Here is a 255,844-nt window from a genome sequence, read left to right on the forward strand (position 1 = left end):
ATTTTTTTCCTTCATTAATTGATGTTGTTCTGTGAATTAATGTTTAAAATCTGAAGCGTTCTTACAGGTCTTTTTTCCCCACAGTGTTGTGCAGACAGATGGGAGCGAACAAGTTGGCTCTCTTGCTGGGATCTGAAAAGTGTGACCAAACCCTGACCTCCTCTCCTGCAATCTCCATAGAGGCACAGAAGAAATAAAGGGCAGAAGCAATGGCCAACAAGAAGTATTGCATACCCCTTCTATTTACCCCTTCCAGAGGACTCAGCAGCTCTGGTATACACCCTCATGAGAAGAGGACGAGGAGATTCTGGTGGTCTTACATGCCAAGGTAAGTAGAATTTTAGGTCAGCCTGGAGAGATTTTTGTCCTGCATACAGATTTTTAGCTGGGTTTGGGAACATTTGCCTGCAGGGCAGCAAGGGGCCAGTGGCCACGTGATCTTCAGCAGACCAGAGCCACAATGTACCTTAGACAGAAGAATCAAAGCTCAGATTTACTTTGGAGCTCAATGATGAGGCAACATGGCAGACAGGAGAGGTGCTTTTAGACTCGCCCAGAGAAAACAGACCCCAGCCGAGGCAGAATGCTGCTGGCTAAGGGAGAACACAGAGATAGGCCAGCCAAGAGTGCAGCCACGTACAACAACTGAGCTCTGGTTCACCCAAGCCAACTACAAATTACTATTCTTTATATATATATAAATATGTCTCACTCCAGACAGTCTGTAGAAGCTCAGTGTCCAAGTGAACCTCTGAACCATGCCAAATTCTAAAAAAATGTGGGTTTTCTGCCTAGAATTATAATTTTACTCTGAAAATTTACTAGCTTTGCATATTTCCAGTCCCAAAGCCATTTTCATCTAAGATCTTTTCACATCCCAAACCTAATTCTTTTAAATGCTTAGGAAACAGAGCCCCAGATAGAAATCTTTTAAATGAACACGTGGACAGCCTGACTGCATGCAGCAAGTTCAGAGAGAACCAACTGAACCTTTCACTCCCATTACAGATTCAGAGGCATCACTTGTTTCATGAATAAGAAGTGAAAAACCCAAACAGCAGCCATAAACACACCCCAAGATGGGGAGAATAAACCTGCACTCAAGATGCAAAATACTATAGAGAAGGAGGCAATCCCCATTCCACATCATCCCTTCTGGAACGCTGACCACACAGGGTTCCTGCTGTGGCACCACTCCCAGGTTATCTGGACTTGTATCTTCTGCAAATCACCTGGTCAGTAAATAAACTCCTGTGTAACACCCATGCTGGAATTCCTGACAAAAACCAGCCACGTCGCTTTACTGAGCAAGATAAATTGTGGGGCAAATCCCACCACGTTTTCCCCGGAATAGGTGATCAGCAGGTCCAAAAGACGGAGAAAAGAAGTTCCCTCATAATATGTAACAGTCTGGCAACGAGAACATGTGAAGTGTGCCAGTCAGTAAAGTCATCCTAATTCCCTCACTTGTTCTCAAAACTGTGATCACATTCTCAAGCTGCATTGGTCCTGCAATACTCATGGGTCCAAAACCTTTATCATTAAGTGAAGCCTACATAACTCTGCATTTTAAGACTTTTTTTTTCCCTGAACACACCTGTACACAAAGAATTTTCATTCACATTTAAACTAAAATACAAAAGAAAAAAGATACCTGATAAGCTACATATGCTGTGCAAGTAAAGAACACTTCCACAGGGCATGGGAAGCATAAAGTGCTACATAAGAGAGCTTGACTCCCCCTCCAGATCTCTGGGTTATCTGTCACTGCACACAACTTAAACCACCACATAAGGTGCAAGCCAGGAGGAACTGGGGCATGCATTACTCCTTCACCACACACATACCTTTTACTAGGTTAAAATTGCTTATATATTTCCAAGTATGCATGAGCTGAATTATGATTATGTTTATCAAAAGTATGTTACATACCAGCAGTGGGATATTTTCTCCCTTGACACGAGGACCACACCACTAGAAAAGCTTCAGCTTTATTGATTCTGATCAGGAGCAGAGGGAAGCAACAAAGATGCTGGTTACAAAAAGGAAGAGTGGAAAACCAGCAACCAGCAGAGTCAGACTCCAATGCAAAGACAAAGTAATTACCAGCTGGAGTTTAAATTAAGAAGTAACAACAATTCTAGTAGGCAGAGTGAACTTTGGAAAAAAAAAGATCAGATAATCCCAAAATCTTTGGCTATCAACTTCTCCAGACATTTGTATTGCACTTATTGCTGTGGCATCAAGTTATTTTTGATGTCCAACCAGAACATCAGATTAAGACTGTAAACCTTTGGGAAGAATTTGTCTGTATGCAAACTGCCCTACCCTAATCCAAGATTTCCTTTATTCTGCTAAAGAATCCTACTATTGATTTGAGCTGTTACTAAAATGCTACTCCCTGAAGATCCTCCCCCAAAGAAACAGTTTGAGCAATTTAAGAATAGCAATGGTACAAAAAACAACTCATTTTTTGTCCTGGGAATAGGTTAAAACTGGGCCAGACTCTTAGATTTTATAACACTTGCTAAGGGAAGGGGAACCACAGAAAACTGGACACCTGCAGATGATCAGCTCTTCAGGGTGAACAGGGCAAAGACATGTCAAATAATCTGGGTTTTCCCAGGTTTTCTTCCCCATTGTTCTTTCCTAATTCAAAACACAGCACAAGAGAAACATCATCCAAGCTGTCTCAGGTCATTCTGTGTGCCCTGTTTCTTCGCAAGGGTATCAGCTGGGCCTTTTGATGAGTTGGATCTGGAAGTGAGCACTTCTGGTGTTGCTAATTGGGCACCAAAGATAGCAAAGTCCACATGAATTCTGACATTGCAGTGTGGGTCTGTGATCATCAGGAGAGGGCAGGCAGCTCCAGCAGCTCTCCCTGCTAGCATGCTGATGCAGTCTTATTCACACGCAGGACAAATATCTGCTAATTGCTTTTTATCCAGATGCTTTTCTAATTTAGCTACTGTAACTGCAAAAATGAAAGCATTCCAGATTCATGATAAAAGAGGCAGTTGCTTATCATATGTACACTGCTGGGTCTAGATACTATGACAGGCTTACTCTTCACAAAAGCAGCCTTACTGAAAATGGAGATTGAGTATCTGCTCTATCTATATGTATACCCACAGTTGTGGAGTCAGCGATGGAAAGGGTTTGTTATGCTATGGTTAAAGATCTAATGAGCATCAAGTCATTTTACACTGCATTACAGAAGAAAATGGTTTGCAGTTATTTGGCAAATCTTTGATGTTTGCTTTTCAATCCCAGTGAGTAGATGTTAACCAGTGTAATTATGAACATTTTAATCCAGAGGGAGAAATAAGAAAAAACATCGAAGATTAATTTGATTGAAGCAGTATATTTAATCCACTATTCCAACACTCCTGTCATAGGAGCCATCCCATCACATCTCTGTGGTGCCAATAAAACCACAGCCCCAGAGGTGTCTGCACAGCTTCAGCTCCCCCCATTCGTTACCCATGCTACCTGTGTCTGCAGAGAGGCATTGAAGTTGAGCCCCCGATGAACCTGACTTCATGTCAGCATGTCCAAACCAGGGGATTTAAACTCAAGTAGATTCTAAAATCTGGTCTCTGAGCTGGAAAAAATAAGAATTAGTAGCATGTGACACTTAAACGACACAGCGACATTTTCCTATCTGGTGCTTTGCACATCATTAGAAAAGGATTTTTAAGGTGATGAGTCAATTCATCTTGCCTGGCTACTTTCCACTGGTACCACAACCAACACCTGTAACAACCTTGCGCAGCTACGCAGAAGTTTATTATTTTTTTAAAGAAGAATTGCTCTTAATTTTAACCAAAACAATTATAAAACCTAAAGTTTACATATATGTTTTGGTAGTGATTATTACTAGTAAACTGTATAAAGAATAAATATCAGTACTTCCAAATAAGACACCATAGTAATACTGCTGCTTGATGCATCAAGCAGGGACAAAATACAAATAGCATCCTCCCAACAACAGTCTATTAAGCTTTACATGGTTATTGGTAATATGTAGCACAATCAAATAAGCTAACTGGTTCAAACCGTTTTGCCTAGATGACGGTCCCCTGTGTTCACTAGCAAAACCACTCGTAACATAGGACAGGAAGCTGAGAACAAGCACGATGGTATTTGCCTCCTACAAGCTCTCAGAGCTGCCATTTGTCAGCAGTGCGCTGTATTTTGGAGCAGATAACGACTTCTGTAACTTTGCATGGCTGCACACATAAGCAGTAGTTCTCCAATGAAAATAAAATTAAGACCGTTTGTTCTTGTGTCTGTCCTTAACAATAAAATGAAAACATTAGGCCAAAATAGTTCTTGAAAGTAGGTCAAAAATACCCATTCGTGATCACTTCAGCATTGGTTTCCTGGCAAACTAATCTACCCACACAGATATACGTAATGCGTATCCTGGAGACAGCGAGGCAGAGGAAGAAAACCAAATACATTAATGAGGTAGCTTAGACTGAATAACTGCAGTTAAAAGTTTTATTGAACAAAAGAAGGTAAAATGTGGTAGTCCAAGTTCACTGAGCAACAGCAGCTCTCTCGCTGAAGCTGCACTTTGTGCTAAATAACCTTATTAACTGAGACTATACAGAGGACACATTATGCAAGTTATCTCAACAGCAAAGGAGAAAAGGTAGATTAAATTTGATCTGATGGAACGATTTGGTCAAATTCAGTGGCTTAAGTTAATGTTTCTAGCCCTTATCTACCCATATTCAGCACAGGCATACAACAGAATGTACAACTGCACTGAATTCCCATTTGTTAATAGTGTGTGCTCCCATGCGAGTGGAAGCCAATTCCTGAAAAAAACCCAAATTAAAAAACCCAAACATTTTAAATCTTTTGTTCTAAGTATCATTCAACCGACTCAGGATAAAACACTTGATATACGTTATAAAAAACTCCCAGCCTCTACAAGGTCCACTTCCTGTATAGTGCTAATATTTTAAAATTACTTTATTTCCCCCCTCTGCCTAAGAAACTTTAAATGCTCTGAATGCACCCACAAAGGCAGGTGGGTAAAGAGATATGTCAAAAATACTCTGTGAAAAGAGGGAGGTAGCTCAGGCCCCTTGGCAACTTTCTGTCATAGTTCACATTGGTGTGGTCTACCTCCCCTCGTAACTGGCAGTCAAAAACCAAAGGAAAAAGTATTTCAACTATGAAATTTAGTGAAAGAATATGGTCAATACAAAGTCTTCAAATTTGACTCATTGGGCTTCCAAATGTAAGCTATAAGGTACCTCACACCCAATACACAACATTAATAACGTACCTAGTTCATACATTTTATAGACAGTATCTTCCCATTTGTTAAACATTTGGCTTGGGTAAGTACATCAGTTTTTGTTAACCACTTGACGAACATTCTAGGCCAAACAAACAGCACAAATAATGTCAAAGTCTTTTTTTTTTTTTCCAGTAATTGTACGAAATGCTGTAGGCTAAGCCTAACAGAAACTACTGAAGAAAAATTAACAGACTCCATGATGCAGTGCAAAGGTGTTACTACAACATCATAAGTCAAGGGATGTTTCTAAGGTGCTGAAAGAGGAGATTCTCTCGACGGTGACCCTGTATTGTCCTCCGGTGGGAAAACAGTAAGAGTGCAGGCTCGAATGCCACCAAGCGATTCTGGAAGGTCAAATACTTTATGCCACTCATCTTTTTCTGGATCATATTTCTGAACTATTTCCACCATACACCGATTATTCCAAGAATATCCTCCAACAACATAGATTTTATTTTCAAAGACAGCAACCCCAACATCACTTTGCCCACGTAACATGGCAGCAATTGGAGTCCACTGGTCTAGAGTTGGTGAGTAATATTCACAGCTTAGGACATCATCATAATCACTCGTTCCTCTAAAGTGATTTCCACCAATAACATATAGCTTGTCTCCTACAGTACACATGCAATGTAGGCCTCTGACTGTTGTCATCGGAGCTTTCTGAGTCCATTTGTCTGTGTCAGGATCAAAACACATAAGTTCCTTTTGGAAGGTATCATGGGTAATTCCTCCTAGAGAAATAAAACACATGTTAGAGCAGTACTCACCCTTAATAAGCAATAAATAGCAAAAACATATTTTTGTGAATGAATTAATGAATTCAGCCTTCCCTCAATCGTTATCACGTTACCTTAGATTACTATCACGTATGTGCTCCATTTCAAATGACATTTTTAATGTACCTTGGTCCTTTAAACATGAATACGGAAAGAAGCCACGTCTCATACAGTACCTCATTACTTAAGATGATACTGGCAGATTAAAATAACAAAAAATTGTTACCTATGCTTCATTTTGGCAAATTTCTTTCTTTGCTTACATTTGTTCGGTTTGCTAGTTTTCTTTCCCACCATCAAGAAAACAAGAATTCATTTCCCTATCAAATTTTGATACTACGCTATTGTGGTTTGCTGTCGCATAGCAGAATTTTCTTCAGAAAACATTTTTCACCAACTTGAACTGAAGAGAGAGAGGAAACAGATTTCAAATATTCTTCTGTTAACAGATGCCTATGGTTCTTTCTATATTTAGCTTCTCCACGGTTCCCTGCAAAAGCAGTTGGGGAGGCTTCAGGGGAAATCACTGGACAATTTCCCATCAGTGGATGAAACATCCCACCTTTCTGCAAGGTCACTTGGCAGGTCAGAAAGCATTCACACCAATTTCATCCACTGTATGCTCATTAGCTATGGTTTAAGACCATAGTGCAACTATATTTGAGGTGCTAAAAAATATGCAGAGAACACACTACTACTGAACAACGTCCTGCTGGGCTAATCATTCAACACCGAATTATCACGCTTGGATTATTAGCTGACAGAGATGGCATGGTGTCTACAGGAGTTATGCAAGAAATTACTTAATTCTTCAGTTGGACAATAAAAATTAAATAAGAGGACTGTCTGGCCCTGACACTTAATGACAGCAAAAGTAGACGCAGCACTTGGGAGCCTGTCAGAGAGAAGAGGCTTTAATGACAAAGGAACCAACCTTCACATTTTCAGCCCCAAAAGTGTCTAGACTCAGGGGATATCTGAGAACACAGGAGGAAAAGAAAATTCTGTGGGAAATACACAGCATCTACATAAAAAACAAAAAAAACCCACACAGCAGGGAGCATATACATGTGCCACCTGCAGTAAAACAAGCAAAATGGGTCACAGAATACAAATAGCAGCACAATGATTAGAAGCTGGCTTAATGGACTTGCTCATAGAAAAATAAGCAGATGTACTTTATTGTAGATTTGAAAACAAATCCCTCCTCCTAGCCTACTGATACAAGGCCCCCTAATTCATAATGCCCCAAGGACCAAACTGTTCCAGTGCATCTCCCCACCAGTTCTTTACAGCCAAGCAACCCTGTCCCACCTCTCACCCTGAATTTCAGCTTAGTTCTTAGAGGACATCCCTTAAAACCACAGTAGGAGAACATACATAGGCCTGCGATCTCTGCAGAGATCACTGACAGACAGACTGAATCTTCTTTAAAAATTGAGCAGAGACCAGATTTTCAGAAAACCTATTGCCCCCAGTCCGGAAAAAAATGGAATCAAACAGTGACATATAGGATGGAGCATATCAGAGTTGAAAGGCCAGTGAAAGTACAGACACCATTCATACATTGTGATTAACATGAAAACTTATCCCTTTCCATTAGCTCAATGAAGGCAGATGATGTTCTTCAAAAAATTAAAATTTCCAGTGCTTTTCCAAAATGTATCAAAAAGGGCATATTTAATGGCTATTGCTATATAAATGTATATATGTGGTGTTGCCATAGAAAAACATATTCTGACAGCTGAAGTGAATAACTGCTTTGGAATTCAGAGCTGTCATTTATTACATAAATGCATAATATTACCTAAAATAGTTTCCTCAGGCTCTGCAGTATATATGCTGTTTGACTGGCTTCTTAAGAAATTGCATCACTGCTTACACCATAGCAAACCTACTGCAACCAGAGACAATCTTTATTGTCTCCCACTGAAACAGTAAAAGTTATATAAGTAATTGTTTCATAGAGATGATACGATCACAAGAATTATTTACCTGAAATATACATTAATCCCCCATAGACTGTTCCAGCATGACCATAGTGGGGTTCATTCATTTTTGCAACGTAGCTCCATTCATTCATCCTGGGGTTGTAACATTCCACAGTGGCTGTTTAGAACAAATGAGAATATAAAAACGTTGAAGCAGTTTGGGTTTGAGTACAGTCGCAGTGGCAGTAATATATTCATAAACAGAGGAAGCATCAATGAGAAACATTGTTCAGCTGAGAAAGCATCAAGGGAATTATTGAGCATTATGTCAAGAGACAATGCAAAAAAAAAACCATCAAGCCTCATCCCAGAGGAACAAAAAGGAATAAAACACCCTCTTGCATTCTTGCCTTCTACTTGTATCATTCCCATTCCTGCTTGACACAAAAACCTGCCCTGGCTCCTCAACCCGGTTGCAGGTACAGTTGTGGGACAGCGGAGAAAATGGCAACAGAACTGGGTGAATTCAGCTTTTCCACCCTTTTCCTCTTGTACAACTCCCTTTCAGTGCCTGCTGTAGAGAGATGGGGAATAAACTTAAAACCTGTCTCAAAGAGGATCAATACCTCTCGCAACCAGAACAGGTTCATGTCTTCAGCAACATCCCATCTATACAGAAAGATCAGGATAGATTTTCTTCTTGGTATTTCAAATTGAAATGGTCCTGTGCCCTCAAAAGAGGGCAGCAACTGTCAACTAATTTTCTATTGTCTTACAATGTGTTACTATGTGCAACATACAGCGCAGCATATGCAAGTCACTAATTCAAACAGTTTACAAAGCCAAGCTTTAAAAAAAATACAAGATGAAACATCATTGACTCTCAAATGGAAAGCAGCAGTGTCTGTGTCAATACCCAGCCCCATTTGTGCAGTCTTCTTTGGGAACGGGAATGTTAAAATTATCAAAGGATCCATCAAATCAGAAATGAGTTCTAAGTTAAAAAGAAACGCAGAGCCCAGGTGTCCTTGCAGAAAGCAGTTCTGAGAAGAAACCCCCTCTTCGAAGTGGGGTGGAAAAGATGTAGGGTTGCAGGAAAAGGACAATGCAATAAGCACAGAGAACAGAAATAAGAAACAGATTTAATAATGGATATGAGCAAGCTGTAGAGACTGACAGCTTGAATAGTACAATATGACCAGAAGGGCAAGTGATCCTGAAAAACCCTGTAATACAGTGACCTTATGATACACAAAGCAATTATCAATAATCGTGTTCTTAAAGACAAACTAAATCTCATTTTAAATAAGCAAAATTAAGAATCAGATTCTAATTCTTTTTATACGATGCTTAATCTCTGAAGAAAGAAGTTTATGAACTATGTGTACAAAATTGAATCTGTCTTTGACAGTGGCATTTTACTTGCTCTAGAAAAAGCTTTTTATACAATCAAGGGTAGAAAAATCTAAGCCAGCTCTATGGAACCAGTGATGGTGACTTACATGTCAGGATTACACATCAACTGAAGAGAGAAAAAAATATTCAGAAGCTGAGAAGCTTGTCATTTTAAAGGCAAAAACTAGTTAGTGGTAGCATAAGCCTGCAGAACTAGCAATACTGGCCAGGCCAGTGAAGAATATCAGTGACACTCATACAGTGACTATAAGGTAGCTCATCCTAACTCCAAATCTGTCCTAAAAAACAAACAAAAACCACAAAAAAACCAACAACAAACAAACAACAAAAACAACACCACCCACAAAAAAAAAAATCATCATCATCCTCCTTTGGAGAATTTTGGAAGAGTAAGGTATAGCTACGGTCTCAGCCTACCCCCAAAAAATCCCTAGTCATGGAAAAATTTAGCAAAGCACACATTACAGTGACCTCCTAAATTTTCTTTTAGCTGCTACAAAACACAGAACGTCCTTAGTTGTTGCAAACCAGGATCATATTTTTAATTCCATACAATTAGTATCTCAAGTAGACACACTCAAAATAAAAGCTCCCAGTTCCAGTGTCAGCAATACCGTTTCACAACTAGTTGAGCATCATCTAAGGTTAGAAATTTTTAAAATCTATATTGAACAAACTAGTTGCTAAATTGTTACAGCACACTGGATTTTCTTCAGCTTTTCCCCATCCAGGAGCTAAAATTAAAGTTTAAGAAATAAAGAAAAGTGCTGGTCCGGAACATTATTTATTATATAAGGGAAAACACACTAAATTTCTGTTTCTTTCAAAGCAAATTGTGTACATTGACTTGCAGGTATGAAATGATTAATTTCATTTACTTGAAACTGTTTAAATATAGAAATGCTTCTTGTTTTGGAAGAGTGCCTTCCACATGGACCCCAAGTTATGCCAGTGATCTCAGGGCTTTGTAAGATGGACAAAAGATTCAAAAAATTATGCAAAGTAACTGAAGTCTAGTGTGTCCATACACTACTGGTGACATGCCAATTTTGTGATCTAAAAACCTGCCCGATATGATGAAGTTCCCAATTTTACTCTAAGAGATCAGTCCTTCACTAAACACTTTTTCTACAATCTCACCTTCTTGTTACAGAGAGAGTGATCAGGCATTGGAATGGCTGCCCAGGGAGGTGCTGGACTCACCAGCCCTGGAGGTTTTTGAACTGGGACTGGACTTGGCACTTAGTGCCATGATCTGGTCAATGGACTGGAGTTGGACCAAGGGTTGGACTTGATGATCTCTGAGGTCTTTTCCAACCCAGTCGATTCTGTGATTCCCACATTTCCTACCTCAGCCATCTGACATGAGCCTCAAGCTGCCTTTCACATTACACATATGTACAGGTAGAAATCTGCCTTAGGAAGTCTATGAAAAGGCACCCAGGCATTCTTCTACAATGAAATGTTTTGAAGTCAGGCTTGATTTTTTTTTTTTTAATGAACCTAAAAATATCTTCTTAAAAATTTTTGTGTTTATCCCATTTGATATCCTGCAGATTATGTATATCCACCAAGGACTTATGCAGCCATAAAGTCGTTGAATGCTGAAGACAGCCTTTTGCTCAAATAAAGGTATAGGCACAAAGAACTGATTCCACAAATCACACCTAAAATGAAATCTATGAGCTGTACTTCTGCATACTGCTGTGTTCACATCACGTGCAGTATTTGCTCAATGCCCAAATAAACCCATGCTCTTTCCTGTATAAATGCATTCATCCTTTCCAACATACTTCTCTAAAAACGGAAAGCTCCTTTCTACTCCGCTCCACTTAGCAATCGGAAGAAAACAAAGCAGCACAGAAATTTCAAGAACGGAGAAAAACAGATTTGATGTGCAAGTAATTATAGCTGTCCCAGTTCTACCCTGACAGCAGACCCTCTGACCCGCTGTTTGCTGCTATGCTGCACCCAGATCATCATTCTGCTTGCTTTCCCAAAAACAAAAGTGCTTCCCACTCTGTGCTGAGGTGAGGACCTTAAATTTCTAATACACCACAAGGACAGGAAGAGCAGAGTCCACGCAAAGCAACCCCAAACCCAGCAGCAGCCAGACTAACATGACATTCAACACTGGACAACTGTTTATCTCACTCTGCCCTATGCATTTGAGAGAGGAACCACAGCCAAATGGTCACTTCAGCAAGAGGAGATAAAACATGCAGAAATTGGTACACATTACTACATCTCTACCCCCTCATTGTGAAGACATTAGTTATCTAAGAAAGGATGCTGCTGAGTCCAAGCTCCTTCACTGTCTGATGTGGCTTCAAAATTCTTTAAACATCACCAGCAGAAGTAAAGTACAGTTTGACAGCATTTCAGACAAACCATTCCAAATCATATCTCAAATCTACAGTGCTTTAAAACAAAGCTGATTATTTCCCAGCTGAAGAAAAACCCTACTGTTCTGTTCAGTTGTTCTGCACAGTTGTTTCCCTGCTCCCTTGTAAGCTCATTCCACTTCTCTCTCCTAAAAAGATCTCCTTCTGCATGGAAAAGGAAAAACAAATACAAAAATTCAGCTAGTAAAGGTGTCTGATAATTTCTGAGGCATCGGGATGTTTTTTCTACATCATCTCCAGACAAAGCATCATTCATGAAACACTCAGAACAACTGCTACTTCACTGAACCCAAGTATATATTCTATATAGCATGAGACTGGTTGATTCATTCTCCCAACAGCATGAATGATTCAAATCAGGCTTTATTTATGTCTAACAGTGGAATTTCTGATCTGTTCATTACCATAATCCAGGGAAGACAGGCCTCATTTTAATAGAATTAAGCAGTCTCAAAAAGACACAAAGCTTTGGCAGTCCCAAGGGACGTTCAGTCTGCACTCATTTCATAGTGCCATCTGTGATGCTATTTGAGGAGTATACAGATATTTACCACTTCTCTGTCAGTACCTTCTAATGTGTCTTGAGGTTTCTTACAGCAGCAGTTAGCAATTGTGGGTGACATCCTAAAACCCAGGATCTTTATCTTGTTATATTATTTCTGTAACACAGGTTGCTTCTGTAGAACTCAAAGCTGACTTGGTTAAATTATACAGAGCCCTGAGTAATTTTGTCTCCAGCACTTCAAAATAAGCTCCTGTGCAAGAGATCCCCAGTTCACACTTCAGTTTGACATTCACAGTACTACACAGACAACCAACAGCCCAGCTGGGTAAAGATGCATATTGTTCCTCTTAACCAACAACATTTAAAATATATATATTATATAGAATCATAAGAGAAGTTTTACATAAACAAGGAGTTGTTTGAATTGAGGGTTAAATATCATAGCAGGCACCTGGAAAATAAATGCCTTCCCACTTGCAGGGCAGCAAGTCAGAAGAACACCCAAGTGTCCTGCCCTGGACTAGAAGTCTTCTCTTGCAGCATGATGATGAAGGTATCAATGAATCTCTGGTTTAGTCATAACCAAACATGTTCTGAAGTGTTTAGGAAAAGCTCATATATAAAAATCTCAAACTCCACTCAAGCAGAGCCTGAAGTATCTGGAGAGTGTCTAACTTAAAATGCCTAAAGGCACAACTTCTGCCACCATCGTCAAGCACCACAAATAAACTCTCAAAAAAGAGCTAAAAAAATTTACTTGTCTGAGAAAACAGTATCCAGAGCAGCTGGAAACTGCCAATGAGCTCTGCTTCACAAGCATCTCTGAACCACATCTGCTTTTCCCCTTGTCTCCTTTTCCAAACCACCTTGCCTTTTGCACACCTGCCTTCTCTGGGTGCTCCCCTCCTCGTGCCAGGGTGCTGCTCTCCCTGCCTTCTGGGAATATCTTTGGCAGGTGCCTGCTTTGACACGTAAAAAGAACCAGCCAGAATTATATACAATCCTCCTAGGAGTGGTGCATGCTTCTGCATGGCCCTAAATTGGCACAGGGTTGAAAAATCTGAACTACAATTTCATAATTCAATATGTTTCAGAGATCGATTTACCGTATCCCAATGCATGTACCATATACATTCCAATTCACCTGTCCTTACCAATGAACCAAACTTTTCTCAGTGGCACACACTGATAAAACAGTAGCCTTATTACTGCCAAAGCACATACTACTAAGGCAGAAAGTGGTATTTACAAAGTTCGCAGAAGGTTAAACATTTGGAAACTGTTTTGGGATGGCCTGACAGAGAGACTCAAAAAGTGTAATTTTTATTCCAGTCAATGTGTCAGGAGGAAAAATAATAAAGAAATCCATCTTAGTAATTTTAATCTTTCAGTCGTTTTCCATAAGAGCTGATCTTCTGGAAAGCTGAATTCAGGTTTTGGGAATTTTTCCTCCCTAACACTAGATTGAAATTAGTTTGAACCCAAGGGCAAAATCTTTAATACCTGTCTAACATACATTTGACCTTCTCTTCTATGAAATGCTCCAGAGTTTTTCTCATCTGAAGAGAATGGGAAGTTTAAGTTGGATTTCATCTCTCAGCTGTCAGGGTTTATGAAAGAAACATGAAAATGAAAACTGACTTGCCTCACAATTAACAAGAAAAGAACCTGAAGCCCCAAATCAAAGCATCAGACAGCTACAATACTTAGCATTTATACAATTCTCTTCCCACAGAATGATCCAACGACATTTTTCGGGTCTGTGTGGAAATCGCTGCAGCATTTTAATGATATCTTTACAGAAGAATTTTAGACGGGTGATAGATTTTTGTCTTTTAATTAGAGCTGCAGAAGAGTTGAGGTCAGCAGAATGACACTGCCTGATCTAATTGAAGAAAAACACTGCGCCTAAAGCCTGCTGTACACACAGATTGCACTGCCTTAGTGACAGAATTATTTCATACTGATTTTGTTCGACTTGTAACTTTTTCACTGCCATTCTTATAACCCTACTCTGTTTAGATGGTACAGTACACAAGGACAGCAATCTACTTATCTGCTATTAATTCATTTGATTAGAAAACAGCTCAATGAAGGTCAGGTTTTCTGCTATTCAAGATAAAGATCAATACACGTTAATTTGTACATTTGGTCTTTTACAGGGTATTAAGCTTGCTTTTAGAATGTATTTCCAGGTAGATAAAGTGACGTGTAAGAAAAACTCTGAAAACCTCTGGATCTGCATCAGAAAATGGCTGTTTAGGGAAAACAAGTTAGAGTAAAACAGTTTCCCATGTGTTTTTGGAAACAGGAGACATGTTTAAATGTCTCATTTCATCGAACATTAGAACAGATTTTAAGCTTCTAGCAAAACCAGCCCGGTTTTGTGTAGTGGAAGCAATGCACTCTGTGCTTCCTAAGAAAGTCTGCAATGTGATCATGAAACAAAGTGTATATGTGAATGACTGATACACATTAATAAACAGAATATCACAGATGCTGCAGCACAAATTAGGTTTTGTATTATTTCAATTAAACATGTTTCTCACTTAAAAGATATCAATGCATTTCTAAAAAGCAAATCTCGGAGATACTGCCACAAAGACTTGTCAAGATGTGGCTGAGTATTGGGCTGAAAGCAGCAAATAAAATAATTAAACGTTACATTTGGTTTAGATATAACATTATGCTAAAATTCCAAGCATAATCGTTGTCACACTTCAATTTTAAAGCACAGACAAATTTCCAATTGACTGTATGCTCCCACACTTGACAGCAAATGCTAACCGCTAGTGTTTTGGAAAATGCAGTGCATTAATTTGGGCCACCCTCTACAGACTCCTATTCAATTCAAAGTTACCATGTATTTATTCCTTGTTTCTGACCATCTTATTTCCCAGAAGCTGATTTTTTTCTTCTTTTTTTGGTTAAATAAAATGAATCATCATTTGCAACGGGGGAAAAAAAGAGACAGCAGGACAGGGTCATTCATATGAATAAGTTAACTGTGTGGCCACAAGATCACAGGTGACAGGCAAAAGATAACATTTTTATTAATAAAAACAGTCCAGAATGTCAGGAGATGTGAATTTTGCTGACCTGTGAGTGAAACAAATCACTCAGTCATTAGCCCACCTTTAAAAAAAAAATACTATTCCAGAAATTTTGCATCTTTTAAAATGCAACCTTAATTCAACAGTGCGTTTCAGTTAGAACGTCATGTATCCCTTAAGAGTGAAAAGACCAGATTTGTTTTCTCACTTAAATAATGATTTGGGGTTTTGTGTACAGTTACATTTTTTATATATATATAGATACACACACTCTTCATGTTTGATGATAAAGGTGAAGATATTGGATACTATGCATCAATACACAAGATACGTGGTTTGGTTTTGTTGTGTGTGGTTTTTTGTTTTTGTGGAAGCCCTTCTAAAATTAACTGCTAATAGTGCCCAAATTTCTCTATGCATTTGTACTATTTCCAGAAAGAAACTGAATGCCAAAAACTGCAACTGGTTTCCTCTCCACCCATTCCTAGGGCAGCACATTATCTGGCTGAAGACATCCCTGCTCATTTGCAGGGGGGTTGGACTAGATGAGCTTTGAAGGACCCTTCCAATCCCAACTATTCCGTAACTCTATGATTTGAAGGTCTTTTTGCATGGCAAGCAGCCACACTTGAGAATAAGCACTCACCTAGCTCACCCGCTGCATTTCGACCACCGACTGCATACAAATGTCCTTTGAGGGCACTTAGGTGGAAGAAGGTGCGCTTCTCATTTAAAGATGCGACTTGCATCCACTTGTTGTAGCGAGGATCAAACCTAAAGACCGTGTCAACCGCCGTCTTTCCTTTCGTGTCATAATTGCTCTGGCCCCCAACCACGTACAGAAAGTTTCCGATCACGGCGATGCCGTGCTGGTACCTCGGTGCATCCATGGGAGCCAAGGATTTCCATTCGTGGGCCTTTTCGTCATACATCCGTAACTCCTTGCTGACCACCAGCTGCTGCCTCAGCACGCCCCCCAAGGTCACCAAGTGAGTGCTGTCCGACCGAATGGCAGTTCTCTCCGACTGCATCACCGGTTGCATGTATGGCATCATTTGGTAATTGCTGGCTTCCAAAAGCAAGTTGACACAGGTATTGTCAGTTCTCATGAAGTCCACTGTTTGAACATAGTTAATAAGATCCTGGGGCGTCATGAGCGGAAACCTGATGTTCTTCATTAGCTTTGCAGCATACTCCATCCGAGGGTCCTCATACCGTAGCCAGCGACACGCGGCCTTGAAGAGTTCAAGTTCAGTGCAGTGCTTAAGGCTATTACTTGAAAGCACAAAGGCAAGACGCTCAAAGGGGAGTTTCACAAATTCACCAGTACTTAATAATGCAGGAAAGTTCTTCAGGATGAAATTATTAACATATTTATCCACTTCTGTGAGATTGTATGTGTTGGCAATTCGCCCAACCTCAACACAGTTTTCCAAGGAAACCTATTAAGTAAACAGAAATAGGAATCAGAACACTTTCCTAATTTGGCATATAAATGTTAATGTAGAATTAATGAATACTATAGAATGAGCAATATTACATCATGTCACAATGCTCAAGGTGATTCACACACGAGCAAATAAATAGTCAACGTGATGTATATATTCATGACTGCAAGGGGAGATCCAATGTATTCTTTATTTTGAGGAAAGAAATGAGACAAGTAAAAAGCAGATGGCATATATTAATTATGTCAAATACATTACACAATGACAACATATAGCAATTACGCAGCACTTAAAGTGATTTTCTTTGAAAAGTGCTGCAAACATCTTTAAGTAATATGTTGTGGAAAATGCAGTTAAGGGAGAAGTGATCAGCTCAAAGTTACAGAGAATAATACAAAAGTAGGTCTCACCAACAGACATTTTCTAACATTATTGGAATTGTATTGTCATAGTGCAGTCAAAGAGAATGGCACAGCTACCGCTCCAAAGTCACATATTTCAGACTATTTATTAACAGTGTTCAATCCCATTAATACATTACTTAGGAACGAACAAAATTGGATCTTTAATAAACCAAGGTGGTGCTCTTACAGAAGATGTTCAAAATCAAATACATGGTATCATCAAAAATAAGACAAAGGTAGTGATTTTTTAACACGCATTTAACTTTTTTTTTTTTAAAGAATGAATCTGAGAAGATTTTCCCTGGAAATATCCAGCACATGAAATGCTTTAGCAGTAGGGGCCATGCCCTAATTTCATCCAATACCTGAGCAACCCTATCTTGATAATCACATCTTTCACAGTGCTGTTGTATCTGTCTTTCTTACATCTTTGGCTCCTAAATTTCTGAGGTCACTCGTGATTCAAGGCAGAGGGAGGAAAAAAGACAGGAGGGATGGGACACAACTTAAAGCAGGTCTCCAGTGAACCCAGCCAATTCATTTCGGCAAGCTCTACAGAACACATGCAAAGCAAGTCAATTTTCGGATAATTCTTGCTGAGAACTGCACCTTTTTTTCCATTCAGTCCTTATTCTAACCCAAGCTTCTTTTACACACCCCTTCTAGTCCCTCTGCATGTCAGTCCTACTCAATGTCGACAATTTCCACAACTTTGTGATTCTCATTATATTTGTAATGCCAGAAGAATTTAAGCTTCCAAATCTCATGGTTATTTTTAAAAAGATTATAAAGATTGAGGACTATGACCTGATTGCAGCCTAAGAACCCAAAAACCTTCAAATGACCTTCTGGTCACGACAGAGATTACAAGATTTTAATACTGTATAACTCAATCTGATCATTGTCCTTTAATACTAGAAAATTGAAAAGTCTAATGAGTATGGGAATAGGAAGGTTTTTTAATTCACTAGAAACTGATCTAAGGTGCCCTAGAGTTCAGATCTGCAGTCACCCAAAGTCTCCATTCACACATCTGCATACGGTCAAATATTCCAAATCTTATTCTTCATCTCCAGGAACTCTAATCCTCTAATCAGGTCCTATCTAGAAGATGAATGTGTGGCAGACCATCAGGAGTTCTATCATAGAATACCTGTGTAATGCATGAATTGAAATTATTTTTGTATTAGAAGAAAGACCACATTGTTTATACCAAAATATAATCACATCAGCAAGCAATGACCTACAAAACATCCTCTGATGCTTTAGAAACATCTTTTCTTCTTTTTACTGTTTTTGAGAGTCAGTATCAAACTGATTTCCGTACATTTCCTTTCAGTATTTTTAATTTACATAAATGAATTGCATAATTGCAGTAACAGCATACCTTAAATTAAGTACCTGAAACAGGACAGTCTTACTTCTGAAATTTCTTTCAAGCTGTATAATAAAAATAAAGCAACAGAAAAATCACCCCTTAATGAACAGCTGGCTTACCGTATACCACAAAACTTAATTCTTGCTATACAGTAATTGTATTTAAAAACTACATTGGGATATATTCCCTGGTATCAAACTACAGAGATGCAGCACTTCCTCCATATCAAGGTAAGCAGACAAAGGTACTATGGCATACAGAAAAGACATGCCTGAAGTCGAAAGAACAAAGCAAAAAAGGTCCAGATGATGTCCCATTGGCAGATGGTGCTCAGGTTGCAATGAAGCATTTACGGACCTACCACAGAATGTACGGCAGTTATCAAGTGCCCAGCATTCATCCAGTTGATGTATCATCATAACTGTGTTACACCGTAAATCTATGCAGTTGAATGTGTTCCTGGAATGCTTACAGTTGAGGAATTTATTGCCACATTGTATACTGTTAATGACTAAGGAACATGACATCAGCAGTTTCCAGTCACTCCCTAATTCTCTGAAAATTTGCCTTATACTGCCTTAATTAATCCACTGGAACTGTACTGCACTCAGGGTTGTTTTTTTCATACTATCATTGCAAGCACTCTCCATTATGCTTAAGAAATTGTGTACTTTGGTTTACTAACACCTCACATCAGGGTATCATATTAAATATTTTATTAAAAGTTACCTCCATTGGCAAAAGTACTATTACCAACTTGACTGTGCTCTAAGACAGCAATCTACATACCAGGCTAAATTAGACTGCAAAGATCTCACAGTCATAAAAATACATACTCTAAAGATTCTTAAGTCCTGAGTCAAAAAATAATCCTTCAATACACAGTTATTTTTACTTAAATAGTCAAAATTGGACAGCACTGAAGTACAACAATTTTGTTTAAACACTTAAGTACTTGAGAGTTACTCAAGTGTTGATTTTCAGAAAAAGTTTGACTTATGGTATGGTACTTTTGAGGGGTGTGCAAACCATTCTCTATGGAAGTCAGTCAATCAGGAGCTCATCAACAACTTCTACTTCTGGAAATCCCACTGAAGTGAATGGGAAGAATAGAAATATCAGATGAAAATACAAGACTGGCTGTACAGTGAATCCAGTAACTAGTAAAGACACACAGAAAGAGCTACAAGCCGTAACTGGTCAAACAGCAACCGCCATAAGTCGTCAAGAATTTTAAATAAACTCGGTTTTACTTGGGCTTTGACTACTGAACATAGCTGCTCATTCACATTGTAATCGCTCATTGGAAAGCTTAAGTAAAAGTTCCAGAAAATACTAAAGAGTCTTTCAAAAAAGAAAGGTAAAGCACTGCACACTATTATTACAGCCTGAAAAACCAAACGCGAAAGCTCAAGTACTTTCTTGAGAAAGCAGTTGACAATTCTTTGAAATGTTGAAGCAATCACTTCCCCAGCTCTGGTAAAAACACAATTGACTCTAAAATACTACAAAACTGGACACAGAACAAAATGATTGCAAGCATGAAAACCCTGGAGAACAACTCAGGAGAAATAACATGCACAGAAAATCATGTCCTCAAGCCCAGTACCACAAAATAATTAGGCATCTTTCTTCAGTTTCAATGACTGTCAGACGCTGAAGCACTCACCATGGTATTTCAAAGGGTCTAAGTTTACAGGAGCTTACATTCCCCTGAAATCCTCAATTTTTCTGTGGGGGTCCCATACACAGAAGTCCAGAAACAACAGCAGAGAAATTTAACCAGCTCAGAAAACAGACTTAATCGTACCCTCACACTAGAAAAGGTGAATTTCTGGTGCCTGGTAGAGTTGGCCCCAGCATTCCATCCCACGCTCCCACAAAACTGAAACCATTTTCCTCCATCCTCAGTTAAGCAAGTTATTGTGATGAGACAGGACTTCCAAATATTAAGACCTCAATATTTGATAATTTGTTACAAAAATGCAAAGCACAGAATTACAGAAAGAATAAAATTTACTTATGCAGCTATATGAAAGCTGCAGCCATGACATTAATTTTCAGTGTTTTGGAATGTTTTCTTTAATTACAGTATAACATCCCCTTCCCCATTACTCTGTGATTTTCCCCTGAGTGCTGTAATTTACTTGGATAGGTTTCTCATATTTCTTCATTTTGTACACCGCTGCTACTTTTAGAAAAACATTATTGTGCACTTTCTAACACTCACTACCCTGAAAATATTTCCATGGAATTTTTATTAATTTTAATTACATTATAGCTCATTTAGATGTGAACGTGGGAGTAGTCCAACTCTATCGTACAGCTATAAATATTTAAAAGCAATACTAGAAGTAAGACTGGAAACACCTTCGGAAACATTCCAGTGCTTCTCTGGGAGCGTGTTCAGCTGCAGAGTAAAGACTGTCAGAGCAATGGGATACGTGATAGGAGGGGTGTAAAAGCACAACAGGCAAAAGAACATTTACCAGTCAGCTACAACACGTACCACTCTTTGAAGGGCTCACCATTTTTTGCACAAATTAGGCTGTTACCTTAAGCCTATGTTTTTCTTTGTAAATATTTCCAGTACCCTCTTATGAAGTAACACAGTTACATTCTGCTTTACATGAACTGACTTCTATAATCTCTTTAACAATGGACTCCCTAGGCAATTTGAAGACAATTAAGTATTTGTCTGGGAATGGTTTCATCAGCTCTCAGATGCTGCTCTCGGTCAGCTAATTTCAGCAGAAATAAGCTTAAGACTTGCTCAGAAAACTCAAATTACAGAAATGCTCCTTCAAAAATTGAGCAAAGCTAGTACAGTGGGGTGTAATCATTGTAAAGCTAAGATATGGTAATTAAGAAAAGAAACCAACCCTTTTCCTAACCAACTCTGGTTCCTGTTCCAACAAAGTCAAAAGAAAGTTTTTTCAAAAATTCTTTGTGTAAAAACGCTGAGGACAAAGCTAGGCTAACAGCACTAACGTAGTTCTGTGCTTTCTCTACATTTATACAATGAATAAGATTGTCTCCTTAGACATCAATATAAATGAAAATATTTAAGAGAATCAATAAAATTAAGAGAAGTCTTCCTGATTCTTTCAAAATGTAGCGTCAAAGATGACATTTCCTACTTGAACCAAAACAGTGACTGAGTCAACACTGTAAGTGAAGGAACCTCCAGAAAACAAGCATTCGAAACAATGAAAACAATTCTTCCAAATTGCGTGATTTAAGATAAAGAAGCTCTTGCCTTAAGAGAGCAAAATAAACGAGCAGGGAAGGGGAAAGGGCAACACGGTGTCCCTGGGCCTCCCCTCCCAAAGGGAGGCTGCTCCGAAGCCCTGACTCAAAGAACAGCAAGACCTTATTCCAAGTTGGCTTTTATAGCAGCATCCACCCTGGAGATGCAGACTGCATCCTTTTGGAAGGTAAAAACACCTGTGCAGCAGAAAAATAGATGGCGTAGGATTTAAGAGTATTGTCACAACATTCACAGAGCAGCGGCCGTTAGAAAATGTGCCAAAATTAAAAGCAAAACAGTAGTGTTATAAAGCCTAAATGCCTCTAACACTTTCCTTACGGAACAGATGGCTGTTATTAGCAGCTTGGAGTCCTCTGGTTTGCATAAATCCTGGTACATGTCTTCGTTAGAGAGGTCACAATTCTAAGCCTGTACCCCAACGATCAATTGGAATACCTGCTTCTTTATTTCTCATTTCAGAGTATCAGAAAGCTGAATTCCACCTATTATAATTAATGTACAACATTCTAGTTTCCATGTTACAGGTAAAGTTAGATTTCTCTTAAGGTATATAAGCAATTTACATTAACATCAGACAACCTCCAGGAAACATTAGGAATAATGCCCAAGTGTCTCTCTAGGCAGGACTGCTCTGACAGCACCGCTCTTAAAGCTCTCTCATTCTGCATTCCCGCAAAGTAGGTGCTCCTTATTGTTGGCAGGACAGAACTATATTAATACAAGACAGTAGGGCAAGCCCTAGAAAAGGTATTGAACCATCACATGTTGGCATTGTTTATATACTGTGTTTAAGTCAGAAAACAGATAACTGCACTGTTTTAACTATAGAAATAAAGTGAACGTAACTGATAGATGCAAAATGTATGTGGTAAGTTGATTGTAGCGCTAGAATGAGTGCAGTCATGCAGCAAGACCCTGAAACCTCTGACATCTGAGATATAAGAAGGATGTTCAAAAAAGAAAACCTCTGAAAAGCAACCCTAGGTGATCAAATGTGTACATGAGCTATGCTTGATAAACAACAGAGGAATATAAACCAAACACTTTTAACAAGAGGTTGGAGCCAGATAAATTATTGTTTTCATGTCAAATTTTTTCCTTACGTGCCAGTAAAGAATCTGGGAACTATGATTATCATCGTTGCTTTCATCACGGCAGCGCACTCAGGAATTAAAAGAATTTTAATGCGCTATAACATTTATAGCTAACTCAAGAGTGTACGTAATACTTAGAAGAAAAAAAGATTTTCAAGAAAACTACAAAGCAAACTTGTTCTCTGTGAATCCAAATTATGAATATAAGCATTTTAGATTTAACTTTGACCATTACATAGTCATTGTTCTTATAAATTAAAAAAAAAAAAAGTGAAACAAGCAGTAAGTCTTACCCCAGAGATAAGAAACACTTTACAGAAGTCCAAAACAGGTAAAATCTGCAAAAAACTGGCAGCTTCCAGAGTGTCCTGAAGGTTGTCCATATTAAGGGAAAGTTTTGCAGTATAAATGAAATCAATGATCTTCTTCAGGCCTATTTTGTTCACACCATGAAGTTTAATGCACATTAAATCCTGTTCCTTCATTCCTCCTGAAAAAGACATGTAGGTAAGTTTATATGATCAATTTGACCGATTTGAAATAATTTCATAAACTCAAACAAAATTTAAATACAATTTTGAAGTCTAGTTTAAAAACCCATATGCAACAGTAGAAAGAGTACAACTACGTAGATTTGTTTGCAGTCCTGGGCTAATTCACACATAATACTGAATATGTGTCTGAGTGTCTAAACGATGGCAATTTGGAGATAGCCGCGGGCATTACTTTAACAGAAGCCCCACCTGTGAACATCGCCTTGAAGTAATCACTTGCAGAAGCCATCATCGCTCTGTGAACGGGAAACACTTCGTCACCATCTCCTGGAACAAGCGTCACATCACAAAGCAAACCTTCCACCCGCAGCTGGTCAAAACCCTGCAAGAAAAGCACCATGTGAAGCGTTCACTTGACCTGGGAGGAGAGTGGGAATCTCTTTCATTTCCCTTACGTAAATACTTATTTACTTTTATTTATATATGCACTGTAGTTCCAAAAAGTCACTAAACTATTTGCCATCTTACAACCATTCTCTCTAACATATTCAATGATAATTATTCACTGAAAAACAAGCAGAATAATTACTATTTTCCAGGAATGGTTGAAGAATGCAAACACTGGGCCTTAGTTTTATTCAGCTAATTAGTTATTTCCAGGAAGGAGTTTGTTTTGTAAGCTCTAGCAATTGCTCCAGGTAGGGTCTGAAATCTTTTTTGGACATACCCTTACTGGACACATATGCATTCTAGACATATTTCTGTCCCACACCAGTTTAAGTGCTTTGCAACCTAAGAGGCTGCAGAATATTGGGGCCTAAAAGAAAGGTGTCACCTGCTTCTATGATTATCAAATTTATCACTGAAGTTTACATGGCATCTTCCACTGAAGATATGCCTGGTTTGGGATATCGGAAGATGGGTGGAATACTCAGCTCCTTCATGCACTGCAGAACAAAAGCTCAAACATAAACCAACTTCCTTCAACCAATCACATCTGATGTTTTTCAAGTACTAACAAGAATAAAAATATCAAGTTTATAGTTTTAACATTTAGTCTTGGCATCAGCCCCCAAGGTTTAAAATGTTATCTTAAAGAAAGGCTGCATTTTTAAAACTGCAAAGGTAAGTAGAAATGAACATTCAAATTTGTTGCACAGAACAGAGTGCAAATGAAAAAATGAGTTATTAGCTCAAATAAATAACAGAAGCAAAACACAGGTTGATACAAAACTAATGCATTTCAATGCCTCAAACGACTTGTCTGTAGTTTCTACAAACAAGGCTTTTCAACTTTTTGCTCAAATTTTGAAGTAAAAAATTAAATGAGGGGCAATAAGTTCTGAACACTTCACCCAGGACTCTCGCTATCATTATTTACTGTTATGTCCCTTGCCACATTAGAAGTATCTTTGCTACTACTATACTGATGACCAGAGTATTTTTCTGACAAAGTACAAACTGTGAAAGGCACAACTCCACATTCAGTGTTTTACAGTTTGTAAACCTCCTTCACTGATGATCTTTTTGAGTATAAAATATACAATATACAATATAGTCTAAGAGGTTTTCTTTCAGACGGTAACCAGTTTATATTGATGCGATCTTGCATTGAGGGAAATATTTCCATTAGCTGACTTCAGCTTTAACTAGAAAACCTACAGTAAGGGGACAATTCCAAGCACATCAAATAAACAGTCTCTATTACAATAAGTATAAAACCTACAGAGACATAGAGAAAAATATTTAGAACCATTTAACTTGTTCCAAAATTTACAAATGATGGAGAGCTGTGCACAGATGCGCAAGCCTTAGAAACTAAAACAAAAGAATCACTATCTTCCCTGAAAGAAACAAACAAAAAAATCCTTCTCATTTTTGTTCTAAAACTTAGGCAATTTATTTAAAATGGCAGCAAATCAAAAAAACTAAATGTCAGTTCTCCAAGCAGTCATGCCACACAGAAATCATCTGTACTCCTACGCAAGTCTGCGCTGGAGAGCAGCGAGAGTTATCGCAAGTTCTATGGTGTGTAGAAACTCCACCAGAAACAAGAAGACAAAACGAATTTAGGTTTAAATTCTTAAAAGCTTCATAGAGAACACCATTTCTATCCGTTCTAACATACAGTAGCGCCATATAGCCAGAGCCAGCACAGAGCGATACAGCAAAGCTGGCCGGGCTCTGCCATGGCAGGGACGTGAGGAGGGAGCGCGGGGTTCTCCTCGGTCACTTCCCTCAGGCAGCTCTCACACAGGAGATGGTACTGGTGCTGGCCTAACGCAATGACACAATTATATCCAAGGGAGCTTCTTCAATAGAGCTGCCACTTCATTATTTAAATGACATCACCTCTTAGAAACGCAGAGTGGACATGGATACAACCCAAAGAAAAGGCCAGGGTTTTTATGCAAGCTATTGCTACAAGTTGAACCTTTACCTCACAGGAAAAGGAGTTATAAGCCATACTTGCTTGTGGGCACTGTCAGTACAGCATAATAATAATTTTTGAGGCTTTTCAGGAATTACTAGTCTGATAAAGTCTATTGAGTGGAGGCATTGTTTAGAGCAGTCAAAATTCTCAGTACAGATCAATACTGACAGAAGAACATTTAATTACCTGTAATACCACAGAACTGTGAGTATTGCTGGTGAAAAATCTTGTGGTCCCTGTCTTAGAAGACTGTAGATGGGCAGAGACGCCCATATCGCTGCTACCAAGAGATACTTTCATATGAGGATCCTCCTCTTCCACCAGAGATCTAAGAGGAATAGAACAAAGAAACCTTAAGACCAAACTCATTTCCATTCAGCGCTCTTGTGTATTAAAACCACAGTCTTCTGGGATAAAATGTAAAAATCAGCAGGTGACAGAACCAGTCCTTAGTGGTCCCTTTCAGATAATCTAAGACATTGAAGCGTTAACAGCCCCTAAAACAACGTAATTTCAAAAACATATTTTTGGTTAATAATTTTTTCCTTCCACTTCCGCCTCCCTGATTAAGACACTTGCAAGTTCTTTTATTTCAATGTGTGCCACCAGTACTGTAGGATGTTTGCAAGCACTTCATTCAGTTTTCAGAATCAAATATCTTAGCAGATTGCCAAGGAAAGCCAAAAGATTGAAAATTTAAGTGTAATATTCAGTATTTTCGTTCTTATGGCTTACAATATCTTGCTCAAGTGTGAAATACACGTAGTGGAATTTCAAGCTGGAACTGTAAGCTACATTCATAAACAACTAGAAGGATTCCTTTAGGACAAGATATCAAAGAGTTTGCCTCTGCAGGCAACCACTTCGTAATTTGAAGATTTGTTAGTGTGAACTCAATACTTATGTTTTTGACTCCAAGTAATCCCTGTCTAAATCTAGACAGGAAGGGCCAATTTTAGGTAGAATTGTTAAAGAATTATTGCACTATTATTAGCCTTCCATGTTACTTTTGAGATGTAAATTAGGTTTACATAAAGAGATATGCATATGAGATTCTAACTACCCTAACCTGTAATTATTATAAAATGTAAATAACTTCATCTCCAGAAATATTGACAATAACTAGTTCCTGTAATTTCCATGATCTAATATACTACCTATTAGCATGCATAGAGGTATAATGCATATGTACACAATATTAATTAGCACACATGAGCTGTTAATCCGCAGATGAGGGCATCTTCAGTATTAACAGACTCCACATCTCATAAAAAGATCCATAGCACTTTGACATAATTGCTGCAAATCTTGCATACTGAAAGTTTTCCAAATTTTAAACATGCAGGTACAAACATTGGCCTCCAAGCTAGTTTCAGAAATTACTTTAAATAAGTGACAAGAATGGGCTTAAATTCCCCTCTCCCCAGGTTTTGACTGGGATCACTATGGAAGGACAAATTTGGAATTTGCAGATGAATAAAATAATATTTTTCTTAAAAAGTTATTTCTTTTTTCAAGAAAATATTTCCCCCCTCCTTTTTTTGGGTACATGGACACTACAGAGCAACTTCTGAAACCCACACATTACCCTGCGAGCACTGATGTGCCTTGTTCAAACCCATGAGTACATAAGGTCAGCTATGAAAACATATTCAAAACAAATTCACCATTTAACAGTGTACATGGGTTTGAAACAGTGAGATTTTATGCATGCAGACATAACAACAGATTGTAGGAACAAGAATACATCTGAACACCGTTGGCTTCTAATGTAGCAACCCAATGACCTGACATTTGAAAAACATTAACAAATGTGGATGTGCCACAGCGTGCAAGAATTGTGTCATTTTTGAAACAGAAATATCTTCATTTTATAAAATAAACGCAGGGTGTAATTTAAATCAGGTTTTACAGGGTGTACCTTAAAAAAGCGCTCTCCAAAATATCTTTGACATCTATCAAATACATACAATGATGTAATACAGCAGCAAAGCAGTTGCTAGGTCATGACCACAAATATTTGTGTTGATTATGTTCTAGGGTATTTAGCATTAAGAGGTGTGTGGTTTTGGTTTAGTTTTAATACAATCACATCAAGGAAAGAGTCTAACATAATTTCAAAGGACACTCGTTCTCTAAATTTGTACACGTCTTTCTAAGAAGAATTAGAAAATAACATGGGGAGATTTGTAAGCGTGGGTGGGAAGGAACCACAGATCCAACCAGAATGAATCTGACTGTATTGCTTTTGAAATATAGTCCTGAAATGTCAGATCAGATAGCCATTATATGAAAGGGTTCTTTAAAGACCTTTTCTAAACACAGAAGAAAATAGAAGATGTACACATCAGTTAAAATCATTAGGAAGAGAACAAGTAAGCCAACTTCCTTGGGTGTTTCATATGGACTTTTTAGCATGTTTGCCACATATACCATGCTACCTTATTTCCCAACAGCCAGCATACTTCAAAAGTTTTACAAATGAAGGGAAAGACTTTGACCATGATTCATTTATTCCAAGAACGGCAGTGATGATGGAAACATTGTTCTCAACAGGCCACATTATATACAACTTCCCAGGTCCTGAGAGGTCCCCTATAGCACAAGATGCCTTGTTACAACTGCACAGCCAACAGAGAAGATACAATATCTTTCAAGATAGCTGTAATACTTACAAGTACATGTTCAACATGCCAGGTGTGGCTATAAGCAGTTATTTCCCCTACTTGATTTTTCAATACGCAACGGGCAGCTGCCTAATACCTGTATCACACATACAAGCTCAGCACCTCACAATTTGATGCTATTCTGCAAAAGAGATTTTCACTATTTTTTTTTTTCAATGTTTGCTGCTATCTGTGTCCAGGAACCTGTGTATGTGAGTTAGACATGAAAAACTTACAAACTTCCACACTATAAAAATCCACCAGAACATAAACATTACAGTTCTAGTCTAAAACATTGACTTGGCTGCATATGACTCAACAATAATAAATTCAGAGACAACAAAAAAATATTATTCTTATATTTCTCTTTGCTTTATATCTAAACAACTATGAGAAATTAAGAAAAATATGTTGGTTGGTTTGTTGGTTTTTTTAAATACACCTTTTTTAACCAGAGCTGAACAGTTCTGAAATGCCAAACACCCTTTCCCATTATGCAAAAAGTGACATTCAGGAGCTTGTTTTGGCAGAGGTTACAATGCAAGTCAGCAATAAGATCTGACTGATCCCCGAATCCCAGCCTTGTGACATTCACCGAGAGGGAAAGAGCATTCCCGGAGCAAACAGAAATTCTGAGTTTCTCATTGGCTTTGCACCACTTTGAGCATTTCTCTCCATGCAATAAGATAAACCCATCTTTGTAAGACAAAGTGAAAATGCAACAGCTCTTAAGCACTGTGCTGATGCCAATACACAAAGAAACAGCAAAACCCAAGCACTGTATCATATACAATGAGAGTGATTTCAAACCGCCCTGCAACAAGATCTTAAGCTATTCAGGATATAACTTCTGTTTGGGGGGCTGTAAAGTGAACACTCAGAAATAACTTTGCCATTCACACCCAGAACAGGAACAACACGCGCCATAGCTGACCCAACAAAAACACAGGAAGTTCATCTGTCTTGTCTGGGCACTTACCAAAGGTGTTATTTACATTCATTAACATAGGTCTGCTAAGCACTATAATTAATTAGCTAATAATGAATGTAAACATATTGATTTTTTTCACTTTACTGCAAGTACAGTATATCACAATTAAGCATACTACAAAATAAGAAAACTAATTCATTTTCTAATTAATTTTATTGTTCTGATCAACAGAAATAATTGCACAAGTTTAGCAGTAGCACTTTTAGTCACATTTAAAAAAAAAGGCAAACCTGGAGGAGACAGCTAAAACTACAACAACACGTAGTGATAACTCACAACAAGTAGCTCTAAATGGGGATATTAACACCACTTCCAGTGCATACGCTTGGTCTGGAGGGAGCTGAACATTATAAAGTTAAGAACAAGGGAGTGTTGGAGTTTAATGTGAATATTAACATTGCAACAGCCAAGCAGAGGAGCTGCCTGACTGTCTCCAACCTTTGGGAAGAGGTGGCTCAGAGAAAGGCACCGGGGTTCATCAGCTGCCATCACAGAACAAGCTGCCAGTCAGAATCTTCCTTCTAAACTTATGCTGATTCTTTCAAGTACAGCATAGGCTTGGTTTTTTTTCCCAGCAAATGTGCTTTTCTCATGACTCCAAGTTAATCCTCCAAGTACTTCCAATCAGAATTTTCGTAGTGATAAAATATGGAATGTGCATTATATGGATATTAATTATATAGCTTAATTTCCTAACTTCCTGTCAATTTTGAAGGAAGATAACTTTGCTGTTTATCATAAATTAGAAAAAAAAATATGTAAGTTTTCTTGGTGCAGATGATAGCCTGCTAGATTCGTATCCATTTATTTTCTCTCTAAGATTTTTAACCTTGTTAATCTACTAAAACGCATCTGAACACCCTCTTTGACAATCTGTGCAATTAGCAATTACTTTAGAACTAGAAAGACAACCATAAGCCAGGTGTTGAACTATTAAAAAAAGGCAATAGTTCAAGAGTCTTGCCAAGCTAATGTGAAGCTACACTGACTTTTGGGGTGCGGATGGGTTTGGGGCTTGGTTTTTGTTTTGTTGGGTTTTTGGTTGGTTAGTTGGTGGGTTTTTTCATAGCACAAACAAACAATAACTAAGAACCACCCTAGTGGAAACAATAAGACTTGAAATTGGAACAATTCAGTAGTACTATTTATATTACATTGATTTGAAAGATACACATTCAGTGGCTTTTAAATATTATGAGGTACATAATTCCCTAAATCGTGTCACAATGTAGGATAAAATACAGTGGTGTAACAACAAGAACAGTTGACTTCTGTTAATGAAAGGAGGTTTGGAAATCATGTCAATTGGTCTTCATGAGTGTCGAGGTTCAATCGCACAAAGAGAAGTGGCATAAGTAAATATCCAGACTGACACAAATATTAAGGATCTTAGTATTCCTGGAGAATGCTAAATAAGCATTTTGAAAACAGATGGACCCAAGCATTGAAAAGAGTTCTGTCCATTACTGCTCCCAACTCCATACGCAACTTCTCTAGATTGTTTGCAGTGAATTATGGTAACTGTGTGAAATTACTTTAAAGGAAAAACTGAAATACATATAAAGCAGAAGAGCCACTAACCCTGTGACCAGGACAGGACATGAGACCCTGAGTCAGACCCAGAACCTGAGCCTTACTCACTCAATCCTCAGCTGAAGGATTGATCAACATCACTTTCCCCAGCTCTGGCATAATTGCCATTTGTACCTGCCTTCAAAATACGCTTTAAGCACTGGAACTTTCCAACAAATGCTGATGAATATTTTTGAACTGGAGTGAAATATAACATGATCCACAAATTGCTTTCTGAAGCACTTAGTAAATATTAACCTGTTAAAACAGTTCAGAGGCATCCAGGTGACCCAGGACAAGCAGGGATCTGTGCAAATAAGACAGGTTTTGCTATCACCTAAAATAGTCAAGGATGGCATTGCCGTTTTGTATAGCGTTCAGTGGCAGGAATGGAATAAAACAATACTCTGTTGTTTTCTTCAGAAGTACTTGAACTCATTCTAATGCAACAGAAACAAGGCAATTATTAATTTAATTGGTAATTTAATTGTTCATTTATCAGTAAACCATTGATCTGTTTGAAATCGTCAGAGCATAGTGCAGTCTTTTAAAACAAAGTAAGGAGATCAGCCTACAGCTACAGATATTTTAGAGTGCATGTTCTGATTTATTTAAAACCCACAGACTTTACATAACTCAGTACAAGCTTGCCAAAGACATACTGGCCAGACAGTGAATTCTTAATTTGGTAAAGCTCAATAGCTTGTTTTTGAAAGGATTATAACCTTATTTTCTCTGTCAAATTACTGTCCAATGAACCATGACTGCAAGTGTTCTGGCCACTGGTGAATGGAATCTTCAGCAATCACTCCTGGCAGGTGCCAGTACTCTGGTATTTATCAGCAAACAAACAAAAAACCAGATTTCGAATTCATATTAAGATACTATTATCACAAGACAAATCTTTATTTTATGATCTATCAAAAAAATCTAGTATAATACAGGGCTACCCTACACATGCGCGTATTTTGCTAATGAACCTATCCACAAAAGGGTTAGTGAAACAAAATGAAACTTTCATTTATTATTAGATATAGAATAGTTCTTTACTTTGTGTGCATAATCTGCCAAAAAGTATTTCAGTATGCTTAGTTTGCCAAAAAATAATTTAAGTATTGACTGTCTTACTGTCTTCCCATTATGAACAGATGTTCCAGCTTCATGAGTAACGAATTCCGGAATTCCCCAAATTATACGGCCACCTAGGAGCTCAATAAGCATAACTGATATGGAAGTATTGTATAAAAGAAAATCTCATAATGCTACTATTAATAAATTCATATATTAATATAATGTAGATGAACAAATTACACAATCAGGGTACTTCACATTTCTTCTATTTCCTATCTTCTAGCCATACAATTTCAGGAAATCCTTTATTCTGACAAAGAAGTTAGTTGTACACTTGTCCTCCCCTAAAATCATCTAAAAACATCTTATGTTTTAATTACTATTTTTTAATAGGAGTTAACTTTATTTCTTCATGGTATCAATAAGACAGTAAAACCAGCCAGTTTTATAATTTGTTAATGGTTTCTTATTACAAAAGCACCCCAAAAGTTTCCATAGGAAATGCAAGTTTACATGATTTTAAAATAGATACATTGTTTCAGCTAGAAGAGAAAACAAAGACAAAAGGTCATTTTTGTTTCGACAGGTTGATAGAGCAAGTTAACTCCTCTCCTAAGAGACCAACCAACATGTTCAGCAAACTTCAGCTCTCACTTTGGATGCAAACAGGTTCTGCCACAGGCTGCTGCCAGAGCTGAAAGTAGCATGAGCACAAAACCAGCGCTGGAAGGCAGGACCAAACTGACCTGTGATACACACAAAGCATCAGGAGTACAAACCACAGCTTTCCACCCACCCCCACCATTAGTCTCATGCTATCAGCTTCAGATGTCACTGCTTTTACTGAACAGCTTAAAGGCTGTATTTTTAATAGATGAACTAGAGGCTGATAATGTAACTAGAAACACTTTGCATTTATCGGGTTACCGCATTTCTTAAAAATGCCATTTTAATGCTGTTCACTTGAAAGGAGCCACCACAACCAGAAGTTTGCAAAGCTTTACCTCAAGTGAATAAACATCCCATTTTAACTACCATGCTGCACTTTTCAAAAGTAGCTACAGCAGCTAGCGCAGAATACAGCTCACCATACAGCTCACCTCAGGCAACGCTCTGGTGGTTATATTTGAATATCTCACTTTTTACACCTGACCTTGTTTATAGATTAGGACACCAGGAACATCAGAACATTTAAACATTTGTTTAGTAACTTGATACTGAGCTCTTCTAAATATCCACTCCAGGAGAAAGGCATAAAGTAAAGCTTTTTGTTTTTTTGTTTTGTTTTGGTTTTTGTTTTTTTTTTTTTTTAATAATGTTCCTAAAACAATTTTCCACCTTTCCTCTTCACTAAGTGTGTTCTGTAACAGTAGAACAGAAAACAAGGCTCTCTTCAGCCAAGCAAACCAGTGAGAAGTGGTATTTTACCTTCCCAAGGCTCTGGTCAAGGGCAGCAAGAAAGGAGGACACGGGGCTTCCAAACCCAAAAATCAGCAGAGAGGGAGAAAGATGGTTCCTGGACACCTGCTGATGGGCAGCAAACAGAGGCAGGCAGGTCCCCAACTTTAACTGCTGCTTGAACACAGTTACAGCCTGAGATGCTCGTTGAAATAACCACCCTAAGAAGGCGTCTAAAGGGGAAATAAAGTACTGAAGTGATGTAGCCTGAGCAGCTCTGCAAGCACAATCACCAAAGGTAGCAAGGCCATGAGCAGAACATCTACAAATCGACCCGAAGGACAGGGACACCAGGACATCAAACCTTGGACACTCAACCACAAGCCCAAAGTAACCTACTCAAGCTATTTTAGAAGCAAAGTTTTGCAGACCAATGCATAAATGTCAAGCTTTCAACGTTTTTTTTTCTCTCCGAAATTACAGTCAAGTCTCTTTGGACATCAACACACAAACGCCATCTTGACAAAAAGCTTCTGGCCAAACACACAAGCCCACAATGCAAAAAGAAATGAAGTAAGCTGCTAGAAACCTCACATTGAAGACACGATCGCTGTTCCAAACACCAACGGATCTGAGTGGAGAGGAGGATAACACAGAAACAAGGATATTCCCAACATCACTTGAACCTTTTTGGATCCCTTCAAAATAAGGCCGTGCTGTGACCCAAACCAGCACAAAATCAGGCCCCACAAAGGCAGCAGCAGACTGAGCAACATCATCAACCGTTTCGGTGTGATTTCCCAAGGATACACACATAGAAAACACTCTCCTCAGAATTCCTTCTTAAACATCTAAACTATCAGAGGTCTCAAGCTGTTTGCAGCATAATTACAGCCTGATGGTTAATTCAAATTTGTTTTTCACAGAAACAAAGCAATATTTGGCTCAGTCATTGCTATAATGCTTTTGTTCCTAACAGTATTTAGTCTCTCTGGGAGCCTAAGTATCACATCCACATTTGTCTGTTTGACAAAGGGTTTACATCCATTGAGCCATTTGTAGCTTAAATTCGCAGACTCAGATTGTTTAATGATGCTAAATTAGAAACGGTTCTCTAATGACTTTTCGCCAAAGTTGGTGTTAGTCTATTGATTCCTGCTATTAAAAACAGAAAAGGCAAAGCAAATACACATGCTTTGTAGCTTTTCTACAGAAACAGAACTAGTTTATTTCCCTGACATCCAAATAGGTAGAACACAACAGTCACTCAGGTTCCACAGTTTAGGCTGGACTGACACTGCACATCCTATTCTCTGCCCTTTATATTTGGTCTTCATTGTTCAAAAGGCAAGCCATAATTTCAAATAGGCAGCTCAATCCTCCTTGCACATTACAAAACACTGGAGAAAAACATTTTGCATGCACCAGAAAATTTAGTTCTCTTACACATAGATACTGTTAAGTTTACAGAATGGTTCCTTAGAGAGAAAAACCTACATATGTCCAAGATAGCACTTGCATATTCACGATTTGGCCATAGAATATATACATCCCACTGTATTCCTACAATAGATTTAGGAACAACTCCTTTCCAAAGCATTGTGGGTTTGCGTGTGTGTGTGTGTGTGTGTGTTTGGGGTTTTTTTTCCCCTATACACTGTAGAAAATAGATACCTTATAAGGCAGCAAAAAAACATCAACAAGATTCTGATGTTAGGGTTTCATAAGTAACCCCTGCTCCTTCTGTTGCCAGGTCTGCTCTACCATTATGATCTCCTGAGAAGAATGTAGGCTAACATTAATTACTTTGAATAGTAAAATATCCTTCCCCTACACACCGAGTTTATGTCTTAGCATGTCAGATAACAGGTGTGACTTGTCCATCCCTTGAAAAAACACATTTATTGCAACAATCTCAGTCACTGCTGCATGAAATATTACAGCAATAATATGGATGTGCACTTCCACTTCAGTGTTATAGGTATGCATTATTACACTACAATTCCCACTATTACCATTTAGAACAAGTGCCTATTATTTTAAAAACCCAATATTCACCAATTACTTTATGAAAATCTATAGGCATCCCCATCCAAAGTTCCACAGAAAATACTGCATAACACTACAAAACCCAGTTAGTGGAAAGTGATCGGACATCAAGATTTTTCCACAATAACAAGGATATAATGGCAAAAATGACAAATTGGCAGAACTGACATTCGGGCAGAACACACTGAGTAACATATTCAAGATAATTCAATAAAGATGTTTTAGCACGTCACAATATAATGTCAATATTGCAACATCACACTGTATAAGGAAAATGTGATTTTGAAGACGTGTAAGCCACAGCATCACTTATGAAGGTCTGCCCAGAAAAATCAATGGCCCTGGGAAACTTCACAACAACCATATTTGAGTGTTTTTTTCCTTGTTTTTCCCAGTTTATTACTGGAATGAAATTTCCCATTTCACACTTACAATAATCTATTGAAATACCTAGTATTTAAAAAGCAAAAGTAAGATTAACAGCACAAATGAGAACTCTACATACAAAATTTTTGGACAGAAGCAGTCTTCTAATTATAAGATACAAACCCCTTCTACTCCCCGCCAACCCAATTCACCTGTTTACATACATTGTCAGATTAGTTTAAAAAATATTTGGGGTGACCCCCACATTGACTTTCAACATGTTGAAATTCGAAGTATCTAGGAAGTAATTGCAATGTTGCCAAAGACCACTGAGTCTGTTTTGGTGCAAATACAGTGTAGCCTGTCCAATGCTCAAGAGCCCAGTAGAAGGGTTTCTTTACCAAAAATGACCACTCAAGACAGTAGAGACATAAAGGGCAGTCTCACAAAAGAAAACTGCTTAATACAGATGGTCTGATGAATTATGCATACACACCTTTTCCCATTTAAGTACCTTTCATTGCATAGCATAAATTCAAAGAGCTCATTGTAGAGTAAATCTTTTGAGAGACACAAAAGCATAAACACACATAATCTATATAAGCAGCTAGAACTAACACTGGTTGCTCCAGCATATTAAGAATTTATTCTACTTTTCTGCCCAGCAACTGATTTCCATTACTGCAAAGCATTTCCTATCAGACAAATTTCACAACCACATGACTCAGGATGGAAAGACTGTGTTATAAACCCTTTGATAGCAATATACTTGGAATATCACAGTTGTTCATTTCTCCTACAAAGTCAGACTAAGAACTCTTAACATTTACCTTTTTGGAAAACAGCTATCAATCACTCTCACATGATTTTTGAAAACAATACTTTTGCATTTTTGAATTCTTTATAAATGTCCATCATAATACTTTAATCTCCATAGTTTCCACAACCATTTTTTCCATTTATGTTAGTGAAAGATGAGCACAACTTCAGAAAACAATATGAATGACATTGCTAGTGTGAATAAGACAGACTTCTACTCTCAGTTCTTAATCTATGGGCTGTGAACACTAACTGGGACAATATTCCTTTACACAAAGTTGTTACATATAACCAATTTTGAACTGCCCTTTACCCTCTCTGAAGTAGTGCTTTGTTACCTCTGCTTATGTCAGTCACTGTTCTGTTTGGTTTTTAACACGTGGCCATCAATACACGGCTACAATGCCAAGCAATACTACTTTTCCAGCTCTATATTACTCACTTTGTCCTTTTCTCTGATTCACTTGCCAAAACTGCTCACCCGCCCACATAATATATTAGGTCACCTACGTCTGTACCCACATAGTCAACACAATCACAAATAAGAATATGATTTCACTAGCAGAGCATAAACTTGCTATAACAGCTTTCACACTCATTTTGACAAAAGGAATCTATATTCTAAACCCGAACGCCAAAAGTGTTGTGAAAGAAAATGTAAAGCAGTTTGATGAAGGCACATGCAAACACACGTATCTGCACAATCCTCACTCATGCACTGAGCCGGGCTGCATTACACCCACATATATTGGTCACATGGCAGTGCTCCACTTTTAATACTGTTTCTTTTCCCCTATGCAATGTCACTGGATCTCTCCATCAACTTGGGGAAAAGCTCAAGCTACTCCAGACTGGTTCCACCAGAAGCCAGGGGGTGCCTGCATTTCCCTTCAGAGGGACCCTTCCTCCTTCATCCAATGTTAAGAGTTACCTCTTACAGTTAGGATATCCTGAAAATATCATTAATTAGTAACTGGTGGGAAACAAAACCACCAGCCAAGAAGCAGCAATTCACTGCTGCTTGTTTCTATTTCCAGGACAGCAGTACCAGATCCAGCAAAACCAGCAGATTTCCCAGTAACAGAACCACATCCTCACCTACAAAGTCATCAGCTCAACTTCAGCAGGTCCTTTTTTTCTTGTGCTCCCTGGCCACCCGTTTCCTGCAGCAGAGAACTCACTGGGACAAGCTCTTTGTCTCATTCCCCACCTCGGGAACTATGGCAAACTCTCCCAGCAGAGACTGAAGCTAAACCTCCCCAGCTGCAGAGCTTGCAGGACAGGTACCCATAGCGTGGTGGGGCTTTGGACATACATGCCGGCTTCAACCAAGAAGTCAAACATGCTGGTAACCACCAGTCTCAACATTTCCACACAGGGAAACTGAGGCCACGTTTGGATATCAGGTACACAGACTACATAAAACACTAAGAAAATCTATGTGTCCTGACAATCAGATTAACCACTAGCTAAGTTACTTGTATATCATAAGCAGGATGAAGCTTTTAAAGCTAAGGTCAACCTTACGAGAAAAACCTGCAAAAATTTAATTTCATTTTAAACACAAAAAAAAAGCACTGTTAAGACCTCCCTACTTCATATCCCAAATTACACTACAAACCTATAAGATTGCGATGTTAACTATTAAAAGCTCAACTATATCTTTGTATGCTCTAGATCTAAAATATCAAGTATGTAAGTGTTCTTCTGTGAATTCAAGAGTTTCATGGTCATTTATTTTACGGCAATGTACGTTCCGTTTCACACGCCACTTGCTCCTGAATCCTTTACTCAAAACATAATGCTTTTGCTAGCGTGCAGAGCACTACTCATGAAAGATAACTTATAAATGTGAATGTGAAAAAACATCAGTAGCACATTTACTGTAATCTCTGCAACCTAAATGACAAGGTTTTTTTAATCAGTTGATATATACTGCCTAATCAAATAGGTGCCATTTTGTACTGCCTCTCATTCTTTTTAATAAAGTATGTGAATAATTTTAATGTTAGATTTGAGAGTCCTGCTAGCATCAGGACTGTGTGGCAGTGAACAAATGTCTCCATAAACACTGGGATACATTGACTCATTATAAAAAGATGATTAAGTCTGCTGGTCGCATCTCTCATGCTCCAGATAAGCTCAGTATCACACAGTTAAGTATGATCACTAAACCTGTTCACATACTTTCAACACACTGAGATAATCAGCTACATGATCCCCATCATAAAAGGCAGAGCATACACAGAACTAGATTAGCAATTTAAAGGCGACGCACAAAAGAAATGCTCGGTTTCAGCAGCAGATAGATCAGACTAGGCTCTGATTCTTCTTGCATTTAATAAGTATTGTAGTTTAAAAAACAAAAACATGACATACAACACTAAAGACAGTGTTACCCTGAAATAGCTTCAAAAGCCTTACAACTCTTTTTTATTATTACACTTTCTTTCTATTTAGTAATATTTTTTTAACAAGTCATAGTAAGTAGCAATTTATTGGAAACAGCTTATTTCTGGTAGCCTTAAACATTTTTGATGCATCCAGTGAGAGAAAAGGCTGAAGGACTTCCATGGAAATTAATGTTAAAATTGAAGGGTGTACAGCATAGGTTCCATACCACCAGGTTAGCTCTTAAACCCCAGCCCTTCTGCCCGAGAACAATAGTGACCACGCATACGGCATTGCATTGTTTCAGCTCCACTGCTTATCCGTGCAATTCTCAGCAACAACCAAAAAAGAAGACGTTTAGAGGACCTGTAAATACCTATTTCTTAAAGAATATCCCCACAGCAGCTGGAGCAAAAGCCTAGCTGCAAAAAGACAATACAAGCTAAAAAGTACTAATATTGTAGGTATTAGGCTGGAATACTATTGGAATAAGTGTCTTTATGGTAATTGTCAGATAGGGGAGTCATCTACACTGCTACTTGTGCATTTTAAAGCAACTCTTCCTTATTTTCAAGAGAGCTGCTTACTTAAATAGGCAGAAGCAATTCAGTACCCTATGCTTAGTTTTATTCCACAGAAGGAAAAAAAAAGAGCCACCTGTATATGCTAACACAGCAACAAAAGGTGAACAAAAGCTCCATCAAGATTTGCAAGACAAAAGCATATTGTTCCCTATGTATTAAAATACTCTTCTATGTTAAGCTACTTTACATGGACAAACTGCATAACTATGTAAGTACTCAGATACAAATGATTTCTATATTTATGTTTTAAGCTTTTATTGGAACTTTCTAAAAAGACATTCAATTTGTATTAAAGCTAAGACTTTCAAGAATAAAACAAGACCAAAGCAAGACGATTTTTTTCTTATACAAGAACTTACACGAACAAAAGTGCAGTATAATACAGCAGGTGATTCCATGTTTAATTTCCAAGAACAGTCAGGAGGAAGATATATTAGCATATACACTACAAAGAAAGGCTGCCTCAAAGCTTAACTTCCCAATTCAATATCAGCTCTACAAATTAACAGCAACACAAACTTTTCAAATGAACATATGCAATACTGTTATGAATATGGTTTAATCTGCACAATTTCTCTATGTTTCAACAAAGAGGGAAAGACTCAACACAACATCCATCATGAAACATCCAGGATAAAAATCAGGGAGTCCACACAGAAAACAAAGTAAAATTCTGAATGCCAATGTCATTCAATAATACAAGAGGGTATTTTGCCACAGGGTAGTCTCACGAAAGCAATCCCACCTTATTATCCTCATTTCTCTCACTTACATGTATGCTGGAGAAAGTGGCGATGACCTGGATGTTTTAAGCACAGGAACTGGGAATTTCCAGATAGCAGGAGAGCTCGTTTTCCATTTCAATGGCATGTTGTCACCACGGTACTACAATAACAGTAAACAGCGTTTCCATAACAGACTACCAACTAGGACTTCCATTCCACACACTACTGACACAGCAGTGGCTGCTGCTAAGAACGAGGAAATGATTCTGCCAATGCCCTTAAACCGATGCTTCCAATCTGTAAAAGAGGGCTGCAAGGCATCTCCTTTTAAATCCTGCTGTCCCCTAAAGCAAGATGATGATTCTATCCTTCTAACTCAACAATAGTGCCACCTCGTTAGGGAAGCACTGACTGCAGTATATGCTTAAAAAAAAAAAGACTGCACTGTGCACACCAGCACAATGCAGCTTTATTTAATAAAAGCAGCTAATTTTCAAAGAACAGTTTTCTGATGCTATTGTTCTACCTTAACAGGGACACTGCAGCACTGTACTGTATTCTCTTCCTATTACCCTCATTTCTGACCAATGGAAGTAGAAAGAAAAAAAAACGGGTTTCATATGAAAATGAAACAACATACCTACTCAGAATACACTTGTCATCCTCTGAACATTCTTCTTTTGAGCTGCAACAATACAAATGGGATATAAATCTCAGCATAGCCTTAGGCCACGGCTAATAGAGATCAGTGACTAAATTCAGCAGCCTGTTTTCCTCCCGTGCAAGCTCTGCCCAAACAATACAAGAATGCCATTATGGAAAAAGCCCATTGCAAAAATCAGTCCTTCTAATCCATAGCTAGGAAGACAAAATAAAGCACCAATCGCTGCAGGTTTCTGCATGCTCTTCTAATAGCTTCTGCTTGAGGATGCTCTCATTTTCCTATTCTCATTTCCAAGGAGGATGAGCAAAATCTCATGCATTTTACAACATGCTATGGGAACACAAATACCACTCTGTCTTCTGCAGTAGAGAAGCAGAGAGTAGCACGCTGTTAATAGCAGTCCTTGTAGGGATGCTATCAACAATCTAATTCTGAACGCGCCCCCCCAGCAGCTCCCAAATTGCCTGAAGAACTGAGGAAGCAGACGAGCGCGCAGGTGTCCACCAGGGACCACTCCGCAACTCCCTGCTCTGCTTGGTGACCTCCCGGGGCTGACGACAGCAGGGAGCATAAAAGGCAAGCTATTAAAAAGGGAACGGAGAATTTAATAGTATATTTAATAGCATAAGCACAGCAGGTTTCTAGGGAAAATAAGGTAGAGCTTCAACTATGTTGACTCCCTTAAAAAAAAAAAATAGAAAGAAAACCACTTTTAATGTGTTACCACAGTAAGATGTTTATTCAACAGGTTTCAAAATAGTCTTTGTACAACATGACAATTTTCTGTGTTCTTCAGGACAGCTTAATCCCATCACAAAATGCAAACACCCTGTCACGCTGCTCAGGAATAAAGAATAGAACCAGGAGCAGAATTGCTATAAATTTAAGCAGTTTAACAACACTCTGATCAGTTTTTCATAATGGTGAAACCTACATTGTCATGTCTATTTTGGGGATGAAATCACTGGGGAATATTGGCTGCTTCTCATCATTATTCTTGAGAATGTCTGCCCAAAATAGTTTGGGACATTTAAAGCTGTTACCATAACCACAGGCAAGGAACTAAACGACCCCAGGATGACCAGAGCTGAGGATTAATTCAAAACCAGACGCACCTATTTGACAAACAATTGAGGAGCTCTCTCCCACTTCTTTGGAGAAGTTCTAAATTACACATGAGTAGCATTAACACAGGCAACAAATCTCACAGAAACTGCTACTTGAATGCTGAACAGACATTTGCTGTGTAGGACAACCGTGTTCATATGCTATAAATATTAAGAAACACTAGCCCTGCAGAGAACAAGGATGCAGTTTTAGCATAAAGAAGTCTTACTTTTACTAAAAGAATTTATGCATTTACATGCCAATAGCCATGCTTGTCTGCACACATTGTAAATACTGCGTTTAACAGCCTCATACATATACATAACACCAGACCACTAGATCGTGCCTTCTCTGCACCAAAGGCCTGAAATTTAAGTTGAAAGAGATGTTAGATAGCAGCTATTATAAGCACAAAGAAAAAATATCACCATTTTGAATTCATACACACAATTTTGCTTTTGCATTTGCCATCATACAGAAAAGCATCTTAAAATACAGCAAAAGCTGTTATCCCCTTCCTTGCACTGAGTACACAGCCAGTGCAAACAACTGGCAACTGCTCTCTCTGCTCTACCAACCCCAATGAGCCCATTACACATTTTGTTTATTAACAGCAGCATTACTAATGTAAAAGAATGAGTCTAAGGACAATCAATGGGCCCCTTTTTCAAAAGTAACTCTTGAAATACTCTTCTGACCAGTTAAGTCAAAGCCTGCTCAAGCCACACAGGCATTCCCAAGCATTGACTGGTGTCTAAGTCAATCAATGCACATCCAGAAGGCAGAGTTACTTCTCACTCCTGACCCCAACAACATCATTCAACCTGCAAGGCAACAGTCCTCAAACGCTTGCTCTTCTATGAGTACTTCTGTTCCTTTTTATTTTTTCACTTAATTTACAAGCAACCTAATTAAAACCTTTACAGAAAATAACAGTGGAAGTAATTTTTAAGCATATGAATCCCAAGCAGTGCCCAACTTCGTCTCCTCCTACTGTCCAGCACACACTATTTGACCAAACAGCTAATGTACAAAATTGAATTGAAGGAAGTAGCAGTGCCAGGTACTCCACAGGCAAGTGCTTTTCATTTGCAAAACAAGAACCACAGGAGAAATTAATCACCTATCTGCAAATAAGGAAAAAAAGAGGGAAAAATGATAAATCAGTCAAACACCATTTTCTTCCTGACAGTCACAAATCAGTTGCGTATTCCCAGGGAAAAGATTACCTAAATGTATTCTACACTTTACTTAAACTACTCACAAGGCGACAGAAAATCACACTATAGTATTCTGTTACTTTAATTAAAACTTCCAAATAACAGTTTCGTTATGCATTCAAAAACTTGAGAAAAATAATCTCATCTCCTGAATATATGTTTTCTGGTCTCATATTACATTGCTTTGCCACTCATCCACAAATTGACTGGTATTGAAGACCAAAAGCAGCATGACAGCTCTGAGCAGAATCCTACTTGCCAAGGAAAGTTATTCCTAGATAAGTGCTATGAAAACACATCAAACTGGAACACCAAAGTGCAGATCAGCTTTTCTTTAAGTTTAAAACTCTTTTAAATGCTGAAGACCCATGATAATTGCACAGATTAAACAGCTTCTTGGGACCATTCAAGGGGTTTGTTTTCTGTATTCTTCTCACAAGTTCACATTCACAATTAAGAGCACCTACCATTTATAACTTGCTTAAAGTTACATTTTACTTATTTTCCAAGCCTCTTCCACATCTTTTGTTCTGTATACAAAATGAGAAAGATGAAGTCTCTGGTTTTTAAGCAATTATTGCCACACTAGTATTTCCAAAGCTGCACTGAGCAGACTGACAGCAAAGTAACTGATGGGGTGTCAAGCGCTTCTGCAGAAAACTCCTCCACAAAAATGACTGAACAGGTGGTATAAGGAATTTAAAAAAAAAAGACCAAGGCAAGATCCCAAGCTGCAATTTTACAGACTTGAGCTGTTAGCAAGGCCAGAAGCGACTGACTGAGGGCATCCAGCAGTGCAGCTCTGACCCCACAAAAAGCAGGCACATAGTAGAGGGCTTAACAGAACAAGGCATTTCTTCTCCCTCTTCCTGCACCTCCCACCCCAAATCATTCCTTGCTGTTTTCCACAAAGCAAGGTTTGGCCCTAAATGAGAGGAGCCGGCATGCAGCATCACAAGCACATGAGCAAACCATCCTCAGAACCAGCCCCTGCAAGCGTGCCGGGCACAGCGTCCTTTCTTCTGCAAGCTCTCCCTGAGCTGCAGGGTAGGAATGCAGCTCAAACTGCTTCCCTTGTGACCCTCTTCCTATTTCTTGTGATTCTCTTCCTTTTTTCTTGTGATATCCTCTTCCTTCCTTTGTGCAACTCAAATGCTACCACACTGTTTCGTACATACCAACTATCAACACGTATGCCTCCGCTGCCTTTTATCTGCATTATAAAATACAAGTTGTCCTTTTACAGCCCAGCATGTTTCTATTTCTGGTGCATGTATACTTCCAACAAAACTTTTAAACCATTTCTGCATTTCCCATGAGACGTCCCTTCAAGGTTGTTCAACAAAGAAAAAGTCACAGGCAGAAAGATGCCCAGTGGCAACATAAAACTATACTAGTCTGGAAATATTTATTCTTAGCCTTAGAATGCCACACGAATTTCGTGGGATAACTAAGCAGAGTATAAATTAATTCCTAGACATGCCACTGGATTTTCATCAGTTTGCACAGATCGAGTTGTAGTTCTTTTTTCAGGCCTTAAACTGTTAAAACAAAACTGAAAAATATTTGCTCAGTCAAATGATTTGCTGCAGTTGTAAGATTCACTGTTCTGCTCTAGCAAGCTCTTTACCTCCCTCTGTTTATTCACCTACCAAGTATCAGAGGAACTGAATGCACCAGGTGGCAATAGGGTTTTGCTTCTTAAATCTTACAAACCCTTTCTAGCATGACCTGAAAAGTCTTCTGCACTTCCAGAACCTGAGGCTTCGCTTGGCCTCACAGAGAGAAAAACGTTCAAAGTGACAGTGACTGTGATTTACATCTCCCATTTTCATCTAGAAATGTAGACAGACAGGTCTAAATACCTATGTCATAAATATGTTTTCTAACATTACACTACTTCCTTGCAATGAAGTGTTTGCTTGTATAAAAGAATATACCAGACTCAACGTCACAGAGAAATAGATTAAAATGGTGTTAAGACCAGTAAGCATCTTCAGATTGAGATTCTTTTTCCCAACACGTGTCCTAAAAATTCCTTGATGCAAAGCCATGTTTCCACTTTTAAGTGGATATACGTTACTATATGATAAAACTTCTGTTTTATTATATTAGCACTAGTAAAGCTCACTCCAAACTGAAGCCAGAAACTCAAGTTTCAGAATGGAAGGAATTGCTGCGATCTTTTGCATTTCTTACAACTACCAGCCTGCTGAGCTGTTGCATACTACTACACAAGACCACTTTGATACAGAGGAAAATAAAATAGAAGCTCCAAAATCCAGTAAAATATTCACAAAGCCACGGAGCTCAAATGCAATAATCATTTCACCATCAAATAATTTCAGCATTTTAAATATGGCTGTAAAGGCACAAGTCTAGCAACTGAATAGGAGCAAATAAGGATGTATAACGTTTCTCTTCAGGACCTCTAAAAAAATAAGAAGTGTGACACTTTAATTGGCTTCCTTATTCAGCTCTTTCCCATTCACTTGGATGCTCCTCATGCCTCTACCTCTGGCTTTTCAATCTATTAAACTGCAGCTGTTCCAATTACTGGAAGAGAATAATTAAAAGATGGTGTTGACAGTACTGCCCCATATACAAGTCAGTTAATTAATACAATTTCTTTGACCATATATCATGAAAATATTCATACTAACATAATTAAAGGGAAAGCAAATCTCTGCCCAAAGAAGAATCCAAAGGAAATCAGTGCAGTTCTGTCCCCTCACAGCGACACTGTCACATTCCCCAAATATCGAAGTATGGAAAAAACCCAGCAACATGCACCTGGCAATACCTTTATTGAAAATACAACTTTTCTAGAAGCCTCAAAGTCTTACAAAGAAACAGTCTTTCAATTAATTTTTGAGTAAATTAAGAAAAAAAATTTAAAATAGCTGAAGACAGTTCTGAGAATTACACATGTACTTTGACTTACTATCCACTATGTTGTCTCAAATAATTGTTTTTAAGTGGGGCGAAAAAAAAGCCCTTTTGACACCAGCTCTTAGTTACAGAATCTATTGGAAGCAATTGCACTGGGGACATCAAGATGTACACAGCTTCACAAATGGAACATGCTTACAAAATAGTTACTGTCAAACATATTTAATTCTTTTAAATTGGGTTGACTGCTCGAAGAATAATCATATATTGGAAAGCATAAAGAATGGAGATAAACTAGGTTTGCAGCAAATCCCTCCTGCTGTCAAAATGCTGTAAGCAGGACGGGCTCCTGTCTCTATAGCAATATGTATAGTGCCACCTCTAGAACAGGAAAAAAAATCCCCAAATCTTTTAATATTAAGCTGTCAGGGCATGTACCACATATTTAATAATAAGTACTGCAGTTTGCCATCCACCCACTCAGCATTTTTTCCGCTATAAATGAGGAAATTGCTGCAGCAATGTTTTAGGATGCATCCTTTCAGTGAAAAATGCTTTTATACATAAATATACATATGCATACTATATATATTATGTGTTCATATATATCTATCAAGTGTATATATACATACACACACTATATATATGCGCACTATACATATATATACACACTTTAAAAAAATTATATATATATATATATACACACATAACAAATATATATTGCCCTGCATCTGACAGTCACTTCCCCTTCCTCCCAGACAAATCAGTTAGGAAATATTCGAGTTCTCATATGATTTTTCAGACTACCAAAATGCATGTTCTTCAACAAACCGAAGAGGTAGTAGCAGCTGGCTGATTGAGAAGTAATCATGTTAGTAATGAGTTTCTCCATTACATATATTCTTCAAGAACCCACAGCCCTGGTCCTTGCAAGTATCATTTGTTAACAAGAAAAATATCTTCATAGTTTAAGGATGAAATTTTTGAGGTGATTCAGCAACAGTAAACAGTTAAAAACACTCACGCCATTTCCTGTCAGGCCATAATCAGATATTAAAATAATTTTACAAATGTAACTTAAGTTAAATCTTAAGTCAGCTTCCCAGAAACTCACAGGAAAAGGAGGACACAACAGAAATCAATAAAACCTAATCCCTATACAATTCACACTTAGAGTATTTAGAAGTGTTAATTTATTACAATATTAAATTCAGTTTCAGATATGTTTTATACCTACACAAGGGTCTCAGAAATATCTCAAATCTATTTGTGTTTCTGGCCATGAAAGTAGTTATTTTATGCCACTTATGGATGCCCTGCATTTTCTAGTGCGTATTCTTTAAAACGGTGCTGCCTTAAAATTGAGGTAAGATGCCTAACAAGACATCATTTCCAAAATTCAAGATGCACTGTTAACATAATGACAAGCTATAGGTTATAATAACGAAAAAAATACATCAAATTCAGCTTTGCTTGGCCAAACTACTCTCACATAAAAGGTACACACACATTAGGTAAAATAAGGTCTTAAAACAGTTAGCAGGAGGTAAAACCAAAGAGAATTAATGAAGGTTTCCAATTTTGATCCAAGCCCATATACTCTGCTGACAACATACTAAGAAGAAATGCTTTTGAATTAATACAGATTTATTCAGAGAACTGTGCTCATCTTCCCCAGGTCATTGTATTCAATAAATCATCACAGAAATCTGAATGTACAGTCACAGCAGCCAGACTGACCCTGCTGAAAATAATTAGTCTGAAGCAACAGTTATTTTTATTAGGTCAAACTATGAACTACAAAGAATTTATTTCTAAACAACTTCTCCACGGTCGTTACGGTCTGCTGGCTGCAAAATTTATTTTAGCAAAGTATGCCTAAACACATTGACACATCTGACTCATACGATGCAAATATATTAAACAATTTAGTAATTAAAAGGAGGCAAGGATTGAGCACCGGTCGCTAACGACTTCGGTATTTCCTGCACCACAGACAGCAAACGGCAAATAATATTGGCCATGTGTCAATTAAAGTATTTTGAAAATATTCTTAAAATTCAAGTTTGTAGGCTCTTTTCTTTCATCCTTCCATTATTTACATGGAATCTGCTAGCCATTTTGCATTCCCTAAGCCTTACTCTCTTTATCCACTGGAGTGCTTGAGGCCCTGCTCACCTGGCAGAGCTGGCCCTGCTGCAAAGAGCAGGCACGGGGAGGCAAGAATAAAGCACATTGATCGCTGTTATCGTGCACTCCGGTAATGACTCAATGTCTTTAAAAGACAAAAAGATCAACTTTTTCCAAGTATAGGAATTCCCACTGTGTTGTCACCCCTGATGGATCCAGTCCGCTAACCCACAACCCACAAAACTGCCAGTGTGGGCAGTCTGACGTCTTTATCTGAAGGCGAGAGTCCCTTGGGAAGACTCCGACAGAGAAAGAGATTGAAAAGAGTTTGAGAAAGACGCTGATGCTTCAAGTCCAGGTTGTCAGAAATCGCTGTGTGCAACCTGGGAGCCAACAAAGAGCGAGAAGGCATCTTCTAGGAGAAGGCCTGAAGCTCCGGCACCACATTGCACACGGTCATTTCACTGCTGCTGGCTGGGCTTCTTTAAGCAGTCACAAAAAATATGACACATTAATTTAATAAATGTAATTATTTGTCATCACTTGGTCTCAAGCATGTTAGATACACGCTTTTATGAAACAGCAACTTGAACTTAAAAGTTGAGCCTGCGTTCACACACAAAGGCATGTGAAAGGATAACGAGGCAAAAAGTTCCATTTGAAATTTATCACTACCATTAGTATTTCCCGTGTCGGGTGTGAAAAATAAAATGTACAGTTTCTCTGCACTAGACAAGGAGTTTCAAGTCCACAGATGATTCCAACTAAATGCTGTGAGAACAGATGGAATTAGTATCAAAGGTGGAACATGGGCCACATGGGGCAGAGGAAGTCTTGTACTAAACACTCATACTTTCAATTTCTGCCCTTTTTTTTGTTTTGTTTGTTTTTTGTTTTGTTTTGGGTTTTTTTGTTTGTTTTTTTGTTTGTTTTGTTTTTTCCCTATAAAAGCCTGAGGCAATCAGGAATCAGCTCCCCCTGTCTGATAAAGGTAGGCCTAGTCCAAAGACTCCTTCACAAAGGACCCAAAAGGCACCCCTTTAAATTTCAGCTGAATGGGGGTGTAGGGAGGGTGTACAATCAACGATTATGTTCATGCCACAGAATTAGCACAATCTTTGCGGTTATTAACATTAAAAAAAAAAAAAAAAAGATATTTTCAAACTTACGCCTTGCTTACATTTAGATTTTTTCCAGAAGATAATGGCACTTTATATAAACCAGTTCTATTTCTCCTGAATATACCACTATATTCTATTTCTAATTCGTCAAATGTCAAAATTCCTGCATAAAAATTAAATTATAGACAGAAACTTAGAACCTGCTTTCTTCTCCAGCATCTATGAGAACATAAATGCAAGGAAAAATGTAAATTTCCTAGACAAAGTTTCAAAAACGCAAGTTATTTGTTTCACTCAAGCTTATTATAGCGTGCAAACATACAATCTATGAATTCATTTCCAAAAACAGATTTAAAGTGACAGCTTTAAGATATTCACTTAGCAGAGTGGAACAACTTTGCAGTTACAGTATCCCTATTTAGTGACAATGTGACTATGCAGATAATTTAGGATCAAATCAGGACATGCTGCTTTGCATAAAATAATTGTACACAGCATGAGAAGCCTAAGCACAAGCTGTTTTTAGAAAGGCCCATAGAAGAACGCTAATCTTATTTGGATTTTTTAAAACTATGAAATATTTAAAGCAAATAGTTTAAAATGTCCTCATTATGAACATTTATTTCATAAAACTTCAAACGTCTGACTCTTAATGAAAACTGGAGTTTAGGGCTTTCAGAAATGTCCATGTGGCAGCTTCTACAGGTCCCACAACTGGGTCATTTCACCAGCACCACCGCACACTCTGGGTAGTTCTACGTGTTTGTAGTGTTGTACCTGTGATCACGCCACTTCATCCCAGCAAACTGTCCCTTGGAAAAAACAGAACTGAATAATAATCATTATCATCATCATCAAAGCTGTGAGGAGGGGACTGCCCAGTCAAAGGGCTCAGCCCAGGTGAAGCCACCAAAGCAGAGCTGCACCACCACCCCCAATCCTCCCTCAGGGGGGCTAAGTCAGCAAAATAATGGTCTAAAAATTCTGCAAGTAACATCAAACTTCTATGCAAAACAGCCACATCACTCTCATCTGTGCCGCTCTAGTGAATCACAACAGTCTCAGGAAAGGCCACGTTAAAAAAATAAATAAATAAAAATAACAAAATCAATGTACGAGCATGGTGTAGAGGCCCTTGGGGTGAAATGGCACTGCACAGCTTTGACGCACAAGAGGACCATACAAAAGTTGGCTAAAACAAGAAATACTTGTATTTCAGCACCTTCTGCAGCTGCAGTCATCTACTTTTCTACAGCAGAAAGTCTCTTTTTGCTGAATAAATATACACCATCAAACAACTGTGATAACTGTGAGTTGGTACAAGCCTTTCTCAGACAGTTTACAATAGAGCAGTTGTAATTCGGGTGTTTGCCTGCCAGAGGGAGCTGAAGGAAAGAAAAATAAAAAATCCTTGTATCTCAATACTTTTAAAGTTTTGGTTTTGTCTTATGGTAATTAACTACTCAAAAAATATAGCTTTAATGCAAAATGAAGCCCAGGTGTGCCTGGCACAGGGCGGTCACAGCCCCATCCCATGCAGGACAGCCCTGCACCAACACCCCACTAACAAAACCTTGCCAATTGTGCCCAATAGACGTACTCTATGAATGAGCTCCCCTGGATCTGTGAATGGAAATAATACCTAATTCTAAGGTATATTTAATTACTTTTTGTCCACACCATAGTGGAGACGACTGCACCAGACACACACTTCTTTAAGACGGAAAGCAACACGTGAGATGGTACCTAATGCCTTATTACATCAACTTGTAATCAAATGTGTGGCAACACTGCACAAGTTTCCAGTTTGCCAGAATGAAATACATACTATGCTCATACTAGATTTTCATTTAAGCACTTATTGGTGTTTTTTGCACAGTCTTTCCAGTTAATTGTTTCTTACACTTAACATTGGTACCCCTATAAATCTGAATGGGATTAGAGTTTCTACAGCATAAATCTACAATTTATGAGTTACTATGCTAATAATTTATCCTTGCATAGCACCAGCTAACCTGAAGAGCTTAAAACAGACAGGAATTGCCCTCATTTTGCAAACTGGTAAAGCAAAATAGCTAAACAACGTGACAATCTTGGTTTCCCATGAACAAACAGCTCAAGGAAGAATTTCACTGCACGCAGGATGGACAGCCCTTCTTTCCATCCTGCACTTCAGTTAAGCCACCTCCAACTTCAAAAACTTTAGCTATAAAAGCCACCATGAATCCCATCAGAGTTTTCACATTTTGAAAAGGAGTAGAATAACTACTCCTTTAAATATCTCCCTTAGATATTAAGGGTTAAACTGATCCAGTTTTCCTTATATGAAGATTTGACCAAGAGCTTTAAAATAAGCTTAGTAGCATCCTGTACATTTCTTGCATTCAGAACACTTTTAGGAAAATCAGTTATGCCACCTTCTGGTATTCATCAGAACTGCTCTATAGGCAAATAAGTATTTGTCTTGAATTCCCATTTTAAACAGGGCGGGGGGCTTCTGTGCAAGGCATAATTTGTACATTTGACTTAACAGTATGGAAGACAGGCAAGAAGAAATACATTAAGAGTCTATAGTGTCACAAAAAGCATGGTAAAGGTGTACAGGGAATCATTAGTCACCAACTCTCCAGCACAACAAAAAAAATTCAAATGAAACTAGCAGATGTCTGGTGGAAAAAAAACAAGAGGAAACATCTTCACATAACATGCTTCAGCTATCACATCATCAGCTTTTCAGTAACCATTCCTTCTTACAACACAGATTCACAGAAGCAACTGTGAAAAGTAACTTTTTAAAAGTGGTTTGTACAGGATGGCATGGAGGTGACTCAAACGGAGTCAGAGACAAGGCCAGAGATCAAACTTCTCCTACTTATCTGCGCCACCAAAGCATCATTAATATTAAAGACAAATGCAAATACATGTGTATGTAAAAACTACAAACTTCCTTCCTTCTGTATTATACCTGGATCTATGCAATATAATCTGTACTGCTAAGCACACAAGGATGGATGAATTTAAGCTATGACTTCAATAAATTTTTGATCACTTCCAACTTAAGTTTTTAATATAAAACCTTTTACAGATGTCAGGTTTCCACCAACAGTTTCTCAAGCATAAAAAGCAGTGCATCTTCAGTGAAGAAAGCAAGCATTGAATTAGGCATGAAACAACCTTAATAAATGATGTGGATAACTGGCACCAAGTGTGTCAACTCTGATGCTCCACTGTTCCTCACAAGGCAAACATCTAGCGATTCTCCAACATGAGACAATATTTGACTCACAGATATTTCTGACTATAATTTTCCACTGTAAATTTGAACTACGCAAGTTTAATTATAGGAATTTAAAATGTAATTAAGAAGTTTGGTGTGTCAGACAAACCCAAGACCATGCTCAGGTACTTACACACAAGTAGCATAACGAACATAAGACTCAGCTGAAATACAAAGACATCTATAAACATCCCATATTGCTCACCAAATCTTTCCACAAGCCTTTGCATATTCTTTCAGCTATATCTATTCAGTTCCTTGCAGTACGTGTCCCATTGCATGACCATTTTCTGGATCTCCTAACAAAGCAAAACTTACATTAAGCGAAGGTTTGCTCTAACATGTTCTTACTATTAAGGTTTTTTTACTCATTCTCAAGTTCAGCAGTTTGGTTTCTGGAAATGCTGTAATTACCATTTTACTCACACAAGGCAGATGATAACATGCAGATGGGTATACACACATCATGACAAGTACAAAACATTATTTCCACCACAAAGAACACCACAAGTCATGCTGCAACACCACTTTATTTGCCTGACTTTCCAAGAACCCAAGAAATACCCAATATAACAAAGTTGCACAATAAAACCTCAGAAGAATCATTATAGTAACTAAAACAAGGCATAATGTGACCGAGACCACCTGAACAAAGTCTTGCTGCATATTGCATAAAGCACTGCCTGGAAAATGCAACGCTATCAACCCACATACTGCAGTGTCAAAATTATCAAATTAAAAGAAAATTTTAAAATGAAAAAAATCAAGCACTGACATCAGTCCTGCCTGAACCATTCTCCGCCTGCCTGTATTTACAGGCGCTTGCAACTGCCACTGAATAGATTTTTGCAGTTTAGCAAAACATTTCTTCAATCACCTGAAACACCAATTCTCAATTTCAAACCTTAACCTGAAAGCAGTGCTGGTATCTAGTGATTCAAAGGCAATCTTAAATGAACTCACTACTTTCATTACACTAAAATCCTTGAAAGCTGAAGCTTTTGAAGCCTTTGAGTAGCATATACTGGAAACATGAAAAGGCAGCAAGATTAACTCTAGGAGCACCTGGGAAATCTCTGCTGAGCCAGCCAAACACCGCTCCAAATCCAAAAGCACAGGACACAGCAGCTAGATTGGAAAGGGAAAAAGGCAGGTCAATAGTCAGATATTTATTCAATAGGGTCAGTACTGAACCTGAAGCAAAACACACTTGGTAGCTCGAGATAAGATGAAACATTTGCCACAACAGTCCCTGTAAACAGTGAAATGAAAACTGGCCAGTAAATAATACACCCATATGCAGGAAAACCAACAGCTACAGCAGCTACTGGACCACAGGTGTTTACATAGTAAACACTGTTACATGAAAAGTGTTAGTTCCTTAGTGCTTCTTATCAAATTTCTGCAAACTTATGTTCTGGCTCGTATCCTGAATGAAGCAACAAATTGCATAAACACACCTCCTTCTGTTGGATTCTTTAACTGAAGTAGAAAGATAAGCAAACTACCAATACCTTGCTGCACCAGAAGTAGCTTCTGGGAAGAAAATTTCTTTCAAATGTGACAAAATTTTGCTGGGTCCTGAAACAAGTTTTCAGGGCTTGAGGGGGGGAACAATAGCACGACCCAACTTAAGCGCAGAATACTGATTTATTAAAAATAAAATACTTCTTTGAAGACCATCAGGGTTGTTAAATAACTACATTCAATAAACAGATAAGACCTTGTTCAGGTTTCCCAGCCATCGTACCAAGTGCCTTAATACAACATAACTGAATACATACTTGCAAATTAGCAGCCTGTTTATTATTATCATTTATCAACACCCCAGAACAACGCACAAGGCACAGTGTGACTAAGCTTTGACTTCATTGCTGTAATCTGACACAGGCATACAGAATCCAAAGGGCAAAAGTAAAAGTAAATAAAATTACTGAGCCTGAGCTTTCTGTTGTTGAACCCACATAATAAATTCTTTTTAAAGACAAATTCCAGTAATGTGATTCAGTTCATTTACCCTCCTTCCCCCTCCCTTTCCTCCCAAGTTCTGCATTGTAAATGGTCTTATAACCCAGCATGCTAACTGTCCAGAGAACAAGGCCGTTTCTGTTCCTAAGCAGCACTCCTCATTATTCCTGAACCACACATAGCAGAGACATGGCCAGTCTAACTTCAGATCAAGCCAACATCCATCACGTAATCACTCCTCATCAGCTGACAGCTTGTCACAGCCCACTAAAGAGCAGCAAGGACCAGGATGTCCGGTTTGCAATGACAGACCAGTGATGTCCTGGCAAAGCCCTAAGCAAAATCCAAAGCAGACCACTATGTATTTTACTGTATGGGCCCAGCCTTAATTATCTGAAAACAGTCACATTGGTGCTCTAATTACTGGGGAGGCAGAACAAGAGAGCAGAAAACCTTGCTGTGAGAGCAAAGAGGAGCCCTGACAAGAGCCAAAGACGCTGCTCTAGCCAGGAGAGAACAGCTTTACAAAGCCTGCAAACTCCTCTGCTTCAGTTCTCGAGTTCTGCTTTACTCCCACATTGCTCTGACTCACATCACATCAATCCACATTTAAGCAACTGCAGATACGTCTCTACTGTCCTTGTCCAGCTGGAGTATGGAGGAACTTGCTGACTTGTTGATACGTGACCCCTACACTCTTTTGGACAACAGAAGGAAACTGAGGGTGGCTGAAGATTTAACACACTCACTTCAAATTAAGTTTCCTTCCAGATCCTTGGCTAATGCACCTCCACCTACCCGGCTGTCAGCTTTGATTCAACCATCCTCTAACAGGTGAGATGGAGCACAAGAATGAAACTGGAAGTCTGGAATGTGGAACATGGTAGTTTGCATGCTGGAAATGTCTGGAATCCAACGTGATGGAGCTAGATGTGATAACACAGCTTGGGAAGATGGAAGGAGATTATCAAGATGCTCAGGTTTCAGAAATGTCATAGGGAGGTCAGGCATAAATATACGTACAGTATCGTAATGAGGCAGAATTGTAGTTATAGCTGAAATCTTTCTATGATGGACATATTCCTACATTTTAACAGTGCATTGTTATCTTCAGTTGTTAAATTTACTATTACCTGCAGGAATCATACTAATATCTGGAATTCAGATGTCCGTATGCATCTGTTTATGGGATTGGTAGTCACCAGGCTACAGAGGAACACGCTCCCTGAAATACTGAGATGCTTCCCTTGACAGCCTTCGCTGGTCCTGCAAGACACTTCTATAATATCTCTGAAGATGATACAGAAACTTCATAAATCGCTTCAGTGTTCAGCTGTTTGAGTAGATTATTTTAGGACTGTGATGTACCTTACCATAAGAATAAAGTTGCTTAGGAAAAAGCTCCTCTATTTAACTTGATGCATTCAAATAAATCCCAAACCAAGCAGAGAAACAACAACTCATAACACCAAACCCACCACTTGCCATCAAGAGAACAGTTACAACACATTCACCCCCCAAGTGACACAAGATAGAGATAAGAAAACGAAAGGGAAAATTACAACGTGAGATTATGTTGCACTACAAACAACACATCACCAGCCAGAGAACTTTCTGGAGTTGTATCTTTTCAGCACAAACGGCTCATTAAGTATTGAACAAGTACAAACTCAGTCACATTTTCCAAGCAGCTAATCTAGTTTCCAAGCTCAGCCATCCCGTTAAAAGCTGTAGTCTGGCTTCTTGCAGAGAGAAAATAAATTTTAGATCCACACCTATTTCCTGCTCACATAGAGTTTCACACTTCATGAGTCAAAGGCACTGTATTATAAACAACATACTGAAACTGCTTTTGGACCGATGGTAGGATCCAGAAGCCATACAGAGAGGTTTAGTGGCAACTAACCCAGAAATGTACCTGAACCAAAACCAAAAAACAGCTCTTAAATATGCGAGAGGGTGTTACTACTTTGAACCAACATTCCTTTAATTGAAAAAAAATGAAAATTAAGAGTTAAATGCTACCAATTTATTCATCACTGCTGTACATCAATTTCTAGTCATACAAGAGCAACTATAGTTTTTTAATCAAATGGTCCATCATCACAAAGAAAATATTACTTTTACCTCATACATAATGAAAAAAACTCCAAAGATTATTTAAATGTAAGTCAACACTAAATCTGTGAGTTTTCACATTATTAAATGTTAGGTCATTTGTAGTGGTTGGTTAAAAAAAGTAGTTTGGAAAGCTAAAAGCATCTACTAGGGAAACAAACTTTGATTGAAAAGGTTAACTTTTCCACTGAGGTTACAAAATCATTCCCTCCTAAACAAGCACAAACACTGTCATACGCACCATACTGAGGCCAGATGTGGCCAACATAAATCTCAAATAAATAAGGTAAGAAACTTGTCATGTCCTCAGAAAGAATCCACTGAATTTGTTCCAGTTCTTTACTTTCTAACTTCAGCTCCTACATGAATATATTCAAAAGGCTTCAAATGAAAATGCCAACATTCACATTTCAAATGAAAACATACTACTGGAATATTCAAGAGCACATGCCTAAGAACTTAGGATGCCCTGGTGAGACCACATCTGGAATATTGTGTCCAGTTCTGGGCCCCTCAGTTCCAGAAGGACAGGGAACTGCTGGAGAGAGTCCAGCACAGGGCAACAAATATGATCAGGGGAGTGGAGCATCCCCCGTATGAGGAAAGGCTGAGGGAGCTGGGGCTCTTTAGCTTGGAGGAGACTGAGGGGTGACCTCATTAATGTTTACAGATATACAAAGGGTGAGTGTCAGGAGGATGGAGCCAAGCTCTTCTCTGTGACAATCAATGATAGGACAAGGGGTAATTGGGTACAAACTGGAACACAAGAGGTTCCACTTATATTTGAGAAGAAACTTCTTCCCAGCGAGGGTGACAGAGCCTGGACCAGGCTGCCCAGGGGGGTTGTGGAGTCTCCTTCTCTGCAGACATTCAAACCCGCCTGGACACCTTCCTGTGGAACCTCAGCTGGGCGTTCCTGCTCCGGCAGGGGGATTGGACTGGATGATCTTTCAAGGTCCCTTCAAATCCCTAACATTCTGTGATTCTGTGATGTAAATTCATGGACCTAATGAGAAAGAGAGAAAACAGTGGTAAACATCACTGCGAGGGACAGAGAGAAAGAGGGCTGCTAAATAAAATCAAGTACAACGGAATAACCAGAGGGAAATAGGATGGAGTAAAGAGATACTGTCTGGGATGACTAGAGACTGGAAGCTTTTGAAGACAGAGAGAACACATACATAATAACTCTGCTCTAAGGAAAGCTTTTACAATTTCTTTCTTCAGGTTTCAGAGCATGATTCATTAAGCAGCTATTCTTCATGCCAAGCAGAAACGTGACTGAGCCCAGCGCTGCTCCAAGGCCGTGCGCATTCACGGGGGGACAGTGCAGCACAGGAATTTCACTTGCACATAAGTCTGCAAAGTGAAACTTGAGCCTGAATACGCTCAAGTGACCATAAATGCATCCAGCAGACAAAAGGCACTTGTGTGCCTGGTTTGAAATAAAAAAAAATCTGCTGCTTCTAATCCAAGATCAAACATCCAGTGAAAAATCCCCCCGGAAGCAGAGAGCAGCATACTGATGAGTTTGATCATTCTTCAAGAATGATTTAGCTACTGCCAAAACATAACTTCAATAATTTAAACTGTTGTGGCATGAATTATCTGTTTAGACCGAGACCAAAGGACACAGGATCAATCAATGAAAGTACAAAACCAGCTCTAATAGATGTATTTAATCTAAACTTGTTAAAATATGACATTGCTTAATGTTAATATCACCTTTGGAACAGAAATAATCAAGCATTTATTCCTAAGAAGAATGCTCAGAACAGGTCTTTATATTAGTCCAGTTAAATGAAAGGTTTAAATGTCATTAACAATCAAAATGAAGAATGTGGAAATCTTAGAATTATAGAATAGCTTGGGTTGGAAGGGACCTTAAAAGGTCATGTTAAATGGCACCAAGAGAAAATGGCTACTCATGAATGATGCCATTTGATGCAGCAATATTTTCAGCCATCTACAGGGGAAAACAAACCCTACCAACACTTTTTACCAACTGAAATACTCATATTCATGCTGCTGTATTTCACACGGAAGTACAGAATAGACAGCACCCGACAGATCCCTGCCACATCCTCAAAAAATAATAAAATAAAATAAAAATAAATAAATGAAATAAAATAAAATAAAATGTTTTTGGCATGATGAAACTCCTTCACAAAGGGGTGGCAGAAACTTTTGTGCTAGCAGCTATTTCACTATAAACTTAAGACACCTAAGCTTGTGTCGTCTTTTTCAACTACAAAAAAAGCACAGAAACTAATACAGATAATAGCAAACACCTGAGAAGATTTTCTACAAAAAGATACTGCACACGTTGATTTTTCTAGTTTTTCTGAAAGAATGAAACCAGTCATACTAACATACATTAATCAGAACAGACAAAACCACCATTACAGGTGTGCAAAGTAGATCACAAGATAAAAAGATAAATAATTTTATAGCTTCCAGGTTCAATTACTTACAACATAATTATTCCTTTATTAAGAACTTTTATTTCAAGAAAGAAAGCCAATGAAAGGTTGTTGGAATTTCTTCCAGGATAATTTAAGTATCTCAACTCTTACAGTAAATGCGTGAGGTTTCTTTCTAAAATAAAAAAAGAATACGCACAATAAGATCAAATAGCAAGTAACATATAATCAAGACTGACACAACAGTTAATTTTAGTATATTTTAAGAAAGAAATCCCATTCCAGCCAAATCAGGAATCTTTTTGGGCATACTCTGAAATATCTGATAAGTAACTGTTATAGCATACTTGTTCCAAAATTGGTCTTTGAATACCTAAATGCAGATGCAATGGCAGCTGCACCAACTAAATCAGAAAAATCCACAGAAATCTGGGATTTGGCAACTGTTAAGACCAATGTTGGGGATTATTTTTCTGCTTTACTTGAAAAAACACACAGTTCATTATGTGAGGAACAAATGATCTTACAACTCACTAACTATGTCCTTTTGTTTCTTAAATTCATCTCTAATTAGCTCTTCGAGAATTCCTCAGTTTTCCAGATGGGGCAAAAAGGCTTCAAGGCTGCCAACCTGAAAACCAACCGGCTGACGTCTCTGCAGGGATCCAGGCACTTGGCACATCCCTGACACCTCCCTCCCAGCACAGACTCATCCATCCCACCCAGGTTAGAAACTCCCCTGCTGACCAAAGGAGATAAAATGTAATCTAATTTCAGGTAAGAGCAGCCACACTGGAGTGTGCTTGATGGAGTAGAGGAAATAAAGATGCAGCTGCCAAACATCTGTGGAATCCATTGTTTCTGATAAGAAAATTAGCCTTTTTGTTTGAAGAAAAAATAAATCACAGAAAGCCACAAAGCAGACGAGCCGCATTCTGAAATTTATTCAAGCACAACAGTATGTGCATGCGGTCCCTCCCCATACTGCCTTTCATGGTTTTCACAGAAATGTCAAGACTACCAGTAGCAAGAAAACCAACTCAAGAATAAACCTCATCAACTGAAAAGTCTGAAGGTAAAAAAGGACAAAAAAGAGGGCAATATAAAGAGGGCCAATCTCAATGAAAAGCTTTTGTCCTAATCTTCCACAGACCTAGTGCACATAAACTCTTGCTGCATGAGTTCACTCTCTACTGCTCAGCTGTATCTCTGCTACTCCCTTGACCACCATAAACTTCGATTAGTCTTTCGGCTTGCAAAACCAAGATCTAATCTAGGATTCCAGTTTCTAATTAACTTGTCTTGTATTCATGTGTACTTTATGAGCACAATGAGAACAGCTAAGAGGAAATATAATCATAGTATACTGTTTCAATGCAATGACCTAAGCTTTGGTGCACCAAAACCTCACTGCTCCTCAACTGTTAAAAGACCGAACAGATATGATGGAAGACTTAGGCCTAACAGCAATGAGAAACTGAGAAAATGCAGTTACCTTATTTAATTACTCATCTTTATTAAATTTGGAGAAGAAAAGGTTCAGAGGGATCTAATCACAAATTTCAAATATCTACAATATAGTCATAGAGAAGATGGAGGTCCTCGTTTCACAAGGATGCACTTATTTTTTCCTTTTTTCTTCCTTAAAAGTCTTCCTTGAAAATGTGTTACAAACTCAATTATTTTCCAATGCAAATCAACACTAAATCACTTTTGTCACCACGAAGCATTCCAGGCAATGCAAATATTCTGTACTAACTTTCCTAGTTTGTCCTTGGCCAGCAAAGCATCAAGAATGAAAATAAAATTCAAAAGCTGAACTAGGTCTTCAGATATTTTAATATTATAAAGCCTTGGGCACATGTGACAATATTGATATCAAAATAATCATTTCATGTCTTCTTTCCTACCCATATACTGCTTTGAGTCTTTGGACAGATCTACATTTGTGCTTTTCATCTTGCCTGCAGTACTACATCATTAGGCATGTGCAGTTTTGCCTGACTGGTAATTTGTTTGCCAGAGGGAGCAAAGAAAGAGCGTTTTGTTTGCAGGATCTTTTCCCTTGGCAAGAGAGAAGATATAGGAAACATGAACGGTGCTGTTTCTCTAAAGAACTTCAACATTCAGACCAGCAAGAGCCTTAAACAAATGCAGTTACGTTGACAAATTACATTTATCAATTTACGTCATCCGATCAATTCGGATAAACAAGAGAAAAGCCATCTTCCACAAGTGTACGCTGCCTGTATACAGTTACTGGCAAATATATTTTTTCCAGAAGTTTCTCTCCAACATCTTCAAGATGCAGCATTTTCTCCCTCATTAGTAGTCACATAAAATCCATCTTTCGCTAAACTAAATTATTCTGGTTTCACACAAGCTCTGCGTTTCTTAAACCTTTGAAATTTCTGAAACGTTTTCCTGCCTTGTCCCTTCAGCCACATTAATTTGCTACAGTGCATCCATCCAGTTCTGCTTCCCTCACCCCCTCAAGCATAAAAAGCTGCTTCCTCATGCCCTTCAGGGCTCAGCTTTGCTGGTTTTGCAACATTTGTTCCCCTTAATTAAATCAAACTTTGGCAATTCATCCAACAAGCACCTCTGCATTTTCCTTTATGTGACACCTTACTCAAAATTGTGCCTCAAAAAAACACAGTGATAATTTCTCCTTCAAAACAACACCGAGTTGGCAATGACTCACGCACTTGCCATTGGTCAGAGTGCTGATACATCCCAACTGTTTCTTCTCAGTCACTCAGTTTGATTTCTCTACAGATCCCCATCTGCACTCGCTCTCCTTTTGTACTCTGAGTTATAAGCACTTTGGATGAAAGATGTTTTACCTTTTTATACCAGCATTGCTTCTCAGATGAATATCCAAAAAATATAACACCTAAGAAAAATTTCTGCAAACTAGCTGCTGAGCCGTACTTTTCGCAGCACTTTCACATACACGCAAAACTAAGTAAAAGCTTAGCATCATTAAACTCAAAAGAATAAAAGATCGAAACTTGTCACAGTCAGTCGTTCATCTCCACAAAGTAAAAATGAGAAAACTGCTTCATAAGAAAGGTCATAAGTTTCTTCAATTTCTAAATTTCTCTTTTTTAATTTAAAACATAAGACTGCCTCCAGTAAGGCAGACTATGTGCAAACCTTTGCCGGAAGAACCAGGAGCTCAAGGTTGACGCAGCACAGAGAAGCATGACAAGTGCAAGTAAGCAGCAGTTTTAGCAGCAGCACTTTGCCTCTTGCAAACCCAGTACAAAAAGCCAATCTTCTCCGCTCAAAAGCCCCTAGAATTAAAGATGACAAGAAGTGCAAGCTGATTGCCAAGCACACTGATAGCACAATAACAGTAGACACTCAGGCCTTTCCATCACAGGCTATTCTAATCCAGCTGCAAACACCCAGAGGCAACATCTGTTGAATCAGGGCTGCCTAGGAGCAAGTGTTACAGGTCATCAGACATTTAAAGAAATAACACTCCCCATTTCTCTCTAATTGCAAAGACACTACAACACTGTTCCTTACTATGTTTAAAAAAGTAATAACAATAATAAATCAACATACTGTTATCAAAGCTATTTGGTTTTAGCTCCCTGAAGCAAAAGCAAGAGATTATTGTTAAAAGCTGTGTGAAACTGCCCAAAGTCTACAATTTAAGGAAGCTTCTGTTACTAAAAAAACACCACACTTCACATTGCGCACAGGAGTTCATTAAAAATCAGCAGTAGGTACATGCTGGATCAGCTCAGACTTCCTGAAATGTCATTCACAAGCAGTTTAACTTCAGGTAAGCCTCATATACTAAAAAGAAAGTGAGACTGTTTAATAGAGCAGGATCCACTACACTGAACTACATAATACAAAACTATATTTAAAATCAGTGCAAGTAATTCTTGTTTTATGTAAACCATTCTACTGCAAAGCTAGCTTGTACAGCACATAAAAGAGCACTAATAAAGCAATGTAAACATCGGGCTTGTAAAAAATACACTCTAATAGGCAGGATGCAAGCTGGGAAAAGCAACATTACCAACGTGCAGAGTATAAACTCCAATATACTTCTTTGCCTTCATCATCCTAAAACATGTCCAAAAATCATTCAGAAGGACTCCTGTACCAAAACAGGAACTGTTTTACTGCATAGCTACAACAACCTTTAATAAGACATTGTACAGAGAGTAAAATAAACCTACAGAGCTATTACACAGGGAAGAAAAACCTTTATACAGTCTTAATGCAATCAAACCTATAATCTCAAAACCATCTAGCAATTTCCACCTCTGCAGAGAATTTGCAGGAGCGTAATCATGCCTCTGTGTTCCTGAGCTAAAACAGGATTATTTCATTGCCTAAGTACACCAGCATCTGTGCCCTAACGGATCTTGGCTCGCATGTCAATGCATGTTTTGGCAGTTACAGGCTTCCTAATTTGAACTCCAGGAGTGACAGGTCTGACAATCCCAGGGTCATTGTTAAATTTCAAGGCAAACACAGAGTTACATTTTATATAAACATTTATGTAGCTGAAGTTTAAGAAACAAAGCTGTCTGCTTATACACTCCTTAAGTGACAGGCGGGATAACAGCTGGACTTCGGAGCACACTTCTCCTCAAACTCCAATCCATGAGTTTGTGTGAGCCACAAGTCATTGTCAGAGGTCCCCTCCTGTCTTTGTACATTATTGCTATGGTTTATCTGAAGCAAATCAGCTGTTCTTTCCACATCATTGACCGTGAAGATGACACTGCCTCCATCCTACACCCTTGTGTCTAGACTAACTAGTCTATCTGCTGTGGCTTTGCAGCTGATGGCCTCATCAAGAGCAGAGACAGACAGCACTTCCCCACCAGTACTTCACATCCAGTAGACCTCACAGACACGTCTCTCCAGACCACAGTGGAACAGACACCTCTTGCCACATCCACTACTTCAGGCTGTATTTCAGGTTTTGGATGGTAAGCTGTGAAGAACCAGGCTGGCAAGTCCCATGCACCCGCAATGCCTTACAGGTGGCAGAAGGGTTCTCCCTTGCCCCTTCCCTTCTTCAGTGCCCTTACTTTACCACCAGCAAAGTTAGCTTTCAGTTTTCCAAAGAGATTCCAAGCAGGATTTTTGCAATGCTGAAGTGTATCAAAACATCATTTTAAACAAATTATTATCTTGAATTGTAAGTCAGCTGATCAACAGTTTCATGCCTGGATTTGCACAATGAACCCAGCTCTCACACATTTATGGCAAGATGAATCAAAATATTACAAAGCTTACGGGCTGGCCCAAAAACACCTGATCAATTTGATGTAGAAGTGTTCTTAAAACATTTGAGTCCTCATAGATTTACCATATTTTTCAGCATTCTGTAAACAACTTGCATTTCACCTGCATTTTCCATCCTTCATAAAGCCTTTCTCCAGCATAAGTCACCTACGGCTAAAACTCCAGCATATTAAAGCTCATTCATCACCACCTCTACTTAATAAATCCACACTGGTGAAACAGACTGCACTGACAAAAGTTTGATTAGATAAGCATTGCATGTGGAAAAAAAAAATACACAGAAGCAATCCAGCAAATACAAGTAAAAGAAAAACATGTATTATCTCCAGGAAGATAAAAGGACTCATGACATTTGGATCCCACTTTCTCCTCACTAGCAGTGAAAAAAAATCCTGGTAAGAAACCAGCTGCTGACTGTCAGTTATTTTAAGAGCATAAAGCTTTATGTGGTTACTAAGATCAGGGAAGGGCAGCGGAACATATTAGTCCATTCACAAGGAAACTGAATAGCTTAGATACAGCATGTCCCTTCAGTGTCCAACGTGTCACATACACCCCTAATCTACTGATTACCAAGGGCACAGCTCAAGTACCTATTACTATTGTACAAATTAGACTTACTCAGACATGGGCAGATGTCAAGTAGAACAAGGCACCCTCATTCAGCCTGTCAGGAAAAAAGAAAAGCAGCATAGGGAAGGGGTGTGCATCTCTGGTTTGGTTGAAATAGTTTATTTCTATCATTTTAAGTTAAGTATTATGCAGTATACTGAGGAATTAATATTTTTGAAGTTTATGAGTCAATATTTATGTTTATTAAGTTTATGAGTTATGAAGTTTATGAATCAATATTACTAAATGTGAATTCTTTTATTGCACATTCTCGCTCTATTAGCAAAGCTACTTTTTAACTTAGCGGACTAAGTCGTAGTACATATTTTAAGCCCATTACAGATTGCTTGAACATTTAAAGGGGAAACATTTTCCCACTTTTAAGTAGAAATCCTGTGCATTCCTAAGTGCACAGTAATAACTGCAACAAAAACAAAGGGTACAGGTAAATAGCAATTTCCATTCTACATCCCACAAATTTTATATAACTGTATAAATACTACTCACAGAAAGAGGAATTACAGCACAGAGGTTAAAGCCAAGGTTATGATCATGTAGAACTAAGCAAAGAAACCAGTTCCTGCACCTCCACCCTGCAACAAGCACTAAACTCTATTCAACTCCCAAGCTATCCCATTACATCTTACCCATATGCACCCTTGCAACAATCCCGTAAGAATTAATGAAACTACACGGACAGATATTACCTGTTATTGCAGCTACTAATGCTGACACAGAGGAGTCTTAATGTAGGCAAATCCAGAAACGCTGCTCACGGTGGGTGTCACTGGCTGTAAGCCTTATCCGCTCTCTTAAGTATCAGAGCACAACCTGACCCAGCCATATGCTGAAGCCCGTGAAAAGCTGACTGCTATGCAGCTAAAAGGTCCTTAAGAGCAGCCATCTGTATGAATTAAATGCTAGCCCCACAAAATAACTGTCGTTTGTTTTTTCACACAGCCTTTCCTGAAAATTGCCACGCAAAAACATGGGCAACATCTCTAAATACGCTCAAAGAAAAATGTAGGTATTATCAGTAACTGTAGCATCACTATGAAAATATTTTAAGGCGCGTAGACTGATATTTGGAACATTTATACCTAAAATATTTTTCTTGTAAAAAAATAAAAACACACACACAAAATCCAAAAAACAAACCACAATCAAGTTCCAATTTTATTAAGTTGATAATAATGAAGACTTCATTAAATATATATATATATATATTTTAAAAATTAAAAAATTAGTTATTTTTCAACTACAATTTTTTCTAGGTTCTGTAGAGTGATACCCAGCTGGGAAGTAAATACAGTTGTACTTGTCTAACACACTGTACCTGCTTGAAGCACAAACTTACATGAGCCTGTACAGACTGGACTGTACAGACACAACTTCTACTTCCCTCATTCAGCCTGATCCCTGCTAGAAAGCTACAGTGAGATTTTAATGCACAACAGTGTCATCCATCCAGTGTCAGCCCTGAGCAAGTCCTGCCAGCTCCAGGAGCTGCAGAAGGAGGCTCTGCTCATGAGATCTAACCCAGGGACTCTGTTTGAGCCCTGGCCAGAATCTGAAAACAAACCGAACAACATGTGTCATGACCGAGGAATCAAATACTCCACTACTTTAGCTATCTGCGGAAGGCATCACAGAATGTAATATCTTTATTCTAAATATGAATTATTATTCTTTAAAGATATATTATGAAATAATATTCCATATTATCACTGCTACTGAGCCAACTGTGACAACGCCTTCATGGACTTCGACCACAAGAGAGTGATCTCAAAGTCACAGACTCCATCAAATCACCACTATCTCCTGGGTAAATCAGCTGGAGCAGCACAAGGATTTCTCCTGCTGCTTCATAAAGAATCCAGCACTGGGCCAGCACACTGTTGTAAAGAAATCCTCCTGCAGCCTTCCTGAACTGGCAAGCAGAGCCTGGAAGGAGCCAATGGAAAGATGACTACAAGCCAATATTATCTTGAATCAGATTTTTCTCTCAACTGAAAGCAAGACAGACTACCAGCTGCTATTTGCAGATGCCAAACCTCATCCCAGAATGAGGAAATTAAGCATTAATGACTTTTTTTCAAGTAGTCACTAAACTACAAATCACAAAACCATATCTATGAAAATATGCAATGGGCCCCAGGATAAGGGAAGCCCAAAAACCATTTAAAAACCTTTTCCCTAGATCTAAGCAAGAAAAGCAGAAAATCCCATATAAGAATCCAAACTGGTTCCTACCTAGGAGTTTAAGCAATTACTAGTCTGTTATAACAAAAGGATATTTTTCAGTTTAAGAAAATACCAACATTTTCATGGTATAGCATTAATACTACAAATGCAAAAAGAAGTTCGAAATCAAGGTGCCTGAGGTAACAGCAGTTCTAACCTGAGCTCTTCAGTGCCAAGAGAAGCACTGAAGTTCTCCACAAAAGCACCATTCTCTTAGATAATTATCTTTAGAACAAAGCAGTAGCTCCAGAGTATCAAAGGTAATGGTTTAAAAGCAAGCACTCAATACCACATTACTTGTATTATACAAAAAAAGACTGTCATGGAAAAATCTAAAATAACATGCTGCTTCAATTCTCAACCCTTACTGGAAATTTGGCAAAAAAAGGAAAGCCTGGGACTAATTGCCCCAAAGGAAAGAGCTGGCTGATGAGTCTACAGCACTAGAAACAACGTATTTATGGAATCCATCTGACAAATAAGACACTGCATCACCTAATTGTGATCAGAAAAAAAGACCTTGCTTCCACAAAAGTACTTATTTAGGTACAGTTATATTCTGCCATAGAGGTTCTTCCTTTCCTGTAATATTTTGGGAGCACAGTTTAGCTGCATGCTCCCAGGATGTTGCTGTGTTCCACCAGACAGGAATGGAAAACTTTCAGGAAAGCTTCCATTGACTGCTACTATTCCCATCTTCATGGCAAATAGATCAGAATTCCAATCAAAATTAGACAAGAACGACAAAGTGTTAATAACCTGTCATGTAGAACAGGTAGCACCTGTAAACTGATCACTACAGAAAGGTTAAGAACTCACACAAACATATATATGCTATTGCTCTGTCTTACAGCTCTTTATTTCAACAACCAGCTTTGTCTATGGTTTCCATGAAGGGCTCTATATTCACAGCTTTCCAGAACCAAATGAAACTGTCAGGCAAATGGCACAGTTTTGCTAAATTAGGAAAAGTAAAAATGAATTCCCACATTAGCATTTTGGGTTTTTTAGAAAACACACGTCAGTTACTCACAAAGTGTCTCTCCACATCATCTCTGATAAGCGGAAATATCTCCTCTGCTCTTCATGCACCTGTAGTCAAACAAAAAAGACGTGAAGCAGAGTCACAGACAGACATCCTGAAATAGCATCTGCCTCTCAGATCCCATGGATTTGCACAAAATAAATCAAGATTCATTTTAAACATTCACACACAATACGAGTTTTTCCCCTTTTCACTAACTTTCTCCAATAAAATTACACAGATAAAGGAGCACAAAAGAAAGAAAACTGCTTCTGGTCTGCATTTATTACACCGCTCTTTGCTGTGGAAACAAGGATGAATTATGAAAACTAATCAAGTGAACACAGAAAGCACATGCCCTAGATTTTTCAAATAATCTCTTGGTTTAACCCAGTTGTTGCTGAGTCTGTCTATCCCATGAACAATTCACTAAAATGGAAGCTGTGACTCATGAATGCCACCTTTTATTTTGAGAGAGGAACAGCTCGAATTATTTGCACGCAAGACATAACCACAGTAATTTGTACAGAAGAGGCTAAAATTTTAATGAGTTCCATTTTTAAGATCTAATACAGTTGATCAAAAACTCCTTGTGGTTTTCTTTTCTAAATGTCTCAGGAGTATGATATCTTACAACCATTAATCTAAATGAAAGACTACAGACTATATCCAAGTTTGGGAACTTGTACTTTCACTTGAAGGGACAGTGAAAACGTTGTAACATTTCTGTTTCCTGACATAATTTAGCAACAAGCATTGCAAAACATAAACTATGCAATATATGCAGAATATAAACTATGCAATACATATGCAAAATGGTTGGACTCGATGATCCTGAGGGTCTCTTCCAACCAAAATGATTCTGTGATTCTATTCTACCCCCCCCAAAAAGCCACACTTCTGATTTTTTGGTCTTTTATATATTTTATCTTGGTAAAAATAAGTCAATAACAGAAAATTAGTAGTCACATGAATTAGGTATTTCTTTAAAGTAATTACTATGTATTTGCAGCCCAAAGCAGAAATTGCTGGTTTTTAATTAATACCTTTAACATATGAAAGTAAATTAGTATATTTAGATATTAGTATTAGTAATTAAGATATTAGTATTAGTAAGTATTTCTAGCATTTTTTAGATATGGCCACAAAACAGTAAATCTATGTAACAGATTTGAACTAACAAAAAACAGAAACTTCTGCAAATCATCTTCTCCTCTCCAATTGCTCTGTAGCATTACAAAAGAAATTCTGGCTTCAGAGAGCAGGTCACAAGTAATGCTAATTTAGGAGCCTGTCTAAAATGTTATCTGGTTAAAAAAGATTTAGACATTTGGTATCAAGAAATGGCACGCAATATTTGTAAGCATGAATAATAAATTCACTGTGTGCTTTGCAATACTTCAAACGAGTCATAACAGAGGCGGCATCAAACAGAATTGTTTAACAGAATCGTTTAACAGCATCTCCCTTGCCCGCTCCCTCCCATTGATGCTGGAGCAGCTGGGAGAATAAGGTTCTTAACTCCTGGTGCTGCTGCACCGGGATATTCTCATTTCAAATAAACTCCAGGTTTTCCTGCATTAAAGATGCCTCCTGAGTAAATAGGATAGCTTTTATCTGTTGTCCATCATAAAACTAACACATTCAAGTAGTACCACATACAGTTGAGCTACTTGCCTGCCATCATACTCAGAAATAGTTGTCAAGCCCTATGTGACATGCAGTGTGGTTAATGCATTAATCATTAGGATGGACACTGCAGTCTCACTCCTTGTTTTACCGTCCTGTGGGCTCCGCATGGGCTTCTCCGATGAGGTAAATCCAGTATAAAACAGTACAAAGGGATCATAAGACAGGTGGCCCTCAACTTTGCAAAACTCTAAGGTTGGGATTTAATTAATTCTAAGGAATAAATGAAGTTGGCCTCATCTTGGGCAAGTATACACTGCAGATGGGTTTATGTATATAGTTTAGCATCTTCCCATACACCAGCCCGGTGAGGTCAAAGCCATGTTCCTTTGATGTGGCCTTTAACAGGGTTGCTTATCTGCAGGTATCAACTATACTGTTCACTCCAGCTTGCTTGAAGACAGGGAAGAAAATCTGACTTTTCCATTATTAACTACAAATAAAAGGGGCTTTTTTTAATCCTTCCATTTTACACGACTCTCTAAAACGGTCACTCCAAGCCAATCTAGTTCAAAGATTGTTAACGTTTTTTTGAGAAATAAGAGTGCTAGTAGTACGCAATAGATTTGTGTTGTGTATAGCAAAACTAGACCTGGATTCCTGAAAACACAGTTTCACCTTCTTCCAGAGACTGTTTAACACATGAGACTGGCCAAACTACTTACACACAGTCAGTACTACTTCTAGCAACTTTAATCATGTTGCCCAGTTTCAAGTAAAAGGCCATTTATCAGAGTGACTTTAAAAACAGAATCCCTTCTATCTGTCCATCTCCTGCCCTCACCTGAAGGTTTCTTTGCGGTGTTTTAGCGGCACAGCTTATATGTTACCTGCTCACATCACTCTGCTTGTGAAAAAAGCTGAGCCAATTAAACTTTTGAAAGGTGAAAGCTGAATTTTTCTTAAATTTGGGGCATTTTTTAAAAACCACCGCTGAAGGAACAAAAGAAACGACCTCTTTTGAGCTCCATGGCTTGTTCGCAGCAGAAAGCTATAAGAAATGTTACAGGTATTATTTTCTTGTACATAGGAGAAAACTAAAGATTACAAAAAATAACAGTGCAGGATGTACAAGCTGATGCACACAAGTTTCAAAACTGGAAATCAATGGATTTTCTTCCAATAGAGTCTAAACTTCAGAAAGTACATAAAGAATATTTACCAAGCCTCATTACCACAGAAATTCACAAAGCTCAAATTCCATGTTAAAAATACAATTTTTCATACAAAAGTTTTCATCAGCTTTCAACAACAGAGCTGCTATCGACTTTACCCCCGTCGCTGATGACTCTACATGCCCAACACACCAATATGAGAAAAACACACCTCCGCTTACAGCTTTACAGCTGCTCACTGCGTCCACAGAAAGGACAAATCTGATCACCAGCACTAACTTGTGTCTCCCCACCAAGAGCTGGGGGCTGAATTTCTCCGATCTCTTTGCTTTGTGGTGTTTGCTCCTGTTACTGCTGTTATATTTTGCTGACATTCTTTCAGATGTGCAAAAGCAAGTACATACATTTATGAATAACGATTCATTTCCTATATGACCAATTACAGTGGTTTTAACAACCTTCACAATGAATTTAGGAAGCCAATTTAAAAGGGACATGGTTAAGCTCCATGTAAAATTGATTAGCATTTCACAGAGAAGGTAAGCTACTTCTAATTCTAACTCCATGACATAAATAAAAACACTACATGTGTTGGTCACATGTCAGTACACACAACTCGCAGAGCAGACACCCTGTGAAACTCTTTCATTTTTATACCTATATTTCATTTTCTATCACAATGTTCCATTTTTTTTAGAGTTGACAGATGATGCATGTGGCTTATGTAGGTGACATGTATGAGTTACAGTGAGCTCTTCAGAAACAACAGCAAATTAGCAACACAAGACATGTCAAAGAGTGGACAAGGAAGTGTGCGGGGCACAGTCTAGGAAGCCATGAAGTGAACAAGCCCACATATCCTCAGTGGCAAAGACAAAAGCATACAGTGAAAATGAAAAATAGACTCGTCAGGTCAGAGGACAGACCTCAGCAAACACATCATTTCTACAGAAGGTGGGCTGTTTTCCGGTGATGCTCAGAAATCGCAAATGTTGTGATTTAGCCTGACCTACGACGCCAATGCAGTCCCTTCTCTAGCACAGTAGCCAACGAAAATTAAAACCGTAACAAAACCGAACTGCTGAAAAACATACTGTGAACTAAACCCACATGAGGCAAGAGGCTCAATGCCAGCCTGGGAACATAACAAAGGACACAGTTCGTGTTGCACTTAGTCTGACCCAACTACCACTTGCCTACCTTGTCCTGAACCAAACAAACCGACCAGCCGGACAATTCTGGAGGCTGCTGAGGGCAGGGAGTGCCCAGCATGGCCCATGCTGTGCCCAGGCACAACCATCGCACTCACCTGGTGACAGCCACACATCCCCGGCATCCAGGGACCAACCCTGCACGGGGCAGCGGAAAGCAGCATTGTCCCTTTTAGCAGCAGCTGATTAAATCCGACATGGAACTGCACTCCTAGAGAATTGCTTTAATCTCTAAATAAGAAGTAATAAGGTAAGCTCTCTCTAAATTCAGAGAAGCATATGCCTATAAAGGTATTTTTATCTTAAAAGTAGGATGTAAAATAGACTGATATAGGCACTTCCAGCAATAACTTTGGACACTTTCTGGTTGTTTGCATAGCCTCCCATTTTTTATGACAGGCATCAGAGTTGCATTACCTGACGGTAGCATTAACATATATCAAATATCACCTGATAATCAATAATTAACAAGGAGAATCATTACTGTTTTCCACATACAGAGTAGAAGCATATAAGTATTTAAACATTTGCAATAAAAATCAAGTTAACACACAAAATAAGCCCCATATCTAAGACTGAAGATACAACTGAAGCCACCAATTTACTTCAGTCAACGAAGGTACTGCATTTTGAAAAACTCAGTGTTATGAAGGAAGGAAATAGGCTGTTGAAATACAACTCTAGGTACCAGAACCGATCTTATCCTAACGGAAATTCAGTAATTGTATTTAGTGAAGAAGCTTCACCTGCCAAAAGTATTGCTACCATGCTCTTTAACTGCAGTTACACAATGTCCTTTTTTAATGTATTTTTAAAATATGTTCAATAAAAACTGTATTTGACTATTGACACAAAAAAACCAAGATTCAGCATGTTCACACAAGCTTAGAAGTCTTCAGTAATATTTTATGTATTAAAAAAAGCTTCTTATTGGCATAGTATTTGTCATACAGCAAGAGAAAACAGCTCTTTGAAGAATACCAAACCATTAACACATCGCTTACAAATCATATCCAGGTAAACACCTGCAGTTTAAAATGGCACCACAGGCTGCAGGAAAATTCTATGTCATATTGCACGGAATACAGCACTGGAAGAGGCTGCCCGGGGCAGCGATGGAATCACCATCTCCCAAACATGAGGACCTTGAACATGAGCACAACAACAGTCCAGCTCTTTTGGGCCCAAAAAACAAGTCAAGAGTCAGAGAAACCACATAACTTTTAGATAACTGACTGACAGGGGGCAGAAAAAACAAAACCAAGACCCTTCCTGGTTTCCTAATTTGTAATGAGAACTATTTCCATCCTTAAAATTCCTCTTAACTGCACTGTACATGCATGATTATTCTCTGATATGACATACATTTGTTCTGAATTCCACAAGAAACCACAAGGTTTTGGTCAAAGCAAATCTATGACCAGCAAAATTCCTGCCTTACCCTTCAAACAGCAAAGCTTGTTATACAGGACAGTTTAAAATGAATGTTTCACCCTCCGATCAGCACAGTTTAAAACTGATGGCTCAGTCTATTCACGATCAGAAAAAGTAAACTGAAGCTTCAGCCACATTCTAGAAAGGTTTCAAAGCTATCTATTTAATAATCTACACACATATACAGTTGTCTTTTTCAGCTAAGCTGAACAAACTGTTACGACTTACTGCTTTCAGCTTTTTGAGAAGTATCTCCTTGCATTGCACTCACTGTTTTGTATAAAGAACTCAGTGCTTCCTGTGTCTTTATCAATTGTTTTGATAAATGACCTAAGGCTACATAATTTGATCCACAATTTAACAATTACAGTATATTCAAATTAGATTTATGAGATTCTCAAGGTATCAACATTGCCTAGTATTTCAAGTGTATTAACCAGTGTTTGAAAGCCCAGGGTAAAAACACTCTCATCATGGAAAAATTCAACATGACATGGTCAGAGAGTTCTACAAAAGAAAATGAAATCTTTTTCACTGGGACATTTGCACGTTAACCATTTAAACTGTTGCAAAGAGCTTATATACAAGAGTTTCCAAGAGCTGTTCATTTCCAATATCCAAGTATACCCAAGCCATGATATTTAACAACACAAAAGCCTTCTAATTTGTGTCCCAGTGAAGGCTGAAAAACGTCAACAGCATCTGCTGAAAATTTACACTTTACAAGTATGCTACTGACCCCCACAGCCATACTGAGAAAATTCATCAGAATAATTCTCAATGCATCAGTTTATGGATGCCTACAGCAACATCTGGAAAAGGCTATATAAAGAATACAGAGTATATACATATATAAATATTTACTTATGTATCCTTCAAGCTAGAAAGTTTCAGGATACCAACAACCTAAATATTTTGATCAACACTCAAGAATTAAAGGTGCCTGTGTTCTTGAATATATGAATTATTTAATCAGCATCTACTAAACGCAAAGTTTCAAACAAGGAAAGCAACACACAGAATTCAGATATGAAAGGTCAGACCAAAGACTTCTTTAGCCAAACTACATTTCTACAAGCTGCATCCAGAATGCCGTCTTTACCACTCTGCAACTCACTTTTCTTTTCCACTAATTTGTCTAATAACACTTCAAACTAATTTGCACTCAAGATACACCATGACAACAGAGTCACAATATAATTATACACTAGATAACAGAGACTCACAATATCACTACACATTACAGGGAAGCATCCTTCAACTATCAACCTCAATAATTTGGTAACACCTCACCCACAGTAGTGTCCCCGCAGTGTCAGACTGGGTGCAGAGACTCCCCAGTTTGTTTCTCAAAGAGTGTTCCCTGCTGAACCCCCCCCGACTTACTGTACTGCACGAAAAACTGGAAGCAAATCCACACGGACCTACACAACGTGTTGCCTTGTTATGTTAATTGAACAGGAAGAGTTTCACTACGATTTAGACATTAAAAAAATAATAATAATAATAATTTGCATACACAAAGCATCTGAACTTTCTTACTGTTCATGGCAGGATCCCAGGGCTATGTTTCTCCATTCCCAAGCAGTCCAGGTTAATTTTGACATCTAGAACAAGGTTCAGGAAGAGAAAAAAAAAAACAAACTGTCACACACTTTCGCACATTATTATTTACCATAGAGGTTATTTTAAAGAACTGCAGGGTACAGCACCTCCAACAGAGATAACTATTGGCTTCTGCAGCTCTTTGAGTTCTATCTCCACTGTGAGTGGAAAATTGGATAGCACCAATTCTTGCCCAGAGGAAAAGTTCACATAACCCACTACAAATCTGTGGTGTCCTGCTCTTTTACATCTATACAGATTATTTAATACACAATTCTGTAAGACCACAGCTTCAAATAAAAATCCATTTCAACAACAGTGTGGAAGAAAATAAGTCAGAGCTAATTTTTGCCTCTAAATTAGTCAAGACAGTCCCTCTGTACATCCCAGAAGCAGAGCCACCATTTTACATAAATAACTAAATGCATACAAGTCACAAGAAGTACTGAAGTCCTAACAGAAGTAATACCTTGCATCATGATACTAAGCCTGGTATGCTTTTCATAAATTCAACCCATAGTTGCTATCACAGCAGGAAGCTATCTAGCTGGGCTTGCAAAATAGCACCAGTCACAACGGAGTTGAAACAGCATAAAATTACAGCGAAAGGTTTTGCAGCCATTTGGAAGTCATTTTACTGGCCAGAATGAACAAGTGGAGAGCAGGGCTTGGGAAGAAACACAACCTTCCCTCTGTCCAGTTGAAAAGGAAAAAGGCAGTCGGTTACCCCAACATGCAAAAAGCAATTAGCAGAACTGCCATTTGCAATGGCAGCAATTTTTTTAATTAATTCTAACGTAAACCCGAGCGAGAAAACGCCAGCAACAATGCCACCGGCTTTCACTTCCTCTGTATTTCCTCTTAGAAAATAAGAAAGTTGAAACATTACACTTGGCAACTTGTAATCTCACATTCAGTTAGCACCAGTAAGTGAGGGTCACTTCCATAATTCAATGAACAAACAACATTTTTGCAATTGCAAGCCCTTGCCAACCCGAAATTATTCATCCAGTTAAAACAATAAGCCAATACTAACAACAAAATCACATAGGAAACCACAAGTTAACCAATAGTAACAGATAAGAATCACTACAGGACGTTCAAACTTCTTAACCAAAGCAATGGAGTTACCTAAAGATTAGAGAGAATATTGCAGTCTTATTTCATGAAGCTTTCTTCCCTTTGATACTCCTTAAAATAAATCACATTACTTTGTTTTTCCTATATGCACATCTACGCATGGCAGCCATCAGAAAGACACATGTTCCAAAATTAAAATGTTAACGTGTCAAGAATGACACGCACAATTCATCAGGAAGCCTCTTACGCGAGTCGTTTTGTTGAAAAAAAGCGGAAAGACAAGAAGTTAGAAAGCAGTTCCAGGCAGCAAGAAGTCCTCTGAAGCTGGGGGGTAAGATGCAGGCTTCCCACCACCCCCAGTCAGAGCGTTTTGCGCAACCTGCGTCTCTGCAAAGCTGTGTCAGGCTGCTCGGGGGACACTCACAAGCACCACAGTGGAAGGTCTTATAAAAGGCTCTCAGTAATGAAAATCTCAAACAATGTCAGACTTGTTAGACACATCTGGGATGGCACTGAAACAATAAAGTCAATACAAAGATAGCATTTCTTCCTCCAACCCACTCATTTTTTCCTCCTCCCATTTCTTTTTCCATTATTATTTTTTCTTGACTCCATGATCAGGATTGTAAATTGTTGCCACGCAACCCCTTCTCTTGCACATTGTCATTTTCTGGCCCAACTCCCTCCTACCATTTATTTTACTAATGAATAAACAACCTGAACTAGTAACGGGAGCTGGTGAGAACCACAGCATGGACTTTTCTGTACGTAGATGGGGAAGACAGGACCCTGTTGCTTGTGCTGGTGGGTGCTGTGGGGCATCGCTGCCACCCATCCCCAGCATCCCACCAATCATGCCTGAATTTCTTCTTCTTCTTCCACTCCACACTGGCAGATCACTACAGCCTAATCAGAAAAATAACTTCATTCTCTACGAGGACAATGAACTGCAATTCTCTTCCTTCACCTGGAGATATTTGCAGGGGAGAAGCCACATTTCAGCCTGTCAAACAGTGTTCTAGCTTGTGAACCTCTGCCCTGGGGTTGGATCTCCTCCTCTCCATACAGCTGTGCCGTGGAAGAGCTCAGCATCCTCAGCTGCTCGTCCCTGCTCTCTGCCAGAAGGCCACCAGCTGAGCTGCTCTTCAGTGTTTCTAACCTATTTACTCAGGATCAATCAATACAAAGAGCGATTATTCAGGCTGTTTAAACCAGCTCGGCTTATTTTGGTTGGCATTCTGCAGAAAAGCTCACATAATTGCCTCAACTGCCAGCGGTAAGGTTCACAGGCCCTCACTGAAATAGTTACTCTTTCTACAAACCAGGAATGATAGCCAACAGCAAAACCAGACAAGAAATCCCTGCCGGCACTCCAGAAGAAACTAGCACTCTTGGCACTTTATCATCCCCCAAGGAACACATTTTAAGAGTTGGGCGATTCTTGCTTATATTTGCTAAGCCCTTTCCAGGGAAGCAATTTCCCTCCGCTCTCAGAGAAGATGTAACTCGCAGAGCCCCCCAAGAAGGGACAGCCACACGAGCACCTATAGCAACATGGTATGCAAGCCTCTGCCCTTGAAGAAAGGGAAGAGATGCTGGTAAAATCTATCAAATTGCCTCATGGTTACAAGTTTTGATAGAGAAAAATGCCATCCCCATAGGCTAAAGTTAGACTACATGCTTATTAAGATGTCGCCTACAACGCTAACCGTTTCGTTATTCTGCTACTCACTCCACCCCCCCACTGCACACCAACCCCACAAAATTAACAGGTGAAACAAAGACTCCTCCAGCATAACAAGTTTTGGGAACAGAAATTGCGTTTTTGGTTTGTGCATGTGAAGCACAATCACACCAAGGTCTTGGTCTATCACTGTAGCTCTTAAATAGTGCCAACAATTTTAAAGTAAAAAAGTTAAGAGGACAGACTATATAGGATATTATTAACATAAGTTAGGTGTACTCACTGAAAGTCATGCAATATAGTTTCTCATTAGTGATTAAAATTTTCTTAAATGAAGAGTTAAGTATGAAATCCTAAAATTTAACATTAACCAAAAATAGCAAACTTTCTAGAAGACCATGCCATCAGGTATACCGACCAGGAAGACCATTTTATTAATAAAGAAAAAGAAGTAAAATTCAGGAATTGTGGTAGAAGAAAAAGACACCCAGTGTCTGGGTCTCTATCTTCTTGCAAGAGGATGCTGGGGGAGTTGTATCATGGCCCACTTAGAGCCCCACTGCAAACTCCTCCGCATATTCAACCTCATATTAACGTAAGCTACTAAACCATTCCTGAAAAAGATCAGCCTACTTGGAAAGATACAGGCCAGGCCCTCTCATAGCATGCAATACCACCACCATCACCAAGATAACACTGCCACCAACTCCAAGATAGTTGGTACCATTATCATCTCATTACCACTCTTCTTTAAGTAACAAAACTCCCTCTTTGGAGATTAAGGATGAAATTTTCAGATTCAGGGGGAAAATATGGTACAAAGTCTCACCTGGGTTACAAAACTCCCCACAGGGGCCCTTCTACCACTAAAGATGTCAGTGTCTTATATTGCCCAAGTCTCATTAACAACAGAGACAGTGAATGCCTACACATTTACCATGACTCCTCCGTGACAAGTGTGAGTAGCCACAAGGGACTGGTGTGATTTGCACAGCCTCTGAGGGAGCAACATAAGGCAGCTCAAGCAACCCAGTAAGTTCAGATTCAATATTGCTGAATTATCTAGATTTTTCCTTCAATTATTTTGTAGCTCAAGTGTTTAATTCATGAATTCCAGTTTGAAGGTGTAAGCTTGCAAAGTCTTTCATTTATATAAAATATATCTCACAGGGCATATACCCTGATGGAAATACTTTAATTCCACTGTATGGAACAGCAAACACAAGAGCCCAGCTTAAATTTCTAGTTATAACATCACTGCTAAATTACAAATTCAACACTGAATAGAACAAAACAGGTTACACTCTGTTCCTGTTAAAAGCTTCCAACATAACAGGCAATAAAATATGGTTGTTAATAAGTGACAGCAATATAACCCCATATGTGTATTTTTTTAACTTCTGGTTGCTACTACTTAGAAAGTTACTCACTAGCAGTGAGAGTAAAGATGATCAGGGAGGGGAGGTGTGGAGATAAAGTATTAATACAAGTCTTCTACAACTCTGGCACCATGGTGGATAATCAGCTTCTAAAAAAAATACATATATACAGAATACATGCCAATGTCTGTAGGATTCTAGTGCCACTCACAGCTTTCTTTAAATAACAGATGTGCTACTCACTTCCTCTGTTCTATTCAAAATCTGTGGGCAGCCATGAACTTGCCCAGAACCATCCCCGTTTCATAACACCAAAGCTGCTTGAGAGTCAGGCACTGAGAAGCCAAAAGTTGACAAGGCAGAAGATCAATCCATTTCTCCCTCTCCTTCAGGAGCCAGAAACCATCTGTGAGCAGGACACAGGCCAGTGCTTAGAGTCCTCCAGAGCAGAGACAAAAGTTTTCTACCTGCCTTACTGTTGTGCAGAATTCACGCTTTCATGTAAAGTTTTTACTGAAAGCACGAATTTATGTGGATCATTCAGCTCCTACACAGGTGGAAAGCTAGCTGGAGAACAGGAGTCCCAGGAACATCTCTTTAGAAGCACCTGGAAAGATGACTGGTTTGAAGTGGGAGCAGCATTGAGTTGGATGCTCCAACCCCAGCATCTGCTGGGAGAAGCAGAGTCTGCTTTCCCTCCACTCACCTTCAGCCACACCTATGAGAGCAATGGCAAGATGTAGCCACAGGGTGAGTTAGCAAACTGATAAAAACGTTACCAAGTGGCTCAGTTTCCCATGAGATAAGCAGCATGAAAGAAATCACCCTGCGCACACACAAGCCTTAGCTCTGCCAAGGGAGCTGCAGTGGGAGATCAGCGGCAGGAGGCAGGACTACCCAGGGATGCACCAGATGCGGTACCTGCACCACCAAACTGTCTCCAAAGCCTCAGATTTTGCCTCCAAGCATGACTCTTATGGTTAATTTTCAATCCACAGCAGGTTTCTTCATAAGTTTAAGATTTAAAATAAATGTTTTGCGTTTATTTCTTACAGAATTATTTAAATATGTAGAAAATATACTACAACAATGCATAACAGAAATAGAAGTTCAACCTTAGAGAGCTGGGTTTTGTGCCAGTACAGTAAAAAGCTGCTCAATATTTCAGATCATCATCTTAACATACTGCTGGATATTTCACATTAGCATTATCAGATAAGGTCAGTTATTCAAAAGAATCAAAGTTCCCACGATGCTAAATGAAATGCACATGGAACACATTCAACTTGAAACTAGAAGAGACCACTAACATGGAGATCCCAAAAAGCAATCAGGAAAAAAGGAACTAAGCTGAAGTTCCCATGTCTGTCCTAACTTCGACCTACGGGATTCTGTATAATATTTCACCATTATCAGTGGGACACCTCAAAAATTCTGCTTTATTTTTTTCATTACATGGAACTTCATCTTCCTCCTAACAACAGTTTGCACTTGACCAGATGGAGATGTAATCAAGCTCATTTACAATGCGCCACAATTTTCATTTCTCATGTTGCTAAATCTCGGTCTGCAATTTCTGAATGATACAGACTGATAAAATTGGCCCTCCCAGTTTATATTTCTCACCAAGAATAACGAAACAAAATTCCTCCCTTGCTTCTTACAAAGATAGAAGTGTATATTCATAACAGGACTAACACACTGAGACGCCGAGCACTGCAATAGCAGTTCTAAACCATTTACTTTTAAGCCCTCGGAGCTAGGACAGGCACTTAAATCACCACATCCTTGGTGCAAGACTTGTGCAACACATTCCCACGTGATTTGTGCCGACTGGCACAGCAGAACTCATAACCTGACAGCCCGAGTAGATGTGGGGTACCTGGTAAGATGCATGCTATTTAATTTAGAAATGGAAAAAGGTTTTAAGTTTCCCCAAAATTTAAACAACTACAAGTTGGGTCAAAAACTCTGAGAACTTCTTTGAAAGCAAAACTTCTCTTCACAATCTATTTTCATTTCTACTTTCACCTGTGCATAAGATCTCTCATATTTTAAATATTTCTTATTAAAAGAACCAAGCAAAATAGCTTTCAAAATGCAGAGTGTGTTGGCATTGCCAAATAAATCTCACGCATTTCACAACTATAGAACACACCACCAAGCAGCTGCATCAATCACAAAGAAGTCGTTAAAACAAAAGCCCCCAGAAATCATAGACCAGTGTCATTAGTATTTACAATAAAGCACTGTTTCCACAAAAGGAAACAAAATTACATACTTCCCACAGCAAGTATAAAGCAAAAACATTGACAACACAAATCAATAGCTGGTGCATTCTTCAAAAGATTGGTACACCTGATTCACTTAAAAACGGCTTCTCAGAATAGGCATGGAAGACATCAAATTCATTATAAGACACTGAACATGGGAAATCTTTCACATTTTCTTACTGCTAGTCTTCTGAAACACAGATGCCAATTAAAGGAGTCAGACTTAAATTTCACCCCAGCTTGCAAGCTCCTCTTGAGTTCAAAGAGATCCCTTTCTACCTCATAATCCAAAAGATAACATGAAGAAATCCACTGCTGAAAAACTCCAGTCACCAATAGCAAGTCACACATTGTAATTCCCCTCATCACCCATCTCAAGGCACTTTCAGCTTAGTTCCCTTGGCAGATCCTTTTGTCACAGGATACAGGCTACCAGCACTATACAGAGCACCTTCACCCCAAACCACTTACTACTGTGTAAAACCCTTGGAGACAGCTTTATTAAATTAATTCTGATGAAACCAGTAAATTATCAATTACCCTGAATGCTCACTGAAAGCATGCCTTTTCTTCCAGAGACTACTATCTAACATTGCTTAATGACTTCGTAGTTTTTCAAAGATACTTTGGTTAGGGTTAGCAAATATACTAAGAAAAGTCTCTTCCACATGAGCATTTTTAATGTATTCATTTATCTCTAATCTCCCAATTTTAAGAAACTTGTTGCATCACAAGTAGTTAAAAAGAAAACCATAAAAATGTTTCCATCCAGTATTCTGACAACGCAATACAGCTGTGAGAATTAAAATAAAAAAAGCTGAAAGTAGAGAATCTTGAAAGGAAAGCAGAACACATTGCCCTGTCTATTTGAGCTTTTTCCTCCCACTCACACTGACACCCATATACACCACACCAGACCTGTGTGTGACAAAGGCATCTACCCCTGTGAACCTAGCCCGAGGCCATCAAAGTCAACTTTCATAAGCTATTAAGAGTCATTAGAAAAGTTTTGTACTATTGACATAGCGAAACAGCCAAACACTGAATACTCTCTCTGAGGCTGCTAGCTCTTTAAACAAATGCTCCATAGTTGTTCAGTTTTTCCTGCGGTACAGTTTCTCGGAAAGTTTTACCGGCACAGATATATCAACTAAAAGAGTAAAGAAAAATAAGCCATGTACTAAGCATCACAGCTACTTCAGCAATATAATAATTACAAAAGAGCAAGGCACCTTCGATAGCTTTGCTTGTGGTGTTTGTGGAGCTGCTACAGCAGTGCCAGCAGAAACACTCCTGGCAGAACACACTGCAAATTCATCTGGAGTCTATACCAATGTGTTTCCTTACATTGTGAACTCATTACCCCTTTCTAATAGCCGGACCACACTAAGAACATACAGCCCTTGAGGTAACATAATTGGAACTTCTTATTCAGACAGCAGAGGTTATGCCTTCAGATCCAGATATCCTCAGCTTGATCACCACTATCAAAGAAACAGATACAAGCACCATATTACACTGAGATACACTCAACATGAGATAGTTTGTTGATTTTTTTTTTAAGGAACAGCAACATTTTTCTCAGCTTGTTGCAAAACGAAAGAAAAAACAAACACATTTAAGGTTACTAGAGTTCAGGGGAGAAAAGGCAAGGCTTTACTTTCTGTGTTCAATCCCACCATGTTTCCAACCAGTTCACGTGTCAGCACAAGAGCCACTTCTCCAGCAGCTCCATTTCACTCCCCCCACGAGCCCAGTCAGATCTCCATGAAGGATTCACCATCAATCTCACACCTGCCTCTGCAGCAGTATCAGCTGAACATCCTCCCTCTCAGCTTCACCCCGCTCAGCCCTGCTTTGAGAGAGCCAAATCCTCACAGGCTGTTTGCGATGGTCCCAGAGCTCATCATCTCCCCATGGACATGGTGTCCTGTAATTTACGGGACCACACTGCAAACTCCATCAGGGAGTCTCTGCATGATCCTTTTTTTCTAGCTGGATAAGTTTGCCGATCTGCTCCATACCTGGCACCACCAAAAGCTGTGCCAGCGACCCTGCAAGTCACAGAACTCCCCAAGCCACCATTACTGCCACAGATTAGGTACAGCTGAACTATGGCCTCAGGTGGCTTTCAGTTTACTGAATCTTTTAAAGAAGAGCAGAAGAAACTCTTTAAAATAAAAAAAAAAAAATTAATAATAGTAACAATAATGATACTGTGCTGGCTGGGGCAAAGTCACTTTAATTCATTTTTGACACCTGGTGTCAAGCCAAGGCTCACTAGAAACAGTCTTGTTTCTTTGAAGCAGAGCAGCATGCTAATTTGTGCTGGCAGCTCACTACAATTTTTGAACTTCAGAAATGAAGGCAACTGTTTAAAATCACAATTTTGAAAATCACAGAATCAAAGAGATCACAAGAAGTGCAGTCAGTATAGCATTTAATCCTAGTTACTACCCAAACTTTTTTTCTTTTTTTTTTTTACTATCAACACTCTGCAGCATATTCTAGTATTAAATGGGATTGCAGAACAGGCTTTACCATGAAATCAGAGAAGTGGGGAGAGCAGCCTGAAGGTTCTTCATTAGCATTATCTCTATGTGTAGCTCACTGGCAAAAAAATAAGGAAGACTCCTCTGTGGCATTCTATTCAAATGGATGAGCCATATTTAAATGGGTAAGGGAGACATTTCTGATGCAGACTTCACAGCAGGTCCACAGCATCACTTTCATTAAACACTCAGAACCTCCCAGTTAAAGAGCCCTTTGCCATACAAAACTGAAAAAGATGTGCACTTTGCATCTCCTGAATTATACGAAGGGCCTGAGTGAAGACTCCAAGGGCTCTCAAGTTAATATCACACTTTCCATACGAAGGCAAAAAGTCCTGAACAGTATTGAGTAAAAACAGAGCTTGGCCTAAATTTTATGCGAACAAGAAGAGGAAACCGGCAACTTAATTACAACCTACAGTTACACCGCTGTTTCTAATGGTTGCATCTCAGAACTAATCCCCAAAACTCCCTCCTGCACCCAGACCTCAACCGCCCTATTTAAAGACGAGGGAACAATAAACACTGATGAGCAAAGAGGGTCGAGGGAAGGAAGAAAACGATTACAAAGCCTGCAAAACAATGCTTAGAAAATGAGAGTTGAATACAGTTTTTCGGCAAGGCTCGAAGCTTTGTTCCACCCCGGGACCCCCTGTCCGCCTTCACCTCCTCCCCCCGGGCCACCTCAGCCCCCCGGGGGACGGACACTTGTGCTGCACACAGAGCTCCCTCCTGCTTCCCCCCGCAGGGCACTCCAAAGAGCAAGCCCCCTTCCCCTCCCGCACAAACGGGCTCTCCCCACATTGCAACGCGCTGCCCTCCCCGTGCATAGAGGTTACATCCCCCCAAGTGCAAACAGGACACCCCCGCTGCAAACACCGCTCCCTTCGCCCGTCCTCTGGGCAGAACGGCAGCCCCCTCTCCGCCGCCCCGCACCGCTCAGACGGCGGCCCCGCTCCCACACCCCGGCCGGCCCGCAACCCGCAGCCGCACAGGCCCCGCAGGACACGGGACCCCCGGTCTCTCCGGGACACCGAGCGAGGCAGAATCGAGGAGCGCCCCCCGCGTAGTCCTCTCACCTGCGGGCCGCGGCTGCCCGCCCGGCGCCGGCCGCGGGCCCCGCTCCGGAGCGCTCCCAAAGTCCCGAGCGCGGTCCCCCCCCGCGCGCCCGCCCGCCCGCCGCGGCCTGGCCCCACCTCCGGCACCTCGCGTCACGGCCCGCGCCAACATGGCGGCCTCCGGCCTGTGCGCATGCGTCAAGGGGGAGCGGCGGGGAGGGGTAGGCGGAGCTAGAGAGGAGGCGGGGAGGGGGCGGGGAGACCATGGGAGGGGGCGGGGTTATATGAAAGAGGCGTGGCCTCGGTGCCCTCGGAGGCGCGCGAGGGGCGAAGTGCATGGATGGATGGATGGGTGGATGGATGGATGGGTGGATGGATGGGTGGATGGATGGATGGATGGATGGATGGATGGATGGATGGATGGATGGATGGATGGGTGGGTGGGTGGGTGGATGGATGGATGAAGAGGTGGGTAGATGGGTGGATGTGTGGGTGGGTGGAGGGGCCAGGGTACACAAGGGCAGGAGCTCTGCCAGCAGGGGCTGTGTGCAGGAGCACAATGTGTCAGGAGAGCTGCTGGAAGAGCAGGGAGGACACAGCAAGAGGTAGCAACAGTCCTTGGTGACTTAGCCAATGCAAGTCATAAATGTACAAAAACATGTCCTAGTGTTCTCCAGGGGATTAATTTGGGACCAGCAATGTTAGCAAGTGAAAGCCAACCCCAGGTTGATCTCCTAACCATAGCGTTTACTGCTGGAAAGCTCAGAATCGCTTCCCCCACTGCTGTAACACTGCAGGACAGTAACCCTGAAGTTTCTTCATAGTCCTCTTCTCTCTTTCATGTGGCTTCAACTCGTATTTGGGAACTGTTGTTCTTCTGCCATTCTGCCTGTATTGTTTCCTGTAAACATAGCTTTAATTACTCAACTCCCAACATTCAGCAAATTTTTGACTGTAGGTAATCCTCGGGTAAATAACACCTTAGTTAAACCCAGTCAACTCTAATGAAGTTATAGGAATTTCAGCAATGCAATTCAGGGCAGAACTCAATGCAAAACTAATTATGAAACCATAGGTAGCCTTCCAGCCAAGACTGCTACCGTGTCCTCACAGCAGCTCTGTTATTTCAGCTTAGTAAATGCCCTTGGCTCTAAAGATGCCAGCTTTAACCCTAAAGGAAAAGTTAAAGAACCTTTGAAACCATACCACACCATTTTAGAGCTGCATATCTCCAACACTGCTGGCTTTTAAAGCTGTCTTTAATCTAGAAATTTTTTAAATTGGCTTATCAAAGCCTGTGCATCGTCTGTCTCAGAGCCAAAGAGATTCTGGTTAAGTAACTCTAACAGATTTTGCTATGGGCAGTTTCAGGTTCACTTCTGTTCTCTTCACATCCTTGAAGCAACTGAAGCAAATTCAGGCACAGAGAACTAACTCATCACTACACTCAAGCTGACAAGAAATCCCATATCTCATTTGCAGAAGAAAGCATTTCTGTGTGTATTTTTCCTACTTCTGTCCTTAAAAACGACCTCTTGCATAAGCCAGTGCCAGTCTTGACCTATCTTTACAAAGCTTCGGGAGGAACACATCTCCACTGAGAAGGGATATGGACATAGCAACACACTCGATATTTAACAAATGTTCCCAAACAGAACAACTTGAGTCTTGGAATGTGCTCACTCACAATGCTTTACAAAAAGCAGGTTGTAAAAGTGAGGTCTTCACTTTTTTACTTGTTTATTTCCATTAGAAAGGAAGTGAAATTTGCCATTTAGACTGAAATTATAAAACACATAACCCCCTAGATACAATGCTCTTGCAGCTCTTTTAACTCCTAAGGCAAGATAATGTCTTGAATGTACATTTAACATGGGATCTTTTTCCAAGTTTCAAACTGATGCCCCACTTCTAACCACACAGAAACTTTCTGACTCTCTTTGCTTACTTACATAGTAGAAAGTATTTTTTCTTACAACCCAATTCCACCTCATTTCACAGTTGAATATACCCACTTTTTTTGCTAAGGACTTGGCAAGTAAATCAGGTGCTAACAGTGCTTCAGTGTTCTTATGATTCCACCTTTAAAAACAGACAGGTTTTCCCAAGCTTTATCTGGAGGTTCTCAGGACCAAAACCCATGGATGTGCCTCTGGGAGCCCGAGGAGATGACAGCCCAGCAGGGCTGGGAAAAGCTGGAAAGCTCTGTTCAGCCAACCTAGATCTTGCCACGAAGAATTTCTTATTGAAAATACATGTATTAGGCTACTCAAATATTATTTTATTATTAATAAAATTGTTCTAAGCCTACGTTTCTACACAGCTTTGATATTTGTTACGTTCTTTGCAATAAATTTGCCTTAAATTTACTGTAGACTCTCTGAGAGACATCTCACAGCATAATCATGGCATGAGACAAATATACAAAATTACCAATATAAAGCAATTTACAAGGCAAGTTCTTTATACATAAATTTACCAGTAGACTGTAATCACAAATATTTCCTATTAAAGTCTACTTATAGCATAGTTCCTTTCAAAACATCATGTTAAGTATTTATGCCCACAAATATGACGTTTGATATCTATATTGAACATAGTTTGCTGTGGCAATATATGTTCTCAGCATCTAATAGCAATATAAAGAATGAAAAAAATTACCAGTTCAGACAGAGCATGTTTATATTCACCTCACAATCATTTTCCATGGATATTACAGATTATATAGAGAGAAGAACATCCATTAAGCAACAGTATTTCCTGTTCCGAAATTTTACAACTTGATTTTACCTAGTAATAAAAAGAAAAAATAACACATACCCACCACCACCTGAGCTAAAAACATTTCACTCAACATTTGTCATAGATTACAACAGAATCTATTATGAAGCCAAACACAGAACTTGGGTAGAAGAGGAACCAGGCTCTATTAAGCTTCAATTGCTTGTGACGAGGTAGATTCACTATTTGCACTTTTGCTGTCACTGCTGACTTAATTTGAGCACGTGAGGAGTTGCAGTGGGAGTGCCCATAAATGTGTATTTACAGCAGTATTTCTGCAGCTATTTCAACTTGCATCGCCTGCCAAAGTGAACTGTACCATCCATGACCCCTTCTCCAAGTGCAGTGCTGCAGATGCATTTATCTGCTTCCAACTCTTGAAGCATCCTCTTATGCTGCATGAGCAGCTTTAATTTCCTCTTACCTTTTGCATGCTGCAGTTGAGAAAACAGTTACTTTCAGGATTTATATTTTCTCTATACTGAAAATGTTCTCTGTCAGATAGACCTGCATATTCATGCCACAATAACAGCCTCACAGAAGTAAAATCATTCTAAAGCGAGAGGTAAGCTGCATATTTGTCAAGCAGTAAATACTGACAATATTTTGTGATAAAAAATCATACATTTTAAGTATTTTTAAAGCCCTCAACTTGCCCCCTCACCCACATCTATAGACAACTTGATTTCAGGGATACACAGTGCATTTCAAAGTTTGCTGATGACTCTGGTTCCGGCTAATGCACAACAAATCCAATGGAGATAATTTTTCCAAGTCATTTTATTAAGCTGGAGTAAAAAATAACATCTGCTCTGTGCAGGCAGCCGATTCGCAACTGTTCCCGCAGGCTGGCATCCCATCCTGAAGACCAGGATGCGCGGACAGAAGCTGCTCGGCAGCCAACCATCTGGAGTGGCTCCATCACTATTATTCCAGCCTCCAAGAGGGAGAAAGGAATTTGAGCAGCAATAAATTGTGTTTGCTGAGGCTATTGGAGTCTCATTTAAAAAAATCTTATGAGAGTGATGCATACCTATGTCCTTTTCTTGCTTTTTTCCCACAGTATGAATTGGAAATTTCCCCAAGGAGGTTACAGAAATAAAAATCCCTAGAGAGAGGTTCACTGTCCCAGCCGAGCTCTGCTGTTCTACCACATTGCCCTGTTCCATCTCTTTTTCCAGAAGCACCATCTCCCTGCTCAGAGCTGCAAGCACTGGACACCTTTGTTGCCCACAGTGGAAAATGGAAACGTCAACTCCCAGCCTCCTGCTTTAGGGCAGAGAAATAGGTATTATCTTCCATATCACCCTAGTGCTGGTAGGGTCAGAGCCAGCTGAAGCTCACTGAGCCACGGTCATGCCTGCCTAGACAGCTGAAGGCAGCCCTCAAAAGAAAATGACACTAAAATGTTTATTAAAGCTTCATTAAAAAAGATATTTGAAATGTCTCTCCTTGCAGAATCAGTGCCTTCACATTATAAAACAACCAGATATCAGAGTTTTTCCCTATGCTCGGAAGAGGAAATAACTGCCTAGTGTGTGCTGGCACACGTTATCATTTTAAATTATAATTATAATACAGATAGACCCTACAGGTACAAGCCTTGATTTTCAACCTTTTTTCAGCACCCAGTCATTTGCACAAATGTAAAAATGATGGTAAAACACCAACATAATTATTGAATTGATGCTACTTTTAGTATCTTATCTCATTTTGCCCTCCATGTATCCACCCCACATGCAAATCACAATTATTGGGGTTGCAGAGAATCTCAGGCTGTTTTGACAACCTGCCCTTCTCTTCCAGGCAAAAACACAGCAGAAAAAGGAAGAAGTCAGAGTAAACATCACTTCTGTTCTCAGAGAAACATTTCCAATGTAAATGGAGCATCTCACCAGAGAGGTACAGTTGAAATATTAAAATATGTAGGAAGAGGGAATTATTTTGGCCACTGAGCATTAAAATTCATAATATGTGGGGAATAAAAGCAAAAAAACACATCCAGTGTATAATTGATCCAAACCTTGGGAGTTTGCAAAGACAAATGAAATGTGAAAGGGGTGGAAGGAAAGATGGGGAAATCAGAGAAGACAACTGCAGGGAGTACAGTGTGCAACTAACATTCAGACAGAGGGGAGGCCATCCAGTGCAAAAGAGGTTTAAGTGCCTCAGGAATCTGGAGTGGTTGCAAAATTTAACATAGCAACTACAAAGACAGTATCTGACCTAAATAGGCCACTTACATCCTTACATTGGCCAGTGCTACAATAACCTTTCCAGTTTGAGAACATGAAGGACTAAGATAAAAGTAACACTGACATTTTAATCCTATTTTTTTAAACTAATACATTGTAAGATTGCCTTTTAAGAAATACCAGTAGATCTTATCTGCTGTATCATGACAGTTTTTAATAAATGACTGAGTGCATCACTCCCTTCCATCGCCAGAGGTCCATGGCCCAGAGTACAAGTCACTGTAGAGGACACACCAAATGTTTTACCCACTTTGTCTTGCAAATTCTTGTATGATTGCAACATTTACATTTGTAACAAGGACTTCCTCATCTTCAGTTGACTATATTGTTTTGGAAGCCTTCCATGGGCACAAATGCACTGAAAAATAACCACGTTAATCAACTGCAGTCTGCCAGTCCCACCCCCAAGCCTGCCCTTACCTGGAAGGATTTCACACGAAGACAACAAATAGCAGTGAAACTTGTCATTTTCTCCAAACTCGTTTTGGAGTTCATAATGTTTTTTTTCTCCAACTAATCTCAATGAAGCCAAACTTCAGACTTGGAAGAATAGCTATTTTTAAAATAGATTTTTTTCAACACTATTTCTCTACATTGCTCTTTTTTTAAATTTCTTACACATGTTTTGAGACAGTGAGGAGAGAGGTCTGAGTCACAGATTTTCAGAAAGTTCAAAGTATCAGTTATCTATTTGCTTTGGTATTGGTTTTGTGTGGATTGGGGTTTTTTGGTTGGTTGGTTGGTTTTGGTTTTGGTTTTTCTTTTAAAGCCAACTTTGTATCTTCATCGTCTCTTTTTGAAGGTTGGAGTTTTTTTCTGGCTTTTACTGTCTTGGAAAACATAGCCAAATGTAATTATTTTCCACTGTGAGGCAATAAGTGAAGTAGCATAAGTAAGGAAATGCTTCCAACAAACGTTAGAGGAAAAAAGCAAAATGCAATACTTAGCTTCAATTCCATACATTTCCAAAATGCACTACAAAGGGAATTTTAGTACCATTCCCCTCAATCTTTCTTTTTTTTTTTTTTTTTTAATGTCTGTACAGCAGAATGTACCAACATTGAGCTTTGATGTGCTAGCATGGGGATGTTTTGTGATTCATGAAATAATTACATTCTCATTTACCATATACAAGTTCCAACAACCAGCAGTAATGTTGGATTAATCAATGTGTTCTTCAAGTCCTCACTGTTCTCCAACTTTGGGCAATAACTGCAACAATACTTTTTGCACAGAATTACTGGTCACTGCAGATAACTACTTCTATCACTGTAGACTGTTCTCCAGGCTGAACAATTTATCATTGTAAGTGTATATGGTTTTTTTTCCCCAGTGGCAAATGGTACTAATTCCTCTCATATGACTGCAGATCAGATTTAAGAATGTGACAGGAGTTTAAAAAAAATAAATAATAAAAACACCAAAAACCCCACTACTATTTTTTCTCTCAAACTTCAGTAAAATCACCTTGCTTTTGACTACTAAACTAGTGATACAGGTCTTCCTTATCACAAACAGGAAATGGGGAGCTGAACCTTCCTTATCTTGCCAGGAATGCAGCAGGATAAAGAAGATTCCTTTCATCTTCCTGCTGGTTCCCACAGGTGGGGAAGGACAAGGGACAAGTGCCAGCAGAGGAAACTGCCCCAGCCAACACAGTTTAACCAGGATGCCGAAAATGGTGTCTGTGCCAGATGGAGAGTTAATGTATATAATTCCCCATGCAGCAATAGGGAGCGCAGCGGCTTTTGATGAGACAATAAAGCAGTGCATACAGCACTGCACAGCTCTTTTGCCAGGGCATATGGCATAATCCATATTTGCACCTGGGAATTTCTTTTCATATAGAAGAAAGCAATGCACCTTAGTTTCCTAATAATTAGCACTAAGGATAGAAAATTCGGAACTCTAACAACCCCTGTATGTCTTAACAAATTATCATTTGTCACTATGGTTTCAAAACAAGATACAAACTTCTATCAGATATTATTTTTACTAATATGAGAAAAGTATTAAAAGCCAGATCTTGCTTGCCTTTTGCAAACACTCATGCTGATCTCTGGAGCGCTGCTCATGTGAAAGGCGTAAGATCTGACTGAAGTTGGTTATGACACAACCTGGCTATGTCCTGGTAGAAGAGTGTCCTGGTTTTGTTAAAAAACAAGTTTCTCTTTTAGTGAATTTGCCTGTCAGCTAAAGCCTTCATATTAGCTGCATTTTCCTGGAGAACCCGACACATGTTTTGGTTAAACCTAGCAATGGAATGCAAACTTATTGATAAGCACGGATGGACATCTCGCGAGAGGGGCAACGAGAAACTGGTGATCGAGAGACTGACCAACGGTGTATAACATTCCATTCACGTGAATACTTCATATAAAAGTGGGAGATCACGAGGATCTCGTCCCTTTTCCCTTTGCCTTTTTCCCTTTTTTCCTCATGGCCGACATTAGGAGAGGACCTTGCTGGTTGTCCCTGTGAACTGAGGCCAGTGAGAGACTGAATCCAGCTCCGGTTGGCTACAGAGTCTAATCCAGGACTTTGGGTGCTGGCTCTGCAGTTGCTGAGACTTACAAGATTGGTTTTGTATATTTTGTATTATTTTCTCTATTCTTATTAGTAGCATTAGTAAAACATCTTTAACTTTTCCAACTCTTCTCTCTCTGTCCTTCTTTCCCTCCCGATCGCCTGTCCTGAGTGGGAAGGGGGGAGAGGGAGGGGCAAAAAGGGGGAAGTGGGGGGGAGAGGAGGTTAACAATACATCTGCCAGGGTTTGATTGTCACCCCGCAATCCCAACCCTCGACAGATAATTGGCGCCCAACGTGGGGCCAAGAGAACGGGGTAAATTTGGAGATTTTTGGCTTTTCTACTGCTCTGACGTACCTTTCAATTTTCTTGGCACGGTGCCAACTCATAGAGTTGTGATACTCGCGCGTCTGTTTGATTCGGATATTATTTAGTCGTGATGATGATCCTGTGTGGTTTGGCGCTGGTTTATTTCGTTATACTGCAGCCGCTAATGTATTTTTACTCGTTTTTGCTTTACCTTGAAAAACCTCCAGGAGAGATTAAAGAGCAGAATGGCTCTATATTTGCTAATTGGTCAAGCGAATCTTTAGAAAGGCTGACTAACAATACTTTTGTGATTTCGCTGGGACAGTTTGCAAATGTGTTAGAGAACTTTGAATATCCTTGGAGCTTTGATAGAACTGTGATGGTGTTATTTGGTTTGCTGAATGTGTGTCAGTTTGTGTTACTGTTAAGAGAAATGAGGTTCAATAGGAGGTTTGCGTCTCTTCTTAGTCCTGAGATTTGCGGTGCGTCTTCGGAAGCTTTAGCAAAAAGCACTCCTAGCCGCTCGAGAAGAGGCAAAACAGCCAAAGCTGCTGCTGCAGCCACTGCCCCCCCAACCGCGGCTTCACAGGCTGAAGCTACAGCTCCTCCGCAGAGCTCCTCTGCCAAGGTCGCTGCAGATAACGTTACTTCTCCAGCCTCAAAGGCTAACAAGGCAGCCCCCCCGTCTTCACACACTGGGCACTGTTGCTGCTGTAACCACAGCAATCACTGTGACAGTCATTCAGACTCTGGAAATGAATCAGATGATGGTGAACCCATATCAGCATCAGTTGCTGGTTGTAAGAAAGTCACTAGAAAGACTACCCGTGCAGCAGGTGATGGCACAGGGCCAACATCAACCCAAGAGGCATCATCATCAGGACAGGGTGGAGATGAAGTGACCACCACTCGGTCCTTTTCTCCAGGTGAGCTGAGAGATCTGCGAAAAGACTTTAGTCGTCGTGAAGGCGAGAATATTTTAACCTGGCTGCTGCGATGCTGGGACAATGGGGCAGAAACAATTGAATTAGAAGGTGGTGAAGCCAGGCAGCTGGGATCTCTGTCAAAAGATTCCACCATTGATAGGGCAATTTCAAGAGAGTCTAATGCCGCTACTCTCTGGACCCGACTCCTGGCAGCTATGAAAGTCAGATTTCCCTACAAGGAAGATTGTATATCCAAGTTAGGGAAATGGAATACTATGGAGAGAGGTATCCAGTTCCTGAGAGAATTAGCTGTGCGAGAGATCATCTATCTAGGGCCAAACAGCCAAGAGGGGACAGACCCAGATAGAATCAATTGTACAAAATCTATGTGGCGCAGATTTGTACAAAGTGCACCACCTGCATATGCTAAGTCATTGGCAGGAATGGTCTGGTCAGCTAGAGGTATACAAGAAATTAATGAAGTGATTGAGCAGCTCCGGTACTTTGAGGACAGCCTTGCTGGTTCTCTACGGGCTTGTGTCTCCGCTGTGGAGAAACTGTGTGAAAAATCTGATGACCGGTTTGAAAAGCTGTTGCAAGAAATCAAAGAGCTCAGAGAAGACTCGTACCGTTCACGACCTGCACAAACCTATGTTTCAGCTGTTAGGAGAAGGCGTTTCCAATCTCGAGAGAGAGGGCAGAGACAGCCCACAAAAAGAGGTTCACTGTGGTTCTTCCTACATGAGCAGGGAGAAAACATGAATAAGTGGCATGGAAGGCCTACCTCAGAACTTCAGGAACGAGTACGTGAGATAAAAGGAAAAACTCCTAGGAAGGTGGCTGCTCCAGTTTACAAAAGGAGCAGAAGAGATTCTGATGCTCTTGAAGGAACCTCTAATTCACACCCAGAGACTGTGCAAAACAGGAATTAGAGGTGCCCTGCCTCCAACCAGGTGGAGGAAAGGGATAACAGAGTTTATTGGACTGTACAAATACTATGGCCTGGTACAACACAACCCCAGGAGTACAAAGCTTTAGTGGACACTGGTGCTCAGTGCACAATAATTCCTTCTAATTATAAAGGAACGCAATCCATCAATATTGTTGGAGTGACTGGGGGATCCCAGGAGCTGACTGTAGTAGAGGCTGAAATGAGCCTAACTGGAAAAAACTGGCAAAAGCATCCCATTGTGACTGGTCCAGATGCTCCGTGCATCCTTGGTATAGACTACCTCAGGAGAGGGTATTTTAAGGACCCAAAAGGGTATAGGTGGGCATTTGGTATAGCAGCTGTGGACACTGAGAAAATTGAACAGCTGTCTGATTTGCCTGGTCTTTCAGATGACCCTTCTGTTGTAGGACTGCTGATGGTTGACGATCAGCAGGTGCCAATTGCTACCACGACGGTGCATCGCCGGCAATATCGCACCAATCGAGACTCTTTGATTCCTATCCAGAAGCTGATCCGTCAATTGGAAAGCCAGGGTGTGATCAGTAAGACTCGCTCACCTTTTAACAGCCCAATCTGGCCAGTGCGTAAGTCTAGTGACGAGTGGAGACTAACTGTAGACTATCGTGGCCTGAATGAAGTTACACCACCACTGAGTGCTGCTGTGCCTGACATGCTAGAACTGCAATTCGAACTGGAGTCAAAGGCAGCCAAGTGGTATGCTACAATTGACATTGCTAATGCATTTTTCTCTATTCCTGTAGCAGCAGAGTGCAGGCCGCAGTTTGCTTTCACCTGGAGGGGCATCCAGTATACATGGAATCGCTTGCCCCAGGGGTGGAAACACAGCCCTACCATCTGCCATGGACTAATCCAGACCACGCTGGAGCAAGGTGAAGCTCCAGAACACTTGCAATATATTGATGACATCATCGTATGGGGCGACACAGCGAAAGAAGTCTTCGAGAAAGGTGAGAGAATAATTCATATTCTTTTGGATGCTGGTTTTGCCATAAAACGAAGTAAGGTCAAGGGACCTGCACGAGAGATCCAGTTTTTAGGAATAAAATGGCAAGATGGCCGTCGTCAGATCCCAATGGATGTGATCAACAAAATTGCAGCAATGTCTCCACCTACTAATAAGAAGGAGACACAGACTTTCTTGGGCGTTGTAGGTTTTTGGAGAATGCATATTCCTGACTACAGCCACATTGTGAGCCCTCTCTATCGAGTGACTCGTAAAAAGAACCAATTTGAGTGGGGCCCTGAACAACGACAAGCCTTTGAACAAATTAAGTGTGAGATAACTCATGCGGTGGCCCTTGGACCAGTCCGAACTGGACTAGATGTTAAAAATGTGCTCTACACCGCAGCCGGAGATAATGGACTTACCTGGAGCCTCTGGCAGAAAGCACCAGGAGAAACCCGAGGTCGACCCTTAGGTTTTTGGAGTCGAGGATACAAAGGATCTGAGGCCAACTATACTCCAACTGAAAAGGAGATACTAGCAGCATATGAAGGAGTTCGAGCTGCTTCAGAAGTGATCGGCACTGAAGCACAGCTCCTCCTGGCACCTCGACTGCCGGTGCTGAACTGGATGTTCAAAGGGACGGTTCCCTCTCCACATCATGCAACCGAAGTTACATGGAGTAAATGGATTGCACTGATCACGCAACGAGCTCGAATTGGAAGTCCCAACCGTCCAGGGATATTAGAAGTTATTACAGACTGGCCAGAAAGCAAAGACTTTGGGATGTCTCCAGATGAGGAGGAAGTAAAACGTGCTGAAGAAGCACCACCATATAATACGCTTTCAGAGACTGATAAGCAGTATGCACTGTTCACAGATGGATCCTGTCGTCTTGTAGGAAAACATCGAAGGTGGAAAGCTGCTGTGTGGAGTCCCACACGACAAGTTACAGAAGCCACTGAAGGACAAGGTGAATCCAGTCAGTTTGCAGAAGTGAAAGCCATCCAGCTGGCTTTGGACATTGCTGAACGAGAGAAGTGGCCAATACTTTACCTCTATACTGACTCATGGATGGTAGCAAATGCCTTGTGGGGGTGGCTACAGCAATGGAAGAAAAGCAACTGGCAGCGCAGAGGTAAACCCATTTGGGCTGCCACACTGTGGCAAGACATTGCTGCTCGGCTAGAGAGCCTGCCTGTGAAAGTTCGTCATGTAGATGCTCATGTGCCTAAAAGTCGAGCAACCGAGGAACATCTAAACAACCAACAAGCGGATCAAGCTGCTAAGATCAAAGTAGCTGAGGTGGACTTGGATTGGCAACATAAAGGTGAACTTTTCCTAGCTCGGTGGGCCCATGATGCTTCAGGGCATCAAGGTAGAGATGCAACATACAAATGGGCTCGTGATCGAGGGGTGGATTTAACTATGGACACTATTTCACAGGTTATTCATGAATGTGAAACTTGCGCCGAAATCAAACAAGCAAAACGGTTAAAACCTGTATGGTATGGGGGGCGATGGTTAAAGTATAAGTATGGAGAAGCTTGGCAGATTGATTATATTACACTTCCACAAACACGTCAAGGTAAACGTTATGTACTTACAATGGTGGAAGCAACCACTGGATGGTTGGAAACATATGCCGTACCTCATGCTACAGCCCGAAATACTATCTTGGGCCTTGAGAAGCAAGTCCTTTGGCGGCACGGTACGCCAGAAAGAATTGAATCAGACAATGGTACTCATTTCAAAAACAGTATTATAGACAACTGGGCCAAAGAACATGGTATTGAGTGGGTATATCATATTCCATATCATGCACCAGCCTCTGGGAAAATTGAAAGGTACAATGGTTTGTTAAAAACTACACTAAAGGCACTTGGTGGTGGAACCTTTAAAAACTGGGATTCACATTTAGCAAAAGCCACTTGGTTGGTCAACACTAGGGGATCAACCAATCGAGCCGGGCCTGCCCAATCAGAAATTCTACGGACTGTAGAAGGAGATAAAGTCCCTGTAGTACACATGAAAAATATCTTAGGAAAGGCAGTCTGGGTTACTCCTGCCTCAGGCAAAGGCAAACCTATTCGTGGGATTGTTTTTGCCCAGGGACCTGGCAGCACCTGGTGGGTGATGCTTAAGGATGGAGAAGTTCGGTGTGTACCTCAAGGGGATTTGATTTTAGGTGAAAATATGCAATGCTGAACTGTATGATGTGAATTGCTGCACTAACAATGTTTAATAAGTGTCTTTCAGATCAAGACAATGGTGATGAAACTAGAGCTAGCTTCTTCGAGTGGCGCCCGACACCTTCTTCGAAGTTGGTGTCCTTAACCCACAAACAGTGGTCATGAGATGCACTTGGACCATTTTTCCTGCCCTGGGAGACTGTTGTGACAAAATGAGCTTAATGAACTTTTCAAAGGATGGTCCACTGATTAATTACTCCTGTGTATATATATGTACATATGTATATATATATATAGTAGTAGTGACTAATTAGATTATATTGATAGATTGTATTGATAAGGTTTAAGTATTCAGTGAATGTCATATTATAAGGGGTGGAATGTCCTGGTTTTGTTAAAAAACAAGTTTCTCTTTTAGTGAATTTGCCTGTCAGCTAAAGCCTTCATATTAGCTGCATTTTCCTGGAGAACCCGACACATGTTTTGGTTAAACCTAGCAATGGAATGCAAACTTATTGATAAGCACGGATGGACATCTCGCGAGAGGGGCAACGAGAAACTGGTGATCGAGAGACTGACCAACGGTGTATAACATTCCATTCACGTGAATACTTCATATAAAAGTGGGAGATCACGAGGATCTCGTCCCTTTTCCCTTTGCCTTTTTCCCTTTTTTCCTCATGGCCGACATTAGGAGAGGACCTTGCTGGTTGTCCCTGTGAACTGAGGCCAGTGAGAGACTGAATCCAGCTCCGGTTGGCTACAGAGTCTAATCCAGGACTTTGGGTGCTGGCTCTGCAGTTGCTGAGACTTACAAGATTGGTTTTGTATATTTTGTATTATTTTCTCTATTCTTATTAGTAGCATTAGTAAAACATCTTTAACTTTTCCAACTCTTCTCTCTCTGTCCTTCTTTCCCTCCCGATCGCCTGTCCTGAGTGGGAAGGGGGGAGAGGGAGGGGCAAAAAGGGGGAAGTGGGGGGGAGAGGAGGTTAACAATACATCTGCCAGGGTTTGATTGTCACCCCGCAATCCCAACCCTCGACAAAGAGTTACCTCTTACCTCCCCTAATTCCACAAAAGCAGTGCAAGCAGCTGTATATTCTTGTTCTCCAAAATGTAACCTGCTAAATGGCCTTTCTACATCAATCAATAGTTCTATCCAAGCAATTTGTCTTTAGGTTCCTTCGCTGTTGAAGATCACAATGAATATAAAAGAAATTATTGATTGCTGTCAGGAAATACATTAACAAATCTGTCTCCAAGCAAGAATAGCTGAATGGTTCCAGGGGGAGCAAATTTAGTAACTGCCAGTGATGTGGAAGTGCTCCATCCATCAGCTGAGCTCACCCAGTAGTAAAGAAGCTTAGCATCCTCTGAGCTGCTCCTAAACCTGGTCAGGGGAGCAACCTGGGACCATCCAGTGGACCTTTCTAGAAACACTGCTTCAAAAAGAAGTTTCAAGTTGCCATGGTAGAAAATGGTATAAATGGTATTAAACATGGTGTCTCATCACGATATTCCTGAACTTCTCTGCAGCATCCAGTCCTCTCTTCAACGAGTCAAAATGAATTAACATAAAGTGAGGGTTTGTTGTGGTTTAACCCGGCAGGCAGCGAGATGCCACAGAGTCATTTGCTCACCACCCCCCCACTGGGAGGGAGGAGAGAATCGGAAAAGATACACACACAAAAAAAGCTGAAACTCATGGGTTAAGATGAAGACAGTTTAATGAGGCAGAAAGGGAACATGATAACAATAATAACAAACTAATAATAATAACAAAACAAGTGATGCATAATGCAATCGCTCACCACCTGCTGACCAGTGCCCAGCCTGTCCCTGAGCAGCAATCGCTGCCCCCAGCCAACTCCTTAAGCTTATATACCGAGCATGATGCCATATGGTATAGAATATCCTAGTTTGGATCAGCTCTCCTCGCTGTGTCCCCTCCCACCTTCTCATGCATCTCCTCACTGGTAGAACATGGGAAGCTGAAAAGTCCTTGGCTTAGTATAAGTACTACCTAGCAAAAACTAAAACATTGATGTATTATCAACATATCATACTAAATCCAAAACACAGCACTACACCAGCTACTAGGAAGAAAATTAACTCTAACCCAGCCAAAACAAGGACAGGGTTTAAATTCCAAGTCATCAGTATTCACAGAGAAATTATAGGTGCTCAGTACCACAATAAATACTGGAGCTGAACCCAGCCAATTGCTTTCGAAACTCCTTATTTACTGCTGGCCACAGCTGCAGGGTTGTGATGTCTGTAAACGTCACTCCTGGATAATGGAACGTGGATCACACTGAAAGTCTGTCCATAGGGTACAGAGGCAAACCCACACACAAAACAGTGAAATGCAGCATCAAGAGTAAAATAGATGTATAAGATAACTGGGTCAGTGAAGCTGCACTTCATTTGGTTCAGCATGTCATTGGAAATAATTTCCATTAAACTATAGAGCAAGCATTTGAAAAATATCCTTAAAAAGCTCCTGGAGGTAGTTGCGAGTGCCTGATGAGCAAGCACGACAAGTGCTCCTCTTTGTGCCATTAAAACCAGAGGCACAGAAGCAAGCCATGATTGTCTTTTCTCCAGTATTTTGTTGTCTGGGCTCTGTGACCGTGTTTTTTATGCGAATACTGCAGGCTTTACAAGACAGATACTCCATTTTCTCTCAGATGCTCTGGATGTCTGCTGTCTAGCAATCCCTGCAGCGCCAGGGAAGGATCCTTAGGGAAGCTCTAATCCAGGTGGCTGAGCAGAGAGGGGAAAAGAAAATTTGTTCTACATTTCCCTTCAAGAGCAGAGGTCGTAACGTTCTCAGTCCACAGGCTCTGCCGTGCAGGCAGCCCTGCCTAGTTCATGCTTAAGGATGCGGCTACTGGTCCTTTGCCATTTCATATCCAAGCAGGATTCCTTTATGTCACCAGAGCCTTCCTGAGGATGTCATCCACCCTGTTATGTCTGAGTGTATTGTATCACACCCATTTAATCCCAGACCTCTGCCTCCCATCCCTTCTTGGCACACTTGCCTTTATCCAGATGAGGGGCTCTTGCTGTTCCTTACCACCCGCACGCCCTGGGCTCACCAGCAGCAATCAATTTCCCTTGCACAGGCAGATATGCACCCAGGGGGGCATAAGTCACCGCTGTGTGCAGTTTCCAGCCTGCTGGGATGCTCAGAGTCACACTGGGTCATGTAGGGTTGCCTGAAAATGTTCATTACTTTATTCCTTTTTTTTTTTTTTTTATTTAGGGAGGAATTTAGAGCATCTTTTAAAAATATTTTTAATATACATGCTATCTTTTTTACATCAAACTCCATTTCCTGGACAGCCCGTGTGTCCCGGTGGGGTAACATGCCTTCTCTGTGACTTCTTCTGGCAGAGATTCAGTTTACTCAAAAATGAAATGAATATTCTCATTGAACGAGAAAAATGTGTCTGTTCTCAAGAGCTATTGAGTCTCAAGGCATCATTGCTGAGCTGCTTAACCCACTTTTCAGTCTCCTTTCACAAACCATTTGCACATGGTGCCTCAGAGGCGATTCCCAAAGGCCCTTGGCTTTTCAGGAGAAAAAAAGACACTGAGGTAATTCCAGTGATTACTTTTTTTTGCTTGTCTATCGACTTGATGTTAAAAACACACATTTCTGGCAGCAGAAACTTTCACTGATCCTGCCATATTATTGGCAAGGAAGCCTGAATAAAAGAAATCACTGCTCCTGCCTCGCTGCATCCCTCCTATTTGTCCGTGGTACTGCTTATGCTCAGAAACGCAGGCAGGTGTCCTGGGTGCTGCCTTGCTTATTGCTATGCAGCTCCTGAGGGGCACTGAGGAATCACATTTTAATACAACACATGTGAATTTTCACTGAACTGTGTAGCCTGCAGCTAAGTGGAAAGACATTGACATCAAACTTCAGTGTTTCACTGTATAGCTGATGTTCCACTGTACCTCTGAAATAATTGATCGTATATGTATGTGTATATATTGTCTCTTTCTTCACCCGTGGCTCTGCAAGCCCCTGCCAGCCGCCTGCTACAACTTCCCAGGCAGGTCAGAGACATGGACTGTGTCCCAGTGACACTCACTCAAATGACTGCCTGATGCTGGCAGTGCTGGACCACATGTATTTTCTACGTAAACTATATTTTAATGACGACTGCTGTAAGGACAAGGTTTTACAGATAAACTCTGAGAATAAAGAGGGATTGTGACAACGTAACCTGATTTTAAATGGAAGACACCTGTCTCAGGATGTTGTCTAAATGAGCAGCAACCTCTAGATGCATGAGATTAGGCACTTCAGCTCACTGCTTTTGCTTCAGAAGAGAAAGATCAAAAACATGCTGCTTTTTTTTTTTTAGCTAAAGAAGTCTAAGAAATCATTTCTCCCCCATCTCTTCCAAAACTAAAAGCCTCCACCAGTGTAGAGTCCCTGCTTGGCCAAGGCAGGACAGAATTCACCATTGCTCCAGGGGTAGGGGCCTGGCCAGCCAGAGGGGCTGTGTGTCATCAATCCCACTGCAAAGTGTCAGCAGTAAAGCTTTTTCCAGGAGCCACAGCCCTCCATTCCCTTCTCCGTGCTGCAGATGGGAGGCAGTCTCTGGGCTGGCACCTCCGAGGCAGCGGCGAGCACAGACCACAGACAGACGCATATACGCGCTGTGGTTGCAGAAGGCTCCTGCAGAAACCAAGCTAAAAAATAAATATTATATAAGCTGAAAAGCATAATACATAAATAGTACAGACCACTTCAAAAAATATGAGTCACTGTGCACTTTGTAGTTCCCCAAATCAATTGCTCTTCTGATACGATTCAGTGGCAGCTGCAAATTTATTTGATTTGACTATATGTTGTCCCACTTTATTCATCCTGCCTGGGTTTTGCAGCACGACTTCATCCTGGTGTTGCAAAATGCAAAGTAAGTGTCAGAAACAAGAAGGTATTAGATACATTAATCCCCATGCCTGGAGTTTTGGGGCACACAGGACCCCAGAGATGAGAGCAGCTGGGACACCCGGTCCCCAGAACATCCCTGACAGCTTGTTGATGTAGTAGAGGTGCCAGTCATGCGGACCGTGGTGATCAGTGGGTGCTCTGGCCCCTCCCTTAATATAACTTTCTGTTTCAGCACTGTACCCACTCTGCTTCTTTTCTAGGCATGATTTAGTTCTGACTGCAAGTAGTATTGTTCTCATTTACTCCGCGTGTAGCACGAACATGGAAAATGTGCAGAGGAAGGTTGTAAAAGTTGCTGTTTTAGCTGGAACTCAATGAAAGAATGAGAAAAACCACAATTAGAAACACAGAGCAGCTATAAATGAGTAGACACACCCTTGCAAGAGTGAAGATCCAATAAATATTTGAATATACCGACCTCTGAAATCAAGATGCTAAAAGTAGTCTCTAGCTTTTGTTTTTCAAAAGGAGAGTATCCTGTTGCCAGAAGAGATTTCTCTAGTATTTGAGGGAAGTTGATGTGAACCTGTTGCTTGCCAGGAGCAACGCAAGACATTTGGGGCTTGCTGAAGCTGCTTCCCACAAGGTGTAATTGCAGTGTCCATGCCACATCCATCCCCACTCCATCCCTGTCCCTGTGAGCCTCACCGGCAGTCAAGAGTCTCCCTCCTGCACTCCCAGCCACTCGCCAGGGCTGGCGAGGAGGAAGAGGAGGAAGGGCTCTGGCAGCTCTACTCACTGCAGCAGCAGCTTCTGGCAGGAACTGTCAAATTTTCCCTGTGGAAAAGGCTGAATTCTTTTTCTCAAAGCTTTGAAACCACCTGCAGAGCAGGAATGTCCCCCTCTGGCCAGTCCTTGTTTATGTTACTTGTCCACAAGAAATTGCGAGCACAGGTGCAACATCACAGTGCAACGCAGCTGCCTGTGTTGCACAGAATCATAGAATAGTTTGGGTTGGAAGGGACCTTTAAAGGTCATCTAGTTCAACCGCCCCTGCCATGAACTGGCACATCTTCACCCAAATCAGGTTGCTCAGAGCCCCATCCAGCCTGGCCTTGAATGTTTCCAGGGAAGGGGCATCTACCATGCAATGCATCACTCGTGCTCCGTAGCAACTGACCTTTTTATTTTCCAGGCAGTTTAACTGCCCTAACATCATCAGTTAACCCCAGAGCACTTCTTTTCCACTTGCATTTGAAGACTGTTGCTGCTATTTCAGGTCTGGTGTGGGCTGTATGTGCAAAAGTGTGTTCATTCTTCAGGCTCCATAAATGTCACAGAAGAAATTGTGTCTTCATGAAACTCGTCCCAGTTTCATTCTCAAACCACCACAGCTCCCGGAGTGCCACTGCTAAGCATTTTCTAGTCACTTTTCTGTTTTTCCTTTTTTTTTGGGGGGGGGGATTCTTGTGTTAAAGTCGTAACAGTATAAAAAAGCAACTTTACATTAAAGAGCAAAACTTCCTTAACATGTCCTGCTCCATCATTGGAAGAGGAACCATTTTCCCAGGGATCATATCCAACAGCCTCCACAAAGATACTTCATAATTCATTTTGTGTATTTTATGAGTCAATGTGCATGGAAGAGATGAACAAACAAGGGTCCACATGCCAATTCCTTGAAACACCTGTGATGTAGAATATAAATATTTTTTATGTAAAAGGAAAAAATCATACTCCTAAGAAATGAAAGGTCACCGAGGAGCCTTGCACCACAGCAGCAGCAGCTGGTTCATGGCTGGCTCTGCTCCTTGAGGCACTGAGGAGGGATTTAAGCCCTTCTGCCACTTCCAGCCAGTGGCATTGGGGTAGAAATTGTCCATCCTCCTGGGGCAGCACTTGCATGCTGGCTCGAGCTTGGTCCCCCACCTCTTGGGCGCTTGCAGGGCACTGTGAGCAGTGACAGCAGATGAGTCCCTGATGTTATCCCAGCTCACTCCAGCTCCGTGGAGGGGCCCTGGCACAGAGCATCCTTCAGAGGGACATGCAGGTCTGAGAAAAGGAGAGCAGGGACAGGTTCCACTGAGATCTGGTTACCTGTGGCTGCTGGGTCACCATCGAGAAACTTTACAGACTATCCTGCGGCTCTTACCAGTCATCATTCTTGCTGTTCCTGCTTCTGTAGTAGCCTTGACCTGTAAAAGGGCATTTAAAAATTATTTCTACAAAAGCTTTTTACTTTCTAAGCCACAGCTTCAGCTTTTAGGAAAATGCTGTCAAACAGGAATTCCTTGCATTTTTTTTTTAAGAAAATGGAGATTTTCTTTAAAATCTCTGTGCATAGTCCAACAAATAGGACAGACATGGCCAACAGAAGCAGAAAGAAAGCTCCATGGAGGTAAACACAGGCAGAATCATGAGCACGGTGTCGCAGCCTCAAGCTTCTGCTCTGAAATATGCCTTGGCCTCACCGAAACGTGCTGCTGCCACCTCTGTCCTGCTTGTCACAGGCACGGTTATGCCAGTGGCCATGGGCATTAATGTCCTCCGCCGCTGCAGTCACCCAGCAGTGCTGAGCTGCATCCATACTGTTTTATTGGCATTAATTTGAAGTACTTCTTGCAACTCTCACTTCCTCGCATCTCTCCATTCAAAGCGGTTGCCCTGCTTCGAGGAGGGTGGGGCATGGCTGGGTTTGGGCTCTGCCGCTTTGGGCATCTGCCTGGGGTTGATGGGGAGTGCAGGGAGGAGCGGTCCCTTTTCACCTGCCCATCAGCCTTGCATTGACATTCATTTGAACATACACATACCATCACAGAATGTTATTGTATTTACAAGCACGAATGAATGTCATCAGTTCTGCTTATTATTTCAAGGGGGGGTTGCTTGCTTAATGCTCCATAGTTATTGTCTCTGCTGCAGAAGAGACAAAGCTACTGCTCTGTTCTCAGTCACAGCTATTTATATCTTGTAATAACACTCCTCAGGATACAAGGAAAAGCATGAAACCAATAGTGTAAAATTAGGACAAAGACACAATCTCCAGGGCCTTTCTGCTCAAAACCTGTCACTGACATTACCACCCTGCTTTTGTTTTCTCTGTCGGATTGCTCCCCTGCTACCTCTCAGGTAGAAGCTCTTTAGTCTTGTTTATTTAAGCTTAATTCAAAGCAAAAAGACTCTGTGTCTTTGGGGAGATCAGTCCCACATTCAGCATTAGATGTGCTGACACCTCCAAAAAGCCAGGTACAACAAACCTTTTGAAAGCCTCTAAATGCTGGGAAAATTCGAGGTAGCAGTTGCCAGCACTGGTCAGATAACAGCCCAGCCCTGCTGTGTGCAGCTGCTCTGTGTGGGACATGTCTGAGCCTGCTGGTCACTGTGAAGCCACTTGCTGGGGAGACATTCCCAAGGGAATGAAGGGAGAACAGACCTGTGGCAATCCAGCCACACTTGAGCACTTGGCAGGTACATTTTGTGTCTTTATAATGCTTCCTCTAACTTTAAAATCACCTCTTGTCTTTTCAGGGATTTGTTGAGATACTGCTTTGCTGGCCCCAGGATGTTTTTCCCTTAACGATTCCCTAAGGAGAAATTGGCTGACAAAAATAAGTACTTAGTGATTCTTTCGAAATCACATGTGGATGCTATTCCCTTAAATCTCTGCTGCCAAAATATATATATATTTGTAGCATATATGTATAGTTCCTTGTGCCAACTTGTATTTGGATGATTTTGCAATTGTTTCCCTTGCTATTAAGCCCATCTGCTAAAGTTCCACAAACACAACATCAGAGGTCCAACTCCTCCAAAAAAATTTCTGTTTAAAAGTGACTCGTAACCAGATGTGCCAGTGTTACATGCATTTAGTGCTATTTTTATCCCTCCGCATTTTCTTCAATGATTAAAGCTTTTATCATGTAACCAGTACTTTGAAACGGCTGCTCAAGTTGGACACTGCAGTTCAGTGTTCCCTCCCACTTTAATGTCTCCCTGATTGCACAGAGATGATGCCAAAAACATGCTTTGAGCAGAGCCACAATGCTGCCTTTTCTGGGTTTTGGCTTTAGAGGTGTCTCCGCTGGATCGGAATGAGCTGTCTGGGATGTCCTTCCAGATCTCTCTGGGGCTGAAGGAAGCCAGCTCAGACCAGGAGTTACCGGGATGTTCCCAGCCCACATCCACATCATGTCTGCCCACCAGTTGTGGCCCCAACATCACTCACCATTGGTGTGTGCCAGCCAAACAGCTCCACAGCTGCCAGCTGGGAAAGTCGATCTCAGCTCTTTCGCCCTCCCCATGATTTTTTTTCTTCCATAACATATGCGAAAGGTGGTTGAAATTGTACATAGTTTCAAAAAAAAAAAATCAATTACTTGAAAACGGTATCAGAAAAAAGTCAGTTTAACAAAAAAAAAAAAAAGCAAACACACACAAAAACCCAAACAGCTATTTTATTACTTTATTATATTACTGTTTTTTGGAGGGGAATAAAAGAAAGAAAAAGAAAAAGAAAAAAAGAAAAAGAAAAAGAAAAAGAAAAAGAAAAAGAAAAAGAAAAAGAAAAAGAAAAAGAAAAAGAAAAAGAAAAAGAAAAAGAAAAAGAAAAAGAAAAAGAAAAAGAAAAAGAAAAAGAAAAAGAAAAAGAACCCCCAAACAGTCTATTTCAAACCCCGATGCTTGTCACTGAGAAGCCAGAAGCAGAGCTGTGTGTGTGTCCCTGTGCGCTGTCCCATGTCCACACAGAGCAGACCTGGGGCTGCCGTGCTGGGGCAGATGCGCTGCTCCTGAAGCCACCTGCACCTACGTGGTTTCTCTCATCAGCTTGGAGCTGCTGACTCAGCACCCAGCTGCAGGAGGGGGTGCATTGGATCTAGATAACAGATATGCCTTGTTCAACAAACATTTGACTAGAATGCAGATAGCATAATCAAGATACCCATCTGCTTCAGAAAAGCCTTCTGAGGAGTGAAGTTACACCCTTGCTATGTCATATATCCAATTATAATTCAGCTCCCCCCACACTCCCACCCTCGGGTATTAGCATAGAAGCTAATCAGTATGTAAACTGCTGAATGTGTGGGAAATTGTCTTTTATCAGCACCAGCATTACCCCTGGGAATGGGAGGGTTCAGGCATCAGTATGCAAGGTCCCCCCTGAAGCAATGCCGCCTGCTGCCCTTGGCTGTGGAGTGTTTCAGTGCTTGGGGAAAGGAGCTCAGCCCAGGGTTTTTCCTCCCCCAAGCCCCATGGGATGGATGGCACAGACCCCTGACACGGCTGTGGTCTAAGGCCAAGTCTGCTCTTCGCTGTGGGTGGGAAAAAAGGTGTAAGGGCTGGTGGTGGTGTCTGAGAACCCCTCTGGGGCCTTGCAGACGACAATGCGAGGATGCCCAGGGGGCAAAACTGGGAGGAAGGCTTTAGTGCCCAGGGCTGACCTGTTCCTGGCACACACCAGCCACCCGCAAAGGGCAGTTTCATTCATCTTGGCCACCCTGGCAGTATCTGTAATCCCCATGGTGAGCACTGGAGCAAGCTGTTGCTCTCTAGATGAAGATGAGTCACTCCCCTCCAGAGCAGCAGCTTCCAGATGTGAGGCAGGCAAGGACTTTCTTCTTTTTTTCAATCTTGATTTTTTGCTTGATCTTGAAAGCTGCAATCAAGACAGCAGAGAACAAATCCGTGTGCAAGTGAGAAGGTGGTGTATCTTCACTCTGAGCAAGGCCTGGGAAGCCACTGTGTCTGCACATTGCCAGCAGGACTCAGCACTGGATTTTTTAGTTCAAGTTTCTTAGGAGATGATGTGGTATCTACTAACGCAGTGTTTTCCACAGAAATATTTCGGTTGTGCTAAAACACTTCTTTCCCACTAAGAAATTAAATAATTCATTTTAAGCCAAGTCTTCAAGGGTTGATGCCTGTCATACTTCAGTATGAAATCAAATACCTTCTCCAACCTCCCTCTGGCTGAGCCATCAGCATGTCAAGACAAGGGTGGTCCTGATCCCAGGCAGGGGCTGTCTCCCATGAGGAGGATGCAGGCAGGAGGCTCTGAATTGCCTCTCCATGAGCACAAGCAGGTACGTCACACATAATTCTAGAGTGGCCAGTGGCTGAGGCGGTGCCTGGCACCCCGGGACTAGCTGGGAATTGAGTCCTTACGTGATGCTTCCCTGAGCATCGTGGTGGGGCAGACAGCCCCAGCACAGCGCTGAAATGTGCTGACATTTCCAAGTTTACTCTTCTTTTTTTATTATTTATTTAATTTTCCATTTAACAAAGGCATAATATGTGCACAGTGACCTGATCCAGGGCACAACAATATTTCAAGCTGCTGGCCTCCCCCCAGGCCTCTCCCCATCACTGCTGACCTTTGCTGAACAAAGAGCTGCCCAAATGTCACATCCTGTGGCAAGCTCTCAGCTCCCACGAGGCTGCTCAGGCACAAGGTACAAACTGGGGCTGGAGCTTTGCTGATGGATGGTTCAGCTCAGGATATGGCAACAGTAGATAAGATCCAGTGTTGGCTCTCCAGGACATTTGGAAGAGAGTACGGGTACATTTGCACTGTTACATTACAGAAAGTCTGTAGGTCATGTTCCTTGATTCTGCAGATTTGCCTTCATCTTTTCTGCAGCCAGATACAATTTGCACTTTCTTATTGCTGGTGTTGGCCCACAGCAAAGAAGCAGCAAAAGTCACATTAGCATTTTCCCTCAATAGTCTCCTTGCGAGCTGGGACTGTGGTGTTATCTGCATCGGGGCAGCAGTCAGTCCCTGAGCCAGGGCCCTGATGTTCCCTCTGATTAGGACCGTGGTGCTGTAAGAGGAACGTCTGTGCTCAGTGTTCTGCAGCTTCCATGTGCCAGAGAGCCCTGGGGTGGGCATCCAGGCACTGGTTGGTTGCAGAATACTTCAGATTAGTGGGCCCAAAGCAAATATTGCCATAGTTCTTCACTCCTGGCTGGATTTATGTCAGTGTACATCAGCACAAAAAATTGGATGATTCCTCAGGTTGAAGCAATAGGGTTATTCTATAATTATGAATGAGCAGAAATACAGAGATCATTCCTAGCAGAGGAGTAAATCAAACACAAGTGGCTGAGATAACACTGGAGTCTAAATGTCAGTATGCTAAGGGCGAGATGCATCCACCAAAAGTAACAACATCGTGTTTCCTAACAAGCTGCTCTTCCCAGCACCCACCTGAGTTAAACACTTCAAAACAGACTGAACTACACTTTCTGATGCATTCTTGAGACCATGGCTCTGTGATAGCCACCCCCTGTGAAAGTCTCATGCATTAATATCATCTATGCAGAGGTGAACAAGTCATTCCTGCATGTGAGTGTGCAGAGTTTGGTGTGCTGTACTGGGGTTTGCATGGGCTTTAACCCATACTGAGTTTGCTTTATTCAGTACTTGACTAACGGGAAGTAATTTGAGCATTGGTGTAATCCTAGGGCTCAGCAAACCAAAGTTTTCCATCCTGTATAAATAATAAATGCAACACGTCAGGCTTGAATTTTCCGCTTGAAGACTAAACAAAGCTCTGTTCAAATGAACTAAATCTGCTTGCTCTCTTTGGTGATGAACTTGAGGCTGATGAAAGTGAATTATTTTTAGCGCTAGCTAGAGGCACAAGCAAATGGCTGACAAAGAGCAGAGCATGTTTCCCTGCCCTGCCAGCGCATCCAGCCGAGACCTGCATGTCCCAGGCACCAAGGATGCCACCAACCTCAGTGCTGTTATGCAGCCCCGCTCAGCATCACCCCTTCTCATTTAGAACAAGCTCTGCAGAGTCCTTTTCACAGAGAGAAGCTCCTTCCAGCCCAGGTCCCCCTTGGGTTGGTGGGTGCTTGTCCTGTTTCACCAGTGCCAGGGGAACATCACTGTGTTCATTATTGGGGTGCTGGTGTGTGAATCCCAGAGTTTTGCCCCCAGGCAAAAGCTGCTCTTCTGCTTTGGAACAGCTCAGTGGAAAATCCCCTAAGTGCTGCTGCTGCTCTGCACTGTGAAGCAGGACATTACTAACATTGCCAACATTGCCATGCACTGGAAAAGGAGTAGAAGTTATCTGCCTTTGGTTCAGGGCCATCCTCAGTAGCGTGAGCTGGAAATCAGCTTCTGCTGCACGTCCTGCACCTCACATCATGACATGGGGCGGTGCTGGTGCAAGGGGGTCTGCAGAAGCATCCTCTGTTTCCTTTGAGTGCTCTGAGGGCTGCTGACTATTTCGTCTTTACTTATTGTAATGTATCCTTTACTGTCGTCATTTGTCTTGTTCTTTAAAGGCTACAGTCTGACATTCGGTCTTTGATGATTTCACATTGCTTGTGAGAGTAAAGGTTCTGCCTGCTTAAATCAAGTTTTATCCCAGGTGTTATTTACAAGTTTCTCTTCCCTCCTCACCAAAATATCAATATTTACTTTTACTGCGAGCTGGCAGGACACCTCACACTTATTGCTGAATAGCACTGCAAATTGCATGTACTCAGCTGCCAGCCTGTGTTTCTGAGCCCCCAGAAGAGGCTTTCTGAGACCTCATGCCCTGGGGAGTAGGCAGCCGGGCACTGCAGAGCTGTCTGCCCCCCCGCCACCGCCCCATCCAGACGTGGCTCCTCTGGAAAGGGTCTGGCTCCTTTATTTCAAGGTTCATACTAGTACTTGATAATTGGGCTTCTTACACACAGATATTATCTCTTAAAGTGTTTTGTTCTGTTCTTTGACACATTTCTTTGTGCTGCATGCATGCAGCTTATCTGCCTGGGGATGTATCCCAGAAAGGGCAAGTCTTTCTTTATGGGTTTGGTGGAACTAGCTACTCATTTAGCTGTTATAAAAAACAAACGAGGGGTTAAAATCTTCAGGACAGGAGGATCCTATCTTGTGTTTCCAAGCACCATGTGGGGCATGCACAGCTTGGACTGAAGGAATAGGATGATATTGGAGGTGGTGGCCCCCAGGGCCAGGGGGAGCAGTGAGGGTGAAGCAGGATCCCTGCCTGCAGCAGCTGCCAGATCCGGGCCAGCATAGGCAGAGATGGGTTCGTGTCTTGCTCCTATGGCACGACTGGACCATGGCTCCGTAAGCTTTCATCCCTCCAGCTTATGCTGCAAGGTTTTACATCTAAGAGCAGAAAACCCCTGTATTGCAGAGAAGCATTTGACAGAGATAAAAAACATAATGAATGTGATTTTCTACATGGCAGAGGTTACTTGATCTCTTCGTGCACCCCATTCTCAATTACAACAAAGGTTTTTCAGTTACAGGGAATTGCCTTGAACTCACAGGAGTTAATTCATTTACATGACCTTGTCCTACTGCAGGACACCAGACAGACTCAGGACACCAGTGCTAAGATTTTCTTTCATATACCCTGGACTGAAGACAAGCAGTGGATTTACCGCTGGCACTTGCTTGCAAGCATACCGTGGATGGGCATTTGTTAATTTCTGCAACATTATCTGGGAGATCTAGGGGCTGGAATGGGTGCAGGAGTGTTTGCTAGAATTTTAACTATGAATTTGCAGTCATCTTCCCAACGTTAATGACAGCAGTTGATAAAAATGTGGTTATTAACATAAGGCATCTGAAGGACCCCACAGAGTGTTCCTGTAGTGTAGCCCACTCACCCATATCCCTGGCAATCCTTGGAGGATTTACCGTGCCGCAGCAGCGCCCTTTCTCCTAATGCCAGCATTGCCCTGAGAGCCCTCCATGGCTTTGTAAACTGCCTTCCACATCAGGTACTCAGACAAAAGCCCAGGAGCCTGTGTGCCAAATGGAGCGTGCTCGAGGGGCTGGTGAGACAGAATGACTCCACAGGGGACCTGGCAGCAGATACCCCCCCTGCCTGCAGCGTGACTCTTGCATTCATGCACACACGGTGCCCCGCAGTGGTTCCATCTGCATGTGACACTTTGAAACACCCAAACCCAGGTGGCAGGAGGGGGAGAGCAGCCCATGGGTGCCATCCTCAGCATGGTACACAGTGCCGGACCCTCTCCTGCCCCTGCTACCCAGAGGTTGCTCTGCCCCAGCACTGAGGAATGGGAGAGCTCCATTTCCACTGCACCAAATTGCATTTCTTCCCCGCAGCAGTATGTTTTTCCAAGTCATTACTGCAGAAGCAGTGGCACTTTTCTCTTATACCAGAATTACCTTTCACTCCTGGCTGAAGAAGGATGTAGTGAAACGTTGTTTGTTCTGCTTTAGGACATAGTGAGGGGAGATAAGCACCAATCAGAAGCCCAAACAATACAGCAAGCTCATCGCAATAGACACTGGCCTGCACTGAGACCTGTGCTTAGTGAAATGAATCAATGTCCTTCCCAGAGACCTTACAAAACAAGATTTCCTTTATTCTGTGGTATTCAGGATACAGAGCTAAACTAGCAACAGTTAATCTATTTAAATTACTCTGTGATATATATTCAAGAAAACAGAGGTACACTCATAAGAGTTAATCCATTTAAAATTGATTTTGTCTTTCAGTCTTTCTGAAGTATCTGTGGATGAAAGCCCATGGGCTTCCTGTGTTTCTTAGTTAGAAAAGAGACCAGCCAAGCCAAACCAGGCTTGGGGCAGGGGCAGACCTCAGCTTGCTTTACTGCAGACACACTGTATCCAATATTTCAACCAGTACCCGAGAGACAAACTGCTGGAAATGAGCTGGGAAAAGCCACCAGAGTCTTACTTCTTATTGTATAATAAAGGGAGACCAGGTCAAAATAACCCGAGAGCTGCCACAAAGACGAGCAAACTGAGAGTTCCTAAATGAGTGAGCACACCCAAGCTCATCTCTCACGTGAAGCAAAGAAAGGGTTTTGAGTTACTTTTGGCTCCCCTGGAGGAAAGCATGATCACTTTCCCTTAAGGATGGCTTTAGACATCAGACACCAGTGGCAGGACATGGTGCCTTTATCCTCAGAGTGTCAAACCCATGTCGAGCCAGGGGAACCAGTGACCCCAAAGCCTCCAGTGAGGTTTGAAACTGGGGCCCCACTCTGCAGCCCAGCCATGGAAGGACCAGCTGAGCTGGGTGGGCAGAGGCCCTGGTGTGGGTGCAGGGGTTTCGTGCTCCTGCCCAGATGCTGGGGTCATCACATCCACCCCGCAGACAGAGCTGTGCCCACCACACGGCACCTTGCTGCGGGCAACCCCAGCACAGCTGGCTGCTGGCTGCGGCTTCAGTGCAGTGCACCACTTTGAAGCAAAACCAAGGTAATTGCAGCCAGACAAAACACTTTTCATGTATTTTAAAGTCTGTAGCCAGGGCCCTCTGTTTTTTTCTCAGCAACTCAGTTAATTTATTGCCTCTCCGACATACCCTTTCTCTGGAGAATCCCCCGCAGAGCGCGGCACATCAGGAGTTTACGGCCTGCTGAAGAAAAACCCCAGGGCAACGCACAAAACGTTTTGCCGTGTGACTGCCGGCGAGGGGGAGCCCGGCCCGCTGCCGCTGCGCGCACGGCGGGACCCCAGCGCCACCCTCCGGGACGCGCTTGGAGCCACCCCGGCCCCGGCTGCCCGGCCCTCCTCCTCCTCCACCACCGCCAAGTGGGTTTTTTCTTCCTTCCTTCAGCATCTCTGCATCGCTGGGGTTTAGTCCTGTGCGAAGCAGCCAGTCGCCGTGGATGTGCCAGGCTGCTGGGCGCTGAGGCTGCGTGCGGGATGGAGCTCCCAGCCTGCTCCCATCCCCTGCTGAAAATGCCCAGGCTTTCTGGCCACTTGGCCATGTTCCAGAGCTGACCTGTTTGTTCAGCAGTCACTGGGCTGTGCTCATTACAGCCCCTTGCATGGCCACACAGACGGTGCAGAATTCAGACCCAGAGCTAAAACACCCAGGCAGGGACTATAAATTTGAGCTGGCAGTCCCCACTCGTGCTGTGGCTCCACAAACAGCTCCCGTTCCCCACAGCTGGGAGACTGAGCCTCTGCGCTGCTGGAGAAGGCATTTCTCTTACATACTAAATATGGAAGCAGACATGAACAGCTCACTTGTTCTTCCGAGGGTCAGCTGGTCCACAGGAAAATCTGGAGGAGGCTTTTCCTTAGCCTCCACTCCCAGTTGCTTTGCTCCCACCACTGGCAGAAGCACAGTCGGTGTGATGGGGAGGTTTGGCTTTTAACGCCCCTCTGCTTCAGGAGTTTTAATTTTCCCCCAAGCATGCGTTGCCTCCAGGCTGGCTCCATGCAGAGGACATGGCGAGCAGTCACAGCCAGGTATTGATGTGGGATTTCTTTCCCTGCACCCAACAAACATTTGCCAAAACTCTGACTTGCAGTACAACCATTGGCAGGGTAGTGATCACTATGGGTGTGAGCTCCTAAGTCCCTTACAGCAAGAAATAGAGAGGTAACTGCACAGCTTCGGCGGCTTTGCTGTGAGCAGTAGCAAGGCCAGCCCCACCAAACCAAGCACCATGAGATGACCGGGGTGAACACAGCACATCCGTGCAGGGTCCAGCTATCCTTCTCGGAGTGCACCACCAGCTCCAAGCTTCCAGGGCCCAGGGCCATAGCAGGAACTGCTTCCTTCCAGCAGAAAGCTGTATCTAAAATAAGCTACATTTACTTCATTGTTTCTTGGCTTCAGTCTTTAAAAGTTCAAACTGGTTTTGTTTTTCCTGGTCTTAGTCATGCACATAGACTGGGAGCCTAACCTGTAATTCTGGCTTTGCTGCTGCTATAAAACATTCAGATTGTGCTCTTCTAAACTAGGAGCAGAAACCTTTAATTTAATTCCACTAGAGGAGTTTAATCTAGGACTATGACATTTCCATTACTTAGTAATGCGTATTGAACATTGAGCTGTACACATCTAAAATTAAACCAAGAGAAGGAAAGATGTTGTATAGAAGTAACTACAAGGATTTTATTTAAAGTCAGTAAATGCTGTAGATTTAAAACAAATATATAAAAAAGACCTTAAATTAGCCCCTTTTGCTTGTTAGGCTGCATGATTTATGGAGCTCTGTTTAAAATGAAATGTCTAAGATTTCTTTTTCTTCCTTATTTTGAACTTCTGGCTGATGAGGGACAGAAAAGTCTAAAATATTGAACACTTCCCTGAGATGAGAAAACCATTTCTGTGGGATGTTGGCCCTAGTCTGGAGCACACAGATGTTCATCATCCCTGGGGATTTGGTGCAGGAAGGCACTCAGGTTTGTTCCCACCGTCACTGAGGGCCAGGTGTGCTGGTTTTCAGCCTAGCAGTCCATAAAATAATGGGATAAACAACACGCTCATAGTTTTGTCTCTCACACAAAGAACACAGGCTCATTGTTCCTTTCTTTGGCTTTGTATTCTGGTATCTATAGGTCCCCTCTTGGCTTTCAGTGGGTTCTGTAGAGCAGGGTGTTTCTCACTGTCCCATGATGGTGCATATCCTGGTCCAGCGAGGTTGCTCATCTAGAGCCTGGCATTACCATGCTGCAGTACATGAAGCGCTCCACGCTTCTGCTTCCTCAAATAACTGAGTCATTAAGAAATATCTTCAATTTTACATCCTTTAACATTGCTGCTTTCTGCATCCCCACAGATTGTTTATTGCTCACTGCCAGAGAGGTTTTCACTCCTTTATAAAGTGAGCACAATAAATCAGGCTCTTTTTAGCACAGCCTTAAGAATTCCCAGGGCAGTTTCAGCTCCCTCAGCCGCATAGTGTGACTCAAAGTGGCAAAGAGATAACTAGACTTTCCCAGTCAACCCCTGTTTCCACCCAAAAGTTATTGCTGGATGCGGTTTGGTTTCATTGCTGTGGTGGTTGGTACTTGGGATCTCCAGCCTCTTGCTTAGCAGAGCATTGCAGGGGAAGCAGAGAGGCAGTGATGGCCCTGGAGAGCCCACATAGTGGGTGCCAGGCAGGCTGGGGTGCTGGGGGAGCGGGCCAGAGCTGAGAACAGCAAAGGAAACCTGGGGATGAAGGAAGAAATCCTGCTGGGCTGCAGCATTTGGGAGCAGTCAGCTGGAGGCAGCTGTTCTGTGGGGAGAAAGGGTTTCCTGGCTTGGACTTATGCACGCACACAGATGCACCACGTGCAGGACACAGCTGGGTTTCTGCACCTGTTAAGTATTTCTGGGAAGATTTTTTTTTTTTCTTTTTTTTCTTTTTTTTTTTTTTTTAATTTTATTTATTAATGCAGGAAATCAAGGGAGGCAAGAATGAAAGTGCAGGTGTCAGCAAAGAAGGTCCTTTGTTAATTCTCACCCAGGGCACGGCAGGGACCTGGAGCTGCTGGATAAGACACAACAATATCAACACTAGGTCTTGGAGCTGCTTTTACAAATTACTACTGGTGTCTATTATCCTCCACAGCAGACAGCAACACCTGTAGAAGGAAAGAGATTTATCCTCACTAATAATGCATTCTCTGCTAGCAATGGAGACTAAGTCAAATACTGTTAGCTTTGGCTAAGAATAAAACATATAGGTCACATAGTGCCCTTTTAAAGCTCGGATGTGATGGTTGTGCTAAACTCACAGCCACTGACATAGGGTCGGCTGCTCTCCCAGCTGCCAGAGCATACAAGGATGCTAATGTGGTCCTCAGCAGTCTTTAGAGGAGAACTAAATACTGACTGTCATTAAATATAATAACATATTAATAACCTGATATTCGTTTACTTAATGTTCATGCTCCTAACAGCAGATATCGACCCAAATGTGGGAATAGCCTTATCCAATGTTCTATCACCTACCATTAATCCTTATCAGATTTGTGGTTGTGTTCAGAGATCTCCCTTGGGTATGTTTCCCGGACACCACTAAACAAATAAATTGCTTCTGCTGGCTATAATTTTAAAATAATATATATATACAGCAGCAAAGGGGCACAAATTGAAGTATACATCAGGAATTTGCTTCACCCTGTGTTGCCCTTTAAATAGAGTGCAATGGCAGAATAAAGCACGATCCCTGCTGGCAAGGAAAAAGCAGAAATGAGAATGAGATTAAACACAGAGCAGCTGCAGTGCAGTCCTGGGCTACCCTGGAGATACTGCAGCAAATCCTTCACTGATCTGGATGGATTCTGGCTTGTTTGATCCCGGCACCTCTGTTTTCAACTGCTGCTACTCCAGCTTTTGCTGTCACCCCTCATGGACACCTCTCTGCTGTCACCTGGTCTTCTCTGCCTGTCTCTATCCTCTGCCAGCATCACTTCTTGCACCAGAGGGTACAGCTCATCTCTGGTAACAGGGCAAGTGATTCAATGAGTGTTTTTTTGGTAGATTCTTTCCATAAAAACTCAAAAGGTCCACTTCGGACTATTGTCCCACATTTGGCCAGCCAGATTTGTAAATATACACCACGTGCTGTTTCTGGGCACTGGAGAAAGCAACAATGGGCTGTTTAATTTCCTCAGGGAGTCCATCAAGAGAAAAAACAGCAGAAGACAGCACTAGAAGTAAATAGTAATTATCATCAAAATACAGATATATATAAGGTTGAGGCAGAAAACCACCAAAGCATGAGAATTCAAAGCTGGGGCTGCCATGGCAACCCTCACTCATGCTGCCGTAGTGGGGCATTTCTGCAGGACCTCCAAGTAAATGCTGATGTTTCCTGAGCATTTTATGGACAGGTAATGGATCTGCTGGAGAAAGCGGCTGGTGCATTTGTGGAAGAGGATACAAGTTTTGAGGAAAAATCTAAAAACCCAGTCCCAGAGGGTACAAATACACGTGGGGTAAATCCAGGCTCACAAGTGAGGTTGCACATGAACTCCTGAGCCCACAGTCCCTGCAAGCCATGGGACCACTAGAAGCTGGTCAGAAAAGCAGAAGTTTTAGTTGTGAAACTTGGAACACTGAAATCCCAGCTGCAAGCCTCAAACCAGAGCCAGCTCCAGCACAGGTCCTGCCTTCAGAGCCACTAACTCCCAGCTCCCGCTCTGCCCAGCAGGGGCCTCCGTGTGACAAAACAGCTTCATTTTTCTCCATGTAAAAATCCTCGCAGTAATTCTTTTCTTCATGCGGCTGAGTCCCTTTTGGAATTGTTCTGAGGAGGAAATAGAGTCTAAAGCAGAGACTGATAGCTGATAAAATCTCCATTGAAAACATTGACCTGCTGGTTGTAGCCCAAGAGAATCTGGGAGCTCCCTGAGCCACATCAGGGGCAGCGTCCAGGCAAGCGGCTACAGGTTACTAAACACAGATGTGATGACGGGAGGCAGATAAGAAGTTTTCTTAGAACTGACTGGCTTTGTGTTAATGGCATATATAAAGTTAAAACTTCCAGACACCACAGTACTTTGTGGTGTTGTTATATCTTTAGAAATCTAACTGATCTTTGTGAGCATTTTCAGAATGCAGCCATTTTTATGTGAATTTTGGTCCTATACAGAACAGGTACGCAATGTAATTCCTTCACTGTAATATTATCTTTTTTGTTTCTACTTTTCTTTCAAATGTGAAAGTGTTCTGTAAAGCCATGCTAGCGAAAATTACTTATTTGCTTCTTATTCTACAATTGAATTAATTTAGGATTCTTTTCTAATCTTCACAAGTAGCAAATTACTTTTCAAACCTGACAAAACTCAGTTCAAAGCAAAATGCTCACTACTCTTCCTTACAAAACCAGCAAATGCACACTCTTTTAGTGTGCATTGCTTTCATCGTGACTTTTGGTGAGCTGCAATGAAGAACAAAAATACATCTCCAGAGGAAAGCATAACTCACGACTCCACTATACAGTGATGCACCACCTCTGATTCATAAACCAGCAATATGCTTTTAGGCATTTAAAGATGAAAACAAAGATGTGACAATTGCATATGAAAGCATATGCATCTACTGAGCATTTTCAGACAAAAATAAAAACATGGCAATTCGGAGGACAGAGTGTTTGCATTTGGCAAAAGCTGGGACACAACTCATCTGCACATGCAGAAATTGTCAGTATGCCAGGAACAATGAATAAAGAGCATGTCTATGTAATTAAATTGGTTTATTTGTGTGAGCAGATGACCCAATGCAAGTCAGAGTAGCAGGAAAATTCTTTGAATACAAATCCATGTACAGCCTGAGTTTTGGGACGGCACTTCAAGATGCAGACGGGGCTTTCTCAACCATTTCTTACTCCATTCAGCAGGCACTGAGTCTGCACCTCCCCCTTGATTTAGTTGCTGCATTCCACCCTGTTTCACACTTTGGATAGCTCCCCATGAAAATAACAAGGCTATTTAACTTCCAACAAACCAGTTGGATGATCTGGTTCTGGAAGCAGGGAAAGCCCTCAGATGTTGCTGGCTTTGCTCAGCCCATCCTGGCTCCTCCTTGCCAGGAATCAGCTGCCACTGTGCAGCTCCAGGCATTTTGTCCCCACACCTGTGGCATGGAGGCAGAGTTGGAGGCAGGGATGGAGGCAAGGGTGGAGGGAAGGGTGGAGGCAAGGGTGGAGGCAAGGATGGAGGCAGGGATGGAGGGAAGGACGGAGGCAGGGATGGAGGCAGGGATGGAGGGAAGGACGGAGGCAGGGATGGAGGCAGGGATGGAGGGAAGGATGGAGGGAAGGATGGAGGCAGGGATGGAGGGAAGGATGGAGGGAAGGATGGAGGCAGGATCCGGTCTGGGCTCACCCTGTGGTGAGAGCAAAAAGGCAGCATTCTGCAGTCACTGACCCCTGTTCCTCCCCTATCTTGGGTCAAGGAAAGGTGACTCCCTGCTGTATTTTCCCAGAGTGGCCTTTGAAGAGAAAAATCAAGCCAACAACTTCAACCACATAAAAAATACCCTGCTGAGCACCTCCAGGTGTGAGAAACACAGCCCTGCAAGGAAGGAGGCTGCAGCCCTGACCGAGTGCTCCTCTCCTGGCTGCAGGGCTGCACTGGGATGGCTGAAGGACCAGGAAAGCTGCATTACAGGAAAGTCTCACCACCCATTTGGAGTCATCTGTGCCTCAGGTTATGTCCTTCTGGGACGTGACTCCTCTGACCTATTAGCTCAGGTATAAAGGGAAATCTGACTTTCCTGAAGATCTGCTACCTCTTCAGAAGAAAGCCAGCAACAATTAGAGAAGGTTGCTACAGCCTGTCTTACTCACAACCCTTATCACAACAGGAAAAGACTACCCAGTCCATTCAGGGAAAATATTTTCCACATCTGCATTTCACAGCTATATGGGATATTTTCTTTCCTACAATGTGCCTGGTGCTGAGCACTTCCTTCCCGTGCTCCCAGAAAGGAAAGACACCTGTTAAAGCGCCACATGCTCTCTGCCAGCCTCATCACCTGCATGGATACAAACCTGTTTCATCGCTGCTGGTGTGAACAACCCAGGCATAGGTCTTGCAGCATGATTTAGTGATCAGCAGCTGGTGAATGCCACTGTCTCTGTTTCCATACCTGCCATGCACAGTAGAAGCCACAGCCGACATTGCCACGTCTCTCCCTCCTGCCACACCTGTTTCAGGAGACATTTGACTTAATGTATTTTTGTTGGTGTGTTTGCAGTGATCTGATTTGGTATTTATGGGAGGGTTGTTGCTGTTGTTACCTGAATGTCCCAGGGAGGGCTGTGTGGGAACCCTGAGCTAGGTACAAAACATTTCCCAGAGCAGATTTTCCACTCCTCCATGCCTGGAGGCAGGTGCTGAACCACATTCCACCAGTTGTCACCGCGTTTGCATTTCTCAGTATGTTACTTCACCACCTTGCAAGATCATTTGAGCTCCCCTATAGCGTTTGACTCCCTGCTCACAGGGATCCTCCCTCCTTCCTCCAGTTTCCTCTGTTTCCTCTTGTATTGATACCCTCCCAAAGCTGCTCACCCCTCCACATCCTCCTGTGACCTTCCTGGTCCTCCCACACCGTTTTGCGTGGTGGTAATTTCTGGAGGCTCTGTAACAGCCTGCAGCAATGGGGTATATCAGCACACTGGGATAACATCAGGGAGCAGCATATCTGTTGGGCCTCCACCTGGGACAAACGTGGAAGAAAGATCAAACAAAAGCAAAAGGAGATACAAGTGATTGAAATCCAGATGAAAAGACAAAAGCACCTCTGGGCCACAGCTCTTCATGATTTGCTCAGACTCTGCTGCATCCTGCATCGTACTGCCTTGCTCCCAGATGTTTTTTCCTGGTGTGTCAGCTACAACATGCTGTGTGCATCTATGTCTGCTCACCTACACATGTGTATGTCTGTGTGTGCCCCTGTGCATGTGCACACACGCATGTACAGGAGGTTATTTGCTGCAGCAAAAGCCATGGGACGTATCCAAGGACAGGGCCAGGCTGTTGTTAGCTTGGTCCATAGTTAAACCTTATCCTGTGTGAGCACCCTTTGCACAAAGCTGCCTGTGCAAGACAGTCATGATCCCCTAAACCTCCCCGTGACTCCTTTCCCGCGACGGTGCAGGGGTCAGAGCGCTGCCACGTGAGGGCTGCGATGGTGGGTGCTGGGGGAAGGTGTCTGGGTGGCTGCGGTGAGTCAGCAGCGGTTTGCAGAGCTGGGAAGGAGCGGTTCTCACAAAGAGAACCAGAAATCATTATTTACATCAGTAGACTGTCAAATACGTTGGCAAAGATAAATGATCCTGCATGCGTGCTCAAGGTATGCAGCTTTTCCTGTTTCCCTGCTTCTCTCAGACCAGTACAAGTTTGGTGCTTAGGACTTTAAATCAGAAGGAATCATCCTCTTTTATCTGACCATAGGTGCTGCTCCCAAGCCACATCACAGCTCCACATAGTCGTCACCACTGGTCATCTTTGTCTCTCCTGCTCTCACCAAACTCTATATTCCAGACAAGTAAGGTCATACAGGTAAGCTCTGGGATGAGAGATGCAGGAGACCTGAGTTCCATTCTTCGTTTAGCCTCACGTTTTGGGCTTGACTTTGGCCCTCTTCTACCCATGGGTGGTGCAGGGCCATCAGTTCTTCCAGAATATCTCCCCCTTGCCGCTCTCTGCCCCCAGAGAGCACACAGGAGATTGCCCACTACCTCTGAAAGCGAAATGACTTTTTATCATTGCTGTGGGGGACACCCAGCTCCAAATTCTCTCTAAACACTTGCTTTAAGAGCTTGTGTCCCTAGGTGACCAGATGAATCCGGAGACTGGCAATATTTTACAGAGGCTGCAAATCTACTCTCTATCTGTCGGCAGTGAGTGTATCAAGATTTAGTGGGAACAAGATCCATCTACCAACATCAGCATTGCTAGCAGATGAGGTAGGAAACAATGGAGAGGGACTTCTGTGTTTTCTGTGCTTTTTGATCTAGAAAAGCAGCAACACACCCACTTAAGCAGGCACAACCCTTTATGCTAGAAGTCAGCCTGGCAGTGGCAAAAGACTGAGAAATTTCCACAGCGGTGATTTTGGTAGAATGGTCCTGCTGACACCACAGGGTGCTTGGGACAAGCTGACATGTGAGCTCTGATTCATAGGAGTCCTTGGGGGAAGTTCACTTCTAAGCCAAAGAAAAAAAAGCTATCATCACCTAGTCAGGAGTGGAGCGGGCACAGGGGTCAGCCACCCAGTACTGGGGAAGCAACGGGACCAGTCTGCTCACTGGGGTGTTAAATGACTACCTGTTGAGCAGTACATAGAAGTCAGAAAGTAATTCAAGTATTTCAACTGTGTATTATATTATGTTAGAAAATCCTAGCAAATGTACTATGTGCTATGCCAGAGTCTGCCATTCATAAGGATTTTTACCTATGACCTCTTCTTGTTCCTCATATGAGTTTGGCTTTTGGGACAACTGGCCCAGGGGCAATGTCAGGTATAAGCTTGAGGATTTAAAAGCCCAGTTCTTAAAGAGCTGGCCATCATAGCCACTCCAAGCCAAAGCATGCCACTTGTCATCAATGCATGCAAGGCACGCGAATGGCAAGGCAAGACAAGCCCTTGTGAACACCCATTGCCGCCCTGGTGCTCATCCCTGCCCGCAACTGGAAAAGGGCTGTGCCAACCCTGGGGAGAAAACACTTGTGTCATTTGTAGACACTAATTATAACCTTAATCTTCTCTCTCTGGAAACTTTGTCCCTGTTACACCCAATTGTCCTCTTGCAGATCTCTACAAGCGGCAAAGATCCCAGCAGTGAGCCCAGGCAGTGCTCTGCAAAGCCCCAGCAACGCCTGCAGTCGGGAGCCAACGTAACCCCATCGGCACCTGTCACTGGCCATGACACCTTCTTGTTCAGCCTCTGTCTTGGCCAGTGGGTTTCCTGGCACTTTGTAACACTGGAGGACGCCTTCATAGGTAATATTACATCTGTCTCCATGGACGAAGGCAGGTTGAGCTGTGTCACCATGGAGCCATGGTTACAATCCTCCTGGTCCGGGGGGTCTATCAGCCCCTGAGAAGCCACTTGAGTGCGAAGGACATGTGAGTTTGGAGCGCGAAGGTCAAGATCATTGCAGTTAGGCTGAATCTGAATAATCATGCAGACCTGATTAAATGCCAGAATTGGGCTATTATTAGAACGTTCCTTAATTCTAGCTATATAATTTCCTCTACCTAACAAAACATGAAGTCGTGCAGCTGCCATTAGTTACTGACAAACTGATAAACAATTCAAGATGTTTTTCAATAGCATTTTTTCTCAGTTTCTAGAGCTGTCTGCTTTCCCAGCTAATGTTACATCATTGTTGTCTTTAATAATTTAGAGACCACCCTACTTACGCTAATGCAATTGTCATGTTTGGCTGTCAGAGCAGGAACAGCGAGCAATGAATCACAAGTCAGTAATTTTCTGTACTACTTATTTGCCCAAATTCTTCAACGTTAAGAGCTTAAGATGTGCGCTAGGCTCATCCTTCCTTGTCTTTAGGAGGAATCAGAAGAATTGCTCATGGGCTTCCAATTCATCTCCTTCCTGTCATCCCAGCCCTTCTGTTGGTTTGGCTGAGAAGCCTCATGATTTTTTAAGGGAACAGGAGGATTTGGCCCCACACCATGTGCATGTATAAGGGCAGGTGTCTCAAATATATTAAGCTTTTACTTGTCTCACAAAAATAAGTGCATATATAAAGAGCTCTAGTTAGTGTCACCACTTTGGGAAACTTTTTGGAAGTCAGAGAAGACACATGAAAAAGAGCTGTAGCCTAGCTAAGGGTGCCAGAGAGCAACAGGGATGGGAGGTCAGCACACACAGAATGTTGAGGGAAGCCAAAAATTATAATCAATCTGTCACCATCATACTTGTCAATGAAGGAATACTGCTTTGGCTCAGAAACAGGTATTTATCGCCATGTAGATATTAAAAGGAAAAGCATTTCAGTTTTCAAGGGGCAGCCTCTTTCCTCTGTGAGTTGTTGCTGTCTGATCATGCATAATTCAACGGCAGAAGAAAAATGACAATTTATTGGAAGGAAAAATATGGGGAAAAGTCAACACAGAACCATGAAATTGAATTCCTGCTACAAGTTTCAAACATTCATTACAGAAGTTGATAAGAAAAAAAATTCTTTACCTATTTCCAAGCAATTAATGTAATAGGATATCTTAATTTTCTATTATCTGATCCTATTACTTTCATTCTGGTTTCCTTCTATGGTCAGACCAATAGAAAAAAAATCAGATTTTCTCCTTCCTTCTTTTCCACTGTATTATTTGCTTGTCTTTATTACCAAGTGTTTTGGCAGTGTTTAACAGCACAGATAAATATTTGCATCTGATTTATCGACCTCATTTTGTCTGTCATCCGAAAGGTCAGAGTCAGCACGATTTTGGTCGGGTAGCCTCCTTGAAAGAGCAGTTGTGACAGAAGCAGAAAAACGGGCCAAGCGCTGCAGAGCTGTGGCTGCCCCATTTGCCACTACCACTTGGCAGGGGATGCATGGGGGGCTCCCACAGCAGGACTGTCACCCCTCATGCTGAGGGCTGCATGGCTCCTGCCTCCCAAAGCTTGTGAGGGGTGCTGGGGTGCACGGTGCTGCACAGGGCACACGGTGTTGTGAGGGTACACGGTGCTGCACAGGGTGCACGGTACGGTAGAAGTGCTCGGTGCTGTGAGGGGGCACAGTCCGGTAAAGGTGCACGGTGCTGCACTAGGTGCACGATCCGGTAAAGCTGCGTGGTGCTGCACAGGGTGCACGGTCCAGTAAAGATGCACGGTGCTGCACAGGGTGCACAGTCCGGTAGAGGTGCACGGTGCTGTGACGGTGCACAGTCCGGTAAAGGTGCACGGTGCTGTGAAGATGCACGGTCCGGTAAAGGTGCACGGTGCTGTGACGGTGCACAGTTCGGTAAAAGCGCACGGTGCTGTGAAGATGCACGGTGCTGCACAGGGTGCACGGTCCGGTAAAGGTGCACGGTGCTGTGACGGTGCACAGTTCGGTAAAAGTGCACGGTGCTGTGAAGATGCACGGTGCTGCACAGGGTGCACGGTCCGGTAAAGGTGCACGGTGCTGTGACGGTGCACAGTCCGGTAAAGGTGCTCGGTGATGTGGGGGCGCCCGGTCCCGTCCGTGTACGTCTGGCGGTGCGCGCGCCGTCGCCGGCCACTCCGCGAGGTGGCGCTGCAGCGCGGACACGCAATGCGGCCGCCCCGCCCCCAGACGTCACGCGGCTGGGCCAGGTTGGGCCGCCGCGAACCTCAGGCCCCTCTCGCACTTCCGCCCTTCAGGGGGCGGAGCCAGCGCCGCTCTCGCGAGAACCGCGCGGCCCCCGCCCGCCCGTCCTGCCCGGAGGTGGCGGAGGCCACCCTGCGCTTCGCTGCCGCCGGCTCGGTGCCGTCATGGCCTCCGACAGCGACACCGAGGAGTTCTACGATGCGCCCGAGGACGTGCACCTGGCTGGCGCCTCCCCCGTGCCGTGAGTCCGGCGCGGCCGCCGCCCTCCCCTGCCCTCCCCGTCCTGAGCGCGGCCCTGAGGAGACGCGGCCGGTCCCGAGCGTTGCGGCCGTTGGGGAGCGGCAGGGAGGGAGGGAATGGGGCTCTGCCAGAGCCCGGTGACCCCGCCTGGGAGCACGGGGGGAGCGGGTGCTCGGCCGTCCTGGCCGCGGCCCGGCGGGGCTGCCCCGGCGGTGGGTGGGTTGGACGAGCCCCAAAGTCAGGAGACTGCGAAGAAATGGAGCAGTTTTTCGGTGTATTCCGTGAGGCTTGTGGGGAGGGCAGTAGCCATTATCTTGATGAGATCATATCTGCCCACCTCGGGCTGGCAACATGTAGTTTTTAGAAAAGATGTGCGCAGACGAGATCGGGACCGGCAGAACTACTCCCTGAAATATGGTAAAATCAACAGTTTTCAGAGGAAAAATAAGAGAGTGAGCTTCTTCAGCAACAGATTAGCAGTTTCTCTGTGTAAAACAACTTATGGTGTGCTCTGTTATTTGTTTTAAACGGTGTTGTTTCAGTGCTCTTTGTATTTAGTCAGTGTATGGCTCTGTGTAACGAAGTTTTGACAGCATTTTATACCGCGCTATTGACATAAAACTGTGTCACCATATTGTTGATGTTAGCAAAGTACGCTCCCTCTTTTAAAATTGTAAATATATCTTTCTGGTTTTGTTCTAAACTGCTGATGGTTTGTATCAGTTCTGTTTTTCATGTAGTCTGGAGGAAACCTCTCCATTTTATGACCTTGCAAGATGAGGTTTTACGTAGCTTGTTCAAAGAGCAATAAGATATGGATTGTGGGATCCATCCATTTGAAGCTTTAATAATTTACTAAGGGCTTGTTTTAATCTGTGTGTCAGTGGTCACTGGATGCCTAGAACAAAGGAAAGACTAGATCTGTTCTCCTTACCCACACATCCTGTATCAAAGCTTTTCAGAAAGTAGCTTTTTAGGTAGTCTGGTGAAAAGTGTATCTTGGCGTACAGTTCCACAAGATGTGGTAAGCCAAATTAACAGCGCTTGTGCCAAAATGAGGTTTTGCTCCAACTGCTTTCCTTGCTCTGGCATTAGTGATCATCAGACTGTTCTCTGATTTGCTTCAACTCAAAGTAGTTGAAAACAGCTGAAAAACAGAATAGTTTTAGCTGTTTCTAGAAGTTAGAACAGCTGGAACCTGTCAGGGTGGGGACAGGAGAGGGTGAAGGTGTGGGATTTATGTGGTTAGAAGCCACATGCAGAATGGGGAGCAAGACATTTTGGTGGAAGTGAGCTATTAAGTCTGGCCCAACTGCACATCCTGACTTCTCTTCGATACAGATAATGCCGTATGTCCTGACTTTGCAGGTCTCCCCCACCTGTATCTAAGCAGAAATTGATAATACGAAGTCATTCACTAGAAATTAAGATGAAAGATGCTTTTAAAATTTCTGTTGCTCTTCCATAACCTATAAGGATGCATCATTGACTCAATAAAATTCTGTCAGCTTGAGTCAAGTAAGGAAGTGATCTCGGAGGGCTTAGTTTGCAATACAGATACTGAATCTGTAATTCAGTCTGCTATTGGGCCTATGCTAGCAATATAGAGTATTTTCTCTAAATAAACTTTGAGATTTCTAAAGAGCTAATTTCACATTTACATTGGACTCTTCTTGGAAACAGGCTTGTAGAATGTAGTTCTGAGACCTGTGCATGTGTAATGATGTGGAGTTGGGACCCACAGAAAAAAATCAAAACCTTCCTGTGGGAGGAAGGGCAACTGAAAATAAGTGTGTATTGCCCTCTGCAGTGTGAGACATTTCCTTGTGCATTCAATCTTCTGATGATCAGCAGAAACACCTGGGAATCCTTTTTAGCAGCATGTGCTATAGCCATCCTGTAATTTAGAGGAATGAACTGGCACATTAAGAGGGAAGTCAGTTTTGAGAAAAGAAAAATATGAAGTAAGGCGCACCTGTTTGGATACTGGCATGTGGCAGACCCTCTTATTTATAAGAAAAGTTGTCCACCCACTCTGAAATAAGGAACTGCCAAACCTGATAGTGTGAATGTCATATGCCTGACAGTAAGTGGCAAGTTTATTCCTAGTGTACTCGTATCTTAAAGATTGTTATGAGCAACCAAACAGAAGGCACTGGATTCAAGAGCTGGTGTAGCTAATGAGAAATATCCTCTGCTATGTTAAATTCTTGAATTCTAACTCCAGTAGTTCTGTCTTTGTGAAGTTGCATCAATGTTGGGTTTTTTTCCTGTAGAATCTAGTTTTCTTCTTTGTAGGAAGCTAGGTAACATTAAGTTGTGCCCTGTTGACACATGAGTCCTTCTTAGTATAATATGACTTGTTTGTTGATGTGTATTTAAGCCAACATGCAAAACTGATGTTGGCAGCAAACGGATAGAGTGTGAAGCATCAGTTATGTTGCTGTAGTGACTTGCAGCACTGCAGACAAGTTCTGCCCTCTGGTTAACTGAAGTTCCCAATCACTCTCCAGAGGCAGCCCAAAGAGTGCATTGCAGTAACGAGTCCTTGTGGTTTTGGAGGTGTGGACTGCCACAGAGGGCTGCATCAAGAAAAATTGTAGCTTCCAGGCCAGCCATAGGTTAGAGGGAGGAAAATGTGACTTGCCTTTGCAAGCTGAAGTACAAGCAGTAAATAAAGTTAGTGGGCTGGTTGCTGAACCTGTATGTTCTGTGCAGTGTACTGCTACTATACATACACTTTAAACCTCTTTTCATCCGCCTGTTAGCACACCTGCTTTGTAACAATGTACATCCTCGCAGGAAAGCAGGCAGTGTGCTCCTGGGATTTGACCAAGGCCATTCATTCACTTTTTTTATTTTTTTTTATGGACTTAATGTTTTGTTTTCGGTCATAAAACTTAGCAACAGTGTGTTGAAAGCATGAAGTTCTTTTTTCAAATAGGTACTAGGCAGGAGCTACCTGATAGGGGGAATGTCAGCTTCCTATAGTCTGGTCAGTATTAGGATGAATGTGACAGCTGAATAAATACAAAAAAAAAAAAAATCTTCAGGAGTTTATTTGACTTTCAGATTAATCAGGCATCTGGTTATGTTTGTGCAGGTGAAATGGGATTTTTTGTTTGATCTTTGTGGATAACCTTGAACTGCTCCTTTGTTAAACTGGTGTTACAGTGGTATTTTGTAAGAAAACTTGTTAGAACTGTTTTATGTGAAATGCAGTCTACAAGATTTATTGTGATCAATTTGTAAATCACACTATTTACTAAACAATCTTACTAGACAACAAAATTAAGTTTTTGCCTGAAGTTTTCAGTGGCATCTCTCAGTCTTGATGTTCTACCCAATAGCTGTCACAGCTATGTTATATTCTATACCTGCTATCTCTGTAACCTTCATCACTTGACCAGCTTTTGGCCAAGGTAGAGCTTGGGAGTGGGAAATAACATCTGTCTCAGTTTGAGTGCTGATTTTCTACAAAACACATTAACTAAAGAGGTCTGAAAGAGTACAATGTCTTTTGAACCTCATATTTTGTGTTACCAGTGAAGGAATTATTTGTCTGTACCAGAAGTGACATTCTAGTTGGTGGTGAGTGTCACAATAGAAACCTAAAGTATCTATTTACAGTTGAGGGATTTACATTTTATTTAGAATGTAAAGTCGTAGCAGTGCCTTGTAGAATAGGACCCTATAGCTTGCTGAAGCCTAAGGCATTAATGTTGCAATTATAAATACTCATTGTTAAAGTCGTCTTGTGGATTTCATGAACTGACAGACATTTCTGACACTCTTTCTAAGGAAATCAGAGTTAATAGTGGAACTGAAAATGTTTCAGTAACCAGAAACTCAGCACAGGCTATAGCCTTTCCCTGCAGTATATTTTGGAAGACAAAAGATGTGTTTGTTTTTTTCAGATCAAAATACTGATTTTGCTCTTTTTTTTGCACATTTGTGTTAGCACCTTCTAGGAGGATTATGCCTCAAAACAGTGTTTTGGATATTGTATATCTTAAGTGTCAATATCTGGACAGAATCATCTAGGTTTAAGGTATTAAATTAGTTATGAATGATAAGTCATTATATATCAGTCCACTGTTCTTTAAGTTTACTTAACTCTGCTATATAAATGTGATTTTATTTTTGTGATGAAATACTTTTAGACAGTAAAGAGAAGAACTGAAATTCTTAAAGATGAAATTGAAATACTTTTCTTTTTCAGAAGCTGTTGTCCCTTGAAACCATCATTTTGGAGACAGGAGGGGCCAGTTAGTCTGAGAAGTCTATATTTGTCTGTATTGCTTGGTACAAGGTGATACTCAAAGTTTTTGAGTGTCACTGACCTTGGTAGCCAGCTGGGATACTTGTACAGTCCAGGCTGTAGTTCGTTTACACAGTATCACAGAATGTCAGGGATTGGAAGGGACCTCAAAAAATCATCCAGTCCAATCCCCCTGCCATAGCAGGAACACCCAGCTGAGGTTACACAGAAAGGTGTCCAGGCGGGTTTGAATGTCTGCAGAGAAGGAGACTCCACAACCTCCCTGGGCAGCCTGTTCCAGTGTTCAGTTACCCTCACTGAGAAAAAGTTTCTTCTCAAATATAAGTGGAACCTCTTGTGTTCCAGTTTGGACCCATTACCGCTTGTCCTACCACTGGTTATCACCAAGAAGAGCCTGACTCCATCCTCATGACACTCACCCTTTATATGTTTGTAAACATTAATAAGGTCACTCCTCAGTCTCCTTCTTCAAGCTAAAGAGACCCAGCTCCCTCGTAAGGAAGATGCTCCACTCCCTTGATCATCTTTGTTGCCCTGCACTGGACTCTTTCCAGCAGTTCCCTGTCCTTCTGGAACTGAGGGGCCCAGGACTGGACACAATATTCCAGATGTGGTCTCACCAGGACAGAGTAAAGGGGAAGGAGAACCTCTCTCGACCTACTAACTAGGAAGGTTTTAAAGAAGTAATCTGTAATTTGGTTTCTGCTTGTGACTGACAAACTAATAGAATCATAGAACAGCCCAGTTTGGAACAGAAAGATCATCTGGTCCAGCCTTTTATATATGAGTAAGATCCTGTAGTCAGAGTAAGCAGTGTGACTCAATATTTAAACATGTTCTAGAATTCTTGAAATCTTGTGGGAAATATAAGTTCAGGTTATAGTAAGAGTTGATCATTTGCTGATTGGATTGAGTGGTGACTTCAAGAGAAGTAATTATCTGATACCATTCCCCTAAGATATCCTGTTCTTTCATGTAATTAGTGAAATGAGAGGTTATGTGAGTGGATGCTAATACACGTTGACGGTTTCAGAGTATGCATTTTGGAAAGTAGTGCAAAACTAGTTCCCTCTTGTTATAATATAAATACTTACATTTATACCCAGCGTCATGATTAGAAACAAGACCTTATGTTTACTGGAGAGGCTGAAGGGCAGAATGGCTGTAATAGTGTTGACTTTACAGAGTAGGGTTCAGGTACTTGGTATTTGTGCTTCTGCTCTCTGAGAGTTTTGGTTTCTTTGATGTCTACCCTGTGCTACCTGTATATGCTAACTTTAAATTCTCTGTAATGTTAAATGTTTTTAAATCTGTACTTGGAATAGCATCAGTTTATTAGAAAAGGGTGATTAAAATATTATTTCTAGAAGATTCTGCTGAGAAACTTTCAAGGATTGTACAAACTGTGGATCTGCACATTCTGGATAGCTGAGCACTTTATTTGGAGCCTTTTGTGTAAAGGAGTGGCAAGAGAAGCGTTCACTTTGCTGGTCTAATGTATCAAGTATACATGCACCATAAGGGAGAGCTGTACTCTAGACTATTTAATTTGAAGCTTACTGTCAAGGGAATTTTTTTCTTGGAGCTCTATCTAAGTCTGTCTTCTTTTTCAAACAGATCACCAACAAAAGTTGGATCCTGTGTACTAAAGGTGAGTTTCTTCTTCAAATCAAATACTTGTTGATTAACAAAATGTGGAGCATTTCTACCTAAATCAGATGTACTACGGTAGCTCTAACATCTGCACAGACAGGAAATTATAGGCTTTTCTTGTCACAGGTAGCAATTGTGTTTGTCTCTTGAAGTTCCAGCTTTTATTTAGGGTATGTTAACATCTCAAAGCTAATTTTAATCTGAAATATGTATGTGCAATTTAATTGAGTTCTACTTAATTACTAGACTACCCTCTTTCAAGTTATTTGTGAGTAGTGAGCAAGTCTCTGCAGCGTTTGGGTTTTGTCTCTATTTATATGAAATAGTTGTCTTTGCTCTTTTTCTGGCTTCAAAATAAGAAAAATCTTAGTGTTTGTAGTTCAAAAGCCTTCCCTTTAGGTTATGTGAAGATAAAACACTATATTTAGCTTAATGAGACAGTGTTGCCGCTTCCCACGCAGGTAATTGGTATGCTGCATCTGCACATAGTGTGTGCCAGATTGAGACACGCTGTCACTAAGTGAGGAGTTGGAACCTTGTACAATTAAGTCTCGTTTCCTGGTCTGAAAAGGCCAAAGGTGATGCTGTGCAACACTGTTAGGCAGAGTACAGAAGACTTGATGTTTTGTCTGCAAGGTGTTGGGAAATCGTAGTGGAAACAGCGTTTCTGATTTGTCAGCAGCACTCTGCTGTAATCAATAACATTTTTACAGTGATACCATATCTTATGGTATCTGTTATGCAATAGGGACTTATCCCCTGTTTTGTGTTCTAGTTCATGTCCAGTTGATTAAGTATTACATGTGTAAGCCTTTCAAGAAATGTCACTCATTCTGACTAAACTCAGTACAATATCTTGTTGACTGAATTATTATATTAGCTATGAAGTTCTGTATGTTGCTTGTAGGTTTTTTTTAATTTTAAGTATTTCATAAGTCACTTGTTCAAAGCTAAGTTTTTGAAGGTAGAAAAAGCACTTCTCTGCTTGGTACCATATCCATTGAGTGAATGTGTGACTAATGGTATAGTTTGCCTTGGAATGGGTAAGAAATGTTTCCAGAGTCCAAAGTTTAACAGGTGTGCGAGTTTAATGTCAATAAAATTAGAAATTAATATAATGGACTTCTGTAGACACTGATTACACTTAAGTGTTTAATCATACCTTTGAAGATATCTTTTAGTGATAAGGCAAAGTAGAACTTGCATTTAGATTAGGAAAAAAATGTGGAAGGTTGGGGATGGAGTAGGCAGGGAGGAAGAATTTTTCTAGAACTGCAGTTGTCTCTGTATGATATGCTATATTTCTTGAGGTCAGAACTCTCAAAGATGGATGTGTAAAAGATTTGTGTGGGTTTTTTCAAACATCTTATAGTAGGTTAGTATGCCATAAAGAGTCTGTTTGACTAGCTATGTGTCTTAAAAAGTCTAAGGAGAAATTTCTTGGATATCTGTACCAGGCAGTCACTCTAAATCTTGTCAAGGTCCAAAAATATATGGAGATGTTTTGAAAAATACCTGTTTACTATGGAGATTGGATATCTTGTACATATCTAAAACTGTATAAGCAGAATTAAATTAATAGCCTAACAAAAAGAGTTTATAATGGTAACAGCTAGCATTTGGCGGCTTTAACATTGGGAGACAGGTGAGGACTGCTGACCTCAGCAGAAGAGAGTTTTGTGTCTGACAGGAAGGAGTAGAACAGCAGTTCTGTATCTAAACTCAGGGAATCACCTGAGTTTTGTTTGTTTTTCTTAATACTTTAAACTCAGTGACTTAATTCTTTGAGCCAGTTGTCAGGGGTTTTTTGTGAGACAAATACATGCTTTTATCTGCAGCTTTGGTCACCAAATAGACTGTGCAGGATGGTCAAACAGTGGAACAAGTTGCACGGAGATGATGTGTGGTCTTCGTCCTTGGATATAGTCAAAACCTGATTGGACATATCTCTGAGCAACTGGTTTTAGGTGGCTCTGCTTTAAGGACTACAGGATCACCACAGGTCCCTTCCAACATCAAGCATACTATCCGATTCTCCGTTAGATATTGATAATATATATGCTTTTAGTTATTTTTGTAATTATTATTAAATAAGACTTAAAGCTATTACTAAGATTTGCTACATTATTTTGGTATGCAAGGCCACCTTTACTGAACTGTTTTTCTTAATTCTTTATTTGGTAGGATATACCAAAGTGTTGATGCTGTTTGTGCATCTCAAAAATACGCTTCTTAAACTTGAAGCTGACTTCACATCAGTAGTATGATATCCTGGTAGTGTTGATTTTACATATATAAAGAATAAATAGTACACTCAGCTTTGAATATTCATGCAGTCTTTCATCCAAATCTGCTGAAAACGTTCTTGTTTGGTGCTTAAATCCAGTTGTTTCGTTTGTTCAGCTGCAATTTATTTACATTTCAGAAGGATCTGCATGAAGATGACTGAAGGCAAAAATAAACCATGTGCACTAGGAATAAATTGTAGAAACTAAGATTCAATGTCAGAACCTCAAAAGCATATTTGTGGCCACTTGACAGGTCTGCCTGATTTAACCTGGAAATTTCTAGAGAAGTTTGGTTTATATGTTGTGATAATACAGTTATTGCATCCTTTCCCACACGCTAATCAAGAAAAAAATATTTTAATACAGATTTTCCTTGCTGCAGATTATTGAATGTGTATGTTTCTCTAAACTTCACGCTACCTTCAGTTTTATTTCAGTTAAGATTCAAGCCTCTTAAAGATAACTGCCTTTTTTGTTTAATAGTGTGCAGGTTTTCTCTGTGTTTGTGGTTGTATGAAATACTCTTCATGTGCATGACTGTTTAAACATCTATCTGACAGCAGTAATGTGTGAAAATGTAGCAGAATTCTTGTGCTTTGTACTATTTAATTTGTTGTAGATATATTTTTGTTAGATCATCTTGCTGAAGAACACTAAAATTGTCTACAATTACTACAATTGTCTTATGATATCTACCTTATTTTTACTATAGGATATGGACAGCAAGCTACACAAAGCTGGAAATGAAACCTTTGTGCAAGAAATGAAACAAGATGATTCAAAAGAGGTTAGTTAAATATTGCTTTGTGCTGCCAGCATCACACTAGAAATATTAAATAATTTAACAATCAGTGTTCATCCCGAAACTAACAGAGGTTAGAATTTGTTGTTAATGTTAGTAAGAGTGTCCATCTAAAATGTAAATATGAAACTAAAAATTCTAAAAACAGACTTGGGTTTCAGCAATGGTGAATTATTTGTGTAATTTACGGGATCACTCTGAAGAGTGAACAGGTCTTGTTTCGTAAGTTTTTCTCAAAGTACATTGTAGAAGAATGGAAATCAGTAATTTTGTTTCAGTTTTCAGTTACACCTATTTCTGCACCTAGGTCTCCAGAATTTTTAAACAAAATATATTTTGTACACAAAGCAACTCTTCAGTGGAAGAGTTCTTGTGGGTTTTGTACAGACTGAGTGGTAAGTGTACCCTAGAGTTGCCTACTGTTTAACAGCAGAATGCTTTGGCGTTTTGCTTGTTTGTGATTTGTTTTCTTTTTTTTAGATTATTGACAGTATTATAGAAGAAAGCCAGAAGTCACAACAACTGGACAATGATTCTTTAGCTTCTAGAGAAAAAGAACTGACTGTTCCAAGTTCAGATGCAAATGCTTGGATTTCTGGAGTAGGTATCATTAGTAGTATTCCAGAAGTATTAACTGCTCAAACATCATTACAAGAAGACTCCAGAGAACCGGTACATCAGAGTGTGTTTGAGGACACTGAATTGGAGTCAGGGAAGGTTTTGTTTGCTTCTGAGCAACAGGAAACACATAAACTAACAAAAGTAACCAATGCAACTGACCACAAAACGGATGAAACTGAAGCACAGGAAGAAACATCAAAAAATGAGGACATAACAGACAAGAAAGAAGCAAATAGTTTAGAACAAGTGGCTTCAGATTTATCTGCCAAAGATCTTTCTACAGCAGAAGAAATGCCTCCAGCAAAACCACCGAGGCAGCTTACTGTAGAACCTGATATAGTTGCGAGCACGAAGAAACCTGTTCCAGCACGGCCGCCACCTCCAACACATGTTCCTCCTCCAAGACCACCACCGCCTGCACGGCCAGCTCCACCCCCCCGGAAGAAGAAGAGTGAACTGGATTTTGAAGTGCAAAAACCTGTTTTAGAAGGCAAGTGTCCTATTTGAGATGGCTTGTGTTATCTGCATGGTTACTATTTTTGTCTTTTGGGGAAGAGTCATTCCATCTTACAATTTTAGTTTAGTTGATGTCTCAATGAGGGAAAAAAAATTCTTCAACAATCTCAACTTCTTAAAGTGGAGGAATATGCTTTTGCATTACAAGTGTTCCTAATTCATAGACTTTCTTGTAAACTAATGTTTCCTACCAAAATAGCTACTTCTGTAGCAAGAAGAAATTACCTCATCATTACAGAAACTAAAAAAGTTACTTCAAATAAAATGTGTGCAATCTGTATTTGCATGGAAATACACATCAAGATGTAGGCTGAGGATTCATGAAAATGAGTAGTCCTGGGTTAGTAGGGAATGACTAAGAAAAAAATTGTTAATAAAACTTGAGAGGACTAGGTGTGAAATTGTGCCTGTGCCTCCAGCTATAAATGAAATACAGAATTGATAAGGCAAATTTGGTGACAGTTGATGTTTGAAAAAAAATGCAAATTGTCAGAAAGGGTGTTCTAGGAGTATGATGTTATGATTCTAGCAATCTGTAGACTGTCTATATCAAGTGTTATGCTCTTCTTTCTAATATGAATGTCTTTTTAGTTTCTCGAGAGAACTTCACAGCTGGTGGTCTTTTAACTCCAAGCACAGTGACAGAAGGCATGCCCAAAGATTCTCAGCCTTCTTTGGATTTGGCAAGTGCAACTAGTGGAGATAAAATAGTCACTGCACAGGTATCAGGAAAAGATTTTAAGTTCAGTAACTTTAAAGTTTTCTACCACTTCAATGTTACACTGGAGATAACATGTTCTGTCTGCAAAATTTCAGGAAAATGGGAAAGCAGCTGATGGCCAGACAACAAATGAAGTACTTGGACCACAAAGACCCAGGTCTAATTCTGGAAGAGAACTCACAGATGAGGTATTAATGAATGTGGTTGGTACATAGTACGTTCTTGTGCTTGCTTTTCCAGTTTCTCAAATGAATTGGAATAGCCACACGTCACTATTTGCACTCTGCACCGCTACGTGTTGTGATGAGGGATGCAAACAGGAGTGATGACATGCTGGCTTTGTCCACCTAGGCGCTTTGTGGTCCCTGAGTCATATGTAGTATTACTGTTTGAAAACGTGAGCTGTAGTAGATCTGAAATGCCATGAGTTTGTGTTTGTAGCTATGCAAACATGTTTCAAGATTTCAACATGTGGGAGCACCAGCAAACTTGGCATTTTGTCATCTATCTAAAAGGAGAAGTCAGCTATAGGAGAATAATTTTACTATTATTAAGAAATCGTTTCTTTAGTTAGTAACTTCCATTAATCCTAATTATATTATTGAGCTGCTGCCGATTTTTATTTATGTATATCTGTGTATAGTTTTTTTTGCTGCTACTATACAGATGTGTGATTGTAAGCAGATAATTAAATGCTCCAACCCTTTTCTTTTGTGTAGTACTAGTTAGCTCTAAATGCTTTTTCTGTGTAGGTAAAGGTTGTCTTTGACTAAATCTAAGCTACGGCTGTTAGAATATCTGAAACAGGAGGACTCCAAAATCTAATAATTGCATAATATGTTTCATATTAGCATGTTAGGCAGGGGCTGATGTCTGTACAGCTGCATTTCTGATTTATGAAGTCAAAGCTTGTGATGACATGTAATTGATTATCTGTGTATAGTGGTTGATAATGTTTGCACTAATGTGCTAAAGGCAATTTTAACTTAGACTTTATGAAATAAATCTGTAAGATCAGATGATTTATATTTTGCCCTAGGTTTTGGACTCTGATCAAGTTGTCTTATTTTTCCGTAGGAAATTCTAGCAAGTGTAATGATAAAAAACCTTGATACAGGTGAGGAAATACCCTTGAGTTTGGCAGAAGAAAAGTTGCCAACAGGCATTAATCCCCTAACTTTGCATATCATGAGGAGAACTAAAGAATACGTCAGGTATGAATGAAGATAGCTTTCAGCTCTTTCTGATACTGTTGCTCTCATAGTTTTTGCATACATGGAGACAGCTCTTACGCAAGTAAGGAGTCCCAGTCCATCTGTATCTGACAAATTTACTGCTAATGCCAGTTCCCTGTGAACTAGGCTGTTAACTGAGTTCTTTTAAGTTAACTGAAAGTTGATGATATTGCTCGAAATCGATAGGCAAGAATCTCTGAAAATCCAGCTGAACTGCAGTTAGCAATTGATATGTTAAATGTTGTCATTTCTATACTGAATTAAACACAGTTCATGTTCAAGTACTATATGTTGTTCATTCTACCACCTCCTGCAGCTTTTTCAGTGTTTAATTTAGTAGACTTCAGTGCTTTGAAGATCTGTGGTCATCAGTATAGCTAACTGCTTTGAGGTTTTCCTGTCCTTAACAGGGTTTTAGGCCCTTTTAATGTTTAAAACTGAGTCTGTAAGCTTTGGTAGCAAAATACAGTTTCTTAATGATCAGGAAATTGTGTGAATCAAGATGTTTTTTTCAAAACCCAGATTTGTGTGAATTATGCGTCAGATAATTTTAATTTTTTTGCCTTGTTGTATTGTCAAAGAAATTCACTCTGTAGAGCTATACTCTTCTGTGTGCAAACTTCTGTTTCAGAATTAACCAGGATTAATTTGATCTATGAGAACAATCTGGCATGTTGCCTCTTCCTAGTAATCTAGTGTATTTTATCTCTGATCTCTCAGAGCATCACAATAAGCTTAAAGTTTTGAATTTATGGGAATAATTTATCTTTGGCATCTGGAGTATGTATGCAGTTTTAGTATCAAGATACCTTAGAACTGAAAGATGTGTCTTATTACTTGATTAATATCATGTCCATGTATTTCCAGAGTGGTACATGAAGGAACAAAGATGAATCCTAAAATGCAGCTCCTACTTTACTAATGTTTTATTCAATTTAGATACATTTTGATTTCATATTGAACAATCACTTCTGTATTTCCTAGTAATGATGCAGCACAGTCTGATGATGAAGACAAAATGCAGACGCAGCAAACTGATTCTGATGGAGGAAGGTTAAAACAAAAAACGTAAGATGCTGTTTCATGTCCCTACAAAGAAAGGCAGGGTTTGCTTTTCTAAGCTGGAACTCTTCTTCTGACTTTTGAACAAGTTACCTTTTAAGTACAAGTGTTACCTGAATTTACATAAGCCCATTGCCCCACAGTTAAACAGAACGTTACATTACTGCTGGCAAATTAAATGCTTATTTTAGGAAGCAGTAGTGGAAAGAGATAATATTGCATTTCAAATCAAAACTATTGACTCATCATAGCAAAAAATGAGAATTTGCCAGAGTTATTTGTTGAAAAAGTGCCATTCCTTTTTAAGGACCCAGCTGAAAAAGTTCCTTGGCAAATCTGTAAAGCGAGCAAAGCACCTTGCTGAAGAATATGGTGAACGTGCTGTGAACAAAGTTAAGAGTGTTCGAGATGAAGGTTGGTGACGCTGACTTTTTATTTTCTTTTTTTAACAGGATAATCTGTTTATCCTTGGGCTTCTAGGATTCAAAGGTGTCTGAGGGACATGTGCTGCTGTACACTACCACTGTACAGTTGGTGGCTTTTAAGAGTTGAAGCTTGTAGCTTGGTAGGCATTCTGAAACTTGCCGGTTACAAGGATGAATTCTTGTATAGTAGTAGTTGAGAGACCTTTTCAGCTAAACCAGTTGAATACTATAATTTTTTACTGTGCTGTTAGAAAGCTGTCTGGGTATCAAAACGTAAACCTTTTTGGAAAGTTATTCCAAAAAGTAACCGATACAATGAAATGGATAATTTTCAGCACACGTTAAACTGACATAAATCACTTAGTGCAGGATCTGCCAAATGTAAAACCCAGTGTAAAGAAAGGGGCAGATGTATTTTAGGCCTTGATACAACACAGTATTCTTGTTTTGCTTAATAGTGCCTATAGAAATTTGTTAATTCAAGAGTAATCTGCTACCAAAAAGTATTGGCAAATGCTTACTAATAGATTAAATGTGTGCTGAGATATGTGCATCTGAATTTGTGTTCCTCTTAGTCTTTCACACAGATCAAGATGACCCCTCTTCTAGTGATGATGAAGGGATGCCATATACAAGACCAGTTAAGTTCAAAGCAGCACATGGCTTCAAGGGACCTTATGATTTTGAACAAATTAAAGTTGTTCAGGATCTCAGTGGAGAGCATATGGTAGGTCTGTGAAATTTCATCTGTGGTTTTACTGAATCTCTTCAGCGTGAGTTTCAGCTTTTAGTTTTCATCTGCTTGGTGACCTCCAGAAATTACTGCCAAGTTTATTTTTCAAGAGCAATTTCATTCTGGCAAGAAATTAAAATTTGGCTGGTTTGATGAGATCTTCAGGAAAAAAAGTCTGTAGATATTCAGGCTTCAGGGATTCTCAAGAGATTTTCCTGGAAAGAGTTTTGGAATTGAGTGGCACCTGGTTTCTTGGTTCCTGCAATTACAAATTCAGGCCAAAATAGGCCATGTTCCACTACCAGAACTGAGCACAGAGCAACAGTATTGACCTGATCTGCCTGTTAGAGGTATGAACACAAGTATTGAACAGAAGTAATAGACAGGTTCTAGAGGCAAAAGTGCAGAGAGATTAATAGGGTGTGTGGATCAGGATGATAAGGAGGGGAGAGAGTGGGATATGATATTCGCAGAGATGCCTGTGGAGAATGAGGCAGAAAACCTACCTGTTCATCACTGTTGGAAGTGTGCAAGCTCCCCTGTAGAGTCTGAAATACATTCTAGTACTCCTGGCTTCCCAGGTACTTCTGCTGACAGCAACTGTCTGACAATTGAAAGAGTTCCCCATCTTTCAGTGTTAGGCTGAGGATAATGACCTACAGCAATCTGTTTGGTGACTGGAGAGTTCAAACTTGTCATCCACAGCTAAAGTTTTCGGTCCTTCTGGTAATTTTGTTAGTTTCTGTCATGCCAGTATTTGACTTCTTAAAACCTAGGAAGTTCCCCAGAAGCATACTAAAAGAATGGTAGGTTGGTGGAGTCAAATGCCTAATAGCTGTTCAGTAAATAATAGGAGGAAATGGAATATTGCTTGTGTGGTACTGTGTTTTATTGACTACTGACTCCGGACATTGCAATGAAGAAAGAATTGTTGCCTTCACAGGCTTTGCGAAATCCTCATACCTGTTCTGAATTTAACAAATGTAGTATTCATGTTGGTTGCTAGAGTTGATGTAGCCAAGCACAATTTCTATTAAAAAAAAGTGTTTGCACAGCTGGTGCTAACTTCATGTACAGCTGCAAGTACTTGCCAGTTTTACTAATCGAATAGCAGGTTATAAGTCACTCAGAACCGTGACTTGCTGACTGTTACTAACTGTACCAGTTTTATGTAGAATGCTGTGGTAGCACTGAGCTCCGTTAACTCTTCTCCCACAGTAATCTGCTTTGTGAGCTTTCTTTCAAACTGTCTTTGCAAGTATGTTGCACAATCCACCTGTCTCAACAATTACTTTTCAGTGTTCTGATCTACAATTTATTTTCCTTGTGGTATCTTGTATATATCCTAAATCTTGTCAGTTTACATTATACAAAGGGGTTTTTTGTATCAAAAAAGGCTCTTTATGTAACTTAAACAATAATATTTTTATTTGGGCAGGGTGCTGTTTGGACAATGAAATTCTCTCACTGTGGTCGGTTACTTGCGTCTGCAGGACAAGACAACGTAGTAAGAATATGGGTTTTAAAGAATGCTTTTGACTACTTCAATAACATGCGAATGAAATACAACACAGAAGGTACCTTTCTATGCATCACTCAAGCTCTGAAACACTAGAAAAATCTAGTTATTTGGGAACGTAATGTTGACCATGGTGTTTCTGCCTGTATCTTAGGCCGTGTCTCTCCCTCCCCATCTCAAGAGAGTCTGAATTCCTCAAAGTCTGACACTGATGCAGGGGTATGTACACTGGGTGTTGGGGGAAAGAGGTGAGGGGTCGCTTTGTTCTCTAACGCCACATCTTGATTGTTGTGCGTTTATCCAAAAGCACATTAAAGGGTTCTTGGCCTTTGTCTTTGAGGCACGGACAAACTGTCTGATCCAAAGATACATTCAGTCAAATACTGTTATTCCATGATTATGGGGTACAAGTAAGAAAGTACAACACTAAACTTAATGCATTACAAAATGTACATAACTTGTCTGTGGCCCTTTGCCAGAGTAGATTTCCAAGTGAAATGCTAAAGGGGAAAAACCTACATTATTGAATTTCCTTTCTTAATGTTTTGCCTCAGAGCATTACTTGCAGTTAACATCTGACTTGATGATGTCTTTTCTGAGGAAGGCCAAACTCAGCAACGGGATACTCAGAAGCATAATAAAACCTGACATTTTTACATTTTTTCCCATCTGTATAGATTAAAATGGAACATGACAGACCAAAGGTATTAAGACACTGTTCCTTGTAGTGTGTTCAGATGCTTTAGTAAACCTGCCATTAAAATTCATTTATTTACATTTTTTCTATTTTTGGTTCCCAGTAGTATAAGAAATAGATGACAAAGCAACAGCATTATTTAATGTGCACTATTTGGGTGGGGGGCTGGGAGGGGGCCTAGAGTCTTTCCTTGCCTTAGATAAGCGAATGGGCTTGCTTAGCCACACACACCAGGGGTGTCATCTTGAGTGTTTTTTTGGTGGAGAGCTTTTGTATAGGAATTTCTAGGGTTTTTTTATTTTGCACCTGTTTATTCTGAAAGGGTCTCTTATTAGGAAGTTATCATTCTTGATATGCACTAGAAACATGGAAACTTTAATTGCAGTTTGTGTTCTAAATTGGAATGCAGTTTTCAAGATTGATACATTTTGTTCCAAAAGCTTATCTTCAAATGTTTGCTTAAATTGCTGTCAAGCTTGTCCCGTTGAATAAAAGCTGTATGGATGGGAAATGTGGAGCTTCTTTATTTTGGAATTTCAATATGATGTTTCACAGACCATTGTACTTGGAATCTACTTTGGTTGTTTATTACTTCAGTGTTGTTTATTTTAAAGTCGTAAGAGTTGTTCTTTAAATTATTATTGGTCCTGTACTTTTCATAAGCAGTAACTGCTTTATTGCTGTTTTTTCCAGCTAACATTTTGTAATGTTTCTGTACATTTCTCTGATAGATTTGCAGTGGAGTTGATGAAGACCCAGATGATAAAAATGCCCCATTTCGTCAACGACCATTTTGCAAATACAAAGGGCATACAGCAGATCTTCTGGATCTTTCCTGGTCCAAAGTAAGGCACCTTAATACAGCCTACATGGTTCTCCTGTATTTTCATTGTGTTCTTCTGTCAATTACCGTTGGAACCATGCATCTAAACAATATGAAATATTGAAGTTAAGAGAAAAGATTTTTAGAGACAATGCTTATTCCAGCTGAAATAATTGGAATAAAATGAACAAACTTCTCTGGCTTCTCTAATTAAAAGCATTCTTAAAATCAATACAGTTTTAATTTTAAGAACAGTCTGGCTGAAGTATCTTAGGCGGGAGTGACCCCCACTTCTGTAGAAGCCTGTTGTGCTGTTTTTCTTCTCCAAATACTGTAACTACTTTCTAAGTATTCATTTCTGTTGAGATTCTTCCAGGAAACTTTCTGTGACTGAGCATTAGTGTGCTTGGCTTAGGGAAAACACCGATTAGTAATGATAATTTGGATAAAACATTTTATGGTAAAGGTTAAAATGTTAAATTTCATGGCAACAAAGAAACTGCTAGAGAAGTTAAAATACAGAAGCAATCTGATCAGCAAAGTCAATTCTGTTACTTTTGTGTCTATTAATAACCATGAAATGCTCTTGTTTCACAGAATTACTTCTTGCTTTCGTCTTCTATGGACAAGACTGTCAGATTATGGCACATATCAAGAAGAGAATGTCTCTGCTGTTTCCAGCATATAGACTTTGTCACTGCTATAGCATTCCACCCAAGGGTAAGTGTAGTTGCTGTCTTACTTCTAGGGAGGCAGAATTTGAAATTACAAGAGTCTTCCCCCTTTATTTTTAGGGGTTTTTTTAAATGAATAATAGAGTTTGTGCACTTTAAAAATATCCCTATTGGATAATACTCTGGAACTTCAGGTATTCATTAAACTTCACCAGGAGTGTTCCTGTGGTTTAACTGCTTGTAAGCGTGATTTGGAAAGTCATTTATCTATTGGCTATAACATTATAGCTGATATAGTTTTGAGTAACTTTGTGAAAAGTCTGAATTTCCAATGACAGATATTGTGATTAAATGTTAGTGGAAAAAATTGTAATGAAATATAGCACATTGTCCAGAAACCACAGAATCCTTGGGAATGTTTAAAACTTGCGAGTATGTAACTCCCTACAGCCTGATCGAACTTTTGAAGCCTTCCTTGCTATGAGCAGGTGAGGTGGACCAGCGACCTCCAGGGATTACTTCCAACCTATCTTATTTGATGATTTTTAAAAAATACTGTAATATGTTCCCTGAACATACGTAACTGGTAGATGCATCAGGAACTCTGAAAGGACCTTTCAACCACTGACAAAGTTAGTATTTTTCTAACTTGTCTTGAGAGGGTAAAAAGTAATTGTGCCAACAGTGAACAGTTTTTGAACTTGAGGTATACACACTGTATGTGTGTAATCTTTTCAAAAAACTCTACAAAATTGAACTTCATTTACCAGTGATTTTAACTTTGTCTTTTCAACCTTCTTAAATATTATGATGAACTTGTTTGAGAGCTCTTATTTGGGAGGTTCTGGACAGAAGCTGTTTGGAAATGGAACAAGAAGGTTTTAAGGAAATCGGGGCATACTCATAGCACAAGCTGAGATTAACGTAGTTTGTCCTCTCAGGATGACAGGTACTTCTTAAGTGGTTCATTGGATGGAAAACTCCGACTCTGGAACATTCCTGACAAAAAAGTGGCATTATGGAATGAAGTAGATGGGCAGACAAAATTGATTACAGCTGCCAACTTCTGTCAGAATGGCAAATACGCAGTCATAGGCACATATGATGGAAGATGCATCTTCTATGACACAGAGGTAAAAAGTTTTTTGAGACTGTTTCTTTTTCATGTTAAATAACAAACATTTAAAAGCCATGCTTATTTAAATATCAAGAAACAAACCATTTCAACTTGAAGCAAAATAATTTAAAGCTTTTACACAATTATTTCAAATCAAGATGCATTTTCATATCATTTCAGCACTTGAAGTACCATACACAAATACATGTGCGCTCTACCAGAGGCCGAAATAGAGTTGGAAGAAAAATCACTGGCATTGAACCCTTGCCTGGAGAGAATAAGGTACTGTCTTTCAGTGCAACTTTGGCTCAGTACTGGAGTCTGATGCGTAATAAGCTTGTGCTAAGTCTTGTTTGTAGTCACTGACTTAAATCAGCATCTTAACACTACTAAAATGAACACAACTCTTTGTTGATTTAGACTAATACAATACTAAATAATGGTAAAATATGCTTTTTTAAATGACACACTCTGATTAATCTAAAGGTCATAAAATACTTCCAGATGGCTTTCAGTGAAAATTGCTTTAGCATAAACAACCTCTTGAATTTTATATTCATTTGGAAAAACGTGAAACTTACATGAACCAAGAAAAGCTCAGTTTGTTTATCGTCTTGGTTTTGGCTGGGGTAGAGTTAATTTTATTGCTAGTAGCTGGTATAGTGCTGTGCTTTGGATTTAGAATGAGAATAATGTTGATAATACACTGATGGTTTAGTTGTTACTAAGTAGTCAAAGACTTTTCATCTTCTCACACTGTTCATGTGCACAAGAAGCTGGGAGGGGGCACAGCCGGGACAGTTCACCCAAACTGGTCAGAGGGATATTTGATACCCTACGACATCATGCTCAGTGTATGTTTTGGGGGAGGCTGGCTGGGGGTACCGCTGCTCAGGAACTGGCTGGGTATCAGTTGATGGGTGGTGAGCAATTCATTGTGCATCATTGTTTTAATATACTTCTTTACTATCGCTGTTGTTATTATTTCCCCTTTCTGTCTTATTAAACTTTTTACCTTAACTCACGAGGTTTACCTTTTTTCTGATTCTCTCCCCGTGCCGCTTTGGGGGGAGGGTGAGTGAACGACTGTGTGTGGTGTTAAGCCATCTGCTGGGTTAAACCACCACATTTATACAGTAGATAATGGCCTCTGATCTGTGCTTCGTGGTCATGACTCTCCAGAAATTTACCTCACTAGAAGAGCTGTTTTGCTATATTATTGTGAAATGTGTTCCAAAATATCTTTTGCAAATTGATGACTATTCTTAGGGCCCCCGTTTTACTTCAGTAAAGAGCAGCTGTTCTGGTTCAAGCCAGAAGATGAGAGAGGAAAAAGTCATTGTCCTGAATCTTGTTTTGCTTCTTTGGACCTATTTTTTGTCTATGTCCCCTTTTAAATCAAAAAAATGGGGAATTCTGACTGTTTGAATGAACTCTGTTCTTCCTCCTTGGGCATGCTAATGGTTTCCACTTCTAAATTTTATTTATTTCTTTTCTAGATACTAGTGACATCAAATGATTCCAGAATCAGGTTGTATGACCTAAGAGATCTGTCTTTGTCTATGAAATACAAAGGTTATGTCAACAGCAGCAGCCAAATCAAAGCCAGCTTTAGGTAAGTCAGTGTTACAGCAGTGGAATTGTTGGATTTGGGAAATGCTGTGGCTGAAGTACAGAGGCTTTTGTTTAAATAATCTGTTTACCTTGGTGTGTAGCTGAGCCTCTGAAATGTCACTTGCCTCGCAATACAAATGTGACTAAAGGCTCTAGTCAAGAATGGCACAGCTGTCTGTGAGCAGGGAGCTTCTGTGGACGAGTGAATCCTTTTTCTTTTGATAGTACGATGCGTGTCCGTTACTATTGCTGTAAATACAGGAACTGTGCTAGAACAGGTGGGGCTAGGATGCTGCATCTTTTCTCTCATCCATGATATAGGTTTTATTTCCTTAATTTTGTCAGGTGTTGTTGCTGGTGTGTTGGTCGCTCACCTGTTGTCCTAGGTGCTGGTCACTGCCCGTGTACCATCACTGTCAGGAAACAGCCTGTAAATCTGAGCTGGAATTATTTTTTCTTCTTTCTCCATGCTGGGCTAAGATGCCTTTCTGAGTTTGAGTATGTTACTGTGACTGTCATGGAGATACTGGTGTTTGAAGTAGTAAAAGAAAGGGAGTAGAGGGAGAATATTTGTTCTATTCACTCTTTGAGTCTTGCAGAAGCCAAAGGGGAAAAAATGTTTGGGTATCTGTTTAATCTGGATGTTTGAGCAGAGAAGGGCAGCAGTGCTTAAGCAATGATGCCAAATGCAATCTCGATTGTCAGCTGTTGGCCTTTGAAAGCCCCTTTAAGGCTGACCCAGTATTTCCCAGAATGTCTGGCACTGGAGGGGACTTCTAGAGGTCATCTTGTCCAGCCCCCCCACTAAAAATTAATTTCTCACGTTAAGTCATCTTTACCTACAGGGCTGTAGCATAGTTTAGATATGTAGCATGTTCATCAGTAGGTAAATTCAAAGTAAATCTGACTTGTACTCTTTTGTCTCTGTCAGTGTGCATTATAGAGTCATCTGGCTATTCAATCTGGTTGAATGCTTTTTAGCTTACACCAGTGTGGATTTTTTTGCTTGTGATTGTAGACAATTTCTGTTACTCTCTCAGGTATTCAGACAGGTTCCAGACTCGAACAGATGCAAATTGCATTTAAAGATTGTTGTTTTCTTCTTACTAAGTATGGTTGTTAGACTAACCCTCCTCTGTGTCAGAAGCTGCAGGAGAACAGCTTCTGTATGTGCTATTCATGACTGGGAAGCTTACATGCACACTCATTTAAGGACTATGTATTTTTTTTGAGATGCAGTCACTAAAATGAAGGATCAGTTTGAATTGTGAACTTAGCCTGATTGCACTTGTAAAGCTACAAGTCCTCTGAGGAGTTATTGTAACAGTTGCTTGCACAGCTAAGAGAAGTGATGTGTTTTTCCTTCTTTGAATCCTTAGCCATGATTTTACCTACATCGTAAGTGGTTCAGAAGATAAATACGTTTATATTTGGAGTACATACCATGACTTGAGCAAGTTTACATCTGTAAGAAGAGACCGTAATGATTTCTGGGAAGGCATTAAAGGTAAAAATTGGCTTTTGATCCTTGTTTATTGAAGGTCATATTATTTAAAAAATTAAATATTTTTATTTTCTAGTTTTTATTTGCTCAGCAGTGCAATTCATTTAGTTTGAAGAAATTGTTAGCAAGATGCATTGTAACTGCTGGATTTTCCATAGGTAGACTGTCAGAAAACCTTGTCCACAGGAAACTCTCTACAGATGCATGATTGGGATGACAAGAGACAGAGTAGCTAAGAGTTTGTCCAGCTTCAGTAGGAGATTCTGAGTGAATGTAATGTTTCCCTGGCAGAACTTGGTTGTGTAAGTGTAGTAATCAAAATAATTATCAATCCTGAGATCCTTTATGGAAAAGTGTCTTTGAAAACAAATGCAAACATTTAATTTTTGTGTCAAGATTTAAAAAAAAAAAAAGCAACTCATACCTCCTGCACACAGTTTTGGGGAAATGTGGGACCATATTTATATTAAACATGTTTTGGAGCTCTTGAGAGTTAGTTTTGGGCACTTACAGAAACTTCTGAGATCCCTAAGCTTCCAAAGCAGTGACAATAGCTCCTTGAATGATGAACTTACCTGGTGCCACAAGCACTGAGGTTCTTGGATATTTACTAAAATTTATGCCTGCTATTCTTGTAAAATTAGCAATTCATTGGAACAAAATAATAAAAATTGGATTGTCTTTCTGAAGCACACAATGCAGTGGTCACATCTGCGATTTTTGCTCCCAATCCTGGTTTGATGGTGTCACTGGAAACTTCTGAAAAGCACGAAGCTGAAAGTAAGGGAGAAGATTCTGAAACATCAGATACCATACCCTCTGGTAGGTGTTTAAGGTGATCTCTGCTTGATACCACAGTATGAGAAGGAAAAGATGATGAAGAACACTTTGAATTAGGGAGGGGGGTTTCTTGAGATTAAAATCCTTGCAGTGGCATGGATATATTTTCCTGCCTTAGCAGTTGAACACTTCGGCAGCTGTTGCATTCTTAAAATCTGAAAGACTGCGAAGTGAGGGGGTGGTGTAGCTGTTGTCCTGTGTACTTCAGGATTATTTTTCTTAAACTTGACCTGTTAGGAGGTAGAGCAGTATCAATACATAGTAAAAAAAGTCCATCTCTTAGAAATGCAGATGTGTTCTTGAAGTATTGGCTAGGTAACAGGAATGGGATACAGGAAGAATGGTGTCACAGGGACAGCTTATCTTTTAATGAGAGCTTTATTTATTTGTAATGAACTAACAGTTTACTCTCTTTCCTTATTAAAAGGAGCTTTGAAGACAGATCACACAGAAGTGCTTTTATCGGCTGACTTTACTGGAGCAATCAAAGTCTTCATTAACAAAAAGAAATATGTATCTTAGTTGGTTTGCAACTGACAGCATAAAGCTATGGTACTGTGGGATTAAAATTCCATAAATAATGTGGGCAAAAGCAAAGTATCTAATATAATAATGTTACAGGGTGATCTATTTTTAAATCTTTTATTTTAAGGCTACTCAAATATTGGATCCTTGGAAAGCTGTGTCTACCTATTAACACCTGGGCTTGTAGAACAGAGAGGAATGTGTAAGAATAATCCTGCCAAACATTAGACTCTAAACTTTCTATGAACAGTTGTTTTGCAACGTAATTGTGAACCTGCACAGGTTTCTGCACGAAAACCTATTCACACATGTGTGTGCCTTTTGGTTACATGCACTAATTTGACTATATATCAAAAGGATTTTAGTGGTGCTTGTGGCCACTAGATGTCAGGGATGGGAATAGGAAGGGAGGGTTGGAGGTACAGCTGGAAAAATGCTGAATGATGTAGTCTAATCTTTGCACAAAATTCCATTTGAGAAAGATCTTGAATTTGTAGTAGCTATTGTTCAGAATTTTAAGTTATGCAAGTTTTTGATGGGTCAGCAACCATGTGTAAATGTTTTTATAAATTTCTCAACTTCAGGACGTGACATTTTTTTTGTTGTCTTTTAATTGTTGTGGACTTTAGATTTCTTTCTTATATACAATTTTTTGCACACTGGAGCACAATACTTGTGTAAAAATTCTCTCATTCCTTGTTCACGGGCACCAGGATATATTCACGTTCCAGATAAAATTAAGCTGCATTAGAAAGTTCTTATATTTTACAACTATGTAAAATAAACTGTTTACATTTTTTAAGCATTGTAGCTTTAAGTTTTAAGTTCTTCTCATTTGTTTAGTGCCACTGAATTTTGAAAGTCTTTGTAAATATTTGTATAAAATACCTATGAAGTAACATTCTGGGCATCATAACCCATGAAATGTTATTGATGGTCAAGTGTTTCAGAGAACAGATGTATCATTAAACTGGGTCACACACTTGGAAATTGTTTCTTCTTTCCTATTTTGATTCATAAATTTCCTTTTTATCTAAGTAGTTTTGACCTGTTTCTCAGATCATTGGTCTTGCATGCACTTGTTAACTTTTGAGTTTTACTTTTCCTAATCTTATCACTCTTTTGATGACAGTTTTCTTTCTCAAATAATGGGAAATGGGGTACTGAAACTGGATATTAAGCAGAATTAAGAGTAGTTATGACAGTTTAGTTTGAGGAGGAGACTTCGAAAGTGTGTGAAGAATCCTCTCCTTCCTATTTGTTTAAGAATGAAGACATGGAAAGACAGGAGATGAGTCTTACCTGAGTAAAATCATATTAATAAAATAGTGAATTTGCCCTGGGCTGGCAGCCAAACAGTAGACAGCTGCTTTCTCTCACCTTTCCTTCCCTATGAGGGAGGAAGGGAAAAGGAGGAAAGACTTGTGAGTTGAAATCAAAACATTTAATTAAACAATAATAAAAGTTAATAACATGAATATAATAAAATACAAAGGTATACAAACATACAGAGCAATACTTAGCTGCTGGAACACGTGCTCCCAGCAATAAGCACCCAAGGGCGGACACTACAAGCACAGCGAGTCCAGTAAAACGCAGGGATCGCAGCGGATGCAGGGAAGTTACGGGAATCAGGCTCTGGCAGCAGGAGCAGGACTCCTCACAGACGGCGACCATCACAGAAGGACTGTCCCTAGCAACTTCCTGCTTACATATGGCGTGTGATGTTGATGGTGCGGAATACTTCACTGAGCGACCTGGATGTCAATCTGGGTGTGTTATGTTCCCTCCCAGCTGCTGTCTTGCACCCGCATCTGGACTGGTGAAAAGTCCTTTATCCCCATGGCAACAGCCAAGATATCAGTGAGCTCTTTCTTTTTGTACCAAACCCCAAACACTGGAAAGCTACTGGAAGAAAACACAACTCTGTCCCAGGCTTTTATCCCATTATTCTCAAACTAAATCCAAAACAAATGACCATGCTAGCTACTAAGAAGAAAAAAATTACAGCTGCATGGAAAATGACCTCAATTCAGCACAGTGGCCTTTAGGGGGGATCCTGCAACATTTAGATGTTCTATGCAAACAGCTTCCTCCCTGACATCCTAGTGACTTGAATGTTTGGGGTTTTTTTTAGGATGTAAAGATTATGGTTTTGGAAACCTAAGTTGAACTGTAGTTTCACCTTGTAGCTGCCAGAAGCTCTCTTAAGGTCTTGTGCTGGACCTGTTAAGTACTCAAGTGATCATAAAAAAAAAAAGAAGTTATTGTTGTTTTTCATTATCCAGGATCTCGTGCAGGCAGTAAACAAAGCTGATCTTGAGGAAGATGTTTGACTTCCATTTGTCTTGATAGTTGGCTTCTAGCACTCACAGGTCTGGTGCTCCTCTGCAGTGCTCTGGTACTCTATGCTTTTTCCCCAGTCAAACTGTGCTGCACATTTTTAATGCTTCAGAAATCAGTGCCTCTTTCTCTCTGCTTCTAAAAGCTGCATCAGGTAAGTGGTACTTGGGTGTGAGTGGTGCTGTGTCCTGTCTAATCTCACCAACTGATGGATCTTAAGGGTTGTCTGGTACTGTACGCAGCTGGGTTGTGCTTTTATCTAGAGCTTTAAGTTCTGCTGTTTTTTCAGGTAAATGTCAGTTGCTCTGCTGAGCCTGTTCTGTTCAGTCAAATGCCTTTGCGGTGTGTACATCAGGTATCCCCTTGCGCTGGGAAGTGATGTTCCCTCAAACACAAGAAAAGCTTGGGTTGGGTGTCTGTTAACATAGAACACTTCCCCTTGAGCTGGAGGGTTCCTCTCTGGACTGCTTCTTCCAATGGCCTATAACAGAAGTTGGTGACATCAAAATTCTGCTTAGAGAATATGATTGAGGATTCCCAGGAGGCAGAAGTCAGGAATTGCCATTGTACAGGACCTTGGCACAGGAGATGTCTGAATTAACTCAATCACTTCCCAAGAATCAATACAATGACCCGATGGGAGTGTCGTAGATCACTTAACTCTTCCTTGGGACAGCTCATGTCTCTGTCAGTGGCTCCTGTGGGCTGGTTCTGGCAGCAAGCAGCCGGGAATGAAACAGAGCTGCTTCCCTGCTGCCTTTGTCTCTTATAGAACTGGGCACCAAGCCCAGTGCATGTGCAGAGGACAATAACGACAGTTCAAATAGATGAGTAATGCTAAAATTTGATCTTTAAATGCTGCACAAGTCATGTTTTCTCATGTTAAAAAGGATATGGGTATTTGTTTCTTTTGGTTGTTGAGATTTTTTTTTTTAACTTAAAGCAGTGCTGAACTCAGCCACTTATGTGATGCTAACACTATTAAATATAAGGATATTAGCCATAGACAGGGCAGAATTGATTTTTTTTTGGACACAGGAAGCTGCTGTATGCTTTTTTTTGCCTGCCATTGACAATTTGCTGCACATGTGTTCAGGGAAATGTTGGAAGCAGGTCATCTTCAAACCTAAAAAGTGAACTGTTGAGTGTGAGAGAATTTCTCTTCTGAAGAAAACATGCATGCTACTTTTTACTGGATTATCAAGCAATGCAAATTTATTTGTATTTTGTCAGTGTCTGTTTTCTATGTGCCTTCTCTCCTTAGTTATGTATATGATGGATGTTTTCTTGTTTCATTTTGTGAACGTGGGAGCAAACTGGAAGGCTGTAGGGAACTGTTGACTAGTTCTGAGGATGCAGTACTGGAGTTGTGTTTCCAGGTTCTTTATGCTAATGGCTACAGCTGCTGCTTCTGCTTGCCTTGTATTTTGCCAATAGTATTGGCCTGCTACTGAGATGTTATGGAGGTTTTTCAGTTCACATGATGAGAAGCTGGTTGATTTTTTTTTTTTTTCCCCTGTGTGTGCTTTAGTGAGAGCGCTTTGAGCTTCTGTGTGTACATCTGATCAGAATGTCATGCTAAGTAAATGGAGCACAAAAAATGAGTGAAGCCAAGTGCTACATACAAAAGAACAGACAAAAGACCATTCAGAAAAGGACCTGAGCACTTGTTTAAGCCTGTCAGTAAATTTTTCTTCAACCACAGTAAGTGACGAGCATATGCTCAGAGCTGTGCTGATAGGTCTGTTCTACCAATAACTGTAACTCCTTTGACTTTTGTAGGGTTCATGCGAAAATTCAAGTACCCTCCTGAATAAAGGCTGTCATTAGATTACGGTGATTATCAGAACAGCTTGTTACAGAATCACACACTACTTAAGGTTCAGGGAGACCTCTGGAGCTCTATTCCACCCCCATGGGGTCTGAGCAGGTTGCACAGGACCGTGTCCAGTTGGGCTTTTAATATCTTCAGGGATGGACACTCCACAGTTTCTGTAGGTAACCTGTCCTGGTGTTTGAGCAGCCTCACAGTAAGTGCTTTCTTGTCATCTTTCATTCTTTTTCCACTTACTTCCTCTGCTTTTATATCTAAATGTCTCAATGCCATTTTTGCCTTTTTTAGTCCTCCTGGGTTTTGCTTAGGTGATTTTGTGTCCAAATTGTTCGGTTCTTCAACAGGCTCTGTTTTTATGGAAGTAACTGCTAAATGGTCTGACACAAAGCTGGGATCAGTGTTGATCGGTGTCTTTAACAGTCACTTCATTTTCATCTCTGGCTTTTCAGTGTTTCTAGCCTTAAGCGTTCAATTCATGGAAATCTCTGGAAGACCTTGCACAATATTTTCTCATACTCAGCACTACTGGAGCTTCCTTTAAACTGTTGTCAGTCAAAGGGTTCAGCAGTTGGAGGCCTTATTAACTATTACAGTAGGTACTTGCCCAGGAAAAGCTCTTCTATACAGCTGCCTTTGTGGGTCCTTCCTCTTCCTGCCTGGAAACAGATATTCAAGAGCAGTAACAGAGTTCAGAGATCTTGAAAAGGTGAGAGGTTCTTATATAGGCCTGAACCGTGTGCAGTACTTCATACTGTAGAACATACTGCCAAATTGATTTATTTGAAGGATGGTGACCCCTTCATACTGTTTTCCAGTTGGCTTAGCATATCTGTACAAGGAAATATAAAGGAGATTTTACCACTTTTTTTCTTCTACCTTTTCACACAGACTTGTCCTGTAAAATATTGGGCTGAGACCAGGCAGCAATGGCGTTTTGACCTCAAGTGAGATGTCCAGCAGCTGTGTGTATCTTCCTCTCAATTGCTGTATTTGTCCAAGCCAGAGAGATGCTCATGGGAGTTGTGTGAGATCTTAATAATCCCCTTGTGTGACAGTTACTGTAAATAATCTTTAAAGACTTCAAGCAGAGGAAGATAAATAGGCGAGTACTCATAAGCTGGATTCTGCTTCAGTACCATATTGATCTACTTCTTAAACCAAATTCTCTACTTTCATACCATGACTCCCATCTGCTTAGCTGTAATCCACTGTACAGAAAAGACAGCCAGCATGCAGAAGAGCATTGCCAGCAGTTCAGTGTCTTTCCTCTCTCCTCAGCACTGATGAGGCTACAGCTCGATGACCTCCTCTGTGTGCAGTACTGAGTACCCCAGTACAAGAGACATATGGATATACTGGGGAGAGTCCAGTAAAGGGCTGCTCAGGTGATAAATGGCTTGAAGCATGACACACAGGAAGAGCCTGGGAGCTGGGGCTGTTCAGCCTGGAGAAGAGGCACCTCAGGGGGATCTTATCCATGTGTATCAATTCCTGATGGGGTAAAGATGACTGATGCGCTCTTCTTGGTGGTATCCAGTGGAAGGACAAGAAGCAATGGGCACCAATGAAATGTAGGAAATTCCATTTAAACATAGGAAAAAGTGGGTTGCTGGTTGGTTGGTTGTTTCCTGTTGGGGTGATCAAACACTAGAACAGACCCAAACCTCTGCCCCTTGAAGTGGGCTGCAGACCCTTGTCTGCTCTTCCATGAAGGTGGGTGCTGGTGGGAGCTCACAGGATGCACCAAGAGCCATGGTCAATGTGACTGCCACGACTCCCATCCCCAGGAGCTGAGGCAGGTGAAGGCAAGGAGCGTAGCAGCCCTGGCAGCAGTGTTTGATCCTGCCGAGTTGAGCCGGGTGCTCACCTGGGTGGTGACAAGGAAGGCAGCAGTGCTTGGACTCGGCATTCCTGCCGCCCTTGAGGAGCTGTGCCGTGCAGTCCTGAGTGGGTCAGCAGAGGGCAGCCCTTTAACAGCAAGGACTTTGTAGCCTTGAACTAAGCATCAGTTTATTGCTGCACAGCTGGAGAATGCTCCCTTTGCAGGCCTGGAGAAGCCAATGATAAGCAGCTGCTCATTGACAGTCCCATTGTCACCTGCAGCAGTGACACGAGTCAGGAGACAGGACAGATGGCACAGGCAGGGTCACAGCAGTAGCTATGGAGTCCCAACAGCTGCCCTTGCCATATCCAGCCTTGCATAGTGTTTACAGCTGTCCTGATGCCACAACTGGACTTCTGAGCACATGTCCTTTCCCCCCTTTCCCCCCCTCTTTTTCCCTTTTCCTTTCCCTCGAAAATTGAGTGTTCGCTGCTGATCCTGGGCTTCTGATAAATGCATGTGCCTGGGAAAAGAGCAATCAATCCATCAGCTGTAGCATGTCAGCTGGAGAGCCTGATGCTCTCCATTACTCTAGATTGAACCTGCTAAAGGCAAAAGAGAAGCTGCAGTTGTGTACATGGGAAGAAAGTGGAAGCAATTTCAGTGAAGCTTGTGTTTTGGAAAGGCCTGGGATCAAAATGACATCAGGGAGCTCAAGACTCTCGTGTCAACGAAGGAGTGAAGATGTTAGCAGAGTTGAGTCTGTGAGTTCCCCACAGCAGGCTGAGTTCAAGCAAATTTGGTTATCTGAGGCAGTGCAATTCCTCAGCATCTCTAGAATGCCCATGCATGCTGGGTGCCTCTTTTATGCTGATAAACCACTCCTGGCCTTTCTTCCCTGTGAAAAAGGAGATGAAAACCACAGTCCTTGCAACCTTGGGTTTATCTTCTCACAGTGATGCTGTGGCTGCTGTTGTCTTGCCTTAGTACTCCTTGTGCTTGAGACTCTTATTCTGATGTTCGGTTTTCCTGAGAGGGAGTCATAGCTTTCTGCATGTTGTTTTCATGTGATGTGTCCTGCCCATTGCTTCTATTTTCCTTCTGTTTTCATGCTCAGCTCCAAAAAACAGCCTCACTGTTCACTGATCTTCCATGGCTGCTTAGCTCAGTTGAGTGGGATGCTGATGGGCAGCTGATCGGAAACAATCCCTCGCTGGCACCAAACCAAGCTCATAACCCTACTAGGAACATTTTACTTTTGACTGGATAAACAAGGGGTGGATGCTCTAGGGATGATTTTATTTCTTGTCGAGTGACCTGTCACAGCCCTCTTCTCCTCGGCCCCTTGGCAAACACTCTGGTTCTTGGAGCTGTTCCTAATGTAGGCAGAAATGGCACTGCCTTCAGTGTCAGCCTCTGGTCACTGGTGTTATGTGGCGTGTGCTCTCCCACAGTGCCAGCCTGCTCGGAGGAACCGCGGGGGCCTGGGCTGTCCCCAGCACGTGGGATGAATGGGGCTACCCCGTTCTGTGACAGGGATCATTGCGGTACCTGTTCTCTTGCAACCAGGTGAATGAGACTGAATGACTTTACTTACCAGTATAGCCCAGTTTGTCGCAGTGCAATCACTGGAGTTGCGTGGTGTGGCGGTTTGAAGTGGCTGGTAAAATCTCTGCAGGAGTGGGCATGCGTGTGGGGATAAGGAGGAGAACGTCAGTGTGCTGCAGCTGGAGTTGTGCCTCACAATGTTTTTTTGCTTCTTAATTTAGACAGATTTGGAAAAGCTTTGTGTTGGTGGAAATGCTAATTCTTCAGCTCATAAACTCTTCCCCCCCCTGTCCCTCATCTGATAGATGTTTGATAATTAGCAATGAACTTTTAAATTTGTTTTGCCTCTGGTGTAAAAAATCAGAGCAATGTTTAGTATGAAATGGTGTCTGCTGCCCCTTCAGTGAACTGCTAAAAAGCAGAACAATAACTGGCTTGCATGCTTTAGAAGTCACAAATAACATTTTGGATGGTTTGGATCATAATAGCTGTATTCATTATCTCCTACAGATTTCCTTTCATAATTGAAACAATTTCTCTATATGTTGTGTGATTTACAGCATGCCTGTAGTTCCAATGAGGTCCTTGTAGATAATATTAAATCAGCCATATGGCACAATATGTGGAAATTCCTTAAGAGTATGGTGACTCTGTCTAATTCAGTATCTTGCTGTGAGGACACAGCACACAAAATAAGTAAAAGGTTTTAAAAGTAAGGCTTTAATGTATAGAACATAAAGGATTAATGGCTCTCTCTAGTTCCATTATCATTTTAAAATCAACATTCTTAAAAACAGTGCACAATGACAAAGCAACAAGGACTAAGAATTAATTTCAGTCCTAAGGAACCTTCCTTCCACCTCCTTACTTCTTGCTTTTGCAGTCAGACAGGCAAATGGGACCATGGCCTCTATAATCAAAGCACTTCCTTTAGCAAACCCAATAGGCTGGAGATGCTTAGTAATAAGATCTTGTCCTGGATCCAGCTTAGCTTTACATGAACACAGCAAGGACACACCTTGGGCAGAGCTGCATGGAGATCACCAACCTCCTCGGAGTAGTGTTGTTATAAATGTCCAGTAACTTCATCCAGAGGTTGGGTGCCTTCGGGTGAGCCCCAGCACCGATCTGCCCCTGCTCCGTCCCTGGAGCTCCACCAAGGGAGCAGCCCCTGCAGCTCTGGTGGGGCTGGGCAGCGCCTCCCCGGCGCAGGCACGGTCCAGCAGCGCCCTGGAGCTGCTACCCGCCCTCGCAGATCCCCAGCCCGGCCTTTGTGTGCGGAGCAGGACGGGTGTCCGGGGGAGCGCGGCACACGGGGCAGCGGCCCCGGGGCGGCACCTGCTGCGGGGACAAAGCGGGGCCGGGCCGGGGGTCTGGGCGGACCGAGCAGGGCCCTCCCCGTCCCCGCCCAGCGGCTCCGCCCGGCCCCGCCGCGCCCGCCGGCAGGGAGGGAAGGAGGGCGGCAGGACCCGCGGCTCCGAGCGGTCGGCGCGGACCATGTCGCCATGTCGGAAGTGAGGAAGTTCACCAAGCGGCTCAGCAAGCCGGGCACGGCGGCCGAGCTGCGGCAGAGCGTCTCGGAGGCGGTGCGGAGCTCCTTCGTCCTGGTGAGCGCGGCGGAGCTCGGGGGAAGGGGGCGCCGCGGCCGGGAGCCCCGGCCCAGCCCGGTCCGGCGGTACCTTGGGCAGCTCCCGGCCCGCGGGAGCGGCCGTGCGGGGCTGGACGGGCGGCGGCGGCTGGGGAAGGGGCAGAGTTGGGCAGGGGGTGCGCAGAGCGCGGGAAAAGGAAAAGGAAGGGGCTGGGCAGGGGATGGAGAAGGGGCAGAGCCCGGTCGGGGCTGGGCTGAGCGGAGGATGCACAGGGCACGGCTGGCTAGGGGCTGGGAAGCGCTGGGCAAGGGATGGGCAGGGCGCGGCTGAGATGGGGAAGAACAGGACAGGGGCAGAATTGGCTCTTTGGGTTCCCCTCCGTGTGTGTTGTGTCACACTATCACATCTTCCACCCCGCTTGCCACCTGCCGTCACGGTGCCCAGCTGAGGGCCGTTCAGACACGTGAGGATTGCGGGGAGCCGGCACTTTTCACGCCTGGGGTTAGTCAGTGGCTGTGTGGTGGGAGCAGGAATTAATGAGTATCTGTGTACAACACTGAGCAAGCAGGTAACGGAACTCTCCCTTTTTAGGGTGTGGGCAATGTAAAATGGACAAGTAAATAGGACAGGATTGAAGGGCATGGCCTGGCAAGGTGAGAAGGAGATGTGGGCATTGGTATAAGCCAGGAGCCTGATGTATCCCAGCAATCACGCTCAAATGTCTGAGGTGACAATCACATGCTTTATCCCTGCATGTGGGATGCTGCAGCAGGTTGTCTTTGTTGTTCTCACAGCTGTGCAAACGTTAGCTGCTGTACCCTGGGTGGAGGCTGGGGTCAGTCCAAAGCTTCCCTGGGCTTTGTTGGATGTATTTCAGTGCTGCTCATTGAATTACTCTAGCATGTAATCAACTTTGACCTTGACTTTGATGGAAGGTTAGTCAATGGGATATACAGAAAGTGCAGTACAAGTTCAATGAATAATTCCCGTTAGTTCTCTGCTGGCAGCGTGTGCTGTTAAATAAATGGAGGGTTTTAAACAACTCTATTTAAAGAGTTTTCTTGTAAATGTACTGATTTCTAAAGCTGAAAAAAAGCTATGGTGATAATCAGCCTAATTTCCTAGTGCTGTGGTTATTGCTTCCCATATGCAGCTGTTCAGGGATCCTTACAAGCTTCAGTGTGATTTGCTTTCCCTCTTTCATCAACAATACATAGGAACAAATGCTTTGTAAAAGCTGATGGAACTTCTCATTAAAAATGAAATTGTTTGTGTAGGACCTGAGGACCTTTGATATCCTGCAGGCAAATGGTTACTTGGTACCGATGCCAGGTGCCTCCTGTCAGAGAAGGAAGGGATGGGTGGGACTGCAGATGGAAATAAATAAAACCCTGACAGCAACCCAAAGGAGCCAGTAGAGTCCAGCACCCATCAGCAGCCACTCTCTTTCTGATCCTCTGTAGGGTTTCATTGCTCACACTGTCCCTGCCAACTTCTCTCCGTTTCTGACAGGCAAATCCCCCAGAGTTGCTGTGCTGCTCAGTGTGTTTGCAGCCAAGTGCTGCAGGAGGGTGAGGGCAGGTGTCTCTGATTCCTAGGTCTTGGCAGAGTTTCCCGCTTTCGACAGTTCAGCAGTAAGGGATAAATCCCAGCCCTTCTGCATCACAAGGAAGAGCCACAAGACACTGCAGTGTTCAGGGAGTGGGGAAGGAGGTGTCATAAGCTTATAGGACTGTCTCAGGTGGCACTTTTGCTGCCCTCAGTGATTAAGGATGAGAGTCATGCTTTCTGAGTTGCTTCAAGAAAAAGGTGGTTCCTCTCTACCAGGTCATCACCCTTGCGAGGAAGGGATATCTCTGTCCTGGTGTGCTGGCTGCTGGGAGGATGGAGAGGGCATCCCATGAAATGATGGCGAAGAGAGGGAGAGACTGAAAAGCCTTAGGTTCTGACTCTGCTCCCAAGGCGAGGCTCAGCCTTGGCACTGATGAGCTGGGCGGCTGCAGAGCATGGAGTGAGCACAACCCCCACCTGTCTACCCCCTCCTTGCCACGGGCAGAGTCGGGAGACCGAAGGTCTGGGTATCAGGTGTGTGCCAGCAGGCTGCAGTCCCAGCTCTGCCTCACCCTGGGGCAGATCCAAACTCACCAGTGCTCCTGGGGGACAGGTGCTGGTTGATGGATACTGGGGGAGCAAGGGCTAGTGCTTGATAAGTGGAAAATTGTAGCTGAGACCATGAGAATCCACAGTGGTAAGTGTGGATAAGGTGAAGAAGTGGGGAGCAGAGTTCATGCTGTGTGTACCAGAGCACACAACTTCAGTAAGGCTCTTCCAGTGTGTAGATTAAGCTTGGCATTTTGGGCATTCAAGGCACTCCCTTGAGACAAGGAACTGTCTGGAGTAAGAAGCCGTTTGTAGTCAGTGATAAATGAAAACGTGTCAGTGAGGAAAGCTTTTAGTGTCATGGAAGCGGTCAGCTTGTATAGAGCCATAATTTGTGTGTTGAAGGAGATGCATCTCGAGCCAGGAACGCTGGGCTCCTGCTCAGCCAGCCTGAGAAAGTGTGATGTCTGGTTCAATGCAGCTCTGCAAGTGTTGTCCTTCAGGTGCAGGGAAGTTCATGGCATGTTGTTTCTGTTCCTAGTTTTCTGTTTATGGTTGTCTAGCACCAGAATAATATTTACACTTCTCTTTGGTGCTCAAAGCTGGCGTGAAATTGGTGGGAGTTTGGTGACTTCTGGCAGAGCTTTGCTTTTTTGTACCTGTGAAAGGGGAGCGTTGCATATGGTGGTGATCAGATATCAGCAGCTGTCCCTTTCCAAGGTGGCCAGGGGTGCTCAGGTCCCACCCCTTGCCTGTTTGACCAGCTGCTAGGATGCAGTCAGTGCTGTTCCTGTCATGGTATGAGCGGAGCTGTAATCTGGAGCTGTAGCAGCGAAAGCAAGCAAGGGCTGTGGTGGGGAGCTCATGGGCTTGTTGGTCCCCATGGATGAGGAAGGATGAAATGCTGCTTTTACTTGGGGCTCTTTTGTTTCCTCTTACTGCGCTGGTGTTCCCAGCATCCCGGCTGTCCATCTGGCCTTATATCACGTTCACAGACAGGCTGTGGAGGGGAGGTCTTGGCGAGGAAAAAGAGTTCAATGGGATTCCCTTGAAAACACGCACAGCCCTGCAGAGTGGAGCTGGGAGAGCAGGGCTGCCACAGGCAGCCAGAGCGCGTGTGAACCCTGGTTCTCTATGTGCACTTTCAATTGTACATCTGTAGGACAGCTTTGTGTCAATTTCAGCTTTGAATGGTCCTTGATGTGTGCTAGTGATTGTAACTCATGGATGAAGTTTTGGCAGAATAACTGACAGACAAGGTCACTGTTTAAATAAACAGACAAATGTAGCAAATGCATTTAAGTTGGCAGGTGGGGATAAATGATGTGCAAAAAGATGAAGGAACATTTTAAGATTAGGTGAAGGAGAGGAACAGTCAAAGCCTAAGTGTGATAACTTAAACTATTCTTAACCAAGAGGTTACCTGCAGCTTAAACCTTGGGCAGCAACCATAAAATAATGTGTTAGAAGCGCAACTTCCAAGCCAGAGCACAAAATGGTGATGGTACCTGGGAGAAATATCTAGGCTGGGCCTCAAGGAGAGCAGCCAGGGATCTTTGGCAGTGGATAGACCTGGGTGATTTTTGGCTCAGACCTTCAGTGCAACCTCTCTTCTCCCATCCTCTCCACACTTGGGATGTTGCTGAGTATCAATGGGAAAGTCACCTGGCCAGGCAGGAGAAACCTGCACCGAGGCACTGGCTAGCATGGGAGCTGGCAGCTGCAGGAGCATTGCAAGACAGAGCTCAGGCCTTGCCAGGAGGATGCACATGTGTGATCTGGTGTATGGTCCCCTGGTCTCATGGAGATGCCCGTGCACCTCTCCTTCACCCCACCTTTGCTTTTGCACACATGCATGGGAATGAGGTCTATAATCTTTGGCCTCGTGCCACTGCCAGGAAGATAGCAAAGGTTCTACCTTCTGCCTCAGAGCCCGAATCAGCTGCAGATGGTCACTTGTTTCTCTGTGTGCATGTAAGGCCAAGGCAGAGCCAGAGCCTCCCTGTTTCCCCTCTCTCTTTGGGAGCGATATGCTCAGCAGTGGCTGGGCCCCTGCAAGGAAAGGGCTGTATCTCAACCCAGTTGCAAGTTTTCCAAAGGTGTCATTCTCTGTGTCATGACAGAGAAATAAAATGTGTGGGAGTCACGAGATCAGAGGAGCAAGCACTTGACAAAACCCAGACAATCCATTTTCCCACAGTGCTGCCAAAACTAGGCATCTGGTGGCAATTTTAAGTCTTCCCACAATAGCCTGGATTTTCTTTAGTTCATTTATGTACAGATTAACTGAAGATACACTTACTGCTGTGCCATTGAGATTTACAAAGGATGCAGACCCAGAGCATCTTATCTGAGAAGCAGCAGCCCTGGAGGATTTGTCCACACTGAGTGTCAGCCAGCCCGGTGGTGCATCCCCAGGTGCCCCAAGGCACAGCTTGGTGGCACCCAAAGGCACACCTTGGTGGCACCCAGGCTCACAGCCCTCGGCCACTCATCTGCCAGCACAAGAACTCCCAGCAATTGCAATGTGGGAGAACCTCTACTTGCAAACAACCTCATTGATTCTTGCCATACAGAGGTATTCAAACCAAGTGTCTGCTCTCCTGTGTTACGTGGTGCTGTGGGAGGTGCTCCCTGAAACCACGCTGTGAGACGGGGGGCAGCGTGCCAGGAGAAGATGGGTTTTGTTTGATCCTGGCTGGGCTGGGCTTGTGTGTGTGGCTCAGTTTCAGGCAGATGCAAAATAGGAGATAAAAAGCTCCTTACTAGTTATATTAAGAAGGTTTTGACTGGAGGCAAAAAGGCATTTTGTACTTTCTGTGGGTTTTTTTCAGCTTAAACTATATTATTAATGTCTGAATTTGTACTCTTGCAGAGGAAATCAGCTTTCTGCATAGAATCATCTTTTAATAAGCTAAATTCACTTTGATCAATGTGAAGGCTGTTTATATGCAGCATTTGTAGTGATCTCGGTGCTCAAGAGAGACATGGAATTTATGCACATTCCCCCTTGGGTGTAGTCAATATGCTGCGTTTGCATAATTTTCATAGAAAAAGAGACATATATGAGACATGGGAGGAAATTCTGCCCCTGCATAAGCGGGTGGGAGTTGTGCTGTCGGTTCAGCAGGGCAGGTTTTGCCCGCTGTGGCAGGCTGCCTCTGGAGTTGGCCACCACAGCTTGCTCGGGTGACTTCTGTGGAAGTGCTTGTGGAGAGATTGTAGCTCACAAGGGCTTGTTCAAGAAAACACTTTAACGCATTCTTGAAATTAATCACATGCTTTCCTGACTTGGGGCTCGTGTGCCGTAAGGAGATGAATTTAGCTCAGCGCCGACTGAGTGCTGTGGCACAGCCCTGGGCAGCACATGCCATGGGAATGGCTGCTTTGCTCCTGCCTGAGCACACCCCGGTTGTGCAGGGGACGAAATGCACCATTTTATGGAGAGAAGCAAGGCCCTGAGTACACTGTGCTGCTATTTGGGGCCACTTAGCAAATGTCTGGCGTGTCTCCTACCATTGCCCAGCCCAGAAGAGATGAAGCTTCCTCACACACGCCTGTGCACTGAGGAATGGGTATTATAGGATGAGCTGTAGTCCATATGTCCATTTTTTTGAGGATTTTAGGGGCTATGACAAGCTTTTGATGGGCACTAAATCTTGTCCTTCCCAAGGCATCATTTAAATATCCGTGTCCTCCTACCCACTACAGGAAAGCTGTAGGAAGGGAGTAAAGCGTCCAGCCCTTACACACGTATGCATATACCTCTTATCACATTTTAGTAGCTATGTTGTTGGGGTTTTAGCATTCTCTGGGCAAGGCTGAGAGTGGCTTGCTCTTTGCCAGGGATAGTGTCATGAAAATGCAGGTGTCCTTGCATTGACAGCATCTGCCCCAGTCTGCCACTGTCAATGCAGTGAAACGCCTGGAACAGATGGTTGGTGGTGGTGCCTGCAGCTAATGCCAGCAATGCGGTTGGGGATTTGGTGCACTCAGAATTCATTGAGGGGATGGTTCTCAGGCTTTGTTTCAGCCTTTTCAGTTATCTAAAGATTTTGTGGATTCCCCCCTCAGGACCAGGAGCATTTGAACCTGGACTACCTGCTGTAGTGCATATTGTATTGTTCTTTTCTCTATGCAGCCTGGTGGTTCTTACAGCACTTCACTCAGCCCTTTGCACACTGATTTGTTATCTCTAATGATGCAAAGTTATACAAAGCTTTTGACATTTCTGTGATCTGAGAATGCAAGTCACAGTCACACACAGCAGCTGAACAGCAGCCAGGCTCAGGGTACACATGTGCTTTAGCTTCCCTGGTTAATTGGCCTCCTCGCTCCTATTCTGTCCAAGGAAGAAAAGGGTAGTCTTGTATGCCTTTGTGGGCATTGCTATCATCTTAGAAATGCTGGAGTATGTTTCCCTGCCACTATCTCCCTCTTTCTCTTTCATTCCCTTAAAAAGTACAAATCAAAGCTCTCCCTTGCTGGCTCCTCTTTGCTTCAGCATGGCCGCGACTTATCTTTACAGCTTTTCCCTGCCTCCCGCTGCTTCTCTAATGGGGTCAGGTCTGCTCGTTCCTGACCCATTTCTCACCCCTCTCTCTTTCTTGCTGAAATGCAATTTTTTCTCTCCCCTATTAATATCTCCTGCCACAGGGCTGTCCCTGAGGAGTGTGTGGAAGGAGACCCTGCCTGTTTCGATCCAGAGTGGTCCCTGCTACATCATCGTGCTCCTGGCTCTGTGCAGTGTGACATCCCCACTGCAGCCCGTTCCCTTCATCACCAGGGCAGGGACACTGCACAGGTGCAGCCAGAAAGATGACATCTCTCCTATGCAGTATTAGGACCTGGTCATGTCAAAGTGCTGTCCATTGCTCTTATATATAACTGTATTTTGGCGGCGATCAGGAGCCTGGGATGTGCATTGGAGCTGCGCTGTGGTGTCTGTGTTGAACCGGACACATCCCTGGCAGGTCTGGAGGAAGCCATGGCTCAGGGTGGCAGCTGGCCCCCTGCCCGCCAGGGCTCTGCCAAGCCTGTGGCTCCGCGGCTCAGCCCTTGGGGACACAAGGTTGGCAGGAGCAGGGACCCAAGGGAAGGGTTGTGCCAGCTGGACAGGGGTGAACAGCACAGGGCGGTGAGAGGCTTGGCAGGGGCTGGGTTTATGACAGGGGCAGGTGGGAAAGGCAGGGCTGGGAGACAAGCCTCCAACTCTTGGAGGGAGATGGTGATACTGGCTGGGGTGGGCTGAATGCCCTCAAAGCAAACCTAGCTGCTAACACACAGCCGTTTTCGGTGGCAGTTTAGTGATCCAGGAAAGTTGTATTCAACTCAGACAGGTTTCCCTTCACAGTTTTGCCCTGTGCCTGGGAAGCCCTGAGCAGTCCCTTGTCCCTTTGCATAATGCTGGAGCTTGCATGGGCGTCTTCATCTGGGGGAAACTTTGAGGTGCTTCTGTTGACAGCAGCATTTTGACTGTGAGTAGGTTGAATCACTGCAGAGCCCGTCCACAGGCCCTCCTGCATTTGCTGGGGAGAAAAGAGTTTAACTTTGCAGCCACTGCAGCTGTCTGCACCTGCAGCTGATGCCTGCAGCCCCAAGCCAGAGCAGAGATGGGGGTTGAACAATCGACTTCCTGAGCTGGTTAAACCACCCCATATCTCCGGGGTTTGACTTCACTTCTGGGTGTGTTCGCTCAATTGCCAAGGCAACCCAAAACCGTCTTATGACTTCCTGCTCTGTTTTTTGCTGTATGGGCTTGGGCAAGTTGCTTCACCGTTGCCTGGCTTTGCTTTGTGCCCCGGTGAAGCCAAGGAGTGTTTCGCCTGCTCGCCTTCTGGGAGGAGCTGCGCAGTTGGCTTGACCCCGTGCACAAGTGGTTTCTTGAGTGAAAAACAAGTTTTTAAGAGCAGGCAGGAAAGGGAGGGGTTCTACTTATGTGCGATTAATTGCTTTAAGATGTTCTGAAGCTGACTATTCTGGAGCTGGATGCTAAATATAAAACTGATACAACATAAATAAATGACGAAATACCAGTGACATCTGAAAAGCAATTTGGGATGCTCCAGTTAAGAACTTATATAAATAACATGTATTATTGTAATTGTAATTACTGTTTTCCTTTTTTAGCATGCCTGCGCTTACAGAATGTTTTGAGAAGTCATATCTGGCAGAAATTCAGCTGTCCCATGGAAACCAGTACCCTTTTGCCAATTTCTATTAACGCTATTATTTTCAGAAGAGAAAATCAAAGCTGTGCTGTGTTTTCATACCTCTCATGCTCTGCGGCAGATGCTCAGCTGGATGCAGGTGCAGCTCAGCTGACGTAGAGATGCGCTGATCCCTCTGCTCCCTGTGCAGAAGTGCTGGATTTGAGCCAGGTTTTACCTGTGTGGGCAGGGGCGCACAGGACTTCAGGTGTTGTTGGGGGACTGGAGATGCTGTGGCAGTCTGTACTGAGCTGTTTCTCACATAGAAGCACTTGGTGATCCTGAGGAAGGTCAGGGCACAGAAGACAGGGGTACTGAAAGCAATCTCAGATGCTTGCCCTAATTCACTGCCCTGTGCAGGAGTGGTGCTGGATCACCTCGAGCGGGTGCTTATGCCAGAGATGGGCCACGGCTCCAGCTACCACTCACCCCTGACGGTGCTTTACATATTGACTCTGCACTTGTGCAGGGCATCATTTTCAGAGGGGATGTGCGAAGGTGAAGTGTATGTGGGCTGGAGTGGCAGCCTGGGCCGCTCACAGGTTGGCTGGGAACCCTCACTGCTTCATTGCAATGCAGCTTCTTTCTAAGGGCTGTTTCCTTTGCTTAAGTGATTATGCAAGAATCTCAAGCGTTCAGGAAAAAACAGCATTCCTGGCCCTCATGGCTGCAGAACTAAGTTTTAAAATGTGATCTGCTGAAGGCTGTGAAGCGTGGAGTCCACTTCTAAATAAGTGGAAGGGAAATGAAGAGCCATACACTGGTTATCTTGACTTCCTGTAATTTCAATGCCAGTTTGAAGATGTTTCAAGGCCTGAATTAGTTTTATTTGCCAGGCCTAAACAGTAATGACAGGTAAATGTTTGTATGTCTACACTGACATCAATTTTTTGACTGTTTTTCCGAATTGGGATCTTGCACTGATGCTATGCCTCTCTTGGAGACGCAGCTGATAACTGCAAACACTTTACCACTAGACAACTGGGCATTCCATTGAAAAAGGAGATATCTGAGTTACAAAATACCCAGAACCCAGTCTGCCATTTCTAGTGCTCAGATGAGGTTCTGCTGCTACCCAGGGCCATCAAGGCAGGAGGAGGGAGTTGTGGATCAGTGAGATGCTTTTGGACAGGACTTGAGCAGGGTGGAGGGAAGTGCAGGTGAGGGGGCAGGCTCTTGCTCTGCACTTTTGGACGGAAAACGTGAGTCATTTTCACTGTAAGTGTTTTCTTGCAGGGTGCCAGGACTATGCACCCATCCTCCCCTTCCCAGCCACATGGCTTGTTATTTCTCTGAGAGCTCCGCCTTGTGCTGTCCCCACCATGTTTAGGAGCTGGAGCATGTTGCGAACTGGCACATAACTCTTGTATGGAGGTGGAAGTGTGGGGGCTCTCACCCAGGACCCCATCAAATGAGACTCCTGGAAATGATGCACTTGTAGCTGTATCTCCTGCTGTCCAGCCACTGGACTTCCTTAGCCCCATGTACCCAATTCTGGGTGTAAAAGAAGCAAAGTTAGTCCTGCAGCTTATTGTGGGGGGTGGTGGGGACTAAGGAAGGCAGAACCTGCCTGTTTGGACTGCAGCTGGGGAAACATTTCCTTCCAGACTATAGCATGAGCACTGCAGGGGAGAAAGGAGGCGCTGGGGTACCCTGCTGAAGGCATCACCTAACAACTCCTTGGGGACCCCATGCCGCGTGAGGAAGGACCTGTTTGCTGCTGGGAGAGGAGAGCCCTTGGAGGTCTGACGTTCTGTGTTGGTTTGGTTGGTGCACACCTGTGTCCTGCTTTCATCTTTCTGCTCTGGGCTACAGCGCATCCACTTGCATCTGTGTATTAGGAGCAACCACACAAGGTAGTGCTGCCAGCTTTGCTCTGGGATGCAGGATCTGAGTGAACATGGAATGGGGTGCAGGACAGGCTGTCCAGCAGCAGGCAGTGCCCACTGAACAGGCGCATTGGAGCTGTCAGGTATGGTGCTATTTCGGAGGTTGCTCAGTTGCTACCCGGGGGATAGCTGTGCAGGGCACTGCTCTGAGCCATGTTGACACCCAGTCTCTCCTTGTCAAGCCCCTTTTCCTCACCTTCATTATTTCTGGTTGCCCACGAGGCTCCTCTCTCCTGTCTGCAGTGCACACCCATTCTGCTGTCACCTCTTGGCCTCCCTGTCCCCATCTTCTGCCTCTCGCAGCTACACAGCCCCAGCCTTTCCACAAGCCCCTCTTCCCATCACGTTGCCTCTCCACTCACCTGCCTCCAGTGTGGCCCCATTCCCAGCCAAGCAAAACCCGTATCCCCCATCCCACCCGCCCCTGCATTGCCTTGGACCAGCTTCTGACACCCTTCCCTCTCCCTGCTTCCTCTCCTCTTTGGAAGGTTTTTTCCCCTTGGCATTTCACAAAAAGCTCAGTGTGTTTGTATGTCCATCCTGCAGCCCACCTCCCTCCCCTGTCCCAGGTACAGATGTTTCTTTCCACTGTGTTCTCAAGCTTAGCATTTTTGTGCCTTCAGCACAGCCAGGATTCCTGTCTGGCCATTCCTCTTGTGTTTTTAACTTCTTTCTCTCTGGCCAGTGCAAAAATAGTTTGGTCCTGTTCATAGGCGGCTTTATTGACTATTTTTCATCCTTATGGTTTTACCATAGCCCATCTCTGCATCATGCCCTGGGCCCTGCTGTTACCTCAGCAGAGCGCTGGGTTTGCAGCAGGCTCACGGGCACAAGCTTCTCGTCACCTGCTTCATTGCCTCTCTTCTGACTTCCTCCTGAAATGTGGCTTTGCTGAGAAGCCCACAAACCGCTTGGCAGCAGCAAGGCTGTGTTGTGTTGTGACTGCTGCCATGTGTGCTGACTCACACTGTCTGTCTCCCTGTTTGCCCCTCCTTCCCCACTTCTGTTTCCACCTCTGCTCTCTCTCCTGTGCTTTTGAATGCAACATCTTGGGGGCAGAGACTTCATTCCAGCTTTGCACAGGGTTATGGCAGCTCCAGGTGCTGGATAGTCAAGCTCAGGGTTTGCCACTTTTAATTGTTCTTTCTCATGCCCAAGTTCCTGGAATGATGGATCATGTGTATCTCAGCTTTTAAAAATGAAGCTCAGTGGCTTTCCTGCAAGCTTGAGTTAGGGCATGTAAATGGGATGAGATGGCAGTGCAGAAACTGGGGGCAGAAATAGTGAAGAGTCACAAATGTGCTATTTAAAAAGCAACCAAACAAACAATTCTTAAAGACCAAGCTATTTGAGAGAGCCCTGATCTAAGATCTTTTAATCCTTAGCCTTGGAAAAGATTTTCTATGGATAGAAATTCCTCAGTTCCATGTACCCATACAGTTTGCCAAGTGAGTTTTCTCAGTTCCCATTTAAAATCATGAGCAAAATAAAAAATTAGGAATTCTCTTTGCTGTCTGTGAGGTATCTTTGGATTTCCAGACTGTGCATTGTGGTGGTAAGTGGTCCCTTCTCTGCCCTGGGCTGTTGCCAGTCTTAGAAGTGACATGACCATGCCCAGTATGTCCAAAGGGTAGTTGTACACTTGCTTTTTTTCCCTGCCTTTAGCTCTTAATTCCCCGGACTGATTTTGCCTCCTATTTTCAAGTGTATTTCACCTACTTGGTCCTTTGGCATTTGTTTTAAAACTCGAGCTTTGCCAGGCTTTCCACAGAAGTGCATTACAGGGTTGCAACAGATGAGGCAGTAAATAGGCTGTAAAATGCTCGTTAAATTTTGGGGAACGGTTGTACAATCTGAGGTAATCATACGCATGTACATGTGGTTTGAGCTATTTCCTCTTCTTTCTTTAGCTACTCTGAAGAACCAGCACTTTTAGTATCCGGCTTGCTTGTGTCTCTCTCTAGCTGGTTTGTGAGTGAGTGTGGATGATGCATGTGCTGGGTTGAGCTTCGTTTCTGAGGAAGTGAGAAAACACCAAATCCCAAGTGCTGATGAACCCCTAAGTTTCCCAGTGCCGGGTGGGGATGGAGCAGTGGGCGCGTGTGCTGGCTCTGAGTGCCCTGAGAAGCGAAAGTTGAGCGTGGTGCAGCTCTTTTTCTGGGCTTGACTTCCACCATGCAATGGGAAATGTGCTCTGGCAGCCCACACGGGGCTCATGTTAGTGCAAAGGGACCAACACATTGGTTAAGGTAGAGCCAAACCAGTCGAGTTTGCCATTTTCTGCTCTGGATATTGTTTTAAATGAGAGCCAGCCTCAAAGGACTGAAAATACAAAAGCTTTCTGATAGTTTTCCTTTGGCTGCTGTTTCTAAAAAGTCCTTGAATCGAACATTTTTCCTTGATTTTTTTTTCCTGTACATTCACATCACTTGGATTATACCTATTGTAATTCTGGAAGAAAAGTATCTCAGAAAAACATTACTCATATACTTATAATAAAAACATTGGCACATTTTTATGGTATACAAATGCAGAACACTAGAAGGCAGCTGGCTACTGTTTTTCAGGCAATAAAAGTTTAACGTGTCCTTTCCTGTACTTCCCCACATGAGTATCTCCAGCTGCCATTGTGAACCCTTGTTTATAGAGCAAATGTAAGGAATTTTTTAAGCTTTGCAAATGGACACAGAAAGGTGACAGTTTAATCTGATTTCTTAAGATTCCCTCCTTTTGGTTAATGGGTAATTCCCTTGCTAACCCTTTCCTTCAAACCCTCTCTGGTGGTTTCTATGCAGTGGGGGTTTGTGCTCAGCCTGGCAGAGGACAGTAGGACAAGTGGGGCACTGAGGACAAGGACCTTTACTTGGGGTTTTCCTTGTGCCAGGCCCTTTGTGCTTGCACTTGGCTGAAGGCAGAGCCTTGCGTTGGTGTTTGTGGGCATGTTTCTCTTGAAGTCATTTCGCTGAATTTCCTGCTAAAATGCCAGCCAACTTGCTTGCTGCTGGAGAGTCACTACTCTAATAGATAAGCTGTTGTTTTGCATGTGCCATGGTCCACACGGAGCCTCAGCCTTGTGACCCAGTCTGAATGGGGACTCGAGCACAGCAGACGACCCTTTTGCTCGTGGTCCACATGTCCCTGTGCTCACGGGAGCTGCAGCCTCCGGGCAGAAGCAGAGAGACAGAAAGAACAACGCATGTTTTTGGGAACAGGCTAAGGCATGGGGCTTGAACCAGTTGTTTTTCAAAGAGAGGTGAGTGGGCTCAACTGTGAGGGTCCACTGCTCTCCTGTTATCTTTTAATGTAAATTGTGTTTATTTATGTTTTTCCAGTCCGAGGTCTTTCCCGCAGGCCCTGTTATCCCTGTGCAGTGGGCTGCACTGCTTTGGGCTGGGAGCTGCTGCTGGGTGTTCTCGGGGTGCTAGAACCACAGAGGCTGTGGGAGAGGCAGCTCACCCTAACCTGCCCACACTGCTGTTGCACAAGAGGTCGGAGGAACCTGAGGAACATTGCAGTGCACCTGTCTGCCTGCCCTGCTTGAATAGCTGCTGCGTGTGTGCTGGAGAACAGGGTTGCTTTGGGAGCACTGCTCATTTTTTCCTGCAGAAATCAGTTGTTTTCATTGGTGGACTGTCAGCATTTCTTTGTACTTCGATATTGGCTTTCCCTGTGGAGGAATTTGTGGTTTCTAAGACTCTAATTGCTTTAGCATAATAGTTTTTCCTCTGCTTTCATAATGACTTCGGTCGTACCATCTGCTGTTGTGACAGCAGTCACAGGGCAGTGCGAGGCTGAGCCCTGGATGCTGGGAGGTCTGTGCTTTAACCAAGCTTGTCAGAAAAACTAAGACTTTGAAATCTCATTTTCAGGGCTCAAAGCTTTACCTCCAGTCCTATTGGGACACTGGGCACAAGGGTGGTCCGAAGGGTGAAAAATATTTATGATGGCTCCCTCCTTACTCCACAGGTCTGTTTGAAGGGACGCGAGTGTGCCTGGCCCTGCCGGGCAGCCAGTGCAGTTCAGGGTGGATGGAGGAGTCTGTGTTTGCTCAATGGCAGGCAGAGGAGAGGTCACATCCTTTCGTGAGCAGCTGCTTGGGTCACAAGCAGCTTGACCTACGTCTTTTACCTTCACTTCAGAGACATTGCTGTGGTTCCTGTCGTGGCCTGTGACAGCCCGGCTGCATCGTGCTGGGTGCAAGCACAGCTGGTGTAGCGCGGTGCGGCAGGTGACGGAGGCCTGCAGTGTGCTAAAGCAGGGAAATCACACAGCTTGGGTAATGAGAGCTCTAGGGACGGTGTTTCTAACAGAGAAATGCCTGTCTGTGGGTGCTGCAAAGCCCATCTGGGTGGCAGCTCTCGGCAGCCCTGCAGGTGCGTGTCCCTCTCTCCTGGAGCTCCCTGGACCATCAGCTGTGTGTCTCAGCACAGGCTTGTGGGAAGCAGATCACAGCACTGCTGGTTTGTCCAATATCACCACATCCGCAAGAGTGGAAGGGCTGTAGTGAGTTATTTTTAGGAGCTTTTGCATACCTGTGGTGGACAGTGCTGTGCAGGTTCTGAAACTTCTCATGTGAGGATGTGGGATCCTTTTCAGTCCTTGCCCTTTAATTCTCATTGAATCCCTCAAGGGTCACTGCTGGGACTTTGTCTTGCTGGTCATGAGAGATGTCAAAGCTAGAAAAGAAATTTTTTCAAAACCCCAACTTTTAAAAAGAACAACTTTAGAAACAGTCCCAGTTTCAGGACCATGTTGCAAACAAGGACTGAAAATACTGTGTAATTAGAAAGCCTGAGTTCTGTGTACCCAAAGTGACTATTTAATGCCATACTGCTGTGAAAGGCTCTTAGAGGGAATCTAATTTACTGTTACAGCTGCTGCTGGTGCAAGGCAAGCCAGGGGAGTTGGTGTAAGCAAGTGCTCGGGCTCACAGTGCTGCTTTGACCAGCTTTGGCTGCTGAGTTTTGCTGGGATTGCTGCGGTGATTGGCAGTCAGAAAAGTAAATTGGACAGGGCAGCAGAGAGCCTACATCTGGTTGTAGGACCCTGCCTGGTACTGTGGGGTGGCTGAGGTTTGGGGATGCCTGGCCTCAGACCTGCAAATGGGAGAGCAGCTCATGAATGGCCTGTTAATTCACATTAATTTGCAAAGCTTGGCAAATTTTCAGAAGCGCGTGATGTTATCTTGACATAAGACTGGTGTTTCAGATGATTAACTGACTTCAGTTAAGCACTTAAGGAGCATGAGACTGAGGGAAAATGGGTTCTTTTTCTCTGTCTAGCTCTTCAATTTTAGAGACTTCTATTTTTCAGATTGTCTCTTTTATGAGATTCCTGTGCAGCTCAGGTCCTGGCCATTTTAGCAGGGCCTGTTACAAAAGGACAAGTGATGTATGTATGTGATTTATTATGAAAATTCCTATTTATACAGAGTCCTGGGTTTGGTTTTGATGGAAAGTTTAATTTTCACAACTGCAGTGCTAAGTGCCTGACTCTTGCTTATGAAATCTGAAGTCTAGGGCTGGACAGCTGAGATGACATTTTCCAACTTCAGAAGTCCATGTTTTCCTCACATTTTTTTAGAGTTCTGTGTTCTGGACTTGTAACATGGACAAAAAGTGCTGCGATAGTGAATGTAATAGTGTTCTCCTAATAGTTTTTACTCGGGACTCCTTTTACTCGGGACTCCAAGGATTTTGGAGAAGTTCCTCTTGCTTTCCAGAAATGTAAGTGGGAGCAAAACCAGGCCCCAGACTTTTTTTCCAGCCTTTGGCTGTGGCTGAGGTGTGATTTATGGAGAGGGCTTTCCTGCCTCTCCAGAGGGATGCTGCTCTTCCTTCCATGTGGTCAGACCCCTGCTCTGGAGGTCACAGCCCCCGACTTGCTCTCATCTCACCAGCAGCACGTTTAGAACATGACTCTCATCAGCTCCTCCAGCAAAACCAGCTTTGAGCTGAGCACAGCCAAGGTGGGAGGCTGTATTTCTTCTCAGCCGTACGGACGAGCTGCTCAAACATAAAGATGCTGAAGCTTGCAGCTGTTAAAGCTGTGGCCTGTCCAGGAGGATTTCTTGCTCCATTAAGAAATTAGAGACTGTGCTTGGATGAGAGCAGCACAGTGCTTTGTCTCTTCCCATGGCTTATTACCAGGCACACATAACTTAACCCCTTGTTTCCCTCTCTGCAAAACAAGCACATCGGTAACAAGGTAACGGTTTGAAATTGTCAGGCTAAATTAAGAACAGCATGTTAGTTATTTTATATATATATACGTGTGTATATATATATATATATATACACACATGTGTATATATATATATGTGTGTGTGTATATATACATATATATGTACCTTTCATCATCTTCTGATTTTCCTGCAGGAAAAAACTAAAGTGGTGGAACCCCTGGACTATGAGAACGTGATCCTTCAACGCAAAGTTCAGATCTACAGTGATCCCCTCCGGGACCTGCTGATATTTCCCATCGAAGATGTATCTGTGAGTTTGTGCTGGCTGTTTCTCATGTTTGGGGCTCACTCATCTCCAGTCCTGCTTACCTTGGAAAATTTCCACTGTTAACCACATGTTAGTTTTGGCTGCATTACTGACACATAAAACCGAAATGTCCCACTGGTGATTTGGGCCTACCACATTTATTTAAAGCAAGTATCAAGCCCTGAAGTATCAAGCACCGAAACCATGTTCTACTTTTCCCTGCAGATCTCCGTCATCAATCGACAGAGAAGGACTGTCCAGTCTACAGTGCCAGAAGACGCTCTAAAGAAAGCTCAGAGTCTCTTTGTCAAAGAGGTGGGAGCAAAAGTCTACACAACAGCTGCCTTCCGCAATTTCTGCCTTAGGCAAGATCCTCTGCTGCAGCTCCTGGGCTGTGAGGTTGCAGATCACTTAGTTTTTCCTGTGTGGGAAGCACCAGTCACTGACAGGCTGGCTGCACAAGATAGTTCTTGTACACACCTCTTGTGCGGTGCTTCTTTCCAGTGGGTTTTGTACGCAGCAGACAAGGCGTGTGGATTTGCACCGCCCGCCTGAGCTGCCAGGTGCGGGCATGCAGCAGGGCAGGGGTGGACTACCCGGCCCCCCCAGGCATCCTGAGTGCCCCACCTTTGTTCTGTAAAGTGCTGCTCTCTAGGGTCATTCCTGCCAAATGCAGTGGAACTAAATGCCAAGCAGTGGTCAGTGTTGAGTTAGAGGGAAGACATTTCTGAGGGCAGAAAATTGATGCTTTCTGGAAAACAGTTCCTTCTCAAGTCACTACTCTTTTAAAGCCTTGGAGCAATGTAAATACAAATTCAGTAGCTGTGCGGCAGACCAGATGCTGTGTGGTTTTGTCTCTGTGCTGAAAATGTTCCTTGTGAAATTCTCTATTGCAATGCAAAAAGAGTGAAGCAGCTTGTTGAGACCCTTTCCACTTATGCTTATCTCACCCAGCAGTCTACAACCTTTCAGACTTGTGCATGGTTTTATTTTTGCTTGGTGCAGCTTTCAAAAAGCTGTATTGTTTTCCTTTCAGTGCATTAAAACCTACAGCTCAGACTGGCACGTGGTAAACTACAAGTATGAGGAATACTCAGGAGACTTTCGGATGTTGCCATGGTAAGTGTCATGCTCCCTTGGAATACTAATGCACGGTCACAGGGCTGGAGTTTGGTCAGGCTTAGGAGAAACAATCTGCCCTTTTTCCTGATGCCTGTCCCACAAGCAGCCTCCCCTCCAGAGGAATGTCACTCTGAAAGCTCGAGAGCCAGAGGTTTATGCTATCATGCTGTTGTCACTCAGCTCCATCAGGGAAACACTGACAATATTGCCAGCTTGGGTTGTTACTTCATGTCCTACCCACTGCTGTGCAAACAGCCCCCTCCGTCTGGGATGAGAACGGACTACAATCTGGGGATGTGACAGGATAAATAGTGTTGGCAGTGTCTGCTCATCCCGAATCAGGAGCCTCATTGTCCCCCTGGGCTGATGTTCTCTGCGTGCCAGACATGGGGTTCCTGTGCTGAGCAGATCCTCCTTGTTCCCCTTGTCACAGTTGTACCACTCCCATCCAGTATTGCTGTTAATGTTGGCTGGAGAGTTATATGCTCTGAAATGCTGGGCTGTGCCAGTGATTCCAACCTCAAAGCGAATCGGGTTTTTCAGACGGGCGTACACATCTCACATTTCTGCTGGATTGTTATTTTCTCAGTGGTGGCGCCTGCTCTGCTCTTGCTCTCCATGCATGTCTGGACCACTGTTCAGACTGCTGGTATGCTGACAGCTTGTACAATGGTTTTTCTTGCTAATTGGCTGAGCGGGTCTGTTCTGAGGATCTCACATGGAAGGAAGGCACCAATGGGGCAACACTGTTGATCAAATCGTATTAAAATTTGTGAGTAACCTTGTGGTTTCACTTTGCTTCTTTTATAGCAAGATGGAAGATACACCAGCCTGCTGCATCTCTGTGTTGCATAATTACAAGTCAGCAAAAACTGCAGAATCAGACAGCTAATATGGACATAGCTAATTACATACTGCCTGTGCTTAATTTCCATGAAATGCACTCAAAAATTAGCTTTCTTTAGCTGTAAGGGGCTGTAGGTCTCTTGAAGTCTGTTTTCTGCAGGAGGACAGGTCTGCTGCACTCTGTAGTCCACAGTTTGGCTGTTGGTTCTGGATCCAGCATCCACATGCTGGCTTGAAGGACCCTCATTTCCCAGGCATTAAAAATGAAAATGTGTTGTGATTTCAGCAAATCCTTTAGGCCAGACAAGATTCCAAGCCATGTGTTTGAAATTGATGAAGACTTTGAAAAGGATGAGGTAAGGAGGTTTTTTTTTTAACATATTCCACTCTAAGGTCTATTAAAAAGCAGATTTAACAAGGCAAAGTCAGAATTCACTTCCCAGGAGTGGTTTTCTTGTAAGATGCTTCGTACTGTGAAGATGGGACCAAAACTGAGACAGTGATTATTTTCAACGTATGACAAGATAACCTCTTGGAGCCAAGAGTCTCATAAATTTTCTGGAACATTAAACATAATATATCATATGGCTTTTTTTGCTTGAAACAGTGCAGCAGCAGGAGAGAAAGAAAGGAAGCCAAACAATTACTAACTCAAATTCTTCATATCCAGAGTGAAATAGGGCAATTTCACTTTCAACTGTACAGGATCCTTCTCTTCAGAAGTTTTGTGCTCTGCCACATAACCAACAATTCTTAATCACTCACATTTCTCCACTACATTCACAGAGTGTCAGTCCTGTTCTGTAGATACTGTGCAAATGTTGAGGTGTTTTCTTCCTCTGGAAGCTGCCATGTTTGTGCTCAGCTCATTGAAGGGAAGATTTGCAGCCCTGGACAACTGAGGCATCTCAAACCTGATGGTCAGATTGGATGATGCAGATGCCACATTTCCCTGTGCATATCATATTTGCTATAAAAGGGACGGGTAGCGTTTTTCTGTCTCATATAGCATGTGAAGATTAATTCACACATGAGATGTTAAGAAGGTTTAAATTATGGTGGGAAGAATTTAGCCTAGCTGTTTAAAATCCACATGGCACCGAGATGCTGCTGCTGAGGAGCTTACAGAGGAAAAAGGAAGTTTCTTTCTTGAAGAGCTGAAGATTTCTAGGGGCCCTTTCATGCACATTTCTCATAATTGCTGTGTGTGTCCCAGTGCACCTCAGGTCTAAATGGAAAGGTATTTTCAAGTTTGGCCTTGATTTTTTTTTGTCTGTGTTGATGGTTTGCATTATGTCATTAACTTGAGTGTTACCTCTAGTAATATAGAATTTGGGCTGCAGACAAAGCTGTGCAGTATATTATCAGCATGCTTCTGAAAAAGTAAAAGGACAAAAGCATGCTATCAAAATTCAGTAGAGACCTTTTTCTTCTGGTCAGTGTCCTGAATACTCAAATAAGTGAAGCTACTGATGTTGGTTACAGAAGACTATTCCAAGTGCTTTGTCAGATACTTTGGCACTTGTATCTTTTGGCAAGGCCATATCTGAAGGATTCTGTTAGAGTTTCCTGACAGGGCATTTACATTAGAATTCTGTAATGGAAATTCAAGTAAAAGAAATCTCTTGATGAAAAAAATGTGAACCATTATGAAGGAGAAATCATGGACTGTTTTACCCATGAAAATAAAGCATTAGACAATTTACTTTGCCTTTGGAAGTTTGACAAGAAAAGGGTGAAAACCTGCCATTTGGGATGCAGGAGATGACATAAACCAGTCCCTTCATAGCTCATCGACAGACAGTCCAGGTCCGCCTCTGCTGCTGAGTCACTGGAAGTCCCAGGGTGAGTGTTTTTCATCAGACTGGGATCTCATTTCCCTGCCTCCCCAGCGGAGGTCACAGTTTGGTACGGATGGAGAACCATTCTCCCTTTCTGGGACCACAGGACAGGAGTAGAGGTGTGAATCCCAGCTGGTGCACCAAGAACAGCCTGGTCGGGTCACTTGAAACTTTCAGTTTTAAATGAACGCGAAACAAGTCAGTTCCATTTCAGCTATTGGGGTTTAGTGGTTTTTGCCTAGATTTAAAATGGAGGGTTGATTTATACAAAAGGAAATGACTAAATAAGTCTGGAGTTCTGTATTTTGCAATTGTTCAAACAGACCATTTTGAAAATGTCCTTCTTCCCCAGGTTTTTGAAATACTGCCTAAGAACCAGCATGTGTTTCCTCATTGCAAAATTGCTGTGCAGCTCTATCAACGTAGATGTAACCTTTCTTTTTAAAGGTGACTCAAACTAGTCAGTTTTGCCTCTTTCTTGGAAAGAGGTAACCTGGAAACTTTTTATGGTAACACTGTACGTGTAGCAGTAGGTTACACATATATACTATGTATTACTGTATAGCTGTAGTTAAAACAGTATTGCTTCCCATGGCAGACATATCCCTTGTGTCCAAGGGGAATTTTGCATGGGAGGCAGTTCACCTGACCTTCTCTCTGATCTTTTGCTCTCTTCCAGGATTCCTCGTCCCTGTGCTCCCAGAAGGGTGGTGTGATAAAGCAAGGCTGGCTGCACAAAGCAAATGTAAATAGCACAATCACTGTTACCATGAAGGTGAGTTTGATCCAGCAGTATGTTAACAGTGAACAAGGCACCAGGTTAAGTTCAGACCATGTCTCGAAAGTGAGCAGGACTGCAGCGAGTGGATTTGGGTTTGGATGGACATCTGTCCTTCTTGTAGAGTATCCCAGTGTGGACTGGAAAATCCAGTCTGGCGACAGCCTTTGTCCTTTCCCTTCGCAGAATATAAGACCAACACACTTCAAATCATTTCAAGCAAGCTGAACAGAAAGGCTAGGCATGTTCTAGTAAACCAAGACTGTTTTCTGAATGGGCAGCTGAGGCCCAGAAGAGGAAAGCAATTCAAATAGCTGCCCTGCAGAGAAGACTTTCTGAATTGATAGTTTCCTTGCTGGTAGGAAATATGTACAGAGGCCAGCTTTAAATCAAAATGACAAGTCTTTACGTTAAAAGCAGGGGTGATATCACTGAGGAGATGGAACATTACTGACCTAGAATCAACAGCTGCATTGTCTCCTATTCTCTGCTGTACATAATCCAGCATGACATTGCTTAGATTTTGAAATGGAGGGTTTTGGTAGTTCCACCGCAGAGCTTTTGCTGTGGCAATGATCCCGTCTGCTGTTCCACCACACAGCTGCCTTATTACAGCATAGAGAGAATATGAGCAACTTACTCAACTGTGCAGCTGAAGGCTGGCTGCAGTGAGGCTTGATGCTTTGCGAGGATATTAGTAAATCTCAAACAACTCAGTTGTTCTGAGGCTCAATTCAACTAGTTATGCTTTCATGAGACGTGGAACAGGACAGTTCATAGGGCTAATTTTAAGTTGAGTTTTAAAATGACTCCTCATGAGCTTGGAAGTGATAGACAGAACCGGGTTTTCTAATCCTCTGCTTTGCCGAGCAGCAAGGCTGAAGCCATTTCTGCTCCTGCAACTGCTGGAGGGAGGTATCATATCTGCTCAAAGCAGTTATTTGGGTCCATTATTGAACCTTTTGTGGTATTGTTGGCCTCAGTGCCCAGCACCTCAGACCCACATTTCGGAGATGATGTCTGAACTACACTGGCTTCAGTTCAATTAGTAAGATCCATCAAGTCTCTCATGAAACTCAGATATCAAAGTGCTGAAAATCAGTAGCCATTTTCTGAGCTTGTCCTGGTCGCTTCTGTGTCTTACAAAATACCTCTTAAGGCACACACGAGAAATATGAGGACTCTGAACGTCTTCAGCCTTATCACTGCTTTGAGAGGCTGCTGTGCTATTGCAGAAGCAGACACGTCAGTCTTTTCAGTGCTGGTTCTTTCATTGCGGTGTTGTGCTGAGCTGTTGGTACCTCACACTATTGCTAAGCACATGCAGAGTGTATTTTGTGGAGGGACAGCCCACGAGTAAACTGCAATTATGCTACAGCTGCCAACATTTATTTCAAAGTAACCTTTCCTTGCAGAGAACTTCCCCAGTTTGGCCCAGCTCCCTGGCTGTCTGTTTTGCAGCGTGTCACTATGCTGTGTTGGAACCACGGCATTGGGATTTTCTTCCTTTTCCCTTTTCCTTTCCTTTTTTATTTTATCTCTGCCCAAATGGACTTCCCCAGTTCTCCAGCCGTCCCTCTGTAATTGCAATGCTCACCAACAGCATCTCTAGCCTGATAAGAGGGGATATTCCCTCTTTTCCTAGGTTTATAGTATTCTTTTCAAATGATCATAATCTTCTGACAATTATTTCTGACAGCAGTGTTTACAAGGGGGGAAGATCATAGGAATAGTGTTTGCTGCTTGCTTCTGCATTTCCTTTTGAACAGAATTCAAAAGATGCAAATAGTTTAGCGTCAAATCCCATACCCATGAGGGATGTCAGCACTGCTATCTAGAGAGAGATCTGTCATGGGTTTCTGCAGGTTCCACTGCCAAAGTTTCTGAGATTGATTCAGTGAAGTGTTAAATCAGTGTTAAAACTGGCTTAATCCATAGCATACCTAGCTTTCCATGTATTTTTATGCTTTGTTGAACTAAAGGTTTAGTTAAATTTATAAAACTTAAAGCATAACAACCTTTGGAGCACCTCTACAGTTAACTACTCATCTCAATGATGCCAGAGGTTACTTTTCAGAGGGCTTAGGTTACCATTCAGAGCACAGTGCTCCCTTCCAGTTCTGTGCAAAAGTGAGTGGTTTTATTGAACATGTGCTAGTGTCAGTAAAGATGGGAGCAGGAAATTGCTAGTAGCCTTCCATCTGGGATGAGAAATGCTGTGTTTAGGTAGATAGATAGATCTTCCAGCTATGCAGAGTGGTGGAAATACTCACAGTCCCCCTTGCCTCATGAGTTACAGTCCAGTGCCTTTTGGCTGACAAATGTGAAGGAAGATGTTCTGAGATACTGGAGAACTTTTGTTTTTTCATAAAAATCAGTAACTCAAACATAGGAACACTTCTTCCCAAACTCACTTTTTGAGGAGAGCATTGCTTTTTGAGTGAGAATTGAACACTAAGTCAAAGCTGGTTCATAAAAATGGGTTTGTGTTAAAAAAAGAATCAAATTTACGAAAAAACAAGCAGCTGAATGGACTACAGAGTCCCTTGGCTTGCATTTGAGTGCTAGGAATTTCCACATGTCTATTCTGGAGAATTGCTTTGTAATTGTAATTGAGGTCTTTATCGAAAAGGCTCTGGAAATACCTGCTCTAGGGTGGGATGAATCTTCATGTGCTGATCTGAATTTGCTGTGCAGCATTACTTTGTAAAGATAAATGAGGCTGGAGGCAGCTGAGAGATGAGCTGGAAGCCCTGGGGCTTTGCTCTAGATGGGCAAACTTAAAATAATAACAAGGACATTAAAATTAAAGAAGATGACAAAATCTCTCTTTACAAAAACAACTCATACTCAAAGAGGTGAGTTTGCAACACCAGGGTCATCAGTGTTTCTTGTTACGGTATTTTCTCAATAGCAGGGGGGCAGATACTGAAACTGAGACTGGCTTTTGACATATGACAGAGTGACTACTTGCATGAGCAAGACTTTGTTCCTTTGCAGGTATTCAAGAGGAGATATTTCTACTTGTCACAACTCACAGATGGTTCCTATATTCTTAATTCCTACAAAGACGAGAAAATTTCAAAAGAATCCAAAGGCTGTATTTTCTTGGATGCTTGCAATGACGTTGTTCAGGTAGGTGGGCTTTCTGCATGGCTGTATGTGGGCTTATACATTGCTGGCTCTAAGACAGACATGCTTTCTTGAGGTCTGTGCCATCAAGGGATGAAAACATGGACTTACACACTAACCCAGGGCTCTGTCAGCCACTCTGATTAAAAGGCAGGCAAGGAGTTTCATACTTTTGTCCAGGAAGACAGCAAGTGGAAGAACTGCTGTCAGAGTAAAATGGAAGCATTTCTTCATTACCTCATCTGCTGTCTCCCTGCTCTGTCCATCTCTTTTACCTTTATTGTAGGTCAGGTGCCTTCCAAGACACCTGAGGCTTGAAGATAGTAAATAATTGATCTTGGGCACCTTCCTCCTCTGTTTGCTGCTCACACCAGCTTCTTGTTTCCTAAGTTACGTCCCAATAGCTCCATGCAAACATGTAGCCCTTTGGGACTTAGGGCTTGTAAGGTTTTAGGAGCAGATATTTGTATGGGGTTCAAATCTTATACTGAGAGTGATGTGCAGCCGTGGATTGCTGCTGTGCCTTCTGCCTTTGCTGTCTCTGCAGGAGCTTCAAGCACTGAGTGTGGTGCAGCTGGTACAGGGCAGCTTCAATCACTCCAATGGTTTGTTTCAGCCTGGATGAGTCAGAGCTGTGCGTTCCCATTTATCTTTCTGAACGCAGTAAAAGCAGTAGTGCACACGCCTCAGTGATGCAGAGGATGTGCTTCCCAAGTTGCATCAGATTTGCCTTGGCTTATGTTTGGAAAATGCTGTTTGAAGGCCAGTGGATCTCAGAAAAGTTGCCTCAAACCACTCGCTTTTAAGTCTCTAAGTGTCCTGGAGTGCAACGTTACTTATTGTGTCAGACAAATCCAATTCCTAGCTTCTCTGGGTAAACATTACTGACATAAGAAGGAGCTTGCTCTTGCTCCTCAGTGCAATGCCTGTGGTTCAGTCTCGCTTTCCACCACTCTGGCAGCCGTGGAGCTGAGTACTGTCTGAACGCAGCCGTGAAGCCCCTTGTGATTGCTGCAGGAGAACTGCTGTGTGAAGGAGGGCGCTTGCATTCTGTGTAGTGGTATTTCAGTTCAGGGTGCTTCCATAGAGAGGCAGGTACTGTGCTGAGTCGTCGAGGAAAGTATAATAAAAATCTTGCTCTTTCTTGTTTGTTTTTTTCAGTGTCCTAAAATGCGCCGTTACGCGTTCGAGCTCAAGACAATAGATAAGTACAGCCACTACCTGGCAGCTGAAACTGAGCAGGAGATGGAAGAGTGGCTGGTAACCCTGAGAAAGATCATTCAGAGCAATACTGAGAGTTTGATGCAAGAGAAAAAAGATACTGTGGAATCTGTGCAAGGTCAGTTTATAAATAAACACCTACCCTCACCCTTCTCCAGCAGGATGCAAGTAGTGTGCCTGGAGAAGTGAATACTTTTCTTTCTGGATTAATAGCAAGAATTGTGGCTGACACATGATATCATGCAAAAGGGCTTAGTATAATGTAGACAATAGTTTGAGGAATAGAAGTGGAGGGAAACATGACCCTTCCTCTGGATGGGAAATCCATGGCAGGGTTTCAGGACTCCTGGAAAATTGGCTCTGTGTTGAAGTTCTGCTTTGGAAAGACCTGGTGGGCTGTAATAGTACACTCTGGTACTAGTAATATATGGAAAAATCTTTCTTGTGAGGAATGGAAAAGTCTCCATAAAATGTTTCTATGCTATTGTAAGCAAATATTGCAGGATGATTTCTGGCAGAACAGTGCTCCTGCAGTTGTTTTGAACATCTGTTTTTTGTGTCCTTGCAGATGATGAATCAAGCACGCAGGGAAAATCAGACAACATCCTGGAGAGCCTGGAGAGAAGCATGCATCCGGAGCTCATGAAGGTATGGCGTTTGCAGAGATGCTCGCCCAGCCCATAGCCATTCTCTCCACCATGTTTTTAAAAGATGTTTTTCACATTCTGTTGTCTTCAGCTCTGGGGCAGCTGGGCAGGCAGCAAGTGTTTTGAGCTCTCTGTTGTCTCATCTGCCTGTCTCATGGAGGGAGCTCCATGTTTTGAGGCTGCACGCTCCTCACCTCCAAGTGTGGGACCCTTAAGGAAGAACCAGATTTGGAGCAAATGAAGGCCCGTTGTGGTCAGTACTGTTGTGCTCAGCAGGGGTGACTGTCCTGGCCATGAGAGCTGAGGGGCAGTTAGGTGACAGCCACCTCCTATTCATGATCAACAGTGTGCTTGCCTACTTCTGTCTGCTTTCACATTTAGCAGAGCCACATCGCTTTACCATCACTGCACCGTGTTGGTGACTGCAGCTGAGAAGCCTTACATCGTCTCATGTGTCACAAAGAGAACCTGAAATATGTTTATTTTGTTTTGCTTCCATTCTTTTCAAATAATGAATGTTTGCCTCTGTGTGGCCAGGCAGTAACATCAATGCTTTCCTTTGTCCTAGTATGGAAGAGAAACAGATCAGCTGAACAAACTGAGCAGAAATGAAGGAAGACAAAACCTCTTTTCTTTTGACCCAGAAGTCCAGGTAAACATCCCCATGTTTGCAAATGGGAGGTTTTGCTATCTGTAAGAGCTCTCTTGGGGTGGTCCCTCTCCTGTTCTCTTGTCTGACCACAGCATTTGCCTGCAGAGGCAGCATGTTTTTCGGTGGATTGGAGAACAGCAGTGCAGCCCATGTTCCTGTCAGTGAGCACTGAACAAGATATCAGTGCTCAGGTGATAACTCAAATGAAGGGAGGACTCGGAGCAGCCCCACACATGGCCTGCCTCCCGCTTTGCTGGCTTCTTTGTGATGCATCTTGATGTTACTGGATTTTAAACCCATCATATGGGCCTCTGGGAGGTTCTCATGGTTGCAGAAGCAGAAGTGATATTGCAAGGACACCTGCAATGCTGTGTGGGCTCAGCACGTCTGGAGCAGGGAGAAGTGATATTAAAGGCCATGACAGGGGTTTACAGGGAGAACCTCAGTCTTCAGCGAGTTATCAAATGTAGGGGACATACAAACAGGAAAAAAAACCACCCCATGCTGTTCTCATGCACTGGATGGAGTAGAGGTTCATAGACTATTGGCTTGTTTTCTTCTCAACTTCGATGTCTTGGCTGAGCTCACTGCCAAGGTCCAGGTGTGCAATTTCAGTGGAATGAGCTGCGATTGTTGACACAGTCTTAAAGAATTGTTCCAAGTTATTTCATAGTTTCTGGTTCTCCTTCTGGCGCGCTTTGGCTTGTTCACACCTGTCAAAAAGAACATTCTGGTTTAACGAGGAAATGTAATTAGTCTTTAAAAGGTTTAGTTGTACAAAATGAACTTTTCTCTTGGCACTTCTTTGAAGATAAGCATTCAGGAGGCTGCTTTTTTTTTTTTTCAAGAGAAGCTTTGAGAAGTTTCCTATGTTCTAGTCAGATAATAAGAATGGAAATATTATTCAGTGTGGAGCATCTAAGATTTATATTTTTACATAACCAAATGGTTAGGCTGAATTCACTGCCTTCCCTCTCTACCCAGAGCTTTTCATCCTGCTGTGGGTCAGTCAGATCTGTTATAACACTGGGCATTCAAAGTCGCTGCCCCAGTCAGTGCTGGTGTGTATGTGAGTGTTTGTGTGCTTAGTGCTAAGGAAACTGGGAGCAGGAACGTATACCCACAATGTACTTTCCTCAGAAAGAAATAAGGGAAAAAATAGGAAGAGTTTCCCAGAATGAGATTAACAATTGCAGCCCATTTTGCTGAAATTACTTGATCGTGAGGTATCAGCAGCCAAATTTGGCATGTAGGTTTCTTCAGGATTTGAGAGGGAAAAATGAATAGGACTGTGGCAGATTGTCTCTGAGAGATGTGCTGGTATTTAGGCGTGTTTAGTAGCTCTGTGTCCCCAGTGCCAGTACAATGGGTGTGGTGGAGGCTGAGGGTCTTTATCTGGCTGATGGTATCTTGGTCGCATATGTCTGCTCTCTGGAAGAGCCAATGTCGAGACCAGGCATGGGTGTTCTGGGTTAGGAAGGAGCTGATTATAATCAAGACTGTCTGGATTTCCCAGCCGGCTCCACAGACAGTGTTGGTTCTAACCACACCAGTTATTGCTGTGCATCTAGAAATGCCTTCCAGTTCGAGATGATGTTCACGATCCCAACAGCATGTGCCTTCTCTCTATTTCAGGCACAGGGACCATCTCTTAAACTAGTCAGATCTTCAGAGTGGAAGATACTTTTCCGAGTGTAACGACGGCTTATGTTCCTCTTTCTTCCCCACGCTCTAAATGGTGTTTGGGAAGATCCCCAGGGTTACAGCAAAGCAGGAAGGAACTGAAATCATACTGAGGTTTAGTTTTCTGTGCTCTGCAAACCAGATTGCTAAAAAATGATACATCCCCATGAATTCATGTCTTGAGTACATTCGTGTAACATCACCAAATGGCACTCATTTGTGAATGTCTTGTACCTTTTGTACCACTTTAAAAAACAATTAGTTAAGATAGCATTGGCTGTAATGTGATCCCTTAACGTTACTCAGGGGTTTATTTTCTTTTTAATGAGACTAGATTTGTTTGTTTGCTGTTTAGAGGCTAGACTTCTCAGGGATTGAGCCCGACGTGAAGCCCTTTGAGGAAAAGTGCAGCAGGCGCTTCGTGGTGTGCTGCCAGGACTTGACCCTCAACCTCCTTGCTCAGCTCAGCGACAGATCGGAAGAAGGACCCACCAATGTAAGGGGGGCTCTGGTGTTTCCTGCTTTGTCTTCTTTCTCCTCAGCAGCAAGAAAAGCCCTTGACAGATTAATCTGGGTGGACAAAAACAACCAATTTTGCCACAACCTCCAATGGGACCTGGGCAGGTGGTGGCTACTGACCCCAAGTCATTGCAGGGTTTGTCTGCCTTGGTAGTTTGGTCTTTCAAACATGTGTTTGGGGACGGCATCTGTCCTGATGTGACAGGAACTGGGACTGTTGGGAATCCAGCAGTTCAGAGGTATAGGGAATGGAGAGTGTCTGCCATGTTCTGAGTCCCTGTTGAAGTCCTGTTGGTAAATGATTAAGCTCCATCTCCAAACCACTCACTGCTGTGTTTTATTTCATTTCCCCTAATGGCAAGGGATTTCCCTGTTCTGAAACCTTCTTCTGACTCCCAGGCTGACTGTATTCACAGCCACTTTATTATGTGCATTTGTTATTGTGCCAAAGCTGTGCCTTAGCTTAAAAAACTCTTCCTTGTATTTTCTGAGCCTGTGATATTTACAGACAACTATTACTTCTCTCCCCAGACTTTGTCCTGCCAGGCTGAATAGACCAGGCCCCTCCAATCTTTCCTCCCAAAACATACGCCCTGTTATCACATCCTGCACTTGCTCTTAGCTGGAGTCAAGTTGTTAGATGAGGGTGCCTGAGCAGCAGAGAGCATCGCAGGGGCGGCAGCAGCGCTGGCACCGACTGATCTCTGCTGATGGGACTTTGTCTGATGCCTGTTTGAATTGCCAAGGCTTTTTTTGTGATGGTTTCATATTGGCAGCTCAGGGCTTGTACACCAGGCTCGTTCTCCTCAGTAACACCCAGCTGATGAATGTGTTGCTGATAGCAGAGATTCTTGTTATTCATCCTTAATCAGGCCCAGAGTCAGACTTAATCAGCACATTTTTAGTATTGGTGTAATGCCTCCAAGTTGTGCTGTAACGTCTTGGACTCACCACAGCCTTATCTTCAGGCCTCCTCTTTTATCTTTACATGGACGCATGCCTGCTGGGATCTTTGAATTCAAAATATGTGGAAATGTTGACACTTGGTTTATGCCATCAAGGTCAGTGGCTACAAGAGAATTGGCACATTTTGCACATGCAGCTCCTCAGCAGTGTTAGCCTTGTGTTTGAGCTCTCCTGGCTGGGAGAGCTGACTTTGCTCCTGTGCCACCCAGCATGTAGCAGCTGAGGAACATTTTGAGTTGGGTCATCCAGAGCTGATGGGCTTTGGACAATAACTGGAGTGGTCTTCAGCATGTGCATATAAACACTCCTGAACTGATTTCTTTCTCATTCCAAAGGATAAACAGGTCTGATGGATTGGGCTCATCTTTTCTTCCTAACTCCATTGTTTATGACTTATATGAAAAACCTGTAGATTTCACTCTTCATATTTCATTGATGGTTTTAAAGTAGCTTTGCTTAAATTGACTAGATCAAAATGCAGGAAGATGCAGGAAAAATGGTTTTATGTGTTTATAAAGCAAATGGATTGTCTGTAGGAGTTCTCTAAAATGCTGGTGTACAAAACTAAAGGAATAAACAGATGCAGAAGACAAACCTAGCAGGGAAAGCAATACATGTTGATACTCTTGAGCCTGTACCACGCATATTTTTTGACACGTATATTCAATCAAATTTCCAGGTTGAGCCCTTTTTCCTAAGCTTGGCATTATTTGACCTGAAGAATAATTGCAAGATTTCGGCTGACTTCCACGTGGACTTGAACCCACCATCTGTGCGTGACATGCTGCTGGATAACTCCCCATCAGGAGCAGAGAGCACCAAGGGACGTTCGCTGGGCGAGAGCTTTGTGCATGGAGTCCCCGAGTCTTGCCTGCGCTACATTAAACGGGTGAAGAACTGACTTTGTCCTTGTTCTGTATCTCTGTTGAGGCTGTAGCTGTTCAGTAGCATTGTGGTGTGTTATTATCCACCCTGTGGAGAAGCAGAAGTAAGCTTTTCACTTGAGCTGGCAGGTTTTGGTCAGTGTCTCAAGCCAATTGCCACTTCGGGCTGACTGGCAGCCATAGACAAAGCACCAGGTAGAGTTTTTCAAGACCTGACCATGTTCAAGCCTTGTGAGGCCCCATGGCTCGTCCTCTGCACCAACCAGGGCTGGGTCTGTGTGGGTTGTGGGAGGAAACAGTGAGATGATCAGGGACAAACCCAGAGGTGCAGGTAGAGTGTCCTGCTTTCTGACAGTTTATTGTATCTATTGCAGGGTGTTTTCTCCGTGACTGACCCACACGTGGAGATCTTCCTGGTGGCCCGTGTGGAGAAGGTGCTGCAGGGCAGCATTACACACTGTGCAGAACCGTATATGAAAAACTCGGACCCGGGGAAGGTATTGGATGGGGCCATGAGAGTACTTGCTTAGTGATGCTGTCTGCTGCTGTGGAGAGTAGTGTAGTCTGAAACATGGGTTGTTTCTGCTGCTCTCTAGCTGCTTTCTGGCAAATACTGTTTCTTCTTTGATTGTGCTACTCATGCTGTTCCCAGACCGGCATCAGCTGAGCTGTCCTTGGAGAACTGATTCTTTCCCCTGGGAGGAGGCAGAGGATTTTTAGAAAAATCCAAGCAGTTGGGGCAGGGGGACCTTTCCCCATTACAGTTCAAGAAGGCAAAGCCTGGTCTGGCAGTAAAAAAGTGGGACACTTCATCCTCAGAGAAAGGGGCTGCACTGCTACACAGTGCTGCACACAGTGTCTTGAACTGGTCCCAGCTCACACCAGCTGGGAAAAGTGATGTTTTAGTAGCAGCAAAACATGGCTTCACCCTTTATTCTGCTCACCCTGCCTCTGTCTTGCTCCACGCAGAGAGCCATAATCATAGGGGAACCGTAGCAAAGGGTGTACAGGGAGGGGCCCTGGTACTGCTGGCATCAGTCTCTGCATCCTAGATGGAGCTGATGCTGCCTTGCTGCAGCCAGTCAAAATCCCTGGAAAATCGATGTATGGAACACCTGATATGTGATGACATTCCCTCAGCACACTTTGTGTAGGATGAGCCAATTACAGTCAGTTTTAATATGATTGTGCCCACAACATGTTCACTGTTGCTTTGCAAAAGTAAAAAATGTGCATGGTATGAAGCGACAGGGATGTCTGTCAGCTGCTTTGGCGACTGTTGCACTGTATGCCTGAAGTTTCTTTTCCCTGGAGGGTGCAGTGCTCTTTACGCCTTTTCCAGGGCCATGTGGAAGCCGCGGCACACACTAACCTCTCTTGTGTTTTGCAGACTGCTCAGAAGGTCCATAAGGTGGCCAAGCAGGTGTGCAGCCGTCTGGGGCAGTACAGGATGCCCTTTGGCTGGGCTGCCAGGTTAGTGACCTCAGACGCTGCTTTGGCCATGGTGGGAGCTGCTGCGAGGTGTCTGGGACACGATCTGTCCGAGTGGCGAAGGGCCAAGTGACTGAAGTCAGTGAAGTTACAGCTGAGGGCAGAATCTGGCTGCCATTCCCAAGGCAGAATGTGGATTGGCCTGAAATGCTCTATCTAGAATTAGAAACAAAATATTAAAAAGTAAACAGTGCTGGGAAGGCAGTAACCTTCCTGCTGACCTGTAGCTACTGCTATCAGGACAGAACGTTCCTGGGGGTGAATTACCGTGTCCCATGCTACTGCAGGAATCGCTGCAGAAATTCCCTCCTGGCACCAGCCATTGCCAGGGACAGGATGAGGGCAGAGGATCCCCTGGCCTGGCAGTCGCAATCAGCTGCGTCTGGTCTCCCATCTTAGACTCTAATGTAGGTTCTTGAGAATGACTGGAGATAGTGATCCTGTTCCCTCACTGTTCTTTTACTGGGACTCATAAAGTACATCAGTGCTAACTCCATTAAATCTCACATCAGAGGAAGGCCTGAGGCAAGTTCATCCCTCTGCCACTGCCTCCTATTCCTAAATTGCTGTTTGGTGCTGAGAAAAGGGATGGTAATGACATGGGAACACCAGATGATTGTCACAGTGGGATGGGATTTGGTAGTATGCAGCTTGCTGTGTGTATTCTTGAGCTCAATTTTCCTGTGACACTGGCCGTTCAGCTTTAAGATCATGTTTGTGGGATGCAGCTCGCTCCTGGGAGCCAGCACACAGCCTATGCAGCGCCTCAGCATAGCTGTGGGCTTCTTTGGGTTTCAGATTTGTTCCTGCTGGGTAAAGAGCTGCATTTGGAGACCAAGGTGTTGAGAAGCAAACAGCCTGATGTAGCAAGCTGTATTGTTCTGCATCCCTGTGAGTTTGAGAGGAAGCTGTTTGCACAGAAAGGGGGTACAGATGCTTTGATGTCCTTACTGTATACAGATACCCACAGCCTTTCTGTTCAAGGGCAAAGATGCTGGTATTCATCCAGGGCAGAGTCCAATCTCCTGCTCTGCGTTCAGGAGGAAGCTGATGTATGTCCCGAGAATGGTCTTTACTGCGCACTCCTTTTCTAGGATGATTTCCATGCTCTGAGCCTATGTGCAAATAGGAAGATACTTTACCACTTGGTTTTAGAGGAAAAGGATTGAAGGTGCTTGCAATTGTGGACCAGGCTTGTGTCTGGCCTGGGTGTGTCCTTCTCACCTGGGTGGAGAGAAGAGAAATGGGTGATGTACCATGTAATTCTATGTGACGTGGAGGATTGCAGTCTGTGTGGAGGCCTGGCAGCGTTCAGAGCTGTCGCAGGCCAGTGAACCTCTTGCCTGATAAACTGCCCTTCAGCCTGATGAGTCAAAGACCTCAATGTCCGTATATTTACCAACATTTAAGAAAAGTGTCTCTTCTTTCCTGCAGACCAGTGTTCAAAGACTCCCAGGGCACTCTCGATGCTGAAGGAAAATTCTCACCTCTGTACAAGCAAGACAGCAGCAAAATCTCAAATGAAGATATGCTGAAGCTTTTAGCGGAGTATAAGAAGTAAGTGTAAGAGACTGGTGCAGAGGCTAAGCAGGCATTTTAATATACATTTTTAAACAGTTCGGTGTAAGCATGAGATGACAATTTTTAAAATACACAGAGGGTAACAAAAAGCCCTACTGGTGTGTTCAGCGCCTGAGTTTTCAATGTTCACACTCTTGTTCTTTTCTCCCTAATGCAGACCAGAGAAGACAAAACTACAGGTCATTCCAGCCCAGTTAAATATTGGCATCAAAGACATCCCACTGGACTTCACAAGTAAGGATCTTGGATCTTAAAATAAATGCTGATGGCTCTGGCCTCAGGAGTTAATGCTTCTAGGGGGAGTTTTGCTGTTACCTTAACAAGAGCATTTGGGGTTTCAATGAGTAATTGGCACAAGCCTTGACTCATCTTTCTGATGGATTCTGTGGAGGGATGTAGTCCGAGTTCCGAGGTTTACCTGAGGGGTGCATCTGCTTTGCAGTTTGGCTGTCACATCCTAAATCGAAAGGAAGGCACCTGCCTGGGATTTTGTTATTTTTACACCAAGCTCATATAGCATTTTTGTTCCATAACACCAGAGGGCTTCACAGACATGGTCAGTATGATTCTTCACTTTGCATTTTAAGAAGCTGAGGCAAAGAAAACACTCATGATGTGTTCAGTGTTACTCCATGGACCTTTTGCAGCTCCTATCACAGGTTCTGTAGTCTGGTCCCCTGTCCAAAAGTCTTTCCTAGTGGAAAGTCGTCATCTTAGCAGCCTGTCTGCTTCAGTCAGGTGATGTTTGCGTGATTTATAAAACAGTAACTTAATGGCTCACATTCCTGGAAGTCTCAAGGTGCAGGTCCTGGGCAGAGCAGCCGTCTTTGCCCAGACATGGATGGTTCACAAGACCCTTTGACTTTGCCCAGAGCTACAGGCACGTACCATTTCTGCAGTCTCCCCTGGCAAGGAGAGCAGAGCCCTGTAGTGCCTGTGCACCCGTCTGTTCTCAGTATTGCTAATGCAGTTTGGGACCACAGGTGTTGCATGATCAAGGGGAGAATTTTCCCTTAATCATTTCAATGGGAATGGTCCAAGTCCTGCTGCCTGCTCAACACGCACAACCCTCTGATGTGAACAGAACTGAATGCTCGAGAGCAATGGTAGGGCTCCAGTCCACTAATTCCCTTTCACGCGGGCTGTACTTCCCATATTTGTGGGGCATGCACTTACCCAAGCTTTCCTTCTCTTCTAGATTGTGTCACAGCTTCTTACATTCCTATAAAGCCCTTTGAGAAAAGCTGTGAGGACATTGCAGTTGAAGTGGAGGAACTTGTCCCAGAAGTTGCAAAATACTGTTATCCCTTCACTGTCTACAAAAACCACCTCTATGTCTACCCCTTGCACTTGAAGTATGAGAACCAGAAGGTGTTTGCAAAGGTGAGCAACCTGGAGAGCCACTGCAGCTGGACTCGGTGTGGCCTGGGGTGATACTGCTGGGCTCTGGCAGTGTCTCATCCTCCTGTTCTCCCTCGTTTCAGGCCAGGAATATTGCTGTCTGTGTGGAGTTCAGGGATTCAGATGAAGCTGATGCCAGGCCATTAAAGGTGGGTATCTGTTATTTCTAGGGACCTGGGGCTCACTGCTGTGTGCTCTGTACCAGCCAGGCTGAGCAGGACAAGAAGGAAACACTGAGTTTCCATGCTGTTTTAATCTGGCTGGCTAATTTAGCGTGGCAGCAACCTTGAATCCAGCGGTTTGTTTGTGTTTCCAGTGTATATATGGCAAACCCGGAGGCCATCTCCTGACCACAAATGCATATGCTGCTGTGCTGCATCACAACCAGAGTCCGGAGTTCTATGATGAGGTAAAAACAAAATGATGGGAAATAACACATTTTCCTGGATGCTACAAAGCCGAGGGGCTTTTCAAGATATCTCTTTTTTCCGGGGCTGGGTGAAATACAGATAAAAATAATTGTGAGCCCTTTGCCTCAGTATAAGGGCTCAGCAAAGCCGGAAACTTTGTCAATTTTTAATGCCAGTTTATTTTCTGCTGTCTTTACTGTCACGCTTTGTGCACTCCAGTCACACACTGCCATTAATAAGTAACGTGCAAATATGATGAAAATATTAGCCAGGAGTTATTTAAAATGGGTAAGAATGTGTCTTGTGTAACTGCATACAACATAGAATTTGTGAAATAAAATAGAACTTAAAATATTACTCCACAATTAAAAATACAGACTTATCTATCATGATATCATTTTAGATTAAAATTGAGCTTCCAATTCACCTCCATCAAAAGCATCATTTGCTTTTCACCTTCTATCATGTCAGCTGTGAAATTAATGCAAAGGCAACATCGAAAAAACAGGACACCGTTGAAACTCAAGGTATGTTCACTGCTTAAATTACTTCTGCTGGAGTGTAAGAGTCAAAGATAAAATGAATGTAGGAACATGAAAAAATATTAGATTAAAATACTAACATATCTGAATTCTTTTTTGAAAGCAACCTAATACAAATCGTAGCTCTAAACCAGAGTAAAACACAATGTTTTTAGTGTATACTAAAGCTCAAATTTTTGCTGCAATCTGGCAGCTATTTTTGCATATCCTTGATTTGTATGAATGGATCTACTCTCAGTCAAGTCATCAACAAAAACCTGATGCGAGATCAGGGCCTCAGAGGCTGATCCTGCCAACACAAGGCATGTGTGGGAGACCAGGTGCTGCTGGTTGGGATGTATCTCCATTCGTCCTTGGGCAACTGAAGGACCCTTGTCATGATGCTCCAGACTCACACACCATTTCTGAACCTCCAGTCCGCTCCTGATCTTGGTTGCGCTGTGTCTGAATTTCATTCACTGAGTCAGCGGGTAGAACATGCTTTAACAAGGCTGACATGGCTGATCTCAGCCGCATTCAAGCCACTTGCATGATGGCGAGTTGGATTTTCTCAGGATGACACAGCTCTTTTTTGAACTCAAGCTAAACATGTATCGCTGTGTGTCCGCTAACCCTGTTGCTGGTTGCCTCCACAGTGGGATACGCCTGGGTCCCCTTGCTGAAGGACGGACGGATTGTCACCCTGGAGCGGCATTTGCCTGTTTCATCCAACCTTCCCCCTGGCTACCTGGGTATTGGGGACACAGAGTCACGAAGGGTATGAAGGCCATTTAAAATGGGCTTAAACATAAAGGGAAGAGGAAAACTGAGCTTTTGTTACCACTGTAAGTTCTGGGCTTGTGTTTGTGCTCTGCTCAGCTGGAAAGATCCCTGCTGCAGGACAGCCCCCAAAGCTTAAGGTTCTTAGTGGTGGGAGACAGGACACTCTTAATTCCACTTTGTGTGGCTATAAAGATTGCAGAGAATACGTTTGTGGCAGGCTGGATTGGGCTGTTGTTTGTGGTTCAGAGCAGGACTGTGGGCACATTCTCACGGTGATGCCTTTGCCCTGCCATGGCTGCAATGAGGTCACTGATGTTTGCATTGGGGAGGGTCCCGTTCTTCTACCCCAACCGGTACCTTCTGACCAGGTGGCTGTCTGCACAGAGCCACCGTCTCACCGCCGTCTGAAACCAAGTACTTGACTGTTGTCTGTTCACAGCAGCCCAGTGTGGATGCAAAATGGGTGGATGGAGCAAAGCCACTATTTAAAGTGAGAATCCATTTGGATTCGACTATTTATACCCAGGTGAGTTGAGCACTTTGTTCTTAAAGACTTTCAACACAAAAGCAGAGGAAGCAATTGCTGTATCTCTACTACTGCTGTGCCACGGGTGCTGTGGGAAAGAGGTATCTGTATTTGCAGACCAGCACTGAGATGCTTCTGCAGCAGCAGATCTGGGATTACTTGCAGGAATCTGCTCCTTTGTCTAGATGTGATGAGATAGTTGTGTGCATGAATGAACCTAGGGAGAGCGTGATGTTTTCTTAGCTAATTGCATTGTAACTGGCAAGACCAAGGAAACATTTGAGCAAATGACCTGTTTCGATGATGCAAGAGAGAGAAGAACTGGTAGAAATGGGAGTTTTCCCCAAATACTAGACTCTTTGTTAAGTTTAGGAAAAAAAATGTTTTCTGACAACAGCAGACACAAGGAAACAAAAGTCCCAATTTCCCTTTGAAACTGGTCAGGCAGTTTTACCAAGTCTTCATGTGTTCTGTGATCTTATGGTAGTGATGGACTTCCCCAAGCTTCATGTGATGTTCAGCAAAGATCCCCAGCACCTGCTCTGGGGCACCTCCTGTCAGCGCGGCTCATGGGGAAATGCCCCTGGCAGGGCTTGTTGTCCTGTGCTGGATGGAATCACCTGCATTTACATTCACAGCAACTCACTTTCAGCTTCATCTAAATCTGTTTTAAGGTCTTACTGATTCTGTACAGCACTGAGAGCAGCACAGTAGTTCAACTCCTCACCAAATTACATTCCCAGATGCTTTTCAGAGTTAAATAACCCAGTAATTACATTTAACCTTGGAAGAGGAGGGAGAGGAATGGGAAGGAGACTCTGCCTCAGCTGGACGGTAGGAGGTAGGTGAGGCAGATGGTGAGGCAGCTGGGATAGGAGGGTTCCCGCTTCTCCAGACCAGTGTTGGATGGACACTGTGATTCAGGGTAGTGCAACTACAGGAGAATTTTACGACTGCTGGCAGTTTTGTGCTTAATCTCAAGATTAATTGGGAGCCAGGGGATGGGCAGTGGCTGTGTGCACTGAAAAGGGCATGGAGCAGTACTGTAGTGCTGAGAGCTGGCAACTGGGGACCAAGAGTGCCACTGGTAGTGACATGGGGCTTGCTAGAGACATGACCCACTGCCACAGGTATGTCGGCAGATTCTTGGGTGTATGCTGCAGAGTACATGTTGACAAACATTGAGGCTGCTGCATTTAACTTGTTTTTCTTCTCTTCCAGGACATGCACTTGCACAAATTCTTCCAGTACTGCCAGCTGGTTCAGGGGGGAGCTAAGGAAGTCCCAGGAGAGCTCATTAAATACCTAAAGGTGAACAGTTCTCATCAGTGGGCTTTGGTGTTTTTACAGACCACCAGTAAATACCCAGACCCCTGCCCTTCAGGAGCACACACTGGCTGCAGCACTGGGACCTGTGCATTGTGCAGGATCCTTACCTTTGCTTACTGACACAAGATCTGCTGTCCGTGTGCTGCTTCCCACCGCCTTTCACAGTCGATAAGTAGTCAGCATCGCTCTGCCATGCTGGTGGCAAACCCTCCTCTCGGTGGGCTTGCACACTCCACTCCTCCTGCCCTAGATCTGATTCAAACCTTCAAATTGTAGCACAATACCACGTTTTCAGGAATTTATCCATTCAAAACAGGATTTTTTTTCAGGCTGAAAAAGATCTGTGAGATTATCAATTAGTTACATTTGACCACAGATGACCTGTGACCAAGACACAGCTTTTTGGCAATCACTGTGGCATGAGTAAGGGCCTCAGGGCAGGTCCAGCAAAGGCTTCTTCAGGAAATATATTTCTTGGCTGTTTACTGTCCTCGTTTCCTCCCATAACTGCCTCTTTTTCAGAGTGCTGCCATAGCAACAGCTCCGCTTCCAGTGGCGGGGATTTATCACCACAAAGTTATTGGATGTGTTTCAGATAACGTATAAATATTTTAAAAAACAGAAATAATGGCAGGTTTTGAGGCCAAGCACTAAAAAGAACAGTTACTTTTTTGTGAGCATTTCATGAAGGGGCTGGGTAGGTCTCAGCCCTGCCCAGCCACAGCGACCTGACTGCAGCCTGCAGGCAGGGAAATGTTTACATGGGAACCACACGTGAGCGCTTCTTACCACCAATACCTCAATAATTTCAGCAATTTAAATACCTAGATACAAATTTAAGAACTTTTCATTAGATTTGCAAATTTGAAAACTGAAAATGAAATGCACTGTCTTTCCTAGACTCATACAATGAGATTCAGGCAAATGAGGTCTGTGAGATGCGTGAAGGATGTATTCACCAGGTGATCTTGACCTTCATCAAGTCACTTAAATCCTGTTTCCAATAGCAAGCTATGCCCTTTGGAGAAAAGTCTCACTGCAAGTCATCGCCCATCAGGTTTCCATGCTCCAAAGGCATTTGTAAAAATGGGACTTATTCTCTTCAGAGAACTGTCACAAGTGATGAGAAGAGTTTGGAGCAAAACTTCAGACTTAAATTCTGGGTTATTGGGCTCAAATAATAGCATGTGGCCTCTAATTAACTCATAGGAGGATTAACACCTGCCATGAGTGATATAGGTAGCTCCCCCAAGGCATGCAGCTGGGATCTGGCAGCTGGAGGGCAAGCAGCAAGTGCTGCTATGGGTCCGAGTTCTCCTGTCCTTTCATAGGCTGAAGCCCACACCCTGAAGCGTTCGCTAATGCCTGTCCTATTGCCACAGAAATATCTGTGCACTGTAAATATTTAACATCTGCAAAATGTTGAACTAAAAGTGTGTTTTGAACATTTGTTTTAGTGTTTGCACGCCATGGAGATCCAAGTAATGATTCAGTTTCTACCTGTAATTCTTATGCAACTATTTAGAGTCCTTACAAATGTGACCCAGGAAGATGAAGTAGCTGTCAACTGTACCATGTGAGTATCTGGTGAACCATCCAGTTTTCTCCAGTTACAAACACAAAGCCACAAACTACAGTGCAAAGCAGGGTGTGGTTTCCCAGTACAAGGTGCTAAGTGGCAGCATTGCCTGTCCACTGCTGCTGGCTCCCTTGCTGTGAAACACCAGCTGCTGGCTTCTCCTGGCACATCTGGGGCAACATGGGACACTTGTCCTGAGAGCTGCATTGGAAAAAATGTGGTACCTTAAAGGTCATCCTGGTTTGTTTTTCCGAAGAAAAGCGGTTTGTGGGTGAGAAGACAAGTTACTGGGGTGTCAAAAGGCTTCAGAGCTCTCGGACATAACCCAGCTGCAGATGGGAGCGATGCACTGGTCTCATCCCTGCACACCAGCCCCCTGTGTCAGAAGTATTACTAAATATACCCTGACACTGGGTGTATTATGCTGTACAAGTAGCCACTACATCCGTGTTGGCTTACAACATACAGCCAGAAGCAGGTTTGTTTAGTGATGCTCTGCCGTGCCTGCAGCCCCAAGAGGGCAGCACCGACCAGGGCCTGGTCCCCACAGAAAGCTTCTGCTGTCTGCAGGCTTGTGCAGGGCCCAAAGGGAGCAAGAGGTGCAAAAGTATCTTTGCTGCCTAGCTCTGGCCATGACACCCCTTCCCTTAAACTGATGGATACACTCATTAAAACATCCATCTTCCTCCCATGGTTCATCCCTGATGAAGTGCTGCAGTGTAAAGGGAGATGCTGGATGCCACTCCATGGAGATCTTCCTCTGACTCCAGGAGGCACCGTGCATCCATGTTACCAAAAGCATCTCACTCCCATGAAAGCAAAGGCTGGAGCCTGAGCCCTGGTCCCTCAGGGATGTGGGGCCCATTGCAATCACAGTCCTATACCATGTAGTGCAGGCTGTGGAGACTTCTCCTGTGTGGAGCACTCTAATCCCACTTGGCTTGAATCAGCAGAGGGCAAGGACAGGGGAACAAGTGGCCCCCACTACCTGCTGGGTAACCAGCTCCCATCCTCACTTCCAGAGATTTTTTCAAAGTTTGGCCTGATGCTTTCCAGTTTATCAGTAGCTCTCTGTTTAATGACAACTGTTTTCTCATCCAGTCTTTCAGAGTAAAATTTAAAACTTGATTTATCTGATAAATGACTTGCAAGCTCCTCCCTGTGGTTTGGCCTGTGAGGTCTGTGACAATGTGTAATAGTTTGTTGTTCCCTTTGTCTGGGACTGGAATGTAAATCCCCAACGTTGGCTGGGGAAACCAGGCGCTGGCTGCCTTCATCAGCAGCCTGGAGCGCTTCCAGAGGGCTGGCATGTTCTCCAGGGTCTGCCTGTCCTGAGTGAACTGCAAGGCAACAACCCCAAAAAAATCCAGTGCATGTAACAAGGAGCAAATTTTGCAAATTCAGTAAAAAAGAGCCTTCCAAAATTAATATGTTCAGGGGATGCAAGAAGATACCAGAATTAAATAATGATGGAGAATTTTTTCTTCCCTTCTCAACAGAGATTCTGTAGGGTTTTGTGTTCATTTTGCAGACTTGGTGTGGTAGTACGGTAGTTGTCACTTGTTTCATCATTAGGAAAGGGCTCCCAGTGAGAATGGACTCAACACATGATCAGCCGTACGGTGTGGATGAATTTGCAGTATGTGCAGGAGGGGAAAACGGGCTGGTTCTCCATATAGCAGGTCCATAGATGCCGCCAAAGAGAATGGAGTGCAGAGCAGATTAACTTAATATTTTTCGTTTTGACTTATCTAACACCTGAGCACTATTCAGATCCCTAATGTTCACTGCAGTGTGAATTTAGGTAGCTGTCAGCTTTAATCCTGGCAGGCCAAAGAAGAGGATATGTCCCCCCCAGAGGAATGCTCCACCTCAGCTGCTTGCACAGGGAGCCTGGAGCACTGAAGCCAGCTGGTCTGGGCGACACCTGGTCTGGTACCAAAGTGGAGAAGAGGCTTTCAGCACTTCAGCTCCGAGCACTCTGTCGAGGGGCTGTGCTTGTGGCAGCCACAGGAGCTGTGAGGGATGCCAGCCAGCAAATACTGGCTATCTGCAAATCAGGCTGTGCCAGCAGTGAGGCTTTTGGGGTTGGATAGGACAGGACACAGATGGTATCTGCTTTCCTGAGCAGGAGGAACTTGCCCTCACATTGCGTGCTGAACACAAACCACATTTCTCCTCAGGGTTCTTCTGCACATCGTGTCCAAGTGCCACGAAGAAGGTCTAGACCACTACTTGCGCTCCTTCATAAAGGTCGGTCATGACACACCACTCTGCAAAACTCCCTGTTGGGAGCAGGCACACTGCTAACGCTGTTCCTCTTGCCTCAGTACGTCTTTCGAGCTGAGAAACCCAGTGTCACACAGGCGAAGATGACCCATGAAATCCTGGTCCTTTCCATGGCCACCATCCTGAAGCAGTCAGCAGACTTTCTAGCCATCAATAAGCTACTCAAGGTGAAGTATTGGCAGCACTTGGCTGCCAGGGGTGCAAGGGAGGAAAAGGGGATCTGGCGTAAAGCCCAACACTTCCACCCATCCAAACCCACCTCAGGAGCAAAGCTACCAGGACAGCTCCTCACATCCACATCCTTGAGGTTCTCCCCTTATAGCAGAGATTAATTCTTGCAGGGAACTTGGCTGTATTAAGGCTCATGGCACAGCAAAGGGCTTTTCGTTTTGCCAGTTTTATCTGTTTTCTCCGAGCCACACATGAGGCTGGCTCACTGAGTTTATGCCCCTCTGGGCCTTTACAGGGATTGCACTCCAAACTCTGCTGGCTCCTTGCAGGGCACACTGGGGTGCAGAGGGGATGTTGTTATTCCCACCCCAAGACTGGCAGGACTCCTGCAAATGCACCCATGCCAAGCCCCCTGTGCAAGCTCAGCCGTGCTTTAAAAATGCCATTTGAATTTGAGTTTTCCCTCCCACATTGCTGTTTCCCCACATCGTCAAACATGTTTGATCCTGCTGAGAAAAATAATAGTATTCTTTGTTCATTCTAGTACTCATGGTTTTTCTTTGACGCACTGGCGAAGTCAATGGCAATGTACTTGCTGGAAGAAAACAAAATCAAGGTAAAAATAAATTTATTGGATGCTACATTACAGAGCCATCACAAACAAACTCTCCTCCAAAAGTTTGTCTGAAAAACTATGTAACTTGTTACTTAAAAAAACCCTTCAAAAGCTGAACAGCTACCCAGATCCTTCCCTTTTCCCCACTTTACTTTTCCCTTCTTCCTCTTTCCACTCTCAACTGTAATTTAAAAATTCCAGATCTCCTTATGGCTGCACGAGGCATTTGGAGTTCTGGAACTTTTAAATTACAGTTGAGAGTGAAAAGAGGAAGAGTGAAAGTGGGCTTGTGCAGCCTCCTTCTCTGTTACTATCTACTGCACTTTCAGCCAGTACTTCATTTGTGCCCATGTTTTATTAAAAAATAACATAAACGAATGCTAAAAGGAACTTGTGCCTGCATGCGGTTCTACCCAGCTGTTTGCAGCACTGAGTGTGAGACGTGCTTTTGGTTTCAGCTGCCCAGAGGCCAGCGGTTCCCTGACTCCTACCAGCACGCCCTGCATTCCTTGCTGCTCGCCATCATTCCTCATGTGACCATTCGCTATAATGAAATCCCTGAAGAGTCCAGGAATGTCAACTTTAGCTTGGCCAACTTCCTGAAGGTCAGCAGTTTATTTCCTTCTCCCAGGCTTTTATCAGAAGAAAAAGACAAGCAAATAAACAAAATTGCAAACAAACAAAACCACAAACAATTAGAAATAAGCAGCAAGCAAACAAATGTGGTTGTGCTTCATCATGGAAGAAACTGAAGAGATGATGAAAACTCTGGAGGGCATAAACCTTCCTAGGGAAGAAATCTTCTCTTTCTAAGAGTGTGATACTCTATATATTATCTAGGGTTTTCAGTCATGCCTAGCAACTGTTCAAAACCTGAAAAGAAATACATATGCTCTCTTTTTAAGTATTCCTGTTGCCCACTGGAGACTTAAGTGATGTCATCCAAATAATTTCAGAGAAACAGAATCAAGTATGTTTTGGAAAGTCAGCAGCAGTCCAGAGGATCAAATCTGGCTGCTGGAAGGATGGTACTATGGAGATGATTTAGGATGATTGCTTTTATTTTTAACAATTGGTCACATGTTGCTATGTTTTCTCCAGCGTTGTTTGACCTTTATGGACAGAGGATTTGTTTTTAACTTGATAAATGATTACATTTCGGGATTCAGCCCAAAAGACCCTAAGGTAAGCAGTATGTTTCTTGAAAAGTGGTTTGCAGTTGTACATGTGTACGTCAATCAAAACACTGTAGTGATTGGTTTATGTGACACTTGGAGGCCTTTCAGACACTATTCTTGCAGAGTCTTCTGGAGGCAGAGACCTCTTTGTCTGGGCCAAGAGCTTTAAACAATGCAAAGAGTCAGAACTAAAGGAGAGATATGTTAATAGTCTAGATTAAAAAGGTGAAGAAGTCCCAAGTGACAGCCATATGCACTGACACTTAGTGGGAACAAAACAAAAATTTGCCAGTTATTACTGAGTTTCACCAAACACTATTTAGATTCCCCAATCCTTGTACAAACACATTCAACTGGAAGCAAAAGATTCAAACTGAAAACATAGTTTGTGTTTGTCTTCCTTCTTTTTTTCCCCAGCTGCTGGTTGAATACAAGTTTGAATTTCTTCAAACCATTTGCAATCACGAGCACTACATTCCTCTGAACTTACCAATGACTTTTTCTAAGCCCAAGCTGCAAAGAGTTCAAGGTATGTCCTTTCTCAAGAGACTGGCTAGAGAGCTGTAATTTATTAGTCTTGATGGCTTCTGACCAGACGGAATCTGTTTTGGTGTCAAGGAGATTTAGGTCCTGGTTAGCCTGATTTACAGTAACCTATGCTATTCTGGCTGGTTTACTCAATTTTGCTCTAGAATGATATGAGGTCAGTTTTTTCAGTATTTCCTATATTCAAGTTTGCATGGGACTATCCAAAAGAAATTACCCCTATTTCAGTAAATACACAAGTTGTGCAAGTGTAATCCTTTGTTCCCACGAGTGTCAGCATCCCCTGAGAAGTACGGGATTCTCTCTGGGTCCTGATTTCTCATGTCTGCTAGATAAATACAGTAAAGATTGCCAGGTTTGGGTACTAATAGCCTGACAATATAAATACCAGAGAGGAGAGGGACGTTTGGGATTCCCCTGTGTGAAAACCCAGCAGATTTATTCTGATGCAGGTGAGGGGATATTTAGTTGTGCCTCAGAGTGCAGCCATACAAATCCCACAGTGGTTCCTTTTACATCCAGTTGGTAAAAGCAACACAAACTGTGAAGTTTCCCTTATTTTGGTATGTTTCTGACCACTCAGAGCTTTCTGGACCAGCTGCTAATCTTACACTTACATCAGTTTGGCTGCTTGCCTGGCATAATTTAACAAAGTCACTGCTAGAAAAGGCTGAGAAAGAGAAAAACAACTATAGTCCTTCCCTGTTGCTTGCTAGTGGCATAACATGAGGATGCTCTTTCTTGGTTAACATTCACCTTTGCATTTTGGGATGGTTAAACTGAAAAGCTGTAAGAGTAGCTCATCTTTTCACCTGTGTTTTACTGTGACTAGGACCTACCAGTTGAGGTTTTATTTTTTAGGTGCATATTTTAGAACAGCGATAGCAGCTGTCATTCACACTCATCTCTTGACAGTAGAGCAGCCTGTCCTCGGGTTGCAGAGGTGCCTGTGCTCTGCCTGCCCAGCAGAGGCATGCAGTGATGCATCTCCATTGCAAACTTGTCTGGTTTTATGGACAGACCTGTGATTAGAGGGGACAGCATGCTCAGAGATGAGGAGATATCCTGCTGGCATGCCTCACCCCTTTGTCAGCTTACTTGAATGAAGAAAGGGGATGTGCCAGCTCCCTACTACTCTGTTTCTGGGAAAAGAAGGAATAGCCCCCGGGAAGGTGAGTAAAGAGGGCTTCTGCAGCAGAGGCAGAGCACATCCGTGTGACCACATCCTGATCAGTTGGAGCTTTGCATCCTGGAGCAGTTTCTCTGAAACATCTCAAGTAATAGGGCTGGTTCCTGGTCTGTGTCCCTGCTGTCTTGCCTGGGGCACACGTGTATTTCATCAGCCAGAGCAAACCACCGAGCTTGACATCACAACCAGCAGCACAGAACTGTTTTTGCAATTGTGCGATAGCAAAAAAAACAAGAGATTGACAGAAGCTAGGAGTTAAGCAATAGCCTTACGGATAATGTTAAAACATGATGTTCTGTCCCGTTTCTCCAGGATTTAGAACATTACTTATTCCTGTTTATTTTGCTCTCTTTTTATTTGTCCCTTTTCTTTTTACACATGAATTAGATTTTTTTTCATTTGCTGTGGAACGGTTCACTTCAGTAGGTAGGTCCAACTGGGATCACTGAATCATCTAATGTAGAATTAAACATGCAGCTTCCAATCAACTAGCTTGCGTCCAACTAATGGGATAACCATGATGTGTGACACTTAATCATTTGCTAACATGACTAACAGTGAAAGCTAGATAATGCTACAGATTGCTTTCTCTTTCCTCTGAATCAGCCTTTCACAAACCAGTAAATGCTAGTTATGAATCAACAAACCTAAAAATACCTTTTGCAGCCACAGAGCTGTTGGAACCCTTTGGCTGGGATTATTCAAAGATGTGTGTATGCATCCTGCCTTAGCACAGAAATAGTCTCACACCTGTGGGCTTTTGTTAAAAAAATCAAAAAGTCTGAGCTGACCAAACAACATTTGTACCCTTTAGGGGAAGAAGTCACTTTGGGGTTGTCCCTCTGGGACGCTTAGTGCCAAAATGCAACAGTCAAATGGTGCCTGTTGTGGTTCCGGTTAGACATATGGATTGCCTGATGGAGATAATGGTGTCAGGCCAAGGTCATTCATAGCAGCCCAAGTGCACACACACCCTGCGCTGAAATCTGTGTCTCTGTCGCTTCTCTGCTGCATTATCCAGGCAAGTGAAAATGACACCTTACCCTCATAGCAGCCGCTCCTTTGATCACCATATATAGCCTGAATCTGAGATGCAGGGTACAAGTTAACCAAGGTCATTAGGTACTGAGCTGCCTTTCTCCTGGCAGTCAGTGCAGCTATTAAGGAGATTTTGTTCAATATCTGCTGGTGGGAAGCTGAGGGAGTCTCACAGTTTCTGGCAAACAGCTGCCCAGAACCCTGTCCTGCCTCTCTGGAGCTGGCAAGCCCGGCTGTGCAAACTGCCGGAGGATGCAGTAGCGATCACTTGTTGCTACAGCCTTGTTTGCATCCCTCATGCCAGCAGGAGTATTTGCCTCTACTCTACTCTCTGACTTGGTGAGAAGGAATGCAGATTGCACAGAGGATGTGGAGCAAGCTGCAGAGGCACTGCCAGGGCTGGGCCACTGTGATAAAACCATCTCCACTGCCCATCACCACCCTCATAGCTGCTCTGTGAGGATTAGCACCTCCGCTGCCTGGGCAGTTGGGGGATTTACAGGATCACCCTCAGTCAGGAGCAAAGCAACCCCCAGGCAGTAAGTCATACCGTCTTTTTCTGTTTCATCCATCTCTGGCTTTTACTCTTCAGAGCATTACGCTTTGCAAAGCATCACACTGCACAAATCCTTCATTTAGATGCTGCTGAAGTGGTGAGGACTGAAATTAATTAGCTGGAAGATGCCAAGTTCTTTGATATGACTTAACTCAGTGGTGGAGAAAACTGTAGTCAGTTCAGGCTTTATTAAAAGATCAGTGCACTGTAGGAGAGAGAGTGATGAACCATACTCGAAGACTGTTTTGTCTTACATGACCATTATGTCTTGCTCTGAACAGATCCCTGGATTCACTTAACCATTGCCTTGCTGTTTCTTTCAGACGTAAATCTTGAATACAGCTTAACTGATGAGTATTGCAAGCATCATTTCCTGGTGGGGATGCTTCTCAGAGAAGCTTCTGTTGCCTTGCAGGACAACTACGATATCAGATATACAGCCATATCAGTCCTAAAAAATCTCCTGATAAAGCATGCTTTCGACAACAGATACCAGCACAAGGTCAGACATTTTTTGTTGGCTTTTAAACGTAATATTATTGAATTTTGTAAAAAAAAAAAAAAAGAAGCATGTGTCAGACTTTTAGATCTTGTGTGGTACACCAAGGGTATTCTCTTTATTTTTTAGGGAACTGTTGTAAGTAACTGATTGTTATGGCATTACAGTAATAGCTCTGAGAAGTGATGTAGGAACACAAACAATGCCATCAGAGAACTGCAGCACTCTTGTTTATGCAGAGCATTTAGATAATAAAACCCTGAGCCATTAAGGAACTTGAAAGTGGCATTAGCCAAGAGGCTGTTCAACAAAATTAAGCAACATCAATGTTCTTCTGGTCTTGGACTTAAATTAATATCCTGCATTAATATGCTATAATTAGGAAACAGGACTGATTCCTGTTACAAGTCAGCTGCATGTTTTACTAATTAGTGAATCAGAAGAGAGGATCTGTGGATTCTCATGAGATGCAGGGTGTCTGCTGGGTAACTTTCAGCCTTCTTTGGTCGGAGGCTCAGTGTGTGGTGATGCTGAAAGAGCCTGGGGTTGTGTTTGTTTTCTTTCTTGATGCTGCTCTCTGCTGACCCATGTCCTTGAAAGGGCTGAGCTCTCTGTGCAGACACTACCTGTCCTTGCTCTAGGCTGAAAACATGCCTGTCTAGAGTTCAACTCTTTGAATTGCTCCTAGTGTGCTCTATTCCTGGGATTTATCTGGGAATGTGGGTAGCCTCCTGGACACAAAGGGTGGGAGAAGTGACCCAAATGTGCCCTGGACTCCTGCCTTTTGCATGGACTCAGAGCTCCCCTCCTCTTCTCTCCTCTTTCCTCCTCTTCTCCTCTCCTCCTCTCATTTTCTTCCTTCTCTGCCTGTTTGGAAGGGCTGAGCAGGAGCTGGACTTGCTTTTCTCTGCCATGAGGATCCTCAGTGACTTGCACTGCCTGGAAACAAAGCTGCAACCTGTGGTAGTTGGCAAGACTTGATCTTTAAGGAGAGATTTCCCAGCTCTCTGTCAAGACTGAGGCAGAGGCAGCCTATTTCTGCGCTCCTGGGTGCCTGAAAACCCTCACACTAATTCAGGAGCTGTTTGCCCCCTCGCTATGCAGCACAATTCTTGCCTCGTCAAAAACACCACTGGCTTTAAAATTGTCCCTCTGGATTTTTGTACATGTGTTGTACTCCTGGCTGCATAAGCAGGAAACTGCCCGGAGCCGGGGCAGGATGCTCAGCTGGTGTCCCAAGACACCAAAGTGAAAAAACGATGTCACGGACAGGACAAGCTGAGCGTGGCAGGGTCTGGTGCTGCAGTCTCACCCCAGCCAAGGAAACCCCAGCTCCATCAATGGCTGAGAGAGGGTTTTTTCAACCCCTGGGCATTTTCAATATTTCTTTAATCTTTTATCATACTGAATCAGAAGAAAAAACTGAACTCTCATATCAGTTAAAACATGTAATTCAATTCATAAACCTTTATTTTTTTAACCTTTCTATCAAGTCCAGAATAACAAATTTTTAACAAAAGAGAAGTGGATATTAGAGAGCCCTGTGTCATGCCAACCCTGTCCAGTTTTGATCTATATCAGTTAATTCAAATTAATCTGTTCCTACAAACTGTTTTACCTAGAAGCATTTGCTATGGAGAATTCCTGACTGGAAGCAATAGCCAGCACTAGGCAAGGAGCAAATGTTTTTATTTCATTGCTCTTGAGTGTTGCACTTGACAATCAAGCCATGTGAGCGAAGTGCCTGTCAAAGAGTTAGGAAATCTGGGATTTAGTTTGTCACACACCCTGTATGACTGAGAATGTTATTCAGCTCCCAAAAGCTCTGAATGCCCCAAGCTTGCTGCTAGAAGGGTAATACCTACCTGGCAGCTCTGAAAGTGGAGATGAGAAGCCAAGCCAATTCACATCCTCAGACACCCTATAAAGTGTGTAACAAAAAAAAAAAAAAATATATATATATATATGTTTTGGCTCCAGATTTTCCACCTTTTACCCTATTGAAAGCCTGGGCTCTTACCTACATTTTTCTCCCTGTCTTTTTTCAGAACCAGCAGGCAAAAATAGCCCAGCTGTACCTGCCGCTGTTCGGGCTGCTGCTGGAGAACCTGCAGCGCGTGGCCAGCCGTGAGGCTCTCTACTCCTGCGCCGCCGCCTCCAGCCCCGTGAGTAAAGCCCAGCGAAGCCTCTTTGCCCTCCTACTCCATCCTCCTCTCCCCGCACACCCCTGTGCGACTTCCACTGCCCACAGCCAGGCTCAGCTGCAGAAATAAGTGTGTTTTTCTTCTCCCCACAGCCCCAAAATGTACTTGTTTCTTTTAATTTGGCTTTTCCGGTGACTTTGTTCTGTCTGTAGCACTGGGCACTGCCCCCTTTTCCTTGCTGTCGTTTAACGTGTTCCTTTATGGTATGGCTAATACTATCAGGCGTGGTAGGTCCCTCCAAGTGCAATGAGTTGCAACAGGGCTCAGGCTGGGACTCCAGCAGCTGATCAGGGGAGCTGCCTCTGCCTGAGGGCTGTGTGTGGTTCCCAGGCAGGCTTAGCCTTGCAGACTGGACTTTGTTCCACCTTGTTCTGGGCAAAACAACAACAACAACAGGCATTTGAGAAAAAAACAATTCAAAATTTCAACTCAAATGGTGAAAAACAAAAGGCAAAAGGCTACTATGACTTACTTTAATATGTTCTGCTATTCTTTGTATTCCTCCCCAAGTCATTTGTCTCCTTGTTATGGTGGAAAGAAAACAGATTTTTTTCATCTGTTTTTTAGAAGCTGCTCTGATTCACCTTTTTTAATTTCATTATTCTCTTCTATATGAGAATAGGTGTTATCTTTCATTGGTCACAAAAATCTTATATTGCTTTATAGACATCCAGGGATGAATTCATGTGCAGTTTTGCATCCCCATCAAACAGATCCAGCCTGATTGCAGACAAAGATCCAGGTAAATTAATTTTTCTAAACTTTAACTTTCCCATTTATTTTTAACATACCTATTTGAAAGTAACTATTACCAGCCCTCAAGACCCATTACCTGAAACCTGAAATAACCATCTGTCAGAAGACCTCTTGGAGTCTGTATGCTTTTCCCCAAACACGGTGACACCGCAGTTGTCCTTTCAAGATTAATCAGCTTTCGACATGGGGTTTAGGCAATCCCTGTCTGTGCTGTCTGATGCTGTCGGTGATGCGCTGAAGAGTGCAGCTGCAAAGGGGTTAATTGTGGGGTTTGTTTTTTTTCCCAGCCAGTGGAGCAGCACTTCCAAATGGCCATGCAATAAAACGAGAGGACTCGAAAGGATCCCTGAACTCAGAGGGGGTGACCAGTTCGCCAGATCAGAGTGAAAATGTAACGTATCTGGGGTTAGAAAGAATGGTGTTCACTGCACCGGTCTGTGGGCTGTGCTAAATAAGGGGAGGGAAAAGGAGTTTGCTGTGGTAATGCTCTCAAAGGCCAGCTTATAAATGCCTCTGTTTGGCGAGATTCGTGTTTAACAGAGGAGGTCAGACTCAGGGGTCTGGTATGCTTTCTCTCTTCAAACATCTCTGAGACAAAAATATAACTGTCGACAAATTACTTATCAAAGATGAAAGGCAAAATCCGTGGGGAAAATCTCTGCTCCCATGGTGTGTTTATCCACAGTCCTTGTGCGTGGATGGGTCTCAGCTTGGCCAGTGCCCAGCGTGCAGTGCTGGGAACTGGTTTCCACACACAGCTGGGAGGTAAAGCACCATGATGTAAGATTGACAGTGGCCACTGACTTAAGAGAAGATGAGTTATTTGTAGGAGAATCACCACAGGCTAATAACCACTGCCCCAAACTGGCACAAGGAGACTGCGGTCACATCACAAAGAGCTCTGAGCCCACTGTTCAAACAGCGTGTACTCTGCTTGTTGGCAGATTGTAGGCATGGAAATCAGGTATTTGTGCAGACCAGCCCCTGGTTTTCCTCAAGGCGCTTTCCAGATGTCTTGGGTTGGCATGAATCATTGATGCATCTTTAAAAACTTTGGCCCCTACAACAAGCAAGGCAAAGATTATCTGGGCTCCTGCTGGCTTTGTTCTGACAGGCTTAGGAGAGGTGGGGCCTTCCAAGCTCTCCCACATGAATCACGAAGCTACAAGACCCAAGTATAGCCAAACACTTGACTATCAAACTGTTCATATTCAGCAAATCTCTGAGCATATGCTTCAACCCTGCTGGCACCAACACCTGGCTGGGTTTGCAGAAAACGTTGTTGCTTGCAGCTCAGCTCTTTCCACAGCTATGCAGCCTCTTCTGTGTCCTTGAAGACATGTTTTTCAGAGCTCTTCAAAACAGCTTTTCTGTTACGGTTTGTAATATCCACAAAACCATGGAAAAGCAATGCCCTGTGGAGGAGCACAGTTTTAACACTGCTCTGCAGAGGCAGACACATTGCTTATCGCTTGTTCCACTGGAGTGAGTTGTGTGCTGACTTGATACTTTGGCATGGTCAACAGCAAAGTTCTGGCTATAGCACTGTATCTCAAGCTCTAAGCTGAATGTTTAATTCTGTTGGATTATGACTCATATCTACAGCTTGTCTCAGAATAAACAACAAATAAGATCTGTGGATCCTTCTCCAGACATGTGAGCCACAGCTTTAAGAGAAGCGTCCTGCTTAGAGCTTAATTGTATCCATTTGCTGGAGGATTCAGCTAGGGTGAGCACAGAGAATGCAAAAAAAATGGTAAAGCTTTAGAAGCTGTGTTTCCCACCACACAATGCCCAAGCCTTTCCCACACAGATTGACTTACCAGCAGGATTTCACTTATCTTTGTCTAAGTCGCTAAGCAGGAGGAAAAACAAGACACACTTCCAAAAATCAGGAGAAAAGAAAAAGTTCTTAAGCTGAAATTTCCAGGCTTTTTAATAACTGACATTTTAACAAGAAGTTAGATTCTTGCTTTAAACTGTGACAGCTAATGAACTATTTTGTTTGACAAGAATTGATTTCAAAAATATCTGGGAGCTTAGGCAGTGCAAAGAGGAGGGGAAGTGAAAGCAGGGCTGCCGTGTGTTTCGCTGGATAACGTAGCATCCTCTGCCCAGACATTTTTCTTGGGGCAGAGAAGTGTTCGGCCATGTGTCCAGCTTTCCCAAGTGCCCATCACCAGATGGGCAGCAACCCTGAAAGTTGAGATGTCTTCAAAGCATGTCACACATGGTGCAGATGTCGGGGGACAGGAGGAATGCTGGCGCATCTGGTGTGTGCCGGGTTTGCTGCGCCCATGCACTCAGGGCCACCGGCCCCTGCATCACATTCCTCTGCCTTTAGGTCCGCAGAAGCTCCACAAGAAGCAGCGTGTCACACTGCAGCCGCCTGGACCAGTTTGAGATCCGAACGCTCCTGATGTGCTACCTCTACATTGTGAAGATGATTTCTGAAGGTGGGTGGCTCCTGCTCACTGCGGGGCAGCCAGAAAGACAAGAAACCATCACTGGCAGTTTTGGTCTATAAGGTCCTATGTTCATTTTTTTTTTTAAATCTCAGTGCACTGTTTGTTTGTTGGTTTATATTTATTTTCTTCTTTTTTTTTTTTTTCTTTCAGATACTCTTTTAGCTTACTGGAACAAATTCTCACACCAGGAGCTGATCAATGTCCTTGTGCTTTTGGAGTGAGTATCATGAGGCTGAAATTCAAATACTGCACCTTTGTGTGAGCAGCACTGGCCAAGAAAAAGCAATGAAAGTGATGTGCTTCGCTGGGTACACATGGTCCCTGGGCAGCATGAGAGGTGTCTGGCAGGATGTAATGAAATGCTCTTCCTCCTTCTGAGGAGAAAGAGGTGTATATGGAGGGAACACAGTGAAGTGGCAGTGTCCTGTGCTCAGTCCAGGCTTTGCAGAAGGTGTCCCCACACCCAGGATGAGCAGGGCTCGTGGCCCACCCTCTTGCTATAACCAGCACAACCTGTGCTTTGCAGCCAGGTTGATGGAACAGAGGGGAGAGGAGACAGGGGTGAGCCATAGGGTTTGGAAACCAAGAGTGTGAGTCAAGTGCCTTGTAAATACAAACCCCAAACTCATACATGGAGGAGTGTGTCTGCAGACAAGGATAGGGTAGATTTTAAATCACAGAATCATAGAACAGTTTGGGTTGGAAGGGACTTTCAAAGCCCATCTAGTCCAACCCCCCTGCCATGAGCAGGGACGTCTTCACCCAGATCAGGTTGCTCAGAGTCCAGCCCGGCCTGGGATGTTTCCAGGGATGGGGCGTCTACCACCTCTCTGGGAAACCTGGGCCAGTGTTTTACTAACCTCATTATAATAAATTTCTTCCTCGTGTTTAGTCTGAATCTCCTCTCTTTTAGTTTAAAACCATTACCCCATGTCCTGTGTTCTGGATCATTCCTGATCTGCAAGATCTTTAACAGATACATATTTTATTTTCTTTCTAGGGTGTGTTTATTTCACTTCAGATATGTGGGGAAGAGAAATATTGCCAGGTACTGTATTCTTCCACCCGGGGCTGAGGTAGGGGGGCCATCCCTGTGCTCCCTGCCACAGCCAGGGCAGGAAGGGAGTGTGCACAATCACACCGGGTGAACCCACACAGGCAGGAAACCTGCGGGGCTGGGACTCTGCTCAGCACCATGCTGCCAGCAGAGTCCCCTCACCCTAGCACCCTGCCCCTTCCCTCCCCTCCAGCTCCTGCATGAGTCCCCCAGGCCCACGCGCTCCCGGTTGCAGGTTGGCAGTGTCCCCCCCAGCCAGCTGCAGGTGAGACACCAGCTACATCTCTGCTCCCCGAGCAGCAGCACTGCTCTTTCGTTAGCTCTAGGACCGTCTGGCACAGGCAGGGTAGCTTGGTCATTCCCGCTGGGATTGTCCAGGATAAACCAGATCACTGCGTTGGAGGGAGGCCAGGTTTCCATCCTGGTGCCTCCTGTAATCCTGTTGTGGTGTGGCCGCTGCTGCTCGTCCAAACCCGCAGTCTTCGCTTCCCCTTGCAGGGTGCATGATGCCTGGTTATCCAAGCACACAGGAACTGATAGGAAATCCCAGACGATGCCAGCGCTCCGCAGCAGAGCTGGGGGGATGCAGGTGCGGCTCCAGCATCTGGGCAGTTTGGAGACCTCCTTCACACTCAACCACAGTACGTACAGAAGAGCGAGGTGGGACCGTGGAGTATAATTAGCCCACTGAAAGCTGCATGTAGCCATTTTCTGCATGCTGCTTATTGATTCGAGATACTGAAACTCTGCAGAATTACAGTGGTCACTGCTCTTCCCTACAGCATCCCTAGATTGGTTCACCAGAAAGATTTGACCCAGCCCCTTAAAAATCACCCCTGGGATTTAGGAGTTGTGTGACTTTTTCCTCTTGCCTGCCTCGGCTCAGCTCCTTGGCTGGGGGTGTGTGTAGGCAATGCCTTGGTTTGGGTAGTGAGCAGGGCAGGCAGGAGAGCTGCCCCATGCAGACACCTGGGCCAGGATCTGCTTTGAGCCTCTTCACATGGGTGAGTTTTATCCCATTGAGGCACCTTGCCATTTTCCCTCTGTGGATGCAACCTGGACACCCCGTTCTCTGTCTGGCTTTAAACACAGTGAGATTAAGGGGAAGTACAAATACTGGTTTTCTTGGCTGGCATCAGGCTGATACAGCCTCTGTTAATGTAGCTGGCAAATTCAGCATCTTGCTATTTTACCTCATCTCCCAAACTCAGTGAAGTGTGAGTGGGGGAACCTTATCCATATCAGCATTGAGATCTTGTGAGAGCTGGACTGTTCAACACTGTTTCCTCCTGATTTGCTTTCTATCCACAGATGCAGGCACCTCAGAAGCAGATATTGTGCACCAGGCGTTACTGGAGGGCAATATTGCCACCGAAGTGTGCCTGACAGTTCTGGACACCATCTCTTTTTTCACTCAGAGTTTCAAGGTCAGCATTGAAATCAAAAGTATTGTAGAAAAGTGTGCTGTATTTCTGTACGTGTGTAGATTTTCATGAGCCATTCTCCTGAAGTGGCATATAATGGAAGGCTTTACAAAACCAAATAATTGGCAGCTTATTTTCCAAAATGCTGAGTGTTTTACAGGATCTCAGAATAATTATGCACTTACGCAATCTCGTATGTTCTTCGAAACTGCAAGACCAGTGAAAATTACATGGATGTTATAGCATGAGTGTAGGCATTACAAAAATAGAGTAAGAGGAAATGTACCTCATACAGAAAGGAGGGACTAGAGGAAAGGGAAATGAAGGTCTAGTATTCTTAGAACAGTCACTGTTTTCTACCATAAATTACCTAGAAGCGAGGCCCAGATTTCTTTGAATCGCTGTGCATGAATGTCTCTGGAGCTGAGGTGTTCCAGCTGTTGTTATCAGTTCAGACAGGACCAGTAGGACTGGTAGAAGTCTCCTCTTCCATGTAGTGATTCACACTCCTTGCAGTCATTGCCATCTACAGGACTCAAAGCCTTGATGATGAAGAGAACCCCAGACTGGCAGCAATATTCTGAAATACTGTTCCAGAAAAGCTCTCCCTCAAAGTGTGGTTGGAGGAATCCTGATTATAGCAATGTGTCTCAAGAACAACTCTAGATTTCAGAGTAAGCACAATGGAGATGCATTTTTCAGATGGATTGAACAACCTGAAGAGAAAGGTTATCATATCCTCTGCTTCTGTTACAGAGCAAAAAAGCCATCCTGGTTGCCTATGTTAAATTACTCCTTAAAAGTCTGGCAACAGCAGAAGGATTTATGTGCAAGAGCTAAAACTTGCTCAGTTTTCTCAGTTGCCTCTTTTTGAATAATGCTCAACCACAAAACAATGTGATTTTTCAAACCACAGGATAGACTGGATTCTCTTCCGCTTTAATGGGCTTCTGCTTTGCTTTTATGGTCATACAGTGTCACCACACAAAAGTGTGCTCTGTACTGCAGTAAAAGTGCTGATGCTGTTCTTACTGCCAGAGTAAAGGAGTTCAGTTAAAAAGTGTGGATCCTAATCTTACCTTGCTACAAGATGTCTACAGGATGTCAAAAGACAAACCTGAGGATTGCTTGGGCTGGCAATGAGATGGGCACTATGATCTCCTATTGATGTGGGGTATCCACATCCTTGTTGAGTGGCCATGATGTGCCAGGCTTCCTGTGCAGCAACTGCAAGGATGACAGCAGGCACATTAACTCTGACACCAAGCTGTATTAATCCTCTCCAAGTAATTCCACTTTACCATATTTCCAAAAGGTGTAAACTGTCAAAACTTCGCAGGAGCCAAGTGAAGTGTACTGACTTACTGCAGCTGCAAATCTGTCCAATGAAAAGATGTGATAGGTTGTTTTTTTTTCCTCTCTCTCTTTTCGACTGCAAATGAAACACTTGTTGAGACAAATATAAAGAAACGGAAAAAACAGCGTGATAGTTATGTTGGTAACAGCCTGTTTTATTTAAAATAACTCTAGGTAACCAGTGAAAGTTGTACAGAATATTCAGTTAGGGTTTGGAAGTAGTGTTGCAAAAGTGGTAACATATTTTTGTTCTATTCTCTGCCAGAGAAATATCATCTGAGTAACTAGTGTAAGTTTGTACTGGTTGCCACATTTATTGGTTATGTTTCTACTGAAGGCTCTGATCCTTATCTGCCTTAAGAACTGATGTGATTAATTATGCAAAATTATCTCTGTCATTTCCAGCTTTGGGCACAACATTTCTGCAAAGTAAATTCTCCCATTGCTTTCCAGACCCAGCTTTTAAGCAACGATGGCCACAATCCGCTCATGAAAAAGGTTTTTGATATTCATTTGGCTTTTCTCAAAAATGGACAATCAGAAGCAGCTCTTAAGCATGTGTTTGCCTCGCTGAGAGCTTTCATTAGTAAGGTACGTAATACATGACTCCAAAGGTGCAGGAGAATTTATATAGGTACGACAGAAGAGACCAGTGTGCTTAAACTCCTGTTAAACTGATATTTTGTGCAGTTTGGAGATGTGTTTTAGAAAACAATTTCTCCATGGATTTAAAAACCAACCTGGGTTAAGTTATTTATTTCAACAATTATTTATTGTTTGATGGGTATCAGGAAACAAAAGGAGAAATCATGAGGAATTGCTTCACTTGCCTTGGTCATGAAACTGCTGTTAAAGATTAGTATCTGACCAGAAGCTGGTGCTTCTTGAATCTTTGCCCCAAACTGTCAGTATTGCTGACAAAGCTATTGCGTGAATAATGCTTGTACTGACAAGCTGCTCCTCTCCCATTGCGTTTGAAAGAGAGTACTACTGGTTGAACCTCTTTCTACACTTTTCGGAGCCCTGTTACACAGTGAGGCTGTTTAATCCCCTGAGCTCGAGCAGTGTCAAAGCCACAGGTAACCACATAAGAGCAGTGACTGGTGCTATTGCTGACATTTCCCTTTGCGCATTTCAAAACCTGCCACTTCTCATAAGTACATTTTTGAGACTAGATGTACATGCAAACTCCATTCCTTCCAAGCTGCTCGGTTATCATATATTCAAAATGGATTAAAACCTCTCAATTACTTGGGTGCAACACTTCATTAATGAGGTAGATCCAAGTGGTGTGAGATTGCAGACAGGCAGAGCACAGTATGTCAATGATAAGCAGTGGTGTGTTACTTTTAAGGGAGGTCTCGCATGAGTTGTCAAGCAAAGTCTGACTAAGGAAAGAAACTGCTAAACTGTTTTTCAAAGATGGAAAAAGTCTGTGCTCTGTACATTTTGCTATAACTCCACGGCAAAGCTAAGAGCCAGTATGAGTATGTCTAGGGCTGAATTTTGGTTTGTCCTAAGCACACACATGAGGAGCAGAAAATGTAGAAGTCTTGCTATAGGCACCTGTCTGGCTCCAGACAGCATGGTCCCCTATGAAGTATTTTTCCATGGGGCTTCTTAAAGCCTGCCAGATGGGCAGCCAGCACTGGCAGGAATCATTCCATTTTTCTACAGACTGCAATCCATGTTTATTGCTCTACCTTTCTTTTGAGTTTTCTGCTTGCTGTGATCTGCTTAACCTTGAGATCCATCCTGATGCAGACCTGCACTCACCCCACTCAGACGCAGTCTCTCTGCACATCTCTTCCCCTTACTAGTTTAAAGTTTGTTTAGCCAGAAATACTTTGTTTTGTGCATAGAGTGAATAAGAGACCTTCCTTGCCTCCCTGGCAAATTTTGTGTGGTTGTTTGAATGTGAAGCCAAACCTGCACACCTGCTCAATTGGATCTCACCTTCAGCCTTCAAAACCTGGAGCCCGTCAGCGATTCCACGCTCGCTTTGCAAAATGCCAATGACAGCAACCCAAACTGCATTCTTAGCTGCTGCAAGAACAGGCAGTGGGGTCATTTTCTTGGATTTATGCCAGCCTCAATCCACGCTGAATTTACCATCGTGGGTCTTCAAAGATATGAAAGAATTATTTCAGTTTATTTCTCACATTTCCCGGATGACAGGACACAGTGTCACTTCTGTAAAAGCAAGATATGAGCCCAGAAGATGGTATCTATAAGGAAGTGTTTTCTTTGCTAACTCCATAACCACATGAGTCCCAAACTTCCGTTTAAGTCCTCTGAAGGACTTTTCTAAGGCCCAAAGTGACAATAAAATAGCCGGAGGGATCACTGTGTTTCACAACAAGTGCAAGGATGGCATGTTTTTCCGCAAGTTTGTTTTGAACTATAAAAGCTGCACTGCTTTGTTTTGCGTTGCATATCACTGTTAGCTATAAATTAGTGTTAACTACAAGAAAACCAAAAGTGAGTTATACCTTTGACACAACTAGAGTGGACAATTTGTCATTTTTATGACCTTTTGTAGCTAATAATTACAAGGAAAATAATCCCCCTCTTATCTAGGGTCACAGTAAATGGTTGCTGGAGGGGAAAAAACTCCTGAGATTTATTCTGCATCCCAAAATCTTTCCTAAAAATAGCTTGCTTTCTGCATTAAAGCTGGTTACTTGATAGGCAAATGACTTTAAAAAACAGAAATGTCACAAGAAAGCAAAGAACAAACAAGGTCTATAATTGCTTGCATGTTTGGTTTTGCTTTTGGAATGAATCCTGCTTGCATGCGTGTGTGCTGGGAATTAGGGAAGGAAGCCATCTCTGTTTTACCAGCTAGGAATATGCAACAAAAGCTAGATTGCTCTTGTTTTTATACCCTAAGTTTTCTTAACATTTAAACCCTTCATTCAGACCGTAACTTAGAGATTATTATGTATTTACGTGCTTGCGAATGGTCTTGAAATGAAGGGTTACGAAGGAAATCTTGCACAGAGGAGGGGACCAAGATAATTTGCACTGAATTAAAGAACAGCTCAGACACATGGATGTGAAAACGATGGAATCCCCATGTAGCTGCCTGCTCCGTGCCTTGGCATCCCTCCATGCACTGGCACTTGCAGGGCATGTTAGAAGCGTCACAGATCCCAGACCCTGAAGGACCCAGGCAGCAGGGCCTTGCTCCTCTCCTGCAACAGCTGATTTGAGATGCTTTTCTCTGTCCTGTCAGCAGTTCCCCTGACCATACCAAGCTGTCTTTTCCCTCGACACCGATGCTCTCAGGACGCAGCACCAGTACAGCCTCCCATGCAGTTGTGAAGGGCACTTGGCCTGTTCTGTCTGCTACTGTGCCTGCCCTGCTCTCATGTCCCTTCTGAGCTGCGGCCTCTTCGGGAGCTACTCACTGTGTTGACTCCTGCTCTGGCCCTTCCCGTCAGGGCTGGATCAGAAACGTGCTCCTCCAGCACATGCAGAGTCATCGCCACACATGCTGTTTCTCAACTCTTCCCAGCTCGTGTTCTCCTGCCAGCTGGAGAGCCAGAGGCAGCACCTGGCCAGATCTCCGGCAGGCAAACGAACACCCTTGGGTCTGCCGCCCCGAACCCGGCATCAGTGGTTGCATCTGCTTGGCTTGGTCTCCAGAAGACAGCTGGCTGGGGACACAGGTTCCCTATGAACAGGGCACAGGTTTTCTTCCCGGAGCTGGTGCTGTGTGGAGGGGAGTGTGCATTGGGGGATTTTGAGCTTCTTCTGCAGCAGATTCCCAGACAAAATTTTTCTCCCTTGCATTGGGTTGGAAATGTCTGAAAACCCTCAGCAGGTGAACAGTGGTCCTTGCTGAGAGCAAGTGCCAGCCATGTCTTTGTAGGTGTCCATGTGCTGGCTGGGCTAATAATCCCAGTGCTGACTGTGACTCCATCTCACTATGGGAAAAGGATTGCACTACAGACAGGCAGCAATTACTTAATTTCTCCTTTCCCCAGTGCACACAGGATCCTCTTAGCTGTGTGTTACTAAGATGTTTATTTGCTTCTTTTCTTTCTCCCTTTTTTTTTTCTGAAAATATTTTTGGCAGCAGGCAGTGAACACCAAATATTTGTGCAGTGTCTTCCTACTGGCTTGAAACCTGTGTGGCTCAGTGTAATCCCAACAGTATAGTCTCATTAGCTATAGCTTCTAGATTCCTGTTTTGAGACTCTCTCACCAGCACACCGTGGTGGTAGCCCCAGTAGTACCATAGCTTTTCTGAATCAAATATACTTAATGCAAGGAGTAGAGGGTCACCACAACAGCTCCAGGCTCTGACTTGGAAGATGTGAGTGAATACTCTTGACAGTATTTACTGTCATCTCCTATGGGGAGAAGGTAGTGGGGCAGATAGTAGCGGCTCATGGGCTGTGTGCTACGAGGACCATTAGCTCTTGAGTGAATGGAGCACATCTCTGCCCTGAATGGACAAAACGCATGGTTGCCTCTGTTACCTCTCTGTGCCAGGAAATTCCCTCGGGGCTGGTCCTCAGCTGCAGCAGAGGGAGCTGAGTGCTGCTGTGTGATGCCCGAGCAGCCTCTTCTCCCTCTGGGAGGTGTTAGCATCACCCCTCTCCAGCCAGGTCCCTGCGGTGGCTGTGGATGTGGCTGCATGCCAGCACAAAACCCTTCCTTGTTCTGCTTCCCTACACCCAGCCCACTGCGGCGAGGGTGGAAGGAAGCCAAGTGCAGTGCCCCCTCCCCGCCAGCCACCACTCATGACCACGGCCAGACAGATGCATGTTGGCGGTCCCCGGCTTCAGCGAGCCTTGCATGGTGGCTGCTGCCTGCCAGGACTGGGCACTGCTGCAGCTGTCTGCTTTTCGGGCACAGCTGAGCTTGCCTCTGCAGACATGCTTGGAAGTAGGTGTTTGGTAAGGTGATAGATGTGCTATGGCAGTATGAGGTGCTGATCTTCCCCTTCTGCTTTTCTTCACCCTGATGCAACTCTCTGAGCCCTGTTGCTAGCTGAGGCAGCTCACAATGCAGCTTGGCTTGGTCTTGCTACTCCCTAGGCGCAGGTCCATCTGGAGGGCCAGGACAGGTCACTGTGTATTTTAGACTCTCTGGGACAAGCAAGTCTCTTGTTTGCATTCCTGAAGGAAGTCATGATTTTAGGCTTTTTTGTAGGGATGCATGGAAGTAGCTGTGCAAGTATCATAGGTCATGTTTCCTGGTGGGGTTGGACTTCTGGGTGGGCTCTGGTGGATTTTCTGGTGTGCTAGATGGTAGCCTTTGGTGGGAATGTCCGTGGGACCTCTCCTCTCTGCCCCACTGCCATTGTTTGTGACTTTTGTAAGAACGTAAAACTTTTGTCTGTCCAAGTTGGTGAGAATTTGCCATTGAACCCAAAAGTTGTTGGGGGGCGGATATGTGGACATACACAAGCACATCCCCAAAACTGTGACAGCAAAGTTCTCCTTGCTCTAGGAAACAATGTTAAAAATAGGCCCCAAATTCATTCTCACAAATACTTTCAAGCTCAAAACTTTGACAGAATCTTTATTTAGGCTGTCCAGGCTGGAGCCCCGTGTGTTGTCCTGTGGATGTAATTTTATGATGTATTTTCTAATATTTGCGTGCCTTTTCTGAAGTTTCCTTCAGCGTTTTTCAAGGGAAGGGTGAACATGTGCGCTGCCCTCTGCTACGAGATCCTGAAGTGCTGCACTTCCAAGGTGTCCTCTACAAGGAATGAAGCCTCTGCTCTGCTCTATCTCCTGATGAGAAATAACTTTGAGTTCACCAAAAGGAAAACATTTCTGAGAACCCATCTTCAGGTCAGTGACCAGGGAAAAGGTAGAGAGCAAGATGCCTCAGACCTAGTGAACAGATACACCAGTATAACTATGTCACCTCCTATCTGCAGAGGATCTTACTGTTATATGGACAAAAATCCTCTTGATTTCCAGGCTTTGCCTAATTCCTGTTTCCAGTGATTGGCCCAGGGCCCTTTGGGCAAAATACACTGCTATCAAGTACTCCAAGCTGTCGAGTCCTTGGAATCACAGATACAAGACACATTTGTTTCCCAGCGGCTGGCCGGGATGGGGTGGAAGGGATGGCAAGAAGAGCTGCCTTTGAGGCAGGAGGAGGGATTTTTCTGGAGCTGCTTTTGCAGCTTTGTCTTTTTTGAAGCAAATTTAGATACCTGGTGGAGCAGATGAATACTGTCTGGGTTGTAACGAATCATGGAAGAAGGTAACTAATATACAAATAGGGATTTGTATTACGGTTGTTATATTGTTAAATCTGTGAAGCTGCTGTTCAGCAAAGCAGTTTTGTCCTCTGGGGAGTATTCAACCTTGTGAGATGTGACAGCAAAGCCAACAACAATAGTTGCTTACGTTGTGGGAAAGATGTGATGTTTTCCAATGAGTGTTTTATGTCAGGACTCATTTAAAGCGCCTACCCTGTCCCAACAGATAATAATTGCAGTGAGCCAATTAATAGCAGATGTGGCACTCAGCGGTGGGACAAGGTTTCAGGACTCCTTGCTCATCATTAACAACTTTGCAAACAGTGACAGGCCTATGAAGGTAAGTTGGAGATGTTAAATCACATTATGTGCTATCATCCATTAACGTAAGACTGAAGATGCACTCAAGGAAATCATGTTTAAGGGTAAGGCTAATGATTGGAACTAGGATTTACAAGCTCCTACTGTGCTGTGTTTGCTCAGTAAACAAGTATTGCACCAACAGCAATAGGACCAGCTGCACAGGCAGGTCATGCTCCATCTGTGAGGCCTCACACCAGGAGGGAGGAGCTCTGCAATTCAGGTTATACTCTGCAAAGTGTGCTGCTTGCAAGGGTGTCCAAAGAGCTTTCCAAGAACCTCCAGCTTTGAGAGAGCTTTCCAAGAATTTCCAGCTTTCCTTCCCACAAGGGAGGGTCTGGTACTTCGGTCATCTGAAGGTAATAATTAGCAGGAATTAATTTTAATTAATTCAGTGTCAGTAATATTAAAAAAGCCCTCTTTCATGATGATCAATGGTTATATTTGTTCGGAAAATAATTGTCTGTCTTTGCGCTAGAATTAACATCTTCTACCCAATGCATGGAACAATATATCATAATTGCAGCTTGCTCCATAGCACACAGTGTAGCTGCCAAGGTAGGACTGGGGAAAATAGGAAGAGTTTTTGCAGTTCTCTGGTTACCCTATGACTTAAAGGTAGAACGGGAACCCCAGATGTTGAGTTGTGCTATAACGAAGTTATAATTAGGATATACCTGGCAAAAACCTCAGTTCTCTTCTCCTCACAGATGCTTATAAGGGTTTCACTGAGCCACACTTCGCTGATTGTATTTTACATCATGAGAACATCATTATATCCAGTTTAAGTACAAGAGTACAAAAGATATTTCAGTGCACTGGAGAGAATGCTGGGAGAGCTTGAGAGAAGGAGCCCAAGGAGAGGGAACACGAGCCAGGCTTAAGAAAGAGAAAGCTGAGAGGGAACCTAACTTCTGCTTTCCGCTACTGAAAGGGAAGGCTGTAGAGACGAGGAGGCCAGGCTCTTCACAGAGGTGTAGGGTGGCAGGACAAAAGGCAATGGGCACAATTGCTAGAAAGGAAAGGCCAAATTTACTTAAAGAAAAAATTATTTCCCAAGAATATGGTGCAGCTCTAGAAAAGGACCCAGAAAGGAGGTGGGATTTCTGTCCTTGGAGATTATAAAACTTGGCCTAACAAGCGTTGCTCTAACCCAATGATGGCTTTGCTCTGAGCAGGGGATCAGACTGAAGCCTGTGTTTCCTTTTCAGTTTATTACATTCCTGTGATGGGAAGCTCTACAAATGCCTTTGGTGCTTTAGGAATTAAAGAGTGACCACATCAGAGACTAACAAGCAGGATGTTGAATGACATGAAAGCCACTTTGGGCATGGTTTACAGTCCCATCCTGGGACATTTGCATGCACGAAGCACATCTGTCTCACTCTCACACCAGCTCCTTGGAATGCCAAAGCACCTGCGTCACCATAGCACGAGAACAGCCATCCTGGCATCCTGCATATGGCCGCGAGAGATTGGCCTTGTGCACACCCAGATTGAAATGTCTCTAATTGCAGATTAAACACTGTACACTGAATGCAGTGTGAGTGCAATAGGCAAAAGCTAGTTAGTCTTATCTCCTGTGGTCTCAGCATTTTCCGACTGGCAGTAGGTGGAGTGTTGGCTGAAAGGGTAGCAACAGTCTTTTGTTGGCAAAGCCTGGAACACCATTTATTTCTGTATTCGCTTCTAATTAGATTTGTTTTGTGTCAGGCAACTGCTTTTCCTTCTGAAGTCAAAGATTTGACAAAGAGAATCCGTACAGTGCTTATGGCTACAGCTCAAATGAAAGAACATGAAAAAGATCCAGAAATGTTGATAGATCTACAATACAGTTTGGCCAAATCTTATGCAAGCACCCCAGAGCTCCGGAAAACATGGCTGGACAGTATGGCAAAGATACATGTAAAAAACGGAGACTTTTCAGAGGTAATTAATATAATTAAAAACATGATGTGAAACAAAACAGCTGTACAGATGAGGTTTTAATTTTTCCTTTGTACTTTGCAGGCAGCCATGTGTTATGTTCATGTAGCAGCCCTCGTTGCAGAGTTTCTGCACAGGAAAAGTAAGTGCTGTTTGAGAGGCATAGGGACAATGATGCAGTGATGGGGTCTGGGGAGATCAGAATATTTTTAAAAATAAATTAGAAACAAGCTAAAAGGAAAAAAAAATAATACAGTCGACAAAGCCAGAAGAAGATGAGTGCTTTTTAAGAAAGGAGTTCAAGAGTTCAAATACAAGCATTTACTAGACTGGCCAGGTCTGCTTAGACAGTCATGTTGATGCTTCCTGAGTAAAATAAGAATTGACACATCATGTCTCGATTTAAATGTTCAGTTGTATTTTACATTAGGAACCATGCTCACAGGGGAAGCCCATGTTAAAAATTGGCTGTCAGTATGTTCAACAGAAGTATCACTGTTGGTGCTACAGACAAAAGTTTGTCAAAATTCAGTCAAAAAAATGAGAGTATAGCCTAACTATACAAATATGTAAAGAACAATCAGAAATAACACATCAGAGTGTTGTGGTTTAATGCAAAACGGGAAGGAAGGACGGACTCAACACCACTTTGCAGGTTTTCTTTCAAATATCTGTTCCACGGTTGATATATTGAACTAATTTCTCATTTCCATGTAAGGGAGTATTGTTGAAATGGATACAACATTTCAGAAATTTAAGCATAGAAGCTGATTATATGCACTGCCTTGGCTGGAGAGGTCTCAAGTGCCTTGTTCAGGGGGCTTGGAGTCCCTCCAAATTCTGTACTTTTTCTTAGACAAGTGGAAAAAATCGGGACTTGTTTTTCTGATACGTATACACATTTCACCTGAGTGCAGAGGGGAGGGTATTGAAAGTTGGCAATTCTTTATTTGTACCCTGGTGGCTGCTTACCACAACCAAGTGGTAAAGGAGAACTTCTAAAAAAGAAGAGGAACAAATCCAAAGGAATATCAAGTGACTACATTGAGTTATGTCTGCCACTGGCACGCTTTACATATATTTAGGCTGAAAAGGGTTCAGTAAAGGCTGAACTGCTCAAAGGTTTGGGGTACCTAACTGTGATGTCTGTTAGGTGTGTACCATCTTGTTCCCTTACTACCCAGCTCTCCAGCATCCGTTAATAGTCTTCTCCTAGCATCTTCTCTGAAAAAACATACCCTTGTCCTTCCCTCCTGACTTTCATTTCATTGTAATCACTTAGGCTGGTCAAAGATGACTTCCAGAGTGCACACTGGGAAATCTGTTGTGCTCGATGTTCATTATGTACTAGGAATGACTCCCACGGCAAATGGCTGGGGAAGTTCTGATGTGTTCAGTCTCATAGAGCAAACCAGTAGCAAAAATGGGAGTCAGGTTCCCTGCTTCCTGTAGGACTTTGCTAACAGCTAGACTGCTTCCCTGGCCATTAAAGCATTACACATTTGAGATATGATATTCCACTAATCCATTTGCTTTTGTCTGCTACAGAACTCTTCCCCAGTGGCTGCACTGGCTTTAGGAAAATCACTCCCAACATTGATGAAGAAGGTGCAATGAAAGAAGATGGTGGGATGATGGATGTACATTACAGTGAGGTGAGGTCTGGTAGTACAGGCTATAGGATATTTGATAGCTGATTAGGATTTAGTTTTAGACTTCATTCATGTGATCTCTAACAAATTACACTTGTGAACTGGCATCTGTAAGGAAGACTGTTCCATGGCAATTTCCCATGAGAAATCTGCATTGAAGGATTTTCGGTGTACAAGTCATATATGTTAAAACTGGTGTAAATTCTTGATTCCCTTGAAAAGCTTTTCTGGCACTGAGACTGAGAAAGCTACACCACAATCTTTGCCTGCCACGTTATGCAAATGCTAATTCTGTCAGCACAGGGACAGAATGCAATCAAGCTCTGCCAAGTGAGAGGTCAGCTTAGGTTGCCCTTGAGTTTGGGCTGTGCTGCAGGGCACCACGTTAGCAGAACAATCCAGAAACCGTAGCAGAGCACTGGGGAAGTGGGTGGATCCTCCCGTGAGCCACAAGGTCTCACAGTTACTTTTGCACCGTCCCTGTACAACTTCATTGGATGGGCTACGTGGCTGTGTGAGGTGGCCCTGCAGCCCAGCTGCCCCGTTGCCCGTTCATCAAGATTACACTCAATGATCCTTAGCATCAAATCCCACTGCTATTGCACACGTGTTCCTTGGACATGTTTCTTAGACATGTACCTCTGACTTCAGTGCTGTCACCTCCATACCTTCCCAGAGTTTTGACATTCTCCTGGGGGAGTAGCTAAATAACCAAGACATACCTGCTGGCTATTGTGCTAATGATTTGTTAAGAATGAATTCATTTTTAAAAAATAACTTGTCCTTTTTTTTCCTCCCAGGAATTTGGAATACCTTTGGAAAGGCCAGGAGCACACAGGGTTTAAACTTATGTAACTGTGGCTACTTATACTGGGACCTGTTAAAGTATCTGAAGTTAAAATGGTTTTCTTTTCTAGCTTTGTTATTAACAACACCCATTTGGCTGCTCTTGTAGGAAGTCCTGGTGGAGCTGCTGGAGCAATGTGTAGATGGCCTATGGAAAGCAGAGCGTTACGAAACTATTTCTGAGGTTTCCAAACTGATCATTCCTATTTATGAAAAGCGGCGTGAATTTGAGGTACACATTTTCAACTAGTTTGAATCTATCAGGTAATTCCCTGTATCACTAAACAAAAAACAGGAGGCTTTTTTATTTTTGAAGTTATGAGTAAACAAATTGGTGTCATTGAAGCAGACACTGTGCTTCATTGCTGGTCCTTAAAACAAATTAGTGAAAACAATGTTCTGGACAGTAATTATAAAAGCTAAAGACACAGAAGACTCATATTTAGTGAATAATTCCCACTTTCCTTCCCCTAAAATAGAGCTGTCGTCCTCCCATATGCTCATCAAAGCCAGATTCTTTTTGATGTTTGAGCATTGTAAGGGTTAAAACAGAGTGAGAACTGTTCAAAGAAATGACCAGATCTGCAGGTAATTCAAGGGCAAGTGGAGAGGAAGGAAGGAATTTGGTCCCAGCCCTCCCCTTGCTCCTTCCCAACACCTGCTGTGACCCGAGCTTTGCTGAGGCTGTTGCTGGACTGCTGAGCAGCGGTCCTCTTTCCTTCCCTCTCCCGTGAACCCCTCCACATCAGAACATCATCCAGCTATATAATTGAAGCTAGGGGAAGCCTTGATCTGTTTTTTTTCATCATAAAGCTGGTTTAAATTAAAAAAATAATAATAATTTCTGGGTAGAATACTGCAAGCTGCTCTACCCTTAGAGACTTAGTCAGGGCATGCTGAGATGGTAGACTCAGCCTTCTCTCTAAGGATAGTGGTCTTATTGAAGTCTGTGGTGCCTTTCAGACCTGAAGATAAGCACGTGCTTAAGACTGAGGTTTTTCAAAGAAAACTGCATGAGTTCAACCTCTTTAGAAATTCAAGCTTGAATTCTCCAAAGGCTTGTGTGCAGATATCTCAGTAGCTTCAAGCGTTAGCTAGATTTTCATGCTTGCAAAATTCTGCTTTAATGATGTCAAGATTTGATTTCCAGAAACTTACGCAACTATACAGAACGCTTCATGGAGCGTATGCTAAGATACTGGAAGTAATGCACACAAGGAAGAGACTTCTTGGAACATTTTTCAGAGTGGCCTTTTATGGACAAGTAAGTATATACACCAGCTCAGCAGTTACCTAGTTTCTGTCCCCTAAAACTACTGCTCTGGCAGACCTGGAGATGAAAAACCTGCTGCCACTTCTGGTGCAGCCACTGCCATGTCTACATGAGCATTTCAGTATTGCACCCTTGAGGTGACGGTTTGGGTCTCTCTCCTGGAGTGCTTGATATCTTACCAAGTTTATGATTCTGCTGGTGGGCTTTTCACAAAATAACTAAGCAGTTAGGAAATGGCTCAATGAGTTCAGAAAACATCAGGGCTTTTTTTTAGTTATAGTTATTATAAGTTACACAAACACAGTTTAGTGTGTATAGTATATAGCCAGTAACAGTGTATAACCACTGCATGCAAACAGCAGTTGTAACACATCTTTTTCTGCAGACATTTGCTGCTCCCTTCTAGATATTAGTAGAGTAAAAGGTTATTGGAGAAACTGGAGACAAAATACCTATCAGTGTTGGTTACATACTTGTAGTGATTGATAGCATTATTTGTTAGCTGAAGTAGCCAGGAAAATGGACAAGATTTCGAGTTCAGAATCACAGGAAGGAGCATGATCTTATATCTGACGAAGTCTACTGAGCCTGAAAGCAGTTGTGGTTTGGTTTTTATTTTGTTGTTTTCCAGCTATACCAGTTAATGTAATAAAGTGTGTTACCTCTCATCTCCCTTGTGTCTCTGAACTATCTGCTTCTGCTTGTGGACCCATAACGATGGGGTGATGCAAGACTCCTCTTTAGAAAATGCTATGTAAATTATATTAGCTGTGCCTTTCCTGGTTCCTTCTTTTAGGGGAGATGATAAATCCCCTGAAACCATCTTAGGTTTGTGCCTTTGGACACCACAGCCATTACACACAGAAAGTATCCCAGCATTGACTTTGGCTGCAGCAAACACACATTTTGGTTTTGTCCTCATCTTATCTTCGACTTTGGTTGTGTAAAAATAAGGTTAGCAATAAATAAAAGGGAGCAACTGCTAGCTTAGTTTTCTAGAAGCTGTGGAAATAACTGGATCAGCCCCTAAAATTAAGCTGTTTAACGTATCATCCTGACAACCCGTGCGTTTGCACTTTAGACAGTTTTGTATGCCAGCTACACACGAGATGATAGTTTTAACAACTTCTGACTGGAGCAGTTTGCCAAAGCATGAAGCTTTCATACTGTTTCTATTACAGGAAGGTCTGGTGATGCAGCCACAACCTTTATTGCAAGTTTGTCTCTATTTACAGCAAATACACAGAGTTCCACTTCCCTGAATACAAGAGGAATCAAAGCAGAGGAAACACATTTCTTTATTTATTGCTTAGAGGCCCTTTCAATGTACACAAAATCCTTCTCTTTAGACTGTTCATGTGGCTTTACTATAAGAGCTTCTTCAATATGTGTGTCTTTCTGCTCCTTTTCTGGGCCTTGTTTTTGTGTTTTTTCTTCTGCTTACCTCTTTCCAACCTTCCTAAAAGTCAACTGCTGGCCAAACCCCTCCTCCACATTGTTTAGATTTCTCACTGGTCATACCCAAGTATTTGTGCTCAGCAATGACGTGTTTGTGTTGGTTGAGGAATTTTGTTGTGGTGGGGTTTTTTGTTTCTTTTTTTCACGTGATTTTTGAAGGACCCCATTAAAAGAGGCCATGTTCAATGAGACTTTATGCAAGCCATAGCCAAACCTTCTTGACTTTCTGAAATGTTAGTAGAAACTTGCTTTCAAAGTAGCAAATCTAAAATAAAGTTTTCCCAGCAAAGAAGCCCAGCTAATTCCTCACTACTTGTTTGTGATTAATTCTAGGCGTTCTTTGAAGAAGAAGATGGGAAGGAATACATCTATAAGGAACCCAAGCTGACAGGCCTCTCAGAGATCTCCTTCAGACTTCTTAAACTTTATGGTGAAAAGTTCGGGTCGGAGACTGTAAAAATTATCCAGGATTCTAACAAGGTGGAGTTGCACTGCATGAACAAGCTAACAAAATGCTATTAGGAGTGAACATCAGAGTCACATACTAGAGAGGGCACTGACAAATGTGACAAAAATATCTATTGTATTTTAATACTGTTCAGGACCGGGGGCTGCACTGCTCTAAGCATTGTGCAAATGGAGCACAGAAGGATGAGCTTTGCTCTGTGGAGCTGAAGCTGGGAGATAAGAGATCATCCCTTCCTTCTGCCAGTAGAAAGAGAGGAACAAGCCCCGCATTTCAGCATCCTCCAGGCACCTCACATCCAGTTGCCCCTCACACCCTCGTGCTCCTGTGTAGACGTGTTGCACAGCTGGATAAGTTTTGGCGCTGATCTGGCTCCAAGGTGGAAATAACTGAATTTGGAATTATGAATGGAAAATTGCAATCCACATCTCACGGAGCCCTGTTGTTGGGAGGCAGTAGGAACCAGTGCATAGGAGCAGATGATTTGGAGTTATTTGTTGCTTTGACACTGCATGTCTGAAAGAAAATCTTTCGTGACCTTAGAGCTGTAGCTCCTTCCTTTTTCTTTGCAATATCCATTAATGCTCCCTGCAAGGGCTGTTCACATGCGTCTGGGTTACCAAAGGTGATCCAACCGTTTATATGTCTGAGTTACCAAAGGTGATACTGGTGATCCCAAAGCTTGGTTTGTGCAAGCCCTCAGATTTGCTTGCTGTGGCCCAGTACTGGATGAACATTAACACATGGCCTGGAACCAAAAGGGCCGTATTAGAAGGACCAAGTAGCTCAGGCACGTGCTGCATTGATGGGTGAGGTGATACGGATGGCTATCTGTTCCAGATGCAGCTTGTTTGGCACCAGATGAGATGTTTCTTGTGCTACACCTTGTCTTGTCTATCTGCTAGCAGGTGGTCTAGACATCACAGCTAAGGTCAAGGGGAGTGTTTTGTGTGTCATCCACCTACATGCAATGGGGCTGGTTCAGCAAGGAATCAGTTTAAAACAGATCCCTGGAGATAATTAACCAACTGTACGTTAAGTTATTAACATTGGTTCCTCTAGTGAGTAACCCTGTTATTTCACAGGTCAACATTAAAGACCTTGATCCTAAGTATGCCCATATTCAAGTGACTTATGTGAAACCCTATTTCGAAGACAAAGAAATCTCTGAAAGAAAGACTGAATTTGAAAGAAATCATAACATCAACAGATTTGTATTTGAAACTCCTTACACTTTATCTGGAAAAAAGCATGGCAGTGTGGAAGAACAGTGTAAAAAAAGGACCATTCTAACTAGTAAGTACAAGCGTCTGAACATGATACAGTATGTATCAGGGACTATTTTTAGACTATTTTAGCTCATGAAAATATCCCTAAAGAGTCAAAAATTGTCTGAGCTACTTAATCAGAATTGTGTTACAATATTCTGGTTGGGAGGGGAATTTACCTTATATTTCTGTGTGCAAATTTTTACAAATTAATAAGTCATACTGGTAATTATAGGCATGTTAAGGATTTCACGAACACGGAATAAAATCCTGAAGGGAAGGATCTGCTTGTGTATGTTCTATGAAGAGTACTCCTATTCACTGCATGACTTTTCAATCTATAAACTTCCTTTGCTGTTTCTGCTAGCTTTGAACTCCTTTCCATACGTAAAGAAGAGAATTCCAGTTAATTATGAACATCAAGTTAATTTAAAACCAATTGATGTCGCTACTGATGAAATAAAAGACAAGACAGCAGAGCTGCAGAAACTCTGCTCTGCTGGTGATGTTGACATGATCCAGCTGCAACTCAAATTGCAAGGCTGTGTTTCTGTGCAGGTAAGGCTAGACATCCTTTCAAAATTGCATTTATTTACACATCTCTGAGTGAGTCATCTCAGCATAACACAATTACTCTCCAGAAATCATTAACTACCTCGTTTACAGCAAGGCAGCAGTCAACCTGCCAGCACAGCTTACCCTGCCACATGCAGTGGTACATTAGCGGGTGGCTCATGATAATTAGTATTTTATCCAGTGATGTTTACGTTGTCAAGTCTAAGTGTAATTATACATTAGTTGGTCATGGGTGAATGCTGAAATATACTTAATTCTTAAAGATTGTTCTGTAAATATCAGACACTAATAGCCTTTTTGTGAACTTGATCTTTCCCAAGCTGAATAAATGACCTTAGGACTCAGACCATACTGCTTTTTCAAACAGAAATAGGGTGAAAGCATGAGGAAATGAATCAAATCTCTCTTTTAATCTCCATTTATCTTTTGGTCTTAAAAAAAAACTAGATAGAAAAACAAATACTCAAGTTTTGAAACTTCAGGTGCCTCCAGTGACATGAGTCATGCAGAGCTGGTGGCATTGAAATAATATGCTAAATGTTTTCATAGAAAAATAATATATATATATATTGCCTTCATAACTGCTTTTAGCAAGTCAACAGAAGTTCCTGCGTAAATTATTTATTTCGTCTTTGGTTCTAGGTTAATGCTGGTCCCTTGGCCTATGCCAGAGCTTTCTTAAGTGACAGCCAGTCCAGCAAATATCCCACTAAGAAGGTGAATGAGTTAAAAGAACTGTTCAGGTAGGATTTCTAATGTGATAAAAACCTGCCAGCTGGCTGGAACCTGGTACCTGCTTTGCTTATGTTTTGCCTGTCTCCAAAATCAGCAAATGCTGAAGGCTCAGATGTGCCTTATAAAGATGCAGGTTGGATCTTATAAAGATCTGTGGGTGCTCAGACATATGAAAAAAGTCAATATGTAACTATATATGTCAATAGTTCCCATGCTTGTGGCTGTGATCTCCACAGGAAGATTTGCTTGACCACCTCCTTCAATGGTTTGTGTGGGTATTTGAGGGTATAGTGTGAAAAAAGTGTGTTTGAAAACCTTGTGTTCGGGGATCCTTCATATTGTGCATTGTTTCCCAGTCTTTCCAAAGGGAGATTTTCTCCTTGATAATGATGATCTTGAAATATTTTAAAGCAAATGCGTTTCCAGTTTATGGGCAATGATCATTCTTGTTTCTTTTGCTAATTTTTGAAACTATACAACTTGCGCAGGCATTTTTACAACTCCTGTCCCTTAGGATAGATTTTACCTCCCACGTGAAAGTGTCTCCCAAGATATAATCAGATGGTCCCACCACATTACATTTGGATGTCTCAGGAGAAACCGGTTGCCCACATTTGTTAGTGGGTGCTGGTGACCCCGATTTTGTCCATCGGCAACTGTACGGAAGGATCAGCATTGGGGCCAATCCTATTTTCCTTCACTATATTAAGTAGCCTAACAAACCATGAAACAAATAAGAGAACAATCCCTGCAATCCCGTGCATGGATGCAGGATGGTGGAAAGGCTGTTTTACTTTCTAGCCTTGCAGTGCAACCAGAAGGACAAACACAATCTCTATTTCATGCAAAAAATCCCAATCATGCTTGTATTTTCATTATATTCTATAAAAAGGGAGAAATATGCATGTGAAATAAACTGAGTAACCGTAACAAGCTGGGGAGAAGGTGCGAGAACACTGTGTTGCACTGGGGGTGTGTGTGTCCCATCTGCTGAGGGTCCAGGCTGGAAGGAGCTCCAGCAGAAAGCGCAATCCTGTGTTGCAGTCGCTCCCCATTCCCCGATCCACTGTTCCAGCAACGCTTCTAGAATGTGACTTGTCCCAAACATTGGAGAAAAGTGTGGGGAGAGAGAGAGAGAGAGAGGGGAAAAAGAAAAAATAAATATTTGCCTATCTGGTTGTTTGTTTTAGTAGAAGACTGGGTTATTCAAATGCCCAAAGTTCATTCCTTTGCTCCCCAGGAAGTTCATACAAGCTTGTGGAATTGCTCTGGAGCTCAACGAGCGACTCATTAAGGAGGATCAAGTGGAGTACCATGAGGGCCTAAAATCAAACTTCCGGGACATGGTGAAAGAGCTTTCTGACATCATCCATGAACAGGCACGTACTGCATCTCGGGAGCCCACAGAGATGGTTCTCCATGTTTGAAAACAAACTAACGCTGAAAACTCATTGAAAACTAATTGAAAACTTGATCGCTTTTCATGTTATTTAGCAAAATATATTATTAAAGGGCGAGTGGCTGGACATGAAAAGTAAACTAAGCACATGGTAGATTCTTAAAAGCGGCTTCTGTTGATGGAAGGTCTCAGCCTGGTGTTGGTGTACAGTGTGCTTCAGGTTGGAGTCTTTGCTGACACGAACCATTAGTTTACTAGCTGCTCTGGTCATCAGAAATCCTGTGACACATTTTTCCTCATGTTTTCTACATTGTAAGAATCCTGTGATAAGTCACAGGTCGAAATTCTCTGCCAAAATTTCCGTTTCCTCAGTTATGTCCAGCTTCATTTCCTTTTTTTTATTATCTTTTCCCTAAAGGATGTTTTATTTTAATTTTGGCCTGATTCCAATACACTATTTATAGGCACTGTTAAAACATTTGTGCTCATTTATCTGACCTATATCTTAACATTTTCTTGAGTCTTTCTAGGAAAATAGATCGAATAGTAGCATCAGAGATGTGAGAGATCCAAACAACAGTTGCACATCTATCCAGTATTGTGCTGTGAAATTAGATGAAAACTGGCTTTCTGAGGTGATCTCTGTACCTCTGCTCTTTAATTTTGCCATGATTATGACAAAAGAAAGCTCAGTGTGGATTTACAGTATCAAGCACATAAAATGAGCAGTACAGGCTGCATTATGGTTCACAGTACTTGAAATTCAGAACAATGTTTTCAGAATCTCCCAGTTACTCAACCTACAGTCCATGCGTGACTATTAATTAAAAATGCGACACTTCAGATCACTAAAAATATGTAGGCAGATTCCACAATAAGGTGAGCAGTTTTTCACACTAATGCAAAAATATGCAAGTGGCAAAATAATACAACTACACCAGGTTGATATTTGTAAGTTAGGTTTGTTTACGATAAAATAATGTTTATTGGAATCAAATGAAGTCTTGCTTTGGAAGATTACAATCTAATTTCAGGGAAACAGTATGTGCAGTCTCATGATGGGGCTGAATTTTGTTGTAGGAGTATAAGAGAGGATCCATTTGAGAGTGACTGCTTCATCCCCCTTTTGTTAGATTTCTCTACTATTCTGCTCATGACCACCATTTTCTCAGTGTGCAAACTATGAATTTTGCACGTTCTGCACACCAGTGTTTTTCATGTACATTACCCACCATGTATACAAATTTTGCTCAACAATGTTGGTTCATAGGAGTTGCCACCTGCTTACTCTAAATTGTTCCAAAGTAAACCTTTCCAAGACATTTAATTTGCATGCAGCTGTTGGAACGATTGTGGTTTCTGAATTCTGCAATAGTCAAATCAAAACCAAATCACTCAGTTCTGCACCGTCGCAGTACAATAGTTAAGGTTATCTTAGAACAAAGAAGCATTGTTAAATCACACTCCCTATTATCCTGTTAGATTTACAAATTCACTGTCATGTTGTCTTTGGTTAATGGGCAAAATATTATAGCAACTGAAATGTTGATGTGAAGTGCTCGCTGGGAAGGATGTACTTTTCACTTTCTTTTTGTATTAGATCAAAAGGCAGATTAAAAGATCACATTTATGAGCACTGTTCTTTATGGTTATACAAATTATGTAGATAACTGCTGACTTGAACTTTGTATTGCTATCAGATGACCTAAGTATCTAACAAATGACACTTAATTGAACATGTTTTCCTCTTCTGCAAAATTACTCAGTCAAACATAAAAAGCGTATTGCATTAATTTAGGGTTGTCATTGCAAATAACATACGCTTTTCTAAATATTGTCAGTGCCGCAAAACAACACGGGCAGTGTACTTGGTGTGAGCTGGCAGGGCAGATGGGTAACTCATGGGTCAACCTGTGACCTGTCTACAGATCTTTTAAGTTGGGGAAATGTAAACACAAAAAAAAATGGTAAAACTGTAGCAGAACAGTTACAGGAAGCCTCAGAGAGTGGTGGAAGACTGGATGTCCAGACACTGTTTATGATGGCCAGTGATCTCAGTTTCACTAAGGTAAATTCAGGCTAACGAACTTGTTGACTGGTGAACCACAGGGCAAAGAACAAATACACAGCTCTAGAGCAGCTCCGCCGGTGCTGTAAGACCATCCTTCAGGTTATAAACTACAAAATCTCACCACGTGGCATGGATGTAGTGAGTGTTTGCTGTATTTAGCCGTGCATACTCCAAACGCGTACCAAAGAAATGGTTAAAATTCTGTTACTGCTAAGATATAGTAAAAAAATTGCTATATAGAGAATTACTTCTTTCCTATACTGGATAGCTGTGATTAAAAATCATCTAATAATGCACAGGACAGTGTATATATGAATGCTACAGAAATTTCTAAATTACTCTTCTTTCTCATTTTTATTATGCTGCCTTTGCGAAACAGATTTGAAGACAAGGTTGGATATCTCTTTTGCATACCTTTTCAAACAGCTTGATTATAGTAATGAACTGATAGTTTTACTGAATTTGTGACTATTTTGTTTTCTCTAGATCTACCACGAAGACACAATGCATTCGCCATGGATGCACGACTCCCTACATGTCTTCTGTGCAATCAGCGGAACATCTAGTGATGGAAGTTACTGTTCACTTAGACCCACTGCTGAAATATAAACATATCAGTCATATTTTACAGAGCTTTCTCAGGAATACTTGGAACTGTAAAAAGGATGTTTAAAAGAATCCATGATGAGCAAAGAGTCATTGTTGGTTTTTTTTCAAAAAAGGTTGCCATGCTTTCAACCAGGGTGCTTGCTTATTTTGCTGAGCAACATTGAAAGTGCCTGGACATTGCACCACTGTGCTTGTTTTCTACTCTTTTTTTTAAGCTAAATGTATAACAGGACATGGAAAGGCAGTTATCTAAGTGTCTGTTGAATTGCTGAACTATGAATTGAAATGATAACGGTACTATGTAAAGTTGTACAATGGAATATAATAAAATGTAAAACTACTTTGTAAATAGAAGAAGCATAGAGTATATAGAAATTGGCATTTTATTGTATTTGCTGCTAAAAGCTTTGTTGGACAGGGAACATCTAGTTGGTTCTAAACATCTAAACATCTAACAGGCTAATTAAGGAGAAATCGTAGTTGCTAGTAAGAGACCTTCCTCTTCTAAAAAGTGGCTTGGGGTCCAGATGCCCAATTGCATGCACACAAGGAGAATAAACTCGCCATGGTCTGGAATAAGTAAAATCTAATTCAGAAATGATAATTTTTGTACATCCTCTGAACAAATAATTCTAAAGTAAACTCCATGAGAGCTGAGATTACTATAGCTGATTTCAATTTTGGCTTTTTGTGGCTGCAGGAGGATGGGTTGTAGTCACAGAGGACAACCTAAGAGCTTTGGCATTTGATAATGATTTTTTTACTTGCCATTCATGGTCTCACACAAATATAAACTCTGAAGACACCTTAAACTGAGTTGAGAATTACAAAGTGCTTCAACACCTTTCAGAAAAAATCTAAAAATCTGTGAGACGTGCTTTAAAAATTGCAGTTTATCAAAATAGCTCATACAAAGTTGAGGGGTTTTTTTAACAGCATATGACATGCATGTTCCCTTCTGTTAAACACATCTGTTTTCTGAAAGCCCTTTATTTTTATCTCTCAGGTCTTTGGAGAAAATGTATTTTCCACAATTCTTTTATTCCTTCTCCCCCCACCAAGCTTTAATACAGTATCTCTCTTTCTTTTAATAGGACATTTGTAGATGCAGGAAGAAGAAAACAGATCAGTAATTCTTTTATCCAGCAACATTTTTAACATGTGTTTTTCAAAATCATGTCAATTGTAAATAGGGTTCCAATAGTTCGTATGGGAAGGGTGGGTTTTTAAGGATATGTAACAAAATGTCATAATAAAAGGACTCCAGGTGGGTGTTTAGCTTGGCAATAGTGTCTATAAAATGTTAAGCTTCTGGTTTCCGTTACAAAAATCATCTTCAAATAGTAACTGGACGACATTCCAAAATGTTTCTTTTGTGTGATTCTAAATACCTAAAATTAATTTTCTGCTGAGAAAATAATGTTGTGATCCGTGAAGTCACCTGTTAGCTGTTGTAACCAAAACAGATATGGCAATGTAACAAACAGATCATATTCCTGCTTGTATGGACTTTTATGCCAGGCAGGCCCTAAATTTAGCTTAACAGAAAGAGGAAGAGAGACTAGTGTGTTTAAATATGGTTACTACCTTATTGATTTTCATCTTTCAACAAATAATATTTGAAGGCACATAGTGAGAGTTTTCCAAATTCCTAAAAGATGATGAAGCTGTTTAATAGTGGATACATTTACAAAATTATTTTTTGAGTTAGTTAAACTCTAAACATCAGTAGTAAGGTGTATCTTGAATACAGTCAGCAATTACGAGATCTGGACATCCAAAAGCTCTTGCTCTGTAGCTCTTTTAAATACTACAGCAACCTCATAGTTTTCCTAGAATTGCAGTGAAATTGTTATTCGTGTGTTTTGATGTCTTTAATGTACTGAAATAACATTGGTGGGTGAATTTTCAATTTTATTCTTTACTTTTGCTGATATTCCAGTGAAATTCTTATATCTTCAGAGATCTTTAATGGTCCAAGATGAATTTTTGCCTGAACTTCTCAATTTATTGTTGGTATTGGAGTCATCCTGTCATTTCAATTTAATATACTGGAAAACTGTCTCAATAATTCAGGAAAAGAAAAAGAAAATATTTAATACCCGTCCAATTAGAATATATACAGTCAGTACAGTTCAGAATACAGACTTACATGCAGTTTTGATGAAGAACAAAAATGATCATACCCTAAGGATTTATCTTCTGTCCTGCAGGTAAATAATTTGACTGAATTTTTCATGGAAAAATCTCACAAGAAAAAATTGTCCTTCTTAGACTCTTAACAAACCAGCCTTGTTTTTTCTTTACATTTTCACCAATCTAGAAATGACAGGGACTGGTCATTAGATATTTTACAGCTGTATCTGGACAGCAGAGCCAAGAAGGTGTTCACATTTCTCTTCCTATCCTTTCCCTCCATAATTGACCCAATTTAAAGAAGCCCTCCAGATTTTTTCTTATTTCTAGTTGAAATAGCTTAATTGACAGATATACTTGGGAAGCATAATGTATATGTGCCTGTTTTATGTAGCTGGTACTCACATTGGGTAATTCCTATTTGCTACCTTTTTTAGAAGAATATAAATGTTCATTGTTCATTAACACTTTTGTTTTTCTTATACTGCCTAAGGAATGGTGGGAGCTTTTCATCTGTAAAAATTAGTAGGCATATCTCAAATTACAACCTCACATGCCCTCTTTATTTATATCCATATAGCTACACATATATATATTATATATACACCTTTAATTCCTTTTGCTGTAAAATTGCTGTATTAACATGTCAAGCCTCCGGAAGTGATGAACTGGCAATTTTGCAATCACACAATTATTTGCATAAAAGGTGAAGAAACAGGATAAAGTATCTGTCAATGAGGATTAAGAGCACTTGGCTACTCTTATTATCAGGGCTGTTCTGAATGTGTCAGGGACAGATTGTTTGCAAATGGGACATACAAAGCACCACAGGGTCTGCCAGCACTTTATGTACAAGAACATGCTTTTAGAGATTTATACATCTAGACAGAGTAAGCAAAGTGTAAACATTTATTCTCTTATTTGCCTTACTGCTTTTCTCTCTGCAGAGAGATGAGAAAGTAGTATGTTAAGACAAATAACTTCAGAGTTATGTTTCTTTTCCCAAAAAAATCTGGGATGCAGAATTTACTGCATTCAAGGGTATATTTCTATATACTACTCGATGTTCTAAATTTCTTCTGATAACTGAAATTTTCATGAGATAGGTCAACAATTGCAAAAGCATGGATGTGAGGATTCTTGTAGTGTGTAACATGTTTATTTTGTTCCAGAAGCCTTTTGAACATATACCACATGGTATTTTGATATAGAATGAGAGTTTGCATACACATGACACCTTTTATCTCAAAGTAGATAAAATATTTTCATTTTCCCTTCTTGTACAGACAGAGCCCCACGGACTTCACAGCAGGCTCCAGAATGACCCTACAATTTGATGTAATGCAGCCCAAAAGGAATGGAGGAAAACCTAAGTGGAGATCATGGGCTCAAAAGTCTCATAAAAATGAAACTACATGTTATTCAATCTACCCACTTGAGGGGAGTAGCATGTAGTTTCATTTTTATGAGACTTTTGAGCCCATGATGTTCGCTGAGCTGAATTCTTCTAATTAAACCAGGGGTTCTTACTGGATATAGGAATACTGAGTACAGTTAATATGCAACCACAGACTGTAGTACTTAACCTTTAAATAATATGCTTGTGTCAAGCAATGGTGAACCACTCGTGATATACACATAATATTTCCACTATTCTGGATGTAATTTACTCTGTTTTCTTGTAAATTTGACACCTGCTACTACCTATTCATAACAGAAGTGCTTTTATTGTGTTTGTTGTATATATGTGTGTTGTACAAATCCTGTTTAACCTTCTGTGTGCGACAACAGACTGGTACATCCTGTTTGCCTTGGTTGTTAACTGATGTACCCGTGACACCGAGTAATACACAATGCTACTCCAGAGCTTCTGAGACCAGCAATCCTATATTCCTGTTTTTATTCTTGTTTGTGTTTCTTGAAGAAGCAATGACTTGGACAAGAAACCAGAGCAAAATCACATTTCAGTCGCTTCAGATAAAAGAGAGTTTATTCCAGGTCAAAATAAAAGACTACAAAACCAGGAAAAATAAGTGTTGTAATAAACGTGTTTTGGTTAGGGTGGCTTTTTTTCCCATCACAAAATAGGATGAGTGATCTGAAGCTAATACCAGTGTAAGATTCATGGGACTAAAACCCAGTCAAATGAGCTACCACATACACTGTCTCCAAAGATTACTGTAATAAATCTTCAAACAGATAAGTACACCAAATGAAGCTGCTAATACTAAACTATTCAGCAGCAAATAGAAGCAGCTGATTCAGGAATACTGAAGGAGGACAACACTGGTGTGCGGCATTTGCACATCCAGCTCGGAGGATCCCAAAACATAATTCATTGGGAAACCAAAGACAAGCATAGAGATGCCTACAAATTTATAAATAGAAATAACATGTGAATGACCAGTGAGGAAACGTCCTAGCAAATCACCCTGCTTTCCTAAAGAATATTCAGTAAGTCTGTGATCAGGTCTTTGCTCTGGTTCGTATTTCCAGTTTTCAAACCCAGACTTTGGGAATGTACTTACTGTTGCTCTACTCCAACTAACTCAAATGACTAGATTCAGTTGCCAGTATACTAATATATATATGTATACTAATATATATATGCCAAGCTCAGGCAGTTGTATTGGCTATTATATGATGTGATGGAAGTCAGGTATAAGTATTGCTATTTACACATCACCAGCGGATGAAGGACAAACTACTTTTTCTGCTGCTGTTTTTACCTCTGAGACTTCCTGTATGGGGCTCTCACAAGCCTTGGCCAAACAGCTGTAAAACCGGGTTCATGCCCTGCCTCTACTGATTAGTGAAGGAGTTATTCCCATGCTGAATAAACAGAGGAATTAAATAGACCTTGGTGTTTAGGAAACTGTGAGCAGGAGAGTTGATGCACAGACTTGCAATAGCAATTTATTGGAGAGGGTTACATGGTTCCATATCTACCCTAAAGTGCTCTCCAAAGGACGTAGTTTATATTCTGCGTAATTTCTGATTTGCAGTGATGCTTGGGCAGCAACTCAGAATTTGCAGAGTTCATGGCCGTTTTGAACACACCTATCACAAACCTCTGGATGTTCCCCAAAGAACACTGAGGTCAAAAAGGGAGAGGCCCTGTGAGTCAGACCGGGGTTTTTCAGCTCATGATTTTGGATTTTTGTGCCCCAGATCCAGATATATTCTAATTGTCTGAGCCCTTTTTTGAACTGACCCCAGCCATTTTCTGAAGAGCCCATAATTAAGTCAGTTAAGACCTGAAATATTGACAGAAGCTACTGCAAAATCAGAAACGGTACAGAAGGAATCTCACCATCAGTGTGTGGCAACTGAGTACTCTTCTGGTCCCAAAAGGGACAATTCCCCGCAGCGTCATGCTGCTAATTACCACGGCCTCTTGTGGCTGGATCATGCAGCCACACCATGTATCAGCATTGTTTGTTAATCTCAGATAGGGAACATGCACAGAAAAAAAACCTGATAGTTGTTTTTTTAAAATGCATCAGCAAACTCAATGTGCAGCCCCACGATCACCAGCTTTGGTTGTGTAGGTGGTAACGGCAGGAACATTCGGCCAAGGGCAGATCACAAGCATGATCATAAATCAGTTTACACCAAACATGAAGCCATGCCCCAAGTACTTATTTAACAGATTATTTTAAAGATACCTCAGGTGTGTCTGTAAGTTTTCCCGTCACAGCAGCACAGGCATATTGTCTGAGAACATGAGCGAGCATGAGGTTTGCGGCAGAAAGATGCAGGACAGGACTCAATGAGGTTGAGAAATGGCAAGTCGCAGGTGGGTGGCAGGGATCAAAGGCTTTGGGCTTTGGCAGGAGCTCAGATTGCCGTGCACCGTAACGGGAATGTGATGACAAGCCGAGCACTTGGGGAGGAGGGAGAGAGCTGGGGAAAAACATTTCAGCTGCCTCTGATGATGGGCAGGCAGCCAAAAGCATGCAAACCATTGGATGTGTGCTTGGCGCTGGCTCTCCCAGGAGAGAGTGGATGAAGCAGAAAGAAGGAAGGAAAAAAGGAAATCAGCAAGGAAACCAAAAGCAGGAGAGAGATCGCAATATCTCCGATCAGCCTTAATGACAAAGGTCATCACTGGCAGGCGTGGTCCATGCCGGCTATAGATACTGTATACTTCAATCACAGCCACACAGCTTCAATGTTCCATGTCCTGGAACTTTTAAGCCACAATTTTTATTTGATTATCATTGCAAGCCATGTGGCACTTACTAATAGCAACCAGGAAATTTGCTAAATCCTCTTCTTTTCCCAGGAGTATAGAAACAAACAGCCAGGAAAAAAAAAATCACACAACAAACAAAACAAAACAAAATCAACACAGGATATTCCCCGCCCTATCATAAAAAGATCCACTTCCCGTTTTCTAAAACTAGTGTCTTAAAAGCAGATGAATTCTTGCAAAACTTCTTGAAGAGCTGAGTAAATACCGAAACGTTCTGTTGGCTTAAGAATAAGTGATTTTCACTAGTAAAGTTTGGTTTGCCTTGAAACTCAGCCAAAGTTTCCTCTGTGTTGGATCTGTACTATGTTTACAATACCTATATTTGGGTGGCAACAAGGAGCAAGCTTGCTAGCTACCACAAAATCTAGTTCAGAAGTAAAAGCCTTATCCCAAATGTTTTCTTGTCCTGGAATGTATAAAAATATCACTCGATATTGCCAGTTCTGTGGAAATTTGGGAAAACTACTTGCCACGTCACACCAATAAAAGTGAGAGCAAAACTGCAAGTGACCATATCATGTTCGGCAGGGGCTGAAGCAGAGGGTGTGTGGTGAAGTTTGTAGAAAGAAGGTTCTGTAGTAGCAGGTCAGAAGAAGAACTGTATGAATTTTTAGTACAGATGAGAACTCTAAAAATGACCTGAATTTGCAGGAGGGAATTTGAAACAAGGACTTCTGCCAGGGGGGACTTAATAACTAGGTTTAACAACAAGAGAACTAGCAGGGGTTGTGCTCACATGGTTGATTTCCTGGTGAGAGGATATGAATGTCTTGAGCACATTTCAATAGTAGCAGGAGCAGAATATAGATTGATTGTAAAAGGAAAACGACTTTGACTCCCAAAACAGGATCCTTCCAAGTTTGTGGTCGTGCTGAAGTGCAATGTGAGGGGAATTGGCTGGGTGCTGCAGGAAGGCTCGGTGGGGCACCGGCCTGGAGCCGGGAAGCAGCACAGTGAGGTGCGTGGTCCACGGTGGTGGCCACTGCAAAGGGTGAGCGGGAAGTGCTCAGGGTCCCTCAGCGACGCTGAAGCCCTGATTTTGCGGCATAGCCGTGGTGGGGCTTGGAGAGGATCCCTGGGAGACACAGAAGGCTCCGTGGGGAAGCAAAGTGTGGGTGCGGGAGGCAGCGATGGCCAGCAGAGGCCGGAAGGAAGGCAACACATGGGATGACACAAGGGGTGGACAACGCACGGAAGGGAGGGGGGCCGGGGGGTGTCGTAGGGAGCTCCCCTCGCAACAGAGACGCAACCCAGTCCCGCTGTAGTGGGCATCCGTGGGCCAGCTGTGCCAGCGGTGGCAGGGGCCGGGAGCCCAGCCCCGGGCAGGACTGCGGGGCGGCCCTGCCCAGGTAGCGGGGCGGACCGCTGCCCCCGCCCGCCGCTCCCCGCTCGGCTCGGGTTACCTGGGCGGGCCGCGCCGCGGCTCTTCCCGTCTGGCCCAGCCCCCGCGACGGGAAGTGGGAGCGAGGGGCCGCGCTGGGACGGCCGGAGCCATGGATCGTCCCGGAGCGTCGCTGCCGTGCTGGCTTCTGCTCGCCGTCTGCTGGGTGGTCACCGCGGGGACAGCGGCAGGTAGGAGCGGGAAGGGGAGCGGGACCACCGGTGGGCTGCCGGGCTCTCCCCGCTCCGCTCCCGGGCTCTGCCGAGCGCTCGTGCCGGCGGCGGAGCGAGAGCCGGGACACCCGCGGGGGAGCCGCCGCGGGGACCTTTCCGGGCGTGGGTCCGGCAGCCGCGCCGCCCGCTCGGTGCGGGTACGCTCGTGTGTTTAAGTGAAATGCTTTCTTTTTGTAGTAGAAATGCCCGAAGCGCGTCAGCTGTGTGCAAGAGCAATGCCGGCAGTGCGCCCTGCCTCTTCCCGGGCAGAGGAACGGGGATGCTTTTAAAAAATCTGCATTTCTCACTCTGGAAGGCAGCGTTTGACAGGGTTGGCAGAAACCTTTTAAGCTCTGTCTTCGGTTCCCGGGACTGTCCGTGCCTTAAAAACCGAAGCAGAAGCCCACCGCGTTTCTCTCTGTGCGTGTCTTGCGGCAGATTCCTGGAAATGAGGCAAAGGCACCGCCGGTCCCGCTGCGGGAGCGGGTTTGCTGATTGCGGGGGCTCTGGGCTTCAATTTCCCTTGCTCTGTACTTTACAACGTTACATTTGCCGTTACTTTTAGTTTCCCTGCTTTTGGAAGCACGAACGTTTAGCTGCAAGAAAGAGGTGCGTGTGTCTCGGAGGGTTTTATAGGTGGGGCTAGAAGCCTTATAAACGCTGGTTTAGTTAATGTTATGCAAAAATAGAATTGCAGCCGTTAGAGGCTTGTTATTTTTTCAGCTGGCTACAATTCGGTTTATAACTATGACACCAACCTTAAAAAAATACAGGAGGACAAAATACAAATGAAAGTGTTGCAACACTTTTACAATACTTGATGTTTTGACATTATGGCTTTTAGAAATAAAATATTTTCTATGCAGGATTGCCTCAGCTATCCTGGTTCCTGCTGCACTTTTATTTTCTTAGAAGCATCAATGTGGTTTTGGTTTTCAAGAGTGAAATAATGTCTTTGCTGTGGTTCATAATTGGTATTTGAGTTGTTCTGCTCAATTATCTCATGATGAGATTTTAATAAGAAAAGTATTAAACTGTGTATATTTTATACAGCAAAAGTATGAGACTGGCCAAACCTATGAAGAAGAGAAAATCTTCAGCTGAATGCAGCATTAAAGCACAAGCTTTAGAATTGTGTAGATTAATATAAAACCTATTAGACTTAAATTTTCTACGCTAATACAAATAATTCATTTATTTCTAAACCCAGTTCTTACTTTGTGTGGTTAGAAATCTGCAAGCTTTAGCATAATTACTTCTAATAAAACGTGTTAAAAGGAAATCTATAGAACTTCAGAACAGCAATCAAGGATGAGACTCTTTCTTTAACAGTTTGTGGCTTTTTGGAGGTAATTAGAAGAGTGATCATGAAAACACAGAATGCTCGGAGCTATGTCGTTTTGTTAAATAAATATATTTCTTTTTTTTTTACATGATCCAAAGGACTCAGTGTTTGCAAACTTAACGCCTCGACGCTGTTCCTAAACATATGTTTTTGTTGGTGGAAAAGGTACTAGGCAAAGATGTTCTGGCTAGGTTCACTTGTCTCAGAGGAGACTGTATTTTTGTAAGAACAGAAATTTCTCTGCTCCTCAGGTCAGCTGTAAAACTGAACAAAGAAAATTCCCCAAAGTTTTAAATATTAAAAAAGCTAAGCATATTCAGACTAAAACAGTAAATCTTAGTAATAATTCTAATTTTCTGTGCAAGCATATGTTATCTGCACATAGACACGGACACAGAGATGGTAATCATGTTTGGTTGCTACCATTGCCTGTCCTTTAACTATGCAGAGGTCCGAGAATCCTCCAGGAGTTTGAGTTTTCGTCAAGCTTTGGCAGCTCTGGTTCTTGGCAAATGTAGGACAGTTGTGTTACAGATGCTTTGAGCTGAACTCTTGTGGAAAGAAGCTGGTTTGCGTTTCCATCTGCTCTCCTCCCTGTGCTAGCTGAAGGCAATGAGGCTGCACTGTGACCTCCATGGGAGAACCGATTTTGAGGGAATTGTTCTGCCCCTTCCCTATGTGCTTCCCCGAATGTTGGGGCAGGTCGAACCTGGTTTCCTGGAATGAGCAAGACCTGCAGCACTAGTTGATGTCAGTTTGAAGTGCTCGGAAAGCTACTTTGTAACAAGGGTGCTTTCCATACATGAACAGGTGGTGGTGCCTCAGTGGTGATACTTGAGAAGCAATCTCATTTGGTCTCTTATTTAATACCTTCTAATAGTACCCATTTCAGTAGCTCTTAAAAAAAAACCAACTAAATATTCTTTCATTTTCTCAGGGAATTCCCAGTTCTTAATTTTTTATAGAACTGGAGTCTGACGCATACTTTATTTTTTCCTGTCAGTTTTCTATTTTCTGCCATATTTCCCTTCTTTGTGATCTAATACAACCTTCAAGCTGTGTGACCGGGTATTGAGTAGCCTGTGACTCAGTGCACAAGAGTACGGAAGGGTCAATGCGCAAATGGACTTATCCCAACAACTATCTCTGAGTCATGGCTCTTCTGCTTCTATCTTGCTTTTGGAGAGGTGAAAAAATGTGCTGCTGAAGTATGCCAGCAGTAAATTACTATTTGCCCACACTGGTTTTGCTCACCGTGCCAGAGCATACCATTAAAAGTTTAATAGGTGAGTAATTGAAAAAGCGTTGTGGTTTCTTCGTTGTTTCTTAACATTCTCGGTTTTGCTCGCATTGGGCTAAATTGTGGTTGTAACATACAGCTGTTGCTTGCAAGATGTAATCACTTGTCTTTTTAAAGTTTTCTGTCTAAAACTGCATTAATGGATAACTTTGGGGTAGAATGAAGTGTTAATTGCTCCACAAAACGTATATACTACGTTTACTAAAGATTCAGTGTGTGTGATGCAAACTCGCAGCAGAAAGTACCTGGAAAATGAGTCTCCTCTTTGTGAGCATAAGTTTCATTACCACAGCCACTAGATTATTACATACTGTGATTACTTTAAAGTTACATTTAAAAGTTTTTTGTGTTTCTTATAATTATTTAGATCATTAATGGACTGAGATAGCAAAAGAGTAGAAACAATTTAGTGGGTAGTAGCTTATCTGATCATAAATATGAGCTGATGAAGTTGAGAAATCATTTCTATTCTTTTCTGTTGGAGAATTAAAAATCTGTCAATATTACTAATGGTAAAACGTAGAGCAACAGGACTGTTATACTGATAATTTCTTATTTCTTTTAGGAGCAAAAGTTCTTCCACCTCCATCTAACCTGGGCTACTCATTTATCCAAATCTGCACCCTGAACTGGACGTGGAACCCCCCAGAGAACGTAAGCAGTAACTGCGACCTGGAGTATTCCAGCGACATTGTGATTGATGAGATCCCTCAGGACAAAAGAGTAAGTGCATTGCCTCTTTAAACTCTGCTGTGCCCCTGTGTCTTATTGTGATAAACCTGTCTGTGTATAAGCATAGAAACATATATATCTACAGTTTTAATACAGTCTTCAATTCTTGTTGTGGGATCAAAACCTCAAAAACTAGTCATACCAGCTTGTGGGATCTTCAGATCGGAAAAATCTGTCTGTCGCTCTCTGATAATTGAGCTGCTACTGATAACGCAGAAGGATAATAATAATAACATGAAAATAACTTGTTTCGGTCTTGGCTTGTGTAGCTTTCTAGAGAAACTGAAATATATGCAGAGCAGTCTACATGCTTAAGACCTGAATGGCAATTTGCAAAGGCCAATCTCCTTCACTTTGAAATCAATTTAAGAAAGAGGTGTGCAAAAAAACCTTGGTGTAGCTGTGATTTGGCAGCATAGCATCTTTGGGAAGTAATGACAAGTATTAATATCACATTTGCCCTGTCCCAATACTACACATACAGTCACCCACAGGAGTTGTGTTGTGAATACAACATAGAACATATTTGTTCCCTGGAATGGAAATTGTGAAACTTCTTTGTTTTGGTCTTTTGTTTTTATTCTGTGTTAGATGATTTGCAGCCCAGATGTGATCCTTGGTGTGGATTAACAACTTGTCGGTCAGGACTGAGAGTAGCATTGCCATGATGCTGAAGGGGCTGTAGGATAAATATTTTTACTATTCTTTGCCAAGAGGAAAATTACGAACTGTCAGAATTTGAAGCCTCGAATATGCACTGACTGTGGAATCGGTGTTGCTGTCATTTCAGATATGGTGAAAATCTATATGATGCCTCTTGAAACAGTCCTTTGTTGTTGAGCCCTATTACCATTTTATGGCTTGATGTTTACAATAGCCTCTTCACAGTGACCACCCTACTCTTTCTGACAACTCCAGGATATCCTGGTTTTGCAAACAGCTGAGCTGATTTAAAGGCTTAACATTGCTAAAAGGGTGATACTTCATTTTTGACACCACCTTATCTAATGAACTTCATCTGACCTTTAGATGAGCCAGTCAAACTTATTAATTGCGCAGAAACCTATTTCCCTCTTCTGATGGGTTCATTAACAAATCAACAAGTTGAAAGTTTGCTTGGTTACCAAGCTGAGTTTGTAGAAGGGTCTTACAGATGTTAAGGTCAGTGGTGTTGAATGAGCTGTGAGATAGTGGTTTCACATGCCACAATAAACCAGACTGTGCATCATCTTGTTGAATCTTTTTGCATTACAACTGGTAGAACCTAGTCTGCTCATAGCTGTTTGATTTTCTTACCCTCTCATTAGTGCCAATATTTACTATCTTTTGCATGCACAAGAGTGATTATACCGTCCTTTGGTAATCACAAAGATTATTTTTTATGTTGTTTCCAGTTAAGTAAACGACACATCCCTAGCCAAACAAAAGACGCTCAAGAAAGTGCATGAGAAAAGGTTAAGGCTTTTTCTCACACAAACACATACTCTTTTCTGAAAATGGAAGCTCATAGGCTACTTGTCTTTCTATTTAATAGCCACTTGTGGATTTGTTTCTATAAATTTTTCCTTTAGCAAACTCTTCTCATTGCTTTTTGGTTTTGTCTTCAAACGCTCTTTCTTCTGTTTGTCAAACACTCGTGTGCACACACACACACAAAGAGAAAGGTGAGATCTGTAAGCTCCTGTTTATATAGTTGTAGTATAAACAGGCTTATTTTGTTTCATCCATGGACACTACTCTAGAACTGTTTTCCTCCACGTTATAATTATTCCTGTATGGTCATTGCTCATGTCTACAGGTCACTGGAGTAGAAGTAGTTTTCCTTTGCTGAGTTCTGAGTGTACCTGATGGGGAAAAAGAAAATCTAAGTGATGCTGAGGTTTCCAGTGTAGTTCAACACTCATTTCGTTTGCCTTTGAGTTGCAGTCTTTCGGAGGGACCGTAATGTATTCTTACATTAATACTAATTCCCACGTGTCTGATATGGTATGCCAAACATTCTGGTTTTCTTTCGCCCCCACATCTAAACCCAGGAATGGAGTAAGAGTCACTTTCGTGTGACGGATACATGCTTGAATGAGGAAATGCGTTTCAAAGTGAGAAGTGAATGCAAGTACGACAACACCAGCAAGCCCAGCCGATGGGTGGAGACCTCCCTCCTGCCAAAAGGTACCATGTGCAGCAGCCAGACCGGGAACAGACATGCCCTTCTTGGCCTGAGGAGATACGGCCTTGTTTTCTCTGTTATTGTGTCAAAATATCATAGAAATATATCATAGAGAAATATGGAGAGAGCAGGCACAAGGGCTGGTTCAATTGGTAGAGCCTCAACAGAACTGTTATACTACTGAGCATAGTCACAGGCAACTTCAAATTGGGTCCATCTTTTTGAAATGCCCTGTACTTTTAAATACAGTTTCAGTCTTCTGACACTTCAAACTTTGCGGGCAAGCGTGTAAAATTTAAATGCTCTTCCGACACAACGATGTGGTTCCCTTCATTCCTCTTGTCCCTGTCATGCTTGTGAGATTACGTTGTAATAAGCCTTCATGACTAATATCTGTCAGTTTGTTTTGTATGATTCCTCTATACAAGCAAAAGTCTCTAAAATAAACCTACGTTTGTAAATATTAGAGGAATTAATCTAGTAAATGTAACAACTTATTGAATAAATAAGTGGCCTAATTAAATAGTTACAGTAGGGTTCTCTCTTTTACAAGAGGTATGTGTGGGGTCTGCAACGCTGTGCATAGCAAAAGGAATAGAGAAAAAATATTTGTTGTTTCTCGACATCCAGAAATAAGGGCTATGTAGCAACATTGTTAGGAAGCAGACTTCAAGGCGTGCTGTTTTCTGCTGGATGCTGGGAGTTACGGCAAGGAAAATAGAGCCTCTTGCCTTGAGTAGTAAAAGTCTACCTAACCCAGGCTTGTGACTCGACATGGATGAAAATCGCATGTGGACAGGAGAATGTGAGACCTTATCAGAATTGTCTGCATGTCTGTCAGAAGGATATTTTGGAAAACTGGGGAAGCAGATCATTAGGACAGCATATACTAAACAGGTTGGGGCTTTTAAAAGTCTGCTTGTAGACAAAATATTTTTAAATGCTTATTGGAATAAGAAAACCAGTTTCCTTTTCCTACGTTCTTCCACAGTCATTAATTCAGTGAGAGTGCAAGCTTGGAAGTAGGAGTTGGCTTGGAGTTTGCCATCGATAAGTCTGGACTGTTGATAAAAATAACACGCACTGTTTTTTTTTGTTTGTGGAGATGTTGCTACTTGTTACAAGTAAGAAATACCTAATATGCTGTAACATGATAATACAGTATAAAGAACTTGTACTGTACAAAAATGTGGGATTGAATACGGAAGACTATTCTGTAGATGCTCTGCCTGGGAGGTACACTGATGTCTGTATTCCCAATTGCTATGTACTATTTTGCATTTTGTTCTGTAATTTGGGTTTTCAATATGTTGAAGAAGCTGAATGTCTAGAGGCATATGGCTCTCAATTAAAAATTCAGCTTACCCAGTGTTGCTTTTGTCCATATTTAAGATCTACAGGTATTTCCATATTCAGAATACTGAGAAACTAGTATTGTGTCTGGAGAAGATAACTATAATTAAATGCTGACTATTTTTAATGTTGATGGCTGTAATAACTGTAACAAAGCTAAGTGTTATCCCTATAATCGCCAGTTGCTTTAACTTTCTTTTAAAGTATCTGTGGTTTTATAGAACAAAATATTTTCCTGACTCAACACCTTGTCCTTAGCATCAGGTATCTCTAAGTAGTCATTCAGACCTGGCAGAAACTGACATTCACTGTTATGGTTGGTTTGCATTTAGAAGTTACTCTACTGAGATTTCAGCTATTGCAAATGATAAACAACTGGAATTCATCCCTTGCTGTGCTGAGACAGCCAGGCCGAGAGCCCATCTTTGCCTTCCAGACAGTTTTAGTTATGTAAAAAGGGTTCATTTACTTCTGGAAATTGGGAAGAAGACTTTGCTGGAAAAATAAATCTTAAAGAGACATTTCCAACTTGCCTTGCAGGTATTCCAGGTACTGCTGCTGTTGACTTAGGCTGCGTTTGGCACAATCTGGAGTACATGGTTTGTACATGGCGTCCTGGGGAGAATGCAGGCAGTGATACCAATTATTCGTTGTTCTACTGGTTTGTATGAACTTTTTATTCCCAACTCTAACGTGCTTTAGCTCTAATCTTTAATTTTACGTTATACATTTTGCTTGTTTGCTTCCTGTTGCTTTGGAAGGTCCCAGGGGATTGCGTACAAGTTAGTGTTGGGTCCTGTCCAACAGAAAACTTTGCTGCTGAAGGGTCAAGAGCTTGCTATTGCTGAGTCTTTTTGGGAAGTTGATGTAACTATTTTGTGAAGCACTGGCTGCTTTTTGTAGCCCACTTGCAAGCAACCGCGATTGCTTTCTAATTTTTTCTAATTAGGGATTCAAAGAGGGAAGAAGTAAGAACTGAGTTAGACTGTTATAATAATTGCTTTCTTTGCAGCCCTCAAAACATGGGCTGTTTAAGTCAGAATCACTCGCTAATGTATGCGTCAGCTCTTAAATCACTGGAACACAGCATGAAAGCGTTAATAACATTTAGCAATATTTCTGTTTTGATCTTCTATGTCATAAATAATCGATTCATCTTGAATGTTACGGAGAATGGATTTTTATCATCATCCATGCTTGCCAACTGACTGCCATAAATAGACTCTTGTTGCAAAGGAACAGAGCTGTGAGCAAAATCTTGGCAGCAAGGTCTGCATACAGTTATCTATGCATACTTCTGTATGTCGATGGGGCTTGTGAAATGCCACATTGCATTGGCTTCTGTAGAACTATTGAAGTTTTCTTTCTAAAAGCCTACTTGTAGTAGTTGTAAAACATCTTTCTGTCTTATCTGAACTAACTAACTAAATGTTTTCCTCTTCCTCTCCAGTGTCAGTCTCACGGGCTGGCTGCTCGATTTAGTGCATTTGGACAGCAGATTGCAGAATACATGCTGCTTTAGCTAAATGCAGGGAGGACTGTTCTCTCTCTAAATTGCTACTCAAAGAATTTTTTTGTTTATTGCAAGAACAGTAGCAATGAGGCAATGAAGATCTGAATTTCTGGGTATATGGATACTTACTGCAATAATGCTTTAGATTAGAGCTATATATTTTCAACTTACCCCTTAATTTTAATGAAAGATGTAGTTGCAGTGACAGCAAAGTGTTTTAATTCATACTGCTTAGAAAGAAAAATACTTTTTGATTTTTCAAGCTGAAAACTAAGAAAGCACTTGATTTTTGGACTGAAAGATACATTTTCCATGATGTAGGGGAGATGGGGGTTTGTTTTTTTTCTCAGAAATGAGTGAACAATTACCGGAAAACGTCTTGCTTAGTTGCATTTCATATTCTTCTTTCGTATTTTCCTCTAAAACGCTACCTTTTAATCTGAAGTGAACGTGACTATAATGTTAGGTTAGAGGAAAGGAATGCAGCCAGTGCACAGAGAGCAGGTTGGTGCATG

The 255,844-nt window shown here is 42.2% G+C and overlaps 4 protein-coding genes and 1 long non-coding RNA gene across 20 annotated transcripts in view; 3 read left to right on the forward strand and 2 right to left on the reverse strand.

Annotated features, from left to right (window-relative positions):
• Positions 1–4,492: 4,492 nt before the first annotated feature.
• Positions 4,493–85,837, reverse strand: KLHL13 (kelch like family member 13). 8 transcript variants are annotated; one of them, XM_065846344.1, is made up of 9 exons: positions 85,752–85,821; positions 75,642–75,706; positions 68,660–68,718; positions 26,119–26,260; positions 23,748–23,880; positions 23,298–23,494; positions 16,056–16,851; positions 8,095–8,208; positions 4,493–6,054 (listed from the first exon to the last, which is right to left on the reverse strand). In XM_065846344.1, exons 3-9 carry the CDS (start codon positions 68,677–68,679, stop codon positions 5,567–5,569), a joined length of 1,890 nt encoding a protein of 629 aa, XP_065702416.1. In that variant the 5' UTR covers positions 68,680–68,718; positions 75,642–75,706; positions 85,752–85,821; the 3' UTR covers positions 4,493–5,566. The 8 variants fall into 8 exon arrangements, with proteins under 8 accessions (XP_065702416.1, XP_065702414.1, XP_065702413.1 ...); XM_065846342.1 differs by lacking the exon at positions 68,660–68,718 and having other exon boundaries at positions 85,752–85,837; XM_065846341.2 differs by lacking the exon at positions 85,752–85,821 and having other exon boundaries at positions 75,619–75,684.
• Positions 85,838–127,179: 41,342 nt separating this feature from the next.
• Positions 127,180–151,967, forward strand: WDR44 (WD repeat domain 44). 2 transcript variants are annotated; one of them, XM_065846637.2, is made up of 20 exons: positions 127,180–127,327; positions 133,226–133,259; positions 136,262–136,336; positions 136,832–137,462; positions 138,080–138,210; positions 138,305–138,397; positions 139,287–139,423; positions 140,429–140,512; positions 140,814–140,920; positions 141,507–141,658; positions 143,103–143,241; positions 143,338–143,402; positions 144,612–144,725; positions 145,301–145,423; positions 146,319–146,510; positions 146,675–146,776; positions 147,994–148,109; positions 149,488–149,615; positions 150,303–150,434; positions 150,880–151,967. In XM_065846637.2, exons 1-20 carry the CDS (start codon positions 127,251–127,253, stop codon positions 150,972–150,974), a joined length of 2,727 nt encoding a protein of 908 aa, XP_065702709.1. In that variant the 5' UTR covers positions 127,180–127,250; the 3' UTR covers positions 150,975–151,967. The 2 variants fall into 2 exon arrangements, with proteins under 2 accessions (XP_065702709.1, XP_065702708.1); XM_065846636.2 differs by lacking the exon at positions 127,180–127,327 and having other exon boundaries at positions 132,911–133,259.
• Positions 151,968–152,311: 344 nt separating this feature from the next.
• On the reverse strand, positions 152,312–159,917 carry LOC139828850 (uncharacterized). Its single transcript, XR_011740891.1, has 3 exons — positions 159,543–159,917; positions 158,574–158,648; positions 152,312–155,810 (listed from the first exon to the last, which is right to left on the reverse strand). It is a non-coding gene; the product is annotated as an uncharacterized lncRNA (long non-coding RNA).
• Positions 159,918–159,925: 8 nt separating this feature from the next.
• Positions 159,926–242,951, forward strand: DOCK11 (dedicator of cytokinesis 11). 8 transcript variants are annotated; one of them, XM_071813549.1, is made up of 56 exons: positions 159,926–160,131; positions 176,689–176,805; positions 177,028–177,117; positions 177,839–177,921; positions 179,057–179,126; positions 181,291–181,386; positions 184,390–184,524; positions 185,683–185,860; positions 186,311–186,390; positions 186,958–187,041; positions 189,080–189,220; positions 190,889–191,098; positions 191,468–191,590; positions 192,484–192,566; positions 194,019–194,141; positions 194,323–194,399; positions 195,364–195,548; positions 195,650–195,715; positions 195,883–195,975; positions 196,380–196,503; positions 197,154–197,275; positions 197,720–197,806; positions 199,028–199,117; positions 200,593–200,711; positions 202,898–202,967; positions 203,045–203,170; positions 203,719–203,790; positions 204,249–204,395; positions 204,892–204,975; positions 205,386–205,497; positions 207,091–207,129; positions 208,621–208,799; positions 210,845–210,961; positions 211,667–211,742; positions 212,044–212,147; positions 214,101–214,212; positions 214,375–214,441; positions 215,225–215,272; positions 215,475–215,546; positions 215,780–215,922; positions 216,593–216,708; positions 218,515–218,652; positions 223,692–223,874; positions 224,520–224,633; positions 226,367–226,582; positions 226,664–226,721; positions 228,128–228,234; positions 229,187–229,309; positions 230,228–230,341; positions 232,142–232,288; positions 233,360–233,570; positions 233,910–234,100; positions 234,761–234,861; positions 236,094–236,232; positions 238,703–238,715; positions 238,810–238,943. In XM_071813549.1, exons 1-55 carry the CDS (start codon positions 160,030–160,032, stop codon positions 238,706–238,708), a joined length of 6,210 nt encoding a protein of 2,069 aa, XP_071669650.1. In that variant the 5' UTR covers positions 159,926–160,029; the 3' UTR covers positions 238,709–238,715; positions 238,810–238,943. The 8 variants fall into 8 exon arrangements, with proteins under 8 accessions (XP_071669650.1, XP_071669645.1, XP_071669646.1 ...); XM_071813544.1 differs by lacking the exon at positions 238,703–238,715 and having other exon boundaries at positions 159,927–160,131; positions 238,810–242,951; XM_071813545.1 differs by lacking the exon at positions 238,703–238,715 and having other exon boundaries at positions 159,927–160,131; positions 197,723–197,806; positions 238,810–242,951.
• A 3,808-nt stretch (positions 242,952–246,759) lies between these two features.
• The window catches only part of IL13RA1 (interleukin 13 receptor subunit alpha 1), a 17,534-nt gene continuing 8,449 nt past the window's right edge, over positions 246,760–255,844 (forward strand). The window contains exons 1-4 of the mRNA XM_065846946.2: positions 246,760–246,898; positions 250,130–250,287; positions 252,330–252,465; positions 254,357–254,477. Coding sequence (XP_065703018.1) covers positions 246,820–246,898; positions 250,130–250,287; positions 252,330–252,465; positions 254,357–254,477 — 494 coding nt within the window. The 5' untranslated portion in view covers positions 246,760–246,819. The remainder of the gene's footprint in view (positions 246,899–250,129; positions 250,288–252,329; positions 252,466–254,356; positions 254,478–255,844) is intronic.

Source organism: Patagioenas fasciata, chromosome 11 (genome assembly GCF_037038585.1).
Source record: "Patagioenas fasciata isolate bPatFas1 chromosome 11, bPatFas1.hap1, whole genome shotgun sequence".
Lineage (NCBI taxonomy): Eukaryota > Metazoa > Chordata > Aves > Columbiformes > Columbidae > Patagioenas > Patagioenas fasciata.

Bases quoted from the DNA above. Each gene is read 5' to 3' on its own strand.
- WDR44 (XM_065846636.2), top strand. From the start codon at position 133,104: ATGTATCAAGTATACATGCACCATAAGGGAGAGCTGTACTCTAGACTA. The intron at 140,513-140,813 runs GTAAGATGCTGT...TTCCTTTTTAAG, and splicing joins GGAAGGTTAAAACAAAAAAC to GACCCAGCTGAAAAAGTTCC. The intron at 149,616-150,302 runs GTAAAAATTGGC...GTCTTTCTGAAG, and splicing joins TTTCTGGGAAGGCATTAAAG to CACACAATGCAGTGGTCACA.
- DOCK11 (XM_071813544.1), top strand. From the start codon at position 160,030: ATGTCGGAAGTGAGGAAGTTCACCAAGCGGCTCAGCAAGCCGGGCACG. The intron at 191,591-192,483 runs GTATTGGATGGG...TGTGTTTTGCAG, and splicing joins AAAACTCGGACCCGGGGAAG to ACTGCTCAGAAGGTCCATAA. The intron at 203,171-203,718 runs GTGAAGTATTGG...TGTTCATTCTAG, and splicing joins CCATCAATAAGCTACTCAAG to TACTCATGGTTTTTCTTTGA.
- KLHL13 (XM_065846340.2), bottom strand. From the start codon at position 40,709: ATGCCATTGAAATGGAAAACGAGCTCTCCTGCTATCTGGAAATTCCCA. The intron at 26,261-40,611 runs GTAAGTGAGAGA...TATTCCTCTTAG, and splicing joins CCACTTTCTCCAGCATACAT to ATCTCTGGTGGAAGAGGAGG. The intron at 23,495-23,747 runs GTGGGGCTTCTG...TGTCTTTTTCAG, and splicing joins CTTCAAGGCGATGTTCACAG to GAGGAATGAAGGAACAGGAT.